Here is a 288,358-nt window from a genome sequence, read left to right as displayed (position 1 = left end):
GCTGATTAACTTGAACTGTTTGGGAGGCCCCCAGGCAGTGGGACCAGGTCCTGTCCTTAGTGCATGAGCTGGCTGTTTGGAACCTGAGTCCTATGCAGGGACACTTTGCTCAGCCTGGGTGAAGGGAGGAGGAGACTGGACCTGCCTCAACTGAATCTACCAGGCTGAGCTGAATTCCCAGGTGAGTCCTTGCCCCTGGAAGAGATGGGAATGTGGGGTGGGCTGGGGGGGAGGACATTGGGAAGGGGGCGGGGAGGAGGAAGGACAGGGGAATCTGTAGCTGATATGTAAAATTAAATTAAATTATAAAATAAAAAAAGAATATTTTAAATCTTATGTTCTTATTTAGGAAAATTGACCTTGAATTTTAACATAAATTGCATTATTTACTTTTTAAGTTATTTGAAAAAATTATTTCTTTTATTGGAGTTGAATAAAATCGCTATGTGATTAAATACTAGCACACTTAAAGTCACTGTGTCTTTCTTGTGAAATGATGCTTGAATATGGTAAGCCAACCAAAATGATCTCCATTTTGTTTCTTAAAGTCTTAAATATACATCTTCTTTTCTTTTTTTTTTTGTGAGGGGGTTGGGGGAGACAGGGTTTCTCTGTGTAGCTTTGCACCTTTCCTGGAACTCACTCTGTAGACCAGACTGACCTTGAACTCACAGAGATCCACCTACCTCTGCCTCCCGAGTGCTGGGATTAAAGGCGTGTGCCGCCACTGCCCGGCTTGTTTTCTTTTTGTTTATTTGTTTTTTCTCTTACATGAAATGCTAGTTGTGTCTCTGGACTGCCTGTACACTGAAGACTTTGTTATAGAAAGTTCCTGGAAATAATTATCAAGTGAATTCCTAGCAAGGATGATTACCTGATTAGAACATAAGTGACTGCAGAGTTTGAAATGTTGCAAGTCCAGGGCCCATTTGTGGTGTGTGTGTGTGTGTGTGTGTGTGTGTGTGTGTGTGTGTGTGTGTGTTAATTTTTAATCTATTAAGCACAGTTATATTGACTCCATCGATATATCTACCAGAATCACTTCTGGTGCTTAAAATGAGGTTGCCAGTGATCGGCTTGACTCTAATTTGGTAATTCTTGTTCGTCACAGCCCATTTCCTCTCATTGCTCTCCACAGTGGATTCTATCTCCTCAAATTTAAGAAGCAGAATTTTCCTTCCAACTAATGATCAGCACGTTTGTCAGGTATTTGAAAAAACAAAGCTTTTAAAATTCTGACGCACTTGGCAATCCCCTTTATTATAATTATTTGGATATCAATTATTCTTTGCAGATTACATTTTTCAACTTCTCCAGTCATCAGAATGGCAAATTGATAGCAGACCTTGAGCCCACATATGACAGTCCTATCCAGCATGTATGTATGGTCGAAAACAGAAGTACTGCAGAGCTGGTAAGGAACAAATGTCATCACAATCTGGAGCTCGCAGCAGTTTCAGGCATGCTTGTGTCTCCAACGATGGCTTTAGAAGAAAATCTGTAGGAACTCAGATTTCAGAACAGGCCAATTAAGAAGTTCCATGGCCAATTCATCTGCCAGTTACTGAGATTACCCATAATTTTCAATTCTTGGTCAATTTAGGAATGGCTGGTCACCATAAAATACATTTTCACTATGAAGTTTTGACTTTATATAATGATTTATAATTGATATATTTAAGATATAGTGATACAAAATTAACCATAATCCTACAAAAATCCTGTGAAATTAACTCCTCAATTTCTTTATTTTTTTAAACTTTTATTCTTTTACATTACATCCCAATTACAGTTTCTTCTCTCCTCATTCCTCCCACACCCTCCCCAAACTCCCCTCTCCCCCAGATAAATTCCTCCTCTGTTTCACTTCAAAAGAAAAAAAATTAAATTAAATTAAAAAAAATAAAAAACCAGCAGGCCTCCCAGGGATATCCAGCGAACATGTCTTAACAATAAGATTGGGCACAAACCTCATATCACAGCTAGACACAGTAGGAGAAAAGGCGTCCTGAGCACAGGCAAAAGTGTCACAGATGCCTCCTTCTCCCATTGTTGGGAGTCCCACAAGAACACCAAGCTATACAACTGTAAGGTATATGTTGAGGAGCTACCTCAGACCCACAGAGGGTCAGTGTTTGTCACTTTTTTCTGTGAGCCCCTATGAGCTCTGTGTAGTTGATTCTGTAGGCCTGTACTCTTGATGTCCTCTATCCCTCTGGAGCCTCCAGTCCTTCTTTACCCTCCTCAGTGGGGTTCTCTGAGCTCTGCCTAATGTTTGGCTGTGAGTCTCTGCATCTGCTTCCATCAGTTGTTAGGTGAAGCATCTCTGATGCCTAGGCCCTGATCTACGATTATAGCAGAATATCATTAGGAATCATTTCATAAACTTTTCTTGGGTTAGGGTTAGCCATGTTTGGTTCTGTCCTAGAAAACTGCAATAGGGATGTAATGTATGAGAGAAGGTTCAATTTGATATATATGTATATATATTGAAATGTAAGTTAAAAAGAATACATTTCATAGAAAAAACAATAATTATATGACTATTGAGAAAGAAAAGTTTCTGAAAGTAAATTTATTGGCTTCAAGATTTTAAAAAATTATTTTATTGAACAAATATTTCTGATATGCCAAATTTATTGGATCTAATTTATCTTCATTTATCCAGAAAATATGTACATTTCCCTTTTCATTTTGTTGTCTTTAAATTCAACAGCTATTTGACACATAAAACCTGAATTATTGTTTACAATATATGTTCTGAAGTTTATATACACTGTAAAATGTATACAAATCCTTCCTCCACCTCTTCCCAGGGGTTCCCCTGGCTCTGCCTAGTGTTTGGCTGTAGGGCTCTGCATCTACTCCCATCAACTGCTGGATAATGTCCCTCTGATGACAACTGGACTAGGCAGTAATGTATGAGTATAGTAGAATATCATTAGAAACCATTTCATTGATTTTTTTGACAGTCATGTTTGGTTCTATTCTGGGTCTCTGAGGTATCCTGACTCTGGTTCCTGGATTTCCAGGCAGTCACAAATGGGTTCTCTCTCCTGGCATAGGCCTCAAGTTGAACCAATCACGGCTTGGCCACTTCCACAAGTTCTGTATCACCATTACCCCAGCACATCTTGCAGGCAAGTGAATTATAGTCAAAGGTTTTATGGCTGGGTTGATGCCCTAGTCCCACTGCTAGGAGCCTTTCCTTATTATAGAAGATGGCCCATTCAGGCTCAGTATCCCCTGGCCTCCTTTTTCGGGGAGACTTAGCTAGGGTCACTCTATAGTAAGGGGGAAGTCTTTATCCATTCAAATAGCCATTTGCTGTGTTCCTCTGCAGCTGAACTAACAGCTTTGTGACCATTAGGTAAATTCAAATCTCTAGTTTTTCAACTACCCAAAATCTAAGCATGTTGCTAGATTGTTTCTGAGACCACAAGCAATGAGAGCTTTATCCACTTTGCTTTAACCTGCCTACATTATGTCTCAAAAATATAGTTCAAAAACATCTTGATTTATGACTTTCTTTGTACTGTTTCTATGCAAATTTTATGAGATTGCTTCCACTTTGGAACATGCAGGTTTTGGTAATATAAAATTTGTTTTCCTGGGGCTATGGTCATTCATTGTTGGCTCCAGAGTAAACTACACCTGTTTCCTTTGAAGTGAGAGTTGTGTTTTACACCAGGAACTTTGTCCTCCATATATGGTACTATGAGGAGGAGGTAGAATTTTGAGGAGGAGACGTCTAGTGGAGGTAACTCAGGTCACTTGGTTGTATGCTTAATGGAGATATGAGAGCATGGCCAGTTTTTTGTTTTGTTTTGTTTTGTTTTGTTTTTGACTATTTTTTCCATTTGCCCGGAGGTAATGGTTGTAACTATGCAATGTGCCTAAATCAAGTGATCATATACTGAAACCTCTAAATCCATGAGGCCAATTACACACTTTCCCCTTTTGACTTTTCATGGGAATTTGCCACTAGGGCAGAGAGTTACCCAGAAGGAACTGTTTATCATTTCTGCCAATCATACTCTTTAAAAAAACACTTAGAATATAATTCCTTTTCTGAATTTTCAATAAATTTTATAGCCCCTGCCTTTTATGTTATTTATTTATTATGATTCAAATATTATGGTTACTGATACACAGGATATTTTCTATCACAACATGCATTTTCTGCTCATCTTGCTTCCGGTTTTTCTTCTCACCACCACTGGAAATACAGATTTTACTTCATGAACTTTTCAATTTTCCCCCATCACTAAGGACTTTTCTCATTTGAAAATTCTTAGTCTTTGGATTAAGTTTTAAAAATCCAAAGCCCTCTATCAGTCAAAGATTATTCCAGTACTTGGGAATATTTAAACTTGGGTAACACTTTTCTGTATCCTTTTATCATAAATATTTTGATTCCACTTGAAAAATATCAGTATGTGATTTATACAATAAACTTTGATGATATAAATGTATATATGTAAAAAGAATGACTAATATTTTTCAATAATGAACCCTGGGGTGGAGCTTTGAAGGATCACAAACATCAGACCAACTCTCTTGCAAAATGACCTGTTAATTTCTTCCTGTTAGGTATGTTTTGCACATTTTATGGGAATAAAATATTGTAACTATGATTTTGAGAATAAGTACTTTTCTTAAATTAATCCAGCTTTTTTAGTACTTAATAATTATGTCCATTTGTATTTTCAAAAATATTGTTCTCATAAAAGAATAAAGAATGGCAGATCTCGGGAACTGTAGAGGCTAGGGCTGAGAGATGAGAACAGAGAGATAATGGCCAAGAATCATAGTTAAATAGGATAGAAAACTACGATTATCCGTGTATGTATTGTTTGTATATCATCTAAGACTTATCAATCATGTATCATCTATCAGCTTTCCACGTGTCTGCTCATTTCCATTATGACCTGCCATTGTTCCTCTAGGAACCACAGAATTAACTGTACAGGAAGAAAGGCTGGTGTTTCTTCATTCATGTGGCACAAATTTTTCTTAACTGTATTTTTGTTCTCCTAGTGCAGAGACGAGAGTATCTTTTTAAAAATGATTTTCTGCTGAAAAGGGATATTTAAAATATTCCTGTGCTGGCTTTGGTACTGCAGTAGGTTTTTCTTTATAAAATGAAAAGCTCATGTGAGGATTTGAAGATTTGATACACTACCTATTATTTTCCACTTTCTTTCAGAAAATAAGAAATTGATAACTGATATATCTGTGGACCCATCTGAACTTCTGTATGTCCTTTAGGGCCTAACTGCATTTCTTATCTATGTCCCATTTCAATCCAGTGTCTCATACCAGATAAAACCACTTATTCAGGAACCCCAAAAGAAACTTCAGAACTTACACTTCTTTGGATAAGAGCTGGACAATTGACTGCAGATTTCTTCGTGATACAGGCTTTGATATTTTCTGTTCTTTTCTCTGAGTGTAGTTTAGGTCAAAAATGTCGCTGAAAGGTTATCACACTTTTTTAGCAGTAGCTTCCATCACCTATCTGCTGTTCATACTTGCTTTCTTTAATATGAACAAAATCACATTTGTTTGTTAGTTTGTTTGGGGTTTGTTTTTATTTCTTATTCACAATGTTGTGACAAGAAGATCATGGTTCATTAGAGGTAATAATACAGTTGTGCATATTGCTCTTCCCTGACTTTTACTAGGTTGTTGCTTATTTTATGTAAATCACATTTATTTTGTTACTCAGTGAATTCACTTCATAAGATCTCCCTCATTTATTCACATAGTAAGGAGCCCTGTTAATAGTACTTGTTAATATCAGCCACTACACAGAGAAAATAACACCCAGAGTCTCAGTGATGATTGCTTCCATCTGTCTGATAATTATCTGAGTAAATGCAGTATCTCAGAAACCCTTCACTTTTTTGTTTTCCTGAGTTTCACTTAAAAAACTCATTCCAGCATGCAACACTGAAGTATTTAATTATTTGATACATTCAGAAAAAAAAAAAAACTATCATCATTTAATGTATTATGAATCACCAGTAACTCATCAGTAACTCATCAGTAAGTCTGAAGAACCAATTGTTAACTGTTTTATGGCTGGCTTGGGTATTTGTGCTAGGCTGTCAGTTTGTGGACAATGAGAAATATCCCAGGATCAAGAGACCACTTTATGAGACCATTGAATACCCTGCCCACTTCCCTTCTCCCTACATTTTAACTATCAAGGCATGTTCCCAATCACGTTCTAGGTTCTGAAATGAGTATTATTGTAGGTTTGTTAGTAAATTGTCCCTTGTAAATTGTCAGATCTATCAGGTTGCTTAGTTTGATGGTTGTGACCCCATTTATGTGATTCACGGTCCAAAGCTAAGGAGATATGAAGATGAAAATGTTGACTTAGATAAATGTTAGAAGGACACCATGCTATAGTGATTTGGTTCACATTCTGGAAGGAAGACAGAGTTTATGATACAATATAAAGAGGGAAAACAACAACAAAAAGCCTTAAATTGAAAAGATTTAAAAAATAAAATGTTTCACACAAATAACAACCAACAGAGTAGTGGTTGGCACACTAGTATTCACATCCTCAATATTAATTATTAGAAGACACAAATATATTATAAATTTAAAAGACTCATAGTCAAGAAAATGTCATTGACAAACAGACTAGAAAGAGTCACTAAGCTCCATGTCCTGGAATGCTCCTGATGTCTTTGGCCAGAGGCTAGCAAAAATACTGGACTAGCACTGGAAAATCGGGAGGGGGGGGGGTGGGAGTGCGGCGAGGCTCCAAGCTGTCATTTTCCGATGCAGTGGCTATACCCTTATCTATTAAGATGTTTCTTACTATTAATAACTTATTTTGTTACCCTTTATATCACTGTTTTCCCTTTATTCTTAGATTCTTAGATGTTTCTGAATTTCAGATGTGATTTAATATTTTTCCTTTATCAATTAAAATCTATATGGATATGTTGAGTGTCCTTAAGAATTTTGATGAAAACATCTCTTAATTTAGTTTTATGTTCTTTGGAAGCATTTTATACCAATAGAGAATTCTTGTGTTGATCTGGACACCTAACACCTAACAATGACAGAAGTATAGCAGGTTAAAGGCCACCCTGGGCTAAACTTAGTAAAATCCAATCTCAAAGAAGCAGCATATTTCGTTTTCCACTTTAAACATCTTCAGGCTTAAAAATCATATCTTATGTCACACTGGGTACTCCAGTAAGTTCCTATAAGATTTTAAGAATTTCTAGCCTCTACGTATTTTACTACTATTTCTAATACTAAATGATTTCTGCATTATTTAAGTAATTCTTATTTGATTCAGTTGATTAACCACATCCTATAATGTCCTACTAAATAGCATTTTGATTTCTAATTACTGATGCTATTTCTATTATTTATTAACAAGTAAACTGGCAAAAAAATGAATTTTTAAAATTTTCTGAGTCAACACTTTAATCACAATTTTGGTAATCTTCTTCAATGCATTACAATTATTTTTTATGTTATTCTCAGGAATACTTTGTGTAATGAAGATGTGGCAGTGTATTTATTAATTCTGAACTCATGCTAAAATAATCTGAAGTGAAAGTTTGTACGTTTTTATTTTTTATTTTTATTTTATCTATCTATCTATCTATCTATCTATTTATTTATTTATTTATTTATTTATTTAGGTTTTTGAGACAGGATTTCTCTGTGTAGCTTTGTGCCTTTCCTGGAACTCACTTGGTAGCCCAGCCTGGCCTCGAACTCACAGAGATTCGCCTGACCCTGCCTCCCGAGTGCTGGGATTAAAGGCGTGCACCACCACTGCCCGGCTTGTGTTTTTATATTTCTTACATTCTCCCTTATTGGGTTACTAACTGCATTTTACTCACAATTTTGATATATTGGTTTTTCTCTCTCACTGTATCAAGATTTTCAAAATATAGATCATTTATTTTATTTTTTTAAATTTCCTTATATATCACTATTTCTGATTTGTTTGTTCTCCTATTCATGTGTACTTTTTCTTAGAACTTGCAATATTTTGAAATTAAAAAAAATAGCAGTTTATTTTTACATCTGCCTCTGCCTACCCACCCACAGTGTTCTAACAAATAGATTCACATTTGGTGTTTTGATTCAAGTCACTTTGAGATGAAAGTTAAGTCACAGAATTTACTTTTACTTTGCTTTATGCCTTAGCTTCTCTAAATGAAGCATTTTATTTAACTTTCACATACATCATGCAATGAGATAATGTATAAAAAGCGTTAAGTGCCCTCATGAGTGACAGAGCATTAGAGACCCTTAAAGCTGGATGTCTGTTCCTAGTCAATTCCAGCACATATCACAAGAAAGAACACGTGATTAAAAATAGCAGCACTCAGTAGAGTATCAACATGTATAGAAACAGAACTCCTTTAAAATTGTGCAATTTTGAATATATGGATTCTGTCAGACTTCAGATGGGATCTAACTTTTATTGGCATTTTCCTCATGATTAGTCATTTTGAGCATCTGTCCAGATGCCTATTGAATATTTTTCTGAAGGAATATGAGAATCTTGCTGACTCTTTGTTTTTTGGATTTTTTTTTGAGCTTTAGAGGTAATGAATGGGTTTAGATTGAGGTGATAGGTTCCTGTGCGTATAATTACATTCAGTCTAGATCTGTGTACATTAAATATGATTGACATAAAAAATTGTATGCAAATCATCTCAACAAAGTATCTTAAAAGTCAAATAATTCATAAACACAACCACGATAATTTTATTTCTTCGTGTTTAAAATTAACTAGAAACCATTTCTACCAACAGCAATTTTTAAGTTATTTGGACATAAAAGTATATCCAGCATTTGCCTAAAATACCCACATGCTACATGAAAAATGAAATATGTGCCTCCAAATTATCAAGGCACGTACAGCTGTGTACTGAGCCATAAAATCAATTAACAGATGTTTTTTCTCAGTTCAATAGTCCATCCTAACTAATTTGCATACAGTAAAATACACATCCTGCTATTTAGATGACTTTTTCTTTTTCAATTATAACAGTGAATCTAACTTGAAAAATATATTGGCTTTGTGCTCCTTTGTTCGATCTATACAAAGTCATTTACTTTTCATTAACATTTTTACTGACTTCTGAGTTCTGCTATTTTCAGAGTCATCAATAAACAAAATAGGACTTAATGTTGTCTTTTTAAAACTTCTAAACACACTTTGCAAATACTTTATAATCATGAAATAAAAAATAAATTTTTCACATTCATTGATCATTTTCTCTTTTCCTCCACTGTTTCATATTTCCATGTGCAAACTCATCAATTTTTAATAAATTTTCTCATTTTAAAGTTTCATTAAATTATTTCTCGTGTGTGTGTTTCCTAACAAGACAGAAGTTTGCCAAGTCACATCTCAAAAGGAATACATAGACATGAAACTAAAAGTGTAAATTTAATATAAGTAAATATAAATTGGATTTATATGCTAATATCAGAATTTGATAAAAGCTACTCTAAAGAATTCAAATAAAAACATTTTCAATAAAACAGGCTAAATAAAATGAATATGCAAATGTAGAATATTTGTCTTTATATGGAGTGGATAACACAGTATGGTATACATGTTGTTATAGATCATTGTTAAATAAGGCCAAGTCTTAGAAGGCCTTCAGCTGTGACCATTGTGTGACATTAGTATAGCTGAATGCCTGCTAACATCATCACCTTCTAAGGATTTTTAAGAAGTTAATATGTGAATCTGACTAATGTAAGATTGTTATAATTCTTCATTATTAAGATGACCTATGTCATTATTAGTGCAATGACTGAAATTTCCCTTAATTAATTTAATAAAGTTAATCATATTTAAGAATTATTATGATATGTGGTAGGCAATCAATACAGAACGACAAGCACAGGGTTTCATTGTAGAAACTTGAACTGAAGTCTCTTTTAAAAGTATACAAACTCTTTGACCTCAAATAATATATTATACGTTAATTATAATCTGTTCCTCTATTAACTACTATTTTAATAGCATAAATACACTTACCAAGTTATTAAAGCAACTAATACTTATAAATTATTATAAAAGTTTGTTATTTCACTAATGATACCATCTTCTAAGAAAAAGCAAAGAATCTTCAAAATCATTACTATTTTTAAAGAAGTGTTTAATAAATTATTGAATTTGATTTTGATTTGCATTTCACAGTATATGTTAAGTCCATACATTTTACTATTGAATATATATAATCATATTTGTAAGTTATACTTCAATATTCTAAACAAAAAAACAACAAAAAAACACCATGCACTTCAGAAATAGGGCCAAGGAGCCTCTGAGCTAGCACTCAGCTGAATGCCCCTTCACTGAGGATGAGCTTTAATGGTCCCAGTAGGCATCACACAAGCTTCCAAATGAGAGAGGCAACCAACAGTCCGACCCAACTATGAAGCCTATGAATCACATCAACAACCAGCATGGGACAATAACCTAATGGATGCCCTAGAGGAACCTATACCTCAGCAATGAACAATGGCTTTCCTTTGCATTTCTTTTCTTTTCTTTGGCCTCAAGACAGAGTTTCCCTGTGTAGTCCTGACTGGCCGGGAACTCACACTGCACCCTTCTTGGAACTCAGGAAGATTCCCCTCCCTCTGCCTCCCAACTGCTGGGATTAAAGGCCTGTGCCACTACTGCCTGGCACCAATGCCTTTTTAATGGACTTAAGACCCAGTCAACAAAGTGGAAACCATACATGGTATTGGAAATGTAGCTAACTAATCAGTTATGATGAGATCACAATTATTGGAGGAGAATCTACAACAACTAATTTGCTAAAACAAACTATAAACATTTGTCCTTATTCACACAAATAAGTGCAGATCCCACCCCTTATCTGGAAAATGTGTCTTTGCAAAAGATAGAGACAGAAAACTGCAACCAATCAATATGGAGAGTTGTGGAGCCCAGTTCCAAATGATTCATCTACAAAACATACCCAACTTAAGGCTCAGGGTACAATGTGGAAAAGGGGGCAGAAAGATTTTAAGATTTTAAGAGCCAGAGGGTCAAGTACTTTGTGGTAAGATTGTGTAGCCTGTTAACATCAATTGCTACTACCATAGAATCTCTACATCATGAGCCCTGCTCACACCTTGGAAAAAAAAAAATGGACATGCCAAACTGCACAGGGAATGCTCAGGAGGTCTCGAGCCTACAAAAAGAACTACAGAAAATTGAATAAAGCTGGGAGCAGGAGCTGTGATCCTCCATAGGGAAGCTCACAATTCTTGTCCAGAACCAAACTGTCATTTCTGAAAATATGCACAACAGTAACATTATATGACTCAACAGTTTATATCTGTGAATATTTGTGTATATTCAAATGCATATATGTGTACAATAAAAGTTGATGACCAAAAGAGGTCACTAATTTGAAAGAAAGAGGTGAAGGGTATATGAAGTATATAGTAGGAGGAAAGGGAAGGGAAAATGTTTTAATTAAAATTCAATCTCAAAAGTACACTAAAATAAACTAAAACAATAAGAACTTAAAATTGATCTATTTTTAAGTTTCAATTATTTCTTGCCCTCCCTAACACATTAGAAATTAAAGATTTTTTAATTTTTTTTTTAATTTTAGTAACTCAGGTTGTAGAACTTTCCAAAAATGTACAAAGGAAATAACTTAGTATTATAAAGTATATTTACATAGAATAATTAAAACAATATATCTAATCCCAGGGTATTAAGACAAAGAAAGCTAGATTTTATATGAATTAGTTGACTCTATCAGTCATGTGGATTTCATTAGAAATTTGTTAAAAGTGTTGCGTGAATATCATTACAGCAAGATATTGTTTGATTGCTAAAATTTACTCTATGCTTATATTAAAATTAGCAATGTTAGAGTAAAATGATTCTTTTGGGATAATATACAAAAATAATGTAAAAATGCCAAGGAAAACACATTTCAATTTCAAAATAGAAGACAGACTCAATTGAGTTGTGGCCACCCAAGTATTCACTGTGCTTGTGCAAAAGTCATTATGGCAACAAGAGAAAAGACCTTTCGAGCTGTCACATCTACCTTTACAAGGAAGATCCGCAAGCATACAACTAATGAGTTTCTTATATAAAACAAAAGTGAGACATTAAAACAGATGCACCCCTTTCTGCAATGTAGAAATTCCTAAACTAAGTAATAAGAGAACTACAGAAATTATTAGAAATTATTATGCTCTATTAAAGAGACTAAACTATATATATATATCTATATCTATATATATATATATATATGACAAAATGTTTCCTTAAAACTTTCACAGTTGTAAAGCAGAAATACTTGTATTTGAATGTTACTAAGGAATAAGGTATATTTTATTATATTAAAGTGAGTTGCTCACTAAAATTCATTGATTTTAATCATTATATAGAACAAATGTTTGTGTGTATATGTATCTATGCATAACCATTGCACTAATTATTTACAAATTAGCTTTATAAATTGTAGCTTTCTACATATTCAATATTTGTTACTTAGGTCATAGTAATAATTTTCTTTGTTGCTGTTAAAATTTATTTTTACTATTACCTTTCTTTTACCCTTTGATAATTTCATACACATATATATATATATATAAAATGAAATATGATATCAAATACCCATCTCCCACTCCAAATTCTTCTTCCCAACATACCCTTAAAACATCTCCTCCATACTTCAAAATTTATTTTAATGCTTGATAACCTACTAAGTCTAATTATTGATGTCCATCTGTACATGGGTATAGGACCATCCACTGGAGCATGGGAAACTTACCAGAGGCTAGACCCTCAAAGTAATGACTTCCTCTAAGCCCAGGATCTATCAGCTGTCAATAGCTCTCCAGTAAAGGATGGGTCCTGGAAATATCCTACACACTCATACCTGGATTTGGGCTGATTTGATCTTTTACAGGTCCTGTTAAGGTAATCACAGTTTCTGTGAGTTCAATAATGCAATATCCATATCATATCCAGAAAAAAAATCGAACTACTCTTCCTCATCCTCCAGCTCTTATGTTTTATTTTTCTTCTGGTTTCTTTCTTAAACTATGAAGGGAGTGGGGAATTGATCAAGATGTCCCATTTAGGCTGAACACTCGTAGTCTCTTATTCCCAGCACTTTAACAGTTATGAGTCTTTGCATTGACTGTGTCCACTGCAAAATGAAGCATCTCAGACAAATGATGAAAGATGATGAGAGCATCCCAGATGAATGGATATGAACGTGGATATTTAAAAGGCAATTTGACAGAGTGACCATTCAGCTAAATAACAATAGCAGGTCCTAACCTAGATGTTGTGGCCTCCACAGGTATGGACCTCTAATCAGATTATGTACCAGGTTCAAAATTGCCTGCTCTGGGACAGTAATTAAAATAGCCCAACCTTAAATAGCCCAGGGTCATATAGATTCAGTATTGAATTCTACCAGACCATAAAAGGACTAAATCCAATTTTTTCAAATTATTTCACAAAATAGAAATGCAGCATTTCCTAATTATTTTTATGATGTCGACATTACCCTGTAGATGTAACCAACAGTCTTATAAAATAAGAAACACAGAGCCAATTCAGAGAAGACAGCCAAGAGGTCAGAGCTAAGAGCCTCACCCTTCCTGATTCAGGGATCCTCTCCAGTCAAGAGAGCTCTCCAAAAGGGACCTACTTCCTGTGTGTCTGTCTTTAAAGTCTTCCTGTTCTGCCTTCTCATTGGTTGTAAACCCAAACATGTGACTGCCTCGTCACTGCCTGAATGTACCGCCCTCCAGGTCCTTAAAGGCGTGCGCCACCGCCGCCACGCACTTGCTATGACTCTAATAGCTCTGACCCCCAGACAACTTTATTTATTAACATACAATTAAAATCACATTTCAGTATAAGTAAAATACCACCACATTTCCCCTTTTCTATTTTAATAAAAAGGAAAAAAAGAAAAAGGTTATAACTAACAAAAGAAAAACTATATACAAAAGTACAATGACTATATACAATATATACAAGTAATAAATGTCTAAACAATGTCTAGTCCATTTGTATTTGACAAATTCAGAGAAAATAATTTCATTATCTATCCTATTTTGTTAAGTCCAAAATATATCTAATTCACTTTCTATCCTAATTAATCTTCAACTATAACTAACTAACCTTCAACTATAACTACCTAATCTTCAACTCCCTCAGAGACCCAAGAAGGAAATAATATTAGCTAACAAAAATAAAAACAGAAAGTGCACGCAAGCAACTTCCAAAAAATTTGTGAGTTGACAGAAACAGCCAGCTGCCTGGACAGTCACCTGAGGTTTCTCCACAGTGTTGGGGCATCATCTTCAGCCTATAGGCTTAGCATATCTGACAGACTCATTTGTGAAGTAGGATGTACACAAGGTCAACAGTTCAACCTCACATTGGGTGAGAGCAGTCCATGTACCAGAAACACCTGAATTCCACTAGTGTCATGCCATGATTCAGGATTTTAAATTCTGGAAATTGTTGTTGATTTTTTAATTCAGCTGTCCATTCTTCTTGGCTGTGTATATATGGCTTCATCTTAGCATCCCGTTCTTCTCCACATCCCTCTGTCAAATGCCAGTTTACTATTGAGAGGCGTGAGCTTAGTTACTCTTCAAGAATAACTGTTTCAGCTGCTGTTCCATTGCACATCAGAAGCCATCGGCCCACTGCCTATTCAGCTGCCTTTGAAGAAAAGGGCACTGTACCTTTTCCGAATTGCAAAGGCAACTTCAGGGATGGTGCCATATTGTCCTGGCCTCAGAAGATGCCTTTTGATAAAGCCATGACCACACTCATTTTGGCAAGAATCAGTAGTCCTTTGTTTCATGTCCTGTCTGTCCATTTTGTCAGCAGTTGATTCAAGGATGCTTTGTTGTCCAGTGGCTAACTTTTGCCACAATGAAAGTTAACTCCATATGCAGTTTCTTCAATGCCCATATTTTCTCTGAAGTAGATTGGTACTGCCAGAAGCCAACATGTCTCATAATCATAACAAAAAAGAAAAATTTTCTAAGTTATTAAAACATTTTAAATGCCATATTCTGTAGATCTCTGAAGGGTTTGAAGATGACCTGTCTAAAATATATCTGCTCAATTTTTAAAACATATCTAATATGACTACAAGTTCTATTGTAATGTCTAACTACTAACTTTCATTTCTTTATATCCTAATAGTTGGTAATAATAACATTCAAGGATCAGAAAATTGCATTGTTAAATGAATGGTATAAGTACAATTAGAGATATACATATAGCATTTTCTAACAATATCAATTTCAATATATATAATTTGTATACAATATAAAACAATCCAATCCAATGTAAAGTATTTAAAATTAGTAATTGCCTTTTTCTTCTTCTTTCTTTCTCTCTTTTTTTTAAACAAGAACCTTAAATCTAATCTCTTTTGCTTAGCCTTTTTCCTAACCCTTGACAACAACTTGTAACCAACTCCCCTAAACAATGAAAATTATCCCAGACCCAAAACCCATTAAAAAGACCAAAAAACCACCCGCCCCACACCACCTCTTTGTGAATGTGGGCGTCGTATTCTTAAAATTGCTTCCTGCTGGGTATGGGCGAAGTTATCTTTATCCTGAAAGAAAAATTTTAGGTTAATTGTCAAATTCTAGGAAAGGTAACCATATCCTTCATTATCCAGTCTGTGTATAATGCCAAAGATCAGGGTTTATCTCAAGTCTTTATTCAAGTAGTCTTTGAGACTGGATCATCTCAGCTAGTCATCTCAAAATTGCTATGAGCACCTTGTAGTTCAAAGCTGATCTGTAGATGATGTTTGTCAGCTTAATGATGTTATTATTGTCCACGTGGAATTGTTGTTATTGTGGGGCCCCAACTTCTTCCTGGAGACTTCAGTTGATGTTAGGCCTGGCCGTGAATTCCTGCAGAAAACTGATAAGAGACTCGAACACAAAGACATATATATGCAGCTAATTGAAGCCTTTTTTCTAGAATTAATTAATACTCTATATGACCATTCATATCTTAACAAAGGTTAAAATGTATATATATCTATATATCTATATATATTAATCTTGTAAATTTTGATATAAAATTTATACTTTAAGAAAAGTTTTAAAGAATCAGAATAGAATCAAAGAGTTGAGATTAGTAATAGAATAGTCCCTTAGTTAATTTGGCTTTTCTCCTGTCCCATAGCAGAAGATGGCTCTTTTATTCTGGCATGATACAGGGGGTTTGCATTTTCCTTTTAACAACATGCTTGAGTTTAAAGAAGGAGAGAGCCATTCTCCAACTCTAAAGTCAGCTTTAAATTTTAATTGAACTGGGACTATTAGAAGACCAGTAGTGTTAAATTTTTAGAGAAGAGCAGAAACAAACATTTAGGAAGACATAAAATTTTTTAGATAATATATACCCATACGCCGTTTCACTCTGTATCCTGGGATAGATGATTTGTCCCTTTTCTCAGTTGTCTCATTTGTCCAGTGTTCTTCAGATTCCTTAACCTTCATTCTCCTAAAAGACAAAAACAAAAACCTTTCCCCAAGACTAATTTTGGGGATGTTCCCTTTTGGCAAGTTATTATCTGATTAAATGAAAAGACATGTGTTACTGGTATAAGTTAGTTTAAATTGGATGTTCATGCTTGTTGAAGAACTATCACCTCCTCTAATTAAGAGGTTTCTCTTGTTCAAATCGAACCTTTATCAATTTTGATGGTACCCACAGTTTATCTTCTCCTGTAGAAACAAAAGCAAAACCTCGTCCCCAACGTAACACATACCCTGGTTTCCATTCTGAGGTCAGCACATCCTTAAAGTATATAGGCTGATTTAATTCTGTAGTTTTTTCTATTATCCAATGTCTCTCTGCAGCTATTGTTCCTTTCTCATTGGCATTAAGAAAATTCAAAGTTAATAGAGCATTATGCAGTCTGTTTCTGGGGGTTTTTGTTACCCCTTTTTGTTTATTTAGCATATCCTTTAGAGTTCTGTTTGATCTTTCTATAACTGCTTGACCTGTAGGATTATGTGGTATGCCTGTAATATGCTTTATATTGTAATAAGCAAAAAACTGTTTCATTTTAACAGAGACATAACATGGAGCATTATCAGTTTTGATTTGTGCAGGTATACCCATGATGGCCATAACTTCTAGCAAATGAGTGATTACAGAATCAGCTTTTTCAGAACTCAAAGCAGTTGCCCACTGAAATCCTGAATAAGTATCGATAGTGTGGTGTACATATTTCAGTTTTCCAAATTCTGCAAAGTGAAACACGTCCATCTGCCAGATTTCATTCCTTTGAGTCCCTTTTGGGTTACATCCAGCTGGTAATGGCGTTTGATTGTAGAAGGAACAAGTAGGACATTTCTTTACTATTTCTTTGGCTTGTTGCCAGGTTATGGAAAAATCCTTTTTTAAACCTTTACTATTGACATGATGTTTTTTATGAAATTCTGAGGCCTCCAGCACATTTCCTATCAATAATTTATCAATCTCATCATTGCCTTGTGCTAGAGGGCCTGGCAGACCAGTATGGGATCGAATGTGAGTTATATATAAAGGATGACTCCTTTTCCTGATTGTATCTTGTAATTGAATAAATAGTGAAGTTAATTCTGAAGCATCAGGGATAAATTCTGCAGTTTCAATATGTAATACTACTCTTTCAGCATACTGAGAGTCAGTTACTATGTTGAGAGGTTCTGAAAAAATCCATTAATATCAACAGAATAGCATACAATTCTGATTTTTGAACTGAATTATAAGGACTTTGAACGACTTTACTTAAATTTTCTGATTTGTAACCTGCCTTTCCTTGTTTGTTGGCATCTGTATAAAATGTACGAACTCCAGATATGAGTTTTTCCCGTACAATTCGAGGCAAGATCCAATTATCTCTCTTTATAAGATCAATTCTATCGCTTTGGGGATATTTGCTGTTAATTTCTCCCAAAAAATTACTGCAAGCTCTTTGCCAAGGTTCACTTTCTGTCCATAATTTTTCAATATCCTCCTTAGTTAAAGGTATGACAATTTCTGCTGGGTCTATTCCTGCTAATTGACGAAGTCTCAATTTTCCTTTCCAAATCAAGTCAGAGATTTTTTCCACATAAGTTTTTAATTTTTTATTTGGTTTATTTGGTAAAAATATCCATTCTAATATAATATCTTCCCTCTGCATTAATATTCCTGTTGGACAATGCCTAGAAGGTAAAATAACCAAAATGCAATCCAGCTTTGGATCAATACGATCCACGTGTCCTTCGTGTACTTTCTTTTCTACCAAGGCCAATTCTTTCTCAGCTTCAGGTGATAATTCTCTTGGACTATTTAAGTCCTTGTCACCTTCTAAGGTTTTGAACAAATTATGCAGTTCATCATTTTTTACCCCAACAATAGTTCTTAGATGAGAAATATCTCCAAATAATCTTTGAAAGTCATTAAGAGTCTGTAGTCTATCTCTCCTAATTTGCACCTTTTGGGGTCTAATTTTTTGTAGCTCCATTTTATATCCTAAATAATTAATAGAATCTCCTCTTTGTATCTTTTCAGGAGCAATTTGTAATCCCCAGCAAGGCAAAATTTTCTTTACTTCTTCAAACATTCTTTCTAAAGTATCTGCATTTGAGTCAGCTAGTAAAATATCGTCCATATAATGATAAATTATAGATTTAGGAATTTTTTTACGTATCACTTCCAATGGCTGTTGTACAAAATATTGGCACAGAGTTGGGCTATTCAACATTCCCTGTGGGAGGACTCTCCATTGAAATCTTTTAACCGGTTGAGAATTATTGTAAGTAGGCACTGTGAAAGCAAATCTTTCTCTGTCTTTTTCTTGTAAGGGTATTGAAAAGAAACAGTCTTTTAAATCAATAACTATGAGAGGCCATCCTTTTGGTAACAGAGTAGCAAAAGAATTCCAGATTGTAGAGAGCCCATTGGCTGAATTACTTTGTTAATTGCTCTAAGGTCTGTTACCATTCTCCATTTACCAGATTTCTTCTTAATAACAAATACAGGAGAATTCCAAGGGCTGGTTGATTCTTCAATATGCTGAGCATTTAACTGTTCTTCTACCAGCTCTTCTAAAGCCTTGAGTTTCTCTGTTGTTAAAGGCCATTGCTGGACCCATACAGGCTTGTCTGTTAACCATTTTAAAGGTAGAGCTGTTGATGTCTTTGGAAGATCATCAGTTGTTGTGCCCTGTTCTTGTATAATATGGATGGCTGGTGACCACTCCGAATAATGCCTTCTAATATTTCTCTCAGAAACATGTGCTAGTTTATGATTTGTTTCTGAGATTGGAGGGATGTTAATCTGAGTATTCCATTGTTGTAACAAGTCTCGACCCCACAGGTTCATAGCTATGTTAGCCACATATGGTTTTAATTTTGCTCTCTGTCCTTCTGGACCTATACATTCGAGCCATCTTGCACTCTGTTTCACCTGAGATAATGTCCCAATTCCTAACAGTTGAATGTTTACCTCCTGAAGAGGCCAAGTTGGATGCCAAAATTCTGGTGCAATTATGGTAACGTCCGCACCTGTGTCTACCAGACCAGACAACAAAACACCATTTATTTTTATCGATAATTTTGGTCTTTGTTCATTAATAGAAGTTTGCCAAAAAATTTTCTTTATGTTTTCTCCTGAATTTTCTATTCTCTCTGTTTCATCATCCTGACCAGCATGACTTATTCCAATAGGCATTTGGTTATTTAATTGTTCTGAGTTGGGGTTTCCTCTACGACTGCAGGAAAGGTTTGAACTGGATTTGCTATTGGGGCCTGCATGAGGCCCCTCTGGGAGTTTCCCGAAGACTGAGGCAAAGGATTACCCTGTCTGTCCCTTGTTGATCTACATTCGTTGGTCCAATGTTTTCCCTTACCACACCTTCTGCATACTCCAGAAGGAAGGGGCAGTCTGTTGCCATTGTTCCTTGAAGAAACATTGTTTCTAGGAATGACCTGTTTACAGTCCCTTTTCAAATGTCCTTGCTTTCCACATCCAAAACATCTAACATTCCTCAAACCTCTTGAAATTGCTTCTCCTACCCATGTATCATCATGCTCATGAGCTTCAACATTAACCGTGTCTCTAATCCAATCTTCCAAAGGTGCAGATCTTGCCTTTAACGGCCTGATTATTGTTTTGCATGCTGCATTCGCATTCTCAAAGGCCAAAGACTCAATTATTATCTTACTAGCTTCTGAATCCGGGACCATTCTCTTTACTGCTGAAACCAGTCTTTGTAAAAAATCTGTGAAAGATTCTTTTGGGCCTTGTACAACCTTTGTAAATGACTCAGTTTTTTTTCCTGGTTCCTCAACTCTGTCCCATGCATTCAAGGCTGCTGTTCGACATAAAATTAGGGTTTGGACATCATATAAACATTGTGCTTGTGCTGAAGCATATTGACCTTCTCCAATAAGCTGATCCTGGCAGACTTGTATTCCTTTATCCCTCCACTGTTTTTCTATGTTTTTAGCTTCATCCTTGAACCAAGTTAGCCACTGAAGCCTTTGACTGGGTTCAAGAACAGCTTGTGCCAGCTCCCGCCAATCCTGTGGTACAATCCTATTATATGTTGACCAAGAGTTTAACATTTGCTTTACATACGGGGAATGCATGCCATAAGATACTATTGCCTCCTTAAACCTTCGTAAATCTAACATTTCAATTGGAGCCCAAATATTTTGTGTAGTCATTTGATCAGGCAACTGCTGTATGGTTACTGGACAAACTAAAGGTGACTGTGTGAACACAGGCTTTCTTTCTGTAACCCTATGATCCAATCTTGAAGCAACTTCACTGTTAGTTTCTTCTGTCTGAGTTTTTACAGGTTTATCAAGTTTTTCTAAAGCTGTCATCCTGGCACTTAAATTGACTATCTTTTTAAATTGTAAAATGAGAATAAGCATAGTAATAAAAAGCATAATTCGGTCAACATTAATCTTCTCATATAGCTGTTCCATTGTCAGACTGTCTAAAATTGCAAACAAAGCCCAATTTTCTTCCAATGAACACAGAAAACCCATTTTTTTTAAATGTGGAAAAAATTTCTCTTTTAAATAGTTTCCTTTAAAATATTCGATATGTTAAGTGACTTACCAAGTCCTCGTAGAACAGTACCAATCCAAGGGAATTTCAAAACAGCCTCCTAGTGTCCGAGGTGTGAATCCAGAGAGAGAGAGAGAGAGAGAGAGAACACGCAAGAACCGTAGCCACAAGTTCTGCCTAAGAACTTGAATCCAGCCACGTGTTCCCGCTTGAGCCTAGTCAAGCCTTGGCTCTGGCTACCTTAAGCTCCAACCATGTGCTTTGGCTTTACAGGCAGGGGCCCTGTTCGGCAGGGCAGACCTGAATTGTCTGTAGCACCGGCTTTAAGCAAGTAGCTCAAAGTTAGTCTGGCCTGAGGCCAAGCCGACCTGGGCCCGGGCTAGGGAGCCGGCCGCCCTGGCAGGAAACGGGACCTGCCGGCCGCCCTGGCGGGAGACCCTCCCGGACCTGCCGGCCGCCCTGGCGGGAAACCGGACCTGCCGCCAAGCCAAGTTAAGCGGTTTTTAATGGATTCTTGTCACGTTGGGCGCCAAATGTAGATGTAACCAACGGTCTTATAAAATAAGAAACACAGAGCCAATTCAGAGAAGACAGCCAAGAGGTCAGAGCTAAGAGCCTCACCCTTCCTGATTCAGGGATCCTCTCCAGCCAAGAGAGCTCTCCGAAAGGGACCTACTTCCTGTGTGTCTGTCTTTAAAGTCTTCCTGTTCTGCCTTCTCATTGGTTGTACACCCAAACATGTGACTGTCTCGTCACTGCCTGAATGTACCGCCCTCCAGGTCCTTAAAGGCGTGTGCCACCGCCGCCACGCACTTGCTATGACTCTAATAGCTCTGACCCCCAGACAACTTTATTTATTAACATACAATTAAAATCACATTTCAGTATAAGTAAAATACCACCACATTACCCTGATACCAAAACCACAGAAAGATCCAACAGAAAAAGAAAAGTATCAGCTAATATTCCTAATAAATATATATGCAAAAATTCTCAATGAAATAATTAAAAATCAAATCCTAAAACACATAAAAAATGTACACCATGATCAAATTGGCTCCATCCCAGAGATGCAGGGATGATTAAACACATGTAAATCAATAGTTCATCACATAGCCAGACTAATATTCAAAAAGGCATTATTAGATACAGAAAAGGCCTTTGAAAAACATTCAACTATGCTTTATCAGAAATGTCCTTTTGAGAGACTATGGATACAAGCAACATACCTCCAAATAATAAGGGCAATTCACACCAAGATCATAGCCTACATTAACCTAAATGGAAATATACTCATATAATTTCCCTTAAAATCAGAATCAAGACAAGGATATCCCCTCTCTCCATATCTATTAAATATAGTCCTTGAAGTTTTAGCTACAATACTAAGACAACTGAAGGGATCAAGCAGACAAAATTAGAAATGAAGCTGTCAAGGAATCTATATTAGTAGATGATGTGATTTTACAAATAAAAAAACCCTTAAAGCTTCCACCAGGAAAATCCTATAGCTAATAAACTCTTTCAGTAAAGTAGCAGCATGTAAAATTAACACAAAAATTAGTAGCCTCCCTTTACACAAATGACAAACATATTGAGAAAGAGAAAGAAACCAAGGAAATTGTATCTTTCACAATAGCTTCAAATAAAATGAAATATATTGAGGTAACTCTAATCAAGCAAGTGAAAGTATTATAAAATAAACACTATCGAACACTGAAAAAGAAATTGAAGGCACCAGAAGATCAAAACAAAAACAAAAGAAAACAACAAAAACCTATGCTTTTGAAAAATATGACTAATCATGTTAAAATAGCCATATTAAAAAAAAAGTATAAAATCCTTCGCAATCATCATCAAGAGGAGGCAGAGTTCCTAAGGAATGAAGTTGGGTGGGAGAAAGGACTCTAGTAGTCAGGCTGCAGCTAGACCAAGAGCAAGTCTGGAAAGACCAAAGGAGATGACCTTGCTCCAGCCTACCTATATTCCAGCCCAGTGTGGCCACAGGATTCCCTGTTAGAAAGTGCTTGAAGGTTGATTGGCTGAGGAAAGGAATGGAGATGGCCCAAAAGCAGGCTGAGAGGGGCAGTCAGCAATAGCTGGGGTGATTTTCGGTCCATACTTTCTTCAACTCTTGTTATGTGTTCCCACGTGTAAAGACTTCATGTGAAAAACTGCATTGGCTTGTCTAGCAAACACTGTTTCACTATAGGCATTAATGATGATCTGTGTTCTCTGAAGAAACAGGATATGATACAGATGTTTATTTAGAACTGAGCACTGCGTAGTCTCTTACTCTGTTTACTCTTTTTTTGGTATTAATTGGCATCTGATACAGAAGAAGAAGGAGGAGGAGAAGGAGGAAGAGGAGAAAGAGGAGAAGGAGGAAGAGGAGGAGGTGAAGAAGGAAGAAGAAGCAGAAGCTTTTCCTAAGGGTGTTGAGAAATCCTCTAATCTAAAAGTATAAAGATGATTATATAGGGACCAATTTATTACTATGTTCATTAGCAGAATAATAGTACTAGATTCTACCCTAGGGCCTATGATCCAGTCAGACATCGGAGTATCAAAGTTATCAAACTTATCTTATGGAGCAGGTTTTAAACCCAGTGAGAAAGCATCGGTTACTCCTGTAACATTTTTGCCTCTGTTTGCATTAGTGGGTATATTTTGAAGGGCCAGGTATTAGCTGGGTAAGAGTGATGATGATTTTTCTCTGTAGGTAGAGAGTGCAGAAGCTCTAACTAGGCATGTAAATGCTAGCAAGTAGTAATGAAGCTCCTTAGTTCATAGTGGTTTGACTGATCTATGTTCCAGGCCTCAGGTGTGGGTGTCTTCGGTAATACGGTCTTATCATCAAGTTCTGAAGGGTAACCAACTGGAATAAGGTCAATAGACTGTAATGTTGCTTGTGGAGGATATGGGACCACACTGACCAATAACTCAAAAAAGAGTAACCCATACAGAGAACTGTGTTTATTTGTTAGCCAAGAATGTCTCATGTAGTATTTGTTCCTGCATTATAAGGCAACTCCTTTTAAATTCTTTTTGTATATGTATGTATTTTAGGAAGCTCATACAATAGTAGATTTTCATGGTAGTTTCAAAGATAGTTAGTGTTATATACCCCCACACACTTTTATCTTCCTTGACCTCTCACCCCCCCATTCCTTTTATGTTTTCCTGTCCCATTATTCATCTGTACTTCTTTTAACTATTTTGTTTTATTTCCTTTTCCTTGAAATCCCTTCATTGTTTCTAATTGTGTCCTGCCTTCTATGGCATTCTAATTTAAACAGAAAAACCTGAAGATTCAAAGCTCATATCCACATACGAAAGGGAACAGTAAAATTTGTTTTTCTGGGTCTGGATTACTGAACCCCTCGATGGTTCTTTCCAAGTTCCATCCATTTCCATGTGAATTTCACAGTACCATTTCTTCTTTTTAGTACTGCAAAATTGATCTATTGATGGGTAGCTAGGTTGTTTCCATAAACTGGCTATTTCTAGGTTGTTTGCTTTACCTTACTATTGTGATTGTAGCAGAGATTACCATGGATGTGGAACTATCTCCCCAGCCCTTTCTGACTTCCTTTCTGTGAAACTGTTGGGTGTTTTTCTAATGAGGCTGACTTTATAGATTAATTGACCCTTTTATCTTGCATCTTTCACTACCGTTTCATTTATCTGAGGTTTTAGTCATTTAACAATAATATGTCATAAAGAAAGTCCTAGTTTGTTTTCTTTTGCTGTGATAAAACACTGACAAAAAGCAACTGGGTAAGGCAAAAGTACATTTCATGTTACACTCCCACCTAACAGTCAAGGAAGTCGGGGCAGGAAGTCCAAGTACCACACTAATTACTGTCTTCCTTTGTGTGGTTTGCTCAGTTTGCTACGATGACCTGCTCGGGGATGGCACAAACCACAGAGGACTGATCTCTCCCACATCCATCATTATTCAAGAAAATATCCCCACAAACTTGCTCACAGGAGGATCTCAGGAAGCCATTTTCTCAATTTCATATTCCATCTTCTGAGCTTATGTGAGCTTTTGTCAAATTTAACCAACACAAATGAGCTCCTGTCAAATTTATACACAGACACATTACTATTAAACAATAACATTCCCTCTTTTGATTGTTTCCAAGGTTTCATATTAATATTATTCACAATAAAATACATAATTCAATTGATCAAGTCCAACTTGATCAATATTTTATCACGTAAATTTTAATATTTCTTTATAGTGTAGAATGTCTCTTAACTGAGATCCTCTAAAATCCAAAATGAGATACATATTTTTTTATTCAAAAAGGGAAAAACCAGGTCACAGTTACAGCAAAACCCAAATCCAACCATGTACATAGAGCAGTGTTTAACAGCTGGTCTTTACTCATGGTTTTCGGAGCTCTAAATGGCTTGGGTAGTCCTATGTCTCTGGCTCAGATAGCTGCAGCACACGCAGCTTTTCTTGTAGGCTCAGGCCAGCTCCACTTCACATTTGCTACTGTCCTCTACAGATCTTACCTACTTCGTAGGCAACTCTAGTTTGTGTCAAAATAACAAAGACTTATAGTAGAATGTACCTGGTTGGTTATCACTTCCTCTACACTTGGGAAAATTTTCTGTGTGCTATATTTTATCGGAAATCTGCCCCAGGCATTTGGTAAACTATTCTCCTTCATCTATAATGTTAATTTGAAGACTTGGTTTTTGCATCATGTCTAAAAGCTCTACCATGTTACATTCTTTTATATTTTAACCACTGACCATTGCTGAATGATCCAAATTCTGTATTTAGTCTTAAAGCACAGAGACTGTTCTTCACGTGATCCATCCTATTGGTGAGGCTACACCACTGAGCTTTTAATTTGGGTAATTGAGTTTATTCACTTCCAACATCATTTAACTTGGTTATTTATTATTCATTTCCTCTATTTGTTGGATTCAATTTTCACATCTAGGATTGACTTCTTTATTACTTTAAACACCTTTTCTTATTCTCTTGAAGTGGATCCCTATCTTCTTTAAGTTGTTCAAATGTAGTTATAATTATTTATTGAAATTATGAGTTTCTTCCAAATTAGGTTGGCTATTTCTTCAGTTTTATTTATGTTGCTCTGCTGGGACTTTTGCACCTGAGGTTATCGTGTCGCTCGAGATGTTTTTCTTATTTTTTTCTATTTCTCATTGAAATATCTTTTCTTCTTTTGATGAAAAAGTCTGCAGTGTTCACAACAGGACTAAGTCGCAGTAGGGATTAGGTGTCTTTTCACTGTGGGACTGATATTTAGGGCAAAAGGCTATGTCATCCGTCTTCCCGTGAGTGTCAAGTTCTTTGCTTTGTCAGCTCAGGTCTCCTACCTCGGTCTGCAAATTGTGCTGGGAGCTGTAGAACCCCATACACCCAAGAGTATTACTCTGGGTAAACATGGGATCCCTGCATAAGTCTTTGAATTGTACATAAATCTGTGAAACACCCTGTATCTGTGAGCCTTACCCTGGAAGAAATCAGGTCTCCTCCCTGGGCATATAACATTCATTACCTGAAGTTATGGAACTCCCCACCTACTCTTGGGTCCTTCCCTGGAATAAGACCCTATGTTGGACATGGTGCTTCTGTCACCCGAGTTATGAAGCACCCTGACCCTGTGGATCACCTGTAGATTCCTACCTGGGTCTGAAAATTGTACCCAGAGTTGTCCATAACCATTCTTTTAGTGTTGTGTAATAAAAGCTTCTGAACTGAACACTGAATAAGTGATTCAACATGTTTGGAAAAGAATATTAGAAACAGTCAATGCTGAAATATTTTAAGAATGCAGAAACCTCAAATATTTAACTAAAATTATTTTATTAATATGTATTCATAGAATTCAATTAATGGTTATACTTTACAAAGCTGATGTTTGATGTTTATATGATAGTATAACAGAGGTTTTGTTTTGTAAAGACAAATATTGTGATACAATTTTCAAAAATCATATTCAATAGATGAGTCCTTGTAAGTCATACAGAAAATATTGAAGTCATTGAAACTACTTGCCTTCAGAATTGAAACTATGACATGTTTTCTATGTACCCTTCAAATATTTTTATTATAAAAACTTTCATCAAATTACACACTCACTTCTGAGAAAAATTAGATCATCAACCCTCACAGGACATGCTTATTATCAATTTTTTTCTTATCTAATATTTTCACATTGAACCTGTTTAGTTATCTTTTCACTATATGTTGATGAAATTTTATTGAATGAACACTAACAGCTTTAGAACATGGATCAAAAGAGAACAATGATTTGCATATAAACAAGTCTATTTTGGGCCACAAGATGTCACTATAGTTCAGGAAAGATATATTTTTCTATGAAATTAAATTTTTAAAATGGAATACTTAATCTGATTGGGCAGGGGTGCAGAAAGATGGCTCAGAAGTTTAGAATGCTTGGTTTTCTTGCAGAGGACTCAGGTTTACATCCTATGACCTTACATGGCAGCTCACAACCTTCTGTAACTCCAGTTCCAGAATATCTGATATCCTCCATTGACTTTCACAGGCACATGGCATGCATGTAACATATGTATAACCATATAGGCAAATATCTAAACATATGAAATAAAAGTAATAATCTGAATTTTATTGAATCTTCAGTATTTTTTATAATTTATTTTTAAAATAGAACAAACTAAAATTTGTATATGAAACAAATTTCATCTGATCTTTCTAGTGGTAACAGTGATAGAATGGAGGAAATAAGTAAATGTGTTACTAATTATGAAAAAGTATCATAGCAACTAACAATAACCAATGAGGTCTTCTCTGACCTAACTTTTACAAACTTAGACAGGCGCCCTTCTGAGATAGGGAGCACTTAGATTACAGTGCTATATAATTTGTAACTTAGTTCATGACATTGGAATGATTATTAACTGATCTGAAAAACAGGAATACAATGCTCTTGCTTTATCAGCCATTGTAGTTTAAGATAAAAGATATATATCCATTATAATATGAAATTAGATTGTAGTACATGTTATAAACTATTAGAGAAACAGCCAAATCTATATTTAATTTTTCTTCTTGTTCACAGTTAAATGTTTCAGTATATATTATTTTCAAAAACCAAATATGTATAATGTGGGTAGGTAAAAGATAAATAACTGAAGTATGTCACCTTTCATCCTCTATGAATGAAATCACATATTGGTGTAAAAAGCCAATCATTTTAGGAAGGGAATTAACGGCTTAACTGTAGACCGCAGAGATTGAGACTATTTAAAATATTTTTTCATATCAAAGCTACAAAAGTCATATATACTATACATTGCCAACTCAGTGTGTTGACTTTAAGTAAAATACAGAACAGGAATAGAGTTTAATGACAGGTTAAGTTCATAGGTTGGGTAATTATGTAATGCCTTTACCATCACAATGACAGGAAATACACACACATACACACACACACACACACACACATATATATATATATATATATACACATATGTAAAGAATATAATACAGACATGTCACATATAAATATTATGTGTGTATATGTACCATATCATATGTACATTTATCTAATACATATATTATTATTATTATTAAATTCTTAAGAAAACACAGTAATGCTATCTGCAAGTGTTTAAATTTTCCTTACATGAAAGACTTTTAAACTTGTCTGAACAAATATCAGTTAATCATTATATTCAGATAAATCATCTTAATTACTAATTATTGTTAAAATTAGTGATAGAACTATATTTTAATGAGGACCATTTTTAAATATAATAAAAATTGTATATCTTGTTTTAAAATATATGAGATTTTTGCCAAATTCAACATAAGTTGTAATTTTTAAAGTAAAAACCTCTTTTATTAGTGATTTGCTTATAAGATATAGAGCTAATTATATGGGTAAAATAATTCACTTATTTACATAAACTTAATAAATGTGAGTGCTATTAGCATATACTCATGATTTTGTTAAGATGTCTATATTTTAAATTATACCCTCATAACTAAAAATAAATTTGTCAGTTTTCCTGTAGGATTCAAATCCAGGTATTCTATTAGTCATATATAAACATATTCAAAGAATGGAAACTATCTCAATTGAGCATGTGAAGACTTATTTTTGTAATAATTCACCTAAGCTATAGAGTTTAACAAGTATTTCTACAGGATTTTCACTGTATTGGATATCAGTAGCAATCTAGGAGTATATGAAAGTGATGTGTGCGGATTACCTGACATGACTATACAATATATATATATATATATATATACACACATATATATATGTATATATATGTATATATGTGTATATATATATATATATTTTAATATCTACATGGGATATGAAATCATCCTTTAAAAATACAGAGGCTACATCTTTTAACCAAGAGCAATGAAAATTCAGTCATTTGAAACTCATTTGATAAAAAATATTTCTATGTAAAATGATGACAGCAAATAATAAGTATAGGAAAACCATGAAAGGAATACTAAAGATAAGAAAAGTAGAAAAATTTAGGTAGAAATATGGCAATTTTAATAATAAAAATATATTTATACTATGCACAAAGGAAAACTGAAGTTCATGTTCAACATTCACAGTTGTGGAGGAAGAGTTGTGAAAGACTGTGTTATCTACACTTCAAGTATGAACTTCGTGAATAATAACAACTTATTATAATTATTGATGTTCTCTTGTCACAAAGTGAAAATCATGTCATCTTATTTCTCAAAAAAAATTCTTCAAGGTAGTTTATTTATTTTATTAATGAATTCTATATTTCTAAATGAAAATCATGCTATTCTCTAGGGACTAGGAAACTTAATTTATAGTAGAAATTGTGGTGATATTGTGTTCCCCAATATATCGCGCACCCTAATAAACTTATCTGGGGTCAGAAAACAGAACAGCCACTAGACAGACATAGAGACTAGAAAATAGTGGCACACACACCTTTAATCCTAGCCTTCTGGAGGCAGAGATCCATCCAGATCTCTGTGAGTTCAAAGCCACACCGGAAACAGCCAGGCATGGTGACTCACGCCTTTAATCCCAGGAAGTAATGGCAGGAAGCAGAAAAGGTATATAAGGCGTGAGGACCAGGAATGGTTAAGCTTTTAAGCTTTTGAGTGGCAGTTCAGCTGAGATTCATTCTGGATGAAGACTCAGAGGCTTCCAGTCTGAGGAAACAGGATCAGCTGAGGAATTGGCAAGGTGAGGTGACTGTGGCTTGTTCTGCTTCTCTGATCTTCCAGCGTTCACCTCAACACCTGGCTCTGGGTTTGTTTTTACTAATAAGACCTTCTAACAATTCGTGCTACAAGAAATGATATGCCTAAATTGTGGAACTCTGCTTTATCTACCTGTACCCATCAGTAACTCAAGAGACAGCATGAGGTAGGCATCAAGTTCTGGACAACAGTGACAATGAAGAAATAAGGTGGTGTATTTCCATTGTTTTATTTACAAAGCTATCAATATAAATTTGTCATAATAGCTTCTTAAATAAGTTGAACACTTCACCACAATAGTAAAGCATTCACGTGAACAAACATGTTCTTACTTTGGATGCAATATCTATGATATATTTTTGTAATAGATTCTAAGGGACTCATTTCAAATTTTGTTTGATTTATTCTTATTTAATAAAACAGATACATTTCTTATGAATGAGAAATTACAGCCTACATGTACTTTTAGTATTATATGAAAGGAAGAACATGTAACTTTCCTAAGACGATTTATTTTGTAAATCTGTGTATCCTCAGATCAGTATAGTTGGATATAGAAAATACCATACTATAATGATTTCTTAGGTTTTGTTATCTTTTTTTTAATCTTTCAAATCCCAGCTAAATAGGATAGATAAGCATAGTCATTTCATAAGTATCACAAGTACAATCTTCAGAGTCAGCCTACCTTCCCATACAAGAGAAAGGCAAAGGGGAGAGAGGTGAACTCCGGAAGGATAGTATGGTCAGGAGAGGGAGCACAGGGGGAGATGCCTCCACACCCATTTATCTTCCCATGAATTTCAGGCACACTGGCCAGGAAAGCAAAGACTCCACACTTTTGTTCCTGCCCTAGTTTGTCACTATACTTTGAACAGAAATGCAGGAATGTGGACCTGGAAACTCACTTCCAAATAAAAGATACAAAATAATCCCACTTTCCTTCTGTCAAGGGAATGGAATTATAGGAAAAGAACTCTCTTAGGACAGAATCGGTTAAAATCCAATATCCTGCAAACCCAATGATTTTCTCTTTTAAAATAGGGAATCCTGTAGATGGCATTTTATCCTGTGCTTTGACTTATATGAAAATCAGTCATGGAGAAAAGCTGAGCCCTGGGCCCTGTTCTCCTAGAAAAGTACCAAATAGACCCTCTGAAAGGTAATTTAACATAGGTCTTAGCCTTTGTTTACCAGATTTATAGAAAGGTCAAGATTGCTACAGTCCTGGTGGGAAGAAAATTTGAATTTCTGGTTCCTCTGGTTAGCCAAAGTCACAAATAAATTCATTTTTCCATATCAGGTTTCTTCCTAAAAAGATACCAGGGTCTATGATGTATGGGTTTGGCCCTTTGTGAGTCAATTAGCTGACAGCTGTAGATAATATGAGACTATACTCTCTGTACCAGAATGATGGGCTTTGACTTTTTCAACTTAGGTGGTCAAATTTTTGTTTTCTTTTCCTTAGCGACATGGGAATCACAGAGTGAAGATACCAAGGGACAAAGTAGAAAATAGATGAATATTTATGACAACCTTCAAAGGTCATGTAATGTTGTTTCTATTGCATCTAGTAATTGAAACAGACAGAAGCCTACAGAGATTCAAGGGGGAAAGTTCCCATACTTTAGTGGAAAGTTGGTTAAGGAGCATACAGCTATATATCAAAGCTTTAACATACAAAAGTATTTATTGGGCCATGCTGTGTGGCAGACTTTTCCTGGGGAGACACAGCACACACATACATGTCTATTACCCCAGAAAAGGAGTCCACAAAAGATCAAGGTAACACTTGTACCAATATCCAATTTGGTAACCAATAGGATTTTTAACAGGGGTTACTAATACGAGTATTGCTGAGGGTTTATGTACAAGTGGAAGGGATAAAACAAAAGCAGTTGCATTATTAGAAAGCCAAACCCCACACAGGTATTGACCTCTGAAAATTGCAGTACTGGATCTCTCAAGGTAGCATGATGGTTTTAATTATCATTTTTATTTTTTTCTGAAGTTTAGTTGGTCAGTCTCCACCCCATCCACTATTTACTACACTTTTTTTATAGTTCTGAATGGGTCCCTCAGGAAACTTCGAATTTTTTATTCTCCCAGACATGTGACATTTTGTGACCTTTTGTTTACCACCTGAGGCTTAGATATTGGGAAGGACTTAGAAAAATTTATCATACTTGTGAGGCTTTTGTGAGCCACGTGATGGTCCTATGAGCCTTTTGAGTCTGGAAATCCCACTACTTTTTTCTTCAGGGAATGTTAATAAATCTAATATCTTGTGTGTTTTTGAGGATCATCACAGCTGCTCTGCTTCAAGTTGAAGATGGTTTTGCTGATCTCAGAGGAAAAAGCTATGAGTGTGTTTGATGTAAAGAATCTTGGCATTACTGGGACACGTCTGACATTTCCAAGTTCATCTACACATATTTTACAATTGTGTGGCTTGGCCTTCTTGTGGGACTCCCAACAGGGGCTGTCTCTGACTCTATTACCTGCTTTTGGGACCCTTTCCTCCTACTGGGCTGCCTTGTCCAGACTTAATAGGAGAGGAGGTGCCTAGTCTTACTGCAATTTAATATGCCATGGCTGGCTGATATACATGGGAGGCCTGTCCTTTTCTGAAGAGAAAGGAAGAGTGGATGGTGGAGGGGGCGTTTGGGGAGAGGGACTGGCAGGAAAGGTGTGAGGGAAGGAGGAAATATGATCAGACTGGGAAAAAATAATTAATTATTACTAAAAAATAAATAAAATAAAAAGAATAAAACGTATGATCTCTGAGGGCCACATTTAGAAGTGCAGATGGTTGCAGGTTACTCAGAACACTTCTGTCCTAAGAGACAAACAGTGCTCCAGATTCAGACCCTTCCAGTGAGTAAATGATGATGAGATCATACAAGCCATATCAAGTTATTAGGGTTGGGGTGAAATAGTTCATATCAATAATCCAAAGCTAAGAGATATGGATTGAAGGAGGAAGAGAAAGCAGGTGATATTCCTTTAAATAGTGATTCCCAAACACTGCAAATCTTTCCTACTCTGCTTTTATTCACTACAGTCAAAGCACAAATTGGAGTTCAGTTAAGAGAGTTAACAAAGCACTCCTCCCTACAATAATGTGTAATCTCACTTCTTATATAAACTACAACCTATGTGGAAGGTAGAAGGTATACCACTCTGTTTCATCTTGTTTTAAATCTATGTCTCTGTGTGTGTTCGTATAACGCAGATAGATATGTGTGTGTACATGAGGGTACACACACACATTGAGGCCAGAGAACAACCTTACCTCTTTCGTCTTCATTTATATGTCCTATTTATATATCATTTTCCCTGTTCTTCTTCCTCCAACTCCTCCCATGTACAAAACCCTCCTCCTGGACCCTTTCAAATGGCCTCTACACACACACACACACACACACACACACACACACACACACACACACATACATATGGATGCAATATATATGTAATGTGAATTATATACATATATATATGTATATATATATATATACATATATACATATATATATATATATATATATATATATATATATATATATATATATATATATATATATATATAGTATTTATTTCCAGGGGTAGAGCCCTGTGAGAATTCCTCCATTCACATTGGTATGTGAATTGGTGTTATTGTTAAGGTCTTATTTAGGTATCCATATTGTTGAAATTTCATGGGTGTAACTTTCCTGTCATATCTAGAAGACAAACGTCTCTCAACAAACATCCTGGTACTCTGGCTCTATTAAAATTATTCTACTCTTTCTTCATGAGGTTCCCTGTACCTTAGAAGATTTTGCTGTGGATATATCAACTTAGACTGGGCACCCCAAATTCAGTTGTTCTTTGCACTTTACCCAGTTTGGTTTCCTGTATTTATCTCTTTCAGTTGCCAAATGAAGGTTTTGTTGATGATGGGTAAGAGCTACATTTATCTGTGGGTACTCTAGTTAGCATTATGTCAACTTGAGAGAAGCAAGAGTTATGTGAAAGGAGGACCTTAATTGAGAAAATGACCCCGTAATATCTGGCTGTGGGGCATTTCTTAATTAGCAATTGATGGTTGAGGGTCCAGCCCATGGCAGGCAGTGCCTTCCTTGGGCTGGTGGTTCTGGGTTCTATGCAAAAACAGATGAGCAAGCCAAGAAGAGCAAGCCAGTGAGTGTTGTTGCCTGGGACCGGGGCGTGGGGGCCGGGGGAAGACAGCTTCCAGCAGCACAACGATCAAAATGAATCCATAGCATTGGAGTATACTAGACTTTGTATCTGAGTGGCTTAAGGGAAAAAGACACTCACTCTCTTGATGGTTTCCTTCAGACTTTTTCTTAATTCTTCTTTTGCATTCTCTATTCTTTATTTTCCTGGTGATTTTCTTCTCTCATTATTCATGTGTTCCTTCCTACTTTATCTTTGTTCTCAATGTTTCGCTTCTAGTTCCTTCTAACTCATTCCTAGTTTTTCCCTTCTAACTCATTTTAGCTCTCTCATTCTTGATATTTTCCTTCCAGCCCATCATTTTCATTCATTCTAACTCAATGTCTATTCTTTCCCTTACAGCTTAAATAACCCAGAAAAAATTTCAGGCAATATAAAAATTACAATGTGGTTACATTGTTTTTCAAATGAGTGATTACAATGAATACATTCAAAAACATGTCTTTTATCTCCCTTACATGATTAAACATTTTATGTACTACAGGTGAAAAACAAATTATCCCAAGAACCCACATACATCCATACCCAAGGAACTTGTTAGAGATTAACCATGTGGGCAAGCAAGGTATTCTTCTCAGTCAAGTCTTTTACTGGCAGGCTTAATTTGAAGTTACAAAAAAAATTAAATTACTTACCTTGGAAGGTAATCTTATAAGGAATCACAAACCTAAACTTTTAGGAGTGAAAAAGAATCAGTCTTGAGCCTTCATCCAGTAACTGATGGAAGCACATGCAGAGATCCACAGTCAGGTGCTAGGCTGAGCTCCAGGAGTCCAATCGATGGGAGGGAGGAGGGATTCTATGAACAAGGGACATGGAGATCATGATGGGAAAATGTACAGAGATGGCCAGCCAAACTGGTGGAAACTCATGAACTGTGGACTAATAGCTGTGGAGCCCCATGGGACTGGAGTAGGCCCTCTGGATAGGAGAGACTGTTGTTTAGCTTGAACTGGTTAGAGGGCCCCCAGGCAGTGGGATCAGGATCCATCCCTGATGCTTGAGTGGACTTTTTGGAGCCTGGTACCTATAGGGGGACACCTTGCACAGCCTTGGTGCAGGAGGGAGGGGCTTGGACCTACCCCTACTGAATGTACAACTCTGCTGACTCCCCATGAAGACCTTTACTTGGATGAGGTGGGAATGGGGGGATTGGTTGGGGAGGAAGGCTGGGGGGCCGGGAGGAGGGAGGAGAGCGGGATCTGTGGTTGGTATGTAAAATGAATAGAAAATTTCTTAATAATAAAAATTTTAAAAAGGAAAAAAAAAAGAATCAGTCAGCTCTACTTTAAATCTTTCGAGTGCATACCCACTCATCAATAGTTTCTTATATCAGGAGATTGAGGGCAAAAATGGGTACAAGGAACTAATCATCACCTTTGGTTATCAACCAATCCTAGCATGAAAAGTGCATTAGCTAGTAATAATTGGACTGCTTTGTTCTTGTCCCTGACCTTAAGGAGTTCCGTATTCAATTATGTGTCTTTCTAAAACTTCAGATTATCTTCTTGGGTTTTTCACCTCAAAACTATTTGTCAAGAACATTTTAGTATAACTTTAAGTTATTTTCAAAGCTTTGTTTCAGCTATTATGCACTCTGAAATCTGGGAACACATCTCCCAACAGTAAGGTTAAAAGAATTTAAGCTAGCTGGGCTACTGGGACTCAGTTGTTTTTCTGAATCATTAACCTAAGCCACAATCTATATGACTCCTCAATAGAAACCAAGTTCTTGAATTATTATTGTAAACAGTGAGTGTGAGGAAATCATAACAGCCTAACTTTTAGGTAGTCATAACTAAACTACTTAGATATATTCAAATAAGTCAAATGCTGAGCCTAAAACAGCCTACCTAAAGGTGCTTCTTCCTTTCTTTGTGTATAATTTGTACCTTCTATACTGTCATGTGGAACCAGACACATCTTCAGTTCAAGATGTTGCCCATATCATAAATTAATTCTTTCCTAAAATAAATGGTCATAAATTTCATTTGCCTGCAGCTTCTATTTTAATAAGAATTCTGCCATTGTAGTTACTGATTTATTTGGCCATTTAAATGAGCAACAATGTTTCATAATACATAGCACTGAATATAGCCTAGTGGAATTTCAGAAAAGGTGAGTACTGAAAAAAATACTCAAATGTAATAAAGTTTTAGCGAGTTATGAGAACAAAAATAATGTTTCTTCATAATGATGGCTTGTAAACCTTTCTTGAAAAAGGTATTGTACATATATATGACCAAATAATTCAGAACATGTGTCAATAAATGTGGTAGAGATGAAACTTGTGGCCACATTTTTGTATGACTAAGAAGTACTGATGTCAGTTCTTAGAGGAGCAAATATATTCAGGATTCAAGATAAGCATGTGGGGGAGCAATAAAGAACAGAACTAAAACTTTTCTTCTATAGCATTATACCATTTCACTTTCTAAACTATTAAATTATTTATTTTAATAACTAATTCGATTCTCAAAGTCTTTGTAATGCCTACATCTACATTTTCTTTTTAAATTCTGAATATACTTTTGTAACTTATTTTGGCTTGTTAGACATCTACTTCTTTTGTATTTATAAATAGATCACTAATGAAGTGATAGTTTTTGATGTGTTTGTGCTAATTTCATTTTGCTTGAAAAGTGTTTTTTTTAGAATAGTTAAATGCATGTATCCTAAAAATAGTTTGCTAGTTTTTTACTTATTTTCTATGTTAATTATGTCATTGTAATATGAATTAAATTGTGTAACCACATAGAGAAAAGAACTCCTAAAATATATTCAGTTGGACTGCTAATTTACTCAATTAATTTTCTTTGCTTCTCAATCTCAAAATAGCAAATATTTTCCTCTCAATCTCATATACATACATCAGTTATCCTAGTATTATAAGAAAGGTAATAATACTTGGAAGAAAAATACTTTTATCCTTGCTCTACTTGAAACCTCACAGACTGGGAGAAGTCCAGGTAGTCTTCCTGCTCCCACCTCAAACTTCCTATATGTCTGACTATCTCAGCATCCACCCCCACACACTCATTGAGTCCCATACCTTCCTATTTGCTGTATCCCAGCATCCCATGGGGCAAGGGACTCCACACTTTATCAGAGATCAAGCAGACTGGGAGAAGAACAGGTAAGCTGCCAGCCAGTCAAAATACCCAACTCTCTCAGCTATTGCTCACCCTATCCCTAGTCCCCGCCCATCCTTGTTACAATATCTAAGCCCCCAACTGGAACAGAGACTGCCTACTTACTCTACCAGAGACAAAACAGAGTAGGAAAAGTACAAGTAGGCTACCTGCCTGACAAACTCCCCAGCCACTCACAGTCTTGGCATCATCCAACCCTACCATGAATTCTACACACTTCTAGTTCTTTTTTCCCAGCTTCCACCTGGGGTAGAGACTCCCCTCTTTACTAGAGACCATACAGACTGTGAGAAACCCAGGCAACACAGACCAGAAGACCAGGGAGAATACAGAAACCAAGGAACAAAACAACCATCTAATGAGAAAAACCTACACCTTTAATTATTCCAAACCCAGACATATAGAGGCCAGCATAAGAACAAAAGAAACCACAGCGAAGGCAATATGTTACCACCAAAACCTGACTATCCTACTACAGCAAGCCCTGAATATTCCAACACAACAGAAGCACAAGAAAAAGACCTTAAAAGCAACTTCAGCCGGGCGGTGGTGGCGCACGCCTTTAATCCCAGCACTCGGGAGGCAGAGCCAGGCGGATCTCTGTGAGTTCGAGGCCAGCCTGGGCTACCAAGTGAGTTCCAGGAAAAGGCGCAAAGCTACACAGAGAAACCCTGTCTTGAAAAACCAAAAAAAAAAAAAAAAAAAAAAAGCAACTTCAAAAAGATGATTGATGTCTTTAAGGAGGAAATGAATAAATCACTTAGGAAAATACAAACAAACAATTGGAGAAAGTGAATAAATCCCTTAAAGAAAGCCAAGAAAACAAACAAACGCATAGTTGAAGGAAATGAATAAAACTTACAGACCTGAAAATGGAAATAGAAACAATAAAGAAAACACAAACTGAGAGAATTCTGGAAATGAAAATTCAAGGTATGCAAACAGAAACCATGGACATAAGAGAATACAAGAAATGGAAGAGAGAATCTCAGGCACTGAAGAAGAAATTGATACATCGGTCAAAGAAAAAGTTAAAACTAAAAAGTCCCTCACACAAAATATCCAGGAAATCACAGACACCATGAAAAGACTCAATCTAAGAATAACAGAAATAGAAGAAGGAGAAGATTCCAGATTCCCAGCTCAAAGGCCGAGGAAATATTTTGAACAAAATCATAGAAGAAAATTTTCCTAACCTAAAGAGATGAGATGATGAATATAAAATTATACAAGAAGCTTACAGAACACAAAATAGATGGAGCCAGAAAAGAAAATTCCCTTGCCACATAATAATCAAAACACTAAATATTCAGAACAAAAAGAATACTAAAATTTGCAAGGGAAAAAGAACAAGTAACATATAAAGGCAGGCCTGTTATTATTACACTGGACTTCTCAATGTAGACTCTAAAAACCTGAAAGGCCTGAATAGATGTCCTAAAGACTCTAAGAGACCATAGATTCCAAGCCTGTCTACTAGACAAACCTAGTGCAATGGAAACTCCCAGGAATCTATTAGGGTGACTTGCTAAGATTCCTAGTAATGGAGTATACAGAGCCTGAAATGGCCATGTCCTGTAACCATACAAGACTTCTAGTGAAGGGACTGGGTCACTAATGCAGCCACAAAACCTTTAACCTACAATTTGTCCTGCCAGCAGGATGTTCTGTGGTAAAGGTGAGGCAGAAATTGTGGGAGTGACCAACAAATGACTGTCCAGCTTAATACTCATGCCATGATAGAGAGCACACATCTGACACTGCCTGAAGGACAGAAACCAGAGACCGGATTGCCCAGGATAGAGACCTAGAATAGAACCAAACATGCCAGGCCAAACAAACAAACAAACAAACAAAACCTAAATGAAATGATTCCTATTGATATTCTGCTATACTTGTAGACAGGAGCTTGGCATAATTAATATCAGAGAGACAGACCCCATCTAGCAACTGATTGAAACAGATGTGGAGACTCACAGCCAAATATTAGGTAGACCTTAGTGAATCATGCAGAAGAAGGGGAGAAAGGACTGTAGGAGCCCCGGGGTGGGGGTGGGGGTGGGGGTGGGGTCAAAGCCACCACAAGAAATACCAGGACTCATCGGGGATCACTAAGACAGAACCAGCAATCAGCGAGTCTGCATGAGTCTGATCTAGACTCTCTGCATCTATGTTACAGTTGTGTAGCTTAGTATTTTTGTGAGACTCCTAACAGGGAGCAGGGTCTGTTTCTGATGCTTTTGACTGCTTTGGGGACCCTTTGATTCCTACTGGTTACCTCATACAACCTTATTATGTGGGGAGATGCCTAGTCCTATTGCAATTTGATATGATATGTTCGGTTGATATCTCTGGAAGGCCTGCCCTTTTCTGAAGGAAAATGGAGGATGAATGGATGGGAAGGGGTGCAAAAGGTTGAGAGGAGAGGATGGAGGGAAAACTGTGGTCGGGATATAATATACGAGAGAATAAAGCAATAAAAAGTGCTTTTGTGTTTTCAGTTTGTTAATAAAAGTACAAAAACTATAGAATTTGAAAGTTACTAATCAAAACTTGATAAAGACATACATTTGCTATTACTGATTCAAAACCATGCAAAAACTCATAGTTTATTTGTGATATATATTATTTGTCTTTATCATTTCTTAGCTACTGCTACTAAGGAGTGAACAGTTTTTCCAGGTATTGGGAATTTTATTTCTCTTAAGATTTTTTTAAAATATGTATGTGTCTTTATATTGACATTGGCATATGAATGCATGTCCCTCTGCAAGCCATAGGCGTTGGGTCTCCATGGAGCCACAGTAACAGTTGGTTGTAAGTAATCTGACAAGGTTGCTGGAAACCACACTAGAGTCCTCTATAAGAGCAATATGTCCTCTTAAATTCTGAACCATCTTCCTATCGTTATTGACAATATTTTCTTAGTGATTATCTGTACCATACTCAGTGATTCTAGGTTCTCTGACTTTTTACTTCTATATATGCTGTCTAGCACTTGTAGGACACCCTAATACAAGATCTTCACAGAATTCTCCAAATATATGAATCAAGTGGAGGTGCTGGTTGATAGCAGTCCCTCAAACAACAACAGAAGGATGTATCCAATAAGCAACTTTTACACCCATGCTGTAGGTGATAATAAAATATAAAAGAAGATTAAAACATTAAATAATAAATCGATTAAATATGGATGTGCAGATGGACTTAAAAAGTATCTTATTTTAATATCAATTATAAATTCAGGATATTTTGTAATTTAAAAAGGAATAATAAGCATGTTTGAAGCTTCAGTTTAAAAACTAGGCATTGTTATTCCTTCCACATACAAAAATACCACACATCTTGAGATAATTAAATTCAATGATAAAGTGTCACTTGTCTATTCTTTATTGTTGTGAATTCAGGTGATTCTAATGACTTTCAGAATGAAGGGATCTTTAACAAAACCTCTGAAAGGCTGAATAATTAAAGAGGAAAAAACGTTATTTCACTGAAGAGCATGCTGTCAAGCTGATGTATAGATTAATATTAGAATAAGACTCTCTTCTAAATGAATAAATGTTGGTGTTTTGACAGAGGCAATCAGGTCATTGTAATAATTCTATTACAATACTTACAAATTTGAATAGTATTTTACAAATCACATTGGCCAGTAGATGTGAGGGAAGAATAACAAAAATTGTATGGCTCAAATTATTGGTTTACTTAAGATGTTCACAAGTGAGTAAAAGCAAAACATATGTTAAAGTATGTATATTTATATCTCTGTATATGCACATATATATTTTAAAGTTCTATTTACACTTTACCAAATTCATATTAATATTGAGAAACCATTAGAAGAGATTTTAGGATAAATACACAACAAAATTAATTGCATTGTGAACTTGTCAATATATAGCCTGCTTGAATTTAAAATAAAAGATATTCATGAGAATTGTAAAACTATGTAATATAATAGTAAATTAAACTGAATAAGGGCTTTACTGCTGTTTATAAAGAAAGAATAAAATAGGTAACAATTTTTGTAAAGGAAAGTATTTCTTCATAAAACCAGAGCACACTATAACAGAAGTTTATCAAAATGTATCGTGAATAATGTATTAGAGTCAAAATTTATCCCACTCAATAGCTCTGTCTGGGAGCTAATGTTGATCAAATTGCTTTCCAATGTATGCAGTGCCATTACTTTCAGATAGGAAAACAAGTTTGACATTCAGTAAAATAACTGGAGTACTAACTAATTAATTATCATTCTCTATAAAATATAGCTATTCATTGTGCTTATATAATAGAACATTTTCTAATTTATATCCTATGAAAATGAACTTCATAATTTGTATAAATTTTGTGGTGTAGAATTTTACTTACTTTTTTTTCCTGAAGAAATTATGATTTGAAACATACAAGTAACTTCTCCAATATTATACAATGAATGCATTGATCTATATATTTTGATTTCGAGAGCACCCCAGTACCTAAAAGAGCATGTCAAAAGACACACATGCACTCAACAGAGATTCCTTCAAACATCATGTTCCAAATAAATTGCATGTAAGTGAAGCAGGTCTTATTATTTTGTCTATATCTTAATATTATTTGGGTGCTAGATTCTTAAAAAAAATTATTTGCTCTCAAGGAACGGAGAACTCTTTAAGCCCTTTCTTTTCATAAATTGGAAGCTTAACTGGATGGGGCTCTGAGTGTACCCTTCTCTTTGTTCTGGGACAGAGGAGGCCTCTCCTTAATGGCACAAATCTCATTAACTATCACAGCCTCTCATTCAGAACAAACTATAGCTTCCTAGTCTTGTGGGGCTTTCTTTATTTGTTTGCTTTCCCTCACAACACTATACTTTTTATTTCCTTCTGCCCTAACTGTTCTTTTTCACTGTAAGCATAGTAATGACACCACACATTCAACCCTATGATACTGTGGGATGGTCTGTATGTCAAATGTGTTGCTGATTGGTCAATGAATAAATCACTGATTGGCCCGTGGCCAGGCAGGAAGTGTAGGCGGGACAAGGAGGTGAATAGAGCTGGGAAGTGGAAGGCTGAGAGGGAGACACTGCCAGCCGCCATCAGGACAAGGAAGATGTAAAGTACCCGGTAAGCCACAAGCCATATGACAAGGTATAGATTAATAGAAATGGATTAATTTAAGCTGTAAGAACAGTTAACAAGAAGCCTGCCACGGCCATACAGTTTGTAACCAAAATAAGTCTCTGTGTTTACTTGATCGGGTTTAAGCGGCTTGGGACTGGCGGGTGAGAGAGATTTGTCCTGACTGTGGGCCAGGCAGGAAAACTCTAGCAACACTATGATGTCCTAAACTATCCTCCACTCAAGAAATGCATCTACTTAAGCCTCAGACAAGTTCTTAGAACAAGGTAAAGCAGCAGAGGGATCATTTGCCAAACATACAAGGAATGGCTTATATCCTAGTTGTTAAAGACATTTCTTTTCTTGGAAACCTCTTTAGCTGGCCCCAACTGTTGGCTTTGCTCTCAAAACTGTTGCTGTCCTGGTACCTACTGGCATGGCCCTTTAAGCTCTGCTCACAACATTCAACCAAATTGAAGTCAAAAGTTTCAAAGTCTTCCGTAACTCTCCCTAAAAACCACAGTTGGGTTCTTCAAAGCGACAGTCCTACTCCTAGCGACAATGTCCGCACTTAGTTATGCTTTCTGATTCTGTGACAAAGCATCCTAACCAAAAGTGATCTATGGAAGGTTGGCTTAAGGTTATGCTTGCCTTAAGGTTCTAGAGTGATTCTCTCATGACTTAGAAATATGCCGAAAGCAGCAGGCATTGAACAGGAGCAGGAAGCTGACAGACCACACTGTGGTGATATATTGTGTATCAAATAAAGCTTTTCTGAGGAACAGAGGACAGAGACAGACACTAGATTAAACGTAGAGGCCAGACAGTGGTGGCACACCCCTTTAATCCTAGCACTCGGGAGGCAGAGATCCGTCTGGATCTCTGTGAGTTCAAAGCCACCCTGGACTACATGAGATTTACTCAGTATAGAAGAGAAACTGGCACACACCTTTAATCTAAGTACTTAGGAGTCACACCCCTTTGCTACCAGTATTTGGGAAGCACACATGCCTTTAATCCCAACACTAGGAAGGAAGTGATATGGCTGGGGTGGGGAGTACATAAGTTGTGAGGAGAAAGGAACAGCCTTTTTTGCTGAGGACTCAGACCTGCTTGGCTGCCCCAGGTTTTCGACTGAGGACTTAGAGGCTTTTTGTCAGAGGATTCGTTGAGATAGGATCTCATCTTCCACTCGGCCTGAGGATTCGGTAGTGGTAAGAAGTTTCTCCGATGGCTAATTACCTTGTCTCTCTGATCTTTCATTACTTACCCCATTATCTGACTCCGGGTTTTTTATTATTAATACCATTTAAAATTAGCGCCACACCTTTTACCAAAAGCATGAATAGCATGAAAGCGGCATGGGGTTATGAACTGTCGAAGCTTACACAGGTTTCTTCCTACAAGGCCACACCTCTGAAGCCTATCGAGACAATGTCACCAACTATAACCAAGTGTTTAAATTCCTAAGCGTATGGCAGACATTTCTTATTTAAACCACCACAACTGATTTTATTGACTGATAATTGTTATAAAGGGTGCTTTTCTTAACGCATTATTTGTTTCTTTATGTGCATGTTTAGTGTGTCTGCGCGACCTCTGCCATCTTGATGGCCTCTTAAGTTCACTTTTGATAGTGATGGGTTAGTTGTTATTGTTGTTTGGTTTGTATTCTAAGGAAATTCTTAAATATTTTGTTTTGTGAATCCGATTTGCCTGATGACACCTGTTTCCCATTACTGCAGAGGTATTTTGGAACCCCTCACTGCCCCCACCAATGGACTGTCTTGATTTTCATTTTAGTAAAGAAAGAAAAAAAAAGAGAAATAAAATCTCTTTCTATCCTGTGTGAACTTTGGAATTATTACATTTCTTTCTTTGGGCTTTATTCAACTTTGAATACTTTCCTCAAAGGAATAAACCAAACAATCCTCAACTGAAACAAAACTGGAATCATTTTGATTTTTTCCTATGAATTTTATTCTTTTTGATGCTATTATGAATAAAATGATTTCTTTATTTTATTTTTCTTTATTAAGAAATTTTCTAATCACTCCTCATGCTATCCATAGACCTCCCCTCCTCCTTCCTCCCACCCCCAGCCCTCTTTCCCAAGCCACCCTGCATTCTTACTTCCCCCAAATCGAGGTCTCCCATGGGGAGTCAGCAGAGCCCAGCACAATGAGCCTAGGCAGGTTCAAGCCCTCCCCATTGCACCAAGGCTATGCAAGGTGTCACACCACAGGCACCGGATTCCAAGAAGCCTACTCATGCACCAGGGACAGACCCCGATCCCCCTGTCTGGGTGCCCCCCAAAACAGTTCGAGCCAAACAACCATCTTCCATGTCCAGAGGGCCTAGTCCAGTCCCATGGGGGCTCCACAGCCACCAGTCCACAGTTCATGGGTTTCCACTAGTGTGGCCAGTCATCTCTGCACATCCTCCCATCATGATCTCGACTTACCTCGCCTGCAGTATCTCTCCTCTCTTTCATCAGTTGGATTCCCAGAGCTCAGCCTGGTGCCTGGCTGTGGATCTCTGTATCTGCCTCCATCTGTCACTGGACAAAGGCTCTGTGATGACAGCTAGGTTATTAGCTAGGCTGGTCACCAGAGTAGACCAGTCCAGGTATGCTGTGGGATGTTCTGTATGGCAAATGCGTTGCTCTGATTGGTTGGTAAATAAATCACTGATTGGCCCGTGGCCAGGCAGGAAGTATAGGTGGGACAAGGAGGAGAATAAAGCTGGGAAGTGGAAGGCTGAGTCAGAGAGACACTGCCAGCCACCACGATGATAAACAGCATGTGAAGATGCTGGTAAGCCACGAGCCACGTGGCAAGGTATAGATTTATGGAAATGGATTAATTTAAGCTTTAAGAAACCTGCCACGGCCATACAGTTTGTAACCAATATAAGTCTCTGTGTTTACTTGGTCGGGTCTGAGCGGCTGTGGGTCCGGCAGGTGAGAGAGATTTGTCTTGACTGTGGGCCAGGCAGGAAAAGTCTAGCTACACAGGTACCCTCTGGACCACTGCCAGCAGACCAAGGTGGGGTCAACCTTGTGGATTCCTGAGAGCCTCCCCAGCACCCTGCCTCTTCCTATCCCCATGATGTCCTCATCTATCATGGTATCTTCCTCCCTGCCCTCCCACTCTGTCCCTGTTCCAGCTTGACCCTCCCATTTCCCTATGTTCTCATCCCCCATTCCTCGCCCTCTGCCACCCCCCACACACCCAGTCCACTCATGTAGATCTCATCCACTTCTACTTTACAGGATCATCCATGTGTCCCTCCTAGGGTCTTTTCCTGTTAGCTAGCCTCTCTGGAGTTGTGGGTTGCAGTCTGGCCATCCCTTCCCTCCCATTTAGTATCCACTTATGAGTGAGGACATACTATGTTTGTCCTTCTGAGTCTGGGTTACCTCACTCAAGATGATATTTTCTAGATTCATCAACTTGCCTGCAAATTTCATGATATCATTGTTTTTTACCGCTGAGTAGTACTCCATTGTGTAGATGTGCCATATTTTCTTTATCCATTCTTCAGTTGAGGAGCATCTAGGTTGTTTCCAGGTTCTTGCTATTACGGATAATGCTGATATGAACATAGCTGAGCATGTGTCCTTATGGTAAGATTGAGCATTCCTTGGGTAGATGGCTCAGTCATTAAAGGCTAGGCTCACAACCAAAAATATAAAATGATTTCTTTAAAAAAAGAGCTCACAGTTTTATCCTTTTCCCTTTCTATCTTGCTCTCCCCCCTCCTCTTCTGTCAACAGGTTGACATTTCCTTTATTCCGGCATTTCAGTGTTGTATTCTGTCATACAAACTGGAGAGTCTGTCTATCTAGAGCCCAGGCAACTGGGGTTTTAACTCAATGTTTTCTATTTCCCATAAGGATTTCTCCCCTGAAACACTGAAGTATTGCAGGAAGGATAAGTATTTTCTTATCCTCTATTTCAAGTTAGATTGAATAAATCTCTAATGCAAACTATTCCATCTTGGCCAAAAAGTAAAATTTAGCTCAATCATTTTGTGATAGTTTGGGATTGAGTATTACACAGCTTGAGGAAGAACTGGCCACTCCTCTTCATAGTAAAGACTCAGTGGTGAGATATCTTTTCAAGCTGAGCCAAAATTATGTTTCAGTAGCAACAACCCTTTTTAACTCCACACTAATATTATACAATTAAGTTCATTTCATTAACTGTAAAGTCACCTAAATCCACATCATGTATGTAACACATACAAATATATTATCAAATATCTCTTGGATAACTGAAAAATATGTTAGTAAGTTAATTCAGCCAGAAACATCATGATGAACATTAAGGTTGTTGGAAAACTGAGAGATGAAATAGGGTGTGTAAGCAAGACATGAACCCTTTCCTTGGCTCATGTCCTGTGTCCACACTACGCTTTGCGTTTGAGTGTTGTGTATCTGTCAATGTAAACAAAGTACTCTTCAAACCTCTTATGCCCCAAATTGGAGAATTATCGATTGTTAGCACAGGTTTCTTATACATATCAGATCAAATCATTTATTCTTTGTTGATAGCATTATTTTGCACACACATTTATATGGTTTCACATGTGTTTGAACCTGGAATTTTTGAAGAAATAAAAAAAGTGACAGTACATAAGAATAATGTTTGAATTTAACTTCTAAAGAATACATGCAATTAATAAAATAATTTATAACACCATATTAACTACTTTGATCTTCTAAGCACAGGTCCCTATATTATTTCTTTAATATATTCTGTATCCTATAAGTACTAATTCCATTGATAGAAACTATGAAAATATTCTTAATATCTTTAGTAGGATATAATACTGCTTTGTTTGACTATAATCATGCTATATATTAAGATATTAACTTCAGGTTAAGATTTGAATAACATAATTTCCATTTACATATAATATTTGATATAATTTCCTAATTATAATCTATCATACACTACAGTAGTTCAACCATATTTCTTCTATTGCAATTAATTCATTTTAGCTGTCTCATTAAAATGCTAAGTTCTAATAATGATCTTTTAATTAAAGGTTAAATTACATTTTACTCAATACACTATCAGTTTAATGAGTTCCAAGACAAACACAGGTACTTTGTCAAGAGAATAAAATGAACTTGTGTAATGAATTAAATCATTCTCTATTTTATAAGCATTCTGCATTAAGACATGTTTATCTTTCATTTCCTACTGAACACAGTTTTCACATATTGCGTATGTGAATAATGTTATGATATGTTTTTAATAACTATAAAATATTTTCTAATATTTTTAAAAGTGTTTGTTAACAGCCAGCCAGATGTTTAATTAATATAAAGACACTTTAACAGCAATGATGACCTCTTTTATACAAAAGCTGGAGGATAAGCAAAGCTTCTGTCTGGAACTAACATAAACAATGTGTCAGAGGTATCAAAATTGAATCCTCAATTCTTTTCTGGTTTGTGTTTTGAGACAGGATCTCATGTATCCCAGGCTTGCCTCAAACTTACAATGTACCCAGTGTTGATCTTGAACATGTGATCCTCCTTCCTTCACCTGCTAAGTGTTAGAATTACAGGATTGTCCCAGTACAACCGTTTTTTACACAGTAATAGGGATTGAACCCAGGGCTTCATGCATCCAAGGTAAACACCTTACCAGCTAAGCCTTATCCTCTGCCCCTCTTGATAATTTTTTAACCTCATTCTAAATGCAGAAATTCAGCATTCCTTAGAATTTGTTTTTTTCTTCAAAAAATCATAAAGCATAATGTATTATAGATAGTAATTTTATTTCTAATTGTGCATTTTGCTGCCCTCACTAGGGCACTATAATTGACCTTAATAACTTTCATCTAATGACTTGGTCTCTTTGCCCTCATTTACTGAATGTTCTCTTGGACTAATTTCCATTATGGGTCTTATTTACTCTATTGCAATAATTTTCAATGTTGCTGTATCCACTTAATTTATTTTTCCAGAGAGAAAATAATATGACATAGGCTAAATCTCTTGTAACGAGAAGCTCTAAAAATATATAGAAAAAACTGAGATCTGAGTGGCTAACACATGTGCTCGCTTCAGCAGCACATATACTGAATGGCTAACACAGTTGGAAATTTGCATTGTCCATAATTAGCAGGGCACTCATTCTCTGACTATCCTCTCCCTTTTCTTGTAGATTGTTCTCTGTCTTTCCAAATTTACTCAAACATCCTCAACTCCACTCATCTTCCTAATCAATAGAATTATCCAGCACTCTTTGCTGTTTTGTTTGGGGAATATGAAACAGTAGATGGACAATAACGTAGTTTCTCATAAATATGAGAAATAACAAAAATATTGATATCATCACTGTATTCTTCAACCTTCCTATGGTCTTGGAATTAAATGCCCACTTTTGCAATATAAATGTGTAGGTATGATAGTAGCTTGGGGCAGCTAAGGATGATGTAGCAGTTAGTTTATGACATCCCCTGTGCTATATGTTAGAGAGAAAAATGAGAAAATGTGTATGTGAAGTCTTACAGGAATTTAAAATACATGGTGGGAGCTCAAAGGAGAGTTAGTGTTTACTGTACTTGACCTAAGGAAACCTTGATCACTTTGCTGAGTTAGTGAAGTGACACCAGGCAGAAAAGACACTGGAGAAACAATATGTTGGTGAGAATTCAGGAGGATGAACCCAAGCACATCAAAAAAGAAGAGAATGGTATAGGAATCTTTCAGTACAACTTCCCAGCAACAAATGTTTGTGAAACTCAAGGGGAAGGAAGTCCTGCGTGATCTATGGATATGTTTACTATTTTGAAAGAGCAATGATGCAAATGTTTGATTTTGCCACATGTTTAGACTTATTTATGCCTGCCACATTGGCACATACCAGCACCATTAGTCTGCCTTTACCTTTAATCCTTATAAGAGTTATCCCCCAGCTCCAGTCAGCTTCTTTCTGGCAATAACACCAGAACCATCATGCTTCATCAGCACTCTAGAGTTGTTCTGGCATCCAAGGCTATCTTAGATGACTACCTAGAAGTTGCCGATAACTGAGATACTTCGTAATTGATAGATGCTGTATTAGTACAGAAATCTAAAAAATGAAGTCACTATCTTGTCTTAAGTAGCTCAGAATCTGTCTGCTTAGTAAGACTTCAATTTTCATTCAGTGTGTCAACTTTCTGGGGTTTTTGTTTGTTTGTTTGTTTGTTTTTTGTCTTGTTCATTGTGACCTTGGGGCTCATTGTTATGCGGGTCTCATCCTATCAGTTCAACATGAAAATGAGTTTAAATATATGCAGGGCCTTTTGAATTTTCTACTAACTATACCATCTTACATTCAGCATACAACAATGTATTTGTCTGTTTCTGTTTGGCATATGTGGAGGTAATTATAACGCCATATTTTTCTGCAAGACATATTGTAAACCACTGTCAAATCACACTAGTAACATCTGTGTTATAAGCATAAATGTTTTCTTTACTCTTATCAATGGTACATCTATGTGTATTTACAAGCATTTTGCCATTATAAGCAATATCTGTATAACACAGAACAGAAAATAGGCAAAAACACAGTGAGTGATACTCCATGTGGGGAATACAGGGAACAACCCATTGGTGTGTATGCATAGAGCTTGCATGGACAAATCTGTGCAGAGATTATTTAATATTTTATGTTTTCATAGGAAGGGTGCTCAGCCTACATTTAGAGTTCTTAAGATCTAAGGGCTATAAGTGAATCCCTGGTTTGTCCTCTGGTAACAATTCTGGGAACACACTGTATAAGCCTTGTATCACAAACCAGGAATGAACTGCCTTCATTTAAAAACCTCCACTATGACAGAAACAGCTCTAGACTTCTGTAGCATTTGTTATAGATTGAATAATTTATGGCTTTGTATACCTTTATTGATTATAAGCTTATTTAAATGCATGTGAAATTTTTATCTACAAAGGAAAATTTATATGATAAAATTCCAATAAAACTGTAGATTTTATAATCATGGTTTTTATTCAGACAATTTTTGCCTATCCCTAGGTCATAATGTGTTTTCTTCACGCTTATTATCATAGTTTTGAAGATTTGGGTTTTACTTTGATGCCTTTAAGTCCATTTTGGTTGGCTATTATGATGACTGAGAGTTAAGGACCGAGGTCTAGCCTTCTGCATCTGGATATCCAATATCCACCATTGATTGCTCAAAAGGCATTACTGATTTTTGGAAAATGTTTTCAATACTCTCCCATCACTTATAATGTTGGATGGATAAAGGTCTGTCATTTGTAATTTTAATTTTTACGTATGATCTTTCTTTTCCAGTTTCTTCAAAACTTTTATAGTGAATAGATGCTGCACTTTGTTAAACACCCTTTCTGCTTCTATTAAGAGGATAATGTTTGTGCTATTTTGTATTTATAGCCTTGTACATATCATCGTACCAAAACAGCATCTCTGGAATGAAACTAGCTTAATCATACTGTGCATCTTTTTTTATTTTTTTTAATTGAAAACAGATTTTTTCACACAGTGTATACTGATTTCCCCTACCCCAACTCCTCCCAGATCTTCCTTACCTCCCTACCCAACCAAATCCATATCCCTCACATCCTTTCTTCCTCTCTTATTAGAAAGCAAACAGGAATCTAAAATAATATAATAAAAGTAATAATAATGAAATAAACAAACCTGCATAGGAAAAGAAACAATCAAATGAATAGGAAAAAAAATAACTAAAGGAAAAGGACCAGGAACACATTTAGACATAGAGATGCACACGGAATCTTGTAAAGACACAAAATTGGAAACCACAATATGTAACACCTGTAGAGGGAGGAAAACAAAAGCCCAGACAGACAAAGCATTATGAGGCAAAACCCTCCAAAATAATTCATTTTGTGTTGGTCATCAGCTGCTAGACATGTGGCCTGCCCTTAATTGCACCTTGTATATGCAATGAGACTCCATTGGAGAAAACTATTTTTTCCTTTGTGAGTGGTTATTAATTGAAGACAGCTTTTGGGTTAGGATGAGGGCTTGTGTCCACTTCCCCTATTGGCCCTGGGTCCCCAGTCCTATGAAGGCCTGCACATGCTACCAAAGTCCTTTGAGTTTATATGTGAGTTGCCCTTTTTGTAATTAGTAGGCTTTGTTTCATTGGTTTCCTACATCCTCTATGGCTCTTACAGTTTGCCTCCTCTTCCTCATAGTTCCCTTAGCCCTGAAGGGAGGGATTTCATTGAGACATCCAATTTAGAATGGAGTATTCCAAGGTTTCTCATTCTCTGTACATTTTTTAGTTGAGAGTCTTTGTCTTTGTTCTCATCAACCACAGGAGGAAGCTTCTCTGATGATGGCTGAGCAAGGCACTCTTCTATGAATACAACAGAATGTTGTTAAGAGTCATTTTATTGCTATGTTACTTTACTGCAATGTCAGCATTTTGTTTTCCTCTAGGTCTCTGGCCTATCTAGCCTCAAGTTCCTGCCCATCTGAGGAGTCCTATGTATGGGTTCCATCTTAATGGAGAGGGCTTTAAATCTAGTCAGATATTAGTAAGTTTGTATCATATGCTTTGTGCCACTGTTAGACTAGCACATCTTACAAAGAAGTCACCATTGTTGATCACAGGGTTTATAGCTAGGTTGTTATTTACCTTTCTCCTCTGGCAGCATGGAAAGTACATTCTAGTACCATGAACACTAGGCATACTGTGCAATATTCTTAAACATTCTTAAATTTAGTATTGAAATATTTTATTGAGAATTTTTTTTCTTATGATCATCAAGAAAACAGGAATGTATCTTCATGGACTTTTCTGGTCTTATCTAACTTAGATGTTGGAGTCATAGTGACTTCATAAAATGAATTCTGTGATGTACCTTCCCTTTTGTGTTTTAAAAATCACTTGTGAATCATTGGTGTTAGATCTTTAATTTTTCTTCAATAATTTAATAATAAAGGGATGTTGAACTTTGTTAAAGGGTTTTTTCTATAACAATTGAAGTAATTGTGTGGATTTTATCCTTGTTTATTTTTATTTGATGTATTCCTTATTGCTGTTTGTTATCTCTGGCTTCCCCCAGAAGCTCAGTTAGATACTTTACTGATATGACTATATCAAAGTTTGCATTAAAAGTTTTCTGCATATTGAAGGAACAACCAACACTGTGAAGAGGTAGACTACAGAAAGAGGAAATAACAGTGAATGTTAGCCTTCTGTATGTACATAGTGTACGGCCTTCTGTACGGCATAGTGAATGTAATCTTCTGTAGGTAAAGAAGGAACAATCAATAACACAGTGAAGAGGGAGCCTATAGAGTTGGACAAAACTTTTGCCAAATACATATCAAACAGAAAATTAATATGTAGATTTTATAAAGAATAGAAACATTTCAACAACAACAAAAAAAAATCAAATAACCTTAACCAGAAATTGGCCGTGAAAAAGAACAGAGACTTCAATGAAAGAAGTATGAACAGCTAATAAATACATTAAAAGAATTTCAGTATCTTTAGCCTTTAGGGAAACATGAATCAAAACACCAATGACATTTCTTCTCACTCCTATAAGAATAATTAGAAATAAAAATAAGGACTTGAAATGAAAACTTAAAATATTGCTATTCTGTGGAATTGGAAAAGGGAGAACTGAATAATAACAAAGGTGAGCTTGATCTTGAAATTCATATAGGAGATAGTCAAAATAAAATCCTTACTGTGTGTAATGAAAAATATTAATAAAATTTTGGAACCACTTAAAGAAGTATACCAATTTAAGGTGGTGGTTGCAGATTGAGTACTGTATATGTACTGCTTTGCCATAGGTTGGACCTTTAGGGTGTTCCATGAATATGCCATTCATAATATATGTCATTTGAGATACAAACATATTTAACATGTATCTCACAAATTAAAACTCCAGAATTATGAACCAAGTAAAATCCAGGCTTTAAATTTTAATCTGGTGGTTATATACAATGTCATAAATATATAATTTAGAAGCTACATACCTTTTCTTTTGTGAAACTTATTTAATGCTTAACTAGAAATATATACTTATGCTGAAGTTTTATTGTTAATCCTGGAATATAAAAGTTAACTAGCAGTTTCCTCTGAGACAAAACATTCTATCTTGGAAGGAAACTTGTTAAGATAGAATTTCCATCCTATGGGGAATCTTAGGCTCAGGATGCAAAAACTCAATAACTTTAGAAGTTCCTGAAACTGACTAGATTCATTCCTTTCCCTCTATGAACATATAAGCCATATACCTGTTGCTGGACAGCCTATGAGTGTTAGTCATCTTGGTTTTCCTGAGATGAGTTTCCAGATTCCAGTATACTGCAAATTGTTATGACTTAGAGTCACACTGATGTACAATAGATTTCAAGAATATAGGTCTCCTATTTCACAGAAACTTTTACTCCCAAATACTGAAAAGCTAAGTTTCTAGGAATCACCACATTACTTTCTCTGTGAATTTTAATTTCTACATATGTAATTGAGATCATGTGACACAAAGAACTGAATCTTTAGTTTATTTTAACTGCCAATTCTCCTTTAATTGGACACAATGCATTACAAGTACACATTTTCCCCTTTCAAACAATGAAAGTATTTTCAGGAATTAAGTTGTATTCACATAGTTTACATTATAATTTTCTTTCTACATTGGTTGATTCTGATTTCATAACTTGGTTGTTACAAATAATGCTGGAAGTAACATGAAAATTTGTGTTTTTCTTCAACATACTGAGTTAATTTCCTTTGAATATATATTTTGAATTGCTCTTGGTAAGTCAAACAGCAGAGATACTTTAACTTTCAAGAAATTATAACAGTGTTTTTAGAGATGGTTGTAATCATATATATTCCTCACAGCCTTATACAGTGTTTGTTTATTTCCCATATTCTGGACAACGTTAATTCCCTTTTTAGTTTTGATAAACTCTTTTAAAATGTATAATGAAATATCTCACTGTAGTTTTTGCATGCATTCTCGGATCATTATAGATGTCGAATGCTTTGGCCATCTATCTACTCATCATTTTTATGTTTGATCAGTAAGTATTCTGGAGATTTGCCCATTTTTACTAGGCTATTTAATTTGTTACTAGTAAATTGTATGGACTCTTCAAATATTTTCAGTTTAACCCTTATATTTGAGGGATTATGTAAATAAATTAGCTGAGTTAAGAATTCTATACTATATATTCAATCCAAAAACCTTATACAACATATATAGAGTCCTTATCAATGTAAAATACATTTATTAAATCTTTAAAAATATAATTATGACAAATTATTTAAGTGATTTTTAGTTAGTAAAGTTTTTCAACCTCCTTGGTATATCATTCAGCACACTGATGTAAGTAGTTCATTGTCAACTATATATGACACAAATATAACTAATCTTAGACTTACTATTGCTACTATTACTTGAAAGATTAAGAACCTTAAGTAGGTCATGGCACCACATGTTGATAATCCCAGTATTTGGAAGACAAGAGACAGAAGGATCTTGAGGTCAAGTCATCCTTAGGTGCATAAGAAATTCAAGATCAACCCAAGACATATTATAAGAACTTGTTTGCATACACAGACAAAAAAGAAAACTTAGTAAGATAATGGAACTGAACATATTTTTAATATAGTTTAATTCAAAATTGAGGTTAGAGAAATGAATAAATATGTTGAGTTCTATATGTGGTGATAATGTGTTCCCCAAAATATTATACACCCTAATAAATTTATCGGGTGTCAGAGAACAGGACAGTCACTAGACAGACATAGAGGCCTGAAAATGGTGGCACTCACACCTTTAATCCTAGCTTTCTGGAGGCAGAGATCCATCCAGATCTCCGTGAGTTCAAAGCCACACTGGAAACAGCCAGGCATGGTGACTCATGCCTTTAATCCCAGGAAGTAATGGCAGAAAGCAGAAAGGTATATAAGACATGAAAACCAGGAACTAGCTGGTTAAGCTTTTAGGCATTTGAGCAGCAGTTCAGCTGAGATTTATTCTGGATGAGGACTCAGAGGCATCCAGTCTAAGGAAACAGAGTCAGCTGAGGAATTGGCAAGGTGAGGTGGCTGTAGCTTGTTCTGCTTCTCTGATCTTCCAGCATTTACCCCAATACCTGGCTCCAGGTTTGTTTTTATTAAGACCAGTTAAAATTCATGCTACATCTATATAAAATTATTTTACTTGATTTCCTTTAGCATCTTTAATCTGATTTCTTTCTGAGAATATATATTCAGTAAGATGGAAGTGAATTACTTTCACAATATAACTTTTCTAAAAGAATATGTGATGTTGCACACACAACTAAGAATATAATTTCATTTTTAAGTAGTGGATCAAAGAAATATTATCATTGAATTAAAAATACCAATATTGATAAGGTAAGCAATATCAAAAAAGAAATTTTTAGTATATAATTTACATATTCAATTTGACAATCTGTTACTAACAATATGTGGGCTGGAATAGATAATTTCTTAATGCCACAGATTTAGGTATTATTCAGGGATAAAATTGATTCCTTTTTCCATTATATTAAAATTTTTGCTGATGTGTGTCTTTTCTGAATGGTACAGTTCTCAGGTATTGCTAAACTACTTATATATACTTATATATAAACATCTCTCCTTAATAGGAACAAGGAAAATGTTGTATGATATTTTGTTTATGTTCTGACAAATAAAGCTTGCCTGGAGATCAGAGGGTGGAGACAGTGACTAGTTAACCATAGAGGCCAGGCAGTGGTGGCACACACCTTTAATCCCAGCACTTGGGAGAAGGAAGCAGGAAGATCAGGGGTTCAAGGCTACCCTGGGCTACATGAGATTGAACCAGTCTAAAAGAGAAACAGAGCTGGGCCGTGGAAGTGCATGCCTTTAATCCCAGCACTTGGGATCTCACGCCTTTGATTTCAATCCTTAGGTGGCATGTGCCTTTAATCCCAGCACTCAGGAGGTGGAGACAGAATCTGGCGCCCATTCAGTCTGAGGATTCGTAGAGACAGGATCTCCCAGATTAGGTCTGAGATTTCGTACAGGTAAGAAGTCTCTAGTGACTGGCTGTTCTGCTTCTTTGATCTCCAGGTAAGCTTTATTTGTCAGAAAATAAACAAAATATCATACAATAGAAAAATAAAATATACAGGCAGAAGATGGCTCAGTGGACAAGAGTTCTAGTTGTGAACATGAGGATTTGACATCGTATTCTAAAACTCACAAAAAATGCAGGACCTGCTAAGGTGAGTATATTCCCATTACTTCTATGGAGAGATGTGATGAACAAAGAGGAGAATATTGGAAACCTCAGACCAGATAACATGCTGTACACAGCAGAAAACAACAAAGAGACCCTACCTTAAGGTCAAAGTGGAGTCCTGGTAAAAAGGTTGTCATTTGATATAAACACACACACACACACACACACACACACACACACACGCATATGCATACACACATGCCTTTGCACACATGCACTCCTAAGAATGAGCACACACATGCATGCATGTTCACATGTGTACACACTATATATTCATACAGAAAGATAAAAAATAAATACAACTAAAATCATAGTTTTTGGTGATGCAATAAAGAATACATGTATTAATTAAAATTTGACATACACTTGACAGAAATGTTTGCAAATGCAGCAAAACTTTTGAACTGCTACTTAGGTTGTGATTACATCAGACTATTTTGGGGTAATTGAACAAAGAAGGGAATTTAAAATTTTTTAACTCAATAATTTTATGCTTATCCAATATATTTATCCTCTTTAAAATAATATGTTTATTAATGTTTGGAAAATATACTATAGCTACATTATTTCTCCCCTGCTGTGTTTCTGTGTGTGTGCATGTGTGTCTGTGTGAGTGTACACACACAAGTGTGCATGTACTGCCACAGGGGCCATATGGAGATCAGACAACAACTCTTGTGGAGGTTGTTCTCTCCTGTCTTTGCAATACACACTAATTTTTGCTAATACACACTAAGTCACCTCACCAGCTCCACTTGATGTTTTAAAAGGAAAAGCATGGAAGTACTGTTTGCTCATGTTCCCAATTTTTGCATTTTACGGTTCCATAGCTCTCTAATGGCACTCTCATTTCCTTGTTTTGTTGTTGTTGTTTTTTTTTTTATTTCCAGCTACATGTAAGACAGTATTATACTCGCTGGGTGGTGGTGGCACATGCCTTTAACCCCAGCACTCGGGAGGCAGAACCAGGCAGATCTCTGTGAGTTCGAGGCCAGCCTGGTCTACAGAGTGAGATCCAGGCCAGGCACCAAAACTACACAGAGAAACCCTGTCTCAAAAAAAAAAAAAAAAGAAAAGAAAAGAAAAAAAAAGACATTATTACACTCAAAATGATAACGTTTGAATTTCCTTTCTGTAGATCCATAATATTTGGCTTGATTTATATTCCTTACTCTACAATCATGTAATATTTCACAAATTTAACTTTTTGTAATAAAATCTAAAGCAGAGCTTTAAAAACCCATAAGAGAAACTAAATGAGAATTCATTAAAAGATTAAAAAGTGCTTATTTAGGCTGAGAAGAGATATAACACAAAGGGCATAAATTTTAGGTAGGCTGAAATGGCATTTGGATCTTGCAGATTTTAAGTTAAATTTAAAAGGTAAAACACATGGAATAAATGTAACAGTTGTTCATGCAGAGCTTAGGTTGATGCAGTTGTGACAGAAGATTATCTTCTAAGACAAAGACTGGTTGATTTAAAGACGAGAGAAGTTTTTGAAAAGGAAGACAGAAAAGCCAAGAACTGAGATAGTGTGGGAAAAGAAAAGGAGTCAGCATGGAAGATGAACGTAGTGGTATCTCTACCATTGGACTGCTATATTTTAACGAAAATCAGAATTCTAGGCAAGTAATCTACAGGTGCTAACAGGTTACACTCGTTCAAAGTTTATTTGGAATCCTGACCTCTTGTACACTCTAGGTTTAGTATTTGCAAGTGGCTCAATGTGCCTGTGTCCATGGAGTCTTCAAGGTAAGGAGAAAAATATCTGTAACCATGAGAAGTTGTGAAAGTGAAGTGTCAGGTTTTTGAAGGCACAAATAAGTTCCTAGAGGAAAGGAGGAGGTCTAAGTAGGGAAAGTGTGATGATTTAATTGAATATTAACCCTAGGAATTTAAATTTCATTAGTTCATGTGTTCTCACTTGTAATTCTCACAGGTGCTATGTTTCTCATTGCAAAATGCAATAGCAGGTTTTATAATTAATATATAATCCAGAATACCTATTGCAGCATGACACATTGCAGCCACCTGTTTCATGTCATGTCATCTTCCTTCATTTATGACTTTTAAGGTAGCTAATGGTTCTGGCATTTTTAAAGGCCACAATTAGCACATTGAGAAAGAGATCATGGTAACATTCACTTTTACAATAGCCTCAAAGAAAATTACATATCTAAAAGTAAACCAAATAAAAGAGGTGAAAGTTCTCTACAATTTGGACTAAATGCTTTGGCAATTCTCATATAATTAATTTGACTTTTTAAATACTTCTTGGATCTCTTTTTCCAAGTAAATTGGGATTTAAGTATGTACAGCTTACAGATAGTCACTATTATGAAGAAAGAACAGACTAGTAAGCCAGTGTGTATAAAAATGTGCTTATCAAAGTCTACAAGTATAAACATGACAAACACCTTTGGGTTTTAAGTTATTAGCAAATACTGGCACAATGGAAATGTCAGTACCTGACAAGTTACAGAAGATGTCAGTGTGAAATAATATCCCAACTCAATGGAATAGTTATTTTTTGCCACTACAGAAAACAAAGTTTACCTTTTCAAATTTAATGGGCGAACTTTTTCAAGGTTTCCCAAAGTATGTGAACATTTATGTTTGAGAGAGAATGTATTTTAAATTATTCAAATTGTCTTTAAGAAACATTATAAAGCAATTTGGTAGGTATATTTTTATGTGTAGCTTTATTTGACCTAGGGAAAACTCATTGGCAAAATTCATACATTTATCAATGAGCAATTTTAATTGACTAATATCTAACTCACTTCTGGACAATTTAATGGATGTCATAATATATTCACAGCTTATTTAATTTATTTCAATAATTTTACTCTTTTTTGACTCATTACTGGAGGATGAAAATTAGAGTCTGCATGCTACCAGAGAGAAAAGTTATTATCAACATGACCCATCTATAAACCTGCTACCTAGAGCAGTGACCTGCTCTCAATAGTGGTATAAATGTTATACAAGCAGCCAACTACTATTTTATTGGACTTAAAACTCATTCCATGAAATGGAAACCATATCTGACACTGTTAAGTTGGCCAAGAACATGAGATTAGATTGATCTCTTGTGGACCTAGAGGAAAACCAAACACTATTATTTTGCTAAAGAAACATGACATGTTAATACATGTTAAAGGGCTTATTATTTCATGATTTCTATGGGTCAAATGTGTAGACAGGAGTCAGTTAGCATCTCTATTAAGTGTAAGACAGAGATTCATCAAGGAAATGACTGAGTTGAATTCTAATGTGAGGCTCAGAAACTGTTCCAAACTCTGAGGCAGTTGGAAGGACTTTTACCTGTGGTTCTGATGTTGAAAACCTAATTTTCTTGTGGAGACTATTTAAGTGTTTTCTCAACTACAGACACATGCAAGCTGGTAGGAAGTTTTCAAAGGTGGTGGTTTTCAGTGGTTTGGGTTTCTGGTATGTAAATTTTATGCAGTCACAACCATTTAAGTGTGCAAGGGCTCAATCTAGTAATCTATTTTAAATAAATAGACTGAAAATGAAGCTGTGTCTTTTCCATGATCAATAAAAATGTTGTAGGTATGGATCAGGGTCTGGAGGTCACTCACTGACATTTCCAGGTTCTGTGCCACAGAGCAAAGAATTGAACAAGAGACACATAGGTAGTGGTAGAAATAGAGATGATTTATTAAGATTAGAAATTGGACGTAGAGCTGGAAGTGTTAGAAGCACAAAGTTCCTGGGCCAGGAAAGTCTCTACCTTTTTCTGCAATATTTACATAGGACTCATCTCTTCCTGAATTTGTAGTCTGTAGGCTTTTCTAATTAATATGCTCTGCCTTCACCTGTAATGGGGATGGGAAATGTTTTCAGTTTCTTTCAGATGTTAATTGTGATGTTCCATGGCTCCCCATCCTCCATTCATTCTCCTGCTACAATTGCAAAATGAAAAGTCAACCATTTATTTAACCAAACCATCTCCTTGTCTGCGGTGAAGGAAACTCTAGTGTTGATAGAGAGATGATGTTGAAGGAGGTCCAGATGTCAAGGTGCTTTAGGTAAACCCATAGCTAAAGACTGAAGAGGAGCTAACTTCCTCAGCAATGTTACTCCATACCAGATTCTAAAGCACAGAAATATGAAAGAAGAAATATGGAGAAAACAATTCAGAAAACTAGCTCACACTTTTCAAACTTCTGAATTAGTACACCTATTTTTTTCTTTGTTCAAGAATAAACAGAATAAAATGATTTAATAATATAATGTTTTTGTCAAAATATTGGGAAGAAAATTATCTTTAGCATCACATACACCATTAGGAAGTTAAGGGAAAAGTTTCTTCACAGAAGAGAAGTAAAATAGACCTACAGTGCCATCTACCTATCTTTAATTTAAATGTTGCTTTTCTTTCATTTTTTATCTTTTTAAAATTTGAAATAATAGTCTATTATGGATGGAAATTTGTTTATTTACTCTAATAGTCATATGGAATTTTAAAAATGAATACAATATAATTTTTAAAGAACTCTGCTATCAACATGATTTTTTTTTCTGTTTGTTCTCTTGCAAAGCTATAGCGAACATGTGTAACATACTATCTAGTACCTGTCAAGGCAATTCTGATGGGTGTATCATGAAGATCTTATGTAAACGTGTTGGTGGAAATTCCTGTATCCCTAAAGGGTTTTTCCATCTCTCAGAAGAGCTACACTATCTCATAATGCCTAAATCAGAAGGAGGAAACTATATTGTGTAAGTGTGTTAAAGGTGGGCTAGAGCGCCTTGGTTTTACAACCCCAGGCTCCTCAGCATCTTTTATAGAATGGGCATGGAATTAGTGATCTAGTGATTCTGTGGTGAGACATGTTGCAGTTTGACCTGCTTCCTTGTGCCTCTGCCATGGTGAAAGGTTCAGCTTGTTTGTATAACAGCACTGAGACCCTGTCGAACAGTTTCAGGAGATGCAGCTACTGAAAGGAGTAAATTCAAAGTCCCCAAATATCTCATTGCCCATAAGAAAGCAGGTTAAGATATTTAAATGGTATAAATATTTCTTTCAGTACTTTCTTTCCTATTCCTATGTAGCTGTATATTCTGTTCAGTCTTTCTTTGTCTTCTGATGTTTTCTACTTTCATGCATTATTCAATTAAGTCATGTTGTGGAAAATATAGCCCAAGTTTCTATTTTTTCTCTCCAATTAAACTTTTACAGAACAAAGTCTCCATCTCATATCATGAAGACATAAGATACATAACATTTAAATGATTAAAAACTTTGAATATTTTTAAAATTCTTTACAGATTTCCTTGTTGGAAAATTTGTCCTCTAGGTGTAAAATGTTAACTCCTACATTTTCTCGTTTTGCTCTTGTAATGACTTATAGTGTCATAAGTTGTAACAATTTTCAAGCAAATGCATTCCTTTTTGTATACTCTTGATTCTCTTATAATTTTGTTATTTTGTCACTGCAGGCTTTAGATTTCTTTTTGTATTTTCTAAATTTCTTGATGTAGATATTAAGTGTTTGTTCTATAAAAAGTAAACATGCACTAGGCCATCACAAATTAGAGAACTAAGAACATTACCTACAATGAATTTTGACCATTATGGGCTTTGTCTATTTATTTGACTCCTGATTTATTATCCATTTATCAAAATCTAGCTGACTAAATATCCCACCTCTTAAAATTATTGTGTGTGTGTTTGTGTGTATGTGTTTGTATATCTATATCTGTATGAGTGTACATGTGTGTGTTCATGTGTATGTACAAGTGTGTGTGTGAATATGTGGGGAGGCCAGAGTGTAGATGTATCCAACCTTCTTATTAAATAAGAAACACAGAACCAATGCAAAGAAGAAAGTCAAGAGGTCAGAGCTAAGAGCTAAAATCTTACCCTTCCTCCTGTGGTGGTCCTACCTCTCCGAACCAGAGCTACCCCTGTGTTAAAGTCTTTATATAGAGTTCCTGTTCTGCCTTCTCATTGGTTGTAAACCCAACCACATGACCGCCTCCTCACGGCCTGTCTGTATAGGCCTCCAGGTTTTCCATGATTGGTATTAAGATTAAAGGCATGTGTATCCAATAATGGCTGTATCCCTGAACACACAGAGACTTACCCAGCTCTGCCTACCAAGTGCTGGGATTACAAGAGTACGCCACCACTGCCCTGCTTTCCTATGGCTTGCTAATAGCTCTGACCCCCGGGCAACTTTATTTATTAACATACAAATAACATTTTAATACAAATAAAATATCACCATACCGGAGGTTAAAGTCAGTTGTCTTTCTCAATGTCCTCTCACCTTTTTTTCACACACGATCTCTCACTGAAACCGAAGCTCACTGATTTGGCTTTAATGACTGGCCAACAAGTCTCCAACGTCTTCCTGTAATGGTGTCCCCAATCCTGACATTACAGACATGGTTGAATGTGGCAAGATGTTTTTACGTGGTGCTTCAGGAATCAAACTCGGGTTTTCATGGTTTCACAGCAAGCTCCTTACCAACCGATCTGCTTCGCCGGCTTGACTGTTGTTATTTTTGCACACTGACTTTCCAGTATTTTTTCTCTTGTTGCTGTAAGATTTTCCTAACTGCACTTTTCCTTTGGCTTCACAGTTGTTTAGTTATTTGTTTCTCATTATAAGTGCTTGGAAAGTTATTCTTTCTTGCTTGCTTGTTTATAAAATGAAGATGGATGGTTTGTGTTTATGTATTTAGCACAAGTTACACACATTTTTATGCATGTTTAGTGAGCATAAGATAATTTTAATACAATGCAAATTGTATTGAATTTAAATTTCAATGTCTATAAACAATTACTAGAATTACTTTTAATTAGAAACCAGTCAACCACATTTACTTACATATTTGTCGGTGTTGGATTTTGACCTGCTATTTCTGTCACAGTGCCTGAATTGCTGTTTCTGAGATCATATTTGGTCTCTTTGTGTTTCTTGCTGCTACTGGACATAGGAAAACTATCAAGGTGTAGCTACAACTATAATATAGCCTTCCAAGTGTGTTATATTCTGTTACAAAACAATGTGTGTGTTTATTACTAATAAATTCTCTCATGTCAAAATAAAGACAATATGGACTTTAATTTTATGTGTTCTTTGAGTCAACTGAATATGCATTATCTGTTAACCAATTATATAATAAAGCACTTAATAATTATATAACCATACAAAATGGATTTGTCAGTAAATTTTATTACAGCATTTGAAACTTGCAGATTTTTAAAAGAATATAAAGTTGAAAACAAAAATGTAATCACAGTGCAATTCTTTACCTTTTTTTTCAGTGAGCTGAGGATATAACAAAAGTCAGTTTCCAAATGGTAATTTTGTTAGCCAAATCATGAAGGCAATTTACCAAATTCAGCAATGTTTGCAGAATGAGAAAAAAAAATGTATGCAAAGAAAATGAAGTTTTAAAGCTACTAGCTTTAAAATGGAGGTTTTAAACACTGGAAACAACAGGATGAACTTCTATAGCTAACTAAAAACAACGAGGAATCTTCCAAATGGTTTTCCTTGGCTCCCGATAAATTAGTTGACAGATGTTACCAACAATACTCATTTGAGTCTGTTTGAGAAGTCAGTGCTGAATTGGTAATGATTGAATAATTACCTTCTGTGAAAAGTCTACAGGAATAGCCACAAATAACAATATTTTCAAGGGATATGAGAAAACAAATTTTAGTACAATCTAAGGTGGAATTTGCTAAGTCCTCTCATGGAAGAACACTGCATGTGGAACACACAAAAGCTTAACTTGGTGTCACTCTCGATAAGAATGCTCTATTCATCTCTCTAGAGCACAATGCAATCCCAATAGAGCAGGGTCCTATCCCTCAAGACCAGGCTCCTGGACTCAGGTGAGCTCAGGTACTCAAAACCTACATACATTTTTGTCCAGGGGCATGACAAATCTCCTCAGCTGATATCTTCTTTGAAGCTTTATAACTCAATTAATTCTTGAGTTCAGCATCCAATTATCTTGCTCAAGCACTGTTTGTTATCAATCAAAATGTTCCCCTGTCCTTCATACTTAATTTTCATTGTTTCTTAATTGCCTTCAGTTTTTCATTATCCCACTGAGGGCACTGATGCAGCTTAATAACAGCCAGATAGTTCAATTGTCCTTGTATGTACTGTGCAAGTTTTGAAAGCTTTCCTTACTGAAAAGTACAGGATGGCCCCTCCTCTGAAAAATTCCTCCAAATCAATGAGTGAATGTTCTAACAATAGAGACATACTTTTCTGAGACTCTTGATGTCTCACCTCCTGCCTGATATGGATCTAAATCAATCCCTAAACCCAGTTGCCACCTGATTAAACAAGTCATGCTCCATTGTTCATGACTTAATTGAATGTAGATGCAAATACACAGTTTGAAAGCTAGAGTTTTGCTGGAGTGATAATGGTGTGAAAGAAAAGCATGTGGAAGCAAGATAAAGCAGGCAAAAACATAACTGGGAGGCAAGTGTGAAAGGAACGGAGGGGAAAGCAAGGATGAACAGAGACAACTCATGTTGAAACGCAAGTTATTTTTAATTCACTATATTTTAATATACTAATTTATCTTTCCTGCCTCAAGCACATCCCTACTACACTCCCTTGACCCCTTCCCATGTTCACCCATTCTCGTTTTATATATACATATATATGTATATATGTGTGTGTATGTGTGTTGTGTGTGTGTATCCTGAGTCTGGTCTTACTGTTTCTGTGTAAATTGTTTTAGGGCTGACCACTCTTCACTGGACAAACGATAAGAGGCTTTTCTCTAGGAGACATTAATTCTCCTTCTCTCAACAAGTCCTTAGTTATTTGGAGTTCTTTGTCTCTAGGTGGACCCCAGGGAACTTCCCCCTTTCGTGTGAACATGTCCATTTATCTTGCCTTTTCCTGGTCTTGGTTATGCAGCCGTTCCTAATGGAGACCGTTTCCCAGCAGAGTTCCTGGCAGTCCCACTCTTACCACCATTTTCCTCTCTTCTTCAGCAATATTTTCAAGCCATAAATGCAGGAGCTGTCTATGTGGAGTTGAAGCCCACTACAATGGTGGGCAACTATGCTTGCTTGAAAATCTAGACAGTCTCCTGAAGCTAGTGAGGTCATGGACATTAGGTAATATCTGTACTGCCTCTTTGCTAGACCAGCACAATTCTTTACGATATTATACGTTTCACCATTATACCCACAGGTAAGTGCAATTTCTATCTCTCATCAAAGAAGCCTCTTTATACAGTAAATAGAGACCATAAGAGAAAACTAAGGCTGGACACAATGAAGGAAACTCACAGGGAGCCAAACTCCAACAAATACACAATGCCGTTTCTTTCTACCCTGCCTTGCCCCCCGTCCTTTTCTCTTTTTTCATGTTTTGGAAATATGATTTTATGTTACCCATGTTGGCTTTGACCATTCTATGTAGCAAGGATGGTATGAATAGCTGATCCTCCTGCTTTTATTCCCCAATAATGAGCCACCACTTCCAGCTATAATGCATTGCTGGCAATATTTCAACCATCCCAATTAAGATCCTTGGAGTCAAATAGTAAGACCTTATTTATCCTACAAATGACTGAACAGAACTGCATATGATAATCAGATCCAGAAGGGGTCATTGTTGAATGTGATCTGCTAAATCCACTTGTTGAAGGTTAGAGAAAATTCTATTTTGAAAGAAAATCACCCTTGCTCCTTATGTGTTTATGAGTGTATTGTGGCCTCAGCAAAAAATAGTATCAGTAGACATAGTATCACTATGTTAAGATATATCTCATAAAGAGATGAAAATGATAGACAATAAGTTCTCTGACCACTGAAAATATTTCTATATATACTGTCAGTATATATAGCAATATACAGACAGAAAGCCCTAAATGAAAAGCTTAAGTAATTATTAGCATTAGTGCAATAGAAAGATTTAATGATGATATTACTTAAGCAGAAACATTTGGAAACAAAATATTTTTAGCTAAAAATATTTATTTACATATGTAATCTTTTATCTGTGGCTACTCATTTATATGAAAACAAATTTATCAAGTGATATAAAAATTATTTTCAAACATTAAACTAGATTTTCTTTTGCAAAATTAAAATTAATTGAAGATTAAAACAGACTATAACCCTATCTGTATTTCTTTGTAGACAATAAGATTCATCTTAGATTGTATTAGAAAACATGTATTTCTTACACAACCAGCCCTATTAGTTACGATTAATTGAAGAGTCTGTTTGTTAATGAGAACAGGAATTGGTTTTTGTATCATTTTTTTTACAAATCTGATTATTTTGAAGAAGGCCTTCTCAGAGTATTTTCTGCCTTCCCAAATACTAACATTTGCAGCTTATGAAGATACTACTATGGTGATATTTTATTTGTATTAAAATGTTATTTGTATGTTAATAAATAAAGTTGCCTGGGGGTCAGAGCTATTAGCAAGCCATAGGAAAGCAGGGCAGTGGTGGCGTACTCTTGTAATCCCAGCACTTGGTAGGCAGAGCTGGGTAAGTCTCTGTGTGTTCAGGGATACAGCCATTATTGGATACACATGCCTTTAATCAATACCAATCATGGAAAACCTGGAGGCCTATACAGACAGGCTGTGAGGAGGCGGTCATATGGTTGGGTTTACAACCAATGAGAAGGCAGAACAGGAACTCTATACAAAGACTTTAACACAGGGGTAGCTCTGGTTCGGAGAGGTAGGACCACCACAGGAGGAAGGGTAAGATTTTAGCTCTTAGCTCTGACCTCTTGACTTTCTTCTTTGCATTGGTTCTGTGTTTCTTATTTAATAAGAAGGTTGGTTTTGTAGTAATTTCTCAGCTAGCCAGTTAAACCTTAAGGTTCTGTTGTGTGACTGAGAGCCCATTCAGATGGCCTGCTACATAGCTGTTTTCTCTAAGCTGAATGAAGCATTCCCTCCTGCAGAGAAGAGGGGGGCTTTTCTGTCAGAAAACTTAAGAACCTTACTTGTCTCTGAAAGTTGCAAGAGTCACAGGCGAAGAGGTTAGAGAAGGGGCAACATTACTGGAAAGAGAGGGCTAGATGGCCTAGCTGCCTCCAAAGGAGCAGGGAGTTCCAAGGATGCCATTTTCATGAGTCATCACAAAAACAAACATAGACCATTCTGTAAAGGGCCTTGTGATCACAGTTCACTTATGTTAGTGTAAGTAATGCCAGTGTAGTCCCTAGCTCACTAAATGAGATTTCTTCTTTTTTTTTTTTTTTTAAAAAATCTTTTCTTAAAAATTTTATTTATTATGTATATAGTGTTCTGCCTACACATATGCCTATAGGCCTGAAGAGGGCACCAGATCTCCTTATAGCTGGTTGTGAGCCACCGTGTGGGTGCTGGGAATTGAACTCAGGACCTCTGGAAGGACAGCCAGTGCTCTTAACCTCTGCTTGTTTCTCTGCTCTGTCATCGGTGCCCTAGATTGGGTGAACAGATGTATTTGTTTATGTCTCCAATGAACATACTCCATTGAATGGCCCCCTAATATATTTTGCTAGCATCAAATACAACCACTAGGATCATCTTTCATCCACAGAAAGCATATAAAATAGTTACAAACAGTATTAATAGGAATCTGTTTTTATACAAAACTTATAGTCAGTTAACATTCATGTTATCTGTTCACTGGTTTGTGATGTGTATGTGTGTGTGTGTGTGTGTGTGTGTGTGTGTGTGTGTGAATGATAGAGAAAGAAGGATCAAGAGACCATATATACACTTAATATGTAATGCTATCTCAGATTTAATCTGTATAACTGATAATATAAACAATGACTCATGTTATCTAGATTAATGAAAATAAATTTATTAGCTCAGTGCAAATGAAAGTGGAATGGCTGTTAATATTATTTTTAAATTAAAAATATCTTCTAGACCAGTTCCTGAATTATAGAGAAATAGTAAGTTAGTGTTGAAAGTATTCCCACACTCTTCCTGCCTCATATAGAATTGTCACAAAGTTAATGTCTTGAGCTACTGTTATGATGCATTTACTCCTAACAAACCCACATTGACAAATTATTAAGACAATCCCAGTACTAAATGGCGGGTAAGTCTTGGTGTCTTTCAGGCTGTGTTGGGGCAGTGCAGGATGCCATTTACACCACTGCTGTATCCCAAGGCGGTTTCACCTTCATTTCTCCCTCTGAACTCTCAGAGACCATATCTGCACAGATCTGATTACTGTCCCCATCGGTTTGCTCACCTTCTTGCTAAATGAAAACCTCCTGGAAAGTGACAGCTTTAATCATCAATAGGTATTGGATTTGTCACTTTTTTTTTTTTACAATCAGGCATGATGACTTATGCCTGAAATCTCATCACTTGGGAAGTCAAGAGAGGAGGTTCAGCAGTTCTGGGTCACCCTTAGTGACATAACTATTTCAAGAGCAGTCTGGGATAAATAAGACCCTGTCTCTGAAAAGCAGAGAAGATTTCTTTTCTCTAGATATTGACACTTTCTTCTGCATAATAGTACTTTAAATATATTTAGGGTGCATAGTGATCACTGCTTTTTTTTCATTTCTTATGTTTAAAATTTTACCAATTCTGCATGCACTTCACAGTTAAAGGTCTTTTTTCCTCAGGGGACTTCACTCAGCATCTGGCCAAGTCAGTTTTTCCCTGAGCTTCATGCACTCACTTGAGGAGCAGGCTCACAAAAGATATTCTCTATTTCTATTTCAGCAGTCTTGACTTCCAGTTTTTGAGTTTTGATTCATTCTCAAATTTTTCACCTAAATATTCGTATTATGCTCCCTGTATTATATTTTGTCTACATTTCAATTAGAGCCTTAGTCCACTAAACTGAGGTCACCGGCTATGTTGCCCAGGCATGCTCAGTTCTTTGGGTGGAAGGAAATTCAGATGTCCCACAAACCAAAACTCTTTTTCTGTTTTCCACTGTCTCCCTCTTTCCATTACCACAGCTAATAAAACTTAAGACTTCTTTAAAGTCCACCAGAGAAATCAGAGCCTCTGTCTCCTAAAGCCTGCCATGAAACGTTAACATATCATACTAACTTATCTTTCCTATTTCTCTGTGTAGCAGCAGGTAACAGGGAAATTGTCTAAGCTATCTTGTCAGCTAGTTTAACAAAGGTCTCTTTACAGAAGCAGGCCATACTCAAGGGGAAATGCTGCAGGGGCATACAAGGAATAATCAGACAGGCAACCCTCGCTGTTTCCCTGGAGCTTAAGGCATGCCCTTCATTGTCCAGTCTTAATTCCACACATTGTCCAGCTGCTTCAAACCTTAGCACAAAAGTGGGCAGTTCTCCCCAGTGTCTTTGGCTCATGATTTATACTGGTGCCTCTGTTATACAAATTTTGATTAAATAAATCTATTTTACTTTTCTACTGTCAACCTACCTTCGGTTACAGAAGTATCAGTGGTGACCCTTGTGATGAGAAAAAGAGGTTGCATACTTTTCTACTATAATATTTGGGGGTTTTGTTGTTCATTTGTTTTAGTGGTGGTGTTGTATCTTAAATTTTGGAATATCTATGCCATGTCTGAGCTTGAACTGATTCATACTTTGTTTCTTCAGACTTCAGTCTTTTTATTTTTATTTTCTATTATGCATAGAAATTATTTATTGTTGAAAGTTAAGCATGATGTATCTGTAATAGGGCTGAAGTATCAGAGATTCACAGTGGAGTTTTAGACTACTTTGTCTAAGATTTGTGCGGTTAATATTTTCTACAGCTTAGCTGTGAAATGGTACAGTTTTGCGTTGCTTCCTTTTTGTTTTATTTTGTGGGTTCCCCAAGAACTTTTCAAATGACTCCTGTTTGCTGCAGATCTCTGTTGCAGCCGCTGATCAGAATTCTCTTCAAGTTCAGGGGAGAAAAAACTTTGTATATGCCCAAGATTAAATCTTGGTTTGGTTATCTGGCATATGTTCCCTATGCTACATAGGTATTTCTTAGCTCATTTCTCCACTAAGCTTTGCTAAGAAGAGGACAGAGTTGACTAACAACACATTTCTTTGTCAGATAAATCTCCTGTAAGTAGCTTCCTTTGATGACAAGCCCTTGTCACTGAGAACACCTTGTGACATTCCCAAATTGCTTCTTTCCTGATTCTTCTGCTGGAGCACATGTGATTTTGTCTCCTGTCTGATGTGTAAGAATCTTGTGAAGTTCTAGTAAGACCCAGGCAGTTTGAAGAAGTTATAGAAGAGTGGCCCCAAGGTGCTGCGGTAACAGGCACTCGGCCTCCAGCAACTGTCCACTCCTGCTTCAATGTAAACGTTCCTGCCAGCTATGGCCGGCCCTGCACTCCGCTGCCTCTGGCCTGATCTCAGCGGTGATGCCGCGTTTGCTCATCTTTCAATTGTCAGGATGGAGGCGTTCTCCTGTGACCTCAACTATCTGGTGATTGTAGGAAAGGGAGGTGGATGCTAGCTGAACACTGTTGTTTGTTTGTTTGTTTGTTTGTTTTAATTGGAAGTCAGTAGCAATGGATTCCAATTTTTCAGATGTTTAAATACAAATCAGATTCCCAAATGTGTTTCACAGTTTTCCTTGGTATAGAACTTTAACAACAGGATGAAATCTTGGATGATCACCTCTTTTTTGAAATCTCATTTTATTAATTTCAAGTTTACCCACAAGCCCTTTATTCATTTATGCACATGAGATCTTACATTTATGCATTTTCATCAAGTTTATTTCATATACACTTATAATGCTTAATAAATTACACATTAAGTAAATCATTGTATTATTTTTATGATTTCTCTTTTTATTATCACCTATTACAATTTTGATTAATTCTGGAAATATGTCTGTAAAAGACCTCAATATATACTTTGGTTTTTATTTATTAATTGCAATTTATTAAGCAATAGTTTTATGCACCTTGGTATAATTAAAATGAATTGATAAAATTTAGTGTTTTTTTATATGGCAACTTCACCTTGCTTTTAAGTACTATTAGTCATAAAGCTGAAGATAATATTTGTTATTTTCAGTACACTAAATATACTTTTTTATATCTTTTACTTTCATATATCCTACTAAAGACACACACTGCATTATGGTTTAGATATAGTGTTTTCATGACTAGCTTCCTAATTTTTTTAGATTTTAATGGATATTGATCAATTTCTCACAATGTGCTAAAGTACTCTGACCTATTATAGAGGAGATTTGACAAAGACATATTAAATTGAAATAAGTATTTATGAGTAAATGTGCAATTCTGGAATATGTTAAGCTATTATTCTAAAGAGCTAACATCATTGCTTTAATATTAAATGCTACAGCATTCTGGGGACAACAGATTGGTCCTTGAGTATTCTCAAAAGTGTTCCTATATTTAGCATGATTACTAAAAAGTCCACTGAAATGCATCCATTCCTATATCACTGTCAAAGCCCTTCATCACCACAGCTAAGCTACACTGTTCCTCTTGTCTCTTTGTCTGTCTCTTCTCCCTCGGAACTGCTTCTCAAAAGATGTCAGTCTTGTCACAGCTCACTTAAGACTGCATCATGTCTCATCCTACATTATACAGAGCTCAAAAGTGCATAAGTGACATGTAGGAATTATAGTATAGCTTAGATTTTTCTTAATTTTCAAATTTCATTGTCTCTTGGTACTAATTTGCATGGAATATTTTTCATAGTATTTAGAACATCTAATTCTAGGCCCAGGCCTGTCATGTTTTCTATTTACACCATTGTTGTAGTATTATGTATTAGATTTCTTAGCTATGTAAAAAATTTTAAAAAAATGGCTCATGGTTTTAGAGGGTTTATACCATGGTTACTTGACCCAGTGCCCTTGGGTAGAACATCAGGCAGGCAGAAGTATATGAGAGAAGAGAGCTGTCTATTTCCTGGTACACAGGGAAGCAAACAGAGGGAAGGGCAGGGGACTATTCCCTGAGTGATGCAAGCCCAGGAACCTAGGTCCTCCAGTTATGTCCCATTTCTTAAAATAGGTTCGATAACCTCCCAAAGCAGAGCCACTAGTATAGGACAAGACACTCAAAGCACGAAATTTAAGGAAAAGATGGTTTTCAATCAATAGCACAATGACGACTTTTGCACAGTGTTCTAGTTACTTGTTTACTATTTGATAATTAGCCTAAACGTTAATGATGCGTGCGAAACTACTGCCCCCTACTATTTCTTACAAAGCTGTAGACTCACTAAGAGGTCCATTTAGTCTGTGACATTTTCAGAGAATCTCTGTTTTCTCCCATGGATTCACACATGGTGGAAATATTAAGGCAATTCCATGCAGTTAAATGGGAGGTTTATTTTGTGGAGTAACTTACAAGTAAAGGGATAAGTTACAGAGCCTGGGAGAGGTGAAGCGCAGTCCAGCGGTGTTCTCTGGAGAACTCTGCTTGGTCTACATCCAGCATCCAGGACCCAGGAACCAAGAGAGCTGGCACATCCAGATCTTGGGGCTTAAGGGCTCCTGTCTCTGCCCCACCTCATGGGTGTGACAATTACCAGAAGCCTCAATGGGGGTAGTACTTCCAGGTCAAAGCTGAAACAGGTGTCTACCCACTACACACTTCCCTGTTCTCTGCCAGCACAGCTGACATATCTGTAACTGTTGTCTTCTGACCTGAAGGTCTTTTATCCCTCCTGGGATTATTAGGCTTTTCCATATAGTGGACATCATCCATCCCAAAGGCTCCCACACAGTTTTCAATTCTTTGTGTGTGATCATTCATGCTATTCTCAAGTAAAATGTTATTTTTCCCCTGGGCATATGCCAACAAAATAGGAACCTAACACACATTAAAAACAATGGAAATTAATCACATGCTTCAATAAAAGGTCTTACAGAGAAATAGTTTCAAAATTTTTTGAAAATTATCTGCCACATCAAATCTTAATCTCATTTTATTTCCTTGTCCTTGAGAAATGATTTCATAAAATTATTCACTTCATTTACAAGCTTTGTGTGGTTTTGAACTTTCAAAGACTATGGCATGTCCCCCACTATCATTGATTATATGCTAATTTTGCTTATTTAATATACTTTATCTGTTTAAGGGTGATATTTATAATTATCTTAAATTAGAATCAGTTTGTTTGGATGCTCATACCTGCTGTGGGATGGTCTGTATGTCAAATGTGTTGCTGATTGGTCAATGAATAAATCACTGATTGGCAGTGGCCAGGCAGGAAGTATAGGCGGGACTAACAGAGAGGAAAATTGAGAGAACAGGAAGCTGGAGGGGGAGACACTGCCAGCCGCCATCAGGATAAGGAAGATGTAAAGTACCGGTAAGCCACAAGCCACGTGGCAAGGTATAGATTAATAGAAATGGATTAATTTAAGCTGTAAGAACAGTTAGCAAGAAGCCTGCCACGGCCATACAGTTTGTAACCAATATAAGTGTCTGTGTTTACTTGATCGGGTTTGAGCGGCTTGGGACTGGCGGGTGAGAGAGATTTGTCCTGACTGTGGGCCAGGCAGGAAAACTCTAGCAACACATACCAGTAGAACCAGTAGCTACTGCTGTACCTACTGAACTGACAAGCTTATTTGTGGAAATGAATGATTAAAGGGTATCTGAGTTTTGTGGGATTAAAAGTCTCTGAAAAGTTAAATAACAAATTTTAATAACTAGTTATAAAATGAGTATTGATATAGGGTTGACAAAATTTTACTTCCTTATATGCTTATAATAACATGTTTTTTTTTTAACTTTTGTAAGATAAATTGAATGTATTAAATTTGAAAGAATATATGTAAAAAGTGGATTGAGTGAAATTACTTTGAACAAGGATGTGGAATGTCTCTTTAAACTCCCATTTTACTTATTGCACAATGTGCTTACCCTTTCATAAATATGGACTGTGAATGATTGTGTTTGCTCTCTCTGTGCCTTAAAACAGTCCAATTAAAGGAATCATCAAATCTTCTGGCCGTGAACCCTGAACATACAACCGTGACTGTCCTGGCAAAATACGCTCACGGTTGCAATCGTGGCACAGATGTAACTGGATTAAATAACAGTTTCCTGACTGGATTTAAGTCCTGCTCTGTAATGTGAAATGCATAGCTGGCACTGTTATCAGAGACAGTAAACCATTACATAAGCCACTCTTCTATATGGAAGGAATTCAAGATGAGTTCTTGATATGTGCCATTAGTAACATTGCATTGTGGTTTTCAGAACAGGCTCCCCTCATCAGCACCTTAAACAATAACTCTGCCCTGGTTTACGTTAGAATGTATATTCGAAAACTCACATTAGGGAATCTACTGTCAATCATACTATAAGCTGTAGCATCTACTTGCCTTATAGCATGATCCTACTACATTTTACTCTGCATATTTTGGGATTTCTCTTCTGAAATACGCACTTCATTGAGTATTTTTTTTTGTAAAAATACAGAATAAGTTCATCCAAAGAGAATAATGCTAAACCATAATGTAAGAATGTGAAGGAAAGATGGTAGAAAGAAGAGAAGGTTACAGAGAGACACAGAAGGGAGTGTGTGGTGAACAGGGGTATAGACTGAGAAACAACATCTGTAATCAAGATTTAAAATAAAATAGTAGTGTGGTGATACTGTGTTCCCCAAAATATTGTGCACCCTAATAAACTTATCTGGGGTCAGAGAACAAACAGCCACTAGATATAGAGGCCAGAAAATGGTGGCACACACACCTTTAATCCTAGCATTCCAGAGGCAGAACTCCGTCTGGATCTCTGTGAGTTCAAAGCCACACCGGAAACAGCCAGGCATGGTGACACACACCTTTAATCCCAGGAAGTAATGGCAGGAAGCAGAAAGGTATATAAGGCAAGGTGTGAAGACCAGAAACTAGAGCCTGATTAGGCTTTTGAGCAGCAGTTCAGCTGAGATCCATTTGGATGAGGGCTCAGAGGCTTCCAGTCTAAGGAAACAGGGTCAGCTGAGGAATTGGCGAGGTGAGGAAGCTGTGGCTTGTTCTTCTTCTTTGATCTTCCAGCATTCATCCCAATACCTCACTTCAGGTTTATTTTTATTAATAAGACCTTCTAACAAATTGTGCTACATAGTAGAGCAATACCCGATTTTAAAAAGCAAATGCTAAAAAAAATCCTAAGTAGTTAATTTGCAAATAAAAAGAAGTCACAATGTTTAGTTATGTGTGTGCCAATGTACCTGAGAATAGATATTATAAATGTCTATAAGTCAACTCAAGAAATTAATAGCTATATATTCACATTGTACAATTTGTTCTAGATAATTTCAATTATCAAAATAGAAATCTTAATATCAAAGCTTGTGTAAAGTATCAAATCTATCCAAAGAGGTGCAAATAGATAAGATATGATCAGTGTTGTTAATGTGTCCTTATTTTGTGTATGGGAAATATTCTTCATGAATGTAAAGTGCAAATTTTCAATTAACAAGATGTTTAATCTAATTATGTAGTAGTTTTTATTATGCGTAATCACACAATTAGCTTTCATGTTACTATTATTTCCGCATAGGACTGTTAAATGTTTAATTATATTTTTGGTAGCCTGAAGCTTAGATAAAACGGAAAAGAATAGTCACAGCACTTGTGATTACTGACGTGAACTGCCTAGTGATGTTATGCATCTTCCAGCAGATGGCGCCCTAACAACAGGTATCCTCTCTTTTTAATACATACACATATAAAATGAATATATAAAATCCTTGAGTGACTGGAGCCAAAGAGGCATCACCTCTTTGTCTACATTCCTTTCCTCAGTCAGTCTCCAACAAGGAATCTGCACATATCTACCATGATTTGCTTCATTTTACTAGAATTCTGGAGAATCCCAGTCCGTAGCAGAAAAAAGTGTATAGAAGCAACCTTTCACTGAGTTCTTACTTTGGGTTAGATTCCTAGCTGACTCTGACAGTCTGCTTTTTCTCAGCACAATGAGGCAGAATGTGTATGACTTCCTTATGTTGGCTTATCCTTCATTTTATTGTGTGGTTTTAAGTCTGTGCCTTGTTTGTAAATATTGTTTTAAAATGTTCATAATACTCCTGAAATACAGTTTACCAGTTGCACTCAGGGAAGCATCATAAGCTAAACAGGCTGTTTGATTTTTAAACAATTTTCTATTTACTTGTAAAAAGATGGTGACTTTACCTTTAATAACTATATTTATGTTTTTTCCTAAAAAGTGGTAGTTATAATTAAACTTATCACCTCTGGTTTTCACTTTCGCTCCTTACTATGGCGAATTCCAAAACAAACCATTTTCTTCATTCATGTCTGCTCCTAACTTCTCTTGTGCTTTAATCAATATATCTACCAATCAATTCATGCTTTGATTCAATAGTTGTTCCATGGATTAACATTAACCTGAAAATACTTTACAGTACAGTGGGATTTATAAATTTGACACACTTATTATTTTCTTGATTTTGTTGATTTAAGCTATAATTGTGCTCAGTCTGATTTATTGACCTTTATGGAAGATGGTTGCTGACTCCCTGGGGGAGGGGGTGAGAAGGCTCGGCATCAATAGCACAGACACCTGGAGTCAATTGAAGGCAAACAACAAACTTTTTTTTTTTTTTTAATCATGGGGAAGGCCTTATATACCCTCCTCCCAGCACCCAGTCTGTGTCACAATCTGGTGGCATTGCATGGTCATCCCTCATTGGCTGAGCACGATCAGGAACTCTGACAGCACCTGTTGCTAGGCCCTCAGGCAGACTCCAGGTTGGCTCATAAGGAGTATGTTATGAGCATGCCTTGGCAACTGGTTTGAGACAATTTCCTTGACCCTATTGGCCTGTCATACTGCAGAAGGTAGTAGGTAGCAAATAATGTCCTACAAGAACTGCTAGGATCTCCAGGGCCATTGAGATAACTGGAGTCCAGTCAACCTAAGAAGTAGATGGTGGAGGAAAACACCAATCTCAGAAGTTAAGAAAAGGAAGACTGAGAGACTGGATGAGAAAGAGAAACCAGAGTCCATTTGGGAGGCTTCCGCCATAACTGAGTTATGTTTTTCTCCCAGTGTGGGTAAATGCAAACACAGGGGGTCAGAACTACAAATTAAGACAAAAAGAAGGACTGGGAAGATACACATTATACTTCCAGTGAGATCAATTTTTAAAATATTTACATTATTTTAAATTATGTTTATTTGTGTGTATCTGTGTGGGAGTAGTTATGGGCACATATGAGTGTATGTGTCTACATAGTCCAGAGGATGGAGTCAGATCTCTCATTGATTTCAGCCATGAGTTTGTTTCTTACCATTAACTCTTCTTGGGTATTATTTCTTCTTGTTGAAGAGCTTCCAGGAGTTTCATGAAATTTCTAATATTAAATGTCTACAGTTTTTTGAGGTAGGGACTTAGTGCTATAAGCTTTTCATATATAATTGCCTTCCTTGTGTTCTATAGGTTTGGGTATGCTGTGTTTTTAAATGTATTGAATTATAAAAAGAGTTGTTTAGTTCCTTTTTGATTTCTGTCCTCACCCAATTTTCATTCAATAGTAAGCTGTTCAGCTTCTGTGAGTTTCTGATGTTTCTATTGTTATTTATATCCAATTTTAATTCATGGTGGTCAGGTAGGATTCAGGCTGTTATTTCAATTTTCCCATACACATTGAGACTTGCCTGTTGTCCTAAGATGTGAGCATTTTTGAAAAAAGTTCCATTGTCTACTAAGAAGAACATATGTTCTTGACTGTTTGTGTGGAGTGTTCTTTATGTGTCTCTTTGGTCCATTTAATTTATGAAGTTTATTCAACTTCAGGATTTTTCTGTTTCAGTTTTGTCTAAAGGATCTTTTTATTTGGAATACTAGGGTATTAAAGTCACCAACAATCACTGTGTGATGGTGAACTTGTGCTATAGAGGCATTTCCTTTATGAACTTGGGTGCCCTTGTTTTGGGTGCAAAAATATTTAAAATTGCAATCTCTTCTTGGTGGATTTTTTTCTTTAATGAGTATTTAGTGTCCTTCACCATTTCTTCTGACTAGTTTTCTTTGGGTTTTTTTTTTGAGGTCTATTTTAAATATTAAACTAGCTATACCTGCTAGCTTCTTGGGCTTGTTTGTTTGAAATACCTTTTTCGATTCTTTACCCTAAGGTGATGTCTACTGTTGATGTTGAGGTGTGTTTCTTTGGTTCAGGAGAAAGATGGATCATATTTTTTTTAATCCAGTCTTTTAGTCTGTCTTTTTTTTAAGGAATTGAGACCATCAATATTGAGTTATTAATAAGCAGTGTTGTTGTGGTGTGTTTTCACTTTTGATTTACTGTTCTGGTATTATTATTACAGGTGTATTCTTGGGTGTGACTATCCTCCTCAGACTAAAATTTTTCTTCTAGTGCCTTCAGAGGAGCTGGATTGATAGCTAGAAATGACTTAAATTGGTATTTTTGTAGAATGTGATTCTTTCTCTGTTGCCTAAGATTGCTAGTTTTGCTGAGTATTATTGTCTGGCATGACATCTGTGGTCTCTCAGGATTTTAAAACATCACTCCAGAACCTTCTGGCTTCAAAGACTCCATTGAAAAGTCAAGTATTATTCTAATAGTCCTGCATTTATATGTTGTTTGGTCTTTTTCCCTTTACACTTTCAATATTCTTTCCTTGTATTGTACATTTGATGTTTGTTATTATGTGTGAGGGAATTTCTTTTCCAGTCCTGTTTATGTGTTATTTTGTATGCTTCTTGTGTTTTATAGGCATCTCTCTCTTTACATTGGGGATCTTTTCTTATATGATTTGGACTAAAACGAAATATGTGCCTTCTTCCTTCCACTATTCTTATTATTTATATGGTTGGTAATTTTATAGCATTCTTGATTCACTGGCTGTTTTAGGCCTTGTTAGCGAAATCCATGAGAGTCTGTTTAAGGGGTATCAGTTACAAAAGGGCTGAGCATGCCATATGTTACTGGATATACAGTGTTCTTGAAAAGACAATGCTAGATAATGAAGAATGTACAAATATGTGATGGATACTAAAACGGTGATCAACATTAAAAGATAATTGCTATGACTACACAAGAACAGTGAGATCTGTGTGGTAGTGGGAAAATCCTAATCTTATTTGTATCAGTACTAACCTCCTGTGCCTATCATCAGATGTGGATTGGTCCAGTGGGCCCATGAGCCCATGAGTCCCCATTGTACCATGTTGAAGGGTGGTTGGCACAATGTTGAAGGTTGGTGGCACTTTGGAAGCACAGCCCTCTGAATGGATTAAGGTTGTTTTTCTCAATCTCATGTCAAGCTTTGCATGTAGGTTACTTTTTCAAAGATCAAGACTAGTCCTTCCTCAATCTGTCTGCCTTCCTGTCTTAACATGTACTCTCTCACAAACTTTCCCTCCACAGTTACATTTTACTGTGATGTGACATTATCAAAACTGCCCTTTTTAGATGTCAAATTATTTAGACCAACATTCCTTGTCCTTACAGCATTACAGCAGGAATCAACAAAAGATATTCTAGTATATCTGATTATGAGAGTGAGCTAGAGTTTGAAGATGAGGTTTATTATTCATTTTAATCACTATAAATATTGGGAGATTCTCTGTTAGTCCTTACAACTATTGAGAGTCACAAATTTTCTCAATTATAATTTTTCTCAAGCTAAGAATTTGAACAAAAATGAAATCAATGTGACACTTTGTCAGTTAACATGAGACTTAGAACCATGATGTCACTTTGGTCTGTCACCCCAAATGCTGCAGAATCTCACACTTGATATGCCAACTGCAGTAGCCATCTTTAGTGTTTGGTTCCAAGGAAGAAAAAGAGAATTTCAAGTCCATTGAAAGGCTATCCATTCCAGGAGTATGTGTGAAGGTATTCTTTTTTTAATTTATTTATTTTATATATACACACATGAGTGCTCTATCTGCGTGTGTGCCTGCACACCAGAAGAAGGCATCTGATCTCACTACAGATGGTTGGGAGCCACCATGTGGTTGCTGGGAATTGAACTCAGGATCTGGAAGAGCAGTCAGTGCTCTTAACCTCTGAGCCATCTCTCCAGCCCCTGTTGAAGGTATTCTTTTACTACTTAGTTTTCAACCTCAAAAGAAACTGGTGGTTTTTGAAGGTGCTTTATTTGTTTCCTCCATATCATGTGAACATCAAGCCCTGCCACTCCAAGGCTCTGTGGAGCTCAGAAGAGGCTGGAGAAAGAAGAAGCGCCATCTCTTCTTGTTCAGTGATGTTTTGGTCATGTCTAACAAGGTGTGTGTACTTAGGCAATCATTTTCTCATTAGGGAAGACTGCCTGTTTAACAGTCCTTACTCTCCAAAAATGTAACCGTTTCTTACTCTTTTGTTTTGGTAAGTAATTCATCCCCACTTGTTAAAAAAGAATTAGGAAAAGTTCTGTTCTGCTGCTGACTCCTGAAGGATGAAGAAAGAGACTTGTGCAAGTAATTCTAGAACATTTCTAGCTGATTGAGGAAGACTACAAGTTTCAGGAACTCATTACCTACACAGAGAATTTTTTCTCAAAATTAAACATTTTTTAAATATGACTGCCAGGGATCCTCTTTACGTATATATCTGAATATAAATATACACTGCATGGACATAAATGTAGCATGCTGCTTTACTGGTAATAAAGTCATGAAATTTGTCCTCTTGCTCTCAAAATAAAGAACAAACCCAATATAAAACATGGCAGCTCTGGGAAGAAAAGAACGACAGAGAAAGATGAGAGTATTATTTCACAGAGTTCTTGCCAGTAGATATTATGCAAGAGGGAGGAGAGCTATAGGACCCAGCTGTTCTGAGCTGTGGTTTGCTGTTGGTCTGCCTGGGTAACGATCCAGATCCTATTGCTTTGGCCTGTTAACCATTCTTAGAGTTACTCAATTACAACATAGGTCTAGGACATATTAGTTGATGCAATTATTAAAGGAATACTAAAAAGAATGGACTTAGAATATTTGAGTTGTTTCTTAGTATATGGCTGCTTCTCAGAAGTATTATGAGATGGAACATCTGCTCCTTGCTTTTATGTAACTTTCCTGGTATGGTTTTAAGGAAGGAGGAACTCTTAGACCTTTGCCAAATAATGGGGGGAATTTTTGAAATGGATTTTCTACACTTATACATGTTGAGACTAAAATTTTTGCATTTTAAAAATACATAGTACAGTAGTATTAAGCTCTTTAAAGTCATAAAACACCAGACAATCTTTGACGTTTTGGGGTAGTGGAAAGGTATACCTAGTTTGGGCATGATCCGGGCTTCCCTTGGCACAAGCTTTGAGACCCTTGTGTCATGGGATGAGCTGTGCCTGGATGATAGAGACGGATGTGTCCTCTAAGGAAGGAAGGACATGGTTTCACCATGAGCAATTCCAACCATGTTGAGAAGTAAAGTAACAGAGTTGTTTGATTCCCTTCCTAGGCATAAGAAGTTTAAGATAAAATATGCCATCCCACTAAGTTATCTGTGAGTGGGTGATTGTGTGAATTTAGTGGGGACAGACAACAGTGCTGTCTGCAAGTCCATCCTCCTGTTCTGGCCCATGAAAAATTTCGTGGCCATCTTTGGGTAAGACCTCCAGGGTGGACCTGTATTGACAAGATACAGACTGTGGAAAACTAGGGTCAACTTAATACTACTTAGCACACAAGGAAAATATGGTCTTCTTAGAATTTTTAAAAAATGAGAATCCGTTTTAATATGACTATACATAGGCTGTTGACTTGTTTTCCTATCACGTGTTGACACTTGTTTCCCCTGTACTTTCAACCACACTGGTTTCTGTATCTTACTGTGTGTCAATGGACCAATAGTGGGACAGACAGAAAGAGGTAGAAGTATACAGGGAAGTATAAGACAGTGAGGAGAATATCAAATGCTGTCTTCATTTATTTGCCTACTTGTTATTATATTCACTTTTTACTTTGCCCTCTGCTCTCTCTTGCACTTTGACTCCGGGCACTCCTACACCTGCTCTTGAAGATCAGCTGCATGACATTGGCTCTTTGTCTTCATCTCCTTGTGAACTTCCTTGTCACAAAATATCTTTTTATATAACTACTGTTTAGTAATTAATTTTTATAAATTTTACATTGGTGCGTGTGTGTGTGTGTGTGTGTGTGTGTGTGTGTGTGTGTGTGTGTGTGAGTGTGTGGTGCTCAGGATAAAACCCAGAACTTCACACATGCTAGACAGTTGTCCCATTAAAGTGAGACATCTATTCTTATCTTGTCCAATGTTGGTCTCATTCTACTAGCAGCTTCACTGGCAGTCAGCCATTTCGTTTAGCTATTATGCAGACTTCAGAATATTGAAAGCTTTTTTCTTTCTAGCAGAATACAGGATCAAATCCAGCAGAGAATATTTCTGCTTAAATCCAGGCGTTTCTCATCTTTAAAATACTATCGGGTATATAACATAATTAGTGTCAATATGGTGCAATATTCTTACTTTTTAATATTGTGCAATTTCACAGAGATGTTGATGATATGGTATTTTAGATATATCTCATTATTTTGTCTTGTACAACCACTTAAGGCTGCACAAAAGAGTACTGAAGAAAGACATCTATAGTATAGCATAGTGCATAACATATTTTATGGCACATAACATAGACCATGAAATGCTCTCCCTCTGTTTTTCTGTACCAGATTTTTTTCTAGTGGGAACCAGTGCAGACCATTCAAGTAGACACTGCCTGCTTGATTTCATCTGTGTCAAATACTTTTTGTATAGCATTGTTCAAGCAAAATCAACTTGATACCTTCAAAATATTTAATTTAGATGAAATTTTCTTAAAAGAAGTATTTCTAATGATTTTTATCCTAGAATCTATTCCTTTTATATTTTTCCCCCCAAAAATTTTCCATACAATTTTGTGTACTGCAGGTGATTGGTAGTAGATAATTCATCAGTGTTGTTATTATGTGGAAAAGAGTTTATTTTCCCATTGTTCCTGAGATATTAAGGTATTTTCAATGGGCATAGAATATTCTAAGTTTTTCATTCATTTTTAGGATACATGTCCCATTGTATTTCTCTGCTTTCCAATGAATAGGCAACTAAAATTCTCAATCAATAATTTGTACTTTCTTTGTTCACTCTCCATTATTTTCTCTTTGTATTTTTGCTATTACAGTTTTGACAAGTCTTTGAACTGTTTCTGTATTTCAAAACACTTAACACAAACCTGTAATGTTTTGTCTTTGTGCCAGTTTAGGACATTTTTAGCTTTTTGATCACAGTGCTTTTCTTCTTGATTTTCTTACTTGTTCTTAATTTTTGAGTATTCTTAGTAGGTCACTGACACTATTAATTTTTTTCCTGTCCATGGATGGTAATGATTTTTAAAATCATAATTTTTATTTGTTATTTGATAATTCAATACACTTATACAATACATTTTGATAATATCCACCCCTCAAACTCCCCATCCTACTTCCCCTAAATACTCCCAAATGAACCTGCTTACTGCCTTCCGGTTTTCCTTCTGTTTTCTCCTCTCTCTTTCTGTACACATGTCCTGCCAAGGTGTCTATGTGCATACAAGAAGACAATAGACAGAGTTTTAGCAAATAGTAAAGAGCATTTGCTTGGAATGTGGTGTTTCTAGAAACAATCCTTAGCACTACACATAGTTACACACACACACACACACACACACACACACACACACACACACACACAAAGAGACAGACAGAGAAACAGACAGAGAGACAGAGAAGGGAGAGAAATACAGAGAGAGATCAGCCTGCAGAACCTAGACTTCCACCTTTTCTCCTTGAAAAACATTCCAACAGAGATATCTGCTACTGTCTTTATCTGATCCAGAGGAAACATCCCCACTTGTCCCCTCCAGGGTAAATAAAATATCCTTTGTGCTGAGAATTTGGTGTCTCGCTATGTTCTGTGACAACTATGGGACCCCTTTATCTGGTGCTATGTCTCAGATCCTGACGGGGATTGATCTACATGACCCCTGGCCTAATTGTCACACCTTCTGGACTGTCCAGTGCCTGTTCCCTTCATCAAACAGACGCTAGTTGGTGAGTTTTCCCTTACTAGCTATCCTAAACGTTCCCCACAACATTGGGTGATTGTAGTTGAGTGCCTGGCTTCCCCAGTCTGCCCTGTGGGAAAGGGGAGGATACATTTCACCACAGGCTTCAGCAGGCATAGCAGATCGCCTTAGACAGCTGGCAGGCCCACCTACTCCGTTTGGCTTGGTTGGTGGTTTTCCCTTTGCTTTTGGACGATGTTCAGTTGTAATCCAGTGTCCGTTCCTAAGTGTTCAAAAATTCTATCAACAGGTCCCTGGCTTTCTTCTGGGACTATTATGTCCCCCACTTGGTGATGGGACTTGGATAATGACCCCTACTCCCAGAGATCTCCCTATTGATCACTCAAGACCTTGACTCCCAGCCACCATCAGCAAGAGTATCCTCTCCCTCCATTTCAACTGAAAGGTCTCTGGGAGGTCTCCTAAAGTCTTCAACTCACACCTGGCATTACTGATGTGCCTCAGAACTCAAGAACAGCCCTTATACCTCCTAGAAAATCAAACAGTGGCAACCTTTATAATTTGTGAGCATAGAAAATGGGAGGAGATACTCCTTTCTTCCCTGCCTCCTCTCTACAGAGATTCTTATGTCTCTGCATTCTTGTACCTCAGTTCCAAGCCTTCTCCTTACACTTGGTTTCCTGTCTCATGTCCATTACCACTGCTGGAACCATGTGGTCCCACCATGGCTGTTCCAGCTGTGTAGCCACAGGAGCTTGCTGCTAGAACTTGCAAAACTCATTCTTGCTGCAGCTACATCCACTCCCTACCGACCTAAAGCTAAACTTTACTTTGCACTTTTGATCCCATGGGTGAACACTCCCCCCGCCCCATGGCCGTCCTCTCCTCCCCATCAGCCAGCTTTCCTCCAGTCCATTCTCTCTCCACACCCCTACCTCCCATGGTCCAGCTCAGGTTCATGTTCACTCTGTATTCTTCTGGATGTCTCTGCCTCTAACCATGTTCTCCCCCTCCTCTCCCTCTACTTTTATATCCAATCACCCACAGACTACCATTCTGCATGGCCCAGCCCAGTAGGGAGAGTTCAATGTCCAGGTTTGTCTCACAGCAGCCATCAACAACTGTCACTACACAAATTAATGATACCAAAATCTCTTATGCTTTGTTCTATACTTCCAACAGCCTCTTATCTCCACTTTCAACCCTTAAAAACTTCTAAATATGAATTTATAAACTTCTTATGTAATCCATTTAGTGGCAAACTTTATTTAGCCTTCTGTATGTGTTTTCAAGGTTAAATCTAAAATCGGGTATACTTACTAGATAGATTGTCCTCACACATTTCAGATATCTATGGATATGGCATTTAAAGTGTTTAAGATTCCCATTAGAGAGACAAATTCTCACTCCTGGCAGGAACCTTATGTTCTCCAAGGATAGATGGGGCACAACAACTCCACCTCAATTTTGGTAATGCTAACCACTGAACAAAACTGCCTCATGTCTCTCCTGCTGCCAGGGCACTGATAAAACCATGTACACTTTTGAGTTGATTCCCCCACTCTATCTGGTCGAAGGAAAGTCAGTTTCCTGGTTCCTCTACGGGGAAAAAAAAAACAGCCAAAAGACAAACTTCTCTGTGTGGCAACTAAAGATTAAATTTGTCTTATATAACAACTAAAGACCTGCAACCATCCATCAATACCTTGGGACTCTAAGGCAACCATCTAGTTAATGGGAATGTTTCTGTCATTTGAATTGATACATAGGCAGTTCAGGTAATAGCTCCTACTGTAATTTATTGTTCTCAGGTCTCTGATGATATTGACTAACTATACTAAACCCACACCAAAATTGGTATGAATTTTCCCTTCTATTCCAATAACAGCTCCAAAAGCACCTCTGTGTCCCTCCTCCTCTTTCTTCAGCCTCCATTTGTACACTTTCTTACTCTCCAAATTCCCTAACCCCCAGTACCCTCTGCCCTCTTCTTTAGGCAATCACACTGTATGGAATACCTCTCCTCCCCTTGCTGCACATCAGAAACCCCTCTCTATTACATTTAAAGATTATTCTGCCTACACCTCCAAATCCCAATACCCCATACCCTTAGCCAGCTTTGGAGGCCTCAAATTCATCATTCAATCTCTTTCATCCAAGTCACTTTTATGCTTCACTTCTTCACACTGCAATACCATCTTAAACACATTATATCATTCACTACATTCCATATTTTACCCTAATGCCAAATCCCTTGTATTCTTTCTACAAATCTACTTGACTCTTACCCAAGCAGATAAGACCTTTCTACTTAACCTAACCCAAACCTATGGTCTATGTTAGTGGACTAACTCCACCTTCACTATAAGACCCTATGTCTTTCCCTCTCACCAAGCTATAAAGGTATAAAATTGTGAGAAATTGTGTCTAAGAAAATATACGTATGTAACTGCAATTTGTAAAGGTCTGGAGATGTGAAAACTTAATAATTTGTGAAAGACTGTAATTGCAAGTTGTAAAGGCCTGAGGATGTAAACACTTAAGTAGTGAGGATCTAAAAAGATGTTTTAAAATAGTGTAAGTGCAAGTTATAGAGGTCTCAGAGAGTTTTAAGGTATGTAGATATGAAAGCTTAAGTTCAGAGGGTCTGAGAAAGTGATTTAAGGTATATAATTACAAGTTATAAAGGTCTAAAATAGTGACTCAGGATATATAAAAAATGTTTCATATTGCTTTCCCTCTCTATATACTATTAAAACTTTAAGAATTCAGTGTTAATGTTAACCAGTAGAGTTCTGAGAAGCTATTAATCTAGCCCTTAGACACATCTCTCAGATATCAAATGGACAGCAGGTAAGTACTCATTTTAATCAACAGCTTAAATTTCCCATCTCCCTATTCCTGAAGGTGGGATCTCTCTCCCTTTCCCTGGTCTTAGGATTCCCCTCCCCCAACTACTAAGACAATGGGCCAGAAAGTTTCAAATGTTCATCCAATATAAAAATTTTCCTCTAAACTTCTTAACTTTACCACTTTTCCTAGTCTATCTGTCCCAGCAGATTTCAAATCAACTACAGACTGCTCCAGCCACTCAGCAACCCTGGGTGTTCCCTCAGAATCTGCATTCCAGATAGCTCCAAAGTGTCTAGCCCCAGATGGTATAGCCTCACAAACTGCTCTAACACTGCCATTATTTCCCTAGACCCAGATGGCCCCCCAGAGCCCAGACAGTAAATGACACTACCTGCACCTGCAGGACTTGGCCAGTATTTCATCTTCCGTGGGTCACTAAAAATGATGTTCCAGTGTCAGCAGGCAATAGCCAGACAGAATACCGCACCTTCCCACTCCTCCAGTTCTTCGACTCAGTACTTGTTGAACTTTGTACTTCACTCTTGAACCTCTTCATCTTCTTACCTCCCTGCTCACTGACCCTACCTTCAAACCCCTTAGACTAATGACTCCCTTTCCTTCATCTTTTTCCTTGGTCAACAAGAAGCAGCCAGAAAAATTGATGACCACTTTCCCAACACCCAGTGACTCAATAATAAAATAAAAAGGTGGAAATGAAGGTATTTCTAACAGGTTCAAGGATTAAAAATGTGGAATCAGGTCTTGCACTCCCGGCTTCCCTCTCCCTTGCTAAGCCATTGGATTATATTCCTAAAGCTAACCACCAAGTCCATTCCTTTTTTGACCACTTCCTTAAGCCTAACTCATTCCCGAGACTGATCACCAAGGTCCAGCAATCAAAATTCATTATTTAAGTACACTTAATAATATGTTCAGTCAGGACTTACCAAGTCATCCCATCACAGATGTCCTCTTTTTCTTCTTAAAATCCACTCCTACAGAGATACATGCTGCTGTCTTTGACCTATCCACAGGCATTCCCCACTTGTCCCCTCCAGGGTAAATAAAATCTCATTTGTGCTGAGAATTTGGTGTCTGGATGTGTTCTGTGTCCCTTCAGAAAGAGGGAATTAAATTTTAAGGTGATGTGTCATGTAAGCAGTGAAATGAAATGCTTTATGAAGTCCTTTCCTCTAGATTTGTTTCAATAATGACAAGGATAGGGAGAGGGACAGCTGCTGCTCTTTATTTTCCCTTTAAGTAATGTCTTCTATAGACTACATCCCTTTTTACAGATACATCTGATTCAGAAATCGGGTGCATAGTAAATATTCTTGCATATACATCTATGTTTCTATGGCAATAGTAACTCGGTAGTATCAACTCAGAGTTTTATCAATGCCTTTCAGGCTGTTTTCTGCACTTTTTTTAGTTCTGTAAGGCAGTACCTAAACATAAGACATGTTAGTAGGCTAAGCCTATAGATACTGTGTTCATTATTGGCAGAGTCCGAAGTGAAATTTCAATTCCTAAAATTGATTCCAGATTCCACAAGATACCATTTCAATGGATTTACACAGTGAAATTTTAATATTTGTAAAACCTGATACATAGAAAATCCCCTTTCCATAATGTTTTTTGCAATTAAAGTCTTTGGAGTCAGTCTTAAATATCTTGATTTCTTTTCTAGAAATGCACGTGCAGTGTGCAACTAAGTAAATCCACACTGTGATGAAAGCACATCGCAGGAGAAGAAAAAGTCTCAGGGCTCTCTTCTTAATAGCTCTCTGTTATTAAAGCTAACTCATAGAGCTGAGCTTTAGCTCACATGACTTCTCAGTCTCCCACTTTCTTATGTAAGCTGTTACCTGTTACATTTTGAATGCAACAAATATTTTAACTTTTAGATAAATGTCATGATGACAGTCTTACCAGGGTTATGCTATATAAAGGTAAAAAAACATATGATTAAAATGTTTACACGATGGGTTGTCATCATTCTACACGCAATGGGAGCTGGGTGACTGGAGCCAATAAATGAAGTGGATTTGAGTCTCATGCAATAGCCAACCTTATTTAGAAACTCAGATAATTATACTCTGAGCATGAAGAAAGAGTTCAATCTGTATGCAATCACGAGGACAAGACATACAGGACAAAACCACATTTTTCTATAGAGGCATAAACATTTAATTGAATAAAAGCAGCAAGCAATACCAAATAATCTAAATTATTGAATGAACTAAACTCACTCTCACTCCTACCCTCTACACCTGAGAGAAGCAGGTAAACACACTCCAAGAACAATTCCCTGTTTTGAAGAAACTGGGGTCCCAAGACTCTTGTTTCCCTGGAGTGTTATCACAAGCACTCAGAACTCTTCTCACAAGACACCATCCCTGGACGATGTTCCCACTAGTGTCCTCACTGCCTGAAAAGAAACTTTGCTTGTATAGAATGAGTGATGATTATATAATAGTAAGTTGTGGGACCATGTGCTTTATTTTATAGCCATTTTTCTGTACTTTTTTTATTGCCTTTACATGTAACAGCAACAAATTGGAGACAGTGACTGATATCATCAAAAAGTTACTACTAGTGCGAGGAATGCCTCTAAGTTACTTCTAAGTTACTTTGTTGTTTTTAAGATCCACATATGTTCAAATGTATATATAAGCAGGAATAGAAGCTCCTTGATCATGATAAATTTAAAACTCATATTTTGCCACATCGCCTTTTTAGAATGGAAGACATTTAAGACATATTGTTAGTATATATGGGGCAGTTTTCTTGAATTCTTTCTTAAATTTTATCTGAACAAAAATTCATAAGAGAGTATTAATATACTGTACTTTCAATGTTCCACTAGACAGTAAAATTCTGTTGTAATAAATAATAAATAATGAAGATGACTTGATAGCATTCATACATTGAGTTTACAAGGCCTTTCAGTGTTACTCTTCTGACCCTTCAACAATGGTGGGTGTGTGGCTCTGGGTCCTAGGCTGTGGGAAAAGGGTCTTGCCAAGGCAAAGTTCAAAATTACACACTGAGTCTGAAAAGGCCCATGTCAGAGATCACAAAGTAATACTTCTCTTGGATAGAGATGAGTGTGAATGTGATTTCTTATCCCATGCTCACTCAGAACATAATATGGATCAGCAAATTTAGACTCCTTCCAAAAGAAATCAGCCCTGATCCTTGCAAAGCTTTGTCAACCACTGGATAAAATATTATCTCTGCTGCTCCTATTATCTTCATGGTAGAAAGATTGAAATGGTAAGGATGTGGTTCTAAAAGATTCTACTGTGAAAGATAATTTCTGATGCTTGGTTCTTTTCGCCTCCCAAAGATGAACAAGTTTACCAACCATGGCTCTGTCCTAGTCAGAAAGACACACCAATCCCACTCAAGGAAAGTATCATGGAAATCTTAGGAAAAATAGACTGAGTCCAAGGTTTCAACCCTGAAGTCTTGATGTTTTTCACTATCTAGTTGTAAATTTAAATAACCATAAAACAAATAAATCATGGAACAATTCTTTCATACATTTAATTCAAATTACCAATTACTTAATGTAGCTCAGTAACATGGTTAACAGTTCCTTATGCAATGATATTTGATCTGAATGGAGAAGTAATAAATGTGTTTTCCTGTGTTTTTTTTTTTCTACCTGAAAACAGAATTTTCTGAAGGGAAAAGAAAAAACAAAGAAAGCTATTTTTTTCTGAAGTAAGATGAACCAGGTACACGTGTTTTCTATTCGGTTATTGAATAAAAGACTGTATTTCCTTACAGGTAAGTAGGCTCTGATTTTGGAAGGATGGTCTACAAACCAGCCATGCCTCTGAATCTATGTAAAAGAACCATGTCACATCTTTCTATGAGCAGTGATACAACCCACCCTGAACACAAGATAATTGCTTTCAGTATCATAAAGCCTTTTTGGCTTAACCACCTGCCATTCCTTATGTTACATATTTCTGGAATTTTTAAGTTTGTTAAACACAGATATAGTAAGAAAAACATTAGGCAGAGGAATTCAGGTATGGATTAACAATCTGAGGTCACCAGTGTGACCAGTGTGCTCAGTGAAGCTGACCTTTGAAAGTCCATGGAAGACTGTGGGCAGTGTCTTGTAGTAACTGCTGGGACTGGAGGAAGCATGCCAGGGGACTGGACAACATTCACATGCTCTCCAAATGTTTCTCACATTCACTGACAGCAATCTGAAGAACATTTCAGCTTAATTCTAAGTTGAAGAAAACTGAAACTAAGATTTTTTACATCATACATATAGATAGATAGATAGATAGATAGATAGATAGATAGATAGATAGATGATAGATAGATAGATAAAATTCATTTTTCACAATTGTATTACTCTGGACATAGTTGATGGCAAAATCTATCCACTCATTGTAAGAGATTGCTTTGTTTTTTTTTTTTTTTTCATTTTAGACACAGGGCTTTCCTATTGAGCAGAGGCTATTAAGGACCTCTTATTCCTTCCTGTGATAATTTCTTGAGTGCTAGGATAATAGACATGTTACAAAAATGCATAGCCATTTTTCTTTTGATAAGACTGGCATCAGTGTAAATCCTAGTCAATGACAAGACTATGAGGGAAGGGAATAAGCTCAATTATAAACCATGTGCATTTACAAAATATGTTAACTTAATATCATGTTATGCTCATTTTAAATTTGGATATCTTCATACCTCATGGTCACAGTAGAAATTCTGTGAACTTGGCATACATGGTAGCTCTTCAGCAGAAATTTTGCATGTGTATGGCAACAAACTATTAAATCACAAGTATGGATCCTGATGCCTTGAATTTACCATATTGATCACATAGAATCCTCTTAAACCTTTAGCTGAATGCTAACATGAATATTTTTCTTACTGTGGCACTGACTCTGTGTCTGGGCCCCATGGAAAAACAAAGGAAGCATTCATTAAAAATCAGTGAGTTATCGGGAATGAAGGAAATCAAGGTTTCACACTCCCTGAAAGCCACACCCCGTCACAGGACAGGATCTTAAAGAATGCTTTTGAGAATAAATAACTTAAAACATTAAAGAAAAATAAACATTTAGCTATTAATTGCAGTTTCGAAGTTGTGGTTTTCTAGCACACACTCACTGGTGTGCAAGCAGGAGTCTTGGAATTCCCGGCAGTCTCCTGGATCACCCTGACCATTGTCTGAGAGAACAGCAATGGAAGGCACAGGTCTTCCACTAGACTGCTCCTGAGAACTCTGGCCTCAGAACTCAGTGAGGAAATGAAATCTCTGTAAATCTAGCAGGCATCATGAGTGAGAAAATATTGACCAGAGCAGGGCTTGGCCGGACTAATAGACTTATTTAAAGAATACTACCATCCAAATCACATTGATATATTTCCTTTTTTATTGTAAATCCTTAATGTAGGCATGGGCAAATGCAAATTGCTTAATTCAAAGTTGGAAAGGCCAAGTGATTTGCTTATGATTTAATTATTTTTTATGTAGCTGGAGAGACTGCTCAGTTGTTAAGAGCACTGGATGCTCTGCCACAGGACCATGATTTGATATTAGCAACTAACAATAGTTGGTGTGCCCAGTCCTAAGAAATCCAACATCCTCATTTGGCCATGAAGGTACCAGGCATGATCATGGTTCATAGAAAATTACATTATATTATATTATACATTATATAAAGCATTAATTAAAATACCACCACACAAAAATTGATTGATATCAAGGTAGAAATCAGTAAGCTTTAAAACTGTAAAAGGGACGCACAGGAAAATCCCCACTACAAAATGAGCCTTTTCACTTCAAGCAAAGCAACAGGCTGATATTTGTTCTGATTTTAGAGTCCTGGGCTTACACACACTTGCCTCACCAGAGTCTTCCGAGTAAGGCTCCTGATGTTCTAGGCTGTATAGCCTTCTTTGTCCAAAAGCATGAGAAGAAATGCAATACAGCAGGGGGGTGCTCAAGATGTGTTCATACTCATCACCATGAGCTTTAGTTCATATTTACATTTTCTCCTCATAAGGCAAGAGCATCCATATTACATCAATATCAACAACCTTAGAAATGCTGCATTCAGGCCTTGGGGATCAAGGTGTTACACCTCTTTTCCCTCCCTGTCATTGCTGTATGTGGTATAATACAAGGGAGAATTATCCTGAAGCCCAGGGACCCAGCCAGAGGCCATCAGCAGAGCAGTGAGTACCGGAACGTCCTTCATTTGGCTTGTCTCAGTTCCTGCCTCCATTCCTGACTAAAATATCAAAGTCCAGTGTTCTAGCTTGGGAAATGGGGCAATATATATGCCTAGATCTGAACTGAGTAAACGCTCAGGTCTGATTAAAAGACTCAGCTTGTTTCAAGGAATAGTTTTTATTCAACTATATAGACAGGTACCACCATCTGTATGCCAAAGCATTTTTTTCATATAATTGTAGTTCACATGTCCAAGTTCACATGACATTGTAGATCCGCATGTGTTCCTCATCACAGGACTTCACAGTACATGTATGGATCAAGACATTTCCCAATTATTACACTTAGACAGACCTATAATTAAAGATTCTGGAAATGTTATGCATGCCATTTCATAGAATCTAATCTAGACTTGAGCGGAAATGGCTTTAGCCTTCTACCTCGATCTCTACCCTCAGTCATATCTCCACAAGAAGCTTGTGACATTTCTCTTCAAACCTGAGTCCAGACTACAGATGTACTCAGTATTTATATTTCAGTAATCACTGACTTTTTTAATTCTATAACATAACTCCCTGTTAACTTTTAATGGATTTGCTCTAAGTACTTCTTAAAGAACATGTTCAGGTATTGTATCAGAAAAACAACTTAGATGAGCAGAAGAAATTTTGACCTCAGCTTCACACTTATTCTATAGGGTAAAGGGACTAAAGACTGGCTGATAAGTAGAGGTATTACAAGCTATCTTTTGAAAGGCAGATGCTGCAGATGAGATTTGACAATGTTTGTTTAAAGAGACAGAAAAGAAAATCAAGAATGAGAGACACACTATGACAATTGATAGTTATAGAACTCTGATGTGAACACCAGTGAATAAAGCTGTAAAAAATAGTTATGACCAGCGAGTCTACTTACTGCAAACAAACTCAGGAAACTTGTTCAACTCGATATGAAGGACCTCATGGTGCAATACAGGGGACTGGTTAGACAGTGCTGTTTTGTGACAATTCCTGCTGGAACAACACTCAGATCATGCCTCTAGGATTAACTATATTGTAGTGTTTGGGGAAGAAAAACATATTCATTCTATAGGATGACCAACCAATTTCAGACAGGAAAACTTTTTGGAAATGATCTTTCTGCTGTTTATGAGGATTATGATCTGCCCACAGCAGTTCTGATATGCCCCACATGGCTTTCCTCTGGCTGTCCTAAGGACAAAATTTCTGGTGCTTGTATGTTTTCCTTCATTTCTGTCAGTAATCATGTAAGACATTATACCTCAAATCATTGGCTTCAGAAAAGAAATTTCACAGAGAAATTTCACCAGAAAACTTGTGGCAGAAAATTTGTTTTAAAAATCATTAATGTGCTGGGCGGTAGTGGTGCATGCCTTTAATCCCAGCACTTGGGAAGCAGAGACAGGAGGATCTCTGTGAGTTTGAGGCCAGCCTGGGCTACCAAGTGAGTTCCAGGAAAAGCACAAAGCTACACAGAGAAACCCTGTCTCAAAAAAACAAAAAAAAAAAAAGTCATTATGCAAAGGAGAAGAAAATCTGGTGAAATTTTCCTGATGTTCCCAGCTAAAAGTTGCAGGAGGTTGATAGGACAAATGAGATTCAGAGGAACTAAAACCATTTCAAAATCTCCTTCACACCACCCAACTCCCACACTGCACCCTTGCACACTATGGTTCTGGTACTCATGAATATGTAATAGCTCTTTGTGCTGTGGACATTGAGTGACAAGTTTCCATTTCTTCCACTTAAGACATGCTCTCCTTTATCAATGAAATGGGTCCAATCACTGACGGAATCTTCAGAATGTCAGCCAATGTAACATCATGATGATCTATAATAGAAATGCTGGATTCTGGGGAAGAAGTGTACTTGAATAGCAAATGTGTTCTCATTGTGGCATCTGTCTTAAAGCAAGGACTCTCCTGGCACCATCCACACTCAGGATTCGTCATGCTTAATCTTGATTGATAATAGACATGAAGGATAGAATCTGACAAGCTGAAAGTTCATGAGTTTATATGTTAAGCAATCTTCTTTTTTTTTTTTTTTTTTTTTTTGGTTTTTCGAGACAGGGTTTCTCTGTGTAGCTTTGCGCCTTTCCTGGAACTCACTTGGTAGTCCAGGCTGGCCTCGAACTCACAGAGATCCGCCTGGCTCTGCCTCCCGAGTGCTGGGATTAAAGGCGTGCGCCACCACCGCCCGGCCGCAATCTTCTTTTGAGGTGAAGAGACTCACATGTTAAATATATCTTCCTTTGCAATACAGGCCATCCTTTTAATGCCGTTATTGGGCATTGCAGGTGAAATAATAACTACACTAGTAACAGTGGCTAATAAAATGTAATTTGAAGTATAAACCTGTCATATGGATCAGTTATAGAAAGAAGCATTCTTCATTTCACTTCCTCTCTATCATTCTCATGGTGGCAAATGTTCCAAAATAATATTAGTATAAGGAGGAGGGTTTGACACATGTGCGTGTGTTATCAGATGTGCATGTCTGGTGAGAATATTTTGCTGCCAGTGTGATTTTCTTTATCACTTTCCACTTTATTTCTGCGAGGCAAGTTTGATCCCTCAGTAATGAGCATGTTCCCACCCTCTACACACATACACCATGTTAATGCACACAGCCAGTAACTACTTTGTTCCATCTGTCTTCACTCTACACAATGCTCTGAAGCAATCTCAGGTCTTCAATGTCCTGAAGGAAGCACTCTTAATCACTGAAAGATCCCTCAGTACCACATTAGCATGTCTATTAGTGACATCCTTGTTGAAGTCTTATTTAGGCAGCCACATTGAATTCCATGACTGTATCTTCCTGTAATTTCTAGAAGACACAACTCAGCAGATCTCCTAGTCTTCTGGAACCAACAATCTTTCTGTCACTTCTTCAAAATTCCCTAAGGCAAAAGACTTTAGGACAGAAACTCATGCAGGACAGGAACCTGGAGACAGGAGTTGATGCAAAAGCCACTGAGGAGTGCTGTTTACTGACTTGTCCCTTATGGCTTGCTCATCCTGCTTCTTATAGTGCATCCCCAGTGCAGGGATGGCACCACTCACAATGGACTGGGCCCAACCTGGGTCCTCCCCTGTTAATCACTATTTAAGGAAACGCCCTACAGTCTTGTGTCCAGGCAAGTTTTATGGAGGTATGAAGTTCCCTTCTCTCAGATGACTTCAGCTTGTGTCAAGTTGACATGAAATTATCCAGCACACTTTCTTCTTTCCAACCTCTCCTGTACCTGTCTCATTGCCTCTCAAATAGAGGACTCTCTTTTTATTTATTTTTATCATTTTATTTATATACCTATAAGTACAACATGCTGAGACCATTGAGTGTTGCTTATATTTGCATATATGAATGATTTCAGGGCATCTGCCAGGACAATGTGTGCAAGATTTAACCAATCACAAACACAGGATACCTCTTTGGAAATTCTCACATGGTTGTGCGTGAGGATGACAATCTGCCTGCTCCAATTATAATGAGCCTCTTTATGATTCTCTCAAGCTGAACTGACCTGCAGACACACTGGACACCCTGTGTTGTCACTCAGTGAATATGCTTTCTAAATTAGCTAATATCTTCTCTGTTTCTGTCTTCCTCAGTTTCCAGTCCAGGCCTGAGGTGGGAGTTAGATCATAACCCTGTATTCCTATCAAACACAAAAATCAGGAGAGGGTAGAGAGTCAGAAGGTAGAAAGGCCCAGGTATCCAATGAAACTTTAATTTCAATGGGTCCATAGTCCAGAGAGTATCCATTGGACAGCATCCAAGGCTTCCATTTTCTTGACCTGGGTATGGTAGATCCACGGTATAATGTCATCTAGTCCTGAAAACACACACACATTTAGTGTTATACAGTTTGAGCAGGTTTTATTTATATATTTATAAACATATAAATATATATTTATTTGTATGTGTATATGTATGTAAGACCAATTAAAAAAGAGACATGGACTTGAAAAAAAGCAAAAAAAAAAAAAAAAAGAGAAGATTTGGATGGAGGAAAAGGAAGGAAAAATGGTAGAAATATAATCTCAAAAGATGACAGAATTATAATTTCAAAACATAAATAATTGAGAAACCTACTGTTAAATAAATTTTTATAAAATTATGTATTAAAAATATTCCCACTTGTCATAAAGCATTTGATTTGCAGACAGTATATTAGGCAACAATTTGTGCTATATTTGTTTTTTTAATTTAAAGATCTACCTATTTTGCTATATTATGTTTATAAGCATTTAGCCTGCTTCTTTGTATATACAGCACATGTGAGCTTGGTACCTACAGAGGTCAGAAGAGACCATTGGATCCCAAAGCACTCAAGTTACAGTTGTTTTAAAGGGGCCATGCCAGTGCTGGAAAACATTGCCAGATGTAAGCAAGAACAATACCTTTTTTAATAAACAGAATTCAAAACTATGGCTTAAATAAATTCTAGAGTTGGGTCATGGATTAAGAAGAAATGTTTGGGGCTGGAGAGATGGCTCGGTGGTTAATTTTACCTATGTATAGATTTTTAACTATTAACCCAGGGAATTATGAGTTTTAAATTAGCTCTTTTGTTACATATTTTGCAAGTTTTTAATCATACCCAACATGTTTACAAGTCTTGAGGTATAGGAAGTTTACAAAATAGTTTTACAAATCTTGAGATAAGATTTAATTCTTAGCAAAAGTTTTAGAAAGTTAAGCCAAAACCAAAAGAGTATGAGATGAGCAATAGTAGTGCTTATTGAGAGTAAGCAGAACCTTTATCTTGTTTTGCTCCCCTTTCTCTGTCACACAACAGAAACCTTTAAACAAGTATGCTTGGGTCTAGAGGAAGGGGAGCCATACCCTAACTGTAGAGCCAAATTGTAATTCAAGTCCGACAGCATGAAACAATAAGTCTAATGCCACTTCTACCTAAAAGACACCTGAATCCCTGTAAAACTGAATCTAGTAAGCTGAGACCAAAGAAGGCTTAGAGATAGGAAATTTTTGAGTCCTGGCTGTAGACAAGAAGATGCTGCAGGAGGGAGCTGAGAGAAGCACCAGCCAGCAAAGAGTTGTGCAGGGTGTGTGCATGTTGCTGCTGGCCTACTCCTTTGCTTTCCCCCCCACTCCTGCTAGGTCTCCCTCCTAGCTCCCGCTTTGCAACAAACTTACAGATCCATCTATGTAACTTAAAAGACAAAACATTTACACATGTGAGTGGGAGGGGTTCCAGACAAAATAAACGGGACTTGGAGCCGAGAAATAGAGAATGGGGAATCTCTTCCCTTTCCCCCATCACTCACAGTATTTGTAAAGGTCCCAAATAATATTAGAATCTAAAGTACCCTTAGGTGGCCCTTTGGATTGAATATCTAAGGAGTATTGCAGCCAAACTTGAGTGAATAAATTTAGGGCCCTTCAGGTCAGGTGTCAGGTGGAGAGGCTGGAGGAAGAGGCACAATTGCCTGGTTTGGCTAAGGAAACCACAGGATTGCAGCTCCAAGTAGGGTGGGATGGGGACAGGTGAAGAGGGCCAGTTGTATCCTTAAAGACAATTGCTGGAGTTACCTCCACCTCCAAGAGTACCAGAAGGATGCTGGACGCTCAACGGTCACTTCCTCAGACTTAGGGAAATGAAAAGTTTATACCGACCAAAGGGGAAACTTACCTAATTGCTGCTGGTGGATGGGATGCTGAGTGATTGGTGAACCAGGTGAGTCTGTTGTAGGTGGTCTGGAGATGACAGATAGGATCCCAGTGCAGCTTAGACCAGGAGGGCAAACGCAAGTACTAGGAGAGTCCATCTGAGTCATGACACCAGATGTAAGCATTACAGCTTGGATGGAAAGTATCCTGGCAGCTGGGAGCCAGGGAATACCCTAAAGTCATCCTGCACAACAAACCTAACACAAGAGATTTATTGAAGGGAAACAACCAGGAGGGTGGCTCTCTCTCTGCTCCTGTGAAAAACACCAGCAAACTGAACAGGATACAAGGCTTAGATACAATTTCTTGGGAAGGAGGTGGAACTTTTCAGGGTGAAGCTTTCCAGGATGGAGATTGTCGGGATTTCAAGTCCAGAGCTGGGGCTTTTTACTTACAGAGTATAGGATAGGGACAGCGCCCAGCAGTTAGGGCAGTTAGAGTATTCTGTGGGTGGAACCTGTCAGTTAGAGGTCCTCAGGGGAGGGACCTGACCACTTAATGTGGCTCAAGGGGCTTACACACACCATACATAAGGACACAACATATTTATTATTTCTCTGTTTAGGAAATTAGTCCTTTTTATCAACATAGGGAATGTCTGATTTATTCATTGTTTACCTAGAAAGGTTCCCTAAGGGTAAAACTAGGATATTAAATTCCTATAGAAAATCTATAGTAAAAAGAAGAGGGATTCTATGAACAAGTGTATCAGGATCATGATGGGGAAACACGCAGGGACGACCAAACCAAACTAGAGGGAACTCATGAAAGTTGGATCAATGGCTGTGGAGCCTACATGGGACTGGACTAGGCCCTTTGCATGGTGAAACAGTTGTGTAGCTTGATCTGCTTGGGAGGCCCTGGCTGTAAGATCAGAATCCATCTCTGGTGCATGAGCAGGCTTTGTGGAGCCCACTACCTAAGATGGGACACATCATGCAGCCTTGAGGCAGGGGGAGGGGCTTGGACTTGTCTCTACTGAATGTGCTTCCCCATGGGAAGCCTTGTCTTCTTGTGGGTGGGAGTGGGAGGTGGGTTGGGGGGGGAGTCTGGCGGGGTAAGTGGAGGGAAGATGAGGATCTTTGATTGGTGTGTAAAATGAATGAAAAAAATTCTTAATAAAAAAAAGAATTTCTTATTATCAGTGTGTTTGCTGCATGTATTATACTTCTTGTGATAAAATACCTCACAAAAGCAACTTAGGAAGGAAGGGTTTATTTTGGCTCATAGTTCAAAGTTAACGTCCATTGTGGTAGGAAAGTCATGACAACATTGGCTGGCTATATTGCACAGGCAGGTTGAGAAGTCCAAACTTCCTCCATCTTACAAGCTGGGTGTAAGTTTCAGTTTCTTAAACAAAGGGCCATTAATTAACAACAGCCCTGACAGCAGGGACCAGAGAGAGAAAGCATGGACAAAGTCTGAGTCAGCCCCCACAGTCTTACAAGGCAGTGACCCCTGAAAAGGCCATGACTTGTTCAAGTATGCCCAAATATGGAAAAACAAAAATTAAAAATGTGTCAGTGTAACTGCTGCTTGTTTGACCAATCATGTTAGAAATGTCATAGCTTTTCCTAGAATTCCCCTAGCTACGCTTAAAAGGACCTGCACACCTCTGTCCCAGGTTGCCATTTTGTACAAGTGGTCAATCCCTCATGCTGGAAGTTTCTACAGAATAAACTCTCTTTGTCTTTTGCATAATATTTGAGTCCGGGATCTTCCTTCAGCAATTCTAGGACCCTTACAAGGTAAGGGGTAGAGAAATGAATATTTTGTTTAGCTAACTTTCTCCTTTTAGTTAGTATGAAACCCTAATCCTTTAAATGGCACCTCCCACATTTAGAATAGGTCTTCCCACTTTAATCTATCCAATCTTATGATCCCTCACAATCATGGAAAGCATAGTGAATGTTAGTTAACTAAACTGGTCCCCACACTTGAGAACAAAGAAACATGATTTTCTTCCCCTCAATGGCCATCAAGCTTAAATATGCATGTGAAGGATCATTGCTGTCTAATCACAAAAAAACATGAAGAAACAATGGGTTATCTTTCAGTACCGAACAAAGAACTAAGAAAATGTTCTGTGTTCAGAGAAAACATCTTTATAAAGGAGAGATAATCACATTTTCACATAAGAAATTGCAAGAAAGGTGGAAAAAAACCTGCCAGGAAGAAACACAGAGGCCATACAGAGTAACATGGAGTTCCAGGTGTGGAGGGAAATAAGAAAATTGAATCTAAGTCCAATTGACTTTCCAAGATCCAGGGTTATGTCTTAAATCAAGAGAGCATGTCCCTACATGATGTTTGGCTCTTATATTAACTAACCTCATATCAAGTAAAGAAATAGAAGTGAGACCATTCTCATGGCATTTGCTATTGACAAGGTCTTACATTTTTAGATCATTTTTTATCTCCTTCAATACCATTTGTTGAATTCTACAGGTACCATGATGAACAAAGTGCTATGAGAATGTTGAAAATATCTTGGTAATCACCCACATATTGCTTACATTACTATGATTTTAGAATTAAACACTATATAGTATCCGTGGTAAATCATTTATTTTTCCCAATAGCATTTGTGAAAAACAGGCACATGCTAATCCTAAAGTGGGATTTCTCCTAACTTGAATACATCGTGATTTTCTTACAGAATAAAAAGCTTTCTGAAGCTGAATCTGTCATGCCAGATAAAGCAAGGCCTGACACAGTTGTTAGTCTTTTTCTAGAGGTGGAACACTGTTCCAGTTTTCAATAACATTGGAATTCAAATAGTAATCAAAATTTTATACATGATCAGGGTTTGCCTCAGAATTCAATTTACTAGAACATAGAAAGCCCTGGGTTTTATCCTCAGTAACACGCCTGTAGTGCAAATACATATAAACACTCATAAAGCAATATTAGAACATAAAATGCTTATAACTAAACAGGAGTTCTATGAGATGGTCTCCTTATTCTTATGACATACTTGAGTGTCTAAGGATAGAGATCCTTGATAAAGGCAACAGATCATCTTCAGAAGGTATGTACATGCACAAAGAAAGATATTATGTCACAGAAAATGGCAAATAAAAATGGTGAAATATTATCAAATAGGTAAATACTGTAGAAAAACAAGTATTTACTTGTATTGTTTTATTCTTTTAAGTATATTTGTGATTATTTTCTTATAAAGATAGAATATTTCAAAGTTTCAAAATGTCATTTATAAAAACACACAAATATCTAGTCAATTGATTATGGTGATAATTTATTTGTGCTGAAATGTGATTTTATTTGTATATTAATAAATAAAAGTACCTGGGTGTCAGAACTAATAGCAAGCCATAGCAGAAGTCTGGCAGTGGTAGCACATGCCCTTAATCCTGACTACATGACAGGCAGATCTCTGTGTGTTCAAGGATACATACAGCCTGCATGGAGACACACGTCTTCAATCTCAATACCAACCCTAGAGACCTGGAGGTCTGTATAGACAGGCAGTGATGAGGAGTTAATGTGGTTGGGTTTACAACCAATGGTAAGGAAGAACAGAAAGTCAATAAAAAGACAGACACACAGGAAGTAGGTCTATTTCTCAGGGGAAGGACAAGAGGGGCAGCTGGTGGTAAGAAGGCGGTCTTGGTCTCAGCTCTTAGCTACTGCTCTCTGACCTCTTGGGCTTTTAACTCTGCATTTGGCTCTGTGTTTCTTATTTAATAAAACTGTTCAGAATTACATCTACAATTGATATGAAAACAATGGCAATATAAAAATGTTTAATTGCTTTAAGAAAGAACTGCTTCAGAAAATAACATTATAAAGTCCTTCTAAGTTGATGGACATTTGATGTGTGATTCTTTTTCTCTTAGGTACTGTGTCCAACATTGTTGATTCTAGCTTGACATATCAATCTTTGCTTAAGTGGTCATATTCCTCTGCTTTTTAATCAAACCTTGATAATCTATCTTGTACTTTATCTATTGTGCAGAAAAGATTTATCCTAACTATTCTAGGTGGATTATTGTATTTATCAACTCCATCTTCATTTTATTATTTCTATACTATTTCTATATTTTTTCTATTTGTATCAGCATACAAAACCTTAATCATCTTCATCAGTTTGTGTTTACTTGAAGGTAAATCAAACTCTTATTGTTATTTGCTTTGAGTTCATTGATATTTCTATTCATGTTTTCTTTATATTCTTTGATCTCATTGATGAAGTTTATATTTAGTCTAACATTCCATGTCCTGGGAATCTAGGGAATTCTCACTAACTTATTTTTCTCTAGGATTGCAGAGTTGGGAAGACAGCAAAATATCTTTGCTGTTCATAGTGCTCTTATTTTTGCATAAAATCTGGGCCTGTGGATATCTTTCTTTAATATGTACTTGAAGTGTGTGAGTAGCTTGCTCAGGCTGGAGCATGAAGCAGATAGTCTTCTGAATATGAACAACAGGAGTTGAATGGGATATCATGAGCTGGTTATAGGGATGCTTTCTGGGAAAAGTAGATACATGGACTTTGCATCAGATTTAAGCCTAAAGTAAAGTAAATATTTTCTTAAAGTATATGTTTCTTATTTTGTTCTTAAATGAGTCTACTCTATTATGTCATGGAGAATCCACCATGATTTGTGTATTCATTTAATAAAAAAAAATCAGATATGTCTGTAAATTTTAGTACATGTGAGTAAAATTTATGCTGATTGATCTAAATGTTTCTAGAAAAAAAAAGACCTATTTCAAACTGATAGAAATAATAAATGATACTGTCTGTATAAAGCAATTACTGTTAAAATGTCCAAGACCAGGATTTAACTTGAAAATTAGTTTAGAGACATTGTTTTGTTATTATAATAGAATAAAAATGACTGTCAAACACCAAATATTGAAAGCAGCTTTCTGTCAGAAGCACAAGAGATCCTGCTCTGACACACCTCCAGCTCAGGGATACATTGTTTCTGCACTAACTAATGAGACTCTTGTCTTTACAGACTGACAAACGGTGTCTGACTGAAACTGACTTCTGCTTTTATGAAACCGTGCTTTTTCACAGAAGTAACACAGAATGAAATATGACATCTGAGGTCACGGCAAGCTACAGTTAGAGAGAAGGGCCAGTGTGCAGAAAAACAGAAGAGAAGATGGTTGACATAATCACTCAACAGCATTTGCTCACTCAATGTAAACTCACATGGGTGCTATTTTACTGTTAGATTATAATGATTTTAAATTTTTTTCATAATCTTATACTTTAGAAAACTGACAGTTATTTGAGTGTCATGCAGACTTGTTTTCAGTAGAACCATTTGACTGTAACAGGTTCCTTCCTCTCTAAAAGTGGCTGTTGCTGATTAAAAGACATCAAAAGGAACAAATCCATATATTTATCAATACTCTCTTTTACAGGACTTTGGAAAGAGTAATTAATATTTTATTTTTTGATGGAGTCTATATTGGATAAATAAGCATTCTTGATCATCTTGCATGGTTGTACTTTGGTCAAGAATGAATTTCCGAAATTGTAAAATCCAAGACGAAAGGACGAGGAAGTATAAGTTTATGCTAACTATTTCAAAGAGACATTTATTTTCCCCCACCGAATTAGCATACTGCTTATGACTGGTGTATGAATTTAAAATAAGTAGGTAAGAACAGCACAGTTATTAATACCCATTTGCACATAAGTACTACATTCCATGTTTTTATAAGCATTTCAATGTATTAGCATATTAACATGCAAATGTCCAAGAGAAAAATATATTATCCTGTGTTTAGGAGACTCTGTGAACAGTATGGTACTGTTTTAAAACATTTGAACATAATATCTTTAAGATATCCTGCACAAAATGTTTATAGCAACAAATTTAAAATAGTTCAGACCAGGAGGCAACACAGAAGTCCTTTAATAAAAACAAATGGATAAACAAACATACAAAATATTACTTCATGATAAAATACATGGACTATGTGTCCATATATACCAGCAATAATTTGAATAAAGCGCTCATTAGTCTGGAGTGTAATGAAATATAAAAACACATACATTTTAAAGAGAGCAAAGGAGGGTATGTGGGTATGTTTAGATGAAGGAAAGGAAATGAGAATAATGATGAAATGATATTATATTCTCAAAATTAAAAATAAAACATTTTTAAAAATCCAATAATCCCATACAATTTTATAGTATTCATCAATAGACAATAACTTAGACATGCAGAATGGATAGTTAATTTCTAGAATTAAAAACATAGTCATGATGGGACAGTAACTGTGGCTATAATTGTAGTAGTAAACGTTCCCCAATCTTTACTATTGCAATTGTTTATTAACATCATTGTACTGTTGGTGGGTGTGATTATTTCCCAGTGGCTATCATGTTGGCAGCTTATTTGCCATGATGGCAATTTTGAGATATTGGTGGCACTTTAAAGAGACAGGGCTCATCAGGCAGTCACTCTGAAACAGGGAGTGCTGCCTTCTAAAAACATTAGGTTGTTTTAGCCAGAACCTAGTCAAGCCTCGAAAGAGAACTGTTTTCAGAGATCAAGACTAACCTCTGTTCACTCTGCATGGCTTCCTGGCTCACCGTGTCCTTCTCAAACATGCCTCTGCTATGATGTCCTTTACTACGATGTGATATAAGCCTGATTGGGAGGCCAAACTGATGAGACTACTGATTCCTGCATCCCCAGCCTCCAAACAACTAATAAGCAACAGTAAATAAACCAGGAAATATGGTTATGATACTGTGACAGAGTCTGGGTATGCAGGATACTAGTGATATGAATTATTAGAAATATCAGGAGAAATTTTGTTAATCATTACGACTTTTGTAAACCAAAAATTATCCAAAAATGTTTAAAAGATAGTCTATCAATAGAAGCTAAATATGTTTGTCACTTTGACAGTTCTAGCATGAGCCTTATAACCTTGACATCACAGTGGTCAGTCACTGTGACTACTGCAGAATCCTCACACGTCAGCAGTTGGTTTGCCAACTGCTGTAGACATCTTTGGTTTTTAGTGCCAAGGAAGAAAAAAAGAAGAAGTTTAAATGTACTGAAAGGCTCTACATTCAAGGATTCACTGTAAAGACATTCTTTTGATACCTATTATTGGCGTCTTAATAGACTGGTGGTCTCAGGAAGTATGTTGTCTTGTTTCTGCCTGATCACATAAACTTATTCTCAACTCAGCATTGACTTTATGAGAAGCAACTCTTATTGATAATGTTTAGTGCTGATCCCTCAAAACAGAAGACTCCAGACTAGATGTGAGAAAAGAACCTGTGAGAAAAGAGCCTGTAAATCTATGCGTGTCTGTACGACTAAAGACAGAGGACTTTTGCTGTGTTGTGCTTCAGTGGTTTTGCCTGTTATGAGTATAATCACTCATTGGTTAGTGCTCACATGTCAACCCAGCCAAACATTTAAAAACTTGCTGATTTTCAGTAACTTTCTATTGTTTCCAACATTTATTACTATTAGCTCCTATTTCCAAAAATGTGTACATTACTTTAAGCTAAGATACTAATGACTTTCCAAATACCCTGATTTACTTGAAATTTTACGTAACATGAAGTCAAATTGAATTTATTTTCTTTTCTTTTTGAAATTAGAATATAATTACATAATTTCTCCCTTCTGTTTCTTCCCTCCAAACTCTCAAATATACCTTTCCTTGATCATTTTAAAATTAGTGGTTTCTTTTTTCGTTAATTGTTATTACATGCATATCTATATATACATATATATTTCTAAATATAACCTGCACAATCTGAATAATAAACATATAAATAAAACCTTTTGAGGCCATTTAGTATGGCTTGCATGTATAGGATCTCAGGACTGGCCAATTTATATTAGATAAGCAGTTGGAGCCTCATATTTGTGAACAGATAATGTTCTCTCTGTGAGTATTCATTGGTTAGTTACCTGCAGTACTTTGTCTAGATTTCCCCTTTTTTGTTAAGACACCCATTGCTATTAGTATTATTCAAGTCATTTGTTTAGCTAGGTGTAATTTTGGGGTATCATGGGTGGAGCTTTCCTGTCATTTCTAGGAGACATTATCTCACAACAGACTTCCTTGGGTGCAGGAGTGACGTTGTAGTTGTATCTGTCACAACCAGACTTCGTAAGATCCATTGATCTCTTCATTACGTCTCATTATGTTTTTCTATAGTTCTCTAAATTCACTGTAAAGATGAGCTGCTTTGAACAAGGGTGAGAACTGCATATATCCATGGGTAGAAGGATAAGTTTTAGGGTATAGTTAGGGATTGCATTGATCTAGTAAAGCGAATGAAGTAAGTTCTCTTCTAGTATCTGTGCACTCATCAGCCCCTGGAAGTTGGCTAGGTTGCTAGGTCAAGGCATGATTTTCTTCTTCTTAAGTAGGCTTTAAGTTCAATTAGACAGCTGTCAGCTACCTAAAATATTAACAGAGCCACTATTACACCCTTAGGGGATATAGTAACATGCCTGGGTAGGTGTTACAGCTAGATAGAGTATCGAATACTGATTGCTCCCTCCATTGACAGATTACATAGTACTTTCTGATAATATTAAAGCTACCCATAGGAAGGAGTCTTTCAAGGTTTGACAGTTTGAATCTCTTGAGTCATGTGTCTGTAGGGAGGGAGGAAGGGTAGGAAGAGAGACAGAGAAAGAAACATAGAAACAGAGAGGGGGGGATTGCTACTGGATTAGTGATGGGGACATGTGTCCATTTCTTCTTTTTTGCTCTAGAAGCACATCTGGTGCAGACACATACAAATTCTTGTGCATGATGCCTGTCTCTATACAGTCCATGTGTGTTCTGATCATGTTGGTTAAGAGGGCCTTGTTTCTTTGGTATCCTCCATGCCCTCTGGTTCTTATACTTTTTCTGGATCCTCTTCCTCGGGGTTCTCTTAGCTTGGTTGAGGTTGAGAGGTATTTGATGAAAGCATCCAATTTAGTGCTGAGGTTTCAAGGTCTCTCATTCTCTGATTAATGTGTGGCTGTGGGTCTCTGTATTTTTTTCTCATCTACTGCAGGAAGAAGCTTCTCTGATGCAGTCTGGGCAAGGTACCTTATCTATGACTATACCAGAATGTCATTATCTGTCATTTTATTGCTGCATTTTTTGTTATTGCTGCTGTAGAACTTATTGCTGTAGTTCATAGAACAGTAATATTTGGTTTTACCCAAGGTCCTTGGGTTATCTAGTCTCAGGTTCTCAGTCACCCAAGCAGTGTGCCGTATGGGTCCCATCCCATGGAGTGGGCCTTAGATCATATCAGATATTGGTTGGTTACTCCCACATGCTTTATGCTACCATTGCACTAGCATATCTTGCAAACAGGACACAAGTGTAGATGAAAGGGTTTGTTGCTGTGTTGGTGTTCATGTTTCTTCTTTGGTAGCATGCAGTAAGCAGAGTATCTGCCAGTACCAAAGATGGTAGCACAAAGTGTAAAGGTTACATGTAAGCAGTAATTCAATTTCTCCATGTTCAATGGGTTGTGTAGGTATTTTCTTCAGCAAGGGGGCCTTGTCAGTATATTGAGAGCAACCTATAGTTTTGGCAAAATTCTGGATTGTCTTATGGGTTCCCATGGGAACCCTTTAGCAAACAATTCAATTAAATGTAACCCAATCCCAGTACTGGAAATTCATTTGGTGACAAGAGATGTCCATTTGGTTTTCAATCTCCCCCATTACTTAGCGATTTAATTTAGGTCATCTTTATATATATATATATATATATATGTGTGTGTGTGTGTGTGTGTGTGTGTGTGTGTATAATTTATATGTATATAGATAGATAGATATAGATAGATACATATGCGTGTGTGTATATATGCATTTATTTATGTATATTTATATATTCATATATATTACAAAGCTTCAACTGTAATAGGGTTTCATAATACCCCTCAAATGATCTTTAATTTTTGTTGTCTATCCTCTTCTTTCCTCCCTTGTCCTTCCTTTCCCTCCCTCTACCCCCTTGATCCTCCAGTTTATCCTGCCTCATTCATTCATAACTATTATTTCCCTTCCCTAGGAGATGTATCTGCCCAACCCCCAGACCCCTATTCTAAACCTAGCCTCTATGGTACTATGGATTGTAGCTGGGTTATCATTGACTTAATAAATAATATCCACATTAAAGTGGATATACACCATATTTTTCTTTCTGGGTCTGAGACAGATACCTCACTCAAGATGATTTTTTTTTCTGATTCCATCCATTTACCTGTGAATTTCATGATTTCATAATTTTGTAACTGCTGAGTCCATTGTGTAAATGTATTACATTTTCTTTATCTCTTTATCCATTTGAAAGACATTTACACTTTTCCAGTTTCTGGCTATGATCAATAGAACAGCAATGAACATGATTCGAGGAACAAGTCTGAATTCCCACCAGAAATGAATGAGTATCCCTCTCACTCCATATCCTTGTCATCAGGAGCTGTTATTTATTTTATTATTCTTAGTGATTCTGCCTGATGTATGATGAAATTGTAGAGAAGTCTTGATTTGAGTTTCCCTGCTAAGGATACTGAATATTTCTTTAAGTGTTTCTCAGTCATTTGAGTTTCCTCTTTTGAGAATTCTGTTTGAATCTATATCTTTTTTAATTGAGTTATTTGTTTTCTTAATATCCAGTCTTTTGCATTCTTTTAAATTTTTTTTATATTTCCCCTTTATCAAGTTCAGACATCTGAAGAAGACATTTAAGTTGGAGATTTTTTAAATGTTTGCTGAAATTTCCTGGAATCATTTTTATGATGAATGGTTGAAATATGGATATATTCTTTATATGTCAGGTACAGATGGGAAGTGGGAGAGCAATTAGCAGTATAAACAAGAAATGTTAATTTAATGGTTTCATAACAAGTTTAATAAAAATTCCATGTGACTCAGCAGCTCCAGTCCTAGCTGTAGACCCATTTAAAATGACAACACAGAAGCACACAAAAGTCTGGGCATAACTCTGTCTACTCACATGGTTCATAACTGCCAAAGTATAAAGAACTAAATGTTCAGACATTTCATGGATTAAAAAACAAATTCCTCTCAGCCCAGTGTTCAATTTTAAATTTCTCTAGTGTTATTTAACGCAAATCTTAGTTTGTGTCTGAAAGGCCCCTCAACTGGCAAGGGCACTGTGAGGCTGAACCATGCTTCTAGCTGTTGTGAAAAGGAAGCATAGAGCAGTCGCCTCACCTGGCAGAGATCAGACGGTTGGAACACACAGTTGCGGTCAACAAGATTCCACACTACAGTCTGAATACTGTCACATGAATGTCTCTTGCCAAAGAATATTTCTATCAGAAGCTAGGTAAGAGTGGGACACTACTTACACTTATACCCACATCGCTAACCACAGACCATAAGCTTCCTCTACTTTGGTCAAGAAAGGTACTCTTCAGATCCACACATATGCTAAATAATTTAATTTTTCTTACTTCTTATATTTCAGTTCATCCAAAAAGGAGAGTGGTGTTCTTTTCTTCAAAGGTATTTTGTGATTGCACCTGTTTTAATCATTTAATTTGTAATGAAAGAATAAGGGTTGCTGAAACCCAACACTCAAGTCTATCCCCTGTTCTCAATAGAGCTTGTTAGACTGTTACCAATAATCTTCTTGCTTAGATGTTCTCTGTCTGCTAATTTCTCATATCACCATTTTTGAAGAAAGTTGTGGCTGCCATTCTTATACTTTCCTCCATGACGGAACAAACAGTATTCGAGGTGACAATATTAAATTACTATCAACACAGGTTACTGATATATGTACACTCAAAGCAATTACTACTCTTTCTCTTGAATCCTGTAAGGTGTCAGTTCCTCTAATTCAAACAAGAATGTTTTGATAATGGTATCTGCTTCCTAAATGTCACAACTCAGGACACCTCACTGTTTCTGGAACATACCCTATTTTTCCAAAAGCTCTTTCTTTCAATTTGTCCTGAAATAATATCATTGCTTTACCTGTTCATTTGCCTTTAAAATCATGAAGCTTCACAAATTCAATTAATATGAAACAAACAATTAAAAATTCATTTCACATCTTTGTGTTCTTATGGATTTTGACCAGCTTCATTAATCAATCAAAGGAGAAGTACCATGGGATTAGTACTGTACTGGAGATACTCACAGAGGACATCCTGAGCTTGAACACGGTATGTGGACATTAAACCAAAAATAACATTGTACTACACTGACTGATGTGGCAAAGGGAGGAGGAAGAGAGGTAGGAAAAGGTGTGGGGTGAAATGGAATGAAGGAAGAGAGAATGAGAAAAATAAAATAAAGGGATGGAAATTTTAGACAATGCTACTGGAAAAGATGTGTGTATACAACTATGGCTTTGCCTATATGTAAAATAAAAGATGCACTAATTAAGATGAAGCAAGAGTAAGCCATGGTATTTCCAATACACATGCGTAGAAATTATTTCATGGCAATTATTCATAAACTGAGGGGTGGAAGAGTAGTCAGAAAATCATTTTCCTAGACATGCATTTCTCATTGGAATTATATACTTTTCCCAAGTCATCGCAGACTGATTAATTATTCCCACTTTCCTTTTAAAAATTTTTATTTCAATTTTAAACATTGTGTACAATCTGCACTTTTATGTAGATATGAGACACTGAATCTACCAGGTTGAGCTAAATCCCCAGGGGAGTCCTTGCCCTGGAGGAGATGGGAATGGGGGGTGGGCTGGGGGAGGGCAGGGGGCACAGTAGGAGGGAGGACAGGGGAATCTGTGGCTGATATGTAAAATTCAATTAAATTATAAAATAAAGAAAGCTAAAAAAATAGAGTACAGTTAGAAAGTAAGCTGTTTGATAAGACAGGCCTTATTAGGTGCCTTCTAGGGAGGGAGCATGGCTCATCTCAACAGCCACATGAAACTGGCTAGTTTTACAGTACCTAGCATGATCCCCCCTTATATGGGCTTTGAGTCTAATCAGACAGCTGTTTTTTTCAAGACGTAAGGGCTGCTATTACATCTGTAGGGATATCTTACCATGCAGTTCAGTGTATGTCTTATAGGTCTCTTTTATTTCTCTCACTTAGCAGTTTGCATATAATTGTCTAGTACTAGGAAATTGAGTCCTCAGGAAGGATTTCCAGTCAGTCCTATCTCAAATCCACTGAGACCCAAGCCCTAAGTGTGGGTTGACTCCATCAATTTGGACTTGCCTGTGACTTCAGGGAGCCATCCTAGAGCAATAGCAATAGCCTTTATAGTTTGGGGAGTCTCTGAAAACCCTGATGAACAACTCAAAAGGTGGAGTCTTTTGTACTGGGTTTTGTGTTAGATAATCTATGGCTCTTGTGGGAAGTTTTGTGTGTGTGTGTGCGTGTGTGTGTTCTATGAATTTGTCAGTTTGTGTAGGTAAGAGGACCACCAGAGTTGGTTCTCTCTACTATGTGTTCCTCAGGAATCTGCCTCACCCCATATTTAATTCAGGTCACCAAGCTCAGGACAAACACTTTTACCTGCTGAAACATTTCCCTGCCTCCATAGTTCCCTTCTTCATAGCCCAACACGTCATATTCTGGGTGCTTGAAATATTTGTAAGAGATATGCATTCTGCTAAAAACTTATTACCAGTCTTGGGTTTTAAAAAGGAAAGGAAGTCAGTATTATGCTGTAGGTATTGCATTACTTTGCTCTTTGGTTAGAGTATATGGGTAATAAATGGATAACTAACTACTCATGGGCTTTGACATTATTAATTAGTAACATTTTTCTCTGTATTTTCTTTAGTATTTCAATGTAAGAGCAACATATTTGGAGATAGTGAATGATATTATCAAGAAGTTGCAACCGTTGCTAGGAATATCTGTAAGAGGCTTTAAAGCTCAAGCTCCTTTTTCTCTGAAAAATGCAACATTTTGTGATGCCTGTATAGTCACTGCAACATACCCGATTACTCTGTGCATCAGAGTCCCATTTTCCATTTCTAATTTAAGAAGTAGAGATAGCTGGCATGCTACACCAATCTTCATATTGACCCTGCTCTTGCTTTCTCCAGTGAAATTTCATGTAAATGAACAGCCATAGAAAAATGAAAAGCATCTGTACTGCCAGAGTACAAAGAGCAACATGTATTTTATATATATATATATATATATATATATGAACGTATTATATACATGCAATATTTGAAAATATTATATACACCCAAATGAACACATGTAACATTGTTAATACTAATCTCCAGAAGAAATCCAAACTGTTCTTTCTGTGTCTTTTTTCCCATTTCCTCCTTTTTAATACAGTTTAATACTTGAGGTCTTAGTGTCATATTAATAATTACTGAACGACAAGTTTGATATGCTGTTTGAATTACAGCATGCGATTAGTGCCATCCACCTGACATTCTGGTTCTGACAATTTGATACATGATACCTGAATTGACTGCTGAAGAAGGTGACAATTTTTAAAAAGAGATCATGGGTTTGGGTGATTTAAATATTAATTGCCCACTCTTAATTAGACAGAAAGGGGGAAATGCTGTGGAATAATGTCCTTGTACAATGGTTTAATAAAACACTGATTGGCCAGTACCCAGGCAGGAAGTATTGGCAGAGGGAGCAGACAAGGAGAATTCTGGGAAGAGGAAGGTCTGAGTCAGGAGTCACCAGCCAGACACAGAGGAAGCAAAATGACAAGGCAGAACTGAGAAAAGGTACCAAACCATGTGGTTAAACATAAATAAGAATTATGGGTTAATTTAATTGTAAGAGCTAGTCAGTAATAAGCCTGAGCTAGTGGTCAAGCAGTTATAATTAATATAAGCCTTTGTGTGTTTACTTGGGGAATGTGAGTGGGAGAGATTTGTCCTGACTGCCAGCTAGCTGGGACACAGGAAAATTTCCAACTACACAATAACTTTAGGTTTTTTTCAGTATGTGTGTGTGTGTGTGTGTGTGTGTGTGTGTGTGTGTGTGTGAGAGAGAGAGAGAGAGAGAGAGAGAGAGAGAGAGAGAGAGAGAGAGAGAGAGAGAGAGAGAGATCTGTATGTGAACATGTAAGCAGAGAAAAAATTATCTCTGGGTTTGGTTCTCCCAGACCTCCAGTTTGGGGATAAGCACCTTCACTTGCTGAGTCTTTGTTCTGCCCTCATGTTATTTGTTTGCTCCTGTCATTCCTACTGATTTGCTCTGCAGGGTATTGTCCTTCGGGCTGGGAGGGAACTGCTCTACATGGTTGACACTTTTGGTAGCAAACATAGGCATGTTCGAAGAATCCAAGAGCAAAAGTGAATGTCTCCAGTACTGAATCAGTTTATGAAAGAAAACGGTATTCACCAAAATAACACATGTGTACCACAGTTCTAATGTCAAATTTTCTCTCCTTGTGAAAATTCCTCATAAATATGACATAATATCTGCAATTTGTATTTAAATTCTGTCAGAGTTGTGTCATCTAATCACTCAGAAACTTCAGAACTATCAGTATATGGGATAAGTAATCATTTCTATAAGGCTGTAATTAAATAAGATATTGTTAAGCATAAATGTTTTTATAGACCCAGTAAAGGAGACAACCTTACCCTGATATTCACCATGTACAATATATGTGTCTTTTTAAGAACTGACTCATGGAAACTTTTGGCTCATCATTGGGAACATTGACTAAAAATGAAATTAATTTCATTTCATTCACATTTTGAATATTTTTCTTGTCAAATTTCACCAGGAAAGAAATGTAATATTTTAATGTAAAGAGTCATGATTATTTGGTTATATTAGCGAACCTTATTTGAGGTGTTTCAAGCATGTTTTTATTAGTATTTTACAGGAAAATACCATTTTAGACCTTGCTTCCATTGTGATGCCGAGTTTTGAGCACACTAAGTCTCTTTGACTGCCTGTCTCTCTCTGTCTCTGTCTCTCTATCTCTTTCTCTGTCTGTCTGTCTGTCTGTCTGTCTGTCTCTCTCTCTCTTTCTCTGTGTGTGTGTGTGTGTGTGTGTGTGTGTGTGTGTGTGTGTGTGTTGACCACAGACATTAGAGTACACTAGCTAGTTCTGAGCCCTTACTCTGTAATGCAAGAACTTGATTTTAATCAGGAAACAAAAGCAACCAATGTGTTAATAAAAAAATCAAAAATTTCTAAGAAGTTTTATTAAATAAAACAAACAAACAAACAAACATGGAGCCAAATATAAGGGTGAAAGCCTTAGAGATCAGGGAAATAGGAATAGCCACCAGCTAACCTTACCTCACCACGCCACAGCTTCCAAGTTGATCTACTTCCTGTCTACCTTTATTGCCTTGCTGTTCTGCCCTCTCATTTGGCTCTTAGCCCAGCTACCTCACTTCTTTGCAGGACTGATAATTGTTTCACTCATCCAGGGGTGTGTGTAGCACTTTCTACCACTGTGAAAGCTAGATAAGAGGGGTCAAGTTTCCATGTCTGTACCAGCTTCGTTTCTCCATTTTCTATGACTGAAGTGTGGTGATATTTTATTTGTATGTTAATAAGTAAAGTTTTCCTGGAGATCAGAGGACATAGCCAGCCATAAACAAAAGTCAGGCAGTGGTAGCACATGCCCTTAATCCAATCATATGGCAAGCAGAGTCTCTGTGTGGTCAAGAACACAATAGCAAACAGCCAAGTGTGCCTTTAATCCCAGTACCAACCATAGAGACCTGGAGGTCTGTACAGACAGGCAGTGACAAGGAAGTGAGGTAGCTGGGCCAAGAACCAGTGAGAAGGCAGAACAGTAAGGCAATGAAGGAGCAGGTTAGACAGGAAGAAGCTCTTTTTTGGGAAGCTACAGTGGCATGGTGAGTTAAAGCTAGCTGGTGTCTCTCACTATTTCCCTGATCTCTAAGGCTTTCAACCCTATATTTGGCTCTGTGTTTCTTATTTAATAAGACCTTTTAGAAATTTGTCTACACTGAAGTATGTGGTGTGTTTAACAATAGGATCTTACCATCAAGTTCTGATAAATAGACAGGATTGTGGGGAATAACCTGTCACATTTGGGGTTCTTTGGGACCTCACTGTCCATCAATTCCAAAAGAAGTAACCCACTCCTGGGACTAGGTTTCTATTTGTTAGTGTCTGGCATTTTATAGGGACACTTGCTGATTAAGGTGGTGACTTACAGTTACATAGCAAGAATGGGGTCCGGTGTCCTATTGCCTGTGAAGAGGCTGTAGTTGAAAATAATGTACAATTTAAACAGGTAGGCCAGAGGATATTGAACATTCCAGACTAAGAAAATGCCAAATGGTCTAGGCAATGATAAAGATATCTGTCCTCATTTAATCAGAGCCCATAGCGTATATCTGCAAAAACTTCATATAAATCTGCACCAATCTATACAGTCACTTCATGTCAACTACAAAAAACTTAAAAATAAGAAAGTGACTTGAGGAGCTAGCAAAGCATGAGTGAATGCCTATTAAAATTCATAAGTAGGGGCTAGTGAGATGGCTCAGCAGGCTAATGCACTGGCCACATGTTCTAGTTAGTCTTTGTTATCAAAATGACCTAATCTAAAATCACCTGGGAAGAGCATCTCAATGGAGGATTATCTGTATTCGGTTGGCCATCAGGCAAATCCATGGGGCATTTTTTTTCTTTTTTAATTTTTTAATTAATTATTTTTTATCAGCCTGATCACATTTTATCCTCCCTCCCTCCTTGCTTTCCTCCAATTCCCTAGTCCCAACCTCCACCACCCATTCATTCCTCCTCCTTTCTCTTCAGAAAAGGGCAGGCCTCCCATGTATATCAGTTAGCCATGGCATATCAAGGTGCATGAAGCTGGGCACCTCCTCTCCATTTAAGGTTGGATAACCTAGTAGAAGGAAAGGGTCTGAAAAACAGGTAACAGAGTCAGAGAAAGTCCCTGGATTTCTTAACTAAGTTAATTGCTGTGAGAAGGCACAGCCCACTATGGATAACACCAGGACTTTGGCAGGGACGTTCTAAACTTTATAATAGTGACAAAACCATGTTTAAACACAAGCAAGTATGCATCTGGTCCTCTTTCTGTCTCTTTCTGTCTCTCTGTCTCCCTCTCTCTGTCTCTCTCTCTCTCTCTCTCTTTTCATTGTGGATATTATGTAACCAGCTCTCTCTGAATCTACTGCTTCAATGATGGGCTGTAACACAAATAGTGAACTAACACAAAACCTTTCTCCTCTGCATTGCTTTTCATTATATATTTTACCACAGTAAGACACTGAAGCTATATCATGCAAGTCTAACGCCCTGAGTTCTGTCCCTGGAACTTCTTATAAAAGGATTCACGTGACATCTGAATCTGTCATCTGACTTCTACATGCAGACACCATGTTCATACACACAGACACATACACATAGTAAGTGAAATACTTTAAAACTATTATTATTTTTATTTCTATTTCATTTTTGATATTATAATATAATTCCATTTGTCCTTTCTCTTTTCTCCTTCCAAGCCCTCCCATATACTCTTTCAAATCCATGGCCTCCTTTTTTGTTAACCGTTATTGCACACATATACATAAATGTACAAACATGTATGTTCCCCAAAATAACCTGTTCAGTCTGTGTAATGTTGCTTTCATGTATATTTTCAGGACTGACAATTTGGTAATGGATGACCAATTGTTCTACTCTTCCCTGGGGAAGACTATATCTCCTGCTTTCCTAGTAATGTTAGAAGCTACTCTCATAAAACTAGTTTTTAAAAGAATTTAGAATTAAAGTTTGCCACAAGCCACTCTATCGATTCCAACTTACATTTTAGAACTAAGAGCTGAAAGAAATATTAGTTATTATGTTCTGCACAGCATGGAGAAATGTCTGACAATGTAATTTGATTATCCATGAATGAAAAACAACACTGTTCTCTCTTCCTTTAGATTTGTATTCCTTCACCCTCCATCATGCTTATGATAGGTTTCCATCCAGTCTTTTGTGCAATTAAATTAATTTCATTATGACATAATATAATGGATAGAACTCTTACAAGGAGGGACATCTTGTGCTGGTTGTCTGAACAAACTTCCTAGTGGCCTTGGTTTCAATGAAACAAAAAACCTTACATGAGCAGGGTCAGCCTCCTTAATCATTTGAAATATTATGCTTGAATAAACATTGATGACTTTTTAATTTGAAAATCATTGAATAGCTTTCTTCAGATGTGGACAAGTATAAATTCACCTAATACCATGATTTCCACAGGAATGGATTTATGTGGGGAATTAAATGATAACCTAAAGACCCCACTGTTGAAGGACTCTTGACTGTTTTCTGATAACAGTTAATTAAAACTTCACTGACCTCACTTGTGTCAGTATCTTTGATGCCCCAGCAATTACACAATTTGAATATGAATAGTTTATTTGCAATGGCAAAGTCAGGCAAGCTAGGAGGTTAAAAAAATGTGCAAACTTTGAAAATGAGAACTTCCATCTTTTTTGAGCTATCAATTCTTTATTAATATCAGCATCACCATAATTATATATAATCTTAGAAAGAGATTAATGGCTCTTGACATTTACTGCTGAATCCCAGTAGGCATGGGTCTATTGAATGCGTTGTAAGTTGTCATCCTCTACTGATGAGGCACTCTTAGCCACCATCTTATATTATGCACTTGTTATTTGATAATGATCGAAAGATTTGAAAGAGGAAAAGCAATTGATAGCCAGACTGGTGATTTCTGGATTGAAATGTGACACAGTATCGCTGTTCAAGCTGCATTCTTCTGTTATTTCCTGAATGTCTAACTGGTGACTACAAACGAGAAATAAGCAATGTCATTTTTTGTTTTGTGCTGTATTTTCTGAGGCAGGGTTTCTCTGTGTTTCTTGGTGCCTGTCCTGGATCTCGCTCTGTAGCCCAGGCTGGCCTCAAACTCACAGAGATCTATCTGCCTGGTTCTGCCTCCCGAGTGCTGGGATTAAAGTCTTGCACCACCACCACCCAGCACAATGCCATTTTTTTTTATGCATAAGCTCCTAAAAACACTGAATAACCAATCCACAGCATTTTTCTGAGTGATTTGGCACATTTTTATTTGGCAAGAAAATGGATATGACTATAAACATATGGAATAATCTCTGCTCTACTTCTGACTTCAAGTAAAGAATATTATCATCTTTTAAAAAACAGCATAATTAATACACAACTAAAGAAATAAATCAATCTAGAGTTAGAAAGAACAGAGGAAATTATGGTTAAATCATTAAAAATACTTCAATATTTTTTATATAAACATGTCATTTTGATAATTACTAGTTATCAAAATAAGGAATATAACTTCAGAAGAAAAACAAAATAAATTGAATATACAGATAAAATATTCAACTGTGATGAATGTTCATTACATAAAAAAGAAAATTCTAAATATTTATTTGAATGATATTAATTTATTTGAATGTAAAGTTGTTATTTATTGATATATATCAATATATATTTATTAAGTACATAAATAAGCAGTAAGTGCAGATATCTTTTTATACATATGTAATATGCAATGTTATTAGTTACTTAGGATTTTTCTATCCACAAAACATATTCAGATAACTATGGGGATGTTTTGATTTCTACCATTTAGAGGCTGCTTCAAAGAGAAATTTTTATTTCAAGGCAAGCATATGTCAGCAAAACAAAATAAGTACCACAAATATTGTTTGTTTTAAAAATAAACATGATCAGAGAGTAACCCTTAATATAATAATAAATATCCCACTGTTTTCTTCTGTAATTTGCCTTTGGGAAGACGTAAGATGGAACATGCTTTCCCAGCAAAAAAATATATTCACGCGTTGCTTTAGGTGGATGCTAGCCCAGATGGATGGGAAGATTTATGGTGTGCTCTGGCCAAGCTGCTGAGACATTACTGTCTTACAGATGAGTAAGCATCCATAACAAACAAGTTGCCAGCCTTGTATTTCAGTGTAGCAGATAATGAAAAACCATCTGTCCACTGCAGGGATTTGCCAACTCTACAACTCAGCATACTATTCCATTTTACAATGTTTAACAAGGAAATGACAGCGTTTCCTACAAGATTTCATTATTTGTCTGCTGAGTTTGAAATAAATAGTGACACAAATACCTTAACAGGACCAGTTAAATAAATGATAGGTGTTGTGGTTAATATTGGAAAATAAAATAATGCCTTCTTTTGGTTCACTTGTAGATAGGGTAAGTATAGTTAAGACCTCTACATAATTAAACTTTATTTTCAATGCAGTTTTTAAAAAGTTGCTTACTTATTTATTGCACATTTGTGGGTGCACACTGTCTCTGTGCATGTCAACCAAAAGAGAGTGGCTTTCACCCCAATATCTGGCTCCAGGTTTTCTATTAATAAGACAGTTTAGCAATTCATGTTACACTTACTAATTTCTGACTGCTATGTGTATTCCAGGTAAGATATACATATATGAAGAATCAAAGCTACTAAAGGCAAATGAAAAAAAGGAACAAAATTGGGGTGCTTGTCTGCATGTAGGTTGCATATATGTATTCATAGGGAGATATATATATATATATATATATATATATATATGTATATATATGTGTATATATATACATATATATATATATATCCCTAAATATAACCTGGTCAATCTGTATAATGTTACTTGTATGCATATTTTCATGTTGATATTGGATAACCAATTGGTGTGTTCTTCCCTGGGGAAGATTACTTCTCCCACTCTCTGTATTTCTTGGCTTCCTATAGTTCTTTGTGTTGGGTTGACACCCCATGGTCTTTCTACCATCCACTTTGTCAACAATAGTTGACTCACTTAGAATGACTGCTTGTCAGATTCATCTATTTACCTGTGAATTTTATAATAACATTTTTCTTAACAGCTGAATAATATCCTACTGTGCAAGCATATCACATATTTAATATGCACTCATTAGTTGGTGGCCATCTAGACCTTTTCCATTTCTTTCCTTTCTTTCTTTTTTCTTTTTGGTTTTTTTGAGACAGCGTTTCTCTGTGTAGTTTTGCATCTTTCCTGGAACTCACTCTAGCCCAGGCTGGCCTTGAACTCATAGAGATCCACCTGGCTCTGCCTCCTGAGTGCTGGGATTAAAGGCGTGCGCCACCACCACCCGGCTAGACCTTTTCCATTTCATTGATGTTGTGAATAGAGCAACAAGTTTTAAGTGTAATGTAACTAGATCACGTGATAGATTTATTTCTAATTGTTTGGGGAACTTCCATATTGATTTTCATTGTGGTAATAACAATTTGAACCCCCACTTGCAGTGAATAACTATTTGCCTTGCCTCACATCTACACCAACACTTGTTATGGTTTGTTGTTAGGATTTTAGTCCTTATGACTTGGATAAGATGCAATCTCAAATAACTTTTAATTTACATTTTCCTGATGGTTGATGATGAAAAATAAATGTTTCTCACCAGTGTGTACTTTATCTTTTGAGATGTCTCCTTTTAGTTACATGTCCCATTTCTTAATAGGGTTTTTTGCTTCTTTACTTTTCTTTTAGTGCATGTGTATGGGTGTTTTGTCTGCATCAATATATACCATATCCATGCTTGTGCCCAAAGAGGTCAGAGGATAGTGTTGGATCCCCTGGAACTATAGTTACAGCACTATTAGGGTGCTAAGAATTGTACCCAGGTCCTATGGAAAAGCAGTAAGTACTTTTTAACTGCTGAGCAATCTCTCCAGTTCCTTGTCTTGACATGTATTATTTTTTGTTATTTATATATTCTAGATACTAAACTTCTGTCAGCTTTATAGGTGATAAGAATGTTTCCCATTATTTAGGCTTTCTCTTCACTGAAATCATACTGTCTATTACTTTACCAAGATTTCTGTTCATTGAATTCCCAAATTACTATCTGCTGTTAGCAGTGTCTGTGCTACCAGGGTCCTGTTCAGATATTCCTTTCCTGTGCTGTAAGTTAAAGTATATTTCCTAATCTTTTCTGTAAGGTTCAGATTATTCCTATTCATTTGTGGTCTTCATTTACCATGATCTCCTATTCCTTGTTCTCCCTCTCTGTTGTTGATCCAGCTGGGATCTCCCGCTCCCCCAAGCTCTCTTTCCCTCGACCCTCACCCTTCATTACCCCCACTCATGACCAGGCTGTTCATGTAGATCTCTTCCATTTCTCCGTCATTGGGCGATCCCGGTGTCTTTCTTGGGGTCCTGTTTTCCACGTAGCCTCCCTGGTGATGTGAGTAGCAGTCCAGTCATCCTTATTCCACATCTAGTATCCTCCTATGAGTGAGTACATATCATGTTTGTCTTTCTGAGTCTGGGTTACCTCACTCAGGATGATTTTTTCTAGATCCATCCATTTGTCTGCAAACCTCATGATGTCATTGTTTTTCTCTGCTGAGTAGTGCTAGAGAGGCCCACAGAAATCCACAAAGATACCCCCACAACAGACTGCTGGCAATGGTCTAGATAGAGCCCGAACTGACCTACTCTGGTGATGGGATTGCCAAACACCCTAATTGTCGTGCTAGAAACCCCATCCAACTACTGAGGTATCTGGATGCAGAGATCCATGGCTAGGCCCTGGGTGGATCTCTGGGAGTCCAATTAGCGAGAATGAAGAGGGTTTATATGAGCGAGAATTGTTGACACCAAGGTTGGATAAAGCACAAGGACAAATAGCCAAACAAATGGAAACACATGAACTATGAACCAATGGCTGAGGGGTCATCAACTGGATCAGGCCCTCTGAATGGGTGAGACAGTTGATTGGCTTGATCTGTTTGGGAGGCATCCAGGCAGTGGGACCAGGTCCTGTGCTCATTGCATGAGTTGGCTGTTTGAAACCTGGGGCCTATGCAGGATCGCTTGGCTCGGCCTGGGAGGAGGGGACTGGACCTACCTAGACTGAGTCTACCTGGTTGATCTCAGTCTGCAGGGGAGGCTTTGCCCTGGAGGAGGTGGGAATGGGGGGTGGGCTGGGGGGAAGGTGAGGGGGGCCATAGGGGAGAGAACAAGGGAATCCACGGCTGATATGTAGAACTGAATTGTATTGCAAAATAAAAATACAAATTAAAAAAAAAACTTCCAAAAAAAAAAAGATTCAGATTATTATGTTAAGGTCTTTGATTCAATTGAAATTGAGTTTTATATAGAGTATGAGATAAAGATCAAGCTTTACTCTTTCTTGTGCATGTTTCTATTTCTATTTGTGAGTCAACTGGGGACTTCTCATAATAGTTTTTTTTTTAATAGTGTTTCCTTCTTTTATGATATGTTGTAGACAGGTTCATCTTTAGTCATGTCTAAATGCCTCTAGGATTCTGAGATGCTTCTGTACTAGAATTCTACTATATTCTTAAATTTTGAAACTTTCTTCTATAATTTTCTTAAAAGCTTATCTCTGCTTTTCTTTAGCCCTGTCTCATCTTCTATACCATGTAGCCTTATTACTCTTGGTGACTTACAACTGTTCTAAGTTTAGTAGAAATTTGCTGTTCTTATGTCTATTTTTTCTGTATGTCTGTCTGAATGTATTCTCAGCCTGCTGTTATCTGATATTATGGTCAGTTGAGGGTGTTAACCACTGTTTCATTTTAGTTTTGTTGCTGTTTTTATTGTTGATTTTTGACAGTCTCAGTCTATAGCCCAGACTGACCATGGCCTCACTTTCTTATCTATGATGACCTCAAAGTCAAAGTAATCCTTGTACCTCAGCCTTCTGAATGCTTGGATTATAGCTTTAAGCCATCTCACCTGAATTTCTACTTTTTTTTTAACTTGACTAATTGACTTTTACACTGGAAGAATTTTGCTTTGTTCTTTTTCAGTTTCAATTTTCTTGATGAATTTTTCTTCCATTTTCTTAACTTTGTCCTTCCACTGGGCTGCCATACCACCCATTTTGCTAACTTTCTCACTCAGACCTAAATGGATTCCCATACTCCAACCATCTCTGATGATGTGTGTGGTTGCCTATCCTTCCTAGCAGGGTAACACTGAAATCCTTCTCCTCCATTTCAGCTTCCTCATTATCTTTGCTTTCAGGAGCATTATGAAGACCCAGAGCTGTCGTACTAGTCTGTTAGTCTATTTTCTCATTTTCGTGTGTTTTGTGGGATATGAGAGCCATATGTTTTTTTTTTAATCCTGATTTCTTCTATTCTTTGTATTAATTTGTTTTATTTTACATGAATGAACCAGGTGAGTTATTAATTTTATTTATGTTTCCTACCTCTACGTAGACAGATGTTTACTTATACGTCAGATACAATCATTGGCAGGCCAGCTACTATCCTTTTCTTGTTGTCACCTGAGGGTATCTTCCTGGCTGTATATTTGTTAAATACTACTGGCCAAATTTGGGAACATAGTTCCCGAGCTGTTGTTCGAACACATAACCCGTTTTTATATTTTTAAATTATTGAATGTAGAAATCAATTTTCCTCGTGCCTTAGAAAACTAATCAGCAGGATTACCTTGTTGTTCAACAAATCTACCTTGTCTGCTCCTAAACACTACTTGTATTACATTCCTAAATATCTGATCTTTGCCCTTAACCACTGTTATTCCTTTATTTTGATGGTGGAAACTTAATGTGTCATACACAAAGCCATAACTCTTAATCTTTTACTCTTTTTCTTAAATTTATATACCAGATGGGTGTCAATGCAAATAGATACTAGAAGCTGAATGTTGAGAAAGTTAAAGCTTCCATCAACCTTTGTTTCTGAAGGGGCTTATGAAATATTACATCTCTGTGAAGAAATGAATATCCATTAAGATAATTATAACAACAAATGATATCATATATAAATTACAAAGGGGTCTTCTGTTTCATTTTTAAATGGCTGTTGTAAGAAATTCCCAGTCCATAAGAAATAGCTACTTTAAAACAAATTTTTCACAGAATCAGTTATATGCCCATAAACTAGGGTATTATGTAGGCTAGTAGAGAAGAAATGGGATCAAAGGTTTGAACCAGCTGTGAATATTGAAAATCTATCATTCCTCTATGAGAAGAGGGCACAGGGGTTTTCATTTTTAACTCTCAGAATATCATTAGCTATCTTTTCATTTCATACACACATGATTTATACATTTTTATAACAAAAATTTTAATAAGAATGTGAGTTTCTAACTTTTGTGTGTTTCTGGTGAATTACCACACCTCAAGGGACCACAGCATTTAGGTAGTAGATAAAGCTCCTGCAGACACCCACTCCAGACTGTCAGCTAGCACCTGAACAAAGGCAGTGCTATGAAGGTATTATTTATTTTGCCTGTGGATTCTGAACTCAGGACATGTGGTTAGCACATGAATTTCTTTACAGAGTTACATATCCAAAAATTTAATAATTATAAGATTAGAATACTGAAATGGGAGACAATGTTGGCAGAAAAAAGTGTGAGCCAAAATGGAGGGAAATTAATAAATCTACAAGGGAACCTACTTTCTTATAATCCAGTTAAAAAGCAATAAGGTAGGTTTGAAGGGACATACTCTATATCGCTATATAATTTCAGCCCTAGATGCAATGGGACACTAAATATAAGCCTCAGTAATACGTTTAAAACACATTAGTAGGAGCTGCTGGTTAGGGTCCTGCCAAATGGCACAGGCTATTGCCATTCTTCCTGGTTGCCTACCAGAATTACATATGTTAGATTTGTGTTGGTATGACAAAACACTGAAAAAAAAAACCAGCTTGGAGGAAGAAGATTTTACTGTTTACTTCAGATTATACTTTTCAGTTTTTACTTCAGATTATACTCATCATGCAGAGAAGACAGGGTAGGCTACTTCTTAAACACCACCAAGTAGGCCTGGTAGCATGAGACCCAGCATGGACTTCTGTGTAGACCGCTGGTGTGTGATAACCCTGAAGAAACATGTCCCTGGAGATTTTACCTCAGTGATGTTTTCTGGTGTTAATCACAGTAGATTTTTCAGAGCTAACTAGAGCTGATTGTCCCAGTAAAAGGATTGGATATAAAGTAGGGGATCCACTTTGTGGTTTATGGTCTCTTATGAATCACAACTGACTTTTCAGCTCCCCTTGACCAGAAACCACAGATTCTCAATTCAAAATGTCGTATGAATGGCTCTAGTCTCACCCATTTCCTACTAAAACTTCACCAGCAGTCCTCAATCTTTTGGATGTCTCTCAACACTCTTACTTCCCCAGACCCCACAGAGCAGCACCAAGTGCAAATATTTCTACAACCCTCCCCAAAACATGCTCAGGTCTGTCACAGCTACAGCCAGCTCTCTGGCACCTGTCTCTGTCCTACTTTTCTTTCAGTCGCTGTAATAAACATGGCGATGAAAAGCAATCGGGGAAGAAAGGTTTATTTACTCTTACATTTTACAATCCATCCTTAGGTGAAGCCAGGGCGGAAACTCAACCAGGGCACTCAAAGGCAGGAACTGAAGCATATACCTCAGTGGAATAGGGTCTAATCTTCTTTCCTTTTAATTAATAGAAGAAAATCGAGAAGATAAAATGGGTGTTTTGTAGATAAAACTTTAGAAAAAATGGTTTATGAGTAAATAACCAAGAAAAAAGAAACCCAGGAATAAATTATTAGGGTAAAGATTCATTTGTGTGTTATCATTTTAAAGATTTTTTTAAAGTTCATTTTCTTTTCCAATGAAAGATAAAATACAATAACATGAGTAATAAATATAAGCACATTCTTGTTTGTCCAAATCATGATTCTTTTGCAAACTGAGAGTTAAGATTCTATGTAAACAATCCCAGGCTGTTTACATAACACCCCATGAAGTGAACGAAAAGGATTACTCACTGGCAAGCCCTGTCTCCCTCAGATTCTTATTATGGATTCCAGTGTCTCCTGACACCCTCAGCTGCTCCTTTCCACCCTCTTTCCTATATTTAATTGAGAAAATTAACATCTCATTCATTACAATGGTTTAGATGTTCTTGACTTTTACTTCTATGCATAATATGAAAACATTCACACAATGGTTCCTTTCAATCACTGTCAACATATTTAAAAACTGTAAAGAACATAAATAATCTGTATTATAATACTGAGCAGAATGGAATAAAAGATAACGTTCTCTAAAGGCTGAAAGAATGACAACTGTTATTTACAAATAAGTTATGACACCAAAGGACACAATATGTTAGACTAAATGTCAAGTAAAAGAACATTGAACTGCATGCCTACCATGTTCTGATCTGTTTCTTTGTTACATTGGCTCAGAATGTATGATGTCAGTAAGTACTTGGCTTCACTAGGTCTTTTCCTAGATGATCCTAGATTTCCTTTTCTACATTGTAAAATGTCTGTATACCCTAACACAAAAGAATCAATCATTTAAGATTGCTCATTTTTTTTTAAAGTGGAAGAGGTTTGCAAACTAATAAATGAGTAAATCATCAAGCAATAAATACATGATGGCTATTTATTACAGTAGGATTTTAAAGTATAAAGCATAAACCTTACAATTCCCATAACAGTATATTGATCCTTTAAATGAAATGTCTAGCTTCCTTCAAGGGAGCAATAAATAAAGTATTTTAAAAGTCTTAAAATATAAGTATTCATTTAGTTGTATTGATTAGTTGTCACTATATAGTTCTTAACCCAAGTTAGCATACTTGATAATATATTTTATTTCAAGGTTTAAATTTATCTTTTGTTAATCTGGAGAATTGCCTTTATACTATACGAAAAAAACACCACTGTATTTTCTAAAAAAAAAAAAAGACAATTTATGTTTTTCAAATCTTAGTAATGATTTGAATATCATATGTAATATGGTAACCATTTTTCAATGCATTGTAAATAATATTTAATCCAATAAAATTATCCTACACAAAACATATTTTTTATGATTGGATACTACAAGACATTGAGAATTCAAATTAGGACCAGACAGGTGAAGGAGACCCACATGCTTGCCTCGGACAGCCTGCCCTGGGCAGGTACCAGAAACCATTCCCCTTCACCCCGCCCCCCCGTGCCTTGCAACACCAGGCAATCAGAAGACACCATTATGGTAGCAAATATATGGTGGGGTATGGAAGAGAGAGAGGGGCAGAATGGTTCAAGTCATTCGGAGGGAGGTGGATCTGAATAGGCAAAGGTGGTGAGGAGCAGACTGAGGTGGGTGGCCTGCTTGCCACCAGGGGCCAAGATGACAGCTGGTCCTAGGCTGCTGCCAAGGGCCATTTCTGGGTCCTTGGCTCTATGGCAGCCTCCATCTGTTTTGATGTCTGTGCCTTCTTTTACCACCAGAGGGCCCACCCCTCAATAGCTGAAACCCTAAGGAGCGCTGGTTCTGCCCCTCACCAGCTGCAGCACTCAAGAGAGCAGGACCTAAACCTCCTCTGGGCAGCACAGTAGAACTGACCCAATTGGCAGGGGCTCTAAGCTGGCATTGAGGGCATGAGAGTGGGAGTATTGGCCCTGACCCACTCCCCTTGTCTACCATGTGGTGACTTAGGCAAAGGAAAGATGGCCTCCACTCCTCACTCCTTGGCACCTGCCGAAGGCAGGAGAAGGCAGGAGAGCTGGCTCTTGAGACAACGGGCCCTGCAGCTCGCCTGGGCAGAATAGTAGTGCTTACCCTGTTGACGGGAGTGTGGTGGGTGGGGTGGGGGTTGTGAGCATGTCCCAAGAACTTGAGTGAGGGGGAGCAGATCCTACCCCTCATCTGCCATGGGGTGGCATGGGTGAGGGAGAAATGTCCTTCCTCCTCCCTTCTTGCCACCTGTGGCAAGTGGTACAGTTGGCCCTGAGGTAATGAGAGCAGGAGAGCTGGCCCTGCACCTTACCTGTGCAGCACAGTAGAGCTGACCCTGTTTGCAGTGGTGCAGGTGAGTCTGCTGCGAGGGCATGAGAGCAGGAGACCTCACCTGCCCCCTATCTGCCATGTGGTGGGTGGCCATGTAGGCAAGGGCAAGGGACAGATGCTCTCCGGACCCCTCACCACCTGTTGCGGGCAGGAGAGCTGCCCTGAGGGACCTGAGAGCAGAACTGGTCCTTCCTCTCACTAGCTGCAACATTCAGGATAGTGGGCTCTGCACCTCACCTGGGCAGCACAGTAGAACTGGCCTCAGTGGCATGGATGTGGATGAGCCCCCAAGAGCATGAGAGCAGGAGAACTGGCCCTGCCCTTTGTTGCCTGCTCATTGGGTGAGCTAACCTGGTCACTGCTGGAGAGTTTTCCCTGGGGGTGAGGATGAGGGAGAGTTGGCGGGCTGACCACCTAGGCCCAGAATCAGGGCTATGAGTTGACCGATCCCAACATCCACTCCATCTCTGACCTGCTGGAGCATGTACAGGGGCCAGTCCTGCAGATCCAAAGCTGCAGGATCTCCATGACACAGGGCAACAATAGGATATCCAAAAGGAGTTTCAGTGAAGGCTCAGGGTAACAGAAGTCCAGAGGCCTCGAACAGATTTGACTCATTGCATTGAACACTTGCAAGGAAAGATGTCTGGACCAAAGGGTGTACCATGTGACTCACTGCGCCACACTACAGCTTCCATGGCAAGATTTTTTTTCTCTTAATTTAATTCTATTTCATTTGGAGGGAGAGTTTGCAAGGACAGAGGGAGAATACGATACAAAGGGACATGGAGATGAATGGGATTGGGATACATGATAGGAAATCCACAAAGAATCAATAAAAAATTAAAAAAAAAGAATTCACCACATGCTTAGTATGATCAACGATACCTAAGCAACATAGCTGAAGGGTACTTCATGCAAAAGTGCTCTATAAAAGACAGCTCCCTGTGTGTATGTTGTATGGACTGAGAGCCGAATCCTGGAGGTCAGTGTCATCTGCTGCTCTGGTTTATGATTGAGAGAAGACAGATTTTCAACATCTGGTTGAAGAGCTCTTTTAGCTAAAATTGTGATTTCTGTCCTAATGCCCCAACTTAAGCCTTGAACTTGACTCTCCTTTTGTTTTGCTCCTGTTTTTCCTAAACAGTCTGATGTTTTAACTGCCTTCAGTTTTTCTAATACAAAATTAGTTGTGTTGTGTCTTGCTATATTTCTGACAGGTATGACAGATATATAAAGCGGGTATGCTGTCCATTCCTCACCTAAGGTAAAGTGAAAACTTGATTGATTGGCCAAGAGAATGAAGGAAACTTGACAATAAGTCAAATGTCACATTTTGCAGTTACAGGAGTAAGAGATAATCGGGCTACAATCCAATCAACCACAGAGGTTAGGAATAGAGTAAAGGGCTGGGCTTAGATCTCCTTAAGTGGAAATAGACTAGATAGTTATGGATGATGGGGTTGGGGAAAGACTGAAACTGGAGGATCAAATGGAGAGAAGGGCTTCTTGATAGGTTATGTGGAAACCTAATACAGAGAAGCTTCCTAAATATATAAATATATGAAGGTGATCTAAATGAAATCAGCAAATAATGGGAGGCATGGAACCCCAGCTGGTCCTCTCTTGTCTACAAATTAAGACTGTAGTTTCCAGAATGAGTTATATCTAATCAACTTGTTGGCCAGAGGGTCCCATGGAAACCCCCAAAGAAGCCATGCTCTGCTAAGGCTATTGGATCCTCTCCAAAAACCCGATGGCAAGGCACCATTGCTGCAGAAAATACCTATATGACTCATTGAACATGGAGAAATTAAGCTCATGCCTTCCTAGAGCCTTGACCCCTACTGACTAGTATTCATGGTGCTGGAAGGTGTAGCTTGAGTTTTCCTGCCTGGCCCACAGTCAGGGCAAATCTCTCTCACCTACCAGTCCCACAGCCACTCAGACCCGACCAAGTAAACACAGAGACTTATATTGCTTACAAACTGTATGGCCGTGGCAGGCTTCTTGTTAACCATTCTTACAGCTTAAATTAATCCATTTCCATTAATCTATACCTTGCCACATGGCTCGTGGCTTACCGGCATCTTCACATGCTGTTTCTCATCGTGGTGGCTGGCAGTGTCTCTCTGACTCAGCCTTCCACTTACCTGCTTTATTCTCCTCCTTGTCCCACCTACACTTCCTGCCTAGCCAATGGCCAATCAGTGTTTTATTTATTGACTAATTAGCAACACATTTGCCATACAGAACATCCCACAGCACTTCCCCCCCCCTTTTTTTTTCAAAAAGAAAGGTTTTAACCTTAACAAAGTAAAATTACATATAATTTGGGAATTTGGGCATAGCTTCTCTTACTACTTCCTGCTGGAGGGGGGCGCTGTATCTTATGGGGAAACAAAGAAAATTTTAGGATTATGGAATAGTCCATGAGGCTGTATCGTCTGAGCCAGATGCCTTCAAACCGTTCTGGATGTTGGATCATCTGGGCCATGGTGTCATTGGAGACCTTTCAGGGGGTCTTGGCTGGTCAAACCTGATGTATCTTAATCTTGAACAAATCCATAGCCTCTGGCTTTCTGTGGAAACAAAAGAGACTCTTTTCCAAAGCAACATATCCTTATATCCAAATTTTGAAGTCAAGGTATTTTTAAAATATACATTTTGGCATAACTCAACAGCTTTTACAATCAAATGTTTTTCTGCAGTTAAAAATCCCAAAGACAACACAATGCAGATTCTCTGTGTAATATCCATTTTTACGTGGCTTATTTTTTATACTACCTTTACTGTCTCTTTAAAGACTTTATTTTTTAAAACTATGTATTTGTTTCTATAACTCTATATATCATCTTTTCTGTCTCTTTCAAGCCTACGTATCTTTTACACACATTGTAAACTATTACATCTGAATCTGTCTTATTGTGAATCTATTGCCTTAAACTGCAGCAGCTGTGGCTGCTGGCTCCGCCCACCTCAGCTTCCCAACACAGCGGTGATTTACCGCCAGCTCTGGGAGCTATCGTGGGTCTATGCTTTTAGCCAAGCAGTGTGTAGTCCAGAAACCTCTTTTTTTTGTTTTGTACTAGCAAAGTCTAAATCCACCATGCAGCTTAATGTGCCACTTGCAGAGGCCTCATTCCCGCCATACTTTAGGTCGAGCACGCAGGCTAGGAACCTGCCAGTAGCTCAAACCAGCAGCTGCCACTCATTTGAGAGAGACAATTAGGAAGCTGTTTTTAGCTCCGTTTTAGAATCTTTTTTCTCAGTTTTTAGGTGGAAACTCTTGCCACCACGTTGGACGCCATTTGTAGCTTGAGTTTTCCTGCCTGGCCCACAGTCAGGGCAAATCTCTCTCACCTACCAGTCCCACAGCCACTCAGACCCGACCAAGTAAACACAGAGACTTATATTGCTTACAAACTGTATGGCCGTGGCAGGCTTCTTGTTAGCCATTCTTACAGCTTAAATTAATCCATTTCCATTAATCTATACCTTGCCACATGGCTCGTGGCTTACCGGCATCTTCACATGCTGTTTCTCATCGTGGTGGCTGGCAGTGTCTCTCTGACTCAGCCTTCCACTTACCTGCTTTATTCTCCTCCTTGTCCCGCCTACACTTCCTGCCTAGCCAATGGCCAATCAGTGTTTTATTTATTGACTAATTAGCAACACATTTGCCATACAGAACATCCCACAGCAGGAAGGTGCTCTGCATACTACTAAAGTAAACACCAACCCAGCTACAAACCTTTCCATCTACAATGGAGACCTACATGCAATAGGTGTTAGTGCAGTAGCGGCACAGAGCTTGTGGGAGTAATCAACCAATATATGATTGGACTTAAGGCCCACTCCATGAGATGGAACCCATCCCTGACGTGGCTTGGGTGGCCAAGAACATGATACAAGGTGGAACAAAGAACTAGGGGGAAACTAAATACTACTGTTGTGCTTAAGGAACACAGCAATAAAATCACCCCTGAAAACATTTTGCCATACCCATAGATCAATATCTCACTCAGCCATCTGTGGTGATATTTTATTTGTACTGAAATGTGATTTTATTTGCATGTTAATAAATAAAGTTGCCTGGGGGTCAGAGTTACAGCAAGTCATAGCAGAAGCTTGACGGTGGTGGTGCATACCTTTAATCCCAGCACTTGGGAGGCAGAGCTAGGCAGATCTCTGTGTGTTCAAGGATACAGCCAGCATGGAGACACATGCCTTTAATCTCAATACCAACCATAGAAGACCTGGAGGTCTGTACAGACAGGCAGTGACGAGGAGGTCATGTGGTTGGGTTTACAACCATTGAGAAGGCAGAATAGAAAGTCTATAAGAAAGACAAACAGACAGGAAGTAGCTCTCTTGCTGAAGAGGACAATAGCAACAGTGAAGGGTAAGGTTTTTAGCTCTGACCTCTTGGGCTTTCATCTCTGCATTGGCTCTGTGTTTCTTATTTAACAAGACCATTCATCTACAGCCATCAGCGGACAAGCTTCCTCCTGCAGCATATGGGAGCAAATACAGAGACCCATAACTGGACGATGTGCAGAGAATGAGAGGCCATGGAACACTCAGTCCTACATGACATGTCTCCATCAAATTCCTCCTGTCAGAGCTCATGGAACTCTGCAGAAAAAGATGTGGAAAGATTATAAGAGACAAAGGGAAGGAGGACACCAAGGAAACAAGGCCTACTAAACACATCTGGGCCATAGCACATGTGAACTCACAGAGATGGTGGCAGTGTGCAAAGGGTTTGCACAGGAATGGGACAGATGGGTCCCAGTCCTAAGAGGGAAGCAGAAAGAAAGTCCTCATCCATAACCCAGAAGCTATCTCTAGTTTGTCAGGGACAAGGACAGAATCTCTAGTTAGTGGAAAAATACAGACCCCCACCCCACCCCACCCCACCCCCTCCCCCGATAAGACAGGGAACTAGATTATCTTACAGTCAGGTTGCCTAGCAACAGGACATTGAGTAGAGCCCTTGACCTTTTCACCCTGTAAACATCCTACATAAACATCCTGTTAGCTTGTCCCACCCTATGCAGATAACAGCTTCTTGCTCCCCCTACCCTGCAGGAACTATATAAACCCTCCTGGAGAAAAATAAAGTTGCACCTTGATCATAATCTTGTCTTGGTGTATTTTCTTTGTGTCTCCTGTCCCTATCATTCTGTCCTTAGGGTGGTCAAGTTCCCGTTGAAGCCCTGCTGGCTGGGGCACAAGTTGATAACTACTCATAAGGAAGAAATTAGTATTCTCCAATGAAATCTCACTGGGTATACAAATTGCTCTTAAGAACAGGACCCATGCCCAGCAGTAGAAGGCCAACACAAAACAAACTCAATGGCAATTTTGGAGGGTCTTTATCTCATACTGCTTTTTAAGGGATTTCTTTTCTGTTTTGGCATTCTTATATTTTGGATTTCTCTGTGTGCAAAAATATATGTGTCTCTGAATTTAAATGTGTCTATTGTGCTTTTTCTTTAGCTCCTTTTCTTGTTTGCTTGTTTTGTCTTGTTCTGATATATTTGTTTTTATTTTATCTTAATTTTATATGCCTATTTGTATTCTAATGAGAGATAGAAAGAAAAGGTGTGGATTTCGGTGGGTGGGAAAATGTCAAGGATCTGGAAGAAGTTGGAGGAGGGGAAACCACAATCAGAATTGAATATACTGTCTGAAAAAAAAACTACTCTATTTTCAATAAAAGGAGCTTTCAGAAGAGAGCCCAAACTGTCACCTTCATACAGTTCTTTTCACTTTTACTCATCCAGTTTAGTATCAAAGAAAAAATAGCTGAAGACATGCTAATGAAGTTATTACAAAATATGATTTTGAGAATACCAAGCATTTCTTTCTTTCAAAGGATCATGGAAATGTGTACAGATGATTCCAATGCTATGTAAGAAAACCTAACTCTTGTCTTTGTTTTCTAGACAAGGTTTGTCTTAACATGGATGAAATATTTTTTTATTATGTCAATTTAAAAGAACTCACATTTCCCTCCTCCCAGGTAGGTACCCTGTATGTTCTTGAGACACTAAATGTTCCTCTAGCAGTTTCAGACTAGATGTCTTATGTTGAGATCCTTAATACATTTGGAGCTGAATTTTGTGCAGACTTAAAATAAGTGAACCTAGATAAAGATCTTGGTTCATTTTTTCCTGCATGTTGAAATCCAGTTTTCCCAGCACCATTTATGTAAGATAGTGTCTCTTATCAAATGTGTCTTTGTGGTATCTTTGTTAATATTCATATAACTGTAGTTCCATGGACTTTTATCACAGCCTATTACTTTATTCCATTGAGCTATGTATTTATTTTGTAGCAGTCTCATGCCGTTTTTATTATTATTATAGCTCATAGGTATGATTTGAAAGTAGGTATACTGACATTTCCCAGTGTTCCTTTTGTTTAACATTGCTTTGCTTTTCCTTGAACTTTTGTGCTGCCACATAAATTGTGGATTGTTTTCTCATCAGTGAAAAATGGCCTTGGAATTTTGATTGGATTGCACTGAATCTGTAGATTCTTCTGCTAGGGTAATTTTCACAAACTGATTCTTTAAAATCCATGAGCGTAAGATGTCTTTCTCTCTTCCAGTAGCTTCCTAAATTTCTTCAGTTTTTTCTTTTTTTAACACTGTCATTGTAGAAATCTTTTGTTTCCTTGGTTAGGTTTTGGCAATAGTGGTGTGACTGCTGTGGATAACTAACTACTTTTCGACTGGACTGAGGCCTGCCACATAGAAGAGGATTTTATGCTTGGTATTGCGGTCCTGTTCAAAAGCCCATGGCTTCAAAAGATAAAAAACCCTAGGGTAGAACCTGCTATTATTATTTAGCTAAATGGTTATTGTTGCCAATTTTCCTCCTAATTATTAATGTTTATACCCACACACCCGCTCTATTCTCAATCTTTATCAGAGAACATTTCTTTTGCAATGTTGGTAGTTAATGGAGAGATGATCAAAGTGCTATAAATATAAAACTGAGTACTCAGCAGTCTTTATCAAACTCACAATTGCAAAGCTTAGGTATCTTTATAGACATGGATGTGGAAAGAAGGCAGAGCTAAGGGATGTGGAAATGTGTTGTGAAATGCTGTCTCCTAGCCAAAACACGTCTTTTGCACTCAAGAGCTCACATTAGCTGTGATTACCCACACAAAACCTACAAAAGATCAAGCTATCCAAGACTCCTGCACAGATGAGGAGATGGTTTTCTGGCCCCACATTGACCAAGGAACCATTGGTAACTGCTAGGTGCTGATGGAAGGAGAATTGTTCTTAGTGTGGCTATTGGTCACTTTCCCATTCTCCAGTGGGTGTCCTCTCATGCGTGTGACATGGGTATCACTAATTATTCTTAGTGGGTTATCAAAAATGTTTTCGTTACATTTACATTGCTCTGTTAAGATATCATAATCAAAGTCTATTACAAAAGTAAGTTTTTATTTGAATCTTTCTGTTCCAGAGGGATAGAGTCCATGATCTTCAAGATGGGAACTCTCTTGGCTATTAACTGCAATACATATTCTTTTAACATCAACAGATGCTCTTTCTTTTTTTTTGTGGGTGGGGGGAGGACATATAACTCTCTGAAGTTGGGAAAATAAAAGTATTGTGGATGAAATTGTTAAGTCTAAAGGCATGCTGAGCTCTAATAGGATCAGTGCTGAAGTTCTGGCAGTATTAGACTTGTGTACACAAGCACTATCCATGGGAAGACAAGAATGAAACAAAGAACCTCAAAAATGCTATTGAGATTGTTTCGTATTGGCCATATGTTGCTGGACATGGGGCCTGCCCTTAAGAGTGGTTTGTATCTACAATGAGACTCTGTTGAAGAAAACTAATTTTTCATTTGTGAGTGGCTATCAGTTGGAGGTAACTTCTAGGTTAGGGGTCAGTGCTTGTGTCTATTTCTCACAATGCTGGGACTCCATCTGGCACTGACTTGTTCAGGCCCTGACCATGCTGCCACAGTCTTTATGAGTTCATACATGGGACAGTCCTGCTCTGGTTAGAAGACTATGTTTCCTTGGTATCCTTCATCCTCTCTGGCTCTTATGATCTTCCTGTCTCCTGCAGAGTTCCCTGACCCCTGAGGGGAGGGACTTGATGGGAACATATCATTTAGGACTGATATTCTAAGATCCCTCACTCTCTGCACATTGCCTGTTTGTGGTCTCTATATTTGTTCCCATCTACTGCAGGAGGAATCTTCTCTATTTATGGTCAAGCAAGGCACTGATCTATGAGTGTAGCAGAATGTCGCTAGGAGTCATTATATTGCTACGTTACTGTAGCAGAATGGTAGAACAGTAGAACCTAAAGCATTTGCAAGGATCTGATTAAACAGAGGCAGACAGTGTAGTGGTGATGGACATGGTGGGAAGCTATTGCCTTGGCAGAGAGAAAGTTGGACTTTACTGGCTAGAAAAAGACAGGAAATAGTTTTCCCTCTAGAAATTTCATTTGACATGCAGTCATGAGAAGACATATCAGTTCTTTTCCCTTCCCAAACTGTGAGAACTTATACTGCTGTAATTCATAAAATATGTAGTTATTTGTTACAGCCAAAATAGTTTAGAAATGCTTTTCAATACTAAATACAATGAACTTACAGTTCCTATTTTAACCAAGCAGAGGAAGAGTCCAGAGAAAGAAAGAGGCAAGGCTATAACACTGTACCTCAGTGAGTATTTTCTTAGTGGAAACAAAGAGCAGTGGGTGGGTTCTCAGCATGGCCTGTTATTCCATTTCCTGTATCAAGAAGCATCATTTCAAACAGTGCCATGAGAAGCTGTGAGGGCACAATTTAAAACGGGGACTGGATGAATGCAAAAGAGGTTTGGGGGCACTGATGTGCACAATGTCATGTCCATAAATACTGAACATTTTCAGCTTATTAATAAAGAATAGAAGTACCTGTGTGTGTGTTGTATGTGTATGTATGTGTGTGCATGTGTGAATATGAGTGTGTGTTTCTGTGTGTAGTGTATGTGCATGTGTATTTGTGTGTGTTGATGTACATGCCTGTAAGTAAGCATGCTGATTTAGTCCAGAGGTAGACAGTAGGTTTATTTTTCAATCGCTCTCACTGGATTCAGTCTTAAGTGATTAGTTTGACTGGCTGCTCATTGGTCCATGGTCCACTGTAACTATACCTAAGTTTTTCACATGGGTGTTAGGGCCTAAACTCAGGTCCTCCTGATATGCAGCAGATAGTTACAATTGCAATCCTCTTTGGTATCTTTCGTAATATGAATATTTAATCTTTCACTGTGATACTTTTACTACATAAATTATTCTTATTATAAGATTTGGTGTCTCTGTGTTTCTTACGGTTTTTTTTCACTCATTTTCTAAAAAATTCTGTTGTTTATTGTATGTTTTGTTTGCTTGTTTATCTTCTAAATAGAGAGAGAAGCAGAGGGTATGGAGTTCAGGACTAGGAGGTGGGGATAACTGGGAGGACTTTTGGGGAGGGGAAGCCATGATAAGAGTATAGTATGTGAAAAAAATGTTCAATAAAAATGTAAAAACAAAAGATTTAAGTAAAGATTTGTAAATATAATGCCCCTGATTTTAGCTAGTTTTATATTGAATAATTTCAAAACACTGACTTTAGATAATAAAGCTACAGATTATTCCAAGTAAAGGTTTTTTTTTTTTTTTTTTTTTTTGAGCTGAGGATCAAACCCAGGGCCTTGTGCTTGCTAGGCAAGTGCTCTACCACTGAGCTAAATCCCCAACCCTCCAAATAAAATTTTAATAAAACAATTGCTGACTTTCTATAATACAAATGAATTATTTGCCAAAAAAAAAAACAATTAAAGACTGTGCTTGTTTGTGGTAAAAACATACTATTCTAGTTTGAAATGTATGTTTAGGACAGAGCCATGTAGACTTTGAACTATAACAGATGAATGTCTATATGACTCTAAAATTTATTGCTGTTAACTGAATTTATGTCTCTTTCATGAAAGCAAACACAGGTTTGCTACTGGGCATAAATCTTTTAAGCCCTCTTGTGCATTAGTATTTTATGACTATAATTAATTTTTATTTGGGATTGTGTGTATATGTATAAGAATAGTTGATTTTTACTTGCCACAAAATCTTATAAAAGCAAATGAATGGATTTACATAAAGTTAGATTAGACAACCACTTATGTGTAGCAGATGGACTCAGAATGAACTGTCTGCCATCTTATTCCCAACAGAAAACATTCTGCCAAATTTAAAGTAAATTAATGAAACTTGCTCACTGAAGGGAGACGGTGTCACTAAAATTTGGCAGGTGTTATTTGTCACCCATGGAGGGATGTATTTAGAGTTTTATTTTGCAATGTTTAGAGAAAAATATAACCAAGGCAATAACAAAAATGCTTTTATTCATATGATTTTCAGAATATCTTTTTTTGTTTAGTAGATTATTGCTGTTCTGTACCTTAATATGTATACTGAAGTTTTTATGTGTTTAAAACTCAAATATAATAATTTTGCTTACTCAATGATGTGTTTATTTGCTTAATATTTTAAAGACATCAAATCCTGCTGATCAAAAAGTAAGTAAATACAACTTAACAATTCACAGATTGTTAGAATTTGACACTCGTGGCATGTACAAGTACAGTCCAGAGTCTGAAGTCAGACTAATTCCTCAATAGGTCTTAGGCATGTTGTTTGGGAAGAACTCTCTCTCTGAAACTGCAATTAACCATGCCATCTAGACCAGCAGGCTTGCACCCTCTAGGGATCCTCCATCTCTCCCTGCTTTCTATATTAGAAGCATGTGACAATGATCCCACCTTTCTGCCTGAAACTGCGTATCCACAACTAGGGACAAAATTCAGATCCTCATACTAATATAATTAACACTTTAAAATTTAAGCCATCTGCTCACTCTCATGAACAATGTTTTTAACAAATTCATTTATTGTGTTAGTGTAGGAATTTTTGTAGTTGATTTTAATATAGATGACTAAATTTATTTTCAATCGCAATTTTTGTAAGGCTTCAAAATGAATTTCATATTTCAAATCTCACTAAAAGTAACTTGCTGTGTAAAAAGGAGAAAATGTACGTACAAATGTCGATCTCTAAAACTAATCATTTATTCAGAGAAATGAGTGATGTTCCTACCATTCATTAAATTTATAATCTTACTTGATATATAACAAATATATTGTCCTGTTATTTTTCCATTTATTTACTACTTGACCAAGGTAAAGAAAATTTAGTATTAATGATGTTAAAAAAAATCACAGAAAAAGTGCTCTAAAGCTATTAAATGGTTAACTTGACTGATCCTATTATGTATGTATGTACATCTATATGTGTGCATACATAGACATATGTATGTAGGTACTACATATATACATACATGTGTATATACAATGAACTTTTAATTTTATATTATGATATTTACTAAAATGTTATTTTATTGTAATCTGTCATAATAAACCAGAGATTTGAAAACACAAATGAAAGGTGACTATAATATATGGATACTTAATGAATAGATCGTTCAAAATAGTTCTTCAAATAACTGTTAATTGATGTAAGCATTGGGATCCAGTAATAAGTAAGTAAAGACAAAGACAACAACAACAAAAGAGCATTGCTTTCCAGAAAAGCTCAACAAAGAGCAAAACAAACACCCTGGGATCTCATAAAATGATTTTCCATTGTAAGGATTAATTTCCAGGTTAAAGTGAGGTATTTTCTTCATGCTTTGCAATAACCATTCATTTCTCAAATTATACCAGAATTGGCCATAGAGCTTCTGATATAGATAAGGCAGAGTCAGATTTCACACTGTATTTTGAGTTATATAAGCATGATCTCCTCAAAACTAGAAGACACAAGTAAATGTTCCATTAAAATGTGGGCAATGTCTGACTTAGGAATCTAAAGAGGAAAAGATCACTACTCTACTATCATGTGCAATTCTGTATTTCCTCATTTAGTGTAGATCTATATTATATGGGTCAATTATGTCAATCCTCAAGATTTAGTGCAGCATGTCTTTGCTTTTATATATAAAAATATTTCTAAATTATTCAAAGAGATAATGTGTGCAAGTCTATTTTAAGCACAGGGGCCATGGTAAGAAAGTTCATCCTTCTGTTTGATGTATTAAGTCAACAGTCAACTTTTAAATAGGGAACACTTGTATTTTCCAGACATGAGAGGACAGATGCACATAAGAACTGATAAATTGTGACAGCATGCACAAGAATGCTGCCAGCCCCAACCAGAAAATCCTACATAGAAGAAGAAAGCTGGGCATGGAATTCTACCACTAGCTGAGGGGTTATCAGCTTTCAGTAGTCCTGGGATTAGAGGAGTCAGTTTTCTTTAATTGCGTGACCTTTGACCACACACCAGGACCAGTTTGGCAACACAAACTGGACTAGATGAGTAAAGAAGAAATCAGAACAGAAGAAAATATCTCAACTTGAAGAAGAAGGTATGGGAGGATGCCAAGGGTGATAAAGGGAACTGGGGAGTTGGGATTTGTAAGTTTAACATGTTTTGCATTAAATTCTCCTTTTTTATTTTATTAAAATATTACTGAAAATGATTTTTCTCCTATAATACAGGCTGATTATTGTTACCCCTCGGTCTACTCCTCCCAGTTTTTCATCACCTCCTCTCCTATTCAGATCCACCCCCTTCTCTCTCTCTCTCTCTCTCAATAGAAAACAAATAGGCTTTCAAAGATAATAATATAATGCAATATAGTATAATATAATATGATAAGATAAAACAAAAACAACACATCAGAATTATACATAACAAACAAATATAAAGAAAAGGGCCCAAGAAACAGTTGTAGATGCAGAGACTCTCTGCTTCTCACAGTCAGAAATCCCATAAAAACACTAAACTAGAAGCCATAATATCTACCCAAGGGAACTGCAGGAAAGAGAGAGAGAGAGAGAGAAAATAAGATAAAATTAGAAACAAACAAAAAACACTGACACAATCTTATGAGACAAATAATATCCTAAAATGCTCATGAGTTTGTGCACTGTTGGCCATCTACTACTGGGCATTCAACCTACCCTTAAGAGGAGTTTGTGTCTCCAGTGAGATTCCTTTGGAGAAAACTAAACTTTCATTTGCAAGTGGTTATGAATTGGAGATTGCTTCAGAGCTAGATATGAGGGCATGTGCACAAATTTTCCTTTTAGCTCTAGAACCCCATATGATGCAGACCCATGCAAGTCCTGTGCAAACTTATTCAGACTCTGAATTCATATGTGTATAGACACTGTTGATTTAGAGAGTTTTGTTTTCTTGGTGTCCTCCATCTCCTCTAACTTTCACACTCTTTCTGCCCCTCTTTTCTTCTTCTTCTTCTTCTTCTTCTTCTTCTTCTTCTTCTTCTTCTTCTTCTTCTTCTTCTTCTTCTTCTTCTTCTTCTTCTTCTTCTTCTTCTTCTTCTTCTTCTTCTTCAGGGTTCCCTGATCCCAGAGGCAAGAGATTTGATGAAGACATCACTTTGGAGCTGAGTGTTCCAAGGTCTCTCACTCTTTTCATATTGTTTGGCGGTGGGTCTCTGTATTTGTTCCCATCTGCTGGAGGTGGAAGCTTCTCTTAAGATGACTGAACAAGGCACTGATCTATAAGAATAACAGAATGTCTTTTGGAGTCATTTTATTGCTATGCTCTTTTAGTAGAAAAGCCGTATTTGGTTTTATCCTATGTTCATGGACTAGATAGTTTGTGGTTCTTGGTTACCAAGGCAGTGTTATGTATGGATTTTATGGGTCTACTTTTCCTTGGGGGTCATTGACCACCAGCCCACTAGGGCAAAGGAAGTTGGATAGCCGTGAGCATAAGGAAAAGAATTTCTGGGAGTCAGCTTCAGAGAGACAGCTCATTTTATTGTTCCAGAAGTAAGGTATGTAAGGGTTATTAGGGTTATGGAGAAGAAGGGTTGATTGGTCATGACACAGCACCTAATTATCATATGGGCAGGAAATAAGAGCTGTATTAATAAACAGATTGCTTAAAAATTCTCTATAGCCATACAATTTAACTTTGTGGTAGAGTGTAGTAATTATAGGTAAAAGGAAATTCACAGTAGTTAAATTTTATAGTATAATGATCATGGCCTGAAATATGGTTTAGTGTAGGTCTTTATAGAGTTAAGAGAAAAGGGTGGAGCCTTATTAGCATTCAGGCTGAAAACTGCAATGTAAGGCTTCTTAGGAACTCCTTAGTGGTTCAACAAGTGAGAATTCTGAACCTACATTACACTAGCCATTACTTTCAACTCTTCATAAAATCTATTTTAGTTTAAAGAATGAAAAAGCTAAAAATAAAATGAAATTAAAAGAAAACATTGAAATTTCTAGTTATTCTCTTTTAAATGAACTTGATTTCAGCCTGGCAGTAGTGGCGCACACCTTTAATCCCAGCACTCGGGAGGCAGAGCCAGGTGAATCTCTGCTAGTACAAGGCCAGCCTGGGCTACAGAGTGAGTTCCAGGAAAGGTGCAAAGCTACACAGAGAAACCCTGTCTTGAAATACCCCCCAAAAATTGATTTCATTTTATTAGTGTATGCTCATGGTTTTTTTTCCTACACATAAGATTTTCTAAGTAGCAAAAATGGCAGTAAATATTCATAAGATAACACAATAAGGAACAGTATATTAAGAGACACTTGAAATGCTCACTTAGAAAACAAACAGAGCATGAGACTCTTAATCTCAGGGTCGTGGGTTCATGCCCCACGTTGGGCACCAGATATTGGTGAAATTATTAAGGCCACTCCATTTCTAAGACAACTTTAGTTTGAATCCACCTGCCCTACCTGAAGTGAAAAATTACTTCCTCCATTAGAATCCTACATTTCTATTTCCTTGACCAATCTCTCACCATCTCCTCTTTATACATTCATGCACTGTATATTGTCCTTTGGTAAATAAATCCTGATTCCTGACTTGTTGCTTCTCCATTCCCTTAATTTCGTCAGAATGCCAATTGCCAATTTCTCTTCCTATTGTGTTTGCTCCACTTTTGTCCCTTACACATTGTAACCAAACATTGCAAGTTGGAGTATTAGATAGGCTTCATGTCCAACATTGGCCTCATTATCCCATTTTCAAACAAAATTTATTTTTGACGATTTCTTCCCTTTTCATTTCCCTGATGTATTTTTATTGACTTTAAATGAGATTTGAAATTTTGTGCCCAAATGTTGGCTCCACAGGTTAAAGTACTTGCCAACAAGCCTGGCAAGCTAAGTTCAGTCATTGCTACCCTCACAGTAGAAGGAGAGAACAAACCTTTGAAATTTGTCCTCCGATCTCCACATACATGCTGTATTGGTTGAGTTGCCCATGTCCATTCTCACAGCTAATTTTTATATGGTCTGCATATGTCTTCAGTATCATATCTTTGCATCTCATTTCCAATTGCCTTAATGAGATATCTTACTTGGTGTACTGTCTGCTACTCCTTTTAACTGGACAGCTGAAAATCTTCAACTTCAAAACTTCCTCCCCACCCTCTTCTTCCTACTTCTTCCTCCATGCCTTGTCTTGTTTCATATCCCTTCTCTTTAAAAGTAACCAAAAGCTGAAAGATAGAGTCTCATATGCATTTAGAGTCTTGTGTTGCCTCTGTGTCTCTTCTTTTCCATCCATATTTAAGCTGTCTTGCTTCTTGAGGATTCATGTGCTTCATTTGCATTTATCTGTTCCATGTTCCATTTTTTCCACCTTCATTTGTTTCTGGCCTTTCTGTCTATGGCTGTTTTGTTCATCACTACAGCAGCATCATCAAAACCTCAGGCCACTTTCCCTAGTGTCTGTTTTTCAAGCTTTTGTGGAAAAACTCATCTTGGGATACTCCAGGGGCATGTACTCTCTCCCAGTGCAAGGCTACAGGTGCTGACACAGTAAATCACACAATCTTTAGACTGTCACCACCATAATATTCAGCTGTTCAACCCCATGTCTGCCCTCAATATTGTAGGACAATTTTCCATTTCCTCCATCAGCAATATTTCTTATTTTTTCACTATGGCTATTTCCAAAGTTTCCTATCCTTTTAAAGTTCTGACCTTACAAACTTTGCTCTAACACTCAATAGATAACCATTCTTTCCTTCTATTAGACTTAAAATGTATCTTATTGACATGAGGAAATCACCTTCTAATACTTATCTTTCATATATATACAAGTTCTCATCCTCCTTCTAGCAACAGAAAATGTGAATTGTACCATTTATTTCTCTTGTGGAAGAAATCTACTTCTTATACCTTTGAAACTCAAATTGTTCTCCAATAAAACTGAACACAATGCATGTTTCTTTGGAAAATTACATAAATAAAGACATTGTTAAGAAAATGGATTGTGTATAATTTAGTGACAGTTTATCAATAACAGAGTCAGAGACTGGTAATTAATAGTTGTTACTTAAGACAATATTCCATTACCAAAATGAATGTATATACTTATAATTAAAGATATGTCAATGACTGTTGAATCTTGAGAAAATTATAGAGATGTTCTTTCGATTTTTAATATATTTATTTAACATTTTTAAATTTAATCTAGAAAATTAGTCATTCTTGACATAAATTACTCTACCTCTTTCTAACACAGCTAGAATTTTTCATATGTTTATATTGGATATGAAACTACTTACTTCCTATCTTTGTAATAAAGATTAAATTACCCAGGGTATTGAAACTTAAAACATTTAAGTTCTTTAATTTAGACTTTGACTATAAGAGTAGCAAGGACTGGAAATATCATTTCACTTCATCAACAGGAAAGAATATACATTTATTTTCACAGTAAGATTTATTTGAAGTCTGAAGTAATTAGGATTCTCCAGATTAACAGTATCAAGAGAAGTGTGTGTGTGTGTGTGTGTGTGTGTATGCTTGTGTGTGTGTGTGCCTGGATTGTTTAATATTCATACATGCTAATGTCAAACATTAATGTCAGTGGAGTGCACGAGTGCACCTATAATCCAACCTCCTCGGGACACTGAAATTTGAAGATCAGTGGAGCCTAGACATTCAAGATCTTCCTAATGAATAAAGCTGAAAGAGTTTGTATTGAACATACAGTAAGTGAAAAGTGATAGCCAATATTCTGAGGTCATTCTGATGTTTGCATTTGCATATTGGGGTAAGTGAAACTGTGAAAGTGTGTGTAGTGTGTTTGATTGTATATATGTGCATGTATATACATTTCAATGTTTTAATGTGTTTGTGTATATGAAGGAAATCTTATTTTTAGTTATGTAAGATACTTTATTTAAAATTTACTTTTTGTATATGAGTGTTTGCCTGTATCTATACAAGTGCATCATGTGCATCAACCTTAGCAGAGAGCAGAACAGTAGGTCTGATCCCCTGGACCTGGAGTTTAAGAGAGTATGGGTGTTGGAAATCCACCCAGATCTTCTCTAAGAACAGCAAGTGATCTTAACTATCTAGCCATCATTCTAGCCCTGTGAAAGGTATATAAAATCAATGCAAGTAAAACTAAAAAAAAATAAAAATAAAAACTTGGGCTCTCTATACTATCTCCCCTAAATTCTTCTTTTCCTCATTGTAGAAAAAAAAACTATTCTAAATATCCATGTCTCTGAACTATGTAACTAAACTCTGGATTTGAATTGCCAGTGGCCATGTCAGTGGAGCTGCAGACAGCAATGGAGCTTGTGAAATAGAGCCGAGAGGATAATAAAGAGGATAACTCTGGGTACATCCTGGAAAGGCAAAGCCAGGGAGGAGTGTTCCCAGAATGCTCCTTGCTTTTGCAGTGCTTCCCCTGTTTGCTGCTGCTGTGTTCCTGTCATGTTTGGCATGGTGTGATTACCATGTGAAAAGATCCCACTGTATCCAGTATAGTGGGATTGTTTCTTGAAAAAATCCCACTCCTCACTAGGCAGTTTACTTGCAGATCATAATGGAGATGTAAGAACAATGACAATTAGTTAGATCTATGATTTAATTAGGCTAACTCTTTCTGAGTTAGCCTAAAAAATACAGATGGATAGGACAGGTAGTATAAATGACTAAGAGCATGATTTAGGTTATTAGGTTATTCTGACAATTGCTCCAATATGAGACACACAAAAAAAGGCAAATATGAGCAAAAAGTTATCTTCCCCCTTGTTAGCTATGAGATTTAAGAGGATGGAAAATAAGGACAAGGGAGTTTCATGCGTTATAGACCCATGAATTTAGTCTGTGGAAAAACACACTAATGATCAAAGAAAACAATTATGTCCCTATACCCAAGGTTAGGCCTGAGTTCCTTAGTTATGTAACTTACAGAATTAATCAAGGCCCCAGTATGCACCTTGAAAAAACAAAGTTGTAAAAGAAAGTTAAATGACCCTATTGTTTGTAAAGAAAAATAGATGGTTAGCTGACCATTTGTTTAAAGTTTCTTTAGGGTAGGATTAAGAATGGAAATCTGTCATGCTGAAACCACAAACACCTAATCTGAAACCAAGGAATAGCAAGACAAAAGAGAATGTGTTTACATGAGTCCTTGCTCAGGCATTTTCCTCAGGTCTATAAGGCCATTCACTCTCCCATTTTAGTCCTAAACTATTATTCATAAAAGTAAGCACAAAGAAAGTAGAAGACAGTGTAATTGTATTTTAATTTCAAAAATAAAGTAGACATCACTCCAAGTTCATAAGAGCAGTCAGTGTTGAGTAGGTCCCCGACACTGGTGTTTCTAGAGTCTGCAACATCCATTTCCTGTAGAGCCAAGTTCTTGTGACCTCCCTTTAGTCAAGCGATGCCGGTAGCCTTGGCTTTCTGGTAACCCTGATCTCTTTCTATCATCTTGTTCTTATTTCTTGAGGTCTCTACTTGCTTTTTGTCCTTTTGTTGAATAAAAGAATGAATGAACAGCATTAAGTTGAAATCGCCAAGTTAAATAACATTACCAGTGGATTATTTTGCACTACATTTTAGAAAATATTTTCAGCTGTCCTTTTCTTCAATCATGAAAGTATTACATACATACAAGCAAAATAATGTACTGTACAATATTTACTTTTTTTAAAATTTATGATTTCCATAATTATTTTATTATAAGATCATCAAACCCTAAGAATATCATTTGCCATGTTCTTTTTGAAGTAAATGAGCTAATAATTAGAAAACTCTTAGTTTTCAAATACTGATAGGCCTTCATCCTCTTCCTAAAGCTATAAAAATTATTTGTTCAATCTTATTGAATTTTGTATTTTGTATTTATATTTCTGCAAACCTGACTTGAAAAGAAACCTTTTACTTTACAGAATTTTTAAATAATCTTCTTAGTGATTAGAAATGCATTTAAATAATGTAGGATTGGCTGTATAGTTTAAGTATGATATGGAATATATTTTGTAGGTGGGGAAAATACATCATTTCAGCCAACTAAACTAAAATCAAGAGTTTGGTTTCATATCTGATTACTAAAAGATAGAATTCAATGAACTTATTAAAATTTAAAATAACACTAAACTTCTTCTGGCATGAAATTTTAAGCATGAGAAAATCATGTTTCCTTACTTTGATCAACTTATCTTAATGAAAAGGAAAATCAATTATAGTTAAACCATATAAATAGATACAATGTAATTTTTTTTACTTATAATTAAACTTTTTTAATAGGAGGATGTTCCGTATATGTATGTTAAAATAATTTCTTGCAAGTCTTTCTGGTTCTTATATATAGTGCTCTTACTTGATGAACAAACAGAGCTATAAAATTAGAAAATTTTGTAACAGATTATAAAGTGAATTGAATTATTAGCCACACATTTTGCCACTATATATTTTGGAATTGTGTATTATCAACTGTATGCACTATGGATGGGCATCCCATTTGCAAGTGTGCTGTTGAGAATATTTACATCCATATTCAGTAGAGGAAATGGTCTGTAGTTTCCTTTCTGTTTTCTCTGAGACCCATACAACACTGGCTTCATATAATTAATTTATTTGGTAGTGTTCATTCCTTTGCATTTTGGGCAATGCATGTAAAAAGATGGATGTTAGATCTTCCTTGAAAATTTAATAGAATTTAGCAATAAATTGATCTGGTTCTGGGCTTTTCTTTGTTAATAGACTGTTACTGCTTCAACTTCAAATGCCTGTAATGGGTCTTACATTATTTGAATGTTCTGAATTAATTTTGTGAGGGCCTGTGTGCTTAGAAATGCATTGCATTCAGTCCTTGTAGGTTTCCCAACTTATTGTAAGCTTTCAAAGTATAAAGGTGTCTGGTTTCATTACAACCTGTTTTAAAAACTAACTTTCAGTCTCTAATTTTCTTAATTTCATTACTATCTATCATTCTATCTGTGATATTGGCTAACAGATTGTCAATGTTATTCATTTTTTCAAAGAACCAAGCCTTTGTTTCATGTTGCTTATTGTTCTTTTAGAGTCTATTTCATTAATTATTTCCTTAATCTTTATTATTTCTTGTCTATTACTGAGTTTTGGGTTGACCACTTTCTTGTTTGTCTAGAATATTTATGTGAATCATTAGATTTGAGATCTCTCTAATTTATTTTTTACTATTATGAGTGATTATATTAGTAAGCTTTTCCCTCAGAACTGTGATGACAGTGTCCCAGAGGGTCTGGCATGTTGTCTTCTCATTTTCTCTTGACTCATACAGCAATGAAATATTCTTGTAGTTTCTGGAGGGTTTTTTTTCTAGCTTTCTACTTTTATTTTATTGTGAGCTTATAGAACACAGAGAATTTAAATGATTTTTATATTTATGAAAGTTTAATTTTTATCCTATGATATAACCAGTTTTTGAAAAGGGTTTAATGTGTCATCGTGAAGAAAGTGTTCCCTGTATTTAGATAGAATATTCTATGTAAATCTTTTATGTTTAATTGATCCATGATGTATTTTAGCTCTGGGGTTTCCTTGTTTGTTTTTCCTTTGACTTAAAAACAAAGCATTAGAGAATTTATACAGAAAAACAAAGGAATAGGCAAAGCAATCTTAAGGAGGAAGAATCCAGTAGGTGTATCTCACTATCTCACCTCAAAACAGTATTGCAGAGCTACCATAAAAAGATAGGTACTGTGGTAATATTTTATTTGTGCTTTAATAAATAAATTTTGCCTGGAGATCAGAGGAAATAGCAGGCCATTTTAAGTATACACAAAAGTCAGGCAGTAGTAGCACACACCCTTAATCCTATCACTTAGCAGAAAGGATCTCTGTGTGTTCAAGGCACACTAGGGAACAGAGCCAAGAGTAGCGACACACGTCTTTAATCCCAGTAACAACCATAGAGTTCTGGAGGCCTGTATAGACAGGAAGTGACAGAGCTGGCCAGGAAGAGAAAGTGATGTAGCTAGACAGAGAACAAATCAGATGGCAGACCATCAAGGCATATAAACCTAAGTAGATAGTAAGTCGCTCTCTTTGGAAGCTGTGGAGTTGGTGAGGTGAGATTGGATGGTAGCTTTTCCTATTCCTCTGATCTTTCTCTAAGGCTTACACCCCTATATTTGACTTCATGTTTTTTTATTTATTAAGACCATTTAGAAATTCATCTACAAGGTAGGTACTGGCGCAAAAACAAACAGACCAAAGCAATATAGTATAGAGCATGAAAATAAACCAAACTATAGCCACTTAATTTTTTTTTAGAAAGTTGACAAAAACATTCAGTGAGGGGAAAAAATAGCTCTTACACAATTGGTGCTGGCAATGGAATATCAACCTGCAGAAGAATTAAATCAGAAACATATCTTTAACCCTGTATAAGAATCAATTGAAAATAGACCCAGACCTTAAAGCTGAAGTGTTGAAGCCACTAGGAATACATAAGGAGCAGACGAAGACATTGGGGTAGACAAGAATTTTCTGCACAGCACTCTAATAGTGGTAATTCACCTTAATTGTCAACGGATAGCATGATATGACAGTAAAACGTGACTGCAGAGCACAAGAAACTATCAGCAGAGCAAATAGACAGCTGACAGAATGGGAGAATGTCTTTGCCACATAGACTTCAGACATGGGACTAACGGTCAGAATTTACAAACAACTGCATAATTCAGCACGAAGAAACAATATTGCCAATCAACAAATGGACTAATGAAATGAACAGACCAGTCTCAGAAAGAACAAGAATTGCCAATAACTGTGTTTAAGTGTTAAAATCCTAGTCATCAGAGAAACTCAAATTCAAGTGGCTTTGAGATATCACCTTGTTGCAGTCAGAGTGACTATCATCACAAAATCTGGCAACAAATGTTGGAGAAGAAGCAGACAGAAGAACTTGTCATTGATGGTGGGAGTGTAAATTGCAATTTTTTTGATTATGTATATTTGTCTGAGTGTTTTACACATGTGGGTGCCATGCCCCTGGAGGCCAGAAAAAAAACTAGGATCCCCTGGAGTTTAGTCACAGGTACTTACTGGGAACAGAACCAAGGACTCTCCAAGTGCAGTAAAACTTCTCAGTCTCAGAGCACCTCTCCAGGCCCAGGAATGGAATCTAACATAGCTATTATGAGCATCAGTTTGGTGGTTCATCAAAAGATTAAAGATATAATCACTGTGTTACCCACCTGTACCATTCCAGGCCACATATCCAAAGAACTTTATGTCCTACTACAGACATAATATTCACAACCATATTTAGTGATGATGTTTTTATAACTGCAAGGAAATGGGATCAACTTAGATGCCTATCAACAGATGAATGGATCTCATATATATATATATATATATATATATATATATATATATATATATATATGGATATTATTCAGCTATGAAGAAAATATAATCATAAAATCCACAGGGAAATTAATGGCTCTAGAAAGTATAATATAATGTTAAGTAACTAATTATTAGAAAAAATAGGTACATCCTTATTTGTGGACCCTAGATTTTTGAGGAGGGTAAGGCCAAAAGCACTGAGCCATGCCTTAAGCAAACAAAGAACTCTGACATGAGCAGTAGTATCTTGACCCAGAACATCCTGAAATCAGACCCTCAAAATGACAACTGCAGATGTTAAGACCCAGAGCCAAACGGGAAACACCACTGCAGCTGGAAGCAGAGCCCACCAAAAATTACACACCTAAATACCTCAGTTCTTTGTTTAATAAACGAGATTGTTTGCAACCTCCCAGAGCCTGTGCTGTTTGGTTCTGCTTCTATTCACCCCGTCTCCAGGATCAGAGACAGTGGGATCCCAGCTGCTGCAGAGCCAGCAACAGATTTTAATGAACATTTCTATATAATTTACTAAGTATAATTGAGTGTACAAAGTTCAAAATGTAGAAAGCAGACCAAAAAAATTTAATATTAGGTGATTGTGAGGAATGAGGCTAGGCAAAAGGCTACATGAGCCATAAAATAGAATATAAAGCTATTTATTTTTCTAGTTTTCATGGTGCATATGTGAATTCAACTTTCTGTGTACTGAAATGATAAGAAATATTTTTGTATTTCAAAAGAATACAGCATGTATTTTCCATTGAAACATGGACTATGAAAGCTAAGTGTTCATTTTATTTTTTAAATATTCCTATCTATAAAATGAAGCACAGTTTAAAACAAAGTTAAAAAGAAAGTTAAACCTGATCCCAATACTATATTTTAAATTACTATTGCTAATGTACTATATTTTAGTTTTTATTTAACACTCTCCTCCCTCGCCCCCCATCTCTCTGTGTATGTGTGTGTATATGTGTGTGTGTGTGTGTGTGTGTGTGTGTGTGTGTGTGTGTGTGTGTGTGTGTGTGTGTATACCACGTGCTTGTTAAAGCCCAGGTCATTGAGAGCTGCCTATCATGAATGCCAGAACTAAAGTCAGTTACTTGGAAGATTAGCAAGCACTCTTAACCACTGAACTATCTCTCCAGCCAAATTTACTGTATTTAAATTTTTATCCTTAGATAGAAGAAAATCTGCAGGCATTTGCTGCTCATCTCAATAAACATTTCTATGTTATGCCACAGAACATTAATAAAGTAAGCCAGTCAAACAAAAGACAGAATTTAATAAGTTATTTATCACTCCCTTTCCACTGTAACTGTAATCTTCAGCTTTCCAGCAAGGTTGTTGATCAAGCTTCTAAAACTAGTGAAAGAAGAGATCTATGTTTAGAAAAGTGTGTGTGATTTTTCAGTCTGATTTAATAAAACAATCATACAAAACAGGCATGACATCCAGCTGCCATATTGGCCCCTGGAGGACCCTTGGGAATAGAAGAGTTAGACTGAAACTAACAGAAGGTAGAAAGCACCTAGACCCTGGTGACATGCAAGGGGACTAGCCTTCTGTTCCCCGACTCCACCCGGAGAAATAAATAAAATTTTATCTTATTTCAGCTGTTAAATTGCCAATCTGAAGCAAATCTTAAGAAAAGGAAGGATGTTCTGTTTAAAATACTTAAGACCATTCAGTGCTTTCTGAATTCGACTTTCCCACCCTACACTCTGTACTAGAGTTAACATAGCTTATGAAAAGTTTTTCATTAATTATTATAGAAATATTAAAAACTGGAAAAACATTGTCTATGGTTTGTTAATGAGGGCTAAGTAAATAAAATTACAGAACTAATTGAGGTCTAAGGTCCTGGTGACGTTAAGAACTCAAGGCTGAGAAGTAGGTTTGTCTGAAAGTATGGCTCTCTCAGGACTCTCAGTATAGTCCAGATTGACACGGGACATTTTCAGTATAATTAATAATAATAATACATTAGTAACACAGACAAACAATTTTCAAATTATCTTTCAACAAAATTAGGGAACAGATCAGAATATTTTTAAGATAAGGGTGGATTTCCAACATAAGAGTGGCTATATTAAAAATATTGTTTTATTTTAACCTATAAGGAATAAATGCTCATTAATGAAAATGTAAAACACAAGCCACAGCATAAACAGTCTGTAATGGCAGCATTAAACTATGCCAAACATTAAAGTACTCCATTGCTCATTAACAAACGTCTAGCAAGCAATTAAAAACAAACTTTAGCTGTCTGAGTGGTGGTGACACAGACCTTTAGTCCAGCACTTTGGAGGCAGAGGCAGGTGGGGGAGTTTCAGGACAGCCAGGGCTACACAGAAAAACCCTGCTGTTTGAAACAAAAAAAACAGAAAAATAAATAAAGAAAACTTTAGTATTTTCCTCCACATGTTTAGAATGTTTCTACAAATGAAGTGAGTGAATTAACTAAACTAAAAAACAGAATCTGTGTTATTAACTTAAGAAATATGAAAAAAGAAATATGTATATACAGATAGATAAAGATATAGATATATGTTAACAGGAGCAAATTTAAAAAATGTTAAGATCTATTCTGTTTTTTCATTATTATTCTAATTATTTTGAATTTTTTTTTTACATAATTCTAACTCATGGACATCCTGGCATGTTTGCATTTCTCAATGCAGTATCTTTTTATATAATGTGGTAAGGAATTAAATGTTCCTATAAATGCTTATAATAGTAAGTTATTTTTCAAAATATCAGTTGGAAATAAGCAATGCTATATGTGTAGATAAAGAAATCAAGACACAGTTAGGAAATTAATTCATTTTGCACATGTGTTTTTAAATCTGAAAGGATACAGGCATGTACAGCATAACTATGCTATACGTATTTTGTTTAAATGTGACTCATGTTAACTGCAAGCAAAACAAAATTAAAACTCCTCAAACGTATCAAGAAGCAAACTAAATTGATTCTCAGAGGAATCACTCAGGAAAGGAATTAGGATGTTTATGATTGCCTAATGACTTCTGCAGAAGTGCTTTATCTATTTATGTTCATTGCATCTGCATATTTGTACATTTCCTTATTTATAATAATTGAATGTTTAACCTTCTTAATTTTGTTAAACAAGAATTTACCTTTTTCCCAATTTGTACTTCTATTGGTATACTTCATTGTTAGCTTCTAATTGGTTTTCTGTTTTCATTGCTATGAAAATTATTCGAATAATCTCGTTATTTTGCTGCCAAGAGAAAGAATTTTAATTTGATTAGAGGTCACTGCAGTCCCAGATTGAATTAATTAACTAAATCAGTGCCTTGGAGGATAGGCAAATTCTTAGTTGCAAAAGATCAACACAGATCACACTTATAAAACCTACGTTGTTGATGAGTAGTTTTAAATTAAAATTCTATGTTTATTTGCTCCTTTCAGCTCTATAATTTATTTAAATATTGAAGAATGGATGACAAGAAGCAATACACATGGTCAAGGTGTCCTGTTCTAAGAACATCATCTTCTGCTTTTCCAGATGCAAGCAGATTTGCAATCTTGAAAGGCAGACAGATACCATAAATTATGCCCAAAAGTTGTATGAAATTTTGCCCCCAATAAAAAAGTAACAGTTCAATAATGCTGCCAGTCATTACACAACTCATGAGTGTGTAACAAGTGTCATCTTCACTCCCTCTCCAGCTCCACCAGCTGAACCTAAGTGAACAATCTTGATGCAGAGGTTGAGCTGACAATGAGCTCACTGTAAATGCCGGTATCACTGCAACCTTCTAAAAACCTACATCTTCTGTAAATAAAACAAACACAGAGGACTACTGAACACTAATGAAGTAGTATTTTTATGAGCATAGGTTTGCCAGCGACCAAGGAGAGAGCTTATCACTTTTACTGACAACTAATAGAGTTTGAATTTCATGAAAATATCTTTCTAATGCAGAAGCTATGTAATATGTACAGACCTTTTATTGCCCTCAAGTAAAACATTTAATTTTCAAAATGACATATGTGTAGTAAAAATATAGTAGAACTAATTAATAGCTGATTTCGTGTTACTTTATACCAACGTAGGGAAAGTTGTGAAAGTCTGAGAATACTTTAACTTTTCTTTATATATTTTAAAATTTTTACTATTGTACATGATATCACTTTACCTGGTACCCAAATGTCCCTTTGAAATTCTGGTAGAAGGTACCTTGACATAATGTTTCTAACATTGTACTTGGTTGAAAGACTAGCATCACATAAATGATACCAACATCTGATCACATTTTATCTGAACTTACTTGAATTGCAGCAACTTTGGAACATCTTAGTTGATGAATGCTGGGTGATTTTGCTATTGTCAGCATCCCAGGGATACTCCATGAAAGGACTCTTCCCAGGAATGTGTTTGCAACCATTTTCTAGCTCTACGTCTCTGAACTTTTGATGACTGTGTGCTTGTGTGGTCTTCTAGACTTGTGAGATGTATTTCAGTCATACTTCAGAATGCCCAGTGCAAAACCTTTATCAAGGCTACTATGGGACTCTCCTGGGCCACATCTGAGCGCCAGAACTTTCTCTAGCTTGGCCCTGCTAATTCCTCCAAACTCTATTCATAAAACTATCCCAATCCTCCTCCATTGTCAAGTACACATCTAGTGAATAGGCTAACTTTTTCTTCTAATATTATATCCTAGTTTATTATCAATACAGGGAACTATCTGTGACAATTAACTTATGAGGACAAAGGGTATATATATATCTTGTCAAAGATAATGGTTGAACATTATGTTAAACAGATGGCTTTACAATATCTAGAGGTAATGCCAGATGATCTGGCTTGGATTATAGAGCTACATGTAGTAGCATCTACTGTATAGTAGGATATGGAAAATAACATAGTTAATAGGAATGAGGTGAAATTATTGATTAACACAAATATCAATAAGAAAGTAGGTATAATATTTAAGTCCTATTTGTTTCCAAATAATTTAAAAATCAAACCCTTAAAAAGTTACAGTGGATGCATGTATATTATACTACACTATTACCAAATAAAAAATATTACAACAAAGTAAATGATATTTAATAAGACTTGTCACAATCAATAGTTTTAAAACATGATTTGCAGATCTTAGTTGATATTATACTTAAGGACAGGACAAGAGAAGCTTTTATCTACCCTTCAATTGCAAATAGCTTCCAATTACACCAGCATAGAGGTAAACTTTAGCTTTAATCTTCCTGTTTATCGTCATCTCAGCCTGAATCAAGACTAGCACTCCAACATAATTGTACATCTACTACAAAGAAAATGAAACAGATGTTTTGAAATGACTGCATGTTTAAATCGCTAATCATAAAGGGCCAGTCACCTTCAGTTTCATGGTCATCATTGCAATATTACTTTTTCAAATTTCATTAGTAAGATCATCTGTCAAAGAGATAGAACATGAAAAATTGCATCTATCATATCTGAGTTCACTAGCATTTCTGCATGTCTTTACTATGTACCATAGCTCAATTTTGCAGCTGACTTTCATCTAGAGCCATGGTGTCCATTTGTCTGGGCCTATCTTAGAAAGGATCATTGAAGCAAATGAACTTATAATGGTAAATAATAACTAAATTCAGTCTGAGTTTTCCACTGTGTTGATCAAATTAGAGAGGATCTCTTATACAAATGTGAATGCTCTTGTGCAGCGTTTTCCTTCTAGAGTAAATGTTGTATAGAAGAGAGAAGGCCACGTATCTTGGTGGCAGCTATAGGCAGCACTCTGTGTCCTGCAGGCAAATCTAGTGTTGAACCACAGAAGGTAGCACTCTCGGTCTGCTTGTTTACTGCAGAGTACTGAGGGATATTGCTTAGTGCTTTTTAAAATACCTTGAAATTTGCCCAGTTAAGCAGAATGATGCTTATATTAAGGATACACAAAATTACTGGAAAACAAGAATGCAGATTGAATTTATGAAGGTTGACCAGTCTTATTCATAAAGGAAAACTGTATGTATATTATTCTAATTAGGTAATAGTGATCACATTCATTTCACTTTCCCTGGTGTTGTATGAATAAATTGCCTTGAAACTGTAGAGAGCACAGTATCAGAGAACTTCACAATTTAGATTGAAATGTTCTAGAATTTTAACCAAATAGTAACCAACATGCTTGACTCTATTTAATTTCACCTTACTTCAGTGACAAAGTGTCAACATTGTGAAGATTTAGTGAAAGGAAGCAGTAAAAAAATACTGTGTTCTACATATGCCCCTCTAATGTTTGGTTTTGAATTGCTACATAGACTAATGCAGAAATCCTCACTATAAGACTTGCTGTAACACTTCCTTACTATTATTCAGTTAGTTACACAGGTCTCTTTGACATGTTTTTCCCTAGAATTTTTATAGCTTGACAATCCCCATGCCATTTACCTTCACTAAACTTCCAAACACTTTTATTTCCTTTTTTCTTTTTTTATTAATAGTTTGTTCATTTTACGTGCCAACCATAGATCCCCCTCTCTTCCCTCCTTCTGCCCTCCCCACCCTCCCCCTGCATCACATCCCCAATTCCTTCCTCTGACAAGGTAAGGCCTCCCATGAGGAATGAGCAGAGCCTTGGTACATTCGGTTGAGTCAGATACAAACCCCTCCCCCTGCATCAAGGCTGTGCAAGGTGTTCCATCATAGGTAGTGGGCTCCAAAAAGCCAGCTCATGCAACAGGGATGGTTCCTGATCCTACTGCCAGGTAACCCCTTGAGCAGATCAAGCTACACAGAGGTCTTGCTCATGTAGAGGACCTAGTCCTGTCCCATGCAAACTCCACAGCTGTTGGTCTAAAGTTCATGAGTTCCCACTAGTTTGGTTTGGTTGTCTGTGTAGGTTTCCCCATCATGATATCAATGTCCCTTGCTCATAGAATCCCTCTTCTCTGTCTTTGATTGGACTCCTTGAGCTCTGTCTGGTGCTTGGCTGTAGATCTCTGCATCTGCTTCCATCAGTTACTGGATGAAGGCTCTATGATGACAGTTAGGCTATTCACTGATTTGATTACTGGGGTAACCCAGTTCAGGCACCCTCTCCACTATTGCTGGTAGTCTAAGCTGGGGTCATCCTTGTGGATTCCTGGGAACTTCTCTAGCACCCTGTTTCTCCCTATCCCCATGATGTCTTCCTCTATCATGGTATCCCTTTCATTGTTCTTCCACTCTATCCCTGTTCCAGCTCAACGCTCCCATTTCCTTATGTTCTCATCCCCCAGCCCCTACACTCTGTTTCCCCCCTCACCCCCAGTTTACTCATGGAGATCTCACCTATTTCCCCTTACCAGGGCAATCCACACATCTGTCTTAGGATCCTCCTTGTTAGATAGTTTTTCTGGAGCTGTGGATTGTAGTCTGGTTATCCTTTGCTTTACATCTAGTATCCACTTATGAATGAGTACATACCATGTTTACCTTTCTGAATCTGGATTACCTCATTCAGGATATTTTCTAGTTCCATCCATTTGTCTGCAAATTTCATGATGCCATTGTTTTTTCCTGTTGAATAGCACTCCATTGTATATATGTACCATGTTTTTCTTTATCCATTCTTTGGTTGAAGGGCACCTAGGTTGTTTACAGGTTCTGGCTATTATGAATAATGCTGTTATGAACATAGTTGAGCAAGTGTCCTTGTGGTATGATTGAGCATTCCTTTTGTATATGCCCAAGAATGGTATCATTGGGTCTTGAGGTAGAATGATTCCCAATTTTCTGAGAAGTCACCATACTGATTTCCAAAGTGGCTGTACAAGTTTACACTCCCATCAACAGTGTAGGGGTATTCCCCTTGCTCCACATCCTCTGCAACATAAGCTGTTATCAGTATTTTTGATCTTAGTCATTCTGACAGGTGTAAGATGGTATCTTGGAGTCGTTTTGATTTGCATTTCCCTGATGACTAAGGATGCCGAGACATTCTTTAACTGTCTTTTGGCCATTTGAGGTTCTTCTATTGAGAATTCTCTGTTTAGCTCTGTAGTCCATTTTTTAATTGAATTGTTAGGTATTTTGATGTCTAGTTTCTTGAATTCTTTCAAACACCACTAATGGAGTGCACAAGATATCCCAAGACAAAGCCAGATTTAAGTAATACCTGTCCACAAATCCAGTCCTACAGAAAGCACTACAAGGAAAAATCCAACCCAAGGTATTTAGCTGCACCCATGAAAACACAGGCAATAGATAACCCCACAGTAAAAAATCCCAAAGAAGGCAAATTCATATACACTACCACCAAAAGATAACAGGAACTAACAATCATAGGTCATTAATATCCGTTAATATCAATGGACTCAATTCACCTATAAAAAGACACAGGCTAACAGAATGGACATGAAAACAGGATCCATCCTTCTGCTGCATACAAGAAACACACCTCAACTTCAAAGACAGACACTGTGTCTGAGTAAAAGGCTGGGAAAAGATTTTCCAATCAAATTGACTTAAGAAGCAAGCTGGTGTAGCTATCCTAATATCAAAAAAAATAGGCTTCAAACTAAAATCAATCAAAAGAGATTGGGAAGGACACTACATATTCATCACAGGAAAAATTCACCAAGATGAAGTCCCTATTCTGAACATTTATGCCCCAAATACAAGGACACCACATATGTAGAAGAAACATTACTAAAGCTTAAATCACACATCAAACCGCACACACTAGTAGTGGGAGACTTCAACATCCCACTCTCACCAATAGGCATGTCTGCCAGACAAATCTTAACAGAGAAATAATGGATTTAACAGATGTTATGTCTCAAATGGACTTAATACATATTTACAGAACATTTCACCCTAAACCAAACACTTTTGAAATGAGGAGCCACACAGGTGTCTTGGACATGTATTAAGGGAATAGGAGAGGCAGAATGAGGTTGATCTATATAGTTTAAAAACAATGAATATGATAAAAGCAAACAAATAAATCATAGAAAGATACAGTTGGTTGCAGGTTGGAATGAAGCAAAAGCTTGGAACTAAGAGATTTTCAAATTGTTTTTACTATTTTAGTGCTTCTTGCTTTATTTTGGTTATCTTTTTCAGAGAATGTAATTGACTGAAACAACAGAGGTAAGTACATACTCTATCATTGTGTTTTAAGTTCCTTTCAACATACAGCTGTGTTTGTTTATTGATTGATTCCTCTTATTTTGAAGAAAGCACCACCTACTCAGATGACAAAGCTTCATTAAAACTATCTGTGTATATTTATGCATGGAGTTATGTGTATTATGGTTTGTTGTTGTTGTTTTGGTAAATAGTTAATAGTGTGAATCCTGGCGGCTTTCTCAGATATTCTTTTTATTTTACCCATTGCCTTTGTTCTTCTGTGTTTACCTCCTTCCCACTTCCCTAAGAGCCCTTGTTTTCCCAATAGAATCACTTGTATTCCGTTACTTTCCAACTTCATCATATAAGTCCTTTGCCTGCCCTATGAAGCCCCCCTTTCCCATTTTCCTGCTCAGATCACTCATACCCTGACAATCACCTTTCTATTGCTACCCAATCACACTATCCTTACATCCACCCTCAAGTTCTCTCTATATACGTGTATGTAATCCAGCATTGAATGTTCAGTTTCTATCAAAACATGTTTTTTTATTGGTTGATCTTCTTCATTCCAACCTCACCCCCAGCCAGTTAATTTCTATACTGCTCAAATACTGGTAAAAATATTCAGTACAAATTCAGTGCCTTGTATTTTAGAATATCTTTACCTCTTTAGACTCACTGAAGTCAATACATGAAATAACCCAGTCACAAGAGCTACAATTGCCATATTTTTGTTCATATTTTATGTTTTCTTTCTTTTTATAATTCCCTGGAAAGAAAAGGAGAGAAGAGATAAAGAAGGGGAAGGAGATGAGAAGACAAAGGATCAAAGAAAAGTGAAAGAAAGGGCAGAGACTGCATTTACCACAACTGCTCTCAGTTGGTACAAGATAAATCAATAAAATGAGTGTATGGCTTGGTGGGCATTTGTTATTGAGGCAGAAGTTTGTTTTCTCTCCTTAGGCCTTGTCCTAATTTCTTTGCTTCATTCACTATATATGTCCTTGCTTAATGCAATGCCTTTTTAAAAAAAGTGTAGTTAAAATACTTATAAAAAATACTATCTGTGAGAATATTTTTATATAGCAAATGTAAATAATCCCAGTTAGACTAAGCAGTTCAAATAGAATTTTTCAGGTTTCCATATGTTCTTTGTCAAACACATCATATGATTTTTAAGAAATATTGTACATAGTCATAACTAGATAAAAATGTATGTTTCTCTGACTTAGGGTAAGTCCATAGAATCACTTTACCGAATGTGATATTTTGTTTTATATTGAATGGTAATATAAAATTCCTAATTCATCTGAACACTAACTTTAATGTAATGTTTGAGAAGACAGACACTCACTAGCTGAAGGAGGCCTTGAACTCACCATGTAGTAAGGATTTCCCTGTGCCTCTACTTTCTTGGTCCTTGGGTGATGGACCAAGCTTTTATGTGGCACTGGAGATCAAACCTGGGGTCTCCCACACTCTGTCAATGGAGCTATGACCCCACTCATTATCTGCTGTATACATGTATGAATGTGCCTCAATGGAATAAAGGTCATGTGTGATAATACTAGACTTTATGTCATGCTAAGTTGGGAAGACTAAAAAACAAAGCTAGATGCCTGCACTTACCATTTATTTGACACACAACTAGAAGTTTTTACCACAGCACCTAGTCTAGAGAGAGAAATAAAAAGCATGAAAATTCAAAAAAAAGAGGAGGCATCTTTATAGATAGTATGAAAAATTCAATAAACTTCAGGAAACAATATCAACATACAAAAGTAGAATTCTATATATAAATATTAATCTGCCTAAAAAATAAAGTAATCCCATTAACACTATAAAATTCCTAAGAATAAATTTATCCATGTAAATAAAATTCCCCTTCAATTACAATTACACAATATTGAAAATAAGTCATAAAAATACAATGTCTGCACATCACACTCTCATAAATTGTAATAATTAATATTCCTAAAATGTCGTTACTAGCCTAAGCAATGTGAGCATCTGGATTCTTCACAGATCAAGAGGGAAAAAAGTCATAAAATTTTGAGTGAACCACAGAAGTTCCAGAAGAGCTTAAACAGTCCCTGTGGTGAGGATGCAAAAACAGAGACAGATAGGCGTATCATAAAACCTGACTTCAGAGCACAGTGCAAAATCTAGTACTAATAAATTATGTCATTGACATAAAGATTGCCACATAGATCCAGGGGAAGAAATTTTAAATGTAGAAATTCATATAGACACGTGCAGACAATTGACCTGCGAAAAAGGCACTGTGAAGAGAAACATTCTCTTCAATAGCTGTGATTTGGGAAATTAGTTATTCAATTGAGAAGAATGATTCTAGACATGTCCCCCATGCCTCAGTACATACAAAACTGCTTGGTGTGGATGAGGTCATAAGGAAGTACAGGAAACCTTGAAAATATCAGCCAAAACATATCGGGGGTTGGGAGCTCATTAAGGCTCTTCAACACAGAAAAATATTTATTAATACAGTCCTCAAAGCACAGGTAATCAAATCTATAAATGGGATTGTAAAGCAAGTATAAACTTTTCAGAAAAAAAGTGAAGCAGTGAATAAAGTGACATGTTACACGTGGGAGGAAAGCTTTACAATCTGCACATCCAAGACCCAGTAAGGTATAAAATAGACAACACTGAAAACCTTGTAATCAGAAAACCTAAATAACTGAATTAAAATAGTACAGAGACTTACAGAAGCATTTTTTTCAAAGAGAGACATTGACATGGCCCTCACTGTACGTTGGAAAGAGCAATGTCACATATTCATGAAATTATGATTTGGCTTTCCTCATCTGTCAAGGGGCAATATACAGACAATATAAGAAATTCAGTAAAAAATATTCAAAAAAAGGGTGAATAACCTTAAGACAAATATTTGCTCCTTTAAAATCAATGTACAAATATCATCAATAAACAAAAGGGTTCACAGCAATACTAACCATCATGGAAACACAAATAAAAATCAGAAAAGTGCACTTTACCATAGTAAGAAATGCTGTCAGCAAAAATAATAATAGCAATAATAAAAAGAAAGAAAGGAAAGAAAAAGGGAAATGTATCAAACATTAATGAAGAAAAAGAGAAGGGCTCATATAGTTTTTCATTGAATTACAAAGAAAAGCAGAAATTATGGGAAGAGTATAGATGTTCTATGGGTTTTCCCTTGATTAAAAAAAATCTACAAATAAGAGCAGGTTGTGGTCTACCAATCTCACTATTGCATACATGCTTGCACTGACTTCAGCAATGTTCAGCAGCCACAGACCAGAAGGAACTGGGATGCACATCAATATAAAATGGATTTGAAATGTTAGGAATGTAGGCAATAAAACAATAAAATGATGAAACTGTCATTTATAATGACAACGAATCTGAAGTACATTTAGTGAAATATCCAGACACAGAAAGGAAACCCAGCTTCTCCTCTGTGTAAGTTACATCATGAATGGCATGGTATCAGAAAGTATGACAGAAATAAGGGAAGAAAGGATGTGGATAGACAGTGAACAATAAAACACAGGGGTGGGTAGTTCTTATATAGAACATTAAGATCATTACAGCCTACATCAATTAACTGTACATTTTATTTTTCATTTAATTAGTATGTATGTGCAGGATAGAGTGCACGTGTAACATGTGATATATGGAGCTGTTGAGGATCACTTGTATATGCTTTCTTCTTTTAGCCTGTGGGTACAAGGAATTGAACTTGAACTTGGGACCTCAGGCTTTACACACTGAGCAATCTCTCGAGTGCAACTATATGTTTTAGAGGAAAGTTGGAGGAGAAGAGAATAGTCTTCCCATGGCAGAGCACATTAACTGGTTATCCAATTCCAAATGGTCGGCCCTGAAAATATACGTGAAAGTAATATTATACAGAATGAGCAGTTTGAATTTATGTATTTAGGAATATATATATACCTATATGTATGTAATTACAATTAAGGAAAAAAGAGGTTGTATATTTGAATGAGAGAAAGAAGAGGTAGTATATGATAGGGTTTGGTGGAAGAAAGGGGAAGGGAGAAATTATGTATTTATAATATTAAAATAAAGAAAAGATTTACAAAGTTCATAGTTTAGTTTGGTTGTCTCTGTAGGTTTCCCCATCATAATCTTGATGCCCCTTGCTCATAGAATCCCTCTTCTCTCTCTTAGACTCAGCCTGGTGCCTGGTTGTGGATCTCTGAATCTGCTTCCATCAGTAATTGGAGAAAAGTCCTGTGATGACAGTTAGGGTATTCACCAGTCTGATCACTGGGGTAAGCCAGTTCAGATCAGGCACCCTCTCCACTATTGCTAGTAGTCTAAGGTGGGGTCATCCTTGGGGATTCCTGGGAACTTCCCTAGTACCCGGTTTATCTCTATCCCCATGATATCTCCCTCTGTCATGATATCTCTTTCATTGCTATCCCACTCTATCCCTGTTCCAGCTCTACTACCTGGTTCCCTTATGTTCTCATGCCCCATCCCCTATCCTTCCTTGCTCCCCTCTTCACCCCCAGTTTACTCATGAACTTTAGACCAACAGCTGCAGAGTCACCATGGGACTGGACTAGGCCCTCTGCATAAGTGAGTCAGTTGTGTAGCTTGATCTGTTTAAGGGACCCCCTGGCAGTAGGACCAGGATCCATCCCTGGTGCATGAGCTGGCATTTTGGAACACACTACTTATGATGGGACACCTTGCACAGCCTTGATGTTGGGAGAGGGGCTTGGATCTGCCTCTACTGAATGTACCAGGTTCTGCTGACTCCCCATGGGAGGCCTTACCTTATTGAAAGATGGAATGGGGGGAAGAGGAGGGAAGAGAGGGGGAATCTGTGATTGGTATGTAAAATGAATAAAAATAATCCTTAATAAAAATAAAGAAAGAAAGAAGGAAGGAAGGAAAGAAAAAAAGAAAGAAAGAAGGAAAGGAAGAGAGAAAGAAAGAAAGGAAGAAAGAAAGAGAAAAGATGTACAAACAGAAAAAAAAATAGAGAAGACTCTCATTGTTCTCATAAAAGAGAAATGGCAACAGCAAAGGAGGCTAAGACATAAACTTCTATAATTTTTTATTATGCATTGTGAACATATTTTTGAATTGTACCCCATAAATAAGAATCAGTATTATATATATCAATTAAACAAAACAAAACAAACAAAAACCAGAACAAAGTGTTTAGTTCAATGGTAGAATTTGGACTCAATAATTACCACTGAAAGAAAGAGAAATAAAGAAAAAAGAATGAAAAAGAATCAGAAAAGTAATTTTAAAGTCACTTTTAAAATACATTTCTTTCTTTTTGTGTAAGAACGTATAAAGGAGGAGACATGCTAGATGAAAGTTCATCGTATTTATGTGTGGAAATTACATAAAGAAACATAAGTTTGAAAAATGATTGTAGACTAATAAGATAACCAAAAAATACATACTTGTAAAAGCCAAATGGTACATGTTCATTATGAATTTAAGACAATTATGAGAAAGAATGTATCCCCAAAGAACAGTATTTAAGGTAAGAATTATTTCCTCAACGCTCATGGACTTTTTACCATAATTAACTTCTCAAACAAAACCCCGCTTACTAAGACCTACCCTTTTGCCCGATCAGTTGCCTCTCTCGAGGAAGCCAGCCTCAGGCACCTTGTTCCAGAGACTGTAGCCCAGGTATTCTTCTCTAACAGTTATATATGAAACTTACATATAATATAATATACCTCAGAAAACACAAAAATTACATTATTGATTGAATTTTAAACCTCTTAGAATAATTTATCAACACTTAGCTGTATAAAGTAGTGTTTAATCTGTGGGTTTTTTTCATGTCATAGGAGGATTTTGTTCTTATTAACAGTTCTCCTTTAAGAAGAAGATGACTATAAAGATTTATAACAGCCATGGCACTCCTGGACTCTGCTGGCCGCTTTAAATTGCCTCTTTATGAAAACATTTTTCTTCCATGGTTCAAATAGTTACTTCTCCCTCACTGCAGCTCTGAATTGTCTTTCTCTTATTGTAGAGTATTGGGATTTATTATAAATCTTGTATTTATACCTCGGAGTTTAATGCCTCCATACACACAAATACAGAAACACACAATATAGGTTGTCAGAATTACTCATCCACCAACAATTTTGATCATCTTTTCTCAGAGACAGGAGCATTTGGAAGAAAAGTAAATCTTCAGCCTCATTAAATTCAATAATCATTGTAGTAGGTTCTGGAAAACTGAAGCAGATTTATATCTTGAAATTAAATTACTCCACATTGATTTTGTTGGGTTTTTTTTTGAGCACTGAGTTAGACTCTGACAAAACAACTACTAACTAGCTCAGGATGATTTTTAATAAAACATTGAGTCTATTACATAAAATGTAGTTTGGAAATTTGGCATGCAAAATATTTATTAAATATAAGTATTTTATTTTTAAAGTTATTCATATTTGCAGAGGTCAGATTAGTTATTTTTAAATGGAGAATTCCATGCAAGCATATTAATGCATGGAATCTCAATTGCATATCTCAAAATGATGTATATTATTTCAGTGGAATATGCATTGAAAGAAACAAAACCAAATGCTATCATTATTTTTTAGACACAGGTTAATTCTTAAATTTCTGTAAGAAAATGAAAATATTTGTCCAGTTGGAATGAATATAAATATGCATTTGGACTTTGGCTTTCTCATAAATGAGAAGTGTAAACGTCAATGGTGACTTTTGTTTCATACTCTGTGAAGTAAAGTTGTTACAATACATTTAGAAATATAGTATATTTCAGAATACTACAGCATATTGTAGAAATGAAAGGTGTTTCAGAGGAAGGGGCTTCTGACACTGCACAGTGTGTTTGAGGCAAAATATGGCACAAGGGAATCAGAGCAGCATAGGGAAAGTTGACAGGCAGAAGAAAAGGATCATGGGAACAGCTGGCTTGCAGAGTCAAATAAAATTGGAAATTTCGCCGGGCGGTGGTGGCGCACGCCTTTAATCCCAGCACTCGGGAGGCAGAGCCAGGCGGATCTCTGTGAGTTCGAGGCCAGCCTGGGCTACCAAGTGAGTTCCAGGAAAGGTGCAAGGCTACACAGAGAAACCCTGTCTCGAAAAACCAAAAAAAAAAAAAAAAAAAAAAAAATGGAAATTTCTTTCTCTCTCTATCTGTTTATTTGTTTGTTTGTTTGTTTTAAATCCTGACTGCAGTTTCCCATCCCTTCTCTCCTCCCAGTCCCTCCTTCCCCAACCTCACCTCTGCCTCCCTACCCCATCCACTCCTCCTCCTGTTTCTATTCAGAAAAAGGGCAGGCCTCCTATGTATATCGACAAAACACGGCATATCAAGTTGTAATAAGACTAAGCACCTCACCTTGCATTAAGGCTGGGCAAGGAAAGCCAGTATATGGAGTCAAATAAAATTCTAAATTTCTAAAAATGACTTCTAGCAGGACAGGTAAGTGAAAGCATTGTTCCTGAGTAGTAGTTTTGATGTGATGCTCAGAAGCAGGGATCATGAATGCTCACCCTCCAATTTTCCCCTAGATTGTTATATTGGTTTCTAGTGTCAGGGTCAAGAGACCTCTGTGACTACATGAAAAGGAAGGAAAATGTTATTTTGTAAGTGATGGTAAAACTCTAGAAATCATGACATCAAAATAATTTAGATCCAGTTTCCAGAGCTGTAGCTCTATTTGTAGAATTTTGGACTAGAATGCTCAAAGTCCTGGGTTCTATTCCCAGCACTATGTAAAACCAGGCATGGTCTAGTGGCCCAGTTTCTAATCCCAGGACTACATAGGTTAAAGCCAGGCATTAGAACCTCACTGTAGCTTGGTACATGTATTTCTTTTGTTTCTGGAATCTCTAATGCAACTGATCACACATCCTGGCTACACACCAGTTCAAAGGAGCCTATACGCATACAAGTGTGTCTCCAAATAATAAATGAATGAAATAATCAGGATACATTCTGGCAAAAAGAGTTAGGTGTTTTATTCAATATTTTGTAAACTTGGGTGTAATAACTTAGTATCCATAACAGACAATGTATCATGGAAAGGTACACTTTCAACCAGTGCCTAATAAGGTTGCTTGTTCTTTTTTGATAAACTGTCTAATGTCTTAGCAAGCTGCAGTTGACTTGCATGCCACAGTCAGAATAAAATATGCTTTTTTATGCAAGGCAGAGTTTATCTTGTTTTACGGTTCCAGAGGGATAAAGTCCATTAGGCCAGGGAAGCCTGGCAGCAATTGGCAAGAGCAGGAAACTGAGAGCTCATGTCTTCAACTACATGCACGAAACAGAGAACACACTGGGAGTGAGGTGAGGCTTTGAACTGTCAAAGCCCACCCCACTAACAGATTTCCTTTAGCAAGGCTGTATTTTTTCAAAACCTCTCTAAACAGTGCCACCCACTGGGAAACAAGAATTCAAGTGCCTGAGCTCATGGGGGACATATTTCTCATCCAAACCACTATGCTCTACTTCCTATTGCCTGCTACCAAGAGCAAGGACACACACGCTAAGATGAGCTTTTTCCTGTCCAAGCTCCAGCATGGCCTCAAGAAAGGTGTGACTGGAAAAGACAGATACACAAGGAATGTGTAACAGGGCCTATATTTATCAGCCTTTCTCACAAGGGAGGCTCTGGCATACCGAAGTTCTCTTGGTTAAAATACACTTTTCAAACAGCACCTACATTTCAATAAAATGATAATATAATTTTCCACTTTTAACATTTGTCTTTGAAATTGGGGTGTGTGTGTGTGTGTGTGTGTGTGTGTGTGTGTGTGTGTAAGAGAAAGAGACAGAGACAGAAACAGGAGAGAGATAGAATATCTGCACATGTATTTGGAGGTCAGGGAACAACATAAAAGAGTTGATTTTCTCCTCACACATATGGATGCCAGGATCAAACTCAGGTCATCAGTCTTGGCAAAAAGCTCCTTTACCTGTTGAGCCATCATTTTGGCTACGGAAAGTATATTTTATATAATTAATCAGTAATAGAATGTGTTTGGTTCTTGAAAGATTAGGGACAACTTGATTTTCTACCATATAAGTAACATAAAATCAATGTAAGCCCACAGTCATCATATCAGAAATCATAAATGATATAGGTATTATTAATAATCACAGGACTCACACATCTACTTTCAAATAAGACAACCTGAAAAGGATGGAGTTTACATTCCCTTTAACAAGATGGGAAGAAGCTGCAAAATGAAGATTCTAAAGACAGAAAACATGATTAGTGATGACGAGTGATAAGCAAGTGAAGGATAAAGAGAGCAATAAAAATGGTACCTGCCCTAGGTCAGCAGCTGAGACTCAAAGGCACAGCCGTGTGTATCACAGGCAGACATAAGAGCAACACCAAGGAATGTCACATAACCACACAATGTAGACACATATGAAAAAGGAAAGTAGAATTGTCTTTAAACCTGTGAAAGAAAAGTCTCACCCTCTCCCTAAAATAATTTTTCTTAATGAAAGTAGATTTAAGAAATTCTAGGAGCCAGAAGAAAGGGAAAGTCATTTTATAAATGAAAACAAAACAAATACAGAAGCTTTCAGCTCAGAACGCTGTGCCAAATGAGAACATCCTTCAGCAAGAGGAACCCAAGGCACTCTCACACGAGCAAAACCAGAATTTGCCGCTAGCTGACTATCCTTCAGGAATGACTGCAGGAAGTTACCTAAACAGAAAGATGAGGAAGACCATAGGAATTGCAGCAGCAGTCAGAAAGAAGTATTAAGTAAAGCAACAATATGAACAAGGATTAATGTGGTATATTTTCAATTTTGATATTTTAAAACATATTTGGTTATTGAAAATAACTATGAATGTGTTTATAAATGTGCTTACATTATGACAATGATTATAAAATGAGACATTCTAAAGGGTCATGAGGAAAGGAGAGGTAGTGCTTCAACATTTCACTCAAAGTGGTCCGTGACTGCAGCAGAGCACCATGAATTGGAAGTGTTGGTCATAATATCAGCCATTTTTTTATGTACAGCTTCCTAAACATAAACACAGCATACTGTTCATATAACCCATAGGAAAGCAGAAAAGGAGAAAAACTAAAAACAGTAAAAGAGACAAAACAAAACATAGCAGAAGTAAGTGTTAACATCAATAATGAGATTAGTGCAAGGATCATGAAAGGCTGGAGTTGGCAACACAACTTTTCATAAATAGGTCAATTACATAATATCAGTAGGAAGCTCATTTAAAACATGATATAGGAGGTTGAAAGTTTCAGAATGATTAATCATGCAAATATTAATATTAATGAAAATCATGCATGAACATGATATGAGATAAAGTAGACCATAGAAAACAAAATTCACGCTAAAGATAAAGGTGAAAAGGTGAACAGGGGAAGAGTGTAAGAAAGACAACAGGAGAGATGGGCAGGGCTCGGGGTCCTGTACGAGTAAGACCATCCATTTCCTTTCTCTGTTAGCAGCCTTCACTTTACAGCTCAATGAAAGCTCATCAGAAGTAAAAGAGTTTCCAGGTTTATTCCAGATTTATTTCTCTGTGTTCTGCAGATGAAGTGTGTGATGTCTTCAGGAACAAGGTCCTAACTCTATGGCTGTGGTGAGTAAGCAAGGCCAACAGCTCATAGGAAGGGAAAAATTGAAAATGTGAAAACCTGAACACAATTACAATTTGTTCTCATATTCTAATGTGAATAAAGAAAATTCAGTGTTGGAAACTTGAAGGTTGGTTACAAATTAAAAAACTATTATTAATTTTGCTGTGGTGGTGATATTATGTTTAAATACATCCTTAATGGAGCTGTGATGATGCTCAGTGCTTCAGAGCACTGGTTTCTTACCCAAAGAACCTGGCTTCATCATCCCGAGAACCCATGTAACTGCTGACACCTGTCTTTATCTCCAGTCCCAGGAGGATCTGATGCCCTCTCTGACCTCTCAGGGCACTGCAGGTTCATGATGCACAGACATACACGCAGTCAAAACACCCATCCACACAAATAAATAAAATTTAAGAAATATAGGTACTTAATATCCAGAGATTACTACTGAAACATTTATATATGATATATTATGTAAGACAGTTTTATAAAAATGAGATGAGGAAAATATGCACTACAAAGGTAAAATTTTGAAAGGTTTAGTTTAAATTAGGAAGTTTTAATTATTGTGTATTATATTTTGTTTTTAGATTTTTATTTCTTTTACATTTTAATTAAAATATAATTATATTGGCTACCCACTTCTCTTTTCTCCCTCCAGAGCCTCCCATGTACCTCCCATCTTATTTTGATTATTGGTGAGTGTGTGTGTGTGTGGTGTGTGTGTGTGTGTGTGTGTGTGTGTGTGTGTGTGTGTGTGTTTGAGAAACTTTGTGATTGCAAAGAAACTTTGGATATATTAGAGAGATTTGGGAGTTTTAGAGAGGTTATAGATAGTTCAGAGACTGAAGTTGTAAAGTTATCTTCAGATAACTCGACTTGCCAAGTTGGTGTGAAAATCCTTAGCAATTTAGAAAGCAAATACTTAAAATCAAACATTCTAACACAGTACAAACTAATTATGTACTAATTTGGTGATTACACGCTAAGGAATAGTGGTAGGAACATACTAAGTGTCTTTGTTTTAGTAATTATTATGTTCCTATAAGAACAGAAAGTGTATTAACAGGGGGAGAGTGGGGGCAGGGGTGTGGCGGGAGGAGGGGGACAGGGGAATGTGTGACTGATATTTAAAATTAAATTAAATTATAAAATTAAAAAAAAAGAACATTTGGGCTGGAGAGATGGCTCAGAGGTTAAGAGCACTGACTGCCCTTCCAGAGGTCCTGAGTTCAATTCCCAGCAACCAACCACATGGTGGCTCACAACCATCTGTAATGAGATCTGGTGTCCTCTTCTGGCCTGCTGTAATATATGCTGTATACATAATAAAAAACAATAAAATCTTTTTTTAAAAAAAAAAAAAACATTACAGTTAGTATACTGCCATCCTCAATCTGAGCCAAGCATTTCAAGGCTGAAGTGAAATCACACAATGTAACACACAAAATGTGTGAGCTCTGCTAGAAACACCACAAATTGATGTCAGTCCTCGTGTTCTTAGCAATTTCATGACCTCCCCCATGTTAATTTCATATCAGTTCACCGCATTCTTAAAAGAACAAACTAAGAACTTGCAAACCTTCACCAGCTTCTTTTAATGTTGTTATCCTTTAGGATAAGTCATGGTTTCATGTTTTCTAGAGCTCACTTTATAAAACATAAGAAGTACACTGTCAAATTTCAAATAAAATCTAAGAGAACAACTTGATGAAAACACTCTGTGGGTTAATTACTGCTATGTGAGGGAGGAATACCAAGTTTGCATGTAATCTAGCAGTTTTCAGCTTTCCACTGGATGGAATTCAAGAAATGTATCATGCCACATTGTGTTTCCTTAAGCTACTGTAATTGATGGTACTTGCACAGTATTTATTCCTACATATCTTAATTACCCTAAGCAATAGAACTTTGACGAAGTTCTTAATTCGTTTTCTCTCAGTGTAATCTTTTACTCTCAAAATTAATTTTCCAATACAAATGGGGAAAATATTTTAAAGTGAATTTTCAAATTCATTAAACTTGTTCTTAAGTATAGAAGATTTCAAAAGAAGGAAGAAAAAGTTGAATACCCCAAGTCATAAAAAAGTGTGATTGATTACCCGTAAAATATACTACCATTTATTTGTTAGTAAACACACTTGTAAATTAATCTACAAGATGCTTATGGATTAGTAGTAGACAACAGGATTTGTGTGTGTGTGTTATGGAATTTGGGATAAAATTCATGTCTTATGTATGTCCAACAAGTATTATTCTGATAGGATGCTTTATAAATCCTTATCGTGTGTGTGTGGGTGTGTGGGTGTGTGTGTGTGTACGTGCGTGCATCTGTTTGTCTGTGTGTCTATCTGCCTGCCTGCCTGCCTGCCTGTCTGTCTGTGGTGCAAGAAGACATGGCAAGAAGAGAACCTTGTATGTATATGTGGATGTGTGTATGGGTTCATAAATGAGACTTCCATGTAAATACTACAAACAAAACAGCCTTGCACAAGTAGAACATACCAAGAACTAAAACTGCAGGAATTCAGAGACAGTTCTATTCATTAGAAATGCAAAATGTTTAAAGCATTGAAAAACTATAATACATAAAAAGAATTAAAGTTTCAGAAGACAACAGTCATGATTGTTATTTTGCCAACTGGTATTTTGCCCACTCTACTTCACAACTTGCATATAACTGAGATTCTCTTGGGGGAAGATAAATCTCTGTGAGAATTCTCTTTCCATTGTGTTTCCATTCTATTTTTTTGTTCTGGCAACAACCACATCTTTATAGGAAAGACATCTGAGGAACTGGTATGGCAGCTGTCACAGCCATGCTTTGCACATTTCCCATGGAAGGTGTACAGTGCACTGAAAATTGGCTGCTTGGTAGTTTTCCCTTTGGGGATGACTTGTCCTTCACACTGATGGATGTGCACTAGAAAAAGAAAATATTGATGCTGGGGCATAGAATCCAGCCTCTGACTACAAGGATGAGAAATGGAAGGCCAGGAGTAAACTAATGAAAATGAGTATCAATATCATTGTTCATATCAAACAAATTGTGCTTTAAATTTTGTCTAATTTAAAATTCCTTTGTGAATGAAAAAGAAGCTTTTATAGTACGTGGACAAAACTGAACTTAAAATTGCAAAATTAAAATGGTAAAATATTGGTTTAACAAAATAAGACAGTTTGTTTTAGTTTTCTAACTAGGAGATTTTTCAGATAAAGTCTTTTACTATATGTCTAAATTTATAATAGTTTGTATTCAAATTAAAATGCTTTCCTGTTAAACTTTACAACAAAACAAGATAGTTTAAGTTTCATCTCTAGTAAGCAGGGTAGCATTTGTGTTGTGATTCAGATGAGCTTCAGAGAGTAAGCTCAGGATCTATTCATAAAACAATTCTATGACCAGGCTTTGAAATCTGAATTATCCCTTCATAGCTAATTGTGACCTCATTTATCTGAATAAATGTGGTTTTACAAAAAAAAATTATCTCCACACAAATATCATACCATGATCTGAAGTCCTAATCAAGAACTACAAGTCTGTACTGAAGATCTTTGGCTAATCTGACAAAATGTGATTCATGAGTTATTCATAAGTCTGTCTATTATGCTAAATTCACAAATCATTTGGATTACTCAAATTCTTTATTTTCCTTGAATTTGCAATTCATAATTATCATAAGGCAAATGACATTGGTGAAGCATGAATGTTATCTGATGTTGCACTTTTAAAGTTTCAGGACTTATGTCTCTGTTCCTGATTTTCTAAGAATGAATGACACATGCATAGTTAAAATGGAGGAAAAAATCAATTTAAATAGCATTTTGTTTCTCATTTCATTTAAATAGAATTGGTGTTAAAAGGAAGTAAACTGTAGTCTCTTCATTTCCTGTTTGCTCTGTGCTCTTCACTGCCTGGGTGAGCAGTGGTGACCAATGTTATAAAAGCAAGCTTTGAAAGTGATGTCTGTGCTACATATGTCTTAATTCATCAACAATAACATCCTTTGACAAATACACTTAATTTGTTGTAATTATTTAAGGTTAAATAGTTATTTTGTATATATTCTAATGGAACCTTTTTGTCCTTTTCTTCATGAAGACATTTGAAAATCCATTCTTCTTATTATAAGGATTGAGAACCATAAGTACAGTTGTCCTCACTAGGACTACACAATGAGTAACAAAGGAGTTTTCTTAGAATTATGTATAAATTAGATCTTATGAATATATAGAAGAAAATGTAAATGACTATATGAAAATAGAAATAATGTAACTATAATTGTTCAAACTACATGCAAGGAATTTTGAAATGTTGTGTGCATGGGTAAATAAAATACTAGTGTGGATCATTAGACCTCTAGTTATTTGTATTTTCATTTCCCTGGTAAGTAGTTTTGATGTTAGTCATTGACAAATATTTATTTTACCTTAAATAATTCAGTCATGTACTTGATATTTGTTTAGCCATACAATTAGTCATTTAATTTTCTACAATACCATACAAATAATTTCTATTATTTTAACTCTGCAGCAGCTATGGAAATACCCCACATACATACTATGTTCATTTCTCAGATGTTCTGTCATGTAAATACTAGTACCTGTGAAGCATTTAAAAGGGAAAATATCTTCTGAGTCTTCCATGGTGGGGTGGTAAAGGATTAAACACAGCAAACTTAAGTAGTAGGCAGTGGATACATACTTGTCCTTGAGAAATGGTGGTGCTGGCTGGACCACTGTGAGCCAGCCCATCAAGTCTGATCCATTGGTTTTTGTGTTACAGCATTCTCCTTTTGGTCTGACAGTATCCTCGTCTACAACCAAAGACTCCAGAAATAAAATTACAAGAAAGGAATAAGACTTGCTTGTGTATAGAGTATGCCTGCATTTGGAAAACTTATCAGAACATCAAAACTAAAAATTGTGTACTTCAAATTGCCTTTTTTGTGTATCATTGTGTCACATCTCCATTAGTGTGTAGAATGGATGCTGAGGAACAATAGTGTCCACAGTGAGCAGCTGTTACTATTTCATGTCCCTTTAATGGGTGATTTGTGAGGTCACGCCTATGAAGTAGGAGAAATCATTATACCAACTTAACCCATGGTAGAAAAGTACAGCGGTGACCAATGTTATGAATCCAAGCTTTGAAGGTAAAATGTGTCAAAGCCGAGATACCAAAATGTATTACAATAAGATCCAAATTCTGCTAAATTTTACCAGATAAAGTATCTAAAGATCATATTGTGTTATTGAGATTCTGAAAACAAAAATCACATTGACATTTTTTATTTTCAAGTGATTATACCTCCTTTCTGTGAATAAATGTCATTGCAACCATCCCCAGTAATCATTTCATAGTGCATTTTATCCTTTTTGAAGCTAACATATTAGCCTTATCTTTGGGTGTGTAATCTTTCATATATTCAATTATTGTTAATGCTTAGGCTTATTATTATGACAGAATTAAAGATATATGAATTACTACTGTATAATGAGAATTTTTCTTTCCACTTCAGCTTCATACAAGTTCATTCAAATACTTAAAGTAAAATAATTATGTAGTATAAATTCTATTTCAGACTCTTGATGGTGATAATGTGTATTATATTATTTCTGAATACAATTGTGAATGCTGAGACATGTTTTATAATATCCGATAAATATGTTAATTCAAACAAAATATGTTTCTTAAAATAAAAAAAGAAAACTAATATGTTATTCAGTGCCACTGCTGTATGTTTGTCATAAAATTAAAATAACAGACTTGGTTAAAATGACATGTTAGCTGGGAGGGTGGATCCTCTCCTGTAATTGCATAACTCTGGACGTTGAGTCAGAAGAATTCTCCTAAGTTCCAGTCAATTTCATCTACAGATTCAATCTCTGGCTCACATAGCAGCAAGTAAAATAACCACAGAATTTTTAAAAAGAGGCAAAATTTCAGAGTGGGAGAGATGGCTCCGTGAGTAAAGCTCCTGCATGGCAAACATAAGGAATTGTCGCTGAAACCAGCATTGGTAAAAAGCCAGGGGCAAACATAAGGGACTGCTGTTGAAACCAGCCTTGGTGAAGAGCAGGGGGCAGTGGCTCCAGTGGCAAACACAACAGGATGCCCACTGTGACATTTCTGGAGACAAAAAGTCAAGCAAGTCATCTCTGTGCCTAGAGCTGTTCTAAAGGTCTGTGCTGTTCGCCAGGGGACCTGGGCGCTCCAAGCATCTCTGGCTGTTTCCTAATCCACAGCTTGCCAAGATGAATTCACAGAGCTGAGCTGTGATCCGCAGTAAAGCTACTGGTGTTGCCAAGAAGACATGAACTATGCATGTCCTCATTTGGCATGGAAGAATCAGATGCAAGAGTTCTGGAATGCTGTCTACTAGTTCCTTGCAGGCTGGTAGGGCCTGGGTCACCACCGTCATGTATGTTGAGTGTCAGTGACTACAGAACAGGGTACTGCCTACTTGCCCTGCTTTTGTTGTTGTTGTTTTTATTTTGCTGATATAAATGAAAGAAAGTCAGATGAACAGAAGAAAGTGTCATATCTGTAACCCTGGCGCTGACTAGGCAGAAACAGGCAGACCACACTCTTGCTGACCAGTCTGGCTAGCCACCTGGTGTGCCCCAGATTCACCAAGAAATCGTGACTCAGAGTAAGATGGAGAAATGAGAATCAATTTTGAGGATGTTGCCTAGAGTATAAAATCTACCTAATGGCACTTGATAACTTGGCTTTCGGCTTGAAGACACATGTATGCATGAACATGTGTACCTGATTGTGTGCAAACACAGATACACACACACACACACACACACACACACACACACACACACACACACAATCACATTCACATGTGACAGCATGTTAATTAACTGTTTATGTTTTAAAACCATATTTCCCATGACTAATAAATTTTTATATTTGCCAATATATGTGGGATTAAGTCTGTGATCAACATGACCAGTTCTCTTGAAAGCAGAAAACCTTGATTATATCCTTATTATTATTATTATTATTATTATTATTATTATTATTATTATTGTAAATGATGGCATAATTTATTCTATGTACTGTTATTAGGGAAATATTTATTGAATAAGATGATTCAGAATGAATGTAGTTTTACAAGGATACTTTACATCCAATGATAAGTCATTTAATAGCTGGATAATGCTCATAAAGGCAATGCAGAATATATAAAAATAAGCTGAAACTGACATATAAAAACAAAGAACTGACTACATAGTGAGATTGTGGAAGTAAGAAAATAGATATTGACTGCAGATTATTCAAAGACAATTTCTTTTTAAATAAAAGTGCATTTATCCTATTACAGATTGTCAGGTAAAGCATACATATTTCAATTATGGATGAGTGCCTTATAGAAAAACTCTACTAATGCTCCTCTTAGATTCCATCACAGGAGGTAAGCAGCTTCCTTTCTACCAAGTTAGAAAATGGACCTGAGGACACATATGCTGCAGGAAGGGTAGGTCCCCTCAAAGAGCTTGTACATCTGGCCACATCTCTCATGTCATACACATCTGCTAGTCATCTGTTTTTTTCTGAAGATACACACATAGCAGGCAGTTCATCTTCTTTGTGACTCTCATATGAGACTGTGAAGGTTTAAAGACATATTTTCTGAGTAGGTGTTCTCAAAAGAAATTTCACTGTGAAAAAAGAGAAAGACAGAAAATCTTCAGAAAAGAGACTCATTGGTCAAACGGATTATAAGCCTAAAACATTTCATAAAATTTATGCAACTTGGAGTTTTCTATTGAGGTGGCAATCATTCCTACTTTTTAGCTAGGTATAATTACTTTAATTTATAAAACGCAATGATTCTACCTGGGTAGAAAATTCCTTGCATCCAGCTAGACAAAGGCCGGGAAGAAAGAAGAAATCAGTGAAGTATAATGTCAGAGAAGACAATTGGGAAGGTTGAATTTATAACTGTATATGATTAGCATTGTAACAGCCTTTTCTTATATATAATTAGTAGTTTTGTGGCAGGTTGATTATGACATTTTAACCATAGAGTTCCCTTTATTTGTCCTTAACAAGAATTTAAATTTCTGTGACAGCTTCATTTTCTTAGGTATTAATTTGATTTTTTCCCTAAAGATTAAATTCTATTCAAATTATGGCAAAGGTGCCTTTCTAAAGTTTTCATTTCTGAAGAAAAAATATGTGATTTTACTTTTTTTTAATGAATAACATTTAAAAATCCAACCTCATGTATGTTATTTTATTAATTATAGTCATTAACTTTCTAAAGCTCTATATCAATCATATTTTAATAGACCCTTTCCCTCATTTTGCATGCTGCCTCTTGTTCTCCACTGGGCAGGCTCAGCCACAAAAATATTGCTTATACAGAAACAATTGCAGACGCAATTATCACCTACACAGCTTTCCTGGGGAAGAGACCATTCAGGTTTCTTCTTTTTATTTTCTATTTTTATTTTATTGGAAATAGATTTTTTCCATACAATACATTATGGTTATGTTTTCCCCTTTCCCATATCCTCTGAGAACCACCTCACCTCTTGCCTCAGAAGAATCCAGACCATTTCTGTCTCTCCTTCGGGAAAAAAATAAACAACGGCAAACAATTATCTCAAGACTAACTCTAAAATAAAATAAAACTACATAAAACACAACCAAAAACATTGGAATTGGACAAAACAAACAGCAGAAAAAAGTACCAAAGAAAAAACACAAGAAACACATATGGATGCAGAGACACAAACATTCCACACACGGGAATCCAATAAAAACTCAAAACCAGAAGCCGTAGTATCCATGCAAAAAACTGTAAGGTTAAAAGAAGATAAATAAACAAATAAGTAAGTAAATAAATAGATGGATGTCCTACCTAAACCTTATGGGACAAAGAACCTCCAAAGATGCCATAGATAGAGTTTGTTTTGTGTTAGTCATCTTCTGCTGGGCATGCGGACCGCCCTTCAGAGTAGTTAGTATACCCACTGAGACTCCGTCACAGAAAAGTAATTTTTCATTTGCAAGTGGTTATCAATTGGCGACAGACTCTCATTTAAGGATGGGGGTTTGTGTCTCCTTCCCCTCTCAAGGCGAGGCCCTCATGTGGCACAGACATGTGCAGGCTCTATGCATGCTGCCAGTTTCTCTGTGAGTTAATACGTGGGCCAGTTCTACTGTGTTTCTAAAGCCTTGTTTCCCAGGTGTCCTCCATATCCTCTGGCTCTTACAATCTCTCCGCTTCCTTTTGCCCAACGTTCCATAAACCCCTAGAAGAGAAATTTGATGGAGACATACCATTTAGGATTGTGTGTTCCAAGGTCTCCCACTCTCTGCACATGGTCTGTCTGTGAGCTCCGTGTTCCCATTTACTGTAGGAGGAAACTTCTCTGATGGTTGAGCAAGACACTGACCTATGAGTACAGCAGGATGCCCTTAAGAGTCATTTTATTGCCATGTTCCTTTAGCAGAACAGTAGCATTTGGTTTTCCCCTAGACCTTGGCCTATCTAGTTTCATGTTCTTATCCACCCAGGCAGTATCAGGAATGGGTTCCATCCCATGGAGTGGGACTGAAACCTAATAAAGTATTAGTTGGTTACTCCAAGATATGTGCCACTACTGCACTAGTACATCTTGCATGTAGGTCACCATTGTAGATGAAGGATTTGTAGCAGGGTTGATGTTTACTTTTCTCCTTTGGTAGAGTGCAGACTACATTTCAGTACAAAGAACACTGGTCATGCTGGGGAATATTTTTTAACACAATTTTTATTAATTCTTTGAGAATTTCACACCATGCAACCCAACCCTACTCATTTCCCAGTCCCTCCATATCTATCCTTCACCCTTATATCATCCCTCCACCCCACAAAGGAAAAACTTAAAAATAAATAACAAAAATAAAAAGTAAACAATAAAAATAAAAATAAAAATAGAATATTAATTAAAAACAAATGAAAAAAGAAAAACAAATGAACATCCACTTCCCTTCTCCATCTTTCCACCTCTATCACTTCTTCATTCATTTTAGTGCAATTAGGAACTGTTGCGTATCCTGCAGTATATCCTTTTGTCCAAACAGCTTTACTTATGTAAATGTGTAGTTCACTGTGTAATGTGTTCCTGGCCAGGTTCAAGGCCTCTGGCTTCTGGTACACCATCAGTGCTGGACCCTCAACGAGACTCCTCTCTAATATGCTGCTGTTGCCCCAAGTCATGGAGATCCTGTGGCTATGGTTCCACAGGACCAGTCACTTCATGTGCTCCAACAGGTGTAGATGAAGTAGATGTTGAAGAATGCCAAATCAAAGCCATTGATGTGTGCCTGGTTGGTAGCTGAATTGGCCAGTCTGGGCTGCTGGGACCACCACCTCACATGAGGGATGGATCCAGTTCTCCCATGTCTGTGGTGAGGGATAGGGCCAGCTTTGCCAAGTGCAGCTGCCAGCTCTCCTATAATGGGAGATGGCAGCTCTCTCTTGCCAGGGTTTGCTATCCCAGCTCAGTGAGGGGCAGAGTCAGCTCTCTGGTGAGGGAGGAGGCCCTCCCCAGTCTAGTGAGGGGTAAGTCCATCTCAGAACAGCCATTATTACTTCAACACATGGTTCGCATGGGCCCTATGGTAACACAGGCAATAGACATCAACACAGACCCCAGCTACAACAGAGACACAGACCCAGACATGGCCACCAGTAGCAGCTTGGGTCCAGATGTCACCATGGCCTTGAGTGGCAGTGTAGGCCTCTCAGATTGGCATAGGCCCAGCAGCAGCATGGTTCTTGGACTCTAACATGGCTCCACGAGGTGGCCCAGGCCCTATATATCCACAGGGCTTTCAATGGTAACAGGTGCCATGGATATCAACACAGACCCTAGCTGTGGCAGGGCTATGGACCCAGACATGGCCCTAGGCTGCAACTCAGGCCTAGACATCAATATGGCCGTAAATAGCAGCATGGGACATTCAGATCTGTATGGTCCCAGTGACAGGAGCATGGCCTCCAGTTTCATCCCAGACACCAGGCATCTACATGGACTTTGTTGATAGCAGGAGCTATGAACATCAAAGCAGACCCTGACTGCAGCACAGTCACAGATCCCGGCATGACCCTCCACTGCCAGCTCTGGCCCAGATGTCTCCACGGCTCTGGGTGGCAGCACAGGACACTTAAGATCAGGATGGGTCTTGTTGCAGAATGACCCTTGAGCACCAACATGGCCTCAGGTGTTGGTCCAGATGCTGGGTATTCTCATGGCCTTCAGAGGTAACAGGAGCCCTGGACATCAGCACTGACCACAGCTGTACCAAGGCCATGAACCAAGATATGACACTTGGCAGCATCCCAGGGCCAGTTGTCACAATGGCCCCCAATGGCAAGCAGGCTGCCCACATAAACCCATTCTACACTTCCTTTGCCTCTTCAAATCTGCTTCTCTCCACAGGACATGAACCATTTTGCTTCTCTCTTTCTTCCATATGCCTCACATATTCAGGCACTATAGCAGTGCTAGGAAGCCATTTGATTCTTGTACTCACCCAGTCAGGTTTGTGGGTGTCCATTCCCTACCCAATCTTAATAATCTGTGGAATATTCTTAAAACATTCTTTTATTTATTTTTATTTTTATTGTTATTATTATTATTGTTATTATTATTTACATTTTCCCCATTCTCTTTTCCTCCCAATCTCTCCACTGCACTTCCCCTCCACTTGATTCCCATTCATTTTTCCTCCGTTTCTCTTCAGAAAAGGGCAGACCTCCCACAGATATCAACCAATCGCATATCAATTTGTAGTAAGACTAAGCATCCCCCACCCCTTGTATTAAAGCTGGACAAGGCAACGAGTATGAGGAAGGGAATTGGGATCCTAAAAGCCACCTAAAGAGACAGCCCCTGTTCTGACTCTTAGGAGTCTCAGAAGAAGACCAAGCTACTACAGAACTGCAACATATATGCAGAGGGCCTAGGTCAGTCCCATGCAAGCTCCTTGGTTGTTGGTTCAATCTCTAAGCCCTTATGAGCTCAGGTTAGTTGATTTTGTGTGTTTTCATGTGGTGTCCTTGACCCCTCTGGCTCCTATAATTCTTCCCCTCTTCTGTAAGATTTCCCTAGCTCCAACCAATGTTTGGCTGTAGGTCTCCATATTCGCTCCAATCAGTTGCTAGGTGAAACCCTTCTGATGACAATTGCACTAGGCACCAATATATCATTAGGAATCATTTCAATGACCTTTTCTTTTTTTTCCAGTCACGTGTGGTTCCTAGGTCTCTGGGCTATCCAGCCTCTATGTCGTAGCCATCTAGGCAGTGTCAGGGGTGGACTCCCTCTCATGGCATGGGCCACTCAAGTTGGACCAGTCATTGATTGTCCACTGCTACAATTTCTATGCCAGCTTTACCCCAGCATATCTTATAGGCAGGACAAATTGTAGTTTGAAGTTTATATGGCTGGGTTGGTGTCCCAATCCCTCCTCTAAAAGTCTCTAGTTACAGGAGGTGGCCAGTTCAGGCTCTGTATCCTCCACTGCTAGGATTCTCAACTAGGATCACCCACATAGATTCCTAGGAGTTTCCATTGCCCTGTTTCTAACATGTTCTGGAGACAATTCCTATTGTCTATCCCAGTACACTCTCCCTTCATCCTCCCCATAACTCATACCTCCTGTTCCCGTTCCCTCCACCCCCCACCACCATCTCCAATGTCTATTCTACTTCTTCCTATTCTATTCTACTTGAATCCTCCTTGTTACTTAGCTTCAATGGCTCTAAGGATGGTAGCATGGTTTATCCTTTATTTTACAGCCAATTTCCACTTATAAATGAGTACATTCCATGTTTTGCTTTCTGAATCTGGTTACCTCACTCAGTATAATTTTTCCTAGTTCCATTCATTTGTTTGCAAATTTCATGATGTCATTGTTTTTAACATATGAGTAATACTCCATTGTGTAAATGTACCACATTTTCTTCATCTATTCGTTGGGTGAGGGATATCTAAGTTGCTTCCAGTTTCTGATGAATTACGAGTAAAGCAGCTATGAACATAGTGACTGGCCCATGGAGTCCTCCTCCTTATCCTGCTCTTCAGTCTCCTCCTCCCAGATGTCTCTTATTGCTGCCTAGGGGACCAGCCTCCAGCAGCACAGGGCTCACAGGGAATTCACCAAAATCAGAGTGTATTCTACTTTTTTATCTGAGGGGGTAAGGGGAAAAGACACACGATCTCTTGATAATTTCCTTCTTTACTCTTCTGAATTCCTCTCTCATATTTTCTATTCTTTATTTTCCTGGTGAAAACTTTCTTTTAGATTTTTTGAATTTTATAGAGTACAGGTATTTGAAGTATAACCTAATGATTCTCTGAATTTCCTCAGTGTCTGCTGTTATGCCCCCCTTTTTATTTCTGATTTTGTTAATCTGCATATTCTCTCTCTGCCTTTCAGTTAGTTTGGATAAGGGTTTGTCTATCTTATTGATTTTCTCAAAGAACCAAATTTTTGTTTCATTGATTCTTTGTATTGTTCTCTTTGTTTCTATTTTGTTGATTTTAGCCCTAGTTTTGATTATTTCCTGCAGTCTTCTCTTGGGTGTGTTTGCTTCTTTCTGTTCTAGAAATTTGAGGGGTGCTGTTAAGTTGCTAGTATTAGATCACTCTAATTTCTTTAAGAAGAAATTTAATGCTTTGAATTTTTCTCTTAGCACTGCTTTCATTGTGTCACATGAATTTGGCTATGTTGTGCATTTATTTTTCATTGAATTCTAAGAAGTCTTTAATTCCTTTCTTTATTTTTGCCTTGACCCATTGGTCATTCAGTAGGTAGCTGTTCAATTTCCATGGGTTTGAAGGTTTTCTGGTGTTTCTGTTGTTAAAATCCAGCTTAAATCTGTGGATGTCTGATAAGATACAGGTTGTTAGTTTAGTGTTCTTGTATCTGTTGAGACTTGTTTTGTGACCGAGTTTGTAGTCAGTTTTGGAGAATGTTTCATGACGTACTGAGAAGGTATCTTCTTTTGTGTTGGACTTAAATGTTTTGTCGGTATCTGTTAGGTCCATTTGAGTAATAACATCTGTTAGTTCCATTCTTTTTCTGTTTACTTTCTGACTAAATGACCTGTCCATTGGTGATGATGAGGTATTGAAGTCTTCCACTATTAATGTGTGGGGTTTGAGGTGTAATTTAAGCTTTAGTAATGTTTCTCTTACAAATGTGGGTGACCTTGTTTTGGGGGCATTATTGTTCATAACTGAGATGCCATCTTGATTGATTTTTCCTTTAATTAGTATGAAATGTCCTTTTCCATCTCTTTTGATTAAATTTGCTTGAAAGTATATTTTGTTAGATATTAGAATGGATACACCAGCTTTTTTGGGGGGTCCATTCATTTGGTTGGTAAATGTTTTTCCAACCCTTTATTCTGAGGTAATTACTACCTTTGATGTTGAGGTATGTTTATTATATGCAGCAGAAGAATGGATCCTGTTTTTGCATCTATTCTGTTATCCACAAAATTCAAAAAATCTAAAGAAAATGGACAATTTCCTCAATAGGCACAACTTAACAAAGTTAAATCAAGATCAGAGAAAATATAATATGCCAAGATATTACCTATAAGTGAAGGATCAACACGTCTCACTAAGAATGCTCTTGGATGTGGCCCATCTGTATATTTATGTTTGCTACCTCCCCATTTATGTTTGTAGGCAAGGAAAACAAGGTTGAACACAGAACCATTCTGTGTTCTATATATATTGTAAAATAGACAAATATGCTTCAAAAAACAACTTACATTTTTTTGATCCAGAGGTTTTTTTTTTAACCTTATGTGTTGAGAATGTTGTATACCATTTAGTCATTTGGGTAATATTCATCTTTCTATAAACCCAGCCAATCATTTTTTTTGCTATTTTGTAAGTTTTTGTTGATATTATGTATTTTATTTCTTATTGAAACAATTACCTAAATTGTTCCAGTATAATAAGAACTTGGGAGTCAGAAATTGAAATAGACCAGAAAAATTCAAGGAACAGCAGAGAGTTGATTGGCTGACCCTCTCTCTACATTTTTTCCAATCCACCAGCCCTGGAAGTCCTTCTGGAAATCTCTCTTAAATAATAGTAGAGACATATATACAGTATTTAAAAAAAAACCTTAAATTCATATCAATATACAAAAAGCCATACCAATGTAAAATATTTGAGACTAGTGGCTACTTTTTTAGCTTGAAAGTAAATTCAATAATCTACCCTTTTACCCTATCATTTTCATATCCCCTCTTTTTCTTTTCAGAAAAAGAGCCCAGAATCTAACTTTCTTTGCCAAGTTTCCTCCCTGCCCATGACCAATAACAACTTGCAACTAACCCCTCTAAACAATGACAAACAGCTATAAACCACCAAAGACCAAAAATCAACCACCTTACCTCTTGGGAATGTGGGCATCATGTTCTTAAAATTTCTTCCTGTTGTCTGAGGGTGATGGCATCTTTAGGGGAACCTTAAAAATTTGAGACAAAAATCAAGTTCTGGGAGAGCTAGTTGTTATCCAGTCTTGATGTGATGGGAGAGTGAAAGGTATATCTGAAGTCCTGGCTGGAGTAGTCTATGAGGCTGGACCATCTTGGCTAACCACTTTGAAGTTGTCCTGAGCAGTTTTTAGACCAAAGCTGATCTTTGGGTGGTGTTTGTCAGCTTAGTGGCATTACCACAGTCCAGGTGGATTCATCATTGTGGGGCGCCAGTGTCCTTTTGGAGACTTCAAAGGTTGCTGTTAGGAATGGTCACAGTATCCTGTAGAAAACTTAAACATTTTAAATGTTGTATGCAGCAGATATCAAAGAGATTAAAGGACCACAATCTACTAAATACATCTGGGGTACACAAACTTAGTTCCCAGTTACCTGCTTCAGACTCAAGCTTGAAATTATGTACAGGAAGCTAGATGAAGCTTATGTCTAGAATAAGTTATTACTCTATATGACCACTAATATCATGACAGAAGATTTAAATATATTTATATTAATCTTATAAATTTTGATATAATGTTTATACCTTAGGAAAGGTTTTAAAGAGTCAAAATATCAGGAGATTAGTGGCAATAGATTAGTCGCTCATTTTGGTTTTTCTTCTGTCCTATACCAGGTGGCTCTTCTGACATGAGACAGTTTTTTTTTTAATTTTAATTTAGTAAGCATGCTTGGGTTGAGAGGAGAGAGCCATGCTAGCTCCAAAGCTAGCTTTAATTTTTAATTGAGTTGGCACTACAAAAGGACCATTTACCTTATATGTCTATAAAGAACAGCAGAAATAAACATTTGGAAAAATTTATGAGATTTTATCCTATTGGAAATATGGTATACCATTATGTCAGTTTACTCAATTTGGGGGAACATTTTTTTCTGCTTGATTAGTCCTTCTTCAGATGTATCATTTGTTCAGTGGTCTTCAGATTTCTTATTTGGATGCTTTTATTCTCCTGGAAAGACAAGAACAAAACCCTGTCCCAACCTTAACTTTGGGGAGTTTTCCTGCTTGGCAGGTTGAATGGCCATGATGTTTGATTAATTATCACCTCTCCAATTCAAAAGGTCACTCCTGTTCAATCATCTTTATCAACTTTGATGATACTCAAAGATTTTCATTCTGCTGTGGAAACAAGAGCAAAACCTCTTCTATAATGTAACATATACCCAGGCTTCCATTCTGTGGTCAACACATCCTTGTAATACACAGGCTGATTTAATTCAGTGTTTTTTTTCTACTATCCAATGTCTGTCCACAACTGTCATTCCTTGCTCATTAGCAATTAAAAATTTAAAGTTAATAAATCACTGTGTAATATATTTCTGGGGCTCTTTATTACCACTTTTTGTTTATTACACATGTCTTTTAAACTGTGATTAGATATTTTTGAAACTGCTTATCCTGTAGGATTGTGCAGTATACCTCTAATATGCTTTATGTTGTAATATGCAAAAATGATCTTATTTTACTAAAGACATATGCTGGAGCATTTTCAGTATTAATTTGTACAGGTATTTCCATAATGGACATAACTTTTAATAAATGTGTGATTACAGAATCAGCCTTTTCAGAACTCAAAGTAGTTGCCCATTGAAATCCTAAATATGTATCTATGGTATAATGCACATACTTTAATTTTTCAAACCTCCAAAATTGAAATACATCCATTTGCCAAATTTCATTTCTTTGAGTACCCTTTGGATTACTTCCTGCATTTGGTGATACAAAGAACAAATAGGACATTTATTTATAATTTCTTTGGTTTGTTTACAAGTGATAGAAAAATCTTTAATTCAGGCCCCTGCTATTAACGTAATGTTTCTTTTTTCTCCCTTTTTTATTAAGAAAATTTTTTTTATTCATTTTACATACCAATCAAAGATCTCCCTCTTCCCTCTTCCCATGCCTCCAGCCTCCCTCTCCCAACCCACCTCCCATTCCCTCCTACAAGATGGTAAGGCCTCCCATGGGGAGGTACATTTAGTAGAGGCGAGTCCAAGCCCCTCCCCCTGCCTCAAGGCTGTGTGAAGTGTCCCATCATAGGTAGTGGGCTTCAAAAAAGTCTGCTCATGCACCAGGGATGGATCCTGGTCCTACTGCCAGGGGGCCCCTTACAGATCAAGCTACACAACTGCAAGGAGCACCCAAAGAGGGATGCATGGATTGCCCTGGGAAAGGGAAATAGATGAGAACTCCATGAGTAAACTGGGGATGAGGAGTGGGCAATGAAGGGTAAGGGATAGGTGATGAGAACATAAGGGAGCAGGATGGTGGAGCTAGAACAGGGATGGAGTGGGGGAGCAATGAAAGGGACACCTTGATAGAGGGAGACATCATGAGGATAGAGAGAAAACGGGTGCTAGGAAATCCCAAGGATGACCCCAGCTTAGACTACTAGAAACAGTGGAGAGAGTGCCTGGACTGAACTGCCTTACCCCAGTGACCAGGCAGGTGAACACCCTATTGTCATCATAGAGCCTTTCTCCAGTAATGGATGGAAGCAGACACAGAGATCCAGAGCCAAACACCAGGCTGAGCTCCAAGACTCCAGATAAAGAGAGAGGAGGGATACTATGAGCAAGGCCATCAAGATCATGATGGGGAAACCTACAGAACTCGTGAAATTTGGATCAACAGCTTGGAGCCTGCATGGGACTGGGCTAGGCCCTCTGCATAGCAAAATATGCTGTTTCTTATAAAATTCTGAGGCTTTTAGCACATTTCCTACCAATAGCTGATCAATTTCATAATTATCTTGTGCTATTGGGCCTGGTAGACCAGTATAGGATCTGATATATGTTATATACAAGGAATGATTTCTATTTCTGATTATTTGTTGTAGTTGAATAAATAACAAAGTTAATTTTGAATCATCTAGAATAAGTTTCAATATATAAAACAACTCTTTCTACATATTGTGAATCAGTAACTATATTAAGAGGTCCAGGAAAATCTAATAATACCATGAGAATAGCATATAATTCTGACTTTTGAATGGAGTCATAGGGTCTTCGAGCCACTTTATTTAAATTTCCTGATGTATAACCTGTCTTTCATGATTTATTTGCATGAATAGAGAATATAGGGTCTCCAGAAATTGTTGTTCCCCGTACAATGTGAGGCAAGATGAAATTAGTTCTTTTATAAACTGAAGTCTCTTGTTTTGGGAATATTTGTTGCTAATGTCTCCCCAAAATTACTGCAAGCTCTTTGCAAATGTTCATTTTCTGCCCATAATGAGGCAATTTCAGCATTAGTAAAAGGTACTACAATTTCTGCTGGGTCTATTCCTGTTAATTGACAAAGTCTCACTATTAAGAAATATGTTATTATATTACTAGAAAAGAAAAACCACATATGTAAAACAAATAATAACTGTGTGTGTGTGTGCATTTGTACATTTACCAAAAAATCCAGGCAGTGGTGGTGCACACCTTTAATCTCAACACTCGGGAGGCAGAGGCAGGAGGATCTCTGTGAGTTCGAGGCCAGTCTGGTCTACAAAGTGAGTTCCAGGAAAGGTGCAAAACTGTACATAGAAACCCTGTTTCGAAAAACCAAAAAAAAATCATATATTGAAAAATAATCCATTTGTTTTACCCAGTATGAGTCTTCATTGATCAAAGAGATGAAAGTTTTAATATTGATGTATTTTCCTTTATTTTTTTCTTAGTATGGTGCGCCAAACATAATCTCTGTAGGTCATCTTATTTCCTTCAGCTTCTCTCTGTTTTTGAACGGATGACAAAGCTTTTTGCCCACACCAGCTCCTTGTGCATTGTACATGTAAAGTCCCTAGTACCTAGTCCTCCTGAAGTGTAAGAGGATTCTAGATGAAGAGGAGTGACTTAGCAAGCATGCAGCCTGGTCCATGCCAAGGAACATGAAAGGACATTCTCAGAAAAATGTTTATATGTCAAATTTTGAATTTCACCATTGAAAGTTTCAAACACTTCTGACAATGAGAGAATATCCTGTGGGTTTCTTCCTGGCCATGTAAGGGTCTCTGTCAGCACAGATCCTCATGATTTAAAGGACACATGCTAAATTGGACATGGGAATGCCCAGAGGGTCTCAACCACACACAGAGAAATACTGGCCCATAAGGAATGCTGAGAACAGGAGAGATACTCTTTCCCATAGAAAAGCAGAGTGATTGGCTGTCCAATATCAAACCAACCTGGTAAATATACATATAAGTAACATTTTGCAAACTAAGAAGGTTGTATTTATCTTTTTAGAAATATTTGTGTGTGTGATAACAATTAAAGAAAAAGTGGCCATAAACCTGAAAGACAGCACTGAGTGGTATATGGAAGGGTTTAAGGGTAGAATTTGAAGTGAGAAGTGATGGAATTATATTATAAATTAAAAAAATAATTAAAATGAAAAGTGGTATAAATCAAAAATTGAAATGTCCACTCAGACTAGGCTAGGCTTCAGTAAGAAAAACAAAGTTCAAATATTTCCTAGCTGAATTTTGCTAACAGGTAAGCATTAAGAAGAAAAAGCCAGATGAACATGAACTTTGTATAAATAAGAAACATTTTCATACAATTGTAGCTGGAGGGATTTACACTCCTGAGAAGAAAGACCTTTAGCTTTTGGAAACTGCCTTCAATCTCAAGAATAAAGTATTTCACTTTGGAATCCCAGTGCATCTGAGCTATTTTGAGACAAAAATGCCGAGCCTTCATTTATAATGAAAGGCCAGTACCACAGCCCTTCAGTGACATAGATGTGGACACATATGAGATAAACTTTCATTCTGACACTTTATTATCCCTTGACTGAGGACAACTGTAAAAGCCTCAAACTGTCTCAATAAAGTTGTAAAAAAAAATAATCTACTTGAGAAGATAAAAAACATCAACTTCCTAGGTCTCCAATAAGTGGTTTATGAAGTGAAATATGGTGTCCATTGTCATAACTGTACACATGACGGCCACTGTTTGCATAAACTCACAGCATAAAATTCTCTTTTTTTCTTTATTCCTAAGCCTAAGCCTAGGCCTAAGCCTAACCCTTACCCTAACCTTCACTTAACCCTAACCATAACCCTTACCCTGACCCTAACCCTAACCCTAACCCCAACTTTAATCTTATCCTTAACCCTAACCCTACAGCATAAAATGCTTAATGGTCAGAAGCACCTATAGTATGGATTATTGCTTTGACTTTGAATTCTGTTTGTGATATTTGGTTTTCAAGTTACACCAGTTTCAGATACTGACCATTACACTAGGGAAAATAGTGAGTGAGTCAAAGACACTGTATTTTCCTAGGCATGTGGTTATCTGTGGGAAAATCCCTGTTGAAACAGGGACTAGGATGTTTTATTGTCCTTCAGTAAAATATGTTGAGTTGTTACTTAGCTCTTTCAAAGACATTTTATGACTTGTAAAATATTTTATAGGTCATCATACACTTGTTACTGAAATATTAACATGTCCTGAAGAAATAAATAGCCTAGGTGAAATATCATTTGTGAAAATATATTTATTGTGTGGAAAGCAATAACGGTGACTGGATTTAAATTGGCATAGCTCAATGAAGTCCCCAGACATCTACTTCACACTAAATTAACAAACTTCACCACAGAGGCCAATGCATTCCCTGGATTGAGCTTCAGGACTAGAAAGCTAATGTGAGTAAGAAATAGTCAGGGACTGTAGTATCCCCTGTAGCTCTTGAAATTCTGATAAAATAGAGCAGGTTTATTAACTATATCCATTAAATCCCCCAAAGGACATTTGAATTGCTCTTAAATTTGAGGACTGCTAACACAATGGAACTTTTCTTAAATTTCTAAATATCAGTCTGTGATCATTATGATGAGATGTCCCTATAGTGGTTTCAATAAGTGTGACCCATATAAGTACATATAGTTGAATGCTTAGGGAGTGGCAAATTTGAAAGGATTAGGACATATGGCCTTGTAAGAGAAAGTGTGTCATTGGGAATGATGGGCTTTGGGCTTTCAAAACCCCAAGCTAGACCTATTGGCTCTCTCTTCCTGCTGCCTGTAGATCTGGATGTAGAACTAACTCTCAGCACTAGCTCCTTCTCCAGCACCATGTCTACTTACCGGTCTTCCTGCCTGCCACAATGCTTCCCGTCATGATGGCAATGGATTAAACTTCTGAAACTGTATGCAAACACCTATTAAGAGCTTTCCTTTATAGGAGTTGCCATGGTCATGGTGTCTCTTCACAGCAACAGAGCATTGACTAAGACAGGCCCCATAGTTTCAGGCATACTTATGCCACAGTTTATGACCTTATTGTGGAAAGCTTATATAATGTGGCATAGATTAATCTCAATACAACAATACTAGGTGATTTCAATATCCCACTCAAATAAACAGGCAGGCCATCTGAAAAAAAAATGAACAGAGAAACATTGAGTTAAATGACAACGTAAGTTAAACATACCTAACAGTTATGTATAGAACATTGTATCCAAGTGCTAAAAATATGCACATTCTTCTCAGCCCATGAAATTTCTCCCCAAATGACCACATTAAAATGCAAAGGAAGTCTCAAGAAATAAAATAAAATTTAAACGACATCATGAATTATTCTTGGCCACAATGCAATAAAGCCAGATATTAACTGAAATAGATGGTATAGAAGTACAAAAATTCATGCAAAATAAATACCAGACTATTGGGAGATAATTAGATCAAGAAAATAACTCAAGAGGAAAATCATGCCAAATGATTTTTCTGCATCTATTAAGATGACCACGTGATTTTTGTCTTGTTATTTATAGGATTTACTACATTTATTTGTTTATGTATGTATGTTGAACCAATTCTGCATTATTAGGATAAAATCAGCTTGATTATGAGGGATGATCTTCTTGATATGTATTTGGTTGGATAGTATGCTATTGTTAATTATAATTTTTGGATCTATATTTATCAGAGATACAGGTTTATAGGATTGTTTTGTTAATTTTATATTATTGTTAAAGTTTATTATTATTATTAATTTTAGATCTTTTTACCCGCCTTGAGTATTAGAGTAATACTAGATTCATACAATGAGTTTGGAAGAATACTCTGTTTATATGTTTTGAAGAGTTTAAGGGTTTATTGTAGTTCTTTGAAAGTCTGGTAAAATTCTGTGAGTCCATTTGTGTCTGAACATTTCTTTTAGTAGGAAAGTTTTTTATCAATATTTTAATCTCTTCCTTTGTAATGAGCCTGGTTAAATTTTTGTTCTCAGTTTGGTAGTTTGAATGAATAAAGATTTCCCAACACATTTTAAAAATATTCCTTTTTAACATTCTATATTCTGTATTTCTTTGGTTTCTGTTTCTCTGGTTAATTTCTGAATTTGTTCTTACTCCATTAAATATATGAGCCTATGAGGGTCTTGTCAATTAAACCATCACTGTTTCTCAGGATGCAATCTCATTCATAGATGCTTCCAAGTGTTGCTGGGTCAAATGTATATTCTTTGTCATTTAGGTAGAATATTCTATAGGAAATTGTTATCTCCATTTTGTATAAAATGGTATGTACTTCTGAGGTTCCTACTATTTTTGTCCAGATGACCTACCTATTGTAGAGAACAGGATTTGAAATATCCTACTATTATTGGCTTTGTGTTAATCTGTGTATCTTTAATACCTTTAATATGATTTTTCTGACATGGGTTGTGCCAGAGTTTAGAGCATATTTTGCAGATTAATCCACCTTTTGTTTATAATGATATACACATTTTTGTCTCCTCTGACTATTTTTATTTAAGTCTATGTGGTCAGATATTAGAATAGAATTGCTTGATTACTTCCATTAAGCTAATGAGGTCACTTAGAATGTTATAATAAGAAATTAGTAACTTAGAAACATAAGAGATGAGTAAAGAAGAAAGCAACAGAAACATCCATTGCTATTAAGGGAGAAAAAAAGGCCCAAGGTTTAGAGCATCACAAAAAGGAGCAATCAACCATGACAGATATTACAGGAAGGCCAAAGCAGGAGACTCCTCGGAATTCAATGGAGTAACAACATGGAGGTCATTGACAACTGTCAGAGGAACAGTTTGTATGGAATAATGGAGAGGTTGCTTATATAAAAGACAGTGATAGGTAGAATGGACCTGAACATTCTCACATGCTGATGCTGTCAACGCATGAATAGGTTAAGCGGCACAAGAAGTGCCCAGATGTCACTGACATAATAAATCTGAAAACTCAGCAGTCCCAGGAAACAATCTAAGAAATTCTTCATCCAGCTAAAGTCAGAATACACCAGGGAAAATCAGAGAGACTTGAAGAGCGACAGATACTCAACCTGCCAGTGCAGGCTGAAGTGGCATGGAATGCATGACAAGGAATACGGAGACCCCTGACCAAACACCATAATTGAGGTGGTAATAAATTATGAACATCAATAAACCCCCTCCATCTTTGCAATGGGATTCTTCACAGTTTAAGGACAAATATTGCACCATCAGCACGGTCATGGAAACAAAAACTGAAGACTTATATCAGAAAGACAGGTTCTCCTGTCATCTGTCTTAAGACAATGGCATCCACCAGAGATGCACGCAATTTCAAGTTGCTTTACATCAGCAGAAGCCATGCTACATTGGACTGACACACTGACATGAGGTAATACAAGAAGAAAAAAGAACTCTGCCATAAACACAGCATATTTACATAGATTTACAAACATTCAACTTGTCTGCCTTAATGGTACAAATATGCTCTCTTGAGCTGAACGACCCTAAAATTCAACAACATGAGTCACTGTTCATAAGGCCAGTACTCAATTAAGCATTAGCTCATATGACTTAGAGGAAACAAAACAGAAAACCTCCAGGCCAACAATCTGTCAAGAATGCAAAAGCATGTATATTAAAGCAAAGCATGCTTAGTATAGCCTTGAGTGCAGTCCTTCAATGGTCTTGACTTTCTTTTTCTTCTGTTCTTATAGGTCTATTGCAATGATTTTTTTTCAAATGGATTTATTTATTTAATTTAAAATGTACGAGTGTCTTGCCAGCATGCAACTCTGTAGACCATGTGTGTCTTGGTGCTGATAGAGGTCAGAAATAGTCATCAGATCTCCTGGAACTGGAGCTCTGACAGCTGTGAGAACCAGGATGATGCTATGAATTGGACCCAGGTCCTCTGAAAAAAAAAAAGCTGTAAGACTCTAAACCACTGGACCATCTCTCTAGCCCCTGTAGGAATCCATAGTGACTCCAGCTTGTGGCTTGATTCCATCTTGACTCAAGGTCAGAAAGTTCAAACTTGTCTTTGCTCCTTAAGGCTAGATAACAGGATGGTTGACCAAAGGTGTGGTTGCCAGGTGTCTTGAGAATTAAAGAGCTGTTTATGTGTGTTTGTTTCTTGAACCACAGTGTCCTTGAGAGGGGGAGGTCTTTTGCCCCCTTGCTTTGGGTACAAAAGGTTGTGAGAAATAAACTCAGGGCTGCTGCAGTATTGACTGAGAGCCCTCCTGAATCTATTCTGTGTCTCCATCTCTGTTTCTCCTATTTTTTTTCTCAGTCCTCATTCCCCTCTTCAGGACTTGTTGGGTAGGACCTAACAAGCCCCTTCACCAATTTTCATAAGATAAAATGTTGCATTTGTTGGTGTCAACTCTGGATTTTAAAGTAATTATGCATTAGATGTTTCCAGACTTATAGTTCATAAGAGAACTCATGTTTTTCTCCTTCTCAGGGATAGTAACTATGAGTCTACTCAGTTTCTCTGACATACATTAACAGGATTCACACAATAGACTTTCATTCCCTATGAATAAGTAAGATAGAAACTATAATTCATACATCTGTATAGTATGAAAATAGGTTCATGTTTACTGAAATGTTCAATTATCTTAAAATATCATCATGTTTTTTTTGCCAATATTGATTCTTTTAAATCAGCATGAGAGGAGAGAGGATATGATATCAGAATTAATTGTTCACTACATTGAATAAAATATGATGACACCCATAAAAAAGAATGTCAGAAAAGTGAGCCTTGATAATGAAACAAAGTGCCACGTTTTCTTGGTAACTTGGTATCCCAGGAGCCTCAGACATCAACACAGACTATGGCTGCATCAGGCTCATGAATCCAGACATGCACTCTGGTGCAGCCCAGGCTGAGACATCACCATGGCCCTGGGTGGTAATCAAACCACCCACCTCAGCCTGCTCCTCACTGCTTTTACCTATTCTCCACAGAACATAAATCATTTTGTCTCTCTCTCTTTCTCTCCCATACCACACCACACGTTTGCTCACCGTAATAGTGCCCATCTTCCCAATACACAAACTGTCCATGTTTTCTCCTCGGATGGAGCCTGAGGTGGGTGGTTGGCGCCGGGCCTATGTGTGGGCCTTTTTCCCTGGCTCAGTCCATTATGGTGCTGGGAGGAACATGCTTCCAGTTACAAAGTTTTAACTTTTGAAACTCCCACCTGGTCTGCTAATGTGTATGTGCTGTCTGAAATAAAGTCGATCACTGGGGTGACGGACCGATTTGTTCAGGTTGAGAATAAACAGATGGTGGTTCAGACACAGCATCCTACTTTCTCTACTACATGGCCTCCTCAGTTTCCTTGAAAAATATGAATGTTTTTCAACAAAGGATGCTAGTCAGGAATAGTTTCTTTACCAATAATAAATAAAATGTAGTACCAGTAAAAATTATACATCTCCCCAAATAGGGTGATCGAACATACTTAAACCAAATCTTATCTGCGTTTCCCTTAGTTTGTTTATTGGAAAAGCCGACAGAACAATCACTGCGGCTGCACAGAGATTCCTATCTGCAGAGTTCTGAGCAGAGACTCATAAATTCTCACACAGTCGCATCTGGAAGTGTTCAAGACAAAATCTTATGGAATATGAAATCCATATGGCACTCACGTGGAAACAAGACTTCAGAGAGAATCAGAATATATTCTAGCTGTTCATGCACAGGGCACTCAGTGAATCTTCCCAAACCTTAATGATATATAGAAGCTGGAAGAAAAAAAATATTTCGGTTTGGTATGCTTTGGTATTTAATCACTCTCTTCAATTTTTTCTTTTCTGTTATATTATATTCATTCTATTTAAATATATAACACCAGCTCTAAATGCACTAAATTTTACCTTCTATTCTTCATAGAGCCATACATGATTTCTGTACATTAACCATAATGAAATGAAAATATTTGGAACTCTGGGATGTTTGAGATCTGTATTGTTTATTTTATTTTTAATGATCAGATCATTGAAATCATTTGAGAAATGGAGCCAAATACACACATAGACAAATATCCAGCCATAAGTATGTATGTATGTATGTATGTATATTTATAATATGTAACAAAGTAAAACAAGTTACATTTTATATCCTTGCATGTAAATGATAGTTGATAATGTAAATTTGCATATTATAGAAGATTAGAATTGTGGACATGATAACAATTGCTTCATATCAAAGCAAGAAGAAATTCCCTGTTATATTTTGCCAATCAATTTGTGACTTTTAGCTAAATATATCATATCACAGTTACTTTAGATAATGTATTATTTGTTTCAAATAAACATATAACAAACTTATTAAGTACTTATGCAACAGATAACTTCTAAATGCAGATCACTGAATAACTCATTTCATTTTGAGTTTAGTTCTATTAAATTTAATACACAGAAAACAAAAATACATGGCAAGTGATAGCACTCTCCATTAAACGATCTGTCCAAATCTACCCAGGTAAGAAAGCAGCAGCTTTGGGGATTCTCAATTTTCTTTGTATTTTTTTCTTCTTTAATTGTTATGACTTACTTGATTTGGCTTACTCTGATAGTAAATTGTTCTTATTATGTTGTACCTAGATGTAAGCTGTGAGTATTTATGGCTTGCTATTAGCTCTGACCCCCAGGCAACTTTATTAACATACAAATAAAATCACATTTCAGTACAATTAAAATATCACCATATTTCCCCTTTTCTATTTTAATAAAAAGAAAAAAGGAAAAAGGTTATAACTAACATAAGAAAATCTGCCCTGTCTCGAAAAACCAAAAAAAAAAAAATACCAAAAAAAAAGAAAATCTGTATACAAAAGTACAATGACTATATACAACATATACAAGTAATAAATACCTAAACAATGTCTAGTCCATTTGTATTTGACAAATTCAGAGAAAATAATTCCATTATCTATCCTATTTTGGTAAGTCCAAAATGTACCTAATTCACTTTCTATCCTAACTAATCTTCAACTATAACTAACTAATCTTCCACTCCCTCAGAGACCCAAGAAGGAAATAATATTACCTAATAAAAAATAAAAACAGAAAGTGCATACCAGCAGCTTCCAAAAAAAAAAAATGTGAATTGACAAAAACAGCCAGCTGCCTGGACAATCATCTGAGGTTTCTCTGCAGTGTTGGGGCATCATCTTCAGCCTGTAGGCTTAGCATATCAGACAGACTTATTTGTGAAGTAGGATGTATACAAGGTCAATAGTTCGACCTCACATTGGGTGAGAGCAGTCCACGTATCAGAAACACCTGAATTCCACTAGTGTCATAGCTTTCTTACCTTATATTTTTATTGTATTTTTTCTTTTTTTTAATAATTTCTTTGTTGATTGATTCTTTGGGAATTTCTAAACATGCACCCCAGTTCCACTCATTTCCCAGTTCCCCCATATCTGCCCTTCACCCTTGCAGCATTCCCCCAGAAAAAGAAAATTTAAAAAAATTTAAAACAAGCAAGCAAACAAACAAATGAACAAACCCTCTTTGTTTTTCTGTTTTTCCCTCTCTTCAACACCTCTTCATTTGCAGCATTGGAAACTGCAGTGTGTCACACAGTATACCCTTTTTGTCCAATCAGCTTTAATTGCAAGTGTTCATTGCAATGAGTTATTGATCCTGTTCAAGGCCTCTGGTTTCTGGCACACCATTATCATTGGAGCCTCACTGAAATTCCTCTCAGATATCCCGTGGCAGCGTGGAGTCATGGAGATCCTGCAAGTATCATTCCACAGGACCAGCCCCTTCATGTGCTCCAGCAGCTCATCAATGGTGTAGATGTCAGGGTGGGCCAACATAAGGACCTGGATGTGGACCTGGGTGGTAGCTGAGCTGGTCAGTCTTGGCCACTGGGGCTTCCCCCCCTCGGGTAAGGGGCAAAGCCAGTTCTATGCCCATGCCATTGGGGCCAGTTCTCCTATGATGAGGAGTGGGGCCATCTCTCCCAAGTATGGGGAGCCAGCTCTCCCATGAGGGTTGGGGCCAGTTCTCTTGCAGCAGGACCACTGACCCAGACATGGCTCTTGGCAGCAACTTAGGACTAGAAGACACAATGGCTCCAGGGGACAGCAAAGGTCACTCAGATCAGCATGGTTTTGACAGCAGCATGGCAATCATACATCAACTAAGGCCTCAGGTTGCTCTTAATTATTGTGCCTCCTTTCTTGCTCAAGGAACAGTTTTTTTCTTCTTTAGTAAAATGTTGTTATTAACTTTTCCCCAACTCAAGGGCTTTATCTTCCATAAGAAAAAATTAAAAAAATATATTTAGAAGCTGGTGAGTTCTTTATAACTTTTCTTTGACTCAAAAATTAAACTGAATGGTGAGATGCTTTCTATGTCCAATGCATTCATAAATAAATTAATATATGTATTCTTATACTATCGAAGGTGTTATAGAAATAAAGGAGTTAGATAACTAATTTAATATAGATACCACATGCAACACTGCAACAGAGTGGCATGGAAGCCATTTTGTAAACAATAAATTTCCTTGGGCTCTTTGTTATGTTGAAATACAGACTTTAGTTCTTGTAGTTAGGTACTAAACAGAATATTTGTTTATTAGGACTTTTGTGAATTCTGGCACTGACATATGCTACAGAATGAAGGTGAGAAATTATGCTATAAATAAGTGAGAATTCTGGGTATGTGCGTACAGCAAGTTCATTATACATATTTTTTAATTATTAGAAATAGATTTAATAATGCATAAAAACAGAAAAATACTTATCAAAGTATTTTACTCAGCTTAAATTTATTTACAAGTGAAGTGTTGATTTGTTGAAAATCAGTTCCACATAATTGCCTATTGTTTATAGATGATAAGACCCCTAGGGACTGTAACCCAACCAACATTTTAATGATGATGCTAAACCATACTTAAATAAATTCACATTTTCTTTCAGATACTATATAAAATCATTGGTCATTTGTTTACAACACAAATATTTTCTAAAATGTTCTTTGTTTAAAAGCTAACAATTTGAGGCAAGTAAGAGTTCCATTTTCAGCACAGACATGGTGCTCACAACCACCTGTAACTACAGTTCCAGGAGATATGTCACCTTCTTCTAGCCTCTGTGGACACTGCATGAATGTGGTATACAGATGTACATGTAGGCAAAACATTCCTATATCTAAAAGAAATAAAATAATAAAATGAAATTAAAAATGAAATATAACAATATGTAAAAAATTAAAAATGAAATGTAACAATATGTAAAAATGTGTACGTACATAGATATCAAATGTATTATCTTCTATGTATTCAAATCTTTCAATTCAATGCCCTGTAGGCATAACCTACATGATGTATATATTCTCAGTGATATCTATAACATTAAGACTGAGTGAATAAAGTTCAAGCATTTATTGACTAGCAAGCACTATGTGTTTTTCTTTCTTTTTTCCCCATACAGTACAATGTTTATTTTTCCATAAAAAGGGGTAAGTACTCATACATGGTACATGAATGGATATTTCAAACATTATCCTTTGTGAGAGGAGAAAGCCTCAAAATAGCCCTCCTGGTAAGACTCTGTAGTTAGAGGTTTTCGGGCCCTGCCTGGCCCACAGTCAGGACAAATCTCTCTCATCTGCCAGTCCTGCAGCCAGCCACTCAGACCCAACGGAGTAAACACACAGAGACTTATATTGCTTACAAACTATATGGCCATGGAAGGCTTTTTGTTATCTAGTTCTTTTATCTTAAATTAACCCATTTCTATAAATCTATACCTTGTCATATGGCTCATGGTTTACCAGTATCTTACATGTTGATTCTCATGGCAGCATCTGACAGCGTCTCTTGACTCAGGCTTCCTGTTTCCAGAATTCTCTTTTCTCCTTGTCCTGCCTGTACTTCCTGCCTGGCTACTGGTCAATCAGCATTTATTTATATAGAGCAATATCCACAGCAAGACTCCACTTAAATGTCTGAATCTAGAGACAGACATCTCATTGTTAGTGAGGAGGAGAAACAGAGAGATGACTAAGAGGCATGGGGTTTGCTTTTGAGGTGATAATGCGCTAGAACTCTCTGGGATGCATAAAGCAACCACTACTAGTTCTCCAGCAATAATCAACATATTTGGTCTTTTAAGTTTTAGCCATCCCAGTAGGTGTGCACTGTTCTTGAGTGAAGTAACCCAGACCCAGTAATATGCTATGTATTCACTTATAAGTGGATATTAGCTGTTAAGTAAATGATAATAAAGCTAAAATCCACAGACCCATAGAGGGTTACACATCACATTATCTTCAACATACGAATGTTTTAAAATTTTTAAGTAGGTAATTTGTTAGAGTTTACTTCCTTTAGATAATTTAAAAGACTAATACTTTATAAGACACTTACAAACCACTGAATAGAAAATGTCACTGAATATAATATACTAAGGAGTTTACTCTCTACTACAACTGGTCCTAGATTTGTGCCCCCTTCCCTCACTCACACAACATTGTGTCCTTTTTTTTTTTTTACATACATCAAGTCCAATTTGTGCTTCCCATATATTAATGGATGAGCAGCCTTTCTCTACAATGTGGTCAATGAGGCACAATCTTACAGAAAATTGATTCTCTCTCTTCTGTTATTAATTGCCAATTGCTCCTTGTCCAGGGGCAGGACTTAATGTCTACCTCCCCTTTCCATGGTGTCATTTGATTTGGGTTGAGCTTGAAAATGGAATGTTGTCACAATCACTGTGAGTTCATATGTACAGCGGTCCTGTTGTGTCTAGAGGACACTGTTTACACCATTTATTCAGCACCTGTAGCTCTTACAGTCTTTAAACATCATCATTCACAATGATTACTGAACCTTGACAGGAGAGGTATGGTGCATATGTTTCATTCAGGGCTTAGCATTCTACAGTCTCTGAACCTGGCCAAGTGGTTCCTTGTGCCAATCATCATGCTTCTCTGAGGATGGCTAAGGGATGTATTAATCATCTCTCAAAGGTAGGACAAGGCTGACCGTTTGGTATTAGATGGCAAATTCATGGACTCTTCATTGGGGAAGACTATTTCTCCAGCTCTCAACATTCTGTTGTTGCCTGTATTTCTTTGTATATGGTTGAGGCACCATGAATTTTCCTCCCGTCCACTTTAACATGCCTGTTATTGCCCTCGTTCAGCTTATATTTACATAGTCATGTTGGTGAAACATTGTGTGTGTGTGTGTGTGTGTGTGTGTGTGTGTGTATCACTTACTAATAAAAAAGGAGACCATGACTTTGAAAGACAACAAGGGGTTTGGAGGTAGGAAAGGGGAGTGGGAAATGACATTATATTGTAATCTTGAAAATAAAAGAAATATTTAAAAAGCTAAATCAACGTTTAAGTTAGACAAAAACATGTAAAAATATACTCCACCAGATTCTCTGCAGACACAGTTACTTTTCTCCCCTTTGAACCAGGAAGCAAAGTCCCTCCCAGGGGAATGAGCATCGGAAATGAGCAGGGAAGGAGGCAGGACAGGGCAGAGAAAATACCACAACAGTCCCTACCATTTTCACACTATGATTTCTTTATAACAAATTATTGTGGGATATTTGTACACTGTGTGAAGGTGTATTGCTGTAATTGGTGTAATAAAAAGCTGAATGGCCAATATTTAAGCAAGAGATATGGGCAGGAGTTCCAGAGACAGAGAGGACTCTGGAAAGAAGAGAGGTGGAGTCACCAACCAGACATGGAGGAGAGAGAAGAGGTGCGAGATGTAAGAGAGGTAATGTCTCATGGCAGAACATAGATTTTAAAATATGGGTTAATTTAAGTTATAAAAGGTGGTTGAGATAAGCCTAAGATAAAGGCCAAGCTTTCATTATTAATAATAAGGGTCCATGTTATTATCCATAGGCTGACAGTCCTGATGAAAGAGCATATTACACCAAACCTGTGTCTTCCTGCAAAATTTTTGACTGTTTTCAAGAGTTATTATGAAGTTAATTCCTAGAAGACTTGCTTGATGTTTGATAATGCTATAGAGGACTGGCTTTTGAAACCAAATGTTTTGCCATTTTAACTGATGTACTGTTGTTGTCTGTTTTCTATTATCTATAGTGGCTGCCCCTTAAGCAACATCTATCCTAGCCAGAGATTGCAAACAGTTCAGCCACAAGGGCTGCATCCTGAGGGGATTCTGTTCCCACAGGCATTGACTCTTTCAAAGTTACTTTTTCAAAAGAAAACTATCTAAATCTAAAGAATTCACTCTTCAGTGGTTTAGGTGGAATTCTACTTACTCAGAGAGGCTGGATAGCAAATAGCTAACCTCCATTTTTGTTGTCTTAAAAAAATATCATCCTTCTCTCATCCCCCACTTAAAAAATCCTTGCTTCATATGGTTCCTCCTTAACACTTCCTGTCAGCTTCTTGCTAACTCAGCCTCTTGCTTGCAGGTTAATTTTATTTAATCAAACACATCTTTGAATTTTTAACAAATGCAGTAGGGGAAAAATGCAACCCACTTTAAAATAATATTCCCTGACAATGTATTCAGTGACTCTTTAGTTAGATGCATTAATCCATCTTTACTTGTATCAGGGGAAATGTTTGGAATGTAAAGCAACAGAATCCAGTATGCCTGCAGCATATTTTCTCACTTTTCATCCTACATATGCAGAAACCTTGTTTTACATAGGGAACTGGATAAAAATATGAGATAATTCATCTCTATTTGTGAACCTAGTGAAAGCTCCCATAACTCACTGCTTTCTTCATATAATCTATGCCCTTGAGGTCATGTAAAAAACCACAGTAGAAAATTAAAAGGGCCTGGAAGCAAATGAGCAAGAGTATTCCTCCTGTACATTGGATATAGGAAGGCCTGTTCTTCCTGACCACTGCTGTGGATGAGAAGATAGACAATGACCTTCCTTAGTCTGGGAACATGAACATGCAGACAGACCCCGGAACAAGAATAGGAATCATCACTGAAAACTCACTCTGTGTGCTTCATGGAAATTTTTGAAAAACGTGCATGCAATTCTGTTCAAATAACATGAATTTTTTAAAATATTACTATCACTTCCCGGAATCTTTTCTTTAAGTGTACCCTTAAGTACTCTTTTCAACACTGTGCCACTGTCCTACAGGGTGCTGTGTTCTCCTTCTACTTGTCTCTCTGATGCTGAGTGCTGAGGCATTGATCACTGAAGCATGTAGTCAGAATGAAGGTAATTCTTGATCAAAGCATTAAATGCATTGATCATTTGAGTTTTGTCCCATGTGCTAAAGCTGAGAACTCCATCTTTGCAAAAGGCACAAGAAACACAATTTCTTGGTTGGTACAGATGTACTACTCTGCTGTGTATCCCTTGACAGAAATCATGGCTGGTAGGTAACACCTCTTGGTGACAAAGCATTTTCTATAACATGACCATGAAGGCATGTAATAGTGACTTGTAAAGCAAGGTCATGCAGACCAATCATGCTGGAAGTGCATTAATAGTCTAAAACTCAGTGTTAAAATTAGTTCAGCAGTGTTTTTCTGTATTCTTTGGAGCACTTTTCCCAAATCTTAGCAACCTGCTGCATTCCTGTCACCAGGAAATTACTCCAAATGTCCAAGATGGAGTTAATTATGTGCTCAGCTCTTGACACCTTTCAAGTTCCATTTAAGTGGGTTAAACCTCTTAGGTTCAGTGATCACTTCCTGGTGCAAAATTCTTGAGGACAAAGGCATGCATGTTGAATATTAGAGATTTTTCTTGTTTAGTTCCATAATTTTAATATGTGATTCACACTAAAGAATCTAGAATGAGTGCAATTATTTCAAATTGACTTTTATTTAATGTATTAAGCCAAGAAACTTTTATGAAGCAGTTATTCAGGATAAAGGCTATTTTTATCCTCATTTTTTATTAAATGAAATGAGGAATGAATTTCTAGGTAAATTTCTTAGATTTCTTTTTAAGAAAATAACTATTGACAGTTTGAAGACAAGAGAGACCAGTAGAATGACTATTTAGAAGTGTTAACCACCATTCGATGTTGCTTCTAAAATATGTACAAGTAATTAGATATTTAAGTATGTAGCATAGGTATTTTAATGATTCTACTGCCTACAAGCACATATTGTCTCCATTTGTGGTGCATTATTCTGTATGTCTTAGAAAGCAGACTTAATAATCCAGTCACTGTTCTCAGTCTGGTATCCAGGTCCACACTAACAGCCCATTTCTTTCATCTCAGATTGATTAATTTTGTTATTATTATTTCTTTAATGTGTACATGTCAACCTCCTATTTTCAACACAGTAATTAATATATGTAAGTTTCTGCTGATCTATTAGAGTAGCCTCCTGTGGCATCATCTAGCTCTTATCTAGTCTTTCCTCAAAGTACTCCTAATAATGCCTAGCAGTTGTATTTAGTCAAGGACTAAAATATGAGACATTACTAGAAAGACACAAGTATGGTTATTGAGTGGCAACATATGCCTGAAGATCCAATAGTGGGACTCATATCTTGGAGGCAACCAATAAATGTATTTAATAGGATTTAAGACTCATACAAGAGATGTGAAATAATGACTGAAACTAGAAACCAACCCAACTTCCCAGGACTAGTGTGGTAATGTTGTCAACATTTGCTATAAATACTACACTAATAATGATACATATTATACACATCATATCAATATACATATACACTTAAGTTGTGTTTACTAAAATTGAACTTCATCAAAATACAATAATTTTGTGAAAGCATTATGTATATAAGAATTGAACCTTATACAAACTTTGCTATATGAATCCAAAACAGTGAAAGGAGACTGTAAGAGTTTTCATGCAATCAAAACTCTTCAATTATCTGCACATCAACAAATATGGCAATATTATGATACCATACATTTTTCAACTCTGAAAAACAAAATATTTTAATATTCTGCATGAATTAATTTTTTAAAATATTCATTGTAAATATGGCATATATTGATGATTCCAGAAATTTTAAAGGCAATTAAAATTTGACTTCTAGTCATAATATACTTGATTACCTAGCAAAAATGTAAATATCCTATTTGATGTATTTGATGCATAGTTATTTCATAATATTAATGAATATTAACATCTTTAACACAAGTTACAGGAATTTTCAATTTACTAATTTTAGTTATTAATTCAACATACATATAAACTTTTACCAAATTAGAATATTGAGGTATCATCTTACACCTGATTATGCCTTCTGATCTTCAGCTAATTTTGTTATGAAATTGTGTTTCTGTTAAGGTTATTTTATGTTTTGGTCTAACTGCAGGAAGCTATAAGGTGACTTTTTATTTGATTGTTTATTGACTTCAATGCTAATAAGATAAAGATGAAATGCCCAAGGAACACTGGGTGTAGAAAAGTGATAAAGGACTCATTTGGAATTCTACAGGCACAGCACCTCCAGGCCTGCTGAGGGGTCTGGAACTTAACTCATTTTAGAAAGCAGTTTTATTGATTAATAAGAGACAAGTCACATTTTACTCATTTCCACACACTGCATTGCCCAAAGTAACAAAAATGCACTAAACAAGGATTATAAACTTAGTTGAAAAACTAGCTGCTTAATTGTTTCTTGATTTATAGTCAACAGACTCTTTGGAAGATCAATCATGGTCACCAAGGCACATCAAAATTAACTTATTTGCTTTTAATTGCTAACATGCTGGCCCTGCTGGTATATAAGTATGTGTACATCTGAATTATTTTCCTTCCGGATAGAGTTTTGATGTTTATTTAGAGTCTATTACCCTGTAAAGTATTTTAATGTTCCAATATTTAGTCATTATTACTTAAATTGCTTTTTCAGCAAAACGACACTTTTAAAAAGTTAAAGTATTTTATTATTTAGTACTTTTTAAATTTTATTTTATAATTTAATTTAATTTTACATATCAGCCACAGATTCCCCTGTCCTCCCTCCTCTCACCCACCCCCACCCTCCCCTCAGCCCATCCCCCATTCCCATCTCCTCAAGGGTAAGGACTCCCCTGGGGATTCAGCTCAGCCTAGTAGATTCAGTCAAGGCAGGTCCAGTCCTCTCCTCCCTTCACCCAGGCTGAGCAAAGTGTCCCAGCACAGGCCCCAGGCTCCAAACAGCCATCTCATGCACTTAGGACAGGTCCCGCTCCCACTGCCTGGGGGCCTCCCAAACAGTTCAAGCTAATCAACTGTCTCACTTATCAGAGGGTCTGATCCAGTGGGGGCTCCTCAGCTATTCGTTCATAGTTCAGAAACTAGCGGAAACACATGAACTATTTAGTACTTTTGATTGGCCAAATTAAAAAAAAAGTGTGAATTTAGATTTCAAACACTTCTGTGAGTGTGCCTGTATACACACTCACAGACAGACACACACAAACATATAAACACACATACACACAGACAGATAGATACACAGGGATACAGATACTCACACATACACACACAAATGCAAACACATATCAACACAAACACACACACACACATACACACAAACACACATGCACACATTGGTTCATGCTACATGTAGATCTATGTGTGCAGAAAGCTCTATGATTTAACTAGACTAACAAGGACATTAGGAAAAGTCATACTTAATATATTCCAATTAAGCCTATTTCTTTTGGCAACTGTTCTAAGTGTTTCACACATGCAAATCTAATTTATGTCACTAAGATCCAATGCAATTGAACATACCTTAAATAATTTATTATCTTTATTTGTGGATTTATATAACAAAAATCATGCATACAACAAACTAATATTGATTCTTTGCATTTGGGGAATTATGAAATCATAAAAATACATTATCATTTCGAAATTTCATGTTGTCAATGAACTAATGATTTGAAAATCTACTTAATATCTCCAAGTCTCAGTTTTACATATGTAATATAAAAATAAATAAATAGAAATTGTAACATAAGGAAAAATAAACTATTAGCATATGTTAGTAGATATAATTAGTATATACCAATATATTAAACAATGTTTTAGAGATATCTAGACTTGTATATAACTTGTTAGCAATTTTTCTTTTCTTTTTTTAAATTTTATAATTAATTTAATTTTACATATCAGCCACAGATTCCACTGTCCTCCCTAACCCCTCCACTGTTGCCCTCCCCCCAGCCCACCCCCCATTCCCATCTCCTCCAGGGCAAGGACTCACCTGGGGATTCAGCTCAGCCTGGTACATTCAGTCAAGGCAGGTCCAGTCCCCTCCTCCCTTCACCTAGGCTGAGCAAAGTGTCCCAGCACAGGGCCTAGGTTCCAAAAAGGCAGCTCATGCACTAAGGACAGGTCCTGCTCCCACTGCCTGGGGGCCTCCCAAACAGTTCAAGCTAATCAACTGTCTCACTTATCCAGAAGGCCTGATCCAGTTGGGGGCTCCTCAGCTATTGGTTCACAGTTCATGTGTTTCCACTAGTTTGGCTACTTGTCCCTGTGCTTTTTCCAATCATGGTCTCGATATCTCTTACTCATATAATCCCTCTTCTCTCTCTCGCCGATTGGACTCCTGGAGCTCCACCTGGGGCTTGGCCATGGATCTCTGCATCTGCTTCCATCAGTCACTGGATGAGAGTTCTATCATGACAGTTTTAATACTGATATATTAAACAATGTTTTAGAGATATCTAGACTTGTATATAACTTATTAGTAATTTTTCAATGTATGTATAATGAGTGTTTTAAGTTGAGGCTATTTTATTGTATGAATAACTTTAAGTCACTAAAATTATAATAAAAAATGCAATCTGAATGAGGATTGTCAGTCTTGTCCCTGTGTAATATTTTATAACATGGAATGTAAATTTATTTATCTCAAAATATAAATTCTATTTTAAATGTTTCTTCATTCTTCTCTCATGCAAAACATCATAACCCCAGGCCTATCCCCCTCCCCTCCTTCCAGTTCCCTTGTCCTTCTTCTCTTTCCCAGGTGCACTGCTCCTTCATTTCCCTTCAGAAAAGAACAGGCATGCTATTGATATCAACCAAACACAGCACAGAAAGATGCAATAAAGACTAGGCATAAAGCCTCCTATCAAGGCTGGATGAGGCAATCCAGTTAGGAGAAAAAGGGTCGCAGGAGCAGGCAAATGAGTCAGAGTCAACCCCACTCCCACTGCGAGGAGTCCCACAAAAACCACAAGCTACACAGCCACAGCACGTATGCAGAGGACCTAGCACAGACCCATGCAGGTTCTGTGACTGTCTCTTTAGTCTCTGTGAGCTCTATGAGCCCAGCTTAGCTGCTTCTGTGGACCATGTTCTCCTTGAGCCCTTTGTTGTTAGTCATAATCAAAATTTTGTCAAGAATTTATTAGTCAATAAATCCCATTTGGGAAATTACTCCTAAGAAAAAGTAGAGTGTGTTTTACTTTTTTGTGATGACATCTTAGGAAATTGTTTTGCAAAGCAAAAGAAAACTACTTATTGTATTTAAATTAAGAGGATTATCAGATCTTACCAAGGAATATAGATCATGTGACTACAACAGTAATGCAACAATTCTCTGCGACTATCTCAGAGCTACAGTTCTCAGTATCAACAATTCAGAAGCAATTGATTTCTGTTAAAATATAGTCATTTTTGAATATGTGCCTCCTAATCCATCAAAATATTGACAAGTAACTTTTCCAAAAATTTTTGTTAACCCTTTGTCCAATAACCCAGAACTCAAGCTCACAACCACATTAACCTCCATACCCCCACCTTATCAATCATTGTGACAACCACTGGGCTAGCTCAGAGACCCATAAAAAGTTGCATTACAAATGAAAAATCAACTCAGGAGAAAATGGTTGAAAATGAAAACTTTCCATCATTCTTGTACAATCTATCTACCTGAATTTTCATGCTTCAAGAGGAAAGAAAGAATAAAATAAATAAGCACAATGACAGGTAAGGTGTAGAAATTCACCATCACAGCTCAAAACTGACCTGTCTGCAAATATGGTTTGAAAATGTTTAAGTTAGCTTCTTTATTATCATGATGTTTATATAACACAGATTTTAATTTACTTGAGGTCTTCTGTGATTGCTTGATGAATGATTCAGAATCCACTCATTCTCTGCTGATGAGGCTTCTCAGTCCACCACAGCACATGCAGAGCTTTGTCTCATCAAAGGATGAGAAAGTGATTGTGTTGTTTCTCTCTGTGTGTGTCTGTGTTATCTCTCTTTTTCTTGATTGGTTGGCCAGGTTTAGAAAGAAAGAATAGTTTAGAAAAAAAAAGCATGATAAATATTTAGCATCATAATGCACCTTAGTTATTTTTCTGTTGATGTCTAGACACAATGACCAAGACAATCTATAGAAGGAAGATTTATTGGGACTCAAAGTAGAGTCATGAACTGGAGCAGTAGAGAGCTGACATCCTGATCCATGAGCACATGCACAGAGAGCTAACTGGGAGTGCTGTCAGCACAGCAACTGAAACGTAACTAAGGCAGAAGTTGATACCAGAAAGTGATTATTGCTGTGACAGGCCTGACCATGCTGTTTTTAGAGGAATGTGGAAAACAATGGGTCTTTAAATTCAGAAAGCAGTTCAACTTAAGCAGGTCTCAATGATCCATTCTCATAGGTGCTTGGAAGATAGAAGGGCAAGGTGGAGTAAGGAGACCCTGCTTAGTAGCATATTATAGTTAAACATTACATACATAGAACAAAGAGAGGGTACTGAAAACAAGAGGAAGATTATGTCATATATAAAGGAAAACCCTTTAGAATAACATCTGATCTCATTAAAAAATTTGAAAGCCAGTAGACTCTGGACACATATACTTCCATTTCTACATGACTGTAGATGCTAACCTAGACTACTGTACCAATTTAACTATCTGCCAAAGTTGGAGAAAGAAAAAATAAGCAGGCTATTTAGAAGGAAAAAGTGAAATAAACTAATTTGTCAAATGAAATGTAAAATACATGACAAGAAAACCTCTGAGACTTTAAAATCTCAATAATTGGAACTTTAAGAGTTTATTCGACATATGTATTCTTACTAAATACAGATAATCTCCATTATAAAACTAAATTTAAATCAAATTCTCATTGACAGGTAAGAGTTTTTATTGTGCTAAAATTTCAATTGGAATATACTGAACTATTATGCAAGTCACAATTTAAGAAAATTTCCTGAGGCTTATCATATGCCTTTTATAGTAGGTATCTCTTTATCACATTGATAAGTTGATATTATATAACATATGCTATAAAACACACAGATAATGAAAGGTTTAATTGTACAATATTTAACAAACATAGTCCATTGGGATGCTGCATGGAATTACAGAACTGGTTTCATTCTTATTCTGTTTTCCTACCTAGCTGTCCTATAACTTTTCTTTCATAACGAAACAAATTTTAGTGTTCAAAACCCCAGAGCACTGACTGCCGCACAGGGATAAATCGTTTGCTCTGTATGCAGGAGGCAGTAGGCTTGCATCCCAGCGCTATTGAAACAAAGCAATGAAGCAAATCCCAAATCAAGCAAGCAAACAAACAAAAGCTGAACCAGGGGTTGGAGAGACTACTCAGCAGTTAGGATCTCGTACTGCTCTTGCAGAGAACCAGAGTTCAGTTCCCAGCTCACACGTTTTAGGCAGATCTCAAAAGCCTGTAATCACAACTCAGGCTCCTGATTCATCTGCACTCCATGAACACCTGTAAACATGTTCAAACCTGTGCACTCACAACAAAAACACAAATAATTACAATAAATTTATTCTTTTAAAGTGCATACAAGCTTACCTTCAAACTCTGAGAAACTAACAAGAGCTGCATCTTTAATTTATATTGTTTTCAGAGTCCTTTGAACTACTCTGACCAACCATTCAAAAGGAATTTTCTCATAATGTTATTGGAGATTTTGTTAGTTTATGGTTCTTGTGGGGAACATTGTCAGCCCATAATTCATAACTTCTTTTAAGATACATATCTTTTAAAAATAGAATTATCACTTAAGAACCCTAGTTCTCCTTTAACTAAAATTGCAATTATAGAAAAAATACTATTTATTGTAATATTCAAGTATAAGAAAATTTCACCTGGCTAATCAAATTCATTTTATAATATATATATTATATTTGTATACGTATGTGTACTGTGTATAATTTTTGGTAAATGTAAGATAATAAGATTCCACAAGGCTTTCTTAAACGGCCTTCATATCACCTGTTCCTCATCCCTCTTCCTCCTGTATTGACCATCTTCCCTCCTCCCTAGTAGGACACGTCTCCCATTTTTCCATTATCCACTACATATCACCTGTAGGCTGGTCCCCCCACTACCAACAGCAGTTCCTTTACACTTTGCCATTTCTTCAGTTACTACATGGTGTATACTCATATCTAACAATTGGACCTAGGAACCATAGATGAGAGAGAACATGTGGCACCTGTCTTTCTGGGTCTGGGTTACCTCAATCAATCTAAGTTCACCTATTTACCTTCAAATTTCAAATTTTCACTTTTCCTGATAGCTGAATAGTATTCCATTCTCTATATGTATCACATTTTCATTAATGATTCATCTGATGAAGGTCACTTAACTTATTTACGTTTGCTGGTATTTGTGAATAGAGCAGCAATGAACAGGGTTCCGCAAATATCTATGGAAAGGATATGAGATATTTTGGGCATATGCTAATGACTTGTATAGTCAGGTCATATGGTGGACTTATTTTCAGTTTTTTGAGAATTCTCAGTACTGCTTCCCAGAATGGATGAACTAACATTAAGTGAATGTTCTCTTATCTCCATAACTTTGCCAGCATTTGTTGTCAATTGACTTATTAATTTTGACCATTCTGATTGGGATGAGATGAAATATCAAAGTTGTTTGGATGATTCTAGCTGAGCTGGTTCCTACCTGGAAGCATAATTCCTGCAGTCCATGCAACTTCCATGGACTATGCAAGCCTCCAGTGGAGGGGAGCAATTGAACAGTCCTACCCAGCTGCAACACCCATGAATCACAACAAAGACGAGCATGGGGAAATTTACATAACGGTGCAATAGATGGTAACGAATAGCTATGTAATTAAACGTAAGGTTCACTTCAGAGGAGGGAAATTGTGTCATGTACTTGAAACCTAAGCAATTTCTCATGGCTATATTGACCTTAGAAAGAATATCCTACCACCATTTGGCTAGACACTCACTTCCTTACTGCATTCTAAACCATATCCTTATGTTCACAGATGAATGCAGTGGCTATCTCTCATCAGAGAAAGTTTAATTTAGAGCAAATGGAGACTATCAGGGAAAACCAAAATGGACACAGTGCAGAGATAATTAATTCTGGATACCCCTCCCCAAATGACACATCTTCATCATAGCTCTGCATCTGTGGCACAGAGAACATTCCAGATGAGGGAGCAGAAAGATAGTAAGACCCAAAATAACATGAAGTCAGCTGTGAAACAGTCTCTTCTGGAAAATGACATCATAAATAAGACCTGAGCTATAGAAATTGATATGTGAACATGAAAGAGGGCATTTCATAAGGTCCCACCCCAGACTAAGAATTATGAGCAACTAATAATTGCTGGCAGAGGGGAAATTAGTTCCACCAGGAATACTACATACAGTACAATATGATCAGCATTAAAACAAGATATACATAAACAACAAAAACAAATTTTGCACATTGTACTTATGTATGTGTGCATGTGTGTGTGTGCGTGTGTGTGAGACAATCATAATAAAAGAAAACATCAACCATTGTCCTAAAACATTTTGTACACAAACTTCAGTTGGCCAAGCTGCTGGTGGGCAGAAAGAGAAGAACAGGAAATGGTTGTTAAAGAAATTAACAGTATCTATCACAAATTTGCAGATGATTATAGGAATTTAATTTTGATAGAATGACTTCTGTATAAAGACTTAATACCAATTACAGGTAAATTAGTGCACTATATTACACTCTTTAACCATGATTAGATTAAACATTTACTTTTAATTACTATTCAGACAGTAGATATTTTGAAAATTAAAAGGTGGCTCCCTTTCTTAAATGAAATCAGAAACCTTGCATTAGAAAATGCATTATGTTAAATAGGAGCAATGTTATTTAAATGCTCAAATATTTTAATTAAAATGGAATATATCTTTGTGCTTATATGTCATCCAATTTCAGTAATTTCCAAGGTAAGTGGCCCTGTATCAACCCACTCCTGCATAAGAAAGAGGAGCATAAGTTAATATGGAGTTTTAGTAAAGCACAAACTCTTGGAACATATGCCAATCAGAAACCTTAAGGAGTAAGATATTTTTAATATGTGGTGGAAAGTCTTAATGGGTATTTCTGATTCATTATATGCTAGTTCCTTGATTATAGAAGATTATAATTCATATACAAGCATATACAAACTAAGAAAAACAATTTTAGTGATAATAAAAAAAACTCTTTCTTTGAGGAACCAACACTTATATAATTTTGCTTTTCTTACATAAAATACTTATTTTCAGAGCCTTTAAGTACATTTTCCATTTTAGATTACATAAAGTAATTCTATATAACTAGGGGTACACTATGACACTTCAGGGCGTCCATGCAATGCATCAGATAAGATTAATTTGCCCCTGAGGCTTAGAACATTTCTTTCAATTAGCAACACCCAGTGCACTCCATTAGCTATTTTTAAATATTCAAAGAATTTCTTATGGTAAAGTTGCTACAGGACATTAGCACAACATTAGCTATCACACATTAACTAATCTCTCTTCACTCTTTTCCACACCAAAATAATATTTAGTAGAATATATCATACTGTGCATGCATTATTGTATCTTAATTTGTATATTTGTTAATGTTTTTGAGAACAAATTTAGAAATACTGCTGAACACATAAATGGTCTATTTATATTTTAAAAGACAGCAGGTTCATTGATTTTACGTCATTGTTTTTGTTTAAAAAATAGCTGCCTCTAAAAGTAAAATAGAAATGTGACTAGTCACTTTGGAAATCAGTATGGTGGTTTCTCAGAAAATTGGGAATCATTCTCCCTCAAGACCCAGCTATACCTCTCTTGGGCATATACCCAAAGGATGCTCAATCATACCACAAAGGCATTTGCTCAACTGTGTTCATAGCAGCATTATTTGTAATAGCCAGAACCTGGAAACACCCTAGATGCCCCCTAACTGAAGAATGAATAAAGAAAATGTGGTACATTTACATAATGGAGTATTCAGCAGTACAAGAAAAAAAATGACATCATGAAGTTTGCAGGCAAATGGATAGAACTAGAAAAAAAAATCATCTTGAGTGACATAACCCAGACCCCAAAAGATAAACGTGGTATATACTCATTCAAAAGTGGATATTAGATGTAAAGCAAAGGATCACCAGGTTACAATCCAGGAAGATCCTAATAGGGACACACATGAATCACCCTGGAAGGAGAAATAGATAAGACCTCCTGGGCAAACTGGGGGGCATCAGTGGTATGGGTGGGGAGGGAGGCAGGGGAGGGGCATTCTGGATGAGAACATGAGGCAACTGGATGGAGAGGGAGAGCAAGGAAAGAGATATCTTGATAGAGGAAGCCATTATGAGGTTAGAGGAAAACCTGGTGCTAGGAAAATCCCCAGGAACCCACAAGGATGACCTCACCTAAGACTACTAGCAATAGTGGAGAGGGTGCCTGAACTGGCCATCTCCTGTAATCAGATTGATGAATACCCTAATTGTCATCATAGAACCTACATCCAGTAACTAATGGAAGTGGATGCAAAGATCTACAGCCAAGCACTGGACAGAGCTCCTGAAGTCGAGTCACAGAGAGGGAGGAGGGGTTATAAGAGCAATGGGCGTCAAGATTATGATGGGAAAACCCACAGAGACAACTGATCTGAGATAGCTGGAGTTCAGATACTCTGGACTGACAACTGGGGAGCCTGCATGGGACCAAACTAGACCTTCTGAATGTGAATGACAATTGTGTGGCTTGTTCTGTTTGTGGGGATCTTGGCAGTGGAACCAGGATTTATCCCTGGTGCATGAGCTGGCTTTTTGGAGCCCATTCCTTATGGTGGGATAACTTGCTTAGCCTTAGCCTTGATGCAGTGGGGAGGGGCTTGGTCCTGCCTAGAACTGATATGCCAGGCTTTGTTGACTCCCCATGGGAAGCCTTACCCTTTCTGAGGAGTGCATGGGGGGGGGGTGGATTGGAGCGAGGTGGGGAGGAGCAGGAGGAGAGAAGAGAGGGGCAACTGTGGTTGGTATATAAAAACGAAAAAAATTTTTAAATAAAAAAATTTCAAAATAAAAAAAAATGTGGCTAGTTGACTGTAATTTGACTCAACTTAAGACATCTGAAAGGAAAAACTTGAGTGAGAAACTGCCTAGTTCTTATGGACCCATGAGCATGTCTGTGGGATAGTGTCTTGACTGTTGATTGATACAGGATGACCCATCTCACTGAGGGCAGGGCTTTATTCAGGAAGATGGCCCCAGGCTGTAGGAGAAAGCTAGATGAGCATAAGGCAGGAGTGAGCCAATGAACAGCATTTCTCTTCAGTTTCTGCTTGAAGTTCTTTCTCCAGTTCTTTCCCCAACTTCTCTCTATGACAGATTTTGATCTGGACATTAAAGCCACCTGAAAGTATAAAATTATTTTGTTACAAAAATAATTAAAAATAAAGATAAAGAAGTAGTAAAAATGTACAAATTAAACATAGATAAACAAAAAATAGAATAATTGCTATTAAACTTTCAAAATTACAGAATTTTAAAAGCAGAAGTATTTCCACATTTTATTGCAGTTCACATTCTAAAGCGTTAATCTCTTAATAGTTTCTTGAAATATTTCATAAAAATTTTATTCCCTGTATGTTACCAGTTCCCTATCCTGTTTGAACTATTTCTTGTCCTGCTCAATTTGTAAGCAAGTGCACTTACAATATTCATGACCCGTTTCTGTGATGGGAGTGAACTCAAGCCATATGCTGCTGATCATTTAAATAAGTTCTGCAACAAAAAGTTTCTGCTTTCATAGAAATATGTATCTAGGCATATATAAAATATCATTTCCAAAATATTTGTTTATTTTGCAACCAAGTATGCAACAATAAACATAGTGTGTTAATTAACAAAAGCATAGGTGATACAGAAATTATAAACAATTAATCAAATCAAGTGATCACTGTGGGTGGTTTGAAAGAAAATAGCCCCTACAGAGAGTGACACTATTAGGAGGTATGGCTTTACTGGAGTAGGTGTGGCCTTATTGGAGGAAGTGTGTCACTGTGGGGGTGGGCTTTGAACTCTCCTATGCTCAAACTTTGCCCAGTGTGGCACACAGTTGTTTCCTCTTTCCTTGTGGATCAATATGTAGAATTGCCAGCAATCTCTCCAGCACTCTGTCTGCCTGCATGCTGCCATGTTTCCAGCCATGAAGATAAAGTACCAAACCTCTGAAACTGTAAACCAGCCACAATGAAATGTTTTCCTTTATAAGAGTTGCAGTGGTCATGATGTCTCTTCACAGCAATACAAACCCAAGCTAAGACACACAATCACCAACCTTTCCTCACTGTATAAGCAGAGTGTAAAGTTCTTTTAGAGTATGTAATATTACTGCAGTTAACAGTGGTGTGTGCCAGCATATTTACAAGAAGGAACCTTGTGATCAATAAATAAGCTCAATAGTTTCCACTTAACCACATCTGGCCCAACCAAAGAAGGACAAAGATACAGCAGTGATTTCAGCTCTTGGTCACTATAGTGTGAGAATGGGTTTGTGTGAACAGAAAGATGCCAGAACTATTGCAGAAAGTCTCTTGTTTCTTTTTAATATGGGAACTTTATGTTAACAGTTCTATGAGTCAACTCAAACTCATATTCAGATCATAAGATTTTATAATGTGAATCAACTAATCAGTACTATAACTTATGTGTTTCAGGACTGGCAGTGTGGCTGATGGCTCAGGGGTGATGTTTACCTGCCCATTTGTACTAATGGAAAATCTTTTAAATATGCCCAAATTTCAATAGTGTTATATTTTATTTTGACAACATGTCTATCAATATTTCTGCATATTTGGAGCTAAGGTAGAGACCATTATTCTCCCTTAGGCTCTTGTGGTTGTAGACTCTGTAAATGCTAATGTTTCTGGTGGATGAACTCTCCCAATCACTTTACTCCTCAAGTTGAAGCAGTGTGTCATATTCTGCAGCTGGGCAAGCAACAGGCATCTGAGGTGCCAGAGGCTTTTGAAGATAATTATTACTGAAGTTGGTTTGCTTAATTTGTTCATCAAATATTTATTCCAAAATAAATGGAGTCCAGGCTCCCTATAGCTGTTAAAATTACAAGTGTGAAAGCATCATTGTATATAATAAATTCCTCTACCTATACTGTGTCACGTCCTCCATCCTGACTTTTGGAATCACATGAATTCTGAATTATCCTCTCAGTAGTGTCTTCATTTCCTAAATTCTTTTGTCCTTTTAGCTCACTGTTCTCAGCATAGTAGTTAACTCAGTAGGAATTCATTTTAACTAAATCTTCACTTGTGCCAAAAAATTATCAAAAGAACACCAGAATAATCAGTCCTTTGGTTCTCTCTTGGTCATCTTCAGTGTTCTCTGAGTGTTTATTATTTTTTCCATTTCTATATTGAATATGTTCTAGATTATAATCTGAAAAAGTCTTCAGGAGGCATTGTGTTAACTTGGTAACTTCACTGTATTGTTATCTATAATGTCACGAACAATCTTCCCTGAAAAAATGTCAGGTTACAAGAGATATAACCCTTGCCTAGCAAGCATGCTGCCTTAGCTCCAATCCCCAGTAATGCCCCTACCTCACTATAAATCCATTATTCAATTTTAATCATAGACCATTCCTTATGTTCTTGGTTTTAAGTAATTTGAAATACAGAATATTAATCAATTATGTTTATCTTGTCTGTCCAATCAGTCTATTAGGATGTGATTATTTTCCTACCTAGAATCATAAGAAAATATGTTGCTTCATCATATGAGGAGATAATTTGTGTATTTACATCTGAATATAAATCCTTATTATGAGAACAAACTTGATTTCTCTTTGTGTATGGAAATATATTTCCCTTATTAAAAGTCAAAATTGTACACTGGTGACTTTTATTTCTGGCATTAATTATTTTTTTCTCTTGAAGGCTAAAAACTTGAAAGGCATTTTAATTTACCTGATGGTGAAATACAAAAAGAATTTCACCCTGATTGACAGTCAAAGTTCTGAAGAAAGGAGAGCTAAGTTGGCAGGTAGCATGCTCTTAAAGGCATGTATTTCCTTTCTGTACATGTCAAGGCAGAATAAAATCTCAGGAAAATGAAGAGTTTTCTGTTACATCCATGGAGGTGGGATGTGAGTATCATGTTTCCAGCACAAACCTCTAACCACCCAGGCAGAAAGGTAATGTCAAGTGATGGAGCCCATGGACCACACTGATCTGAAGACAACATCTTTGTATTTACTGTGTATCCAAGAACATAAGATGTGCTACACACACACACACACACACACACACACACACACACACACACACACACACCTCTCATACATTTCCCTGTCCTGACTGCCTGCTCCCAAATGACTGGCAGCTGCTTGCCAAATAACCAACTCCAAGACTTAATACTAATTATAAATGTGTAGCTAGAGTTTTCCTGCCTGGCCCACAGTCAGGACAAATCTCTGACACCCGCCAGTCCCACAGCCATTCAGACCCAAACAAATAAACACAGAGACTTATATTGGTTACAAACTGTATGGCCGTGGCAGGCTTCTTGCTAACTGTTCTTACAGCTTAAATTAATCCATTTCTATTAATCTATACCTTGCCACGTGGCTTGTGGCTTACCGGTACTTTACATCTTCCTTGTCCTGATGGCGGCTGGCAGTGTCTCCCTCACCCAGCGTCCTGTTCTCTCAATTCTCCTCTCTGTTAGTCCCGCCTATACTTCCTGCCTGGCCACTGACCAATCAGTGATTTATTCATTGACCAATCAGCAACACATTTGACATACAGAACATCCCACAGCACTTCCCCTTTTCTTTTCTTAAAAAGGAAGGTTTTAATCTTTACACATCTCCAAAGTCAGCTTGGTATATTTGGGAATTTGGGCATAGCTTCTCTTACTACTTCCTGCTGGAGGGGGGCGCTGTATCTTATGGGGACACAAAGAATATTTTAGGGTTATGGAGTAGTCCATGAGGGTGTATCGTCTGAGCCAGTCGCCTTGAAACGGTTCTGGATGTTGGATCATCTGGGCCATGGTGTCATCGGAGACCTTTCAGGTGGTCTTGACTGGTCAAACCTGATGTGTCTTAATCTGGAACAAATCCATAGCCTCTGGCTTTCTGTGGAAACAAAAGCAGAGCCTCCTTTCCAAAGCAACATATCCTTACATCCAAATTTTGAAGTCAAGGTACCTTTAAAATATACATTTTGGCATAACTCAACAGCTTTTGTAATCAAATGTTTTTCTTTAGTTATGAATATCAAAGAGAACATAATCCAGATTCTCTGTGTGGTAGCCATCTTTATGTGGCTTATTTTTTTATATTAGCTTGAGCCTATTGCTTTGAACTGTAGCCTTCTAAGCCTGAAACAGTGCTGGCGCTGCTGGCTCCGCCCACTTCAGCTTCTCAACATGGCAGTGATACGTTTTCCACCAGCTCTGGGAGCCATCAACTCTCAGAAATAGTGGATCTATGCTTCTATCAAAGCAGCGTGTAGCCCAGAAACCTCTTTTTTTTTTTTGTACTAGCAAAGGCTAAATCCACCACACAGCTTAATGTGCCACTTGCAGAGGCCTCATTCCCACCATACTGCAGGTCAAGCATGCACACACGCTAGGAACCCGCCAGTAGCTCAAACCGGCAGGCTGCCGCTAACTTGAAAGAGACAACTAGGAACTGTTTTTAGCTCCGTTTTAGAATCTTTTTACTCAGTTTTTAGGTGGAAACTCTTGCCAACACGTTGGGCGCCATTTGTAGCTAGAGTTTTCCTGCCTGGCCCACAGTCAGGACAAATCTCTGACACCCACCAGTCCCACAGCCATTCAGACCCAAACAAATAAACACAGAGACTTATATTGGTTACAAACTGTATGGCCGTGGCAGGCTTCTTGCTAACTGTTCTTACAGCTTAAATTAATCCATTTCTATTAATCTATACCTTGCCACGTGGCTTGTGGCTTACCGGTACTTTACATCTTCCTTGTCCTGATGGCAGCTGGCAGTGTCTCCCTCACCCAGCTTCCTGTTCTCTCAATTCTCCTCTCTCTTAGTCCTGCCTATACTTCCTGCCTGGCCACTGACCAATCAGTGATTTATTCATTGACCAATCAGCAACACATTTGACATACAGACCATCCCACAGCATAAATGTTTGGTCAATAGCTTAGGCTTGTTACTAGCTAACTCTTACATTTTAAATTACCCCATATATGCTCTGCCACATGGCAGTACCTGTCAAAACAGCACTATCATCTTCTGCTCCCTCTGCATCTGCTGGCATCTCCTGACCCCATCCTTCTCCTTCCCAGCATTCTGTTTGACTTTCCTGCCTAGCCTTATTCTGTTAGACTATTAGCCAATCAGCTTGTTTATTAAACCAATTACAGTGACAAATCTTCACTGTCTACAGAAGGATTATTCTACAGTGTACATTCTCAGAAACTGAATTTAAAATGTGTTTGGAAACAGATGGGGAGTGGATCTGAGGGAGAGCGGTGCAGGGAGCTAGGAGGAGTAAAGGGGGGAAACTGGTTGGAATGTATTGTATGAGAGAAGAATCTATTTAACATTAAAAAATGAAAAAAGAAAAAAGTGTCTTTGCTCCAAAATAGTCTCAAACATTTCTAGCTTTAGATATCTCATTTGATTCACATTATTTAGGTGTCTAATTTTTGTTATTTTGAAATATTAAAAAAATGATTTTTAAGAATTACTTAAAGGAGAATATTTTGTAAGGAAATGTTGATCTTGAGAAGGTTTTTTTGGGATTTTAGCACTTTATAATAAATATGGAAAGGTTTGTCTTTTGACACCTGATACCTCCACCTTGATTGTTTACCAAATCATGATGCTAACACTAATAATTTCAAATTTTATAATCTAATTTGTTATACCATGAATATTTGATAACTAAGTCTTTATAACTATGCAAGATGGTACATCTCATAAGCAAATGTCTGGAGCACATTTGGGATTCTTGTGAAAATATTTCTGCTTGACTCTATTTACTTCCAAATAATGGGAGACATAGTAGAACTAGAAGTAATCTTAAACAAAGAAATATTAAATACTTTTAGGCTTTGTGGGAATTCTAAAAATGTAAATATGTACTTTCTGTGCCATTTACAAACATAAACCAGGTATTGTATGTTCTGTTAATTTCTGCATTGTGAACATGTTCCTTAAAACCCACCTCCACTGCACAGTCAATATCTAAAATTTGGATTTTTTTCCCATTTTTTTGTTGTTGTTGAAAACAGTTATCAATGGTGCAATATTTATGGTACAAATTAGCATAGTTTTTTGTATTATATAAAATGTTTGGTTTAAATTTTAGTTCTATAATTATAGATATTATAAAAGTATTTTTATAGAGATTGAAAAATTGTAAATGCCATTAAATTTTAGTTTCTCAAATGAGGAAACACTTTTAACTGTATTTTAATATACAGTTAAAATTCTTGGCTCAGGGCATGAAGCAGTAACCAGACTAGAAGTTCTCTTTGTATTTTCCCAAGTGTATAAGGCTCTTCATTTAAGTAACATCTCCCATATAATTGTCTCCTCATAGTTCAATCATGTGACCATATTTCAGTGTTTATGTAGTATTTGGGGGCATGGAGGAGATGTTTATATTAAGAGGAAGCTATGATCATCAGTACAAGAAACTGTGTGGTCTACACAAATAAGTCTTTTTCCACAGCCCCTAGGCAAGAAGAGAGCTCAGCTGAAATCTTGATTTCATTGCAGGGATACCTGTAACAAACATATAGCTCATAAAACTATAAGACGATTGTTTCAGGAAAATTTAAAGTGCTGAATTAATAATTAATACAGGAGCTGGCCAAATGGTGGTGGCTCATGCCTTTAATCTCAGCACTCGTGAAGCAGAGCCAGGCAGATCTCTGTGAGTTCAAGGCCAGCCTGGTCTACAGAGTGAGATCCAGGACAGGCACCAAAACTACACCAATAAAACCTGTCTCAAAAAACAAAAAAAATTAATACAGAAGCAAAGAAAGTTAATATATGTGGTAAAATTTATTTTTTTTTTGGTGAGGGCAAAACTATACCTTATCTCCTAATTATTCAACAAATAATGGAATTTCTTTCATTTCAACCACATTAATAACAATGAGATGAGCCCAGAGACCTAGGATAGAACCAAGCAGGACCAGCCAAAACAAACAAACAAAAAACAAACAAACAAAAAATAAACAAAAAGTCAATAAAAATGATTTCTAATGATACTCTGCTATACTTGGAGACCAGAGCTTGGCATAATCATCATCAGACAGTCTTAACTGAGGGGAACAGATTCAGAGACCCTCAGCCAAACATTAGGCAGAGCTCAGGGAATCTTGTGGAAGAGGGGGAGGAAGGACTGTAGGAGCCAGAGGGGTCATGGACACCAAAGAAAACTCAGAGATTCAACTAACAAGGATTCATAGGGCCTCACAGAGACTGAACCAATAACCAGGGAGCCTGAATGGGACTGACCTATGCCCTCTGCATATATGTGACAGTTGTGTAATTGATCTTCTTGTGGGACACCTAACAATGGGAACAGGGGCTGACTTTGACTCTTTTGCTGGCTTTTGGGACCCTATTCCTCATACTGGGTTGCCTCATCCATCCTTAATATTAGAGGGGGTACCTAGTCTCATTATAAATTGATATGCTGTGTTTGGTTGATATTCCTGGGATGCTTGCCCTTTTCTGAATTGGATCTGTGTGAGAGCATATTCTGGGAGGAAAGGAGAGAGGAGAAACTGTGGTTGGGATGCAATATATGAGAGAAGAATAAATAAAAAAGAAAAAAAATATTACTTATATGCCATGTGAATATTTATTTGTATTGCCTTTATACTTTTAATCCAGATCATCCTAACTGTGTTTATCTAAAGCTTAGTGTTTTCTGATATTATTGTCCAGCAATCTGTCTATGTGGGTAGCATGGTTCTGACTCCATCCAAATGAAGACTGAAGACTTTTCTAACTTGGCAGCAATCTTCTCTCCATAAGTCATCTTGGAATGATGCACAGACTCAATATATTCTACAGATAACACCAGACCAAATTCTGCAGAAATAAAACAAGACATGTGTGGACATCATCTGCTAACAGTCATGGGGCTGTGATGAGTCCACTTGTTTCACTGGGGTCTTGCAGACATCTCACTCCTACAGGCAAGGCTGAGGTTTGGGCAGAAGCTACAAAAGTAGCTCTGAGAAATTAAGCATCTAAGTCTTTCTCTCAGGAACTCATCTGGGCTATCTCTTATCAGCATTATGTTATTTCTCACTACAGTTCTCTTTGTATACAAACAGGCATTATGAACTAGACGTGTCAATAGAACATCTTCTATAGCCTGCTTCCCAAATAAGCAAATAAAGAATGTCCCTAAGAACACAGTTTGACATGCTTTTGAAATCTAAACTTCATTCTGTGTTGTTTGCAACTCAACTCTTGAGATGTTATTCTATTGGAGCTAGAACTTGTTTGAAAGCTAGGTTTGTTGACACGTGCTTCTAACACCAGTATTCAATAGGCTGAGGCAGGAGGATGGAGTTCAAGGCCAACTGAAATATAGTGGGAGACCTAGAGTTCCTTGGCCTTGCTTTCTGGTCCAAATGGGTTCTGAAAAGTCATCTGGAAGGATGAGTGGTGTTATTTCCACCCAAAGAGTTGTCTGTCTGTCTGTCTAGCTGTCTGACTGGCTTGCTTGATGTCTCTTTCTTTATTTTTTTTTTAAATTCTTTGTCTTCATAGAAACATTTTTGCTTGGTGTGGCTCTATTTCTCTTGCTTTCCTTTATAGCTACTGAAATCTCTTAATCCATACATTGATGTTTTCAGGACATTTTTAAAGATTGCAGCTTTCATTTCTGAGAATCATATTAGGTTATTTATCAAAACCCCTTACCTTATGTCTCCTTTTAGCCATTTATCATCTGATCCCCACCACACATTCAATTTCATATGTGTTTTGTTTTATTACAAACTAAACTTAGGTTTATATAGTTTTCTTCCCTGTGTTGCAATATTTTTCGAATACTATCCTGTTTTAATGACTTCCAGGCTCTATTTATTTTTTAACATTATATAGTTGGTTATTTCAGGCACAAAATTGATTGCTCTAGCAGATGGTCATCTATTGATTTACAAAGCATGCTGTACTCAACAACACAAAAGAGTCTCTAAAATTACAGGAAAAATACCATAATTAATGTCATCTAGTGTAAGTAGCCTTGAATATTGTTTGTCTAAAAACAATAGCAACTTATTAGTAATGCAGAATACTGATGTAACTTATTTTATTTGCTAATTTTTCCCATGATATAAAATAGCTGATAAGTGTGGTATTATTCTGCAAAATATAGTTAATAAAATAATTTGAGTACCTATTAACTGTTCTCTTTCCACAAACCTCATCTTAAGCACATTTTATCTGATATTCACACATCTACAAACATGTACTCTCGTGCATGTGTGTGATGCATGCCTCTGTATGCAAAACCCTATCCTTTTTAGTGTCTTTCAGTGATTCTGAGGTTATATTTTCCCCTTATTCCCATTAATTATTGTGAGACTCTCTCTCCAGTGCTTTCTGAATATGATGTAGTTCATGAATATTCTCTTAGCTGTAGATGTAACAGTCTTATTAAATAAGAAACACAGAACCAAATGCAGAGTTAAAAGCCCAAGAGGTCAGAGCAGTAGTTAAGAGCTGATACTAAGAAACCTTTCTTACCCTTCGCTCCCACTATCGTCCTTCCCCTCAGAAAGAGACCTACTTCCTGTGTATCTGTCTTTTTATTGACTTTCTGTTCTGCCTTCTCACTGGTTGTAAACACAACCACATGAACTCCTTGTCACTGTCTGTCTATACAGACCTCCAGGACTTCTATGGTTGGTATTGAGATTAAAGGCATGTGTCTCCATGCTGGCTGTATCCTTGAGCACACAGAGATCTGTCTGTCATGTGATCGGGATTAAAGGTGTGTGCCACCACCACCCAGCTCTTGCTACGGCTTGCTATTAGCTCTGAGGCCCAGGCAACTTTATTTATTAGCATACAAATAAAATTGCATTTCAGTACAAATAAAGTATCACCATACTTAGCATTTAAACTTTTAGATTCACATTTCTCTAGAGTACCTTTGCCATTAATTGTGAACATGTTTACTAATTAGATTGAAATAACTTTCCATGCAGGTCCCTCCTGTTTACAGTATCACATCACCATGATGTTCTGTGAAAATGAACAGTGCCAGTCAATCAATCATGAAGCGAGCCCTCATAAACCATGAGTGAAATAAACACTGTTTCTTCATGTTATTTAATATGACCATGCAATTCTTCAATTTTGGAATGACTCTGGGGTGAATTCGGAAATTTGTTGAGTTGTGTACTCCAGAAAATAGACAATGCTGTACGTAGAACCTACTGGGTAATTCTAGTGAGTAGACAGAAATCAGATAACCTGCGGGAATGTGGACAGTGAACACAAGTTGCATGAAAACGGAGAAAAGCGTTCTAGTTGAATGGCACTAGAGGCTAATTGGGAAATATTATAATAAACAATTTACCTAGATGTTGCTTCAGTTTGAGACTTTAAGTATGGCTGAACACACACAAAGAGGGGTTTCTAATTGTATACTGAAATTTCTGGTTTTTACAAAGATTATTTTATTTATGTTTGTGCATGTGCCCACGTGTGGGTATATGCACGTGAATTCAGGCACCTTCAAGGGCCAGTAAAAGAAGTTAGATTCTCCAGAACTATCTTTACAGGAGCCTGTGTGCCAATGTGGGTGCTGGGAACCAAACTGCAATTATTTGAAAGGTCATTATGTGCCCTTAATCACTGAACTTTGTTCCTAAGACAGGTGGTACAATGGTACAGAATTTCCTAATACTGTTCTTCCTTCTCAGCTTTAAACATAATTTCATTATATAATGCTTTTCCATGGGGCATCAAAGTCTTTAATCACTGATTTTGGTAGTTTGTGTTTTTCTTAATCAATAAAGTAACAACCAATACGTTGCACACATATTCAGCATTCCTCATAATGAGGGGTACAATACAGCATAGTGCAGTGTTTGTCAAAATAAACACTTAATGTTCTTGTGGTGTCTTCAGCCTCTCTGGCTCCTACAATTCTTCCTCTCCCTCCTCCACCTAATGTTTGGCTGTGGGTCTGCATCTGCTCCCGTCAGTTGCTGGAGGAAGGCTCTCTGATGACTATTGGTTAGGCATAGATATATGAGTACAGCAAAATACTAGGAATCAATTTATTGAGGGTTTTTTTTTTCCTTTTTGCCAGGTGTGTTTGGCACTAGCCTCTCACCTGTAAAATTTTCAGTTTAGTCCCAACTTCCTTCACAGTTCCCAACCTGTCACCCGGTTAGAGCCATGTCTGGCCCACTAAAGGGACTTGGGTTTTCTCTATCAAAATTACAACCCTAAGAGCTGATTCTGGGTAGTGCTGGGAATTCAGGTAAATCTTCTCTGTGCTCAAAAGTGCATCTAGTGGATATCTGAACAAACTAGCATACACCGAAGAGACCAATACCTATCTAAAATCATATTTTTAAAAATTTTAAATAAACACACACACATTGTGGCAATTTCTTTGGGATCTGGGCTTATTGTTTCCAGCCCAAAAGTTTCTGAAACAAGTGATCTTAGTGCACAGATGATGTGCTCATAAGCAAAGCCTGAGTGAGGCTTGGACGTTTTTTCTTGTACTATGTTCTCAAATGAAAACACTTTTAGTAATTAATGCCCTGTAAATGTTGGAGGTAACGAAATATGTGTCTTTGTATGGTGACTAGTCAAATAAATACCACAAAATTTGCTATGTTACACTTTGTAATACATAGGTAAACCTAGAGGTGTGTACCTGTAATTTCAGAATTCAGGAGACAAAAAACGTAAATCTCAGGTTACATCCTAACTTAGATAAAACCACAACAATATACCTAATTTTTTATTAAGTTGAATGAAAACTTCAAATTTATGTGTTCAAAAACAGCAAGAAGATATCAAATTACTTGACATCTTCCAAAGACATAGCGTGTTTGTACTGGACTCACCGATTTAACTTTCAAGAAGTGCTCCCAAGATACTATGATTACCTCTCAGTGATCATTCACTCTTTCAAATCTTTTTGCAGCTGACACACATACCAGGCATGGTTTGAAGTATCTGTGCTAGAACAAAGGGAAAATTGTACCACCTACCATCTCTGTGCTATTAATATAATAATGTACACACAAAGCCCATCATGGCAGTTTGCATTTTTGACCTTATTTCTTATGAATGGGTCCCAACGTTTGGAAATAGAAAACACCCTAGTCTGTCTGTCTCAGATAGTCTGGGAGTGGTCATGAACATCTTTGCATGACGACAATCAACATATATGTTCTCCTTTGAGGATTCCTGGGCTAATGTATGCCAAGAAAAATTTCTGTTTAGCCATTCCATATACACAGCTCAATGGCAGGTTCTATGTGGGGCTCAGACCATATTTATTAGTAGGTTAAGCTGTTAATTTTTTAGAATCTGTCATGATTTTGTTCTGGAAAAATTTAGAAAATCTAGTGTTTGGTAACTATACTTGTTTCTATATAACCAAATTGGTTTCAGTTATGTACCTAACAGAGGCAATACCTGAATAATTTCTACAACTATAATATATGTTACTTGGTCTGTTGTAAGCATTTCTGAACTGTTGGCATTAATCATGTAACCGCACCTTAAAGGGGATCATGGAAATACTGTATATCAGAGATGCCTAATTTTGGTGATATGTTTGCAGTCATTAGGGTGATATAATATATTCTGGGTCTGTTAATATGCATCTATATGAATTGTTCCCCTATTGTAATAACAATAAATGGGCTATCATTTCAGACCAACAATAATGTAAACATATTTGGAGATGGGAACAGGAATGGTGAAGAAATGAATAAAAATCTTTGTAATGTTGAGTATGTTTCGAATATTGAATAATTATAAGACAAAATACATGGTTATAATTTAAATATCAATATTTACGTTCTAAAATTGGGCATGTGTAAATGAGTGCATGCACACACATACACACAAACACACACACACAAAAAAATAATAGACCAAGCAAACATACAGAAAAAGTGTCAAATAAAAAGCACAAGAAACACATATGGATGCAGAGACACAGATATTCCCACATGCAGGAATCCAATAAAAACACAAAACCAGAAGGAATAGTATATTTGCAAAGGGCCCCTAAGATTAACAAAAAGAAAACAAAAGAAATAATAAAATAAAAAATGTCCTGACTATTTGTTATAAGAATGAATGAACTTGTATGAAGCTGAAGTGGAGCGAATATACAGTATTCTCACTATACAGTAGTAATTCATATATCTTTATTTATGTCATAATAATAAACCAAAAATTAACAATAATTGAATTTATGAAGGATTACACAATGAAAGATAAAGGAGGCTAATGTGTTAGGTGCAAAAAAGAAAAAAAAATAGACTGTGAGATGATTGTTGGTGAGATTGCAATGACATTTATTCACAGAAAGGAGGTATAATCATGTGAAAGAGAAAAATGTCAATACAATTTTGCTTCAGTCTCCCAATAACAAAATATGACATCTTTAGATGCTTTATTCTCTAAAATTTAGCAGAATTTGTAGTGTGTGTGTGTGTGTGTGTGTGTGTGTGTGTGTGTGTGTGTGTGTGTGGTGTGTGTGTGTGTGTGTGTCTAAGCTTTGATACATTTTACCTTCAAAGCTTGGTTTTATAACATTGGTTACCACCACTCTTTTCTATAGTCAGTTAAGTTGGTATAATGATAATATCCTACTTCATAGGAATGATCTCACAAAGCCCCCAGTAAGTGGTCATGAAGTAGTGACAGCTGCTCACTATGGACACTATTGCCTCACAGTGTCCATCACAGACTCTAATGAAGATATAATGTGATGATACACAAAAGTGAAACTTAAAGCACAGGCACAAAATTCTTAGTGTTTTGGTGTTCTGGTAAGTTTTCCAAAAGTGGGAACACTCTATAAACAAATATTTCCTATTCCTTTCCTGCCATTTTATGTTTGAAGTCTTTGGTCCAGCGACTATGACCATCTTTTAAGGAAAAGCATCTCTCTCAGTGCACACTACTTAAGTTTGCTGTTTTTAATCCTTTACTGGAACACCATGGAAGACTCAGAAGATGCTTTCCATTTTAAATGCTTCATAGGTATTATTATTTGCATGCCGGACATCTGAGAAACGAACATTATGTCTGAGAAATTAATATAGAGATGGCTGTGGAGTATTTTCTTGGTTGCGGCAGAGTTAAAATAATAGAAATAATTTGAATGACACTGTGGGAAAATTAAATGGCTAATACTATGGATAAATAAGTAATCAAGCACATGAAGTTAAAGTCAATATTTGTCAAATACTAATATCAGAGATACATAACACAATAAAAATACAAATAACTGGAAGTCTAACGATGCACATTAGAATTTCCTTACACAGGCACACAAAATTTAAAATTTTCCTATGTGACATGTAGTTTGAACAATTATAGTTGCATTATTTATATTTTCATGTAGTCATTTATATTTTCTTGTATTTCAGAAATATATATTCATAGTATCTAATTTATACATAGTCAGAAAACCCCTTTGAAGCTCATTTTATACTTAGTGTGCTGTGAAACCATCTTTTTCTACACTATGAATATGTATTACTCTCATTGGTTAATAAAAAGCTGACAGGCCAGTAGCTGGGCAGGAAGTTAGGCTGGAAAGCCAAACCTAGGATGATGGGAAGAAAGAGGGCACAGTCAGGAGAGATGCCAGCCAGTTGCCAGGAAAGCAAGATGCCAGAGGATAGGTAGAGCCAAATGCCACATGGCCATACATAGGTTTCTTAGAAATGGGTTAATTTAAATGAAAGAGCTAGTTAGTAATAAGTCTAAGATATTGGCCTAACATTTATATTAATATATGAGCCTCTGGGTGTTTATTTGGATCCAAGCAGCCAGGACAGGAAATCTCCATTCACACTAGTGAGGACAGTTTATAGAGCCAGCCTGTACTTATGATTCCAAATCTTTATAAGAAGAATGGGTTTTGAATGTCTTCATGGGACACAGGACAAAGAGGTTGAAGAAGAAAGTATACAAAATGAGTATTTAACCTTAAATAATTACAATAAATGAAGTATATATAAAAGAATGTTGTTATTGATGAGTTAAGACATTTACCACTGACATCACCTATTGGAGCAATTAACAAGGCAATTCCACATAGTTTATCTGGTAATTAAAAGGGGTTTATTTCAGGAGTAACTTTCAGCCACTAAGGGGTCAGTTATGGGATCTGGGAAAGATGAGGTGCAGCCCAGCGTGAGTCTCTGGAAAACTCTGACTTGCTCTACATTCCAACATCCAGGATCATGAGGAATCAAGAGAGAAAGCATGTATACATCTTGGGTCTTAAGGGGTCTTATCTCAGCCATGCCCCAGGGGCAGGTCATAGGCAGGTGTGGCAGTTGCCTGCTGCCACACTAGAGGCAGTGTTTCAAGGTCAAAGCTGGAACAGCTACCCACTACAGTTACCTTCAAAACTTGCTTTTATAACATTGGTCACTACTGTTCATCTAGGAAGTCAAGAACACAGAGCAATCACAATCAGAACGTGAAGAGGCTACAGTTTACTTCCTTTTAACAGCAATCCTTTTTAAATGCAATGAGTAATTTTTTTTTTGCTCCATTTTAAATGTGCAGGTGTCATTTATTCTTAGAAAATCAGGGACAGAGGCACAAGTCCTGGAACTTTAAATGTACAGCACTGGATAACACTCATGCTCCACCAAAGTCATTTGCTTTATAAGAACTGTGCATCACTGTGGTGGTATTGTGTTCTCCAAAACATTGTGAACCCTAATAAACTTATCTGGGGTCAGAGACAGAACAGCCACTAGATACAAAGGCTAGAAAATGGTGGCAGTCACACCTTTAATCCTAACATTCCAGAGTTAGAAATCCCTCTGGATCTCTGTGAGTTCAAGGCCACATTGGAAACGGCCAGGCGTGGTGACACACGCCTTTAATCCCAGAAAGCAGCCTTTAATCCCAGGGACTGGTAGTAGAAAGCAGAAAGGTATATAAGGCGTGAGGACCAGAAACTAGAAGCATTTGGCTGGTTAAGCTTTCAGGCTTCAAGCAGCACAGCTCAGGTGAGAGCCATTCAGATATGAGGACACAGAAGCTTCCAGTCTGAGGAAACAAGACCAACTGAGAAGTTGACCAGGTGAGGTTAGCTGTGGCTTGTTCTGTCTCTCTGGTCTTCCAGTGTTCACCCTAATAACTGGCCCCAGGTTTGATTTTATTAATAAAACTCTTTGAGATCCTGCTACACATCACTATTCAAGTAAAACAAAGAATTTGAATAATAAATACAAATGATTCAGAAATGTAGCATAATGTATAGACATAACTAACACAGGAATCGTGTTTTGTCAAGTTAGCCATGATACAGACATGCAAATTCTAGACTAGGACTTCAGATTATGGTATATTTGTGTGAATATCATTTTACTTGTAAAATCATATTTATTCACAAAAAATGATTTCACATTTAACTCTAAAGCAATTATTAACAGATCTTGGGCTTAATCTCTGAAGCTAATCTGTATCACAATACAAATGTTACCCTGCTTCCTGGTGATGAGAATTAAACTATATCATTTCATTGTAAAGTTTAACAGAAACCATTTTAATTTAAACACAAACTGTTATATATTTAGACATATAAGAAATGACCAATTATGTAAAAATTCCCCTAGTCAGAAAAAACAAAAACAAAACTCTTTTATTTTGTTATACCAATATTTTACCATTTTAATTTTATAATTTTAAGTTGTTTTGTTCACATACTATGGAAAGTTCTTGTTTTTTTTCACAAATTAAATATAAATTAGACAAAATTCAAAGCACGATTTGTTTGGAATGAACAATGACATTAATACCCCTTTTAATTGATTTATTCAATGCCTTCCATTTTTTTATCCATGCACAGTCAGATGCTGGATTCTATGCACCAGTGTCAACATTTTCTTTTCCTAGTACACATTCAATGTGAAGGACAAGTCGTCCTCAAAGGGGAGACTGCAGAGCAGCCAGTTTCCTGTGCACTGTACACCTTCCATGGAAAATGTGCGAAGCGTGGATGTGACAGATGCCTTACCAGCCATCAGATGTTTCGCCTATAAAAATGTAGCTGCCACGAAACAGGAAAATAGAAATACATGATGGTAAGAGAATTCTCACACTGATTTTTCTTTAATCATGAAAATATTAGGTATACCCAGATTGAACACACAAAATAAAGTACAACGTGCCAAATACCAGTGTAGTAATCATGAAAGCAATGATTGTTGTCTTTTGGAAACTTTCATTCTTTCCACGTATTATAGTTTTTTCAGTGTTTTAAATATTACACATTTCAATGAATAAAACACTCCCTGCATTCCTGCAGCTTTATTTCCAATATGTTCTAGTTGTGTAATATTGCATTATTTGTAACATTTACCTGGAAGTCTCATTTGTGAACCTAAACACACATCCCCATCCATATACATATAAGATTCTCTTCTTGCTATGTCTTCTTTCAGTACACAAAGACAGACAGACAGACAGACAGGCATGCACGCACACACACACACACACACACACACACACACACACACTCACACACACACACACACACACACTATAAGGGTTTACAAATAATATTATTAGAAAAATACTTGTTGAAATATAGGAGACTTGAGTTTGATCCCCAATTACCTGACACACAAACAGAAACGCTGTTGTCCACTAGGGATCCATAAATGGTTTGTGGCTTACTTTACAGATGTATTTACTTCCAAATAAATGGTAGTGTGTTGTATGGGTCATCATTCATCTCTTTGTATGACTTAAGGTATTTAATACTTCTTCTTTCTCTTGTAAACTTCCATACTGAAGTATTAAGTTTAATAAGACTGAGAATATTTCTCAACGTTTATGTTAGAAAATTAATGTTGAGAGTAAAAGATTACACTGAGAGAAGCTGAATTATAAACTTTGTCAAAGTTCTATTACTTAATGCAGTTAAGATATGTAGGAATATATGTTGTGCAAATACAGTCAAATCACAGTAGCTTAAGGGAACACAAAGTGACATAAATTTTCTGTATTCTATCCAGTGGAAAACTGGGCACTAGATTACATTTAAACTTGGCATTCCTCCTTTATATCACAGTATTCACCCAACGGAGTGTTTTCCTCTCAGGTTTTATTTGAAAATGAAAAATACTGGACCAAAGCATGACCAAAAACTAGCTGGGCAAATTCCAAACTCTGCATCTCCATGTCTGATGTCAAAATGTTCTTCAGATCTCCAACTCCTTTCAGCTTTGATGCCTACAACATACTTCTTTCTCTTTGACTGACTTTTGACTGATTCCACTCCTTGTTAGCAGCTCTCCTCATAAGGCATCCCACAGCTCTGGCATCTCCAACATCTTGAGGTTCTCCAAGACAATCCAGGCTTCAACATCACAGCTTCATACAGTGGCCTCTCTAGGCCTCTATTCAGGGATACTCCTCAGCAGCTTTCCTTAGATGCAGAGGCAAACTCCATAGCCCTTTCTTTCTATCCTTAACTCCAGAACCACACGGCCAAAGCTGCCAAGTTTTGCTTCTTGCTGGGGCTGAAACATGGTCTCCTCATTTAATTACATCTTTATCAGCTTTCTGTTTCCCTTTACTTCCTAAGCTTGGCTGTCTTCAAACTTGTTCTGTACACCAGCTTGTCTCAAGCTCGGAGATCTGCCAGCCTCTGCCTTCTGAGTGATGGGATTAAAGGTGTACACCACCACACCCAGCACTAAGCTTTTTTCACAAGTTGGAAACTTAGCTAGGTGACATCTTGCCCTGAGGCCACCACTCCTTCTATTTCATTTCTTAATCTATTTATCTGCTTGAACAAAAGACTTAGCTCTGTTCCGTTTTTGGTGCTTCTTTTATCCTTAAATTTTACATTTTGTAATTTATCCTGCTCAGCTTGCTCCTTTTCATTATAAATCTTTATAAGAGTTACCACTAATAACCACAATACAGAGCTATTATACTAGGCTATTTTGAGATTTCCTCTGCCAATGAAATTAATAAATAAAATAAAGCTCTTCACTTTAGCCTCTGGCAGACTCTTCAGACGAAAGCCAAAGGGAGCCACACAATTCACCAAAATATCACAAGAACAATCTCTAGGCCACATATTAATATTCTCCTCTGAAACCTCTTGAGCCAGCCCCCCACAGTTCATCAAATCACATTAGGCATCACTGTCTTCCATGTTCCTACTAGTATGACCCATTAAGCAACACTTGGAGTTCAGCTACTTTTCTGATTGGCAATCTCAAGGTACATATTCCTTCAAACAAAAACATGGCCAGGCTTATCACAGTAATACCCAAGTCCCTGGTACCAACTTCTGTCTTAGGTAGGATTTCTGCTGCTGTGAAGAAACATCATGACCACTTGCTGTTTCCTGTGAGTCAAGATGTAAGAATTCTCAGCTCCCTCTCTAGCACCATGTGTGCCTGCATGCTGCCTTGCTTCTTGCTGTGATGATAATGGACTAAACCTCTGAAACTGTAAGCCTAATTAAATGTTTTCCTTATAAAAGTTACTGTGGTCGTGGTGTCTCTTCAAAGCAGTAGAAACCCTAACCAAGAAATAGGAGAAGGTTTGTGAAATCTACTAGAGATGATGTAGGGGGAGGCTTCACCAGGACTACTGCTGCCCAGCTGGGGAGGAGAGTAGAGGATTGGATCTGGAGAAGCAGGAGAGGTGAAGATCTGAATTCAGCCTTCCCAGGTTCCTGGCAGGTGTCAAGAGCCTGTATTTAAAAAAAAAAAAGATAAAGAGTTATCTTATGACTACAAATTACCACTTTTCTCTTAAAATTCTCAATATGGAATTTTAAACATTGTACACACTGTGATTTATACTTCCCAATAGGATAAAATGGGCATCCAATTTATCAGTGGTATAATTTCAACACTTTATAATATTTAACAGAGAAAACCATGCCTAATTAAAACTAAACCTTCAAGGAAATAAGTTTGTGTACATGAATTGCTGGAATCAGCACTCACAAAACAGGTATGTTTTAGCTTTACATAAGTAGATAGCACTGCCTATTTGTTACCTAAATACACAGGGAACTTTTAAAATTGAGTCATTTATTTTATGGTATGATCTTATTTGAGCATATTCTGGAATGTTATAAGAAATTTAGTTATATTTATATTAAATTATATAGTAGACTTTACTTTATTTTACTGAATTTGGAAAACATTTCCATAGATGAATTTCTAAACAGTCTTATTAAATAAGAAATACAGAGCCAAATACAGAGCTAATAGCCAAAGAGATCAGAGCAAGAGCCACAACTAGCTTTAGCTTACCACCAGCAGTAGCTTCCCCTGAGAGAGAGCTTCTTCCTGTCTGACTTGTCTTTTTATTGCCTTTCTGTTCTGCCTTCTCATTGGCTCTAAACTCAACCACATGGCTTCCTCATCACTGCCTGTCTATACAGACCTCCAGGTCTCTATGGTTGGTATGGATTAAAGGTTCATGTCACCATGCTTGGCTGTGTCCTTGAACACACAGAGACTCTGCCTGCCATGTGATCAGATTAAGGGCATGTGCTTCCACCGCCTGACTCTGCTTATGACTCGCTTTGAGCTCTGATCTACAGTCAACTTCACTTATTAACATACAAATAAAATCACATTTCAGCACAAATAAAATATCACCATATTTCCACTTTCTATTCTAATAAAACGAAAAAAGTTATAACTAATATAAGAAAAACTATATACAATAAGTACAATAACTATATAATATATACAAGCAATAAATACCTAAACAATGTCTAGTCCATTTGCATTTGACAGACGCGGAGAAAATATTTCATTATCTATCCTATTTTGCTTAGTCCAAAATGTACCTGATTCACTTTCTATCCTAACTTATATTACTACCAGAAATATCTTATAATGTCTTTGTAATTTAAACACTTGTACCTCTTTAGTGAGTTTCTTTTCTGAAATTCTTAACAAGGAAAACTATAATTATAACTATCTAATTTTTAACTATAACTATCTAATCTTTAACTTACTATAACTATCTAATTTTCAACTAACTGTAACCATAACTATCTAATCTTCAACTCCCTCAGAGCCCCAAGAAGGAAATAATATTACCTAAAAATACAAGATGTGCATGCAAGTGGCTTTCCAAAAAAAGTGAGTTGACAGAAACAGCCAGCTGCCTGGACAGTCACCCAAGGTTTCTCTGCAATGTTGGAAAGGTACCAAGCCACATGGTAAACATAAATAATAATTATGGGTTAATTTAAGTGTAAGAGCTAGTTAATATTTAATAAAATTTATTAAATTAAATAAAAATTATTAATACAATTTAAATAATATAAGTCTCTGTGTGTTTATTTGGATCTGAGCAGCTGCAGGCTGAGCAGGACTGGAGAAAACTTCACCTACACATTTCAAGTAATATTTTTTACTGATTTGGGGGAAATATTTCAAGCAATATTCATAGGACATATTCCTCTTTTCACTTTCTTCCCAGAAGACTGTAATTAGAGATTCCTCCCATTTTCTTTATCTAGCTAGCTAGCTATCTACCTCTCTACCTACCTACCTATCACCTATCTATCTTGTGATTTCTCTATGTTTGAAACCTACTCTAGCCTCTAACCTAAGTCCCACAGCATCATTCTGAGTTCTGAGATTCCAGGTGTGAACTATCATGCCTGTCTAACCCTCACACATTTCCATGTGCCTAGACTTTTGAAATTGAGGTATATATGTTATCAAACAATGGAGTTGGAGGGAGTCAAATACAGGAATGTGGCTATCCATCAAACAAACTGCTGTTACAATTGAAAGAGATTAATTTTTACACAGTTAATTGAATGAATGTGAAACTGAGAACTTCTCACAGGAAACACAGGAAGTTCAGCTGAGAAAGTTCATCCTGACTCCACTTGTATCTGTGAACACAGGTTTACATGTATATTAGAACTCTACTTATTTGGAATTAAAAGCATTGTTTGAAAAAATAATAGGGTCAGGATGATGTATTCTCTGGCTCTGTCTGTTTTTGATAGCTGCTTATGTCCTAGAAAAGCCCTTTGAACAGAAGAATAGGTTTGTTCCAACTTGACAATTTCTGGAACACTGCTTCTTTAACTCCAATTCCAGGTCAGAAAACCCAAGCTCCTGCCTCTGAGTGCCAAGGTCAATAGAGTTTGAGTCAAGATTCTGTGTGAGTGACAGGTTGAGGATCTCTTAAGGAAGTGGGAGCTAAATTAATATTTTTAACAAAATGCTTCTCAATAATCTCCCAATGTATATTGACCATTACAATACTTTATTTTTAATATATATAACAATTTTATCCAAAATATTCAAGGAATATTACTATGTTATAATCTATATGATAAATGACTTGTTGTCCCTGATGAAGAATGTGGGGATCAAAAAATTTGTGCTACCCAAAAGTAATGATATATTAATCATTCAGGATACAACACAAAGGCATAAACAATATATGTGTCCCATATTCAGTGTGTTAAATATCATTAACTATTTCATTACTAGGTGTATTTGGTTGTATTTACAAGATTATCCACTGAAATAACGACCAGTGCCAAGAGGCATCTTTTGCTCATACTTACAGTCATTTTATAAACAGATGCATTTCTCAATCATGTGTGCTGCCTCATACCTGTAATCCCACCCTGTGGGAGTCTGGAACAGTATTATAGCCACTGATTGGAAGACAAAAGTTGATTTCAGCTGTCTTGGGATACAGTTTGAGCTATTGTCTAAGAAAATTAGAAGGTCCCTCTGTGTGTGTGTGTGTCCTAATAGTATTATAATGAAATAGTTAATGATATTTAACACACTGAATATGGGACACTTGCTGTTGCATAAACCTGTTACTAAATTCAGTTTTCTTAACCATAACAAGCCAGAGATATCCAGGCCATGCTCAGCTCTTACTTCTATGAAATTACATTTAGCTTCTCTTTCTCCTTTAAATATTGATTATTCTACAAAAAAAAAATGTATTTTTACAAAGAGTTTTTCTATCATTTGATAAAATTTGTTTGGATCCTCCAGTTTTGTCTAGAAATTGGAATTCTTCAAAAAATATTAAACATGCCAATACTGACCAGTAGAGGCACACAAGGTGTTGCTTTTAGATTATGAACTTGAGCCTTGAGTTAGCACTTCTCAAGTCCCTGCTCATTTCTTTTGAATGTTCCCTTCCTCCTCTCACTTACCCATATTTCAGGAAAGCTTACTCCAGAACATTTCTTCTGTTTTTTCCTTTCATTTTCCCATGTTATATTAATTACAAATATTTTCACTTATATTTTTATACTATTTTCCCTTATGTGATTTCACTTTTATATTTTATGCTGTATAGCATACATTCTTTATTGTTTAATAAGTATAAATTTGTAATTTGATGCTTAGATTCCAGTGTGCTTTTTTATGACTCTCCACAGACTTTGGAGACAGACTTTTGGAAGTTCATTTCCTCCCTAGGTTATTCAGGGACCTGCAGTTACTATGCAGATTCACTGGGGTCACTTTCTCTCAGTAGTCTTGTCTTCCAATTTCCCATCAGAATGGCCTATTATATTCTGCTTAATAAATACAAGTTAGGATTATTTATGACCAAAACTTTCCAGATTCTTGACACGAAACAGTCCCAATGGCTAAGAAACAACTTGGTTGGTTGATTCTTACCATAAAACAGTCTCACTACTACCTACATGTTTCATACTTTCTTTTCCTATTCATTTGAAAAGATGCTCTAGCATATTATTTACACAAGAAATGTTTTCTTTGGCTCAGAGTTTGAGGGCTCATGGCATCATTGTAGGGCAGTTCTGTTACGAGCTAGTCAAGTGGCTTGCCTAGTTACAAAGCAGAAGACAATGAATTCTCATACTCATTGAGCTTCCTCCTTTTAATGCATTCCAGGAACCATGCTTAACAAACAGTACAGCCTAAGTCTAGTGTGAGTCTTCCCACCGCAATTAATTAATCCCTCAGAAGCTCAGTTGTACCTAGAATCCTTTGTCATCGATCATTCCAGATAAAATTCCATTAACATTCAAAATTAACCATCACACAAGGTAAAATTAGAAGCTAAATGAAAATTTGAAGAATGTACACAAGTACCTGAAAATATGGTTCAATATCTAAGGAAATTGAGTTATGAGCTTTGGGACATTAGTTCAGATCATCAGAATTTACATAAAAAAGCAAAATAAAACAAAAAACTGGACCCAGGTATCTCTAGACTAGAAGCTTTTTCCAGGATGGGAGTTGGAGACAATGGAATCAGCAGACAATTCTTTGACAGATATTCCTATCATTTAGAAAACAAAAGAGACCCTATCTTAGAAACTGGGGGTTGGGGAGTGTGAATACAAGCACCTCTCAATTCCATAAGCTCAAACGTCCACCTGTGTTCCCAGACACCTGCATGCCTACTCTCTCTCTCTCTCTCTCTCTCTCCCCTCCACCCTCCCACCTCACACACATCATATACATCCATATACACACATATATCATTTTCTCACAATCATATGTAAATACACAACACATTTGTTATACCTCTCATAAACTGAGACCTTTATCTTAACATGAATTCCTTCTTTATGATTTTTCTTCCTAGAAAGGGTCCTGCATACAAATTTGAGACATGGAAACCTTAGAGAACTTCCAGTTAAAGAAATTAATAATTTCCAAATTCACTTTTTCTTGAATGGTCTTGAACTCCCATTAATATATATTCTGTTTTTTCCTTTTATTACTGTTATTATTTTAATTTTTTAATTGAAATAAAATTGTAACACATCTTTTTCTCTTTCTTCCCTCCAACACTCCCTCAACTTCAGGCCAACACACTTGTTCAGTTACTATTGTTCAATACGTATATTTGTGTGTTTTTCTATGAATAAGTATTTAAATACACTTACTGTGTCCATTTGTTGTTTGTGTGTGTATAGGTTCAGGGCTCTCCATTCTGTATTGTACAATAAGGGGGTTATCCCTGGAAGAGGCTAACTCTTTTGGCAGCAGTCATTTGGTCCCTGTAGTTCTTTGTCTAGCTGTGGGACCACATGCACTTTTCACTTTTTTTTTTTTTTTTTTTTTGGTTTTTTCGAGACAGGGTTTCTCTGTGTAGCTTTGCACCTTTCCTGGATCTCGCTCTGTAGACCAGGCTGGCCTCGAACTCACAGAGATTCGCCTGCCTCTGCCTCCCGTGTGCTGGGATTAAAGGCGTGCGCCACCACCGCCCGGCTCACTTTTCACTTTACATGATGGCAGTATCACTTTTCACTTTTTGATACTGCCATCATGTGGTCTTACATCCTTCTATCAGAGACTGTTCCACAACAGACTTCCAAGTGTACTGGCTCCTAAAGTCTTTTCATCCCCTCTTCTGCAATGTCCCGTGAGCTGTAGACACAGGAGCAGTGGTATAGTTGTATCCATTGGAGCTGACTCTCAGAGTTAATGTTGTGTACACTGGTTATTGTCATAGTTCACAGTGTTGCAGATGGGTAGGACTGATGATTGTTCCCTCACCATGCAGTTTGCATACTGTTTTATAATACCAAATTATAGTCCCAACCACTTTCAACACCTATGAACTATAAGGATAACCAGCATAGCAAGATACCAGGAAGGGTACAGTAAGAGGCACTCACGTGTCAGTGGTGACCAGCAGCTGTCTTATTAGACTTAATGTATTTTCTTAAAACACAGAGTTTACTATATTTCTCAATCACTAGATAATGTGATCTGAACTGCTAGGTCTTTCATTTTATCCCAAATCCCCCCCCCCCACCGCAAAAAAAATCCCTACACTGTTATCCTGAAGGACATCCCTATTTCAATTATTTCAGGCTGTGTTTTGTTATATGGGGAAATTTAATATTTTCCCAAGTAGGTCCTTTGATTTTTATCTAGGTCAGAAATTTCATTCCTCTCTGACGAGAAAAAAAAAATCACTTTCCAATATCAGGCTCTCTGCTTTTGGGCTTTAATGTTCCACTTCCCTTGTTTTCAAGTACCCTTAATCAACTACAGTCTGAAATAGAAAAAAAATGAAAATTTCTTTAAAAAAAATACATGCCTTTTAAATTGCATACCATACTGGGTCAAGTGATGACATTTTCACCATTGTTTACTCTACACTGTGAGGTGTAATCATCCCATCACACAGCATTTCACATTCTATCTGTTGCCCATCATTTAGTGACGTGTGAATTATTTGTGTTACCGATGGCTGTATGTGTTAATCTTCATTCAAGCTCAAGGGATGCTTATTTAATAACAGTGACAACAACGTAAGAGTAGTGATGCTGACAATTTAGAAATGCCACAGAAAGGCGGAAAGTGCTTCCTTTAAGGTGTGTCCAGTGATCTGTTGTCAGAGAAACCTACAAGGTTGAACTAAGATATTACAGTGATAAGTATCTTATTATCTTCACTATGGTTGCTATATTAGTTACATTATTTGCTATTGAGATAAAATACTTGACCTGACAAAGTAAGGAAGTTAAGGTTTATGTTGCTCACTTTTGAGATTATAGGCCATTGTGACAGAAAGTTCTGGCACTGAGAATTTGAAGTTCATGGCAAATCTCATAGTTTGTCAGCAAGTAGGGAGATGAGCACTTTGTTTAGTTTGCTTTGTACTTTATTGTCTGAAATCCTAGCCCATAAAGATGGAACCTCCCACATTTAGTATTGATATTCCTCCTTCAATCTATGCACTCTAAAGTATCCCTCACAGTCATTCAAAGCAGGCAAGAATACAGAAAGGTTTAGTTACAAGGCACGTCACTTAGTTTAGTCAATGTACACACCCTTTTAATAAAAGTTCACTTAGAAGCCCCAATCCTTGCGAACATGGCCTATAGATACAACACAAAACAAAACACGTACCTGCCAACCAGTTAGCAACCAGGAACTTCCACCTGGGTCAAGCATCAAGCTTGACACACTTGTTTGTTAGCTGCGGAGTAACTTTCTCTAACTCTTAATATCCAACAGACTTAATTTCTGTTCACTGTACTCTAGTTATGTCTTGACATAAAAAGAGGTAGGCTTGCGTATCCATGTTAGATTACATGGAGATCTATCTGAAACTGTGTTTCCGGCCATCCTCCCTTGAAGCTGCACACTTAGTTCAATAGTTTTTACTGTATTGCTTCTCTGCCTTCTTCTCTGCCGGTGTTCTTTTCCCTTCTGTCTCTAATCACTCATTAATATCCTTCAGCTAGAAACCCACTGTTTGTTTTCTTCCTTATGCTAAACGTCTTTAGAATAGAATAATTTTAAGTGTCAATTTGAAATTCTTGCCTCAGGATAAACTAAGAGCCATTGTTTAGAACTTTCCCAAGTGAAAGGTAGAAGGGTCTTGTGAACAAAGTTCTTTGCTAAAAGAAGGAACTGTTGGAGGGACAGCTGGCTCTCCAAGAGGATTCTCTGCCCATGCCTCACTGCTGCTTCTTGCCCATATCTCCCAACATGTGACCCCTCCATTAAACTTCTACCTCCTAGGGTAGTTAGATTGACAGGAAGACTTGGCAAGTTCAGAGGCTCTCCATTGCTCCTCAGAAACATGCAGGATCCCAGATGTCCAGTCTAAGTGGGGTCTTCTGAGGTACTGACATTCAGACAGAGAAACTCCTAGTCAAATTTTGGAGAAAAAAGCTTGAGACTTCACCTCACTGTGATCAGGACTTCAGTCCAAGCAGGTTCGCCTGGCTCCCCCACAGCAGATCTCTTCCACCTCTCACCTCTGCCAGGACCTCCACAACCCTCCTTTCACTGGGGTAGTGCTTTTCTCAGGCACAACTTAGGACATCTGCAAGGAAAGTGAATTACCAAATCCCACACAAAAAAAAGTATCCTAGCCAAGTCCAGGGGCCTCACACATCCCCTCTCTGACACTAGAGACTTTGGCAGTTTTCTAAGGTTTCTGATATGCGAGGTTGGGTCCCCAGCCTTCGAGATTGTTATAATTGCTTTGATTTGTTAAAATCTTAGTTATTTATAATGTGTGTGTCTGTGTGTGTCTGTGTGTCTGTGGGTTTGTGGAGTTGAGGGTAAAACAGCACGTTTGGAGGTCAGAGGAAAACTTGCTGGAGTTGGCTCTCCTTCATACCACACAGATATAGGGGACCTGTTGTCATCAAGTTTAGCAGTACGTGCTTTTACCTTCTGAGCTATCTTGCCACCTCAAAGCTGAGGGTTTCAAAAGTGCACAGGAGGTTGACAATAGGAGCCAGAGCTCAGCTGGGCACATTGGCCATGCCTACAGTCCCAGCACTTTGGATACAGAGGAAAGAGAATTTTGATTTCAGGACCGCTTGCTTTACAAAGCAAGACTCTGTCTCAAACAAGACAAATCAAAACACAAATAATATGATGTTCATACCTTAGATCTCAATATTTAGCAAGCTTAGGCAGGAAGATCAGCATGAGTTTCAGACCAGTTTCAGGTATCCTGTGAGACCTTGTGACAAAGCAGCTCCCTTCCCAACAGAAGACAAATCATTCCTTTTTACTATGTCCTAAACCTAACCAATGTCCACCATTTACTTGGATAGGATAAAACCAATAATTAAAATGAGGAGAGGACAGTGTGTAAGAGAGCTCCCTATCCCTCAGTCCTCACAGTCTGTTCCACAAAGTTAGCTTTGCCCTTAATCCTGTCATAAGTTCTAAGAACCTCTGTGGAAGATGCTCGTCACCATCCTGACCAGGAATCCCTGGTTTCTTCCACAGAGTTGTACTGGGGGTTGAGATGACCTCATGAAGGCATAGTTCTTCTGCTTTGTCACAACTCTTTATCATCAGCAGAATCACAGGGTCTTGCTCCACTCCTTAGAAAAAGGATCTTAAAGGTCCTAAAAGAATACCCTCAGGAGGTAGAATTTTCTCTCCCAGCAGGGCACTTCATCCCTGTCCAAGGAAGAAAGCTATAGGTGCCTTTCACCTGATTTGTGAGGCCTCCACATTACCAAGGTTCCCCCTGGTGGACTCAAGAACAAACTGTCAAACACTTGGGGAGAAGGGAAGAAGAAAGCAATGTGGATCAAGGGATTGGTGAACTTCTTAAGACTGGTCCTGTCCCTCACCAATCTGCAAGAGACTAAAGGGTGCCCTGAGATCCTATATTCTCCTACTCATTCTCCAATTCTAGATGGACCCTTAGAGATTTCTAGGTCTCCAGCTCATTCCCTTTGGTCTTCCAGCAGAACCCAAACCTAGGACAGATTGGAGAGGTAATCCCTCCGAAGAGAGGAGGGTCATAGCAGTGTGGGTTTCTAAGGGGAATTGTTCCAGCTGAAGAAATCCTAGTATCCCTCCTTGCCCTTCACCCTACCTCCTCAGGTCAATTAATCAAGAATCACTATATTTGAAAATGTAATGGGAAGATTTGTGATAAAATCAATACATGCTAGAAATTATTTTCAAGAAGTTATACTCCTATTCATGATAAGAACATTTATAAAACTGAAATGGAAGAATCATCTTATTTTTGTTATTGGAAGGCATTACTAAAACTTTCTGAATCCTCTTCCCCAGGGGTTATTGAGTCTTGGGAGGAGGGGTTTGATCTAGGACATCCCTTTGAAGGTGGGGGAAATGCAAATTAACATTATTTTGGTATTCTCTTACCTCAGTCAAGATGTCCAAGATTAAAACAAATTACAGCAAATGATCACAAGCATGATGGGAAAAAAGGAACACTTATTTGTTGTTGGTGGGAGTGCAAAGTGGAACAGTCACTATGGAATTCAGTGTGAATGTTTCTCAAAAAAATGAAAATAGATATACCACAAGATCCAGCCATATCACTGTTGTCTGTAGCTAGAGTTTTCCTGCTTGGTCCACAGTCAGGACAAATTTCTCTCACCTGCCAGTCCCACAGCAGCTCAGACCCGACCAAGTAAACACAGAGACTTATATTGGTTACAAACTGTATGGCCATGGCAGGCTTCTTGCTAACTGTTCTTATAGCTTAAATTAATCCATTTCCATTAATCTATACCTTGCCACATGGCTCGTGGCTTACAGGCATCTACACATGCTGTTTGTCATCCTGGTGGCTGGCAGTGTCTCTCTGACTCAGGCTTCCACTTCCCAGCTTTATTCTCCTCCTTGTCCTGCCTACACTTCCTGCCTAGCCAATGGCCAATCAGTGTTTTATTTATTGACTAATCAGCAACACATTTGCCATACAGAACATCCCACAGCAGTTGTCCATATATTCAAAGGACTACATCTTACTACAGAGATGTTTACTCATCCATGTTCACTTCCGTTATACTTATAATACCCAGAAACTGAAATAGATGTACCTCATCTGATGAATACATAATGAAAATGTGGCACATTTACACAGTCAAATACTATTTATCTACTGAGAAATTTGAAATCATAAACTTTGCAGGTAAATGGATGGAACTAGAAACAATCATCCTGAGTGAGGTACTTGCAATACTGCCCTAGGTATCTTGTGTCATTTTGCTTTAGACAGGATGAACACAGCTTAAGTTCAAAATATACAAAACATATACATAGAGGACAATTCTATGCTGCTTCTGAGAGAACTTTCCTTCTATACAGCTATGTAACATGGTGACACTGATTAATGGAATTGTAACTTCCCAAGGGAAAAGTTATTATGATGAATGTAAAAATATATCCCAAAAGGATTGAATACATTTCAAATTTAGGAGAAGAATTTAATTATTTCAAACAGGTAAATGATGTAAGAGTTTATACAAACATGGTGTGTTGTACTCTCCTGTATTATATAAGTAGAAAGACTCAATATTCTGCAAAATTTTTGGCATTGGGTGATTTACAGTAACAGAGGATATTGTAGACGTGGGCATAATTAAAGTTAAAAAAGGTCAAATTCAAAAATATTTGTTTACAAATATATGGTAAATGTAAAAGGAGAAAGCAAAATATTCTCACTTATACATACAGACATACAGGCATTTTAGGATTTTCTCCCTTACACAATTTGCAGTAAATTCCTTAAATACAATATTTACATATGATAATTAAGGGTGAATTTTTCTTAAGAATATGCATTACAATATACCAAAAATTCCAAATTAATAAAAGCTGTTGAACATTACAACACTCAAGTAAAATAATGTAACATTTTCAATTTTTTTAATTTCCAAGGTTTTTTTTTAATTTTATAATTTAATTTAATTTTACATATCAGCCAAGGATTCCCCTGTCCTCCCTCCTTCTGCCCCCCCCCTGCCTTTCTCCCAATCCACCCCCTATTCCCATCTCCTCCAGGGCAAGGACTCCCCTGGGGATTCAGCTCAGCCTGGTAGATTCAGTCAAGGCAGGTCCAGTCCCCTCCTCCCTTCACCCAGGCTGAGCAAAGTGTCCCAGCACTAAGGACAGGTCCCAATCCCACTGCCTGGGGGCCTCCCAAACAGTTCAAGCTAATCAACTGTCTCACTTATCCAGAGAGCCTGATCCAGTTCCATGGGGACTCCTCAGCTATTGGTTCACAGTTCATGTGTTTCCACTAGTTTGGCTATTTGTCCCTGTGCTTTTTCCAATCATGGTCTCAACATCTCTTGCTCATACAATCCCTTCTCTCTCTTGCCAATGGACTCCCAGAGCTCCACCTGGGGCCTGGCCATGGATCTCTGTATCCACTTCCATCAGTCATTGGATGAGAGTTCTAGCATGACAGTTAGGGTGTTTGGCCATCTGATCACCAGAGTAGGTCAGTTCAGGCTTTCTCTCGACCATTGCCAGAAGTCTATTGTGGAGGTATCATTGTGGATTTCTGGGGACCTCTCTAGTACTTTGCTTCTTCCTATTCCCATGCGGTCTTCATTTATCATGGTGTCTCTTTCCTTGTTCTCCCTCTCTGTTCTTGATCCAGCTGGAATCTCCCGCTCCCCTAAGCTCTCTTTCCCCCAACCCTTGCCCTCCATTACCCGCCCCCCATGACCAGTTTGTTCATGTAGATCTCATCCATTTCTCTGTTGTTGGGCAATCCCTATGTCTTTCTTAGGGTCCTCTTTACTAGGTAGCCTCCCTGGAGGTGTGAGTAGCAGTCCAGTCATCCTTTGTTTTACATTTGTATCCACCTATGAGTGAGTACATACCATGTTTGTCTTTCTGAGTCTGGGTTACCTCACTCAGGATGATTTTTTCTAGATCCATCCATTTGCCTGCAAACCTCATGATGTCATTGTTTTTCTCTGCTGAGTAGTACTCCATTGTGTATATGTACCACATTTTATTTATCCATTCTTCAGTTGAAGGGCATCTAGGTTTTTTCCACATTATTGGCTAAAATTTCTTTGATCTTTTCCATAAAGCAATGGTGGTAATTGGATATAATGGACCACTTCTCAATGGCAAGAACAGTGATGTTCCTGTAACATCATATCCCACAGTAAATGATTTAGTCTTTTCAAAGCGTACTTCATAAAAATTCCATCTCTGTAACTCAAAGTCAAATAAAATTATAAAATTCTAATCAAACATATAAAGTGTCTAAGAAGTATCTTTCATACATAATATGTAAAAGTTAGAGTAATTTTCTATGGCTGATTTGACACTCTGAAAATCCCATTTTTTTAAGTTTATTGTTTTAAATTTATTTATTATATGTCTATTTCTGCCTGCATATATGCCTGTACACCAGAAGAGGGCATCAAATCTCATTATAGGCGGATGTGAGCCACCATGTAGTTGCTGGGAATTGAACTCAGGATCTCTGGAAAAGCAGCCAGTGCTCTTAACCTCTAAGTCATCTTTCCAGCCCCTCATTTATTTATAGTAATCACACATTTGAGTATTAGACCTAGTGGAAAATTCTAATTGTAAAACAATCTCTGCATCATCACGCTTGTCTTACTAGGTTTCTATTGTTATAAAACATGTATGAGCACAAACTACTTGGGATTAGAGGCTTTATTTTTGGTTTACTGTGACAGTCCAGCATGAAGGGAAGTCAAGGCAGGAACTCAGAGACAGGAATCTACAGGCAGGAACTAAACAAAGACTATGGAAGAACGCTTCTTCATCTCATGTTCCTGATGGCTTGTTAAGACTGCATTTTTATAAATCTAAGGACCAACTGGCTAGGATTGGCATAACTACAGTTATCCGGGCCCTCCCATGTCAATCATCAATCAAAATAAATGCCCTCCAGACCAATCTTATGGAGACATTTTCCCAGTTAAAATTTCTTCTTACTAGACATTTCTAAGTTTTTGTCAAGTTGACAAACAAAGCACAATTGACTCCATGTCTATTTGATACACCATTATCTTCTGTTAAACTATAAACCATAACCTTTCCTTTCTTCATTCCCTAAATCTCATACTAATATCATAATATAAACAGTGTAAACTTGTTTCCCATAGTCTTTAAATTCTCTGTACTTTAAAAGTTCAAGTTATCTTTTTGTGCCTCAGTTTCCTCTTTCATAAAATGAAAAAGTAGGACTGGTTAGCACTTACTATAGATTCTAAAGCTAGCATTCTCAGGTAAGAAATTTTCTGACCATTTTAAACTCCTTTAAATGAGTCAGGCTGTTAAAAATTCTTTTCAATGTTTTTTTTTTCTAAATACACTATGATATACTAACTAGAGCTTTGAGAAATTAACAGGAGTAAAATCTATCTCAGAAAAAAAAATAGTGTTTACCTTTCTATGTTTTAAGGATAATTAAATTTAAACAGTGGTGCCTTTTTTTAGTCACAATGTTAGAAAAGTGAGGAATAAAAAAAATTAAACAGTAAGCAATCATGCTAATTTTGTAAATATATTTCACATTTGTCTACTTAATAGTCTTGTTTCAAACTGATGTAAACTACACATTATGATTATAAAACAAATAAGCAGTAGATTAAAGAGCCCTTGTTAACTAAATAAGTATGTACCACCCCAATCAATCCTTGATATAAGAGCCATGAAAAAAGGTTTCACTCATGAGCTCTTACATTGTATTAAAAGACATGACATTAATTATCCTACCAAATTCCACACTTATTGGCAAGAGAATACTAGTTATTTTAATTTGTTCTAATTAAATACCTACAGAGACAAGCCTGAGCTTCTTACAGGTTGACTTGGCACATACTCTGGGAGCCAGTACCGTTCCACCTGCTGATCCCAGGCACTCAAAACAGCACCTCTGTTGTAAGTGGCAAGCATTAAAATTCCTGTTAGGATTGTCAACACTCTACGAGACACAGTTGGCTTAACAGCCAAAGGCAGAAGGACGTTATGATTAGTGGGGGGGGGGAAGTTCAACTAGATATTATTGGTCATAGTATTCAGTTATAGCCAGCTTTTCCTAAGATGGTGATTTAAGACTTATAAAGTGTGTATTTTAACATAGGCATAGCTCAATCACTGTAAATTTCACATAAATGTTGTCCATAGTAAGTTATGAACTAATTTATGCACACACAGAATCTCTGAAACATAGCAAATATATCCAGCATAAAGCAAAAATGAATGTTAGTGGATAGCCAATGAATAACAGTGTGTGTGTGTGTGTGTGTGTGTGTGTGTGTGTGTGTGTGTGTGTGTGTGTGTGGGTGGGTGTGGGTGTGGGTGTGTGTGTATGAAATTATAGTAGAGGTTGTGTGTTGAAGACTTTCAAGGTACTTTATATTTTCAAAGTAAAATAATATGGGAAGTCCATTTCATTATCACTTCACTTCCCCAGACCCACAAAACTTCCTGTGCATATAGTTTTTTAGAGTCTAACTTCCTTATGAACCAATACTTTTAAGGTTTTAATGCTCCAATTTTATACATAAAACAGCTCACTTTAAATTATCTTCCAGTTTAGCAACTAAAGCATACACACATACCTCTGGCAAATCTGTCAAGTTGGAATGACACTAGAATAAGATACCTTCATTTAGAAAGTGATATCAAGTTTCAATAAGCCCTTTAACTCCAGTTCTAAATGCTGACTTTAGAATGGAGTTCACTTCCCCTTCCGTGGTGATTGGGGCTTTGACAAGGGTGTTTCCCTTTTTTTTTTGGTTTTTCGAGACAGGGTTTCTCTGTGTAGCTTTGTGCCTTTCCTGGATCTCGCTTTGTAGACCAGGCTGGCCTTGAACTCACAAAGATCCGCCTGCCTCTGCCTCCCGAGTGCTGGGATTAAAGGCGTGCGCCACCACCGCCCGGCGGGTGTTTCCCTTTTAAGCATAAATTGATTACTTCTTTTTTTTTTCATTTTAATAGATTTAAACAATGAATTCTTAAAAGACTGAATTAATCAATAAGCAGCTTTCCACTAAGTAACAAGTACCTACCAACTCGATAAAAAAACAAATGGCCAAAGCTTGCCATGTCACTGTCTAATGGCTCGTACTACTTTCAAAATATTACATAAGAAATAACAACTGACCCCATGTGTCACTATTTCTCATATTTTTAGCTTTATACTACAGGAAAGGCTGTTTTTCTGCCATGTATGTGATGTGGTACTGAGATATTTGCTAAACGTGTTTCAGATGTGTAGTTAGAGTACAAAGAAAAACCTATGACCTGAAAGCATAGAAATTTGATTGACTGGAAATCACAGTATAGAAAAGAAAAATAAGTCTCTTTAGGCAGACAATACATTCGGGTAACCCATGTGCTGGTAATCACTGCAGAAAGTCTCAGGTTCTGAACTTTTAAATAACTGTCACTGGAACACTCATGTCTCATGTTGTCGTATGTGACGAGCTTACATGAAATAGCAATCTCCTCTTCCTTAGGCAAGTGACATTTTTTTTTTTTTTTTTTAGTTTCACTCAATAATAGACTTTCCTTTGCTGTGGCTGATGCTTGAATTCTGATAAATAAAACCAGCAGAGGGCAGAACTGCTGACCGACCCGACAGGCGACAAAGCACCAAAGGTAAAAAGCAAACTTTTTGAGGTAGTCTAATTTCAAAGATACTTGTGTTTATCCTTGAAAAAAAGTGGAAATGAATCAACATAAGTAGCCGAAATCACTGCAAAATTCAAATTGAGTCCCACTGTGGCCGGTAGGACCACCAGTGCCCATCACAGACTGAATGAGGAGCTGCCTCCTCCTGGGGAATGTGAAGTGCCCGGGCTTAGAAGCCAAGGTTAGGGCTGGGCATCCTGAAGTGCTAGCTAACTCTCTTTAGAGAGTGTTCAGATCTGGGACTGAAGCCCTATGGCCAGGCTCGGGTTTCTACTAAACCTGAGCATTCAGAGTTGCCCTGACACTTTTTTTTTGTTCTCTCCTCTCCTCTTATGACTGTTCCCAACTTCTCTCTGCACTTCTGACAAAGCTTGCTTTCTCCAGGTGAATTGCTCTCGCTCCTCAACTCCAAAGGCTTTCTCCTGTGGCGAGCAGTCTGCAGCACCTAAGGGACCACCGCAGCCAGATGCCTTTCGGGGAAAGGACAGGAGAAGGGAGGGGGGGGGCAGTGAAGTCCTCCCTCTCCTCCAGTACTGACCGGGCTTCAGTCAGCTAGTCAGGTCTGGAGGTGCCAGGTAGGAACTTTTCCTTACCTCCCTCTCTGAGCCCAGGTCTCCTCCTCTTCCTCCCAATCCCTATTCCTCTGCCCACCACCCTGTTTCCTCCGAGACTTTCATCACCCTCCAAGAGTGTGTCCAACCTGCAAGAAGAAGCTGTTTTTCTTGTTTGTTTTGTTTTGTTTTTGAAGGGGGCAGCAAGTGAAGGTGAGGGGGTCAAGGAGAAGAGGAGAAGGATAAACATCTGGGCAAAGTGCCCACCCCCACACACATCCTCCTGAACTCCACTTTATCATCCGTGCAATGTGTTCCACCGGGAAGCATCTCAAAATGCCGCACACAAAGTGTGCTCAATATTCTAAACCCATCACCCTGGTTTCTCTTACATCCCCCAAACTAAAAACAGCCTATTTCACACTTCCTCACAGACAAAGAAGTTTGTCACTGTTCATTTTACACCCTTTTCTCTGTGTTTTCTCCGCAATCCACCCTTCAAAAGAAATCCCCATTAGAAATCAAGAAACGCGAAGATTTGTTCAAAGGACAGACTGAATAAAGACTGTTCTCGAAACAAAAGCTTTGTACGCCTGCCGTCCTTGTTCAAGGTAATTAATACCTTTCCTTTTTTTGCAAAGAGAGTGTAAAGTAATAAAGGGCTTTCATAGCCCTGTGTGTCTAACATATCCTTTAATCGGCCACTACCTCCTCTACCATTATTATCCTGCCTACACCCATGTCCCTGTCTCTCCAGTTTCCTTTCCCAATCTGGTAGCAACTACAATCTGTATTTTATTTAAAAAAAAAAAAAAGTTGGGGGAAGACAAGTGACAGGGGCACCAAGGGAAAAAAACAAAAACAAAACAAAACAAAACAAAAAACCTCCAGAGGAAAGCCCGGTGGTAATGTCCCACCACCCCAAACACTTTTTTTTCCCTTACCTCCTCTGACCTCTCTGGCTTGGAAAAGGAAAGTCCAGGTGAGGGTTGTGAGGGTGAGATATCAGACCCAACATTTCCTTTTCCTCCTGGACCAGAGTTCCATTTCCAAGCCCGCACTCACAACGGTGAACTCACGAAATCGCAGCTGCAGACCAACTTGGTCCCTTCCAAGGTGTCGCCTGCGTTTGCTACACTTCATCCGGAAGGCAGAGGGCTAAAAATATCAAAGGCATTCTTTTTTCCTTTACATTTGATGGTTTGCTTCTTTCTTGACTCTCGATCCCTCCTTTCCCTCTGGGGTGGCCCTAAAAACTGGGACCCTGAAATCAGTCCTCCGCCTGGCCCCGCCTTCAATTGGCTTCTAAGCCTGGGCACTTCACATTCCCCAGGAGGAGGCAGCTCCTCATTCAGTCTGTGATGGGCACTGGTGGTCCTACCGGCCACAGTGGGACTCAATTTGAATTTTGCAGTGATTTCGGCTACTTCAATCAGAGATGAGAGGTTTCAAGCAAACAACTGAAAACACTTCATGCTTAGGTGGGCTGGACAAGAGGTTCGGGCAGCCCTCTCCTCCACCCACTTCCCTCCCCTCCTCCGCCTCCGCCCCTGTGGGATAGCGAAACTGTCAATCTAACTGAAGGTCACACCCAAACTGACACCTCTTGGTAGCACCAAGGGGACCAGTCTCTCCTGGGAGAATCCAGACTTCTGCAGTCTAGCCCACCGGCCACCTCACATCCCCCATCTCCTCCTCCTCCTCCTTCCCTCCGCAAATCCCAGAAACGGGAGGGGAGGGGAATTGGGTGGGGCCCGTGCTTGGCTCCTCCTGCACCCTGGGAATGAGAGGAATTGCCCGAGAGACCCAGAAGCTCCTGTATACAGTAAAAATCAGCTACCTCCCTATTTGCACTGGTCTAGGAGCCCCTCGTTCTTTGGAGGGGGCATGAGGGAGTAGGAAGAAGTGGCGGGGGTAGAGGGACTGGAAGAGTTTACTTATTTGTTGAGACGTCTTGCTAGTTCTAGTTTTGCTGCTCAGTGGATTGACACTGTTAGTCAATGGAGACTCCAATGTAACTTAGTAAAGTACTTTCAGATACTTTTATGGTGTCCTTGTTACATAAAAGCAAAAGCTGTGTTGACTGACATAAGGGAGAATGCAAATAATTTTCCTGTTCCTTACTGAAGCACCAAAACAAAAATACTATTATGTAGTCTATTAAAAAAAAATGAAGTATTGAGAAGAATCCAGCCACCTATCTACTGGGACATCTAATCTTAAAATTTAGTTGAAATACAGTTTGTTGTCAGAAAAAAGGCACAGATGGACATAGAATCTAAAATGATAAAAAAAAACGGCTGAATTAAATACACACACACACACAATTCTGCCTTAAAATGTCTAAATCTCAGTATTTATACACACACACACACACACACACGCACACACACACACACACAAAGATACTATGTTTTGAAATGCCTAAATCTTAATATTTGTTGAGTTTCTGAGATAAGCAATGTGACTTTTGGATTTATAGACTAAAAATGTGTCTTTGTGTGGTGAAAGCATATTCTATTTTGGAGAAATCCCACTTATAATGTCCTAGAGTTTTCTGGCTTTGTAGTAGAAACACAGATGTAGAGAGGAGGGTTAAAGGTGAGTGAGAATTAGGGAGACACTGTGTGCAGGAAGTCACGAGAAGGCACTACTATTGTAATGATTGCTCAATAGCATTTATTCCATAAACACCGCAATTTAATTGGATTAAGTTATTAAGATCAGGTAACACTTTTGTGTTTGATCGAGATTTTGTACCTTAAGATATTTAAAAGAGCTTGAACATAATACAATTTTTTGAAGGACAAGCATATAGACATGTCACTAAGCACATTCCTTTATGAAAAGCAACTCCCTTGCTGATTAAAAACAGTGATATACACAAACCCCAGAATTTGTATATACACATTTTATTAGAGCAATTTGGAGGTTGCAGTTATATTACTTAAATTTGAGTATGTATTGGAGAAATACACAATCCAGATGGATTTGTAAGCTACATTTATCTTCCTCTACATTTTCCTGTTGGTCGGATTTGTAAGTAAAATCACTATTAGCAGAATGTTGGTAGGAAGACTCTCTGAGGTGCCCAGTGTGACTGTGATTTAGAAAAATAGACACAGCTTAATTCATATCTACAGAATGCATACAAAGAAGACAAGTCCATGCTGCTTCTGAGAGATTTTTCTCCCTATAAAACCATGTAATGCAATGTTCACCAAATGCTGGGGTTGAAATCAGTTCTGAGAATGAGACAAATGAATTATCATGTTAATTTTTATCTAAGATAATTGCTCTAACATTCTTAATCCTGATGAAACATTGTCCTATATAGAATATGAAATGCTAATACTAAAGAAAAAGGCCATTATAATAAGCACATTGGTCACCATTCTCATTGGGGTACATTTTAAAAAGTAAACTTTCATGCACTTTAAAAAATTCTTTAAAGAAATGATTTTAGCAATTTCCAAACTGAAAGCAACCATAAATCCTTCCATAGTAAAATGGCTTGAAAAGAAGAGCTGTCTGTGTTCCCCACGCATGTCCTAAACATCTTACTAAATGACTGAACCTTAGATAATATGCAACAAAATTAATAGTTGAATGAGCCTATGGTTATGCTGATTGGGACAAAATTTTAAAAATGCTGAATATTCTATATATTCCTGAATATATATCTTTCTTAAAACCAAAACAAAATAAACAAGAAGACAAAATGGAGATTTGGAAAACATTTGTCATTTAAAAGGTGTTTTCGCCGGGCGGTGGTGGCGCACGCCTTTAATCCCAGCACTCGGGAGGCAGAGCCAGGCGGATCTCTGTGAGTTTGAGGCCAGCCTGGTCTCCAAAGCGAGTTCCAGGAAAGGCGCAAAGCTACACAGAGAAACCCTGTCTCGAAAAACCAAAAAAAAAAAAAAAAAAAAAAAAAAAAAAAAAAAAGGTGTTTTCATGGGGTGTCAAGTGGTGTGTCTGTTGAAGAATGATATAAAGCAACCTTGTAGTGGTGGGAGCTTCCTGGTCCTAATCTGGGTTCTCTGGTTGGATGCAGTTTGACACTCACGGGCTTCATGCTGTAGGTTTAGTCTCAAACGTGGCAGTGTTTATAGGTAGCGTCACTTTTAAGATCCAAGGCCTATAACGAAACTAATCTGTCATTGAAGGTGCTGCCCTTTGAAGGGATTGAGGTTTTTCTGGAATCCTTTGAGTCCGTGCATCAGGACTATTGTCAGAGAGTAAGACGACACTCTTCTCACTGTCTTGCTTCCCCTCATGCCATGTGCTCTCTCTCCTAAATGCTCTGTCCATGAGGCCATTTGCTATGATGTGACATTACCAAGTTGCCATGGCCAGAGGACAAACTGATGAGAAAAGGCCATTTGTCCTTTCAAAACAATGAGCAACAGAAAATAGGACTGTATATCTGGTTATGGTAGTACATCAGTTTGGGGTGGCATGCTACTTTTGATTTGAATCAATATATACATATGCCTATACATATAACTATGTATCTATTATTTATCTGTATTTATGTATGGCTGTAAAAATCTGTTATTCCTTACAAACACTTGAGGTTCAACAGCTGCTCAAAAATATTTGTCAGTTACAACATGAGTTTACAGTTGTCTGTCAATCAGAATATTATAGAATTTTCAGATTTCAGCTGTTGGTCTACCAACTGTAAAAGCCATCTTTGGTGTTTAGTGCCAAGGAAGGAAATGAGAATTTCATATCCACTGAAAGGTTCTCCATTTCAGCCTCTACTGTAAAGGTATTTTAATGACTAGTTTTGATTCTCATGACAGACTAGTGGGATCAAGAAACGTCCTGTCTTGATTTTTCCACATCATATGAACTAATTGTTAACTCAGCCCTGGCTTCATGAAAAGCTACTCATGTTAGCAGTATTCAGTGACAAACCCGTAAAGAAGTAGGGTTACAAGTCAGGGCAGATATGCTCTGGGCTACATAGGAGAAGAGTGTCTGTAAATCTACAAAAAAAATATCTGCTCAAGTTATGAGGGAGGTTTATTCTCTGCTGCATCTAATTGTTTTACCCACTATGATCACAAAGGACTTTTGGAAACTGGTCAGACTTCAACCTAAAATCTAAGATCTGGTGTTTACTAAATTGCTATTGTTTCTAACACATATTGTGTTCTTTAGAACCTATTTCCCAAAATTTAGCACAGATTTAGAAAAGACAGAATGACTTACCAAACATCCTCATTTATTTTCAATTTTGTGTATCATGAAACTGAGTTGTTTCTATTTTTCATATGTCTTCACAACATTGTTTCACATGTGTAAGGACAACCACTGGCTTTTGTCTCTCTTTGTCCCTTAAGTACTTGCTGAGTAAAAAATATGGTGTCTCTTGAGTATATTCCTTGAAAGAAGTAGCTTAAGTCTTGGGCAGAGTAATATTTGCTGAAGGAAATACATACTTGAAATATATACAGACTGTATAAGCTGGGCACATTGAAGAGACCACCTGAATAGTCACTCCATAATTATGGGAAGCTCTGTATTGTGGGTAGGGAGAGAAAATATCCAGAGGCATCTGAAAGAGTTAAGAACAGAGAGGAAAAAAAAAAGCAGACTAGACAAGACCAGGGCTGTTTGTGGGAGAAGACAGACTTAACATGAAAGAATAGAGGAGATAGCTGGAGTGGAAAGGGGGTGCCTTCATAGAGAAAGAAAGGTTGACTCTGCAACATTTTGGGAGCTATCATAATGCAGGAAGAGTTGAGAGTGGTTGGGAAGGCACAGACAGAAAACTAGATGGGAGCTTTGAGATATATAAGAAGTACTTGTGAGTAGAAACTCAGGGAACCTGGGTGTGGGTGTTGACAGCCTGATAGGTGCTACAAGTACATATGTTAACTGAGAGCCATATGTCCCTTTTGCCAGAGGTAAGGAAACTAATTTCTTTTGCTAGACAAGAATGATTTCACAAATTCTTGATGAATGCTGCTTTCATTTTAATTTTTCCTAACCACCAGAAATCCTATAGTCCAGCCTGAGTTGGGCCAAGACTGGAATTTCTAGATATATATATTCCCTGAGACCACCTAAAACTAATGTGAATCATTACGTAAACCTGATTTTTATTTCCTTTGCAGCTATTTAAGTTAGCCTACAAAGTAATGGGTTTAATTATGGCATTTCAATACATAGATTTCATTCTGCTTTCTTATTAATCACACTCCAACATATCAGTCATTTTATTTCAGAATTATGTAGCAGAAAATCTTTATGAAGAATTTCACAGTTTGGTAGAGTTTTGTTATTTTAATTAGTACTATAATCAGGGAATACACACAGTTTGCAGACTGCACAGTCTATTACTACCACCAAAAGTCAGTCATTTTAAAGACATAGGCATTCTAGATAGACGTGATCTTTCCATGATTATCATGTGTCCAAGGCATACTGCATATTTTATTATGAGATTTAAGAGAGTACCTCCCAGGCTGTTTCAGTCACAATCCTTTGTGTCTCTAGGCTTCACTTCTAAGCATGTATCCTCCCCTTTCTCAAAGCTGTCTGACTTCCCTGGGCATGAAGCTTCCTGACTACCTCCGAAAAGGCACATTCATGTTTAAAGCCTCCTGTGATTCTTGCATCTGTTAGAATCTAAGGTTCACAGCATTGGTGATGTCCGCATGTGGACTTTTGATAGGTTAAAAGAATCAGAAAGTGTGAATCTCCGGGGATGAATCTGCATTTCACAGTCTTCTGAAGCCCGACTAGTCCTCTTATCATTGCACACATGCTATAGCAGCTAGGCTTTCCAGTGCTATCTACCTGGAGTACCAATAGCCAGTTTTCAGAAGTCAGCATATGTTGGCCTTCATTTGATATTTGATACTGATCTCTCATTTCTTGTGAACCTCTTTAGTTTGTGAATGTTTCTTCTATTCTCCAATGGATGCCCTCCAATGTGTTTGCTGCTTTATTTTTAAATCATGAATAATTTTGGCAAATCCCATTTTTTAAAAAATGGGTTCTCTTTACTATTCAAAATTTAAAATGATTTTAATTGAAATAGAATGACATCACTCACCTCTTTCCTCCCTCTAAACCCTCCCAGCTCCCCTTCCTCAAACTCTTCCTGCCTCCAAGTTGAAAGCCCCTGAAAAAGAACCCACTCTCTACCACCCTCCGTGAGTTTGTATGATCTCTCTCTGTATCTTCCTCTCTATTCCACCCGTGTGTGTGTGTATGTGTGTGTGTGTGTGTGTGTGTGTGTGTGTGTGTGTGTGTGTGTGTGTGAGGGGGTGTCTGCTTGAGTGTGTATTGTGCTAGTTTTAATACTGAAAACATCTACAGTACAATATCATGTTTTTAAATCAGAAATCCACAATAAATTACATGTAATGTTAATGGTAACTGGAATTAAAACATATTTTCACTTTAGCTACTCCTATAGAGTACTAAAATACTTCCACAGAATATTCAGTTTACATGTTTGTTTCAAATGGATCCCCAGCACTGTGCACAGCCATTCTATTGTGAAACTTGTTTTCAGCATCTGGCCTATTTTCCAGGTGAGACACCTGTCCACCTTCTCCACAGAATGGACATCACTGAAAGAAAGTCAAATGTTTTGATTCCTAGCCATCCTCAAGGCATCTTGGGGTCTGTGTATTTTTCTGAGTTTTGCTGAAGTTACAGTATCTTTCAAGTGTTGCTTTGCTCCATTCATCAGAGTCACAGCTGGCCTATGGCTCTCTGGGTACTACATTGTGTCAGCATGTCAAGTCAAAGCTCAATACCCACACTCATTCTGGATAAAGAGATAGAAGTGATCTCAGCATAACATTTTTCTTGATTTGTGTAGAGGGGTGAATGTGATTTCTTATCCCAGGGCATCTAGATCCTGTTGTGGACCAAAAGATCTATGCTCTATCTGAAAGGAAAGGCAAGTACACAAGGCTTTCCTCTTGAAATCAGCCCCAATGACTCAAACCTGTAGCCAGAATATGCATCACTAATACTGATCCTAATTATGTTCCTGCAAGAGATACTGAATTGGTAAGGAAAGTCCACTTGTGAGAGATTTTTGTGATAGTTGGTTCTTTTTGCCTCACACAGTGTTCAGGATTACCAACTGTGTTTCTGCCATGACCCTGAAGAATCTCAAAGCCTACTTCATGGAAAGTAACAGGAAAATCTAAGAAGGGAGTGACTGAGTTCAATGTTCTAAACATGAGTCCTCAATGCTTTTATTATTTAGCCTTAAACTTAAATATAAATAACTTAAACATATTCTTTCATTCATTGAATTCATAATTACCAACTATTTCGCATAACCCAGTAGCATGATAACATCTTTTTATGCAATTGTCTCTGGTCTGCTGAAAATATAATGGGAATTTTCTTATGCTTTTCCAATTGAGAAACAGAATTTTCCTGAAGAAGGCAAACAAAGTAAAAAACATTTTTTTTTTGTTTTAGAAAACAAATTTTTTTCTTTAGAAAAAAAAATTGAAAATTTTTTATTTGTTGAATACTAAACTCTTGTAGCTTCTAGAAGGATGTATCAATGATTAAGAGCACTTGTTTCTCTTGAAGACGGCCTGAGTTCGATTCCTAGCACTCACATGATAGCTTACAGCCATCCATAATTCCACTTGCGGGAAATCTGATTCACTTTTTTGACCTGCTCAGGCACCAGAGACAACATGGCGCACAGATATACATGAGAGCAAAACACTTACATGTGTAAAATAAATAAACATAGAAATAACATTCAAAATCTTCAAAATATTATTGTTTATACTATGTAACTTCTAGTTTGAAATAAAAATCTGAATCATAGTCATTTCTCTGAATACACATAAAAACATTCAGTTCACATGTCTCTATGATCAATATTTTTCCCAGTGAATGAGAAATATTCGTGTTGAGATTTCTGGAGTCTTTCTGACTGAATGACCTGCTATTCCATGTGTTGCATTTTTTCCAGAATTTTCAAAATATTGTTGACAAATAGGCAATAGTAATAGAAGATTTATCAGAAGAATCTGGATAAGAATTAAAAAATCTGAGATCATTAAGAGTGCTCAGTGTTGCATGAATCCTAAATGGTGTTATGGGGAAAAAAAAAAAAAAGGAGCCAAGATCAGAGAGACAAAGGTACAAGTCACTAGACAAACTTCACCACCAACAAAAACTCAGTCTGAATGGAAGGCAAATCCTATCTCCACAAATCCTCTAACTGAAAGCCTCAGAGTCCTCAGCCAAAAGGCTCTAGTTCCTGTTTCCTCACACCTTATATGCCTTTCTCTGCCCAGCTATTCTACTTACTTTCTAGTGCTGGGATTAATGACATGTGTGCTTACCAAATACTGGTAGCAAAGGCATGAGATGTCAAGTGCTGAGAATAAAGGAGTGTGACTCCCAAGTGTAGTTGGAAGTTTCTCTGGTCCCGCCAGGCCCCTGCAGTCCTGTGGCCTGCTTATAAAATAATTACTCATAAGCTTATGTTAATTATAACTGCTTGGCCATTATCTCAGGCTTACTCCTCACTAGCTCTTACATTTAAACTAACCCATAATTCTCATTTATGTTTAGTCATGTGTATTGGTACCTTTTCTCAGTTCTGCCTTCATATCTTGCTTCCTCTGTGTCTGGTTGGAGACTCCTGACTCAGCCCTTCCTCTTCCCACCTATACTTCCTGCCTGGCTACTGGCCAATCAGCATTTTATTTACCAACCAATCAGAGCAACACATATTCACAGCATACAGGACAACATCCCACAGCATCCAAGTACTGGCATTAAAGGTGTGTGCCACCACTGCCTGGCCTCTATGTTTAATCTAGTGGCTGGCTCTGTCATGTTTTATTTGATATACAATATATCACCACAGCTCAGTGAGGCTGACCTTTTAAAAGCCAGTGAAAAGTGAAGATCTAAGACATGTAATGACCTTCAGACACATGACAGTGACCACCTCTGTTGGAGATCAAAGAACATCACCTTGTTATTAAAAATTTTGCACATATCTGGGCACATCTTTGGTTATTCAAAGTAAACTGGAACTAGATTACTATTTTTCTACAATATTTATATTCAGATTTTAATATATTAGATTCTACCAAGGGCATGGCAGAGGATATAATCCACCCACATATTTGATGATTTTTCTTTATGACACAGGGTATTGCTATACCATGAGACATGTAAGGGACCATGGATCCTCCTTGTCACAATGTTGGGAATATGGGCATGTGCCAAAACAACTGGTGTTTTTGCTTTTTATAATGTTAACATGATTGTAATCCTCAGTCAGTGACAAGACAAATGGGGGGAGTCAGGTACATTTTGAAATAAATTTGTTTAGTAAAATGTGTCAACTTAATAGAATTTTAACTCTTAGATTTGGAACAGCTCTGTACATCTTGAATGTTTCAGAACTTAACAGTCTTGGTGATTTCTCAGCAGTCAGTGCAAATGTGTGCTTCAACTCACTAACCATATCCTTCCATCTATTTTTCCATATTGATTCTTTAGAGGTTATCATACATCACTGACTTGTAGGCATTCTCCCTGGAAGAACAGTCAGAAGAGGTCTCTAAGACTAACAGTGTGGAGTACAGGGACAGAGAATACCCACACACTACAGGATAACTAACCAATTTTAAAATATGGAAAATTTTATATTATAAATAATTCTGTCTCTTTGTATGAATTGCAACAGGCATGTTATACAATTGGAATTCAGTGACAAGGGTTATATAAATTAAACTAATCTATGTAATAATCTCAATTTCTCTTTAGATGCAGAGGAAAAAAAAGTTAACAAAAGATGGCCTTTCATAACTCAAGTGTTCCACAAGGGCTCTGTGCCCCACCAGGACCAAGTATGTACAACCTTGCCAGTTGCTAAAACAGAAAAACTCTTTGGAAATGATCATATTGTTGTTTGTGAGGATGGCAATCTGCCCACAGCAATTCTGGTAGGTATCACACAGTTCTTCGCTGGCTATCCTGGGAACAAAAATCTTGCTTTTTAAATATCCCTGTTAAATTTTACCAATAGTTGGGGAAACAATTAAGAATCAAATCATTGCCTTAAAAATAAATAGGAAGATAACAGAGTTCTGTTTACCACAACCCATGTATAGGAAGAGCTGACACTGGACTATTGTTCCTTGTGCCCTACCCCTTTTGTAGCTTGCATAGCACATTTGAATACTATTAAAGATTGTACTCAGGGAGGAGGTTTACACATACGACCAACCTCAGATCCACCAAGTCCTGTATCTGAAGTGTGCAGTGTCTTTCCAATAGAGATGTACCTCCAATTTCCTTTCTTTGAGTTAACCAAGGTAGCAACAATAGCATGCATAATTTTAAGAGTCTCTTAGTCTCCTCTGAACAACTTAAAATGTGGTTTTTCATGCCTTGTTCTGGGGTTTGTTAGATAGGCTAGGCCTCTTGTGGGAAGTGTTGTCAGCCCCAAAGTTAAATCTTTATGCATAATTACAACATTACACTTACATGTTTTATATGTAGCTTTAGATGAATAAAACCATAATACAAGTCTTTACAGGGTTTATGAACAACCTCAGTGTGCATTTTGCCTCTCTTCCCTCTTTCCTTCTGTATTTATGTCCCTCCCCTCTCCTCAGTTAAAGCTGCATTTGGCCAATTTTAGAATTTAGGTATATTTAGACAATAAACAAGTATTTCTCCTGTAATTATGCTATATTCAAACATACTCAAGGGCTTACCAAGAGTTCTTTCCACCTCTTTACCATTCCTGTCTGCATCTTCAAACACTTTTACTTTACAGTTTGACTGAAATGTTGACGCAATCTGTGTTTTCTTCACTGTTGTGACCTGTGGACTCCCCCACCCTTCCTTTGGTTTTTCGAGACAGGGTTTCTCCGTGTAGCTTTGGAGCCTGTCCTGGAACTCGCTCTGTAGCCCAGGCTGACCTCGAACTCAAAGAGATCCAACTTCCTCTGCCTCCCTAGTGCTGGGGTTAAAGGCATGCACCCCCACCGCCAGGCTGTATCTATTATATTTTAGTGATATAAGGAGATGGTGGCTTGGACAGTTTCTTCACTGGTCTATCCCAAATACTTCAAAACATGCCTTGTACATGGATCAGCTCTAAAAATATTTTCAAGATTGAGTAATTACTGAAGTATAGTTATAAAAGTAGCTCTGGTGCGGCTCCTAAAAGTTAAATCTGTGAGACCAATACAAACAGAATATGTCTGTCTTTGGAAACTGTCAAGGTGATTTGACATCTGCTTCCTAGTTTTGAATGAATAAACATGAAGCTTTCACTCAGTTTTAACTAACAATGAACTTTGCAGGTTGTTGTACCATTTCCCAGGTTAGGCTCTAACTTGCAATTTATATTTTCCCCTCCAGAGTTCTGAGTCCACACAGGCACCACTGTGCTTATCTCTCTATCACTAAGTGTTGCGTGCCCAGTTTTCTGATATTTATTTGACAGTCACTATACAAGGACACACATTACATGTCCTTCTCCACTTACAAGATTTTAATAGGAGCATTTTCTCTTTGAGAACATATAAAAAAAAAGAAAGAAAAGAAAAGAAAAAAGAGATTCCAGGCTCACTCAGCCTTTGTGTATGAGCACATGGGTTTGTGCATTTAGATTACTTGCTTCATAACCTTTTGGGCTATAAACAAGAAGCACTTAATCCCCCCTCAAATGACCAGAATGTGTATGTTTATGTCATTTAAAATTAGACTTTGAGATGACTTATGGGTGTCTTCAGTGTGAGCTAGTTTCCTCAGATGTTCACTAGAGGCATTGAGCATAGAGGAGAATTGTCTGCATTCTCAGCACTAAACAAACTACTCTTAGGTTTCTAGTTTCAAAAGGGAAACCCTAAATCCCTTTAGTAGGCCTACATTTCAGACAAGGTTCTAGCTAGGGAAATAGGGTAGGAACTGTAAAGGAAGTTGGGAGTAAACTGAATTTTACAGTTAAAATATTTTCAGTAATTTCTGTGTTTTATATTTTTGACAAAGATATTTTTCTATGTTTCTTCAAAATGAACATGTTCTAACATCTAGACTATATGATGAATGGCTTGGTGTTCTTGGCCAAGTGAATGAAGAGGAAAAATTAGCAGCAGTGCGAAGGTAATGATTTGCTAATTGCTTGAACAACATCATCAAAAATAGAAGTGACATTTTCTTAGATACATTAGATTATGTACCCCAGAATTATTTACTAAAAATATCAACTGACAACATAAGGTTTCAATTGCTTGCAAACATGGAAGACATTTTGAAAAGATAAGCATGACTTGGACAGTCACAGTGGCTCATACTTGTCATCTCAGCATTTGAGAAGCAGAGGCATGACCAGCAACAACTTGGGGTCCTCCTGGGCTATTTAGACTGTCCAGAACAACCAAACTACAGTATGAGACCTAGTGTTGAAAAGGAAGAAGAAAAAAAGAAATATAGCTCTTGACTATGTATTATTGTTTTTATCTTAAAATTCTTAATATGAAATTTTCAACATTGTATGCACTGTGAATTTGTACTGCCCCATAGGACATAATGGGCATCCAATTTGTCAATGGTATAGTTTCAACCTTCTAAAATATTTAACAGTGAAAGCCATGCCTAATTTAGACTAAACCCTCAATGAAATGTGTTTGTGTACATGAATTCCCCCAATGACCTCTCAAAAAACAAAGTGTTTTAGGCTCTAATAACTCGATAGCATTGCATAAATGATAATACAGGGAGCTTTTAAAATTGAATCATTGACTTTGCAGTGTGCTTTTAGTTGAGCACATTGCAGAATATCCTAAGTGTTTTCGGTATGTGTACATTAAGTTATATGCCAGGAAATTTCTTTTTTCTTCACTGACTTCTGGGAAATATTTCAAGCAATATTTTTAGGACACATTCCTCTTCTCATTGTTTCACTACAGGGCCATTAATAAGATACATTTACTTTGTTCCCTTTCTTCATATTTATAACTTTCCAAATACAATTTCTTCTTTTAAAATAACTTGTCTCTGTGCTTAGTCTTTTAGAGCAGCTGCCCACCAGAATGTCATTCTCTTGAGACAACTTTTCAGAGTGCTACACAACATTGAAAGAAATTCTACAGTTAATCAGATGTCAGCTTATAATTTATCTGTATGCATGGCCCCAAGCATCCTTTGTATGTCTAGTTCCTGCAACTCAGCATTAGAAAGTGATATCTCCAAAGAGGTAATAAGACACATTTTTATGCCTAGGGTGGTCAAGTCTTCACAGTAAGACAGGAATATAGGACAATCCTGAGAGTCTTTGTTTGTTTGTTTGTTTGTTGTTTTAACCTACGTACATCCTTGAATAATACTCTTATGGAGAAGCAGAATCATTTGCAAGATTTGAGTAACTAGATTGTCAATAGATATTTGAGCTCAATGACTCAGTTCTTTGTCAACTGGGATTTAGAATATAATTTGACCAATTGGCAGCAATTGTTGTGAAATGATATGAAGGAACATTGGTGCTGAGTTCAGCAATTAAGACTGTGTCCTTGATATTATCACGGAGGGATGTGTGAACTTCTACTTGTTTTCAAGGTATTTGCTCTAAACAAAGACAATTTAGATTGCTTTTATCAGATACAGTCGTTCTCAGTCTTGCTTAATATGATTTAATAGATCTTCGGCCTCTTGTTGCATCGAGAAATTCTTGAGCACACTTTCCTTGGTAATCACATTTCAAATACTATAGTAAAATGCCAGAATCTATTCAGTATAAAGATCGAATGGCTATTTGGACTCTTTCAGTTTCTGATTTATAATTGATTAATCCATTGCTTTTAGACCTGTGAGGAGTACAGTATAAGAAAGCCTGACTCAGAAAATCTTTTCCCTCTGTTGTTAAGAATTAAAGAAATGGAGAGAAACTTAGGGTTCAAAGCATCCTTCAGTAGCAGACTTTCAATTATCCAATTCTCTACCAATGGGTCTTACTTCAAATACCTCCCAAAACGCAACCTGATAATTGGGCTGCTAACATCGCATCTGCACTGAACATGAGACATATGAATGCTTGTGGTCAGCTGGGTTTGCCAGTCTGTCCCTTTTTAGTCACCCTACAGGAACTATTGATAGGATGGTGCCCACATTTGAAGGGAGTCTTCCCTCCTTAGTCGTGCCTTGCTATAAGCATTCTGACAAATATCCTTAGCCATGTATATAATAAATGGAACCAAAGTTAGTCAAGTTGACAATGTATACTAGCCATCAGAATGGGAACACTGGAAATCATCCTCTTGTAGTGTATTGCACTGCATTGATTGCATTTTTATGTCTGATCTCAAATTAGTTTTTCAAATTTCTAATAGAAAGCTCTCCTGTATTTTATAACAATTGATTTTTCCTCATAATTTTGAATTATACAGTTCTAACTTCCAAGACTCATATATCAAATGGGATTTACAATCATACAAAGTGATAGAGACCCTCTGTGTTTGACCCACTGTTGCAGATTTTCCTTGTAAAATTTCACATTGAAAACTGTCTGAAAATATTTAGAGAAGAAATAACGAGAGCTCAGTGTCTTGCCCTCATGAGGAGAAGGCTTCCAGTTCCCCCAACAATCTGACACTGATGAGATGAAGAACAGAGAACATCAAGACAATGACAGTCTTGTTGGTAGGACATGCCCTACAGGCAATGATGCAGTGCCCATGAGTTCAACTGTTCTTCTTCATAATGAGGAGATTATAGGTAAATAAAGATATTCTATAGTCATAGTTTAAAAGTTAGAATCACTGAGCACCCAAAACATCATTTACAATAAGCAAGGATGGAGATTTTACTAAAACCATTATGGAGTGCACAATTCATTTGTACATTACAAATAGATTCTCACATTGTTAAAACTGCCTGTAAAGTTTTACTCCCTTTTCTCAATGATCCTGAGTTTATGTAAAAGATAAATTCCAGAAGTGCCAAGTAAACAAATCATTAAGGATATGTGAAAAAAAGTCATTTACATAGATATTTGACTCCTGTGCTGATTCTTATAATACTCAGAATAGCAACTCAATTTTGCAATTTTATTTTATTTTATTTTATTGTGGTTCTTTGAGACAGGGTTTCTCTGTATAGTTCTGGAACTTGCTCTGTAGAACACACTAGCCTTGGACTCACAGATGTCTGTCTACCTCTGCCTTTCGTGTGCTGGGATTAAAGGCGTGCACCACCATGCCTGTCTCTGTTGAAAGTTTAGTATGCCATAATACAACTGTAGGAGAGAAGTAGCCACTATGATCTTAGATTTAAATTCATAGTTCAAGTGAAAGCAGCCAAAGGATGTCAGAATGATGCAGTCAGGCAAGTTGTGTGATGAAGTGCAGATACAGCTGTTAGATTAGAGTTGCCCATGGCTATTCAGAGATCACACAGGAGGTTTTGGAGACTGTATACGATATAACTACTTGATTCTATTACTTATACACATAGTTTCAAGACAAACACCAGAATTTAATGATTATACCTCAAACTATGGGTCATATACAGCACAGATATCAAGTGCCTCATGGCGCAGTGCATTATGTTGTAGGCAGCAAATGTCCATGAATCACACTAGAAGAATTGAACCTGCATGAGATCTGTCCTCTTTCATGACCTATGTCTGGGATTTCAGAGAGACTGATGCATTAACATAAGAAGGTCATTAACCAATCCTTTAATATCATAAATGTAATAGTATTGATGTAATTGTTTTCTGTGTATTCATGATGATGTAGAAGGCATGCATGCTGTAAAGTGAAAATGAAACGTAATGGTTAAGTGATTTTAACTGACATATACAATGATCTTTCTTCTTTCTTAGATTCTGAGAAATATGTCAAAAGATCTTTTATAAAACTAATGGTTGCCTGTGGTCCTAGCATCAGCCAGGACAATGTGTGTATGACTCCACTAGTACCAAACAAGGGACATCTCTTTGGAAAGTCTCATGAGTGTCTGTGAGGGAATCAATTTAGGTGAGTGCCATTTAGGTTTTCTGTAGTTTTCATGCATCACATAATTTCTGGAGAACATGTATTCACACTCCTTTTACAAAATTGATGAATGTGTGGCTAACCTATCAATAATGGTGAGATACATTTAACATAGTACCTAAAGAAAATTAAATCTCACTGAAGTTTGATTCATGTAATTCAAGAAAATTGAAAACCAAATATATGCCTGTATCTTTCACTGATTCAGACCCAAACCTACTTAAGCTTGTTGGAGGGAATAGGTCTATGGACGTGACCCTCTGTGTCCCCTACCCTGAACTTTTCCAACTTAATTCATGACTACATAATACTCTGAGGTCTCCTTTAATAGCACTGCCTCTGAGATTATTCAAAATAACTAGTGCTCTGCACAAATGTTTACTTTACCATTGCTCTGGTTCACAATAAGAGGCACACCAGTGCTTCAGAGGTATGGATCTATGATAGACTCTTGCCTTTCTCCCACACAGGATGTCCTCTCTGTTATCAATGAAAAAGGACCAGACACAGAAAGAATCTTCAGAACATTAGCCAATAAATCATACCGAACCCTAAAAGGAAAACTTGATTCTGGCGAGGAAGTGAACTTGAGAGAGGAATCTGTCTCTTGGTTTGGTATTTGTCCCACTGACTTGAGAAAATACATAGAAAAACCCATTTCATCTGAGTTGAAGGGAATCTATCCTCTGAGAATGTTTGTATTAAGACAACATTTTATGTTTCATTTAGCAATGAAAAGAGAACCAGTACCATTGAACGCCATGGCATTTTGCAGAAACAACTACTCAAGGATGATGACTGAGGCAGCATCTTGATTGGGCAGCTTGCCTCTGGTCTGAGATTTTCTCAGGAACTTGAGGCTTGAATCTCCAGAACTACGTTTGGCTTCTCTTTCTCTTTTAATTTATTGATCATTCCACTAAGAAACTATTTTTCCCAAGTGTTTTTCCAGCATTTGACAGAATTTGTTTGGAACTTCTCCTTTTGTCCAGGAATAAGAGAATTCCTCAAAAAGGTATTGAACTTGTCACCATTAACCAATAGAGGGTTCCAAGGTGATGCTTTTGGTTTATGAACTTGAGTCTTGAGTAAACACTTCTCAAGCATCTGCTCATTCCTTCTGAATGTTCCCTTCCTCCTCCTACTTACCCATATTTCAGGAAAGATTATTCCAGAACACTTCTTCTATTTTTCCATTTCTCTTATAATATATATTATATTTCAGGCTATATGGTATACATTCTTTGCTATTATAATAAATAACATCCTATAATGTGACTGATTAGCTGTCAATGTGTTTTGTTTATGATTCTCCATAGTCTTTGTAGTGTGCCATTTGGAAGTCTTCTCTTCTACTAGGGTTACTCAGGGACCTGCAGTCACTTAGCAGATCTACTAGGATTACTTTATTAGTTTTCCAAACTTCTATTAGGATGGCCTATTAAGCTCTGCTTAATAAATCAATGTTAGGGATTTTTTCTGACCAAATTCATCCAGAATCTAGCAACAAAAGAGTCCCAGTGACTAGGAATCAACTAACTAGGTATACCATAAAAACAGCCTCACTCCTGGGCATTGTAGCAACACTTTATTTTAAAGTTTCATTTCCTATTGGTATGAAAAGATGCTCTAGCACATTATTTTTTAATATTTATTTCACATACTGACCACAATTTCCCCTTCCTTTCTCTCCTCCCAATCTCTCTCCCCACCCACCCCTCTGCCTGCCCCACCTACTCTTTGTTTCTGTTTAGGAAAGGGCTGGCCTCTTATGGATATCAACAAAGCGTGGCCTATCAAGTTGCAGTAAGACTAAGCACTTCCCCTCATATTAAAGAATAGGGTCCCAAAAGCCAGAAAAGTGTCAGAGACAGCTCTTGCTCCCCCTGTTGGAAGTCCCACAAGAAGACCAAGCTACCTAGTTGACACATATATGCAGAGGGCCTAGGTCATCACAACTCTCACATATATGCAGAGGGCCTCAGTCAGTCCCATGCAGGCTTCTTGGTTGTCAGTTCAGTCCCTGTGAGCCCCTATGAGCTCAGGTTAGTTGATTCTGTGGGCTTTCTTGTGATGTCCTTGACCCCTCTGGCTCCTACACTTCTTCCTCTCTCTCTTCAGCAGGATTCTCTGAGCTCAGGCCAGTGCTTCACTGTGGCTTTCTGCATCTGTTTCCATCAGTTGCTGGATGAAACCTCTTGGGTGAGAACTGGGCTAGGCATCAATCGTGTTTGTCTTTCTGGGTCTGGATTACCTCATTCAGGATGATTTTTTTTTTCAGGCTCCATTTGCCTGCAAATTTCAAGGTATCATTGTTTTTAACAGACTTGAGCATATTATTTACACAAGAAAAGTATTTATTTTTTGTTGGTAGTAGTTTGTTTTATTTTGTTTGTCTTAGTATATGAGGGCTCTGGTCTCTTTGTAGGGCAGTTCTGATGTCAGGAGCTTGCAGCTGTTCAAGTTGTTTACCCAGTTAAGAAGCAGAAGACAGTGAATTCTTATACTCAGTGAGCTTTCTCCTTTTCTTATATTCCAAGACCCATGCTTATGCAATAGTACAGCCCAATTCTGGTGCGAGTTTTCCCACCTCTGTTACCTAATCTAGAAAATTCCTCAGAACCATGGACAGAAGCTAATGTAATTAAAATAATCCCTCAGAGTTGTTCCTAGAATCCTGTGTCATAGATGATTCCAGATGAAATATCACTAACAATCAAAATCATCACACAAGACGAAATTAGAAGTGGAACAAAATTTTAAGAATATACACAAGCACCTTGCATTTGAGATACAAGATTTGTGAGATGAGGTCAGATCATCAAAACTTACACTAAAAAACAAAACAATACTGGGCATTATATCACAAGTATCTCTAAACCAGAAGCTTTTACCAGAATGAGAGTTGGAGACAAAGGAATTAGCAGAAGATTCTTGGCCAGATATTCCTCAAATATTAAGTACTGAACAGAAAAGATGTGTCTTCAAAAAGATGCTGTCTTATAATCTAAATTAGCTCAAACTTCTATATGTGTTTCCATACACCTGCATGTATACATGGACATGTATACTCACATATACAAATATATACAATATACCATACATATTCACAGATATACATTATACACATTTATACACATGATACATCATTTACACTCACAAACACATGTAAGTATGCTGCATATTTGTTGTATTTCTCTTCATAAACTGAGACCTTTGTCTCAGCATGAAGAATTCCATATTCATGATTTGTCTTTGCAGAAAAGGTCCTGAATACAAATTCGAGATATGGAGATCTTAGAGAAAATCTCCAGTAAAGAAAAACATATTTTCCACATTAATTATTCCTTGAATACTTCTAAACTCCCATTAATACATATTCCAAATGTTGTTTTCTTTTACTATTATTTTAAGTTTTTCTGTAAATAGAATTATGTCACTTTACCTTCTAATCCATCCCACGCCCTACACTCTTAAAACGACAGTATAGTTGGAAGTTTTCCTGTGTCCCACCTGGTCTGCAGACACTTAGACCCAAGTAAACAGACAGAGACTTATATTAATTACGAACTGTATGGCCATTAGCTCAGGCTTATTACTGACTAGCTCTTACACTTAAATTAACCCATAATTCTTATCTATGTTTAGCCATGTGGCTTGGTACCTTTTCTCAGTTCTGCCTTTACAACTTGCTTCCTCTGTATCTGGCTGGTGACTCTGGACTCAGCCTTCTTCTTCCCAGAATTCTCCTTGTCTGCTTATCCTGCCTATATTTCTGACCTGGCTACTGCCCAATCAACATTTTATTTATCAACCAATTAGAGCAACACACATTCACAGCATACAGAACAACATTCCACAGCATGACAGAGTTTTTGTTTCATTATTTTTGTTATATATGTGTGTGTTTATTTATGTCTATATTTACAAATATATAAGTGCAACATGCTGAGTCCATTTTATTATTTTTGCTTAGATGGTTTCACTGCCAAACACTCTGTATTGGACATTCAAGAAGGCAGTCATTCATGGAAGAGTATAATCCTTCTCCCAGCAGTCATTAGTAGCTGGGTTCCCTGCCAGAATGGGCTGTAGATACAACACAATACATAACATGGACCACCAACCTATCAACAACCAGTAACTCCTACCAGTATTGAGCTTCACACATACTCAATTTTTAGCAGCAGAGTAACTTTCTCTTCCTTTTAATGACCATCAAGCTTCATTTCTATTCACTTGCACTAGTTATGTGTTTATATAAATATAGGTACATGCTACATAACATGAAGATGTATCTGTAACTGTATTACTGCCCATTCTCCCTACAAGTTGCAAATTTAGTTTAGTTTCTTTTACCATATTGTTTGCAAAAAGTAATATCCTGGCATTCATACCAGAAGACAATTGTGTACTTGCTAATTGAATGAGTTCTTTCTTTCATATTTCCAGTCTACAAAGCCTCAAACAGTTAACATGATTGTTCATTTACTTTGTTAGTATCTTCAGCCTCATCAAGTAATCTAAGTACAATTTGATAGTTTTTTAAAAATCACCACTAATAACTTCACAAAATTGACTATGTGATGATAATAAATACCACTTTTACTAGATATTTTCCCCCTTTGAAAGTTACCGCATGGTAACCACTCAAGCATGAAGGTAAATCAAGCTGATGGAACCTGTGAATCTGGAAATTATAATGCAGACAGCTCATAGCTTGTTCAAGAAGCAAATGGTTATAGAGGCATAAACACTCATTGTTCCTAATGTTCTGTGGCCAGGAGAGTATCTATTACCCTTCAGATAGAGCTATTTTCACCACCAACAGGGATTGTAGGGCCACTGTCTCCAGCAGAAAGGAGGGTAGAGGCACGTTGACCAATAGCAGGGAATGCTGTGTTGTAAACAGGGCTTTGAAATGTCAGGAGATTCAGAGATGTTCTCAGAAAAAAAAAGCCATAAATGTTCAAATCAGTGTGCTCATTATCATCACCATTATCAAAATCATCATCCTCATCTGCACTCAATCTTGTGTCACTCCCCAGACTGGCATCTAGTGCTTCCGGTGATTAGATCCTTTCTGAAATGTTAGCCCAATGCTAAACACTTTGCATACATTTCATTTGATATGCTCTTAACCTAATTTTAGATAGGAAAATGAGATTTTTCAGGTTACAAGCAACAGAATCTTCACCACAATTTGAATTTAAGGCACTGTATAAGTAGCAATCCATTTAACGTTTGTGTGTCTGTGCTAGCGAAGTGAGAGTGGGGAGGAAATAAAGTAACACTAATGTATAAAGAATACAAGAAAATAAATGCGAAAATCTTATGACCAGTGCTTATATATTTGTGCTTATGTATGTATATGTATTTCTGTTACTCATGCTAAAACTGTTTCATCAAAATCTATAATGTAGATATTATTTTTCCATATGCACCAGATATATTAAAATCCCTGCCAAACTCATTAAATACTTGTTAAAAAAATAAATTCTCAGATATGATACCATCTCAGAAATTATATACTGTAAAATTTAAGAATATGTATTTAATAAAAGAGTACATGTGGAGGAAAGTGGGAACACAGCCACTCACAACCAAAGTTAGGGTCCAGCTGTGGTGCAGAGCCATAACTTGCAAATGTAGATTGAATAATTAAATGATCATTTTGACAACTGCCACTTTTTGTGAGAGAATATTCTCATAAGCCTGGATACACTAATAATTACAGATAACCATGAATGATATCAGACAGTTCTGGGCAAAGCATGCTTCTGGCTCAAAAATGAAAGCACTGGACCAAAGGAAGCTATTAGTGTTTTGTGGTTCAGTAGTAACAAAGATGGACACTTCTGCACATCATGCCATAATCAGGAAGGCTCGATCATAAAGTTATGTTCTTTGCTCATTTGGAAATCTGGGTGTGTTTGGAGCTTAGCATAGAGGAGATTATTCACTCTATGCTGTATGTGCAGTGTACAGATTAGAAAGGACTGGGGACCAGTATTAACTTTCAAAGACATGCCCAACAAATGATTGACACATTTCAGATGTGCTTCACCTCCTAAAGTGTCCAGAACATCTAAACACTGCATCATCAGCTAGGGACCAAGGCTTTCAATGGCTGGGGGAGCCACATGGTCAAACCATACTGCTCTGTACTCCATCTCCATGACCATCTAATAATTAAAATGCAGTTAGTGACCTCCAAGAGCCACACAAGACTTAGAAGTTCCAATATTGTTCAAAACCCTATATCTAAAGTTTCCCTTGAGAATTGAGGCAAACTTGTAACTATAAGGATCTATTAAAAAAAACAACAAAAGAAATCAAGTTCTGTACTTAAATGAAAACCAATTTAGTATAGCAATGGTAGGGTCCGTCTAGAACTTCAGGGGCCCTGGAATCTCTCTTTTTATTATCCACAGCAAAGTGACTGGCTTATGTTAAATGGTGCTAATCTCTTCACTGTTATACTTTCCTCCTTCCTAACATGATATATACTACTTTACCTTGTATGCTGGATGATTTTAAGCTCTGTTTGTTCTGGTTTCTCTTCTTCTCAGTAAGAGTATGAACGAAAGCTGTGAGCAGTAGTCATTCCATAACCTGGATGCTATACTGAAATGAAATTTCTCTATAACTGGCTAAAGAGATGGATTAGTGATTAAGGGCACAAAATGTTCTTTCACAGGAATTGGAGTCTTGTTCCCAGCATGCACCTTGGCTCACAGGCCCCTGCACTGTTAGTTGCAGGGAATCCTACTTCTCTTATTGGCCCCTGAAGGCACCTGAACTCATGTGTATGTAGACACAAATACATAAATAAATAAAATAATCTTGTAAAAAAACAAGAAATCTCAGTAAAAAATTAGTATTCCCATTTTTGAGTGTTCAGTCATACTTAAAATCTCAGAACTGAAGCAAAATCTAGATACATTATTTACTATAGTAATAATTTGGCCTGTAGTGTCATTCAACTAGATTCCTTTTCTCCATCCAAAACTTCATGGATCTGGTGTTCACTCTCCACATTCCTGGAGGTTGTCTAATTTCTGTCTACTCACTAGAATTACCCAGCAGACTCTATAGCATTGTCTATTTTCTAGAGTACACAACTCAAAAAGTTTCCAAATTTACCCCAGAATCTTTCCAAAACTTAAGAATTTCATGGTCAGATTAAACAGCAAGAAGAAACAGTGTTTATTTCACTGGGCTTCAGAGGTCTCACTTCATGATTGACTGATACTGTTTGTTTTCACAAAATATCATGGTGATGGGATACTGTGGACAGGAGCAACTGCATAGAAAGTAATTTCAATCTAATTAGTAAACCATTTTCACAATTAGTGGCAAAGGTACTCTGGAGAAATGTGAGTCCAAAAGTGTGACACATAAGAAGACATTTATGAAAAACATTATATCCAGAATACATTGGAAAATGTACTTAAATGGAAAAATGGGACGCTATAGCCTCATAATCATTGGAATAGATTTAAGAAGATGGGGATTTACATACAGAGGCATGTATCACAAACACACATGCACTCAAGTACATGTTTTTGTAGGATGTGTGGATATACATAATATAGATAAACTGCTAATTCATCTAATAAATACTACATATCTACTCCGTAGATATTTGCTCAACCTTGCTCAATGTGTTTCATGTACAATTACTATGAAAAGTAATTAAGTTAACTGACCCTCAACAGATGGACCTTTAATGAAAATGTGATACATATAGGGAATGGAATACTATTTAGCTTTAAAAAAATGAAATCATGGAATTTGAAGGTAAAAAGATGAACTTAGAAATGATTTTATTGAGGTAACCCAGACCGAGAAAGACAAGTGGCACATGTCCTCGGTCATCTGTTGTTCCTGGGTCCAATCTTTAGATGTGAGTATACAGCATGGAGTAAATGGAGAAAACAAAAAAGTATAAAGGAATCATTGTTGATAGTGAGGGGACTGGGCTTCAGAGAGAAATAGCATGTTAGAAATTACATGAAAAGGAAAATGGAAAAATGGAGGACATGTTAGGAAATGTTAGGAAGGTAGGACAGTCAGTACAGAAGACAAAGGATGAGGAACGGGTGACACAAAGGCTTTTTAATAACATTCTACACTTTCCACAAATTATACACAATACATGTAAGTATACAAATATAATATACATGTATCACAAAATGAGTTTGAGGAAGATATATATTCCATATGTTATATATATATATGTATATATATATGAGAGAAGAGAGAGAGAGAGAGAGAGAGAGAGAGAGAGAGAGAGAGAGAGAGAGAGAGAGAGGGGGAAGTTATAAATGATGCCATTTGGGCTGACAATGTTCCTCAAAAGAAAAATAAACTAAGAAATACATCAGTACCAGCACAAAAAAAGCTCCCGTTGAATGGTTCATCAGGGTAGTTCAGTAACCCCAAAACAATATAGACTAAAGATATAGCTCTTGTTTGTTTCTCAGAGGTTGAAGGTAAGTCTTCATTGCATTTCTAAAACATTAAGTTTATTGTAATTACATGTGTTTTTGTTGTCTCAGGTTTTCACTGTATTCATGCAGTACAGAGGAATCAGGAGCCTGGGATGTAATTACAGGTATTTGTGAGCAGCCTAAAACATGTGAGGTGGGAATTGAACTCTGGACCTCTGCAAGAGCAGTAAGAGATCCTAACTGCTGAGCCATCTCTCTAGCCCCTTTGGCAGTTTTTGTTTGTTTGTTTGCTTGCTTGATTTGGAGTTTCATTTCTTTGTTTTGTTTTTAACGGCACTGGGGTGCAAGCCTAGTGCCTCAGGCATACAAAACAAGTAATTTATCACTGAGCTGCAGTCACAGCTCTTGGAGTTTGAATTCTAAAATTTGTCCCACTATGAAAGAAAATTTATAGGACAACTAAGTAGAAAAACATTGTAAGAGTGAAACAAATTCTTTAATTAGAAGAGACTATGCTTGTGAAACACTGTACAACTAAACCTTCCATTGTCTGTGCTTTTGATACCATATGTTATAAAAACTCAACTTATCAATTTAGATGAAAGCATACATATTACAAAATGAATATGATAAGCTTCAGGAGAGTTTCTTATTTGTGATTTTTGTGACAGTTCAGTATTTTCTAATTGAAATTTTAGCATGATAAGAACTTTTAGCCTACCGTGAAAATTCAATTCAAGATTACTTTTATACTGGAGATAACCTGCATTAAGAAAGAATAAAGAGATCAAGTATACCATTAATGTTCCAAAAATTAGTGAGATTTGAATATGCTTTGAGGGTTTTGTTGTGTTGTAGTTTCCTTTACATGTAGTTTTACAAATGTGTTTATTTCTTTTTCCCCTTTCCAAATAGCCTGCTTTATCATGGAAATTTTTTCTTTCTCCTTCAACTTTTGAAGATAGTTAAATTCACACAGGAGTCTAGGTAAGTATCTATGGTCATTTAGAAGCAGAAATATTTCAAATTTCCCAATGAGAAATCAGCTATTATTCTATTGGGTTTTCTTTATATGACTAACAATTTTCCTCTTGTTGCTTTCAGCACCCTCTCTTTGTTCTATGTATGTAATGTTTTAACTATAATATGCTGTCGATCAGGGAATACATTGTCTACAGTGCACTGTTATCTTTCAAGCTCCTCTGAGGTTGTACCACTAAGTCCTGCATAAGTTCAACTGCTTTTTGTTTTTTTTTTTTGTTTTTGTTTTTTTTGGTTTTTCGAGACAGGGTTTCTCTGTGTAGCTTTGCGCCTTTCCTGGAACTCGCTTTGGAGACCAGGCTGGCCTCGAACTCACAGAGATCCGCCTGGCTCTGCCTCCCGAGTGCTGGGATTAAAGGCGTGCGCCACCACCGCCCGGCTCAACTGCTTTTTGAATGCAAAGACCCAATGTCTTCCTCAATCAACTTTGTCTTAGTTACTTTTCAATTGCTGAGCAGGAATCACTGCACTTAGCTCTCTGTGTCTTGTCCTTGTGCATCAGGATGTAAGCTCTCACCTACTGCTCCAGTACCATGCCTGGTTCACGAGTCTACTGTAAGTCCAATAAATCCTTCTATAGATTGTCTTGGTCATTTCTGTGCATGCTCAACTCTGGTCCTTAGCAAGAACATAGAGCATCTTGCCTGCTGAGCTATCCCTTTAGGCCTCCTCCTTTACTCTTTTCATTAAGTCTCATGCATATGGATAGAACATTAAACTTCTTCTAATCAATTGTCCATATCCATTGTTATGTAGCAAAATTCATCAAATATGGGCTCAAGCAAAGTATGAAACCTTTCCTCCACCACCAAATGAGTCTTTATTTTTTCATCTGTAATTAGTGCTGGCATTGTGCACCTCTATGATTTCTGAGAGAATGTGAGAGCATTCACTTATCACACAGACAGTAGGGAATTCATGAATAAATATTTGATAGTCCCTCTCTCTTCTCTTTTCAGACTCACAGGTACAATGTTTGGTGAAAAATAGAAATAATTAAAATGAAACAGTTATTGAACAATACAGATTTTATACCTTAACAGAATATCTCTCATATTAATCACTCTAATTTTTAGCCAGCCCTTTCCTTCAACACTAACTAGCCAGAGATCTCAAAGTCAAAGATTAAGGATCTAAAAATGGACCCCAAATTAGCAAACATCAGATGTACCATGTTTGGAATGAGAATTTAATAAATGAAATAAATAATGGATGTTTAAGCACTCCAGCATCCAGTTATTGAAATCCATTGAGTTCAAATTCTAATGTATTTACTGAAGAGGGAGTCACTATTCAGTAGAATAGAACTGGACACAGAGTCTGGACACCCAGACTTTGTACATTGCCTATGAGACATTTTATATGTGTAAATGTCTTTGGCTTTTTATTCTGATAATCACTATACTATATAAAGCTAGAGAGTATATTTTTTTCTGTTTACTAATACATTTAAAAAGAACTTAAGAAATGTAGAAATTGTATTTCAGAAATTGCTTTTAAACAAAAATGGCTGAACAGATGAGTTATAGAGGCCTGTTCCAGAAAACATGCAGTAACAATCTCTACTTTGCCTGGTTGACAAATTCAAAAGGTTAGTGTGGTGGTTTGAATAAGAATGGCCCCATGGGCTCACATGTTTAAATGCTTAGTCACCAGGGATTGGCACTAATTGAAAGGATTAAAAAGTATGACCTTTTTGAGAAAGTGTTTCCCTGGGAGGATTTTGTGGATTACAAAGACCACCTGGCCCAGAGTATTTTTAATAAGAATTAAAACACGTGATACTAAAGAGAACTCAGAAAAAGTAGAAAAAGTGATTTATTTAAAGAAAGACAAACATAACACAAAGAACAAACTTTATAAAGACATTCTGGACAAATAAGATAAATACCTCCTTCCTTTGGATCCTCCAGACTGTGCCCCCACTCCCATTACTCACTGGATGCAGTCCCCATCAAGACCCACTGTACCTCCTAACCCCAAGCACCAGAACACCCTCCCTGTGGCCAGCCCTTCCCCAGCAGACTACAGAGGCATAGGCACAAACCACACCAGCTGGAAAAACAAGTGAGTTACTGGCCTCTCAGCTGGACTGCACCAAAGTCCAGATCCTAACTATACCCCAGGTCATATTCTGTGCCCCTCCCTCTCCAATCCCAGCACTAGCAAGGCAGCTGGACCTAGCTTCCATCTCTGGTGGAACTCCACTGCCCTGGTGCAGTCCTTACCAACCTGCAGGCAGGTGAGATACCTGCCTCCAGGCTGAACCCCCACTCCCGCAACACACTGGATACTGTCCTGCCAAGACCCACTCCACTACCCAACCCCAAGCATTGGAACACCCTCTACATGGCCAGCCCTCCCCTGAAAACCCAGCAGATTACATAGGAACCACACCAAGGGTAAAAACAGCAGACTACATAGGCACAGTTTCAAAACACAACAGCTGGAAGAACAGGCACAGGCACAAGTCACGCTAGTGGAAGAAAAGTTGAGTAAATGCTGCTGTAAGAATACGTTCAACAACCCAAAGAGCAATATGGCACCACCAGAACCCAATAATCCTACCACAGCAAAACCTGAAAATTCCAATGCAGCTGAAACACAAGAAAATGAACTTAAAAATTACTTTATGAAGATGATAGAGGCACTTAAAGAGGAAATGAAAAATTCTCTTAGAGAAGTCAAAGAAAAGACAAACAAAAAATTGGAAGAAATCAATAAATCCCTTAAAGAAAGCAAAGAAAGCCAAGAAAAAAAAATCAAACATGTGAAGGAAATGGTTCAAGACTTGAAAATTGAAATAGAAACAATAGAGAAAACACAAACAGAGGGAGTACTGGAAATGGAAAATCTGGGGAAGCAAACAGGAACTACAGAATACAAGAATACAAGAGATAGAAGAGAGACTCTCAGGCGTTGAAGATACAATAGAGGAAATAGATTCATCAGTCAAAGAAAATTTTAAATCCGATAAATTCCTAACACAAAACATCCAGGAAATCTGGGACATCATGAAAAAATCAGACCTGAGAATAATAGGGATAGAAGAAGGAGGAGGAGGAGGAGGAGAATTCCAGCTCAAAAACACAGAAAACATATTCAACAAAATCATAGAAGAAAACTTTCCTAAGCTAAAGAAGGACATGCCCATAAAGGTACAAGAAGCTTACAGAACACCAAATACACTGTACCCCCCAAGTCCCCTCACCACATAATAATCAAAGCACTAAATATACAGAATAAAAAAAGATGAGAGCAGCAAAGGACAAAGGCCAAGTATCATATAAAGGCAGACCTGTCAGAATTACACTTGACTTCTCAATGGATACTCTAAAAGCCAGAAAGTCTTGGACAGACATTTTACAGACACTAAGGGACCATGGATGCCAGCTCAGACTACTACACCCAGCGAAACTTTCAATGAGCATAGACAGAGAAAACAAGATATTTCATGACAAAACCAGATTTAAACAATACCTATCCACAAACCCAGTACTACATAAAGTACTAGAAGAGAAACTTCAACCCAAAAAACTCAGTTACATCCACAAAAACACAAGCAACGGATAATCTCACTACAGCAAAAGCCGAAGAAGGGAAACACACACACTACCATCATGACCACCAAAACCAAAAAATAACAGGAATTAACAATCACTGGTCAATAACACCTCTTCATATCAATGGACTCAATTCACCAATAAAAAGACACAGGACAACAGAACGGATACAAAACCAGGATTTATCCTTCTGCTGCATACAAGAAACACACCTCAACTTCAAAGGCAGACATTATCTCAGAGTAAAGGGTTAAGAAATGATTTTCCAAACAAATGGACCTAAGAAGAAAGCCGGTGTAACTATCCTTGTATCTAACAAAATAGATTTCAAACCAAAATTAATCAAAAAAGATGGAGGACACTTCATATTCATCAAAGGAAAAATCGATCAAGATGAAGTCTCAATTCTGAACATCTACGCCCCAAATACAAGAGCAGCCATACATGTAAAAGAACATCACTAAAGATTACACCACACATCAAACACCACACATTAATAATGAGAGACTTCTGCCGGGCGGTGGTGGCGCACGCCTTTAATCCCAGCACTCGGGAGGCAGAGCCAGGCGGATCTCTGTGAGTTCGAGGCCAGCCTGGGCTACCAAGTGAGTTCCAGGAAAGGCGCAAGGCTACACAGAGAAACCCTGTCTCAAAAAACCAAAAAAAAAAAAAAATTAATAATGAGAGACTTCAACACCTCACTCTCAGCAATGGATAGGTCTTCCAAACAGAAATTTAACAAACAAGGGAACTAACAGATATTATCACTCAAATGGACTCAATAGACATCTACATAACATTTCACCCAAACACAAAAGAATATACCTTCTTCTCAGCACCTCATGTCTAAAATTGACCACATACTCCTCAGTCATAAAGCAAATATCAATAGATACAAAAAGATTAGAATAGCCTTTCGTATCTTTTCAGACAAACATGGACTAAAGTTAGAGTTCAATAACTACACAAACTACAGAAATGAAATATTACTTCTCTCCACCAGAGTCTCACTGGGTATACAAATTCCTCTTAAGGGCAGACCCCAAGCCTAGCAGTAGCTGATCAACACAAAACAAACTCAACAGCATCTTTTGAGATTGTTGTTTCATAATATCAGTATATATATTCAGTAAAATACATATATAACCTGTATTAAATTAAATATATTAACTTTATAGTTTCTTTTGTATATACTATTGATTCTGTCAGTCAGGGGGAGTGCCTGTGTTTCTGCAACCGTATGTGTTTCTTGTGATTTTTCTTTGGCACCTTTTCTTCTGTTTGTTTGTTTTGTCTCATTCTGATTTCTTTGTTTCTGTTTTATCTAATTTTATTTTATTTTTATTTTATTCTTTAGATACTTTTTTTAATTGTTGTTGTTATTGTGTTTGATTTTGTTTGTTTTTTTTTTCCCTAAGGAGAGACAGAAAAATGTGTGGATTTCAATGAGAAGAGAAGTGTGGAGGATCTCAGAGGATTTGTGGGAGGGGAAAACATAATCATAATATACTGTATAGAAAAAAAAAATCTGTTTTCAATATAAGAAACATAGAAAATAAAAAGAAGCCTGAATGGTCTCTTTCCAAGGAAAGCTGTGTAGGTGATAATCACATTTGAAGTTGTTGCTATGTAAGCAATGTTTTTGTAGAGGTGTCTGCCCAGTAGAACAACAGGAGGCAGCATGCAAAATGAGGGGGAAAGTCTATTAAAATATGATTGATAGAGCACTAGAAAGTTAATGACTATAATTAGTAAAATAATGTACATGAGGTTAATTTTAGATGTAATTCAATAAAAATAATGTAAAATCACATATTTTTCTTTAGAATTGAAAACTTTAGAAAGGAGTTTCTGTCATGATTTGAATAGAATTTCATCTTTAGGGAAAAATAAAATTAATACCTAGGAAAATAAAGCTGTCACAGAAATTAAAGTTCTTGTTAAGGACGAATAAAGGGAATTCTATGGTTTAAATGCCACAATCAACCTGCCACAAACTACTAATTATGTATAAGAAAAGGCTGTTACAATGCTAATTATGTACAGTTATAAACTCTACCTTCCTAGTTCTCTTCTCTGCCACTATACTTCACTGATTTCTTCTTGGCCTTTGGCTAGATGCAAGGAATTTTCTACTCATTTAGAATCACTGCGTTTTATAAATTGAAGTAATTATCACCCAGCTAAAACTCGGAATGATTGCCACCTTGCTAGAAAACTTCAAGTTGTATATGAAATGTTGTATACAAAACACACACACACACACACACACACACACACACACACACACACACACACACACACACACACTTTACGAAATGTTTTAGAGTAATTTTTACTGCTGAATCTCTTTTCTGAAGATTTTCTATCTTTCTTTTTTTCACAGTGAAATTCCTTTTGAGAACATCTACTCAGAAACCATGTCTTGAAACCTCCACCTGCTTGTGGGTTAGTCACAAAGCAGGTCAGAACTGCCTACTGTGTGTGCATCTCCAGAAGAAACAGAGGGCTAGCAGATGTGTGTGATGGGGCCAGATATGTAAGCTCTTTGAAGAGACCTACCTTCCCTGCAGCGTAAGTGCCCTCAGGTCCATTTTTAACTGGGTAGGAAGGAAGCTGCTTACCTCCTGTGATGGAATCCAAGAACAGCATTAGTAGAGTTTTTCTGTAAGGCACCCATCTATAATTGAAATATGTATGTTTTACCTGACACTCTGTAGAAGGATAAATGCACTTTTATTTGAAAAAAAAAAATCCGAGTCATCCGCAGTAAATATTTTCTTACCTCCAACACCTCACTTTCAGTCAGTCCTCTGTTTCCACATGCCAGTTTCAGCTTCTTCTTACATATTCTACGTTGCATTTGTGAGCATTATCTAGCTATTAAACGACTTATTGCTGGATAAAAGGTATCCTTGTATAACTATATTCAAGTTATCAAGTGTCATTAAGTATAGTTTATGGTCTAGGTGACATTGTTTTTCATCTTCCCACTTTACTGTTTTGAGTCAGGGCTTCTCGGTGAAACTGGAGCTCACCAGGTGGCTAGCCTGACTGGTCAGCCGAGTGTAATCTTCTTGTTTCTGCCTAGCCAATTCCAGGGTTACAGATGTGACACTTTCATCCATTTATATCAGCGGAACCAATTAAAAACAAACTCAGAGAAAGCAGGAAGTTTCCTGTTCTGTAGCCACTGACATTCAAACACACATGAAGGTGACCTGGGTCCTACCCAACCTGAAAAGAACTG

At 37.0% G+C, this 288,358-nt stretch overlaps 1 long non-coding RNA gene and 2 pseudogenes across 1 annotated transcript; 2 read left to right on the top strand and 1 right to left on the bottom strand.

The window, feature by feature from the left end:
- Window positions 1–69,244: 69,244 nt before the first annotated feature.
- On the top strand, window positions 69,245–82,718 carry LOC128106684 (rho GTPase-activating protein 20-like; annotated as a pseudogene).
- A 13,290-nt stretch (window positions 82,719–96,008) lies between these two features.
- On the top strand, window positions 96,009–272,850 carry LOC128106683 (rho GTPase-activating protein 20-like; annotated as a pseudogene).
- On the bottom strand, window positions 234,009–256,703 carry LOC128106189 (uncharacterized). The gene is made up of 2 exons (XR_008216621.1): window positions 255,957–256,703; window positions 234,009–238,263 (listed from the first exon to the last, which is right to left on the bottom strand). It is a non-coding gene; the product is annotated as an uncharacterized LOC128106189 (long non-coding RNA).
- Window positions 272,851–288,358: the final 15,508 nt, after the last annotated feature.

Source organism: Peromyscus californicus, unplaced genomic scaffold, assembly GCF_007827085.1.
Source record: "Peromyscus californicus insignis strain IS unplaced genomic scaffold, ASM782708v3 Scaffold_9__1_contigs__length_137607984, whole genome shotgun sequence".
NCBI lineage: Eukaryota > Metazoa > Chordata > Mammalia > Rodentia > Cricetidae > Peromyscus > Peromyscus californicus.
This window is presented reverse-complemented; position numbering and strand designations above follow the sequence as displayed.